At 38.8% G+C, this 277,699-nt stretch overlaps 2 protein-coding genes, 2 long non-coding RNA genes and 1 pseudogene across 10 annotated transcripts; 2 read left to right on the top strand and 3 right to left on the bottom strand.

Moving 5' to 3' along the window:
- Positions 1 to 101,645: 101,645 nt before the first annotated feature.
- On the bottom strand, positions 101,646 to 101,744 carry LOC138743756 (U6 spliceosomal RNA; annotated as a pseudogene).
- Positions 101,745 to 107,119: 5,375 nt separating this feature from the next.
- Positions 107,120 to 136,995, bottom strand: LOC138743372 (uncharacterized). The gene is made up of 3 exons (XR_011344838.1): positions 136,904 to 136,995; positions 124,484 to 124,571; positions 107,120 to 107,653 (listed from the first exon to the last, which is right to left on the bottom strand). It is a non-coding gene; the product is annotated as an uncharacterized lncRNA (long non-coding RNA).
- LOC138743371 (nuclear factor NF-kappa-B p105 subunit-like) lies at positions 117,042 to 170,218 on the top strand. Of its 4 annotated transcripts, none has more exons than XR_011344837.1 (15): positions 117,042 to 117,255; positions 118,010 to 118,044; positions 137,654 to 137,772; positions 141,925 to 142,015; positions 142,322 to 142,362; positions 145,376 to 145,474; positions 146,320 to 146,468; positions 149,426 to 149,592; positions 152,439 to 152,597; positions 153,474 to 153,578; positions 154,010 to 154,101; positions 160,782 to 160,920; positions 162,556 to 162,666; positions 162,880 to 163,054; positions 167,746 to 167,818. XR_011344837.1 is itself a non-coding variant. In XM_069898651.1 (15 exons), exons 4-15 carry the CDS (start codon positions 141,925 to 141,927, stop codon positions 169,709 to 169,711), a joined length of 1,362 nt encoding a protein of 453 aa, XP_069754752.1. In that variant the 5' UTR covers positions 117,046 to 117,255; positions 118,010 to 118,044; positions 137,654 to 137,772; the 3' UTR covers positions 169,712 to 170,218. The 4 variants fall into 4 exon arrangements, 3 of the variants coding, with proteins under 3 accessions (XP_069754753.1, XP_069754752.1, XP_069754754.1); XM_069898651.1 differs by lacking the exon at positions 162,880 to 163,054 and adding an exon at positions 169,575 to 170,218 and having other exon boundaries at positions 117,046 to 117,255; positions 167,746 to 167,817; XM_069898652.1 differs by lacking the exons at positions 162,880 to 163,054; positions 167,746 to 167,818 and adding an exon at positions 169,575 to 170,218 and having other exon boundaries at positions 117,043 to 117,255.
- A 13,566-nt stretch (positions 170,219 to 183,784) lies between these two features.
- Positions 183,785 to 214,224, bottom strand: LOC138743370 (uncharacterized). Its single transcript, XR_011344836.1, has 3 exons — positions 213,870 to 214,224; positions 187,613 to 187,765; positions 183,785 to 185,516 (listed from the first exon to the last, which is right to left on the bottom strand). It is a non-coding gene; the product is annotated as an uncharacterized lncRNA (long non-coding RNA).
- A 167-nt stretch (positions 214,225 to 214,391) lies between these two features.
- Positions 214,392 to 261,527, top strand: ube2d2 (ubiquitin-conjugating enzyme E2D 2 (UBC4/5 homolog, yeast)). Of its 4 annotated transcripts, none has more exons than XM_069898650.1 (8): positions 214,404 to 214,786; positions 216,206 to 216,274; positions 242,392 to 242,455; positions 242,540 to 242,591; positions 242,687 to 242,764; positions 242,843 to 242,948; positions 259,601 to 259,694; positions 260,691 to 261,527. In XM_069898650.1, exons 4-8 carry the CDS (start codon positions 242,583 to 242,585, stop codon positions 260,734 to 260,736), a joined length of 333 nt encoding a protein of 110 aa, XP_069754751.1. In that variant the 5' UTR covers positions 214,404 to 214,786; positions 216,206 to 216,274; positions 242,392 to 242,455; positions 242,540 to 242,582; the 3' UTR covers positions 260,737 to 261,527. The 4 variants fall into 4 exon arrangements, with proteins under 4 accessions (XP_069754748.1, XP_069754751.1, XP_069754749.1 ...); XM_069898648.1 differs by having other exon boundaries at positions 214,405 to 214,786; positions 242,560 to 242,591; XM_069898646.1 differs by lacking the exon at positions 216,206 to 216,274 and having other exon boundaries at positions 214,405 to 214,786; positions 242,560 to 242,591.
- The last annotated feature ends 16,172 nt before the right edge of the window (positions 261,528 to 277,699 follow it).

Below are 277,699 nucleotides of genomic sequence, written 5' to 3'. Positions count from 1 at the left end.
TCATGAAACAACTTTAATCATGGTCAGAACAGTGGCACTCCTGCAGCTGGTGCAGACTCAGGAGGAAGAGTCTGCATCTTCCAATTCTCCTCTGTGGGTTTCTACTGCCCTCCCTGCCTGATGGCCCAGTGCAGGTTTAAACTGGCCACTGATTTTCTTTATATCTAAAACCAACAGGAGTCTGTACCCAAGATGGTGCTGCCCATGATCAACAACCCAAACCATGAGACCTGCAGGCTCTGGTGGAGTGCAGTCCAGTACAGGCAGGGCAAACAAAGGAAAACAAACTTTGTGTATTTTGTTTACATGGCCACAAAGGAACTCTGAACTTCAAACCTTGAATTGATAAATGGTTTAAATATACTGGATTGTGCTGGGCCAAGCCCACTACCCGAAGTATTTCCTCATACACATGTAATCACTAGAGCCAGAAATGTGTGGCCTATCTTGCTGCCACCTTTTAGCCTTGTACCCAGGAGTGAGGTCCTAACACTGACAAGGCTGCAGGTGGCAGAGTGCAGAGGTTATGCATCAAAAGTTTCCCTAAAACCTTTCACAGATAGAGAAGTTTTGTTGGTTGGAAAAGCAATTAAGGCATAAGAAATAGGAATAGGAGAAGGCCCAATCCTTCATCCTATTCTCACTTACAAGTGGAAACAACCTTTAACTCAAACCCTCCTCATTGGCCTACACCATTCAAGCTGGTGAACCTCCTTTGCACTGCCAGTACATCTTTTCTCAAGTAAGGAGAACAGAACTGCACAGTACCTCCAGGGTGCAGCCTCTCCAGTACCCTCCATACTTGCAGCAGAATCTCCTTGCTGTTAAATTTAATCCCTCAAGCAATGAAGGAAGATCAACATTCCAATTTCCTTCTGGATTACCTGTTGCATCAACATGGCCTCCTCTTTCTGAATCCATGCTGCATCTGCTCAATGGAACAATTTCTATCAAATGTCTTATTTTTATATGATAGTGTTTTCCCAGCTTACTGGCCTATTGTTTGTTGCGTGCCTTTTGCCTACATCATTTTTTTTAAAAAGTGATGTGACATTTGCTGTCTTCTAATCAGCTGGGACCTGGTTAGAGTCCACAGAAATTTGGTTAATTTTCACAAACATTTGCCATTTTTTGCAATTCCCTGGGATGTATTCCATCAACAAGAGGGGACTTATCTATAATTAATCCCACTAGTTTGCTCAGGGCTACCTCTTTAGTGACAGTGAAGCCACACCTTCTCCCGCATCCACATCTCTCTGAGATGTTGAGACGTGTCCTCCATCATGAAGACCAATACAAAATAGTAATTAAATGCCTCAGTCATTTCCACATTACCAATGTTAATTCCCAGTTCTCATCTTCCAAGAGATTTGCATTCATTCTAGCCACTCTTTTCTGTTCTATATAATTATAAAAACTTTGTGGTGGTTTACTTTCTCAATCTATCTTCTCTTTTTTTGACTTGCTTTATGGCTGATTGTTGCTTTTTAAAGTTTTCTCGATCTTCCAGTTTCCCATCACTACGTCTCACTACATCTTAATAGTTTTTAAGATCTCTGGCATTCAGAGTAATTTAAAAATTATCAAAAAGTATCTGAATGGTAATTCACTGGTGTTATTTTGGGAAATCCTTGCAAGAACTGTTTCACTGTTCTCCATCTGCAAACTTGAAGCTCACATGTTCTACCACCTAAATCAGTCACGTGTGCAAATCCAGGATTTACTTCAAATTGAATTACTACTCATGACAACTCCATCAACTCCATTCAGGACAATTAATCATGGCCAAAATGATTCAGCCCAGTGACAACGCTACCTGTTAACAGTTACCTGTTACCCCTTTTACACGCGATCCCGTTTAATTGACATGTGAGCAACCTGTCTTTGAAGCCAGTTTGGGTTGTTCACACTGAACCAAGAAAAGCTGGGTCAGTGCACTTTTTTGACAGGAGCTGATGCAAAACAGGCAATACACAGGATGAAAATGACCCCGACCTACCCCGCAATAATTCAGAACACTCATCCACTCAAGTTATTGCACACGAGCTTATGGTAAAAATTAAGTTGGTAAGTGATATTAATTTCAAACCCAAAGGTATTGCTTCGCTTATGTTTTGCCAAAGAATGAAAATGGCATGGTTGATAAATAACAAGACTAATAATCCAGATATCAAATTCAAATCCGACCATAAGAGCCAGTGAGATAAAAACAAACTAATCCATTAGCAATGATGACCACAAAGCGACTGGATTGTCTGAAGTATGTACCTGATTCAATAATGCCCTACAGGGGAAGACAATTGCCATATTTACCTGCCCTGAACTTTCGGTGACATCTTTTCACTTAGCTGTTCCACTTGGACATTTTTCATAATTCCGGCTATCAAATTCCCCATGCAGTAACTCGTCACAGTGAAATCAGGACAAAGAGGGAGGGAAAAATTCCAGATTTTCTAAGTACTTTTCTATTTCTGTTCTTTTTACATGTTGGGATGTCCACCTCCTTGTGTTAAGAATGAAAACTGAATTAAAATGGAGACCCATTCCTTTCAACAGCAGGCACATTTCTCAGTTTTCTTTTGTGTGGTTGAATCTTGTATGTGTGAAATACATTTCTAAAAAGCTGTGCTAATTAAATTCAAAACCTGTTTTCTTTTTCAGACTGACCTACTAAAATAGTGTGAAAATGTGTCAGAATGTCACCCTGCTGTTTGTTCATACTAATGTTTCAAGCTCACTTACCTATTTCTTTCAAGCTGAGAATATTTGACCAGTAATCATTAATACAGTGGCGTTGTAAAGTTCAGCACTCAAAACTGCTGTTTTTGTTGGATGGTTTATCTTTCAATAGTGCAAAATAACAAGGTGCTCTGACCTTTTTAAAACTAATTTGTTCTCCACACTTGCTGAAAAATCAGGCTGAGGCAATATTTGCTTTCTGGTAATAGTACTAACCTTTACCAGTAAAGAGGAATTTCAGCTTTCAAAAAAAATTCTTTCCCATTGGATCAACTTTGTTTCACAATTTTTAATCACAAAACAAACTCTGATTTCCAGATGTATTTTAATAGTTATTAATAAAATGCTTCATAATATTACATTAATTCATTATGAATACAGGATTTTATCTGGTACGATAAAGTGGCAAAATGTGGCATCACATTCCCATTCACAAAATATAGTACATCATTGGAAATGCTTAAGACAAGAGAGTGAGAAAGTGAGATAAGAGCGAGAGAGAGAGAGAGAATATGAAATTTTCTTGGCTGTAAAGAGCTGTCATGAACTTTCAATCGATTTAAGTTTAAAGGAAGTATTAGAAGATCTTTTAATTTTTTTTTCCCAGGTGAAGTGTATTACAAATGACACAGAAATCATGGCTGCAGACTACAACTGAAAATTGTTGAGATCAGAAACTATTTGTCTAATTGATGACTGAAGCTGAAGGATGAAAAACATTGACCTTGATATCAACTTGGAGACAATTGAGACTGACAATTGATATCGGGTAAGGGGTTGGAATTGATAGTATGGTCACCCAAAATTAAATTCACTGCATCCCTCTGGACCTTTAAATTCTATTTTGCATTTAAATCTCCAGCTTTTATATTGAAGGCTGGGTATAATGAGGAACCATATAATATATAACATCAGTTCTAGTGATTTGAGAACCAAAAAAAGAGGAGAGATCAGCATTGGTGGAGACTCAGGTCAGCCAAAACATTCACGTGCAAGAGCATGTTAAAGGATGGATTCTAAACTGGATTTCTGAGACACTTCTGATGTACTCCTGAAATCAAGAAGAGATGCAAAGAAATCTGAATGACCAGAACAATTAACCTGGCCAGGACTATCAAGAAGTTGCAGGAGGACGAGAGGGAAATCCACAGATCCTCGATATCTCTGAAAGGACTCCCTTCTGCTTCTCTTTCTCTTATTGTTAGGGGCACCTGGCAATGTTTAGGGTGATTCTTTGTCTAATGGCAGGCAAAAGTTGAAGTATATTATGTATATTACATTTGTAAATACAATATTGAAAATTAATCTTAAATCATAAATACAGGAGTCCATGTAAGCCTGGGACTGAAATGTCTGAAATATTTCATGATGTCAGTTCCCTTGAAAATGCTCAGCCACACTTAGCACAATTCACCCAACATATACTTCACAGTATCTCATGTAATGAGATTTATGGAGCAATGATCCAGGGGATCAGACAGAAAGATGCTGATCACATCAACCAATATCTCATTGAATGGTACAGCATGCTTAGGCAACTGAACCTTTGTGACTTTGGAGCCCTGATTCCATCACTCCACTCATCTGCATGCTTCTGCAATTTCAGCCCTCCCTAGCAGTCATGGTTGCCATTTATAATCCATCCACAATCACTCAAGTAACTGTCTTTACAATAAACATCAGGCAAATGAAGAAAACCATCAGCGATCTTCCACACCTTTCCAGCTCAGGTAAACAGGCCATTCTTCCATCAGGATAGGAGCAGCCCACAGTTGGAAAGCAATATATTAGTTATTCACATACATGCTCATTTGATCTTAACAGTGTGAATATGTTCATCTTCACAATAATTTCCAAAATTCTTACCTCGCCTTATTAATCCATCCATTTTACCTCCAAGTTGGTATTCAATATGTAAAGGCAGTAGAACCTACAGATGCTGATTCTTCATCAGAGCCTAGCCTTTCTGAAGCTACACCATTAAAGGAATTAATGAAATCTTGCCCTTCTATAGAATTACTAAGCAGATCATTGTTTTACACCTGCTGATTTATACGCAAACAAGAAAGAGCAGATGTAGGTAGCAAGACAACAGTTCAGAATCTAGGTCAGGTCTGGCAAGCTTCTGCCAGCTTAACCCAACTAGAAACGAATCCTATACTCCATTGCTGTACTTCTGCCTACATGGAGAGACACGAAGACACAGGATCGTTTGCAAACAATCTGAGCTCTTAGCTCCTCTTGGATATAAACTTCTCTGCACAGAGCACAAAACATCATGGCCATTTTGGGCAAGGGTAACCAATGCTTCAAAAGATCAGAGGATTGAACGTAGTGTGTTCATCACCATGGTCTTCAATGTGTGGACATAAAGTTTCTTTTGCCATTGCTGCATTAGGGAAACATTCATTCCTGAAAGAAATGACAGTTGGCACTTTATGCAAGTCACTTTTTAACTGGCATGACAAGTGATTTTTGTGTCTTCTGGCATTTATCTCATTATCCAGGACTTCCATGTCTCTGTGAGTGAATATGAGAGCTATGTCCCTCTCTCTTACATGCTTCTTCCATGTCAGCAGTAAAGTTTGCTTGAATGCACAACTGCATATGGAATATTAAGTGAGAAATACATCAAGAGATACTTAACGCAAACTTGATTTACAGAGCTCACCAGAAATATTAGTCCCTTTCACATCTGCAAGTGATCCCAAGAATTAACCGCCAATCGGCCTTTAAAGTGCTATGTGTCAGCTCAACGCCGGTGTCAGATGATATCATCTCACAATGGGGATTGACAGCCTCGACCCCTAGTATAATCCCTGGTGTCTGCAGATGCCGGAGTTGCAATCAGGCAAGTGTGAAACAGGTAATTGCATGGGGGAATTGAAATGACCCGAGTTTTTGCATGAGTGCAGGAACTTGACGGGTATTGACGATTCACTTCAAACGTCCTGACTGGTTCTGAGGAACCTGTCAGTAGCAGTAAAGACTTAGAAACAAGAAAGTCTGTAGATACTGGGGTCTTGTGCAATAAACAAATGATGGAGAAACCTAGTCTGTCACACAGCATCTATAAGAAGTAAAGGACAAGGACCCAGATTCAAACCATTGGTTATCCTTTTCTTCCCATGGATGTGTACAGCTTCAATATGAGCCAATGTGGGCAGAAGGGGCTTTCTACAAGTAGCAATGGCATTTGATGGATCACCTACAATGGAAAATGTTGGGCACACTAATGCACAGAGAAGCACTCAGTCCAGTCTTCCAACTGGCATGACTTCAGCTAGAAATTATTGCTAAATGTAATTTTCCCAAAGTAAATATGAAACATGATCATGTAGTGTTTAAAAAAAAAACAACCAATCCTTAGCAATCCAGTTTCTGGACATCTGTGCTGATGCCCCAATGAGCCTCCTGCATCATGTCCCAACCTCAAGCCAGAACTGCAATTAAAGTTGATTCCTGTGGATTTCAGCAACTCCCACTAGATGCTCTGATCCCATCCCAGCCTTATTCATCCAACCCAGAATTTGATCTCCTTGCACGCCACATAACCTAACATCTCCGCAATGCAAGACACCCACCAGCTTTGATGTTCATCTGTCCTCTGCAAATTCCAATCTAAGATCATAAAACGCAGTTCCAAGACAAGATCCCCAATTTGCAGAGCAACGTCCTTCTCTCTCTTACTCCCCAGACTCAGAACTAAGCACAGTTCCAGAATCAGTCTAGTTCCATTATATGACACAGGCCAATAATGGGACTGAATTTTGGAGCAGCTGGTGCACAGATAAGTCATTAGTGTGCAAATCAATTAATCTTATCTGTGCTTTTAATGTCACAGATAAATTCTAAATCTCAAAGAATTCTAAGAAATTTGTCAGACTTTTAACCATTTGTTCTATTGGTGTTACACATTACTGCTGGTGTTATACTCTTAATTTAGTTTCAATGATAAACCTCAGGTGGTCCAGTGCACTGCTGATGTGCCATTAAATTGGAAACCCACTGGACACATCATTCTAATTAATTAATTAGAAAATACTTATAGTTGACCTGTTACACCTGATGTGGAAGTGGGGCAAGCAGGGTGTTTGCTACTATTAAACTAAAAGGGTTGGAGCTACAGTCCTTTAATACTATTGTAACGGCTACTTCAGTAGAGCTACTAAAGCAATACACGTACACTAGGTTAGTCAACACAACTTTTATTTAGACTTTACAGGCTTCTTTTATATACCTCATGTCCTGAGCTCCACATGACGGTGTAGGACATCATTATGAATTTGCTGCCGATCCACGGGACTGACAGGTTTAAATTAAGCACAGTGAGTGTCCTGCGCTTTCTGGCAGGAGACTCCGTAAACCAACATGCTGTTACTTGGCATATAGCACCACACGTGTGTGGTCCATTATATGGGTGAGCACCCAGCTGTGTCTTATGGCTCCGCATGCCCGCCGAAGAACTGCGCTGGCAATGTTTTGCAATACTGCGCTGTGCGCCCCACTACACAGCCGCTACACTATCCTTTTTAACCACCACCCCACATTCCCACAATCAAAGTCAAACAGTGTTCAGACTACAAAACCTTATATTATTACAGAATCATTTTTGATAATAGTCTCAAATTTATTGTCAGTATTTATTGTTTGGATGTGTGTTTTTATTTAATAGAACTTTGTTATGTTCATTTAAAATTTGGGCCTTATTGCATCAATGTTTGATAGCAAGTGTTGGTGTTGCAAAAAGAAACTACTCCTCAAAGACACTGTACAAGTAAAGAAAGTAAGTCCTCCCCTCGGATTATTTATCTACTCACTCTTATTATGTTACCTTGCTCCATTACTTGAGATGGAAGGGAAGGGTGTATTAACATAATCTCTGGAAGGAGCCAAGTTCTTCATCATACTTTTCTTGCCTTCATCCAAGATTGAATACACACCACAAATTGCTTTGAACATACTTCAGATGCAGTTTTATAATAGTATAGGAACACATCCGCTCATGATCATTTAAAAAAAACAATGTGACTTGAGATGGTAAGGATTTTTAATCATCCAGAAAAACACTAGTATTTTGAGAAATTAGTCTGAATAAATTCATAAAACAATTTATGGCTTCTCAACATTCTAGACCATTATTTTGATTAGCTTGAAGACTTTGAATTCTGCAGTTTTTGTATTCCACAGATAAAACATGAAATGATTGTCAAACTCCTATTTTGCATGATTTTCAGACAACACTACTATGGTATCTCCATATTTTCAAATATTTTCTTATTATCTGACAACCTGGTTAAGGGGAGATTAAGTAGCTCTGTGAAAACTGTCTTGTGCGGCCATCTTAATTGGGGGAGGTGCATACAGCCCTTTTAAAGGAGAGGGGAAGGATTGAAATCATAAAACAAGTTTTATGCTTTTTATGTAGTCAGTAAGGGAAGTACAGAAGAAATCAATGAAAATTGTCTGCCACAGAGATAGGGGAGGCCGTAAACTTTGAGCAGAACTAAATGTGGAACATAGCCAACAAAAGTTAAGAATGGGTGGTCCAGTGATATTGGCATTTAATGGTGTAGATGCTGTTAGATCAATGGAGTTCACCACTCACTGAGTTTGAAAAGAGGTGCTCCATTTAATCAGACCGGTCTCAAGAAACGCCTGTCAAATTACCACCAGCATGTAACCTGTTTTACCAGAGGTCCCAGCACACTCAATCACTACAACACCAAGATAAGGAAGGCCTGCCTTTCCTTCCCAAGGCTGCATATTTGCAAGTCATATCATCTGGCTGTGCTCCTTCTGCAGTCACACAGACTGCCTAAAAATAGAGGCTACAGAGATCAGGACAGCTAGAAAGTGGTCACAGGAGGCAGAAGAATGGTTCCAGGACTTTCTTAAGTCAGCAGATTGGGTGGTGTTCAAGGAATCAGCTGAGGATCAGAATGATTACACGAGAGCTGGAAAAAGACTATCAAAACAACTGTGGACAAGGGTGTCCCCACCAAATCATTCCATTTTTTCACCAACCAGAAGCCTTGGATGAGCCATAAAGTCTGGAACCTGCTGAGAACCAGATCACAGGCATTTAAGTCAGGAGATCCACATCACTGCAGAAAAAGCAGGTATGACCAACAGAAAGTTATCTCCTGGGTGAAGTGGAGTTACTAGTCGAAAATGGAAACCAGGAAGGATACCCGACAGCTCTGGCAAGGCCTAAATGACATAACATGCTACAAAACCAAATCCATTGCAGTAGGAGATGGCAAAGCCTCAATCCCAGCTGAACTCAATGTCTTCTATGCCTGATTTGACCACAAGAACATGAGTGCCTCCATGTCCCCCGACAATCTTCTCCTGACCGTATCTAAGGATGACATTCGGCTGCCTTCAGGAAAGTGAATCTGAGGAAAGTATCTGGTCCAGATGGAGTACCTGGCTGAGTATTAAAAACTGTGATCATCAACTTACCAATGCATTTATGGATATCATGAACATCTCATTCCAACAGGATGTGGTACTCACCTGTTTGAAACATGCATCAATCATAGCAGTGCCCAAAATCAATGTGGTAACTTGCCCTAATGTCTATCGACCAGTGGCACTCACATCAACAGTGAGGAAGTTTTGAAAGGCTGGTGTTCAAGCACATCAGCTCCTGGTTGATTGGATCAGTTCCAATTCACTGATTATAGCAACAGGTCTACAACGGATGCCATCTCATTGGCACTACACAAAACCCAGGAACATCTGGACAACAAAGATGCATACATCTTTTGGTTATTTGACACCATCATCATCCCGTCAAAATTAATCAGCAAACTCCAAGACCAGGGACTCAACACCCCACTGTGTCATTGGATCTGTGATTTCCTCACTTCCAGACAACAATCAGTGTGGATTGGTAAGAACATCTCCTCCACAATCTGCAACAGTACCACAGGGCTACATTTTTAGCCCCCTGCTCTACTCACTTTACACCTATGACTGTGTAGCTTGGTATGACAACAACACCATCTAGAAATTCACTGATGATACCATGGTAGTGGGTTGTATAAAAAGGGGTGATAAGTCAGCAAACAAGAAGGAGATTGAAAACTTGGCTGAATGGTGCACCAACAACAACCTCGCACTGAATTAAACCAAAAACAAGGAGCTGATTGTTGACTTCAGGAAAGGAATATCAGAGGTGTACGATCCAGTGATCACTGGAGGATCAGAGGCGGATAGAGTGAGCAAATTTAAGTTTTTGGGAGTTACTATCTCAGAGGATCTTTCCTGGACCCAACATACTAAGAGCATCGGGAAGAAAGCACGTCAGCACCTCTACTTCTTCAGGAGTTTGCGGAAATTTGGTATGACATTGGAAATCCTGGCAAATTTCTTTAGATTGTGGTGGAAAGTGTGCTGATTGGCTGCATCACAGTTTGGTATGGGGACACCAATGCCCCCGAGCATAAAACCCTGCAAAAGGTAGCAGATTAAGCCCACAACATCACAGGCAAAACCTTCCCCACCATTCAGAACATTTACCAGGAACGCTACCTTCAGAGAGCAGCAGCAATCACCAAGGATCCACACCACCCAGCACACGATCTGTTCTCACTGCTGCCATCAGATAAGAGGTCTAGGTGCCATCAGACTTGCACCACCAGGTGCTCCCCCTCCACCATCAGACTCCTCAACAATCAACTCAATCAGGGTCTCATTTAAGATCTCTTACTTTTGCACTTTATTGAATTTTTTTTCCTCTCTGTATTGCACAGTTTGTTTACGTAAGGATGTTGTGTACAGTTTTTTCGCACTACTAATAACTAGTAATTCATCCACACCTAGAGGAAAAGGAATCTCTAGTTTGTATGTGATGTCATGCATGTCTTCTTTTCTTTGGCTTGGCTTCGCGGACGAAGATTTATGGAGGGGGTAAAAAGTCCACGTCAGCTGCAGGCTCGTTTGTGGCTGACAAGTCCGATGAGGACAGGCAGACACGATTGCAGCGGTTGCAGGGGAAAATTGGTGGGTTGGGGTTGGGTGTTGGGTTTTTCCTCCTTTGCCTTTTGTCAGTGAGGTGGGCTCTGCGGTCTTCTTCAAAGGAGGTTGCTGCCCGCCAAACTGTGAGGCGCCAAGATGCACGGTTTGAGGCGATATCAGCCCACTGGCGGTGGTCAATGTGGCAGGCACCAAGAAATTTCTTTAGGCAGTCCTTGTACCTTTTCTTTGGTGCACCTCTGTCACGGTGGCCAGTGGAGAGCTCGCCATATAACACGATCTTGGGAAGGCGATGCATGTACTCTGACAATAAATCTAAATCATTTGAAGTGCAGGAAATTGTTTCAAGGCACTGTCTGGATTGGACTGAATGAGGATTTTTCCCAACTGGTGTTGAAGATCATTATATGGTTCTGTTGCAAAATGAGGCCTCGAGTGATTCATTACATTACATTCTAAATGCATTAAATGTGTCTGGGTGTTGCTTATTGTTCAATATTTGAGAAGAGGGTTTCAGGCAAATGGTAATATTAAAGAGCTCATGGTTTTGACAGAAACTGGCTTTCGATGTACAGAGGTAGGATCCTGTTACTGCTGCATAGTGAAAGAAACATAAGCGTATATTTTCTAATTATAATGTTATTGATGTCTTAAGTTGGAGAATCTAAGACAATAGCTCAATTTTAAAATAACTGAACTGGTAACAGGCAGTCTTTCATTAGTGTCAACACAGAGTTTCTGCAAAACCTAGGATGCCTATACACTCTAAGGTAAATTAATGTACAATCATTCTAATGCATAAACAGTGGAAAATACTATGTACAGGGTGGATGGCCATCAGGGAAAGTTCACCTCATGCATCTTCTGGTGCTAGGAACAACATTTGGGTGTAATTTGGCGGCACATGTTGAAATGGCTGGAATGGGTATTTACAGTATATATATTGTAAATTTAAAAAAAACAGCATTAGCTGATTTTTAAAGATGTGAAAATAAAATGAACTAGGCATGAATGTGCATATGCCAACAGCTCAGGGGACAAGCCATGCCAATGGTTCCAATGAGAATCCGTAATCCTAATTTGAACAGATGACTATCTTAAATGGACAATCCATGGAGCAAAATGTGTTTGTCAATACAGAATGTAAATTGTATTTTACCCCACTGAAAAATTCAAATTTTCTTGAAGAATGTGGTCAACCCCAAATTCGCAACCTCAAGGTGAAATTACATTTTGGATTTGCTGGTCATGTTTTTGAATATTAAGAGGGCCATTATGGGAAAGCCTCCTGCACAGTCAGAATACAAGTAGCACATAATGCAGCATGCTATTCTATCAGACAACCCAAATCACATCTGATTTAACCTGCACCTCGTTTTTTAAATTTGAGATCTACCCACAATTATACAGTATTGGAGCATATTTAATTTAGTGGAATTAATAATTATTAATCTGCTATTTGTACAACACAATGAAAACATGAAAATTATACTCTTTTGCAAACCTGAATGCTCAATGTGTTTTGAATTTTAAATTTTACTTCATGATGCTATTCAATGCAGAGAAGAGGTTCTCCTGGGCAACAGTTTTCCCAATGGCATGAGCATCATTGCACATAAGCTTCCTGTATGTAAAGAAACGATGCCCTATTTCCACACGTAACCTAGTTACTGGTTTAAAGAAAATTAATGTCAGAGAATAACTTATACAAATGTAAGTATACTATATGAATGCAGTTCTGTTCTTCTTTCATTTTTTGGTCCAAAGCAGCAATTTTTGAAGGCTTTAAAATGGTGTGACTGAGAAACAAAAAAGGAAAATAAATAGGAAATTTATTCTTTGAATTTGAAGTATGTTCCAAAATCAATTAGTTGCACACAAAGATGTTTTATGTGTATAATTGTCCAGCATAATTTATTAAATCAGAGGCAATATTTTGGTGTGAAACATTATTTCAGGGAAAACATCTAAAGTTATCCATGTGTTCTCCTTTCTCCTTCAATCACCTTCTATGAAAATGAAGCAGCCAGAAATAATATGGGACAGTGCAACAGTTCTGTGCATGTCATGATCACATTTCTCAGAAATACTGACAGGTTAATGAAATCAGAGATTTTCAATGCAAATTGTAAGATTTGAGAATTGTACAACATATGACTCCACTGGTAGTTTTCATTCATTCTTCCATGGTTCATGAATGGCATAGAATATAGTATGCATGAAGTTTCAATGTCCACCACCAATTGTGGCTCAGTAATTCCCCCATTAAGGAAGCTTTTGGAATCGTGTTGGACATGCCTGCCAATTGGTAGGTTAAGCAACACAAGGGATGAGAACAAAATAAGAACACATGTAAATGAGAACTTGGCCACTTGGCAACTCAATCCTGCTCTACCATTCAACATGATCATAGATGATCAACTCCAGATACCATTTTTTTTCATCTTCTGGACCATGATAGAATATTCCCCACTTGCCTGGCTGAACATAGTTTTGACATTTAAAACTCTTACAACCAACCCATTCATCGCCCTAAACCTAAACCAATGGGTCATGTTAGTTGCAGTAAGTGCCATTCATTGTTTACAAAAACCAGTTACTCTTAAAGGCTGCAATGTAAGTTTATCCTAAGCCTGAACCTCTGCCGCCAAGACAGGCATTAAAGGCTACCACCGTTTGCATTATCCCAACCCATAAGTTCAAAATGATTTTGTTCCTGAATCCTGGAACTCCTGACCCAACAGAACAGTGGCAGTACTTTCACCAGATAATCACTAACATCTTCTCAAGGCCTATTCAGGATAGACAATTAACTCTGATCAAGCAATTATGCCATCATCCCTCAAATGAATAAAAAGAATACTGTATATCATAAAATGATAATGATAATTCATTAGACAAGAACAACACAATTTTGCCCAGTATTTTAAATGGGCCCAGATTCTTGCTCCACATGACAAGAGCCTGTTCTTGTCCTTTAAGATGTCGTATTTATAATATTCAAAATATATATATTGATATACTTATATTCCACGTACTAATATTTTACATCTTTATAACGATAAATTGGATGCATTGAATGTGATTCATGAGTTCCACAAAAAGTTAATATAATTTTATGTTCTGACTTGGTTTTCTAGCTTCAAAGTTATTCCAATCACGATTGTGAAATGTGCCTTGGAGAACTGAAATTAAATATTGATACACAAAGGAAGTATACATTGCTCAGCCATTAACAAACAAAGGACTTGTGATTAAATCCTGTTATTGGCAGAATTCATATGAAACCAACAGGCTTTCTGCGTTGTTTGGTGTAATCTAAATATTAAACTCTTCCTTCAGGATTCAAAATCCTTAATGTTTAATAATTAATTACACCATAATATTTTTGTTGGCACATGATATTCCTGCCTCATATCTGGCTCTGCAATTTAAAATCTAATGTGAAAAAGTAATTATTTCGTGACAAAATTTAAATTTGTAGTTACAACATTAAAATAGTATAGCTCTAAAAAAAATTGTTTGGTACGTTAAATTTTACCAATTCTTCAAAAGATGCAAAATTATTTTGAATAAAAAGGTCTTTGAAACATTTAGTGACCAATCTGTGACAATCATTCAAAGCTGTATCCTGCAACAATGGTAGAAAAAAGCAATTAGATAATTATATCTAAGTAGCAAGGGAAAAATTCTAAAATTCTAAAACCCCCCCCAAAAAACTTCTAAATTGTGCCCATATTCCCAAACTATGTTTAAATATTGGATTATCAGTTAACTGAAATAAAGAGGAATATAAAAAGGACCCTAATTTTGCCAGAAAATAAGTATTCTTTGTAAAATTTAATTTATTTCTACCCATGAAGGGCAGTCGAACAAATTTATCAAAATGTAACAAAGGAATTAACTTACAAATAATGACCGCCCAATAATATAATCTAAAATTGGGAAACGCCAGTCTACTATTTCTTTTAGCTTTTTGAAGATAGCTTTATTTAAGTGAGGATGTTTCCATTGCCATATTTAGGAAGATATAAGCAATTCGAGTGAATAAAAAAAAAGATTTATGGATGAAAATTGGTACGGATTGAAAGAGCTATAAACACTTAGGTAAAATTTTCATTTTTTTTTTAGATATTTACATTTTGTTCCATCTCAGATCCCTGACTTTCTGCAAATTCCCGAGGCAAGTATTCTTGATTCACTTTTTGATTTACAACTTTACAATAAACGTTCAATATCTCTTATTTATAATAATTTGCTCGATTTAAGAATGGCCTAATTTGTCAAGATCAAGAGATTCTGAGAACAGGATTTGAATCTTTCATACTCTGATGAGGTTTGTGATTCCATTTGTAATTTGATTAATACGACTTCCCTTTGTGCATGACTCTGCTTATTGCAATTTAAAGTGGTCCATAGAGTGCATATGTCTAAAGTTAAATTATCTTGCTTTACTCCGATATAAATCCTCTATGCGACAAATGTAAAATTGCTGAGGCTTCTTTGATTCACGTTTTAGACCTGCCCTAGTTTAGAAAAATGTGGAAAGATATTTTTCAAACATTATTGATGATTCTTAAGGTTAAATTGGAACCTTGCCCTTTAATTGCTCTTTTGGGATCATTTGAAAACTGTATTTTTCCTTTTACTTCATTGATGGCCAGACGTGCAATTTTGATTAAATGGGAAGATAATACTCCACCTACACACGTAAATAATAGTTAAATGATATTATGTCTTGTTTAAGTTTAGAAAAAATTAGATGTTGTGGCAGCTCGCCCACACAACAGGTAAACCAGCTCACAGAGTTGCGGGCAAGTCCTTGGAAGATCTGACTGTGAGAGCTTTGGGTGTAGAGCAAGCCCACAGCCTGGCAGTTGATGTCATGAAGGTCCCGGGAGTCGCAAGCGTCATCGGGTTTTGAGGGATTTAAGTGCACGCGAGAGTTCTATTAAAGTCTATTGGTTCAACTCACTTTGGACTCTGTATGGTTCTTTCGCTCGCTGAGTGCCAAGTGCAACTACAATATGCCATTAAATATTCAAATATCAATTTCCAGAAGACTTGGGGCCCTTTTATAGATCATTACCACAACCTGAATGTTTTAGAGTAGTTTTAAGCTTCGATGCTGTGCTATTTCCAGCTTGTTGCCACTTGATACCCACATGTTGGGCTTTTTTTCCAACCTTGTAAAGTGATCAGGGTTTTGAATTAACGGAGTGTTTTTTTAAAATTTGTATTTCAATATATAATTGTATTGTTTATTTTTATATTATTGCAAATTTCAATTTAAAAATCTTAAAAAATAGTTTAGCTCTGCTAAAATAGTTTCAGAATATTTACGTTGGAACATGATACCTTGAAATTTGTTAAAACTTCATGCTGAAGTACATGTTCATTTTATATTCATCATAAAATAAGTCAAATAGCATAAGAGCATTGTTAACTTGAACAGAAGCATGAATGCTGAGAGAAACATTTGAAAATAGTGAATTCAATACATTGAGAAATTTCAAATATAGATGTAAATAATTTCTAATTATTTCTAATCAAGGATCCTAAATATGAAATATTATCTCATTTCTTCCTTGCACGGATCCTGCCTGACCCACTATGTCACACATGTCAAACTCAGGCCTGCGGGCCAAATTTGGCCCATGATATAATTATATTTGGCCCGCAAGATCATATCAAATATGTATTAGAGCTGGCCCGCTGGCTGCCGCGCCAGTATAGCGCATGCACAGCTAATACTACAAATCCCAGAATGCTTTGCAAATGCGTTGGCGCCGGCCCGTCAGCCCGTTAATCGCCCCCACCTCCTCCCTTCACTTTCATTAGCATCTGTGACCTGTCGCCCAACTCACACATAATAAACCCCTTAGGAAAAATGGCCAAACGAAAGACAGAAAACAGGACCTTTCAAGACAGGTGGGAGGAAACTCTGACCCCAGAGTTTGATGAACTTGCATCTAAGAAGAGATGCCAAGTATCTGGCTTAGACCCAGGTGCATCAGAGTAAATCACAGTGTAGCAAGCGAAGCTTGGATTAATATTTTCTTTGGTTAACTTTGGACTGTTCATAGTTGAAAGACTGGATTTTCATTGAAACAAGTTGTTATTTTTTTGACTTGTTGGCTTGTGAAAAAAAAAACATTTAAAAGGAGCTTAAAGGCTATAGAGAAATATTATTTATTGAATATTTTATTTCTCATTTGTTAATGCTTCTTCTGGAAAGAGTTTAACCAAAACTACTATTAAACATTTATTTTAATAAGAAAAAGTTTAACATTACATATGTTGAAAGAAGAGAAAGCATGCAGATGTTGTTGAAAATTTTCAATAAATATTTAGTTTGGCCCACGACTTAGTCCAAGTTTTTAATTTTGACCCTCTGTGAATTTGAGTTTGACACCCCTGCACTATGTATTTATAGTACTTGCATTTTATTATGCTAAATGTAAATAATCTTTCCTTTAAAAAAAAACTTGAGCTGATATTTGTTTAGTATTTCAGAATCAGGTTTATTGTCATCAACATATCACAAAATTTGTTGTTTTGCAGCATCAATGTTGTGCATTATAGGCACAAAATAGCTATAAATTGCAGTTCCATAAATAATTAGTGCAAAAAGAGAAAAAATTGAGGTAATATCTATCGGTTCATTGTCTGTTGGGAAATCTGATGGCAGAGGTGAAGAAACTGTTTCTGTAATGTCGAGTGTGTGTCTTCAAGCTCCTGTACTTCCTTCCTGATGGTGGCATAAGAAAAAGGCATGACCTGTGTGATGAGTGTGGTTGATGTTAGAGGCTGCTGTCTTGAGTCATCACCTCTTAAAGATGTCCTGAATGGAATGAAGACTAATGCCCATAATGGAGCTGGTCGAGTTTACAAATCTCCTAAGCCTTTTCCAGTCCTATGCATTGGCACCTCCATACTAGAGTGATGCAAACAGAATGCTCTCCACAGTACACCTGTAGAAATTTACAAGAGTCTTTGGTAACATACCAAATGCCCTCAAACTCCTAACAAAATATGCCCATGGCGAGCAGAGCCTTCTTTTTGATTACATCAACATGAAGGCCTGAGATTAGATCTTCAGAGATGTTGACACCCAGGAATTTGAGGTTCTTTACAATTTCCACTGCTGACTCCTTGATGAAAACTAGTTTGTGTTCTGATTTCCCTCTCCTGAAGTCCACAAACAATTCCTTAGTCTTGCTAAAGTGGAGTACAAGGTTGTTGTTGGGACACCATTCAACTAGCTGATCTATCTGACTCCCGAATGCTTCCTCGTTGCCATCTTTGATTCTGTCAACAAACTTGGTGTCATTGGCAAAGTCAAGTCAAATCAACTTTATTGTCATCTGACTGTACAAGTACAACCCAATGGAACAGCGTTCTCTGGTCCTCGGTGCAAAAACATGCCAACACACAACCAGTCCTAATACATATGCAGGACAAGTATTATATCTATAGAAATAAATAAATAAATAAATACTCTTTTATACAAATGAGAGACTCGGATGGTTAGTGTGAGCAGTTCCGTTAGTCATTCAGCATTCTCTGGCCTGTGGGAAGAAGCTGTATCGGGGGCGTGGCAAGATGGCGTAAGGATCAGACGTGCCTTCCAGTCCTCTCCTGACTCTATCTTATTGTTTTGTCTAGAAATGCCCGTTAAAATTCTTTAAAAGTTTAGATAATTTCAGTGCTGTTAATTTAACTTATGATGGTACAATTGGTGGAAAAGAGCAAAAAAAAACGACAACATATCATCAAAAAACTACATTTTCCAAAAGTTCAAGTTATGGAGCCTACCTACAGGAAAGACACCGGGACTCAGCATGAAATGGATCCCAGGAGAGAGGTGTTCGGATGTAGAGCTCTATGTTACATCGGTAGAGCCCCCTAAAGAGGGCGCCAAACAGCCTTTAGAATAAAGAGTTACTCAAAGGCATTTGTCAACTGTAGAGGTGGCGCTGCAAACTGCATCTCTTGAGTTAGAAGAACCTATACAACTTGATGTATTGGGAGAACTTAATACATTATGGACTGGGGAAAACCCCAGCCAGTGTCCTCCAGTCATTGCTGGAGAGGCTGTGGCTGGGGTTTCCACACACAGTCATACTACAAGGAAGGCAACCAGAATGAAGGAAGGAACAGATGATCCTTTGGTTCTGCAGAAGAAGCAGGAATCTGTTGAGCCAAAATCTCTTCCAATTGAAAAGATTTTTGTGAATCTTGAATCTAAATTATCTTATACAATGCAGGGATTATCCAAGATTATGACTGAACTTGTTACTAGGTTTAATACTCTGGTGAAAATACATTCTCAACAGATGGCTGAGTTTGGAGCTTTTAAGATTGAAGTGAGAGATAAATTTAATTCGTGTGAAGAAGATATAGACGAAATACGGGATCAAGTTTTTGATGTGACCAAAATGGTTGAAGACTTACAAACTCAAAATAAAAATTTGGTGAAAAAGATTGATTATTTGGAAAACCAATCCAGACGGAACAATATAAAGATTATTGGTTTGCCGGAAGGTATGGAGGGACCAGACCCAAGAAAATTTTTTACTGAATGGATTCCACAGGAGCTGGGTCAAGAACATTTCCCGGAAGGTAATAATACTGGAACGTGCTCACAGAGCCTTGCGTAGAAGACCTATTTCAGGTCAAAGTCCAAGACCTGTTTTGGTTCGTTGCTTGAATTATTACGACAGAGAAATAATTTTACGAGTGGCTATTAGAAATGCACAACAGAGAAAATCACCCTTGATGATTCAAAATAATCGAGTTTTCTTCTATGCGGATTTGAGTCAAAAAGTTATGTTCCAATGACGGGAATTCAATCCTGCTAAAGAGTTGTTGTGGAAGAAAGGTTACAAGGCAACCTTTAGATATCCAGCTGTTTTGAAGGTTTTCCAAGATGGTTGCCAACCAAAGTTCTTTGATTCCCCAAAGGAAGCTATAGCATTTGCTCAAGAGCTGCCAATTACTCAGTTTCAACAGAGACATAGTCCGCCACGATCTCTAAGGAGACAAGAGATGAAAGAAAAGAGCCATGCTCCAAGAAGGAATGGTTGTAATGGTGACTCGGCAGTTGGAGCTGATTAAAAGAAGAGTTGTCCTTTTTTTTTCTAATGTTTTTTTTTAAAAAAAAGGGATATTAAATAATGATGATGTTAGTTTAAGATGAAGTGAGAGTTGGGTGAGAGAACTGGATAGGCACTATTTCCTGAAAGTCATCTGCTACGTGTGAGTTATCTCACACCCATTTTTTTTTGGGAGTTACCGCATTGCACGGTTTAGACGGGAGGGGGTATTTTTAACCTCCTACCCGTTTTTTTTTCCTTTTTTTTTGTATTATTAGATTAAAGAGTGAAGGGGTTTTTTTGTTTAAAAAAAGCATAAGAAAGTATTTGATTGTTTAAAAAACTAAAAATTGATGTGGTTTTTTTTGTAAAGTTTATTCAGTAGATAAGGAATATCTGAAATTTAAATGTGAATGGGATGGATAAGTTTTTTTTAATATTTTTTCTTTAACTTTAAGGTGAAAGGAGTGGTAATTCTGGTGTATATTATTTTGCTATTTTAGTTATAGAACGAAGGGAATAATGGTGAAAGTTATAAATTGAATTGTACAATTCTTAATGAGGCTTGAATTTTGTTTGTGGTTTATGCTCCATTTGTTGAAGATATAGATTTCATTGTAGATGTGATTTTATTATTTGGATATCTGAATTTTAACGTAATGATTGGGGATATTTAAATGTGGTATTGGAGCTTTTATTGGATAACTATTCAAGAGTAAAAGGGAAAAATGGTGGAAGAGTACTAAAATTGAATTGCACAATGCTTAATGAGGTTTGAATTTTGTTTTAAGATGGTGGTTTATGTGACTAATATGATGATAGATGTGAAGTTAGTTGATATTTGGTGAAGGTTTATCTCTATAGAGAAAGTTTTTTTTTCATCTTTTTTTTTCATGCTACAATTTTTTTTTAAGAATTGATTATTGTTTAAGAATTTTTGATGGATAATGTTACTAACTTTACTTATTTTTTATATTAAGTTTGAGTTAAATATTTGTTTAATCTTAATTCCAATTGTTAAATATATGCATTGAAGTTTGATTTAAATATGTTTTTTAAGTCTGATATCTTAGTATTAATTACTTTTCTTTTTGTTAGTATTTTAATCGGTTATGTTTTTGTTTTTTTTTTGTAAGTGGGTTTTTTTCTCACATATATTATTAACTTTATTAATTCTTCACTCTTTATTTGGGGGGGAAGGGGGGGTTGGACTAATTTGAGTTGGGTTATTAATGTGTAATAATTATTGGGGAGGGTATAGTTTATTTAGATTACTGATACTGTATTGTAATTTTATTATTTTATTCTTATTTTTTTTAATGTAATCCTACATGTTATTCATGTTATAAAATCTTAAATAAAGTTTTAAAAAAAAGAAGCTGTATCAGCCTAGCGGTGCCAGCTCTGATACTCCTGTATCTCTTTCCTGACAAGAGCAGCTGAAAGGTGCTGTGTGCAGGGTGGAAGGGGTCCTCAATGACTTTGCACACATTCTTCAGACAACAATCCTGATGGATCACATTGATGGGCAGGGGGTGGGGGGTGAAATGGAGTCTCCAATTATCTTTCTGCCATTGTTATGGTCCTGTGCATTGACCTCCAATCCATTTCTCTGCAGTACTGTGATGCAGCTGGCCTGGGTGCTCTCCATAAAGCTCCTATAGAAGGCTTGACATAATGGTAGCCAGTAGCTTTGCCTGCTTTAGTCTTCTCGGGAAGTGCAATCGCTGTTGCACCTTCCTTACAAGTAAGGAGATGTTGAGTGTCCGTGAGAGGTCACTAGTTAATTGAACACCAAGGAACTTGATTCACTCAACTCTCTACTACAGTGTTGTTGACATATAGTACAGGGTGGTTACTCCTGGTCCTCCTGAAGTCCACAATAATTTCTTTCTAATTGTCCAGTTGAGACTCAGGTTGTTACTCTGGCACCATTTCATGAGATTTTGCACCTCTTCTTTATAGTGCAACTCTTCATTGTTGCTCATGAGGCCAACTACTGTTCTGTCATCTACAAACTTGATGATTGTTACAACTGGATATGGCAATGCATTTGTGGATCAGTAGCATGAATAGCTGTGGGCTGAGCACACAGCCCTGTGGTGCACCAATGCTCACTGTGACCGTGCTCAATATCTTGCTACTGACCCAGATAGACTGTGGTTTTTCCATTAGGAAGTCCAAGATCCAATTACAGAGAGGAGTATCGAGTCCCAGCGAGGACAGCTTCTTTACCAGCCTCTGGGAAATGATCATATTAAACACCAAGCTGAAGTTAATGAACAAGCACCTAGCTTATGAGACGTTGTTCTCCAGGTGGGCCAGGTGGGCCAGCAACAAGGCTATAACATCATCTGTGGAATAGTTTCTTCTATAGGCAAATTGAAATGGATCCAGCGTTTCCTTGAGATGAGCCTGTGTTGATTATCAGTGAGGAGATGTTGTTAATGATCTGCACTGACTGTGGACTTCCAATTCCTTTCTGAGATATTCAGGTTTTAAAAAATCAATTTTTTAAAAAAGAAATTGAATGATTGAAAATTCATATTTGGGCCACACTTACTGTTGATGGATTATGCATCTGCAAAGCTTTAAATAAATGTACCCTAATTCAGCTGCAGTCATGTTATTTACCAAATGGCTGATGTAAACAGCAGTACATAGAACATTACAGCACAGTACAGGCCCTTCAGCCCAATGATATTGTGCCAACCTATATTTACCTATCCCCAAAAAAACTAAACCCTTCCTACCTCATTATCCTCTACTTTTCTTTCAGCAATGTGCCCATCTAAGAGTCAACCTTATCTATGCCTCTCATCCTTCTTCTCTCCAAAGAGAAATACCCCAGCTCTCCTAACCTTGCCTCATAATTAAGATATTTTCCTATCTAGACAACATCTTGGTAAATCTCCTCTGCACCCCCTTCATAGCTTCTACATCCTTCCTGTAATGAGGTGACCAGAACTGAACAAATATTTTAAGTGTGGTCTCACCAGAGATTTATAGAGCTGCAACAATACCTCATGTCCTGAACTCAATTCTCAAACTAATGAAGACCAGCATAACATAGCCCATCTTAATTCTCCTATCAACCTGCACGGCATGCTTGAGAAATCTATGCTTTTTGACCTCATGGTCCATCTGTTCTTCCACTCTATTAAGTATCCTACAATTAACCATGTACTCTGCCTTCAAGTTTGATCTTCCAAAATCCATCACCTCACACTCATCAGGACTGAACTCCATGTCACTTTTCCACCCATCTCTGCATCCTGTCTATATCCTGTTGTAAATTACCTTGAACACTACCTACAACCCCTCCATCCTTCATATCATTTGCAAACTTACTAATCCATCCCTCTAGGTCATTCATAAAATCACAAAGAGGAGAGGACACAGGACAGATTTCTGCAGAAATCCACTGGTCACTTACCTCCTGGCAGAATACTTCCAGTTCACTATTACTCTCTCCTATCTTCAGGCAAGCCAATTCAGAATCCACACAGTCAACGTTCCATGGATCCCATACTTCGTGACTTTCTGAATGAGTCTTCCATGAAGGACCTGATCAAATGCCTTACTAAAACCCATATGCACTACATTTAATGCCCTACCTTCAGCAATTTGTTACCTCCTCAAAAAACTCAATTAGGCTCATGAGGCATGACCCCTCTCAAAGCCATGCTGATTGTCCCTGAGAAGACTGTTCTTTGAACTGCTTACAATTCCTGTCCTTAAGAAACCATTCCAATATTTTGCTATCCATTGATGTAAGACTCACTGGTCTATAATTCCCAGGATTCCCCAGATTGCCTTTTTTAAACAAAGGGACCACATTTCCTATTCTCCAATCCTCCGGCACCTCCCCTATAACTAAGAAGGATGCAAAGATCATTGCCAATGCCCCTGCAATCTCTTCCTCCACCCCCTTCCCAAAGCAACGCAAGGTGCATCTCATCCAGTCCTGGGTACATCAATCTTAATGTCTTTAAGAAGATCCAGTACTTCTTCTTTCTTAATGTCACCATGGTCTAGCACATAAAGTTGTTCTATTCTGACCTCACCCTGATAAAGGTCCCTTTCTCTGGTGAATACTGAACCAATGTATTCATTTAGGACCTCCCTAACCTCCTCCACCTCCAGACACTGTTGCTTCCTTTGTCCTTAAGCGGCCTTATCTTCACTCTCATCATTCTTCCATCCTTAACATATGCATTGAATGTGTTAATTCCTTAATCCTTCTTGCCAAGGCCTTTTTAATGTTCCCTAATAACTCTCTTAGGTCCTCTCCCAAGTTCCTTCCTGGCTTTTTTTTTGAGAGAAGCCTGAACATTCTTGCACAAACATGGGTCAAGACTTCAGATTATTAAACTGTTTTGTAATCTTCTTTAAAAAAGAAAAAAGGAGTGGGAAACTAGATGGTACAGTTTTCTGGAGAACAGACCAGAATGAATAACCTTTGCTCACTTAATATTGATAATATTCTGCATGGTAGGTCACAGAATGTGAAATTCATGCACGGCAATCTCAAATGAGATCTGGGAATTGTAGGCAATCTCTGAAGCATTTGATTTAAATATTGTGAAATGAACAGCGCAATATAACATGGATTTGGGTAGGATGACAGAACAAATGGGTTCTTGATTGTCATAGTGGATTTGGTGGCCAAAGGGTGGGTTTCTGTTCCAAATCTCTCCATTAGAATTCTGAATCTTTAGCAAAATCAAATAAAGAAAACAAAATATTGTTTTAGAATAGAGGGAGATAAAGAAATTAAATAAAAATTATTTTGTTTTGAATCACCAACTGTTAAAAGCTGTAGGAATTCATTTCCAAACTTCAATTTTATGCGTCTAAAGAGCATTAACTGAACCTGAAATTGGAGGGGATGTAACTTTCTCTGATAAATTTAGATTCCATCCATAATATGAGAACAGAAGCTTCAGTCTATTGTATACCCTTAAACAAGGTGGCAGATAGTGAGAGCAACACATGACAGGCAGTCACCATAATTGCCTGCACATCTCTTTTTACCAGAATTTGTTGTTAATTTCTACACAATAAAGCAACAACATCACTTGCTTCATTAATATTTTTATAGAAAGTTTGTCCCATCATCTTTTCAAATGAAGCATTACTGAGAAAGCCTCAATTGATACAAGAAATCTGTTAATAGGTCCTCTTTTATTTACTTATTTTCACTCTTTCAGTTCAAGCCCAATATCTCACAATCGAACCCCCGTCACATTCAAGCTTCTGTCCAATTCCACAACCACTCCAATACCTTCCAGTTCCCAATCCATAAACCCCAGATCCTAATTCATAACTTATTTGGAGCTCAATACTTGCTGATTCATGATAGTTATCGATGGAAGACCCGACCTCTGATCACCAGGGCCCTCTCTCTGTGCCAACACTTAACCTACTTGTTCCCCTTGTCTGCTCCACAATAATGTAGGATGCAAAGAAAGTGTATGTTGAATCAATGGGGTCTCACTTTTTGAGGCATGGACACCAAGGAATTTCCATCACAATGTTTCCAAGTTATTGACATTTTTATTCAATCAACCTCTTGTGATCCTGCAATTAAAGAAATTATTCTTTGATCAATAATAGCATAGGGTTCAACTGAGGCTGGAAATAAGATAATTGTGATATCATTCCACACCACACGAAGGTGTTGCAGTGGAACACTGAGCTGTGAACTAGTTTCAGTCTGGAGATTATAAATCAATGCAGGCGACTGAAGCTTGCAACAATAAAGGTGAGTACAGCAAAATGCAACATGTGTGAATCTAGGGTTTAAAGTGGAACAAAAATAATTTTAAAAATCTAATCATGGATGTTAAATGGCACCAAATGCCAATGTAAAATCACACGGAAACACATTTTATCATCATTTTAAAACTCCTGTGTTTTTAGTCTCCTCATTATCATGAACAAATTAAAGTTAAGTTTCCTCAGGCCAATTCAGTTTGAAGTGATGGAAATAAGTGTTGGTAGCACTTCTGATTTGTGTGTATGGCCTCTCATTCAACAACCATCAACTGGTCTAGGGAGTGACCTGGTCAATACCAACTGGAATGATGTATGCCAGCACAAGGAGAAACATCTTTCTCTCCTTTCATATCTTGGAACTGTTTAAAAAAAACACACAAAACTTCTTTTAATCTAAAAATCATTAAAAACTCAAACCTTTGGAATGGATTAGCCTTGTTTTATAAATGAATTCCCATAGAATCATAATTTCAGCAAACAATGAATTGAGAACACTTTCATAACCTACTACAAAAATAAGATTGAAAACTGAAATTAATTTACAAAACAATGGAAAAATCCATTTCCTTGAAATGAATGAGTTTTTAGATTAAAAAAGTTAATTTTGAGTGTGATTTTGTTTAATGTTCTGAGATATGAAAAGAGATTTTGAATAATCGTGTGCAGTTTTTTTAAAATTGCTTTTTGTTAGCTCCAATTTAACTTCAGGTCACAGAATAAGCATATACAAAGCACCACTTTAACAGCATTGAAATCAGACTCTTTTTCAATGAGGTTCTTCCACATGGAGGAGAAAGGAAGTGTTCGTTTGGATTGTGCACATTTCAGGAAATAAATATTTAAGTTTTTGTCCCATTATTTACTGATAGTGTGTAAGTTTTAAGGAATGAATTGTTTGAATTAGTGAATCCAAGAGCAAATGACATATTCTTGCATTGAAGAATAAATGCTATTGACCCACATTCTTATAAAATTATTAATTTAAAAATGAAACTGTTTAATTGGTACTGAAACTTAAAATACAATTTATTTTTTACCTCCTGATAAGGTTTAGCTTAAAACAAATAAAATGATTTGCAACTTCACAGGGTAGATAGAGAATGATATTTCCCCTGGCTTGTACATCTCTAAATAAGAGATCAACCATTCAGAACAGAAATGAGGAAAAAAAAACCTTTTATCTACGCTTGTGGTGAATCTTTGGAATTCTCTAGCCAAGAGAGCTGTGGAGGCTCTGTCAGAGTATATTCAAGGCAGAGACTGGCAAATACTTGATTTTTTAGGAAAAAGAATGGATAGAAGATAGTTCAGGAAAGTAGTGCTTAAGTAAACAATCTATTGTGATTTTATTGGCATAGTAGAGCAAGTGGTCAAGAAGGCTTCCTCTGCTAGATTGCATGCTGCATTGTTCTTGTAACTCCACTGTAGCCTTTTAGATGTTTGTCTACCAAAAGCAAGATTCACTAATTAACTTTGAAAAGATGAACAGCCAAACCAAAGGAAGAGAAAACTATTCTAATGGGATGGTATCCTCAGTGACCACAGCTGGTGTTGTGGCACATGAGATAACTTGGGTTAGAGACATACACCCTTTTTACACAGAGATCTCGCAATACTGCCATAAAGAAGACCCAACATTAAGTCGGCTTTGGTTGTTTACACTGAACCAAATAACACTGGCATAATGCTGGGCCAGTGTGTCAATTTACACAGCAAGTTGGAATTTCAGGCGCAAAAGAGGTGGGACTTGTGGCATCAAGTGTGATGTATAACAAACACATCCTTTCCTGTCCTCGTCCCAGCTTGCCGGATCGCCCTTTTTAAACAAATGTCAATTCGGCGCTGCGACTATCTCTGCTGCCAGCTTAACGGTGTGACTACAATGACCCTCCCGTTCCATGTTTGTACCTTTTACACTGAAGGCATGGCGAAATAAAAGCTCACCAGTATTGCATCATTTACTCAATATATGGAAGAAGATTCACTTAAAGGAAAAAACAAATTACCAAATACCAAAATTATTATTGACGCAAAATCAGCTAATCCCTTTTACAATAGATAACCTTTCCTTTTGAGAATGGGAGAGAAAAGGAATTAAAAGAATAGAAATTTGTTTTTTGAGAAATAATTTATTAACATTTGAACAATTGAAGTACAAATATGGAATAACTCACGGTACAATGTTTGCATATCATCAACTGAAAGCCTACTTAAAGGATAAATTGGGAAACAGACCGAGATTACCTAAAGGAAGCAGCTTTGAATATGTGATTACAGACACAATGATAATTAAAAGATTTATAACAAACATGTACATCAAGCTGCAAGATAAGGAAAATGTTGAAATAAGCTATAAACCCAAACAAAAGTGGGAAAAGGGTTTAAACATAAAGATAAAAAATGAAACATGGGAAATGTTCTGGAACTATGAAGAATATAATAAATACAAGGTTACACATGATACAGTATAATTGATTACACGGGTTATATATCACGCCCCAAAAGTTTTTAAAAAATGGGATCCAACATTATCAGATCGATGTTTTCACTATAAGTAGGAAATGGGAACAACAGTACATGCAATTTGGGCAAGTGAGAAAGTGAAAAAGTTTTGGGAAGATCTAAATCAGATATTAAATAAAATCACAAAAAGCAACATCCCAAAAAATCCAGAGATCTTTCTTCTAAGTAATAGAAGAAGTAAGGAATTATGCCTCAAATTGTATGAAGCGCAAAAAAGATTTATTATGATAGCCTTAGCAGTAACAAAAAAATGTACAATGTCAACTTGGAAAATGGAAGAGAGCCTGAGAATACAGCAATGGTACATGGAAATGAATAAATGTATTCCATTGGGAACCATACATGGAACATAACAGAGAGGGCTTGCCTCGGACCTCCACCCCCTAAAATGATAAGATGACAAAATGACTTGATCCAGTGCGTAAAAGTAGATAACACATTTTTCTTGTTTATTTTTCATTGTATGATGACATTGTTTAATGGTTTTATTGTATTGTATATGTTGAATTTTTATTGGTTTTGGAGGGGGGAGGGAAGGTAGGGGGGAAAAAAAAGGAGAAAATGCCACTGTGTATATTTAAGAGTGAAATGTTTGTATGTATTTTGGTTGATATGGTTCACTGTGAAAATTAAAAAACTATTTTAAAAAAGGCATGGCGTTATAAAGGTGCGACATTCCTGCATTGAACTGGTTGTGTAAAAGAGACTATTGTTTTAGTTTGGCAAATATAACGGGGACCAGGATTCAGGTGAGAGAAAGGTAACAGGTTTAAAGGAAGTGATCAAGATCATGTGAAAATTAGCAATTTGTTTAATGACAAGCAGCGAAACAGAAAGGAACAGAGAATTTAATACTAATAATCTATCAGCTAACAAAATCAATTTGAAAAAGCATTGTTAAAAAATAAATCTATGTAACTATATTTGAATGCATGAACAGTTCAGGATAAAACAGGCAAACTCATTCTGCAAAGTATTTGACCTTATTGCCATTCAAAAAAAACAAAATGGTTGTCTGGTGAACAGGATTAAAAATTAAATATTCCAAGATATTTAACATTTAGAATGGAAAGATAAAGCAGAAAAAAAAACTAATACCCCTTACAATACACAATGTTGCAAATACAGTGGTGGGAAATGATCTTGGCTCATAAGCATGAGAAATCCAATCAGTATTGGTGGATATGATATTTTAAAAAGGACCTGATTGGAGTAGTTTAAAAGACTTCGAAAAGCAATAAAACAATTGTTAACAGAATTGATCATGATGTTATAAAATCTTGTGGCAAGGGGAATTTCAGAATTAAAAGGCATTTTAATAGTCAAAGAGAATGATCAAATCAAATTCCCAACAATAGTTTAACGACAATTTCAAAATGAATTAGAGTTATTTTTCCGTGACAATTCAGACCTTATTTTTGGGATAGAGACAGAATTATATAGTAATCTCCCAGTAAGATAACATTTAAAGAAAATAATCACAACTTGATAGAATTTTGTAATGCAGCTTGAAAGACACAGGTTAGCTCAAAACTCGTCTTGAACTTGTCTTAGTATCATTAAAGAGAAAACACTGGAAGAATTGAGATGACAGAAACCAGTGAAATCCCCTGTTCACAACCACCTGCACCTTGGGATTCTGGGACTAACAGATCACTTACTATGAGTGAATCAGCAGGGACTTGAAGGGCTGAGATGGCTTGTTTCCAAGCCATAAACTGTTATATGGCTATGTGGTAACAGAAGTGACAATCTTCCAAAAGTTACCTTAAATCTGGAAGAGTAATAACAGATTGTAAGGCAGCAAATTTATTTAAGGAGGGATAGGACAATAAATAAATTCATGGACCATTGGCCTGAGATTTGACATCTGCAAAATATTAGAACTTGTTCAAGGTATCATATACTATAAAGGCAATTTTAAAAAAAAATCATATTCTGCTTCTTTACACAAAAGAGCTCATCATTAACCCAATCTAGCAAAAGTATTATTGATTTAGATTTTAAAAAGTTGTGTAAAATATCAAAGTTTTTCAATGATGCAAAAATGGATGGGAAAGATACCTCTGAGAAGAACACAAAGTAGACAAAAAGTAACAAATGATCTTGTGAGAAGAAAAGTAAACATATACATAGGGTAAGCAGTTGTGAGAGTAAGGAAGACTTTTAAGATTATATTCACTAAAACATCATTTGTTCTTACCAAAAGCTTCATATACTTATGCTAACTCAGTGTGGTGTGGGTTCATTCAATTGATTCCTAGTATGTGGAATTGTCCTATGAGACTGGTCAAAATTTTGATCTCTTCTACTCAGGGCCCTCTTTCAACTGCATTAGCTTAGTCAATATCCAAGTGTGGATTGACAGCTAAGATTCGCCTTTAATAAGTTATCAGAGTCAGACCTGACTGCCCTACTCACTCAACACCCATAACTATGCAACTAGGCACAATTCGAATGCCATCTGCAAATTCGCTGATGACATGACGGTCGTGGGCAGAGTCAAATAGGGCAATAAGGATGCATACAGGAGGAAGTTGGATCAGCTAGTTGACCGATGTCACCACAACCACCTTGCGTCTAGTATTAGCAAAATTAGGGAACTGAATATACTACCATCAGGAAAGAGGTACAAGAGCTTGAAGACAAACACCCAGTGGCACAAAAACAGCTTCTTCCCCTCAGCCATCAAATATCTGAATGGACAATGAACCACAGACGCCACCTCACTTTCTCTTCTTTTTGTACTAATTTATTTATTCTTTAAATGTACTTTATAGCAACATTTGCACCCGAAATGCTGCTGCGAAACAACAATTTTGTGACATGCTCATGACAATAAATTCAGATTCTGATTCCTGAATGGAAGCAAAATACAATTCTTATCTTATATGTCCCTTTATTAGGTGGAACTAATTTCTGAGCCAGATGTTGGTATGATGCAGAACAGATCTTTCCACTTTAATTCCATTTACTGTGCCAAAATACAGATGTTAACCTGTCTAAAGGTATGGTAAAATCACAAAGGGGACCCAGGTGGATATTTAGCTGGACTCATGCCCAAATTTAACCTGGTTCTGAAGATTAAACTTCCAGATATCACTGTTTTGGGCACTCATCCCTCCAAGGTCAAATGAATCCCTTTGATTTCATTCACATACACACAACAGATATTCTGTACATTTTCTGTGAGACAAGTAAAAATTTCTCCTTTCTCAATGCAATATCAGTGTTTGTGATTTTGTTTTGATAAAAAAGTACTGATGCAGTCATGTTTGAATAAATGAGCTGTAGAAGTGCTCCTAATTATGTAGAGTCAATGTTCCATTGCTGGCAATTGGTGTACCTTTGTGAAACAAAAGAAAACACTGCCAATTTTTGTGTTCTAGAAACTTTGATGTCCATACTGTCGTAGGGCAAGCTGAATACATTTTGAAAATAATTATGATTTAATTTCAAAAGCACTAGAAACACTTTCATGTACTGCCACAGAAATGGCCAGCTGTAATATTATCTGAAGATACTGATTTTAATTAGAATTGCCTCTATTTTCAAAGAAATCACTTTATTATTTTTATTTTTGTACCTTTGTCTTGCCAGATACAATATAATGGCTAATGATCACTTTCTGTCGTGCATTACCATTGAAAGTGTGGCTGAGATGCTTTGGAGAGAGTATCCAGCTTTAACCAGTATGTTTAGTTGGGGATCATTTGTACACATGGTCCAGCTTCCATTGGAAAAGGAATTACTGTGCCCGTTTATTTTCTGACAATAGTACCTCAATCTTTAAATCCAACTCTACAAACTTAGAAGCAGAGAATATCTTTGATTGAATAATTATTCTCTTATTTCTTTCTATAATAGCCAGTTTCTCTGCAGAAAATAAATAAGGGACAAAAATAATGCTCTGGGAGGGAGAATAGTAGAAAGTTTCTTTTTAATGCAGGTGATCACAAAAAGATAGAAATAGATGTACAAAAATTATGAAATCAATTAATTTATTGTGCTTTTTAAATTAATGATAATTCCTTGGCATCACCAGATGTTTATGCTTTTAGTGATCCTAACATCTATGAAACTTGACTATTGACCTCTTTAAATATTTTAGTTTTTGCTTCAATTTCAGACAAGCACCTTCCCACCCATTTCACAACAAATGGGAAATGTATATCCTATTCAAAGTGAACAAAGTTGATGATTTTGCATTTGGGTGAAACAAAATGGAAGACACATTTATATGAGGTTCAAACACATTTCAAAAAATATTTCTGAAAATAACCTGTATGCTGCTCCCTACCATTGTAAATGAATATATTTTGAGATTTTACATATTCTCTTTATTTTCTATCCTTGTGAACTCTGCAGTTTGAAAAACCTCATTTGTTTTGTATTTGTATGGTCATTTTTATGCTACTGCAGTGTACCTGAATCCATTGCCTTGTAATTGTTACAATGTTATATATATATTCCACAACTCATAACATCCTGACCTAGAAATTCTATCGTGGTGTGCCAATTTTATGCGAATGTCAATGAGGTTACAGAGGCACTTTTTCCAGAAGCCACAAACATTTTTCTTTCCTAACAGAAAAAAAAGTCATGCAGAACAAGACTATTGTAAGCTTTAACCAAGATTGCACTCAAAATGCCTTCTGTGCACCACATCCCTCAACTCAGCAGAAAAAGATTCCATTTACTCATTGATTTATTGTAACCACAGGCAACAAAATCATGTTGATCTTTTCTCTGGTTTCAAGCACCAGGCCTGTTCACAAACTTGCCACCTTGAAATCAACCAGATATCTAGCTGGTGTCTAAGCAACAAAGTACAGTTTATGATTCTTTTCAGCAAGCAATGTCCTCCAGAGTTGGTCTACAATGAGAGTTGTCACCGTGAAGATCAGAGGTCAACAAGGTGTTTTGTATTCAAGCCCTAATAATGCATCCTGGTTTATGTTCATGGAGGGTTGATTTCACCATAACAAGGAATAAATAATTACAGATGAGCGTCATCACTCAGTGCCTCAAGTTCTCTTCAGTCCAAACATCACAACGGTCTGTATTTCCTGTGATCACCATGATCTTCACTAGTGTCTAATTGGCCTCCATCCAGCTCATTTTAGGATTCAAATCCTCACTGCACACCCTCAAATCTTCCAATATTTACACTTAACAAAGACTCTTGTTATGTACTAATGTGTCTCTCCTAGTCCTCTGGCAAAGTCTATTCAGTGGGGCTGGGGATAGTGGGGAGCTATTAGAGGAAAGCTGTTTAGCTTCTGTTCAGGTCACTCTAGTTGGTTTGGCAGGCAACTGTGATGAGCTATTGGCAGTAGGGACAGGCTATGTTACATCTTGGCATGCTCCTTGTGGCTATAACAAAAGCATTGTCACAGAAGTTGGCACGAGTACAGAAATACCGTCTCCATGAGAGAGAATAACATGCATCTCTCTCAGGAATCTAAAGCTCCAAACCCATTGCTGTTCAAATATAGAGTTAAAGAGTGAGATCAGGATTCTGGTACAGATGTGCTGCATGGGAGATCTGGTTGAGAGAGATAGGAAATTAAATTCATGGATCGGACTTTTGGGAATATTGACCAGTGACTTAAGGAGAAGGAAGAAATTAATTTTGTTGCTCAAGAGAAGTCAGCAATATGAACATTAACAGGAGTGGTGATCCATTAGACCTATAAGCACACAAATGAAGGCACTTTGGGCTCCAGTCTTTAACAACTTAAAGAAAACACTGAATTGGCACCAGATGTGGAAGGAAAAAAAAGATGGAACACACTTTGATGGAAGGCTACTTTCTATGCTCATAGACCTTGCCTATAGATACAATATGGTATTTTAACTGGTTATTCATACATTTCCTTTGGTGTTGCTATATACCAACAAATGCTCTGTACCAGGAAGTTCAGGAAGTATTATTATTTCCTAGAAACCCATTCAAATTATGAATATGAAATATAGCACAACAAAAAGCACATGCATGGAACACACTCATAAGAGCAATGAATCTATTTATTCATTTTTAAATTCCAATATTCATTGATTAAAAATCATTACTTGCAAGCTTTAAGATTATCACAATATTCAATTTCATTTGAAGGCATAGCTAGGATATACCCGAGTTATCTGAAGAATGTTATACTTTGAACTGAAAATTTGACAGAAGCTCACATTTTTGTCTTTAGTCCTATCATTGCTTGCTGCACTAGCATAAAATAGCAGAGTTAGAGCTGAATAATCAAATGAAAGAAGATCAATGGTACAAGTTGTCCACATCTTCATACTGTCTCATCCACCCACCCCCCCCCCCCCCCGCCCCCAAGCAAAGGCCTGAAGCAGAGAAAACAAGAGTAGATCTGAAAAAAAGGAAAACAGAAAAGCAAGAAAGAAGGAGCTGTCGGGATCTGGTATCCAGTTCATAGAAATAAATTCCTTTTCTTACCTAGATCTCTAGTAGGGGGAAAGAACCAGAATGTAGAACTCAGGAACAGAATGCATTTCCGCATTCCATCAGGCTGTATCCAGAGGGGAAATCAGACTTCCAAGTAACCACAATATATTCCCTGGCCACGGCCCTTGCAATTTTAAGAAATTCTAATTGATACTTGGACAGGTTCATTTTAGATTTTATGTCCACAGCATTTTCTAGGAGAAACAATTCTGGACTTGGTGGTAATTGTTTCCCAATAATTCGACCTAATAAAATTCTTAAATTTAGGAGACCCGACTGAAGTAATAATACACTGCAGATGTAAACTTCCCACTTTCGAATCGAAATATCCATTTCACTGCACTCTGGTCAGTCCTAATTCATCTCTGAAAAAAGCTCTAAATTGAAAGAGGCAGAAGATTGTATTATTAAGAATATTATATCTATTGATTATAACAATTGATTTCTTGATAGCTCCAAGATAGAGCCACTGAAAAGCTGTTTCACACTCTCAAATAGCACAACTAGTTGTGTTTCTGCTTGCTTGCAGCCCGATCAAGGTGAAACGAAATGAACCAGAATATCAAGAAATTTAAACACATTTAGAAGAAAACATATTTCACAAGTTCTAGAACACAGAAACATATTTATATTATTAATACCAAAGAATGAACACAACTGGCTGGAACAACTATAGTGCTGGTTAGCGAAGTCACCTTGATCAATACAAAGGTTTGCTGGTCTATCCTGTGAGACAGCTTGGACTCAGAGCTGGGCTCAAGACATGGATCAATTCTGCTCTTGCTGTTCGGTCCTCACCATGTCAATTACTCCTGATAGTTAACTTTCTGTGAATCTCAATGCATGCATCAAAAGCTGCTAACCCTGAAGGCAATGGTACTGGTTGGCTTGTGTCTTGAATACTGTACATTTTTAATATGAAACGAGTTTCATTTGCAAGCAGGATCAGAAACTGAGCAATGTCCACTGTTGACGATGATAAAAGATTGTCACAATCACTTGGGACCAAAAAAAAAAATCACTGACTGACTAACACTTCTTTTACCTGGGGAGAAATGAGATGAGCTTCTTCTGTTATACAGAAAGTGGAGGTGCTTTTTGTTATCTATACATTCTTCAAATGATAATTCACCCAAATCAGGTCCATATCAAAATAAGTTTCCACTAATTATACCAATTTAAGAAGGAATTTTCAAACCTTGTAGATACAAACAACCACGTTTTGTAATTTAAGAAGAAAATGAACATGAAGAAACAGACCAGTGAATACCAATTGAATTTTCAGTCATTTCAACATGTGGATGACTGGATATCTTTACCAAAATAATTTGCTATTCAGTTATCTCACATTTGCTCTGAAATTTAACCTTTCCATGCTTAGCTGCAGAAGAATGAAACCTTGTTTTTCTTTCCAGACATTTTTCTGATACTCATTACACAGTTTGTATCCGCACTATAGGTGGTCTTTGTGGAAAAGCTCTGAGCATTCCACAGATCAGAAAGCTTCTGATGTCATTTCTCTGACATTCATTATTTAATGATCCCTGTCAGTGAGCTGAACTTCTCTGAGAGCTCTTGCAGATCATAAAGACATTAAAGCCAATCCTCAGCAGTAGGCATCAAAGGCATTTGGCTGTGCCCTCATGCTACAGTTAGAAGATCTGTATTACCAGCTGCTGTATTGTTGTCTCTACTCCCAAAGCTCCAGGATGGCTTTAAAGAGAAAATAAAACACTCTTTCTGCATGTATTCAAGATATTTGAGGGCTGATCTTATGCCCGACTGGAACAGGGCTGGTTAAAAGAATAGCTATGCATTTCACTCATCATTCCAGGCCCATTCATACCATTCATCAATGAATAATACAGGTTGGATGAAGGGTAGGGAATGGGATGACAATCACCACATTTAAACATAAGAAGCCCAGCAAGGCAGTTAAAATCTAAATGCAGTTACCTGCTGATAAAAATATCTGATCCAGTGGTATAATCTGAATGGATATCAGAGTGGGAACAATATCATTGGTGTGAATAGACCTTTAAAGAACATGCTTTTCTTTTTACACAGCAGGACAACATCCAACAGCTCACAAGCTACTTGCGGGATCCTTCTTGCAACACATCATCCTTTCATCAAAATACAAAAACCGTTCCCTCAAGCCACTAATAGCAAGATGTCCCACGTTTTATATTCTGTACCCCATCCTACGAAAGCCAGCATGCTTTATACCATCTTCACCATTCTATCTATTGCATTGCTACCTCAAGTCAAGACATCTTTATTTGTCGTTCATATCATGTATTGCACGGTAAAGATGAGATAGCATTTCTCCAGGACCACAGACTAGATTTACATAAAAAGTTAAAATATTAAGACAAATATAATAAAAGTCCACAGTACACTATCCACTTATGTTCTAGGAATTCAGGAGCCTGATGGCTTGGGGGAAAAAACTATTGCCCAATCTGGACACAAGGGACCATGTGCTACAGCACCTCCTACCTGATAGTAGAAGAGAGAAAAGTTTACATGAGGGGTGTGTGAAGTCCTTCTCAATGCTTATTGCTTTCCACCTACATTGTGTGTTGTGGATGCCAATCACGTTAGGAAGCGAACCCCCAATGATCTTTTCCACTGACATCACTGTCCTCTGCAGGGTCTCACAGACTGAGATGGTACAGTTTCCAAACTAGGCAGTAATGCAATTGCTCAGAAAGCTCTCAATACTTCCTCTGTAGAATATAGTGAGGATGGAGGGTGGGAGATGAATTTTCCTCAGCCTTTGCAGGAGGTCGAGGCATTGCTGGGCTTTCTTGGTGTCAAGAGACCAGGTGAGATTCTCTGCCAAGTGCACTCCAAAGAATTTGATTCTCTTGACAGCCTCAAATGTAGAGCTGTCAATGGTCAGCGGAGAGCATTCCTCGGGCCCTGCTGACATTGACAACCATCTCTTTTGTTTTATTAATGTTCAGACACAGGTTGTTTGCTCTGCACCAGTCCGTTAGTGACTGTACCTCATCATTATTCCTAATATCCACTACAACCGTGTCATCAGCGAACATGATGTGGTTCGAGCTGTGTTTTGCTGCACAGTCATGGGCCAGCAGAGTGAACAGCAATGGACTAAGCACGCAGCCCTGGGGAGCCCCTGTGCTCATTGTTATCGCCTTGGAAATGCTATTTTCGATCCAGAATCTAATTGCAGAGGGAGGTGTTTAAACCCTGCAGGCTCAACTTCCCTATCAGGTACTGAGGTATGATTGTATTGAATGTCAAAATGAAGTCAATAAACAGCATTCAAACATATGAGTCCTTATTTTCCAGATGGGTGAGATCTAGATGGATGGGAGTGGTGATGGCATCATCCATAGAGCGGTTGGATCTGTACGTGAACTGCAGGGGTTCCAGTGATGGAGGCAGCAGGAGCTTGATGTTCCCCAATGACAAGCCTCTCGAAGCACTTCATGATGGTAGATGTGAGTGCAACAGGACAGTAGTCATTGAGACAGGACACAAATGACTTCTTTGGCTTGTGAACTTTGAAGTGTCTATGCTGCCAGGAAGTGATTCTGAATGCACTGGGCATGTACATACTTTGCTTCCCTGATGACCTTAGACAGCTTAGCTCTTGCAATAGCTAGGGCTACCTTGTCATCCGCTCTGAAGGCAGAGTCTCAGTTCCTCCACAGTAATCCATGGCTTCTGATCAGAGCGAGCAATAATGGTCTTGGGCACAGTAATGTGATCAGAACATTTACTAATGTAGCTGGTCACTTTTAATGAATTACCCCCCAAGACCCCCCATTTACCAACATTCCTGAGCACCCTACTCTTTACTATTTATTCCACAAAGCAAGGGAGGCTGATGGGTCATCTTACAGATAAAATCATGGGGATCGTGAATAAAATGAATGCTCACAATCTTTGACCCAAGGTAGTCAATTCCAGAATTAGAAGGCTTGGGTTTAAGGTGCAAGGGAAGCAGTTCACGAGGGATCGGAGGCCAACATTTTCACTCCTGAGATTATTTCAATTTCAGATATTTAGTAAGGTTAACGACACAAAATGCTGAGCATGTGTCAAACAGTTTCTTTATTAAAGATATATCTGAATCAGCGCAACTCCATATAAAAATGGCTGGACAGATGTTACAAGACTGAAAAAAATGGTGGTGCTGATGCAGACCCAGGGAGATCAGGGAGCAGAGGCACAGCGCTCCTCCACTGCCAAGTCTACCTACCGACAGATTTTACACAGCCAGATTTTAAAATCCTGCGACTTAGGGGTCTGGGCTCAAGATGGTGGTGCCTGTGTTCAGCAGCGGCCTCAAGGGGTTACAGACTCCTGGGAAACAAAGGACTGGTACAGGGCAACAGAAAATGGGGGGACCACCCCGTTGGGAAAGGAAAAGCAGTGGAGATGACACTATGGGACAGTGACCATGGTAGCGGACTAGTGAGGGGCTCTGATGCTGAAGAACACTCAGGGGAACCCACGCAAGCTGCGGTCAAAGGACTCACACCAGGCTGCAGACTGGCTCAAAACTGGCTGAAGGGGTACGAGATATCGGAACCATGATGCGAGCGGGGGCCAAGAGCTTCCAGATCGTGTCGGAGGTTTGGATCTGGAGCTCAGATTTCTGATGGTTTGGACTGAAGACTGTGTGACTGTAGAGGCTGCGGGAGCCTGGAGGCAAATCCATCAACACTCAGTGGCTCTGAAGGGACTCTCTTTTGCTTCTCTTTCCCTGTTAGGGGTACTGGGCAATTTTTCCTGATGATGAATCTGTCTGCTTTAAGGCAGACTAAGGGCAATTACGTATAAAATTACATCGGTTTTATTACTTGACAATAAAAAGAATGACTATTTAAAGTCCACGCAAGTCACTGCAACCACTAAGCAAAAGTGTTCTGAATTTGACAACACTATTGTTAAAAATATTCATATGATTAACAGTAAAAAGTCATTTTTATACCTCAGCATATCCCCAAGGTCTACCTTATTAATAAGCACTTTACAATAGGTCACAGGTGCATTGTAAACAAACACTGCAGGTATATGCAATTTGAATACAGAAGGATTCCACAAATAAAATGACTGATAAATTATCTCTTTTTAATATTTGGACTGAACTCCAAACTATAACATTAACATTCTGTTCATCAGAAGATCAGAGGGATCTTAAGTAATGTGGTTTACTTAAATCCTGAAATGGCACAAACATTCTTGATCAGTGCTTCCACTCAGACCATTCCACATTTAATTTTTGGTAGTTCTCCAACATGGCATTAAACTGGAGCAGAGCTACTGTTGTTATACTGAGAAAACTTTTTTTCCAATAAGATCAGTAAAAATTGCATTTCAGCACTAATGATGCCACAGGTTTTATCACTAACAATACAATTGTCTCTTCCATGTTCTTCTCTTCACGCTGCTATTTTTAAGTAAACAACAAAACAGATTTTAAATTCTGAGCAATAAGTGCATGTTTAAAACTATTGTAAATTGGGTCATTAGTTAGGCTCGGGTCTTACACGTTGATTACATATCTTTATCTTTGCTATATAAAAATACGCTGTTTGACCTGCTGAGTTTCTCCAGCATTGTGCTTTTACATCAGTTAATAATATGCTATTCTTTAGTTTCGATAATATTGAAAATTATTCCAAAATATTAAAGGTATTACACAATTATTTATAGAGCTGAAAACTAGCATGTGAATTGTTCCAACTTAATTGTAATTTGCAGGGTTGTGATACCATCGAAAGAATTTCAAGAACACTAGGAGATATCACGTCGGAATGTTTTTGGACTTATTAAAAAATGTTTTCTTCATAACTTCTCTTTAAATTTTTGCAGGCTGGTCCATGTTAATTAGCTGCTTTCATATATCCTCTGCCATTTTTTCCCAAGAATTTTAAAATCCACTTTTGAACATACCAATTTTAAGCTTAAAATTTTATCCAATTTATCAAAACAAAACTGAAAGAAGGAAAAAGCATCGACTTGGTCGAGAAACCAAACAAGCATGTGGAAAGGTGAGCCAAATGGAAAAGTATGCAGAAAGTCAAGAATGTTCCTCTGTAGGTCACATGGTGTATTTGTCCTCAGGATATACCCCAGGATTAATGAGGTTTCTATTTCTATTTTATAAATTCAGAGGTAATTGATAATTCTGGTGGGAGGCAGGCAGAATAGGATGTACCTGATGGAGAGGATATGTGGGTTGTTTTGAATTTTCAATGTTCTTTCCACATTTTCACTTGGCTTCCACATTCTCCTATCAAAGGAGCAAAATTGCAAAAACATACTTTCCCGAATATACTTTCTACATTTTAAGAGATTATAGCCATGAGATATTTTCAAGGCAGCTTTGGAACATCTTTGATGCATTCTCTCTGTTCTCCTGGAATTCAGCTGCCAAGTCGGAGCTCAGTGTGCCCAGTTCCGGAAGCTAGTGGCAGGCTTGCAATCATGGTGACCCATCAATCAGAATCTGCTGAGTGTAATTAGACCCATAATGTTCTGGGTGTTGGTCTGAGCAGCAATAGTGACATCTGATCACTGAAGGATCAGACCTGCTCCTATTCATTATGTCCTTCTAAAACTGAATTCCAACTTCCTGGCATTACATGATGGTGAAATGGAATCCAACTTACTTCAAAAACAAATAGAAATTGATATTACAGTGCAACTAAATTAATGAGTATAAGCAATTCAGGTCATTTTTAATCAATCATACATTCAGAATATAAATTAATTTAATAAACCAGAAGATCCTTGTACCTTTCTGTATCTAAAATGATAAACATATTTCAAAGAGAGCTAATATTAGGCAATAATCCAGATAATTTGAGTTCAACTACATCAGTGGAGATTAAGAATGCTAGCGACTTATCTCCTGGGGATAAGGCAAAATTAATAATGAAAACACTACAGATTTTTTTTTCCATTTTCTAAAACAGAATTTAAGATATTAAGAATATAGTTTGCAACATGAAAAATTAAGAAAAATATTCCAGTAATTGTTTTCTTCTAAAAAAAATCTATGTCATTCAGAGCCATCTACTAATTTCCTAATGAGAAAAACTATTCACCAGGAATACTAAAAATCACTGGGAGAACGTATTCATTTTAATGTGTTGATCAAATGCTTTATTCATAAGTAAATTGACTAATGATAAAACAGATACCATAACTCAAATGAAAGTACTGCTATTTGTTTAAAATACATCTCAAAGAACAGTTAACCAGTTTTACCTCAGAATATTGTCATTCAGAAATTAGATCATGAATATTCCACCAGAGGGAGCTATACCCATTTTACACCTCTGAAACCTCATGATATACTTTCCACATAGGCCTTCAAACTTTGTCCATTAATAGATTGAATCCATCAGAACATTCTCCTCACAAATATCTATACTTCAAATATTGATGCATTACACTTACAAACAGTATGTTCCTAATAGTTATTTTAGCATCAAAATATTTATTATTGAGATTATTTAGTTAAATTATTAAAAGTAATTGTAATTATAGACAATCTCAATGGAGATCTTAATCTTTGTCTTGTTCATCTTGTCTCAGGTTGGTTACAATACACTATGTATCATTACTAAAATTAAAAATTCTCCAATATTACAGTAGCTCAAAGATTGAAGAATATTTCATTTATGTTTCTAATTTTAGATGTTAGTAAGAGTAGTTACTAAACCCAAGGTACTTTCTCTTCCACAAATCATATTGGTTTAGCTCCTTTGCATTACAATATTTGATAATGTATCATCGGCATTCTTTGTTGTAGGTATATGGCACTAAGCTTTTTGACTCATGTTAATTACTGACTGCAAAACTAGCTCAGTATAACGGTTGGTCCAGCAGGGTTCCTGGTCAATAGAGACCACTGGGACAAAGGTGATGGAGCAACCTGGTAAAGGAAGTGCCAGTGAATGCATAATTTATTAAGCATTGGCTATGAAAACATTGATGAGAGAACTGTAATAATTCAGTGCAAAACTAGTGTAGTGCGCGTCGAAAGAACCAAAGACTTGTTGATCCAAACCAAGGCTTTTATTAACTAAAAGACTGGAGCATATCACAAGTAGGTTGACCAGTCCAGAATGATCCGGTCTGGCTAGGAGCAATCCTTTAAGACCTGCCAGTTGGTGTGGCTACACTCTCACCCAATCACAGTCATCCTACACTACCATCTGTACATAGACACATTGGTGATAGAATCTGTACTATCACAACCAGATTATTGACTTTGTTCTCCACAGGATCACATTATCATGAACTTCTGGGGTTATCTATAACTAAAAACTGCCACAAACCAGAAAGTGATGACTTCTATCATTTTTTTTTTTCATGGGGTTATGAGCAGTCCAGAACAATTAATCCAAAGACTGGTGGGAGAAGGATACAAAGAACCTGGGAAAGGACATAATGAGGTTAAGTGAGCAAGCAGGCAGTTGACAGCAGAGAGTATAACGTAAGAAAATGTTCTCTACTCCAGACAGCTGTGGAGCTAGAATAGCAGAATAGGCATTTAAATTACAAGGGAATCAAGGTATATGGGAGAAAGCATAATTTTTGTTCGTTGAGATCAAGATCAGATCAGCCATGATTTTGTTGAATGTCAAAGCATGCCCATCTTCTCATTTTTCTTGTGTTCTTATGCAAGATCATTTAAAAACATTATCACTCATTAATCTTGCAATCTTATTAAGATCTAGTTTAAGTGTCTATTAAAAATAATTGTTCACATCAAGCGTTTCTGTATGCCAGTGATTATCACAGAATAAATCCAAATCGGCAAGTCAGAATGAGATCCAATATACAGGTATGAGCAGCTTAACGTCCATGATACATTCTGTGAAATTGGATATTATGTGATGTGGATGTTGTGCGAATATCATATTATATACTTAGCAAACCCTTACGCGATACTGTAGTTTATTTTTTTGTTTGTAAGTAGGGATCAGTATGGGGACCAACACAGAGCTGTGGACAGAGAGCAGAGCAGTGGGATCAGTGTGGTGACCAACACAGGGCTGTTGGGAGAGAGAGAGGCAGTGGGATCAATGTGGGGACTGACATGGAACTGTGGGGAGATAGTGGGGCAGTGGGATCTGTGTGGGGACTGATCACTGTGGGGAGAGCATGGGGTAGTGGGATCAGTTTGGGTCTGATACAGGGCTGTGGGGAGAGAGCAGGGCAGTCAGATCTGTTTGGGTATACAGTATACAATTTTCTATAGCTAGTGATTGCTTTTTCTAAAATTGCTGTGGACTTGCTCGCAGCGGCTGAATAATTATGGGACCACAGTTATACATTACCCGAACGGACATTAAGCAGGACATAACTGTACAGTAAAATCCTTGTTTTCCAGAATTCAAGCAACTGGCAAAAAAAACAGAAAATAAATATGTAAAAAAATGAAAGTTTACAATTAGTACCACCTCATGGCCAATTTGCCAATCACACACAATCTCAAGTAACTGGAAAATCCACTTTTCCGGCATTTACCGATTTCCCCCATAGGTGCCGAATACCAGGGTTTTTTTACTGTATTACCTTTCTTTGCAAGTCTGTGAATGATCAATTAGATATTGATGAACTTCATTTTCCCCCCCACTTTGACGATTTTAAATAGCATGAGAAAATAATAAATATTCTTGAAGTTCTGTGCTACTCCATTGATGATCTCTTTTATAGTCAGTATCTATGCCCTTCTATTTTCTTCTCACAAAACAGAGAAAAATGTTGTGCAGTTGAAAAATTATCTTAACCTGGAGTAAGGCCAAATCACACACATTTCTGGGACTTTGAGCACTTGGGAGGGAAATTTTTGGCCCTTGATTTTCCAGCAGAATTTTCATCAGCTCTAGGAATATCGGTTGAGAGTAAAACATCCATAAATGTCATCAACAGTACACAACACCCAACATGGATCCTATTTTTTTTTTAAAAAGAGGACAATGGTCTGGAAAACAGCAGTTCTTACTGCTGTTGATAACATTAGACAAAGATTTTGCTTCCTGGACATTTTTAGGTGTATTTTATGGATTTTGGGCTGCTGATCACCAAAAAAAAACCAACTTAAAATTTTCTTATCATATGCTTTTTTAAAAAAATACAACCTATCTGTAGGATTTCCTGTCATATTTTAAGTCTACTTCAAAAATACAAAACCAAACAAATATAGTCTATCGAATAAGACATTCCTCTGCTGCCTTCAGATAGAAGATCTTTTATCAGGACAACTTGGGTCCAACAATGGCCCTACTAGAGTGCAGTGACAGAGACCCTGAATCGACAGGAGAGCACATGAAAGTTTATCTTGGCCATATATTTCATGCTCCAAGCAGCAGGATAGAAACCAGGCCTTCATGAGTCAAGACAGAGGTGGGAGTCTGACTTAAGACCATCGATTGATGATCGCTGCTGGTCCGACCCGTGTTGGACTGACCCGTGTTGGACCAGTATGACTGCAATTAATGTGCAGTACAGGCTAGTTCAACACAACTTCTTGCACCAGCTGCACCTGACACTGCAAACATTGAACAGATCTAAACCAGACATCAGACCAATGCTTCAGATGTGGCATTGAGATAGGAACCTTTGCGCACGCAACCTGGACATGTACTAAGGTGAGACCTTTCAGAGTGGAACTGGGTCAAACCCTGGAGATAAAAAAAAAATAGGTAAAGAATTCCCAGAGTTATTTCTGTTGGGAAACAATGGACATAAGACTCACAAACCTGTCCAAATTTCAAATTCAATTTGTAATGATCGCATTGGCAGTGGCCAGGAAGTGCATAGCAGTTACCTGGAAGTCTGACTCCTGCCTGGGTATTGTGCACTGGAATATGGAAATGCAAAGCTGTGTTCCCATGGAGAAAATCACTTACAACTCAAGAAAAGAGTATGACACTTTCATAAAAATTTGGCAACCATACCCAAATTCCATAGGAGCACAATTATAGGGAGGACTGTTGTGCCTCACGCTCCTCGTCAGGCCCTCAATTAGTGAGGGGAGTCCATTCCATTTCAACCAGGAAAAATGAGAAGGTATCAGCCTGAGCACTGCCTGCCAGGACGTGGCAAACCCAAATACCTCTGTTTTATATTTTATACCTTTGTTGTGAATGTCCTTAGGTGTTATGGGCAATTGTGTTTGGTTAAGAATTAGGTGTTAAATGTGGAAGGGGGGAGTGAAGGGAAAGGAAAAAGCTTGAACTCTACAGGATTTTTTTTGTATAAAATTGACAATTGTAAATTGCAACTGGCATTGATATTGTTAACATTGAGAATGTTGAAAATTATAAATATACAAAAACATACAAAACCATGAAGTCCAACATGTCATTGAAAATTAATTTTCTGCATCCGCACTTGGACGTCTTCCCCGCTAATCATGGTGCGGTCAAAAATGGTGAAAGGTATCAGGGCAACTGGAATCCATCAAAGCTGCCCGACTATTGTTGGACACTGACATGAGAGGCATCAGGTGCTGAGAACAAATGAAAGTCAGTGGCAAAACATTTTTAGGTCAGTTGAACTAACTCAATGTGTCAGCATCATTAAGCGATTAAACCGGCTAAATTCAACAGGAGTTTAATGTGATGTTTCTCCAACTTGCTACGTGATACAGCAAATCTGAAATTAAGTTTGTGTTCAGCTTGAAGTTATTTATCATAATCTCCAATTTTCTTTCAGAAAATAACTTTTGAAAAAAAAATTGTTGCTCAATATAATTCAATCTTTTGTGAAACAACCTTACCTAAATTTCTAACACTCAAACTGTATACTAGCCTGGGTGATTTGCAGCCTTACTGTTTATACACCACTCATTATTAACCATCGAGTCTTCACTGAATCAAATACTTTCCTGCATGTTTGGTTATTAAAAACATACTTACTCTGGGGATTTATTCACATCCATCATTTATCTTGCAGGTAGCAATAGGGTTTATGAGGGAGGTGGCATCGAATGGCTCCTAATCTGAAATCGTGCCCAGCCATGGTTTATAAGAGTCAATACTCAGATTTAAACCTCTCAGTGAAGCCATGTTACCTGAACTAAGGTTTGCCAGTCTCGCAGTAACCTGTGTAACTTCAAATAGAGGCTAGCACTCCTGGCTGATCTGCTTGTTATTTCAAGGTGATGGTCATGGTTACACTTAACTTCTTGACCCAGGATCATTCTAGCCACCTCCCACTGATCAGTATTCAATATTAACAGTTGTATTTGGAAGATTATCTAATCTCTGCACTCCTTGGAATCCCAAAGCAAGGACAGAGATTTATATCCATTTCAGACTTTGCCAAAATTCAGGCATTCCTCAGTAACCTCCCACCAGGAGTACAAGGCTGCAGCCACAAAGAGCTCATGTATAACATGCATGCCTCCTCTGGATGATGTTTTGCCTCCATGTCTCTCTGAGCTCCTGGGAGCACTCTGTCTCCCCTCTCATTATTACAGTATCCATTCTTGATATGGCTTCACACTCTATTGACTGGAAGAGTACATGCATTGAGCCTTTCTCCTTCAAGAGCTGGGCCCTAAGCTCACAGCTGTAAGACACACTAAAATTGTCAACATGTTTTTTTTTAAACAAGGAAATTCAACAAAACTGCTTTGGGAACCTCAACAGAAAATCACAACCTTTGTGTGACATTTAAAAGCAATATTTGCACAATGTGCAAGACTATGAGAAAAAAAAATTATTGGCAGATTGTTGAATAGATCCAATCTAAATTATTGGCACAGAGAATATTGCTTTCCTGCATCACAGGATACCCTGAATGTATCCCACCTCAGAAACCCAAGGCACAAGGGTTTCTCACTACTCTTGTACACATGCTGTCCATCTTGTTCTTTATAGCTTTCTCTTCTGTTGTATTCTTTTCAGTTTTATCTTCTGTTATGAGTATTATGTTGATGGTGTTCCCATTGTCATGACCAGAAAACAACAAGACCCTAATTTTAAAGTAGTCAGCTTTTCTCGGTCACTTCAAAAATAGATGAACTCAAGGAAAAGGTCACAAAACCAAAATCCTGATCATGAAGGTCTGTTTGGAGTGGCTTCAAAGAGCAAGGAGAAGTAATAAAGTGGAACCTAATCTTTACTTCAGCAGATTCTTCTTGGAAGATGACAGAATGTCTAAAAGTCAGGTTTATTTCAATGCTTTAATATTTAAGTAAGATTACTTCAGCTGATAAACAGCCTATAATATTTAAAGAACAGGTCATGTTATTTTAGCTCCACATTAACATATTATCTGTAATCTTTAGCTGAATTTATGGAGTCACCCTTATTCATGTAATTATTTTACGTAACTAATTTGTGACCAACTGTAAAAAGCAATTGGAAGTAATGTTTGACTCACAGATCTCAACAATCCACATTAATAAATACCTCTCATGGTCCTTGCAAAGGTTTGTGGATTGAACAAGCAGTTTGGAACCTATAGAAATTTTGACGCTGAAATAAAAAATAATTTATTCTGAAGATAATATTTACGGTAATAGTTACCAGTGAGCCCAATGAATTAAGAGTTCAATACATAGTCTGACTGATGACCTGCTGTCATTGAAAATTGAAAAAGATGTGAAAGACTACTTCAAACTTTCTTGGTTAGCAAAATTTGATATTCGAATAACTGTAGCACATGGCAACTACTTCTTCTAAATAAGACACCGAGATTGGTCGAGATGTGGCACAGTGCACAAGGTTATCAAAGAATACAAGAAGATATAAATGGATAAAGAGTGGTGGTAGATATGGATAGAGAAATGGCATCCAGAGATTAATCTAGACAAATGTGAGATATTGCATTTTGTGAGGTCAAATGTAAGGGGAATGTATACAGTTAATGGAAGGACTCCTAAAAGAATTGATAAGCCAAAGGATCTGGTGATCCAGGTCCATAGCTTCTTGAAAATGGGCATGCAAGTAGCTTCATTGAATACAAAATGAAGGAAGTCATGATGTAGCTAAATAAAACTTTGTTTAGGTTACACTTTAAGTAATTTATGTAATTCTGGTTTTCCCTTTCCAGAAAAGATGTGGAGGCTTTGGAAAGAGTACAGAAGAGGTTTACCAGCATATTACTTGATTTTAGGAGTAGGAGTTATGGGGAGAGCTTGGACAATAGGTGTTTTCTCTGGAGCATCGAAGGCTGATGGGTGACCTGATAGTTTAGAAAATCATGAGATGTTTTGTTAGGGTGAACAATCAGAATTTTTTCCCAAAATGTCACACACTAGCCAACATGCATTAAGATGAGGGGCAGCAGGTTTAAGGGGGAGGGGGGGATGTATGGGGATTTTTTAAAAAATAAATAAACTAAGTGGGAAGTGCCTGGAAGTAGTGGTGGAGGCAGATACTGTAATAGCACAAGAACAGCGTTTAAGCTAGATAGGCATAACCATATAACCATTTACGGAGAGGAAACAGGCCATATTGGCCTTTCGAGTCCACACCGGTTCACTTCTTTTTTTCTTTTTTCTTCTTTGGCTTGGCTTATGGATATGAAGGTGATGGCATGATTAAAACATATGAATGCAAGCAGCAGATTTTTTATTTAATTTGGATGTCATATTCAGCATCGACATGGGCCAATGGGTCCATTCCTGTGCTGTACTGTCCTATGTTGATTTAATTTCTTTTCTTTTTAAAATATTTTTAATTGATTTGGTAGAGAGAAATGTTACATTTTATATATTGTCTACATATTAGTTACATAAATTTTATATAATGCAATCCAGAATATGAATAAATGTGATTTATACATTATCTTGTACACAATGTTAAAATAAAGTAGAAATTCCCTTATAAAAAAAATTAGCTCATATTCTAATATTGTGGCATACTTATTGTTGGTTATCTAATCTCCTTCATATAATGGAGAGTTTTTTTTTTAAAATAACCACTCCCCCCACACCCATTTTAATCCTACCCCTCCAACTAAACACAGTCACGAGCAAATAACATGTAAAGAATGGAGTCTCTGCCTCCGGACATCAGACAGGAAACCCCCAGAGCATCCCTGCCCATATATTCAAATTGTGATAATATCCATGAATGGGCCCCATATCTTGTCAAGTTCAATCTTGATCTCTTTAATGTTATATCTAATTTTCTCCAAACTCAAAGGCATAACATCCTCTACCCATTGCACATGAGTTGGTGCTAAACTAGCTTTCCATTTCATCAAAATTGCTTGTCTAACTATTAATGAAGTAATCCAACTGTTTAAATAATTCAAGAAGTAAAAGCTACTATTCTTTTTTGAATTAAACTGATTAATTAACTCAAAATGTTTCTTTCACTAAAGTTTTTTACAACTTCTTGTAATTGTGGTTCCCAAATATTTGAATTGGTCTTTAACCATTTTAAAAAGGAAATTAGCATAGGTGGTTCACTCTTACTAAAATTTACTTTATACCCAGAAAACTGACCAATAAAATTAATACTTGGTAAAGAAATATCAGGATTGGAAATAAAAAGCATACAAAAAAACTTTATGCTCAATTCCCTTTCTAATTATACCACTAAAATCTCTACTATCACGCAGAGTAACTGCTGGAGGTTCCAAACTTAGGTCAAAGAGCAAAGGGCTTAAGGAAAAACCTTGTCAAATTCCTCTACAAATTCTTTAAAATATTGATTGTTACAAATTTGACTTTATTGAAGCACTAGGGCATGATACAATAATTTAATCCACTTAATAAAAATTGAACCAAAATTAAATTTCTTGAGTGGCAAACATATATTCCATTCCACTTGGTCAAATGTTTTTTCAGCATCCACCAAGAGAACACATTCAGTCATTGGAATAGAAGGTAAATATAAAATATTCAATAATCAATTAATAATGATTTTTAATAAAATGTGTCTGATCAGTATTGATGATTAATGGTAAGATATTCTCTATTTAATGGGCAAGAATTTTAGATAAAATCTTTATATCTACATTAATATTGAAATGGGTCGATAGGAAATGCATTCAGTTGGTTCCTTCACTTTTTTCAAAAAAAGATACACTTGCTTCATTAAAAGAGGAAGTTTCCCTTCTCAAAATGAATCATCCAACACAGAGTACAAACAATTTGGAGAAAGATTTATGGAATTCAACAGGATAGATTTAATTTTAACAAGTGAAACATCAACTCTCTAATGAAAACAGGCAACATATTCTTAACTTGCCATTTGAATTTATATTGTTTCCTCATCTGCAGGTTTTTACCTAGAGAAAAAGCTCGTGGAGATGTCTACTGATGGATTCTCAGTCAAGTTAGGTTCACTGTTTGGACAAATCAGTGATATGGTAGTGTATTTACTTTGCTTCAGACCATACTTCTCCAGCAAGAAAGACTAGATCATAGACACAATATATGAAAGGTTTTGAAAGTACAGACCATTCCAACTCATTTTAACTAGATTCAATGCTGTACATGGAAGGAGGGCAGATATTGATGAACAGGAGATGCAATGAGCAGAAACACATTATATAATAATGGTCCTTCAAAGTATATTCACAATGTAAGGAGATACCTGTTGCGTTCTTTAAATTTATAATTTAAAAAAAAAATTTAGACATACAGCACAGTAACATGCCATTTCGGCCTATGAGTACATGCCGCCCAATTAACCTCCTCCCTGGTATGTTTTAAATGGTGGGAGGAAACCAGAGCCTCTGGGGAAAATACACATAGACACAGGGAGAACATATAAACTCCTTACAACACAGGATTCGAACCCTAGTCCCGATCGCTGGCGTTGTAAAGGTGTTGCGCTCACCATTATGCCAACAGTGTTACCTATTAGAATACATTAATACAACATTGCTGTCAGCAGAGGCATTTGGTGCCAAATAGAACAATTAACTGAAAGAGGTAAATAAGTCATGTTAGTTTAGAAGAAATTTTTTTTAATACAAATTTAATAAAGGATTTAAAAATGGGTTAACAAAAAATTGTTGATTAAGATGACAAAAATTTTACCCTTGATATTACAAAGCCACACTGACCTGTATAACAGTGCTGTAAGCCCTAATGGTAACAATAAAGCAAAGGTGGATGATAGCAAAAGTTGACAGTGGAACAGGGATCCATCTCTACTCCTTCCTTCAATCCCTGTCTGGAGTTGATGTAGATTAAAGGTAAAGGGAGAAAAGTTGAAAGGAGACAGTGGGGCAAGTTTTATTTTGCATACAGAGCTTGGACTGGATTACTTCGAGTTGTGGTGGAAGCAAACATGATAGAGTTGCTTAAAAGGCTTCTCAATAGACACATCAATGTGCAGAAAATAGACATAACTGGATCGGGTGCAAGCATAAGAGATTTAGTTTAATTTAGACATCTTGTTTGGTGCAGGCCAGTTCCTGTGCTGTACTGTTCTATGTATTGTCCAATGAGGCAATGGTCAAAACTGCTAGAATTCAGGTGCTGATGGAATAGTTCAAGAGCTCCAAATGCACCCAGTAATATCTTTGATATAAGCTGTCTCTATCCCTGCTGAAGCCAGGTACAGTAATTGTCTCTATTTGTGCAGATATATGCCAAGGTTTGCCCAGCAATATCATGCATTGAGCATCTTCTGTTAACATATGGCTCAGATAAAATGTTATTAATTTTCATTAGTTACCATTCCAACAACCAAAAAGCTATGAGATCTAGTGTTAATATCCATCCCAATATTTCAAACTGAAATATACTGCAATATTTTTGTAAATTTTCCAATATATTTTATACCATTTTTTCATTTCAGAATAATCTCTACAAACTTGAAATTTCTGTGCATTTATGCACTTTTATTTTCATTACACACTCAAACATGGTTCACAGAATCTGGCCTTTTCAAGCACAGAACAGAAATGGTTGATATTTTTCATGAGCTTAGAAAACTGACCAGACCACTAGATAGAATAGCGCAAACAATACATACGGGAAATTAGTCGTTTCATGTGAAACACAGCAGGATCATCTTGTTAAGAATTTTAGGTCAATTGTTTGAAATAATACATTTCCATTATAGGATTGCAAGAAGTGCAGAGATTCACCTACTTCCCTAGATCCAGTTCCAGAAAGATATTTCATCAAAAGTAACTTAAAGTTTAATTCTATGTTGCATCTTAAAGTAAGAATAATGGAAAATGAGATGACCATTGACAATTAGCAAGTCTTCAAGTTCATAACTTCCATCTCAGACTGGCATTCTCTCTCCCACAGTCTATGCCTCTTCTCACTTAGCAGGCACAATGTCCCCAAAATATCTACTGTCAATTACACAGACTCTCACCTCATTTTGCTGTTAACCTCAGAGATCACAATTTCTGCTGATTACATTACAAACCTTACAAACATTATTTTTGTAAGAAGGGTAATATTTAAGCAGTGTTGCCCTCTGGACCAGACGAAGAATTCGATAAAATTTGGAGGCAATATTGAGCGGCATGAGTGTAGCATGACAATTTTAATGATGGGAAGGGCGCCAGATTTTTTAAATTTTAACAATGAGGCCACAATCATCCAGTGTTCCTGGTTGATACAGAGTTCACAAATATTTTTGACACAAGAAACCCAAAATGCAAAATCATACACCTGGTAATGGCATCTGAGAGTCTACATGGAAGAGTTACATTGAATGCTGAAAGCATTTTTACACATCTGATGAAATAATCAGTAAAATCACATACTGCAATGTAAATGAAAAAGAGCATCAACTCCACATCTTAACCACTACATTACATCCCTGCCTAAAATGCACTTTTATGTACATCTTCCCTTCCTTTGAAACCATTTACATAATATTTCTTTTAGCTATTCAACCATATCTAACCATTAAACCTACTTCATCAATCTAAGTAACAGATGGCATGAATAAAAGAGAGGATTTAGGTCAAACCATTGTCTCAACTGGAATGGTTTCCCCTTTCACAGTATCATGGGTTCATTGATGCAATTCAAGAAAACTTTGTATGAAATAAATGCATCCTTGGAATCCAAGGAAATGACGTGAACAGGTGACAGAACCATTGCATCATCACATTAATTTTTCTTCCTCCCACAGCAAACAACCGTTCCAGACATTCTGAACTGTAAATTATGAAGGTTGCCTTCATATCTGACAATTAATTTGAAGAACCTGCTCAGTGTGCCCAACTCTATTGCACATCAGTTGATGCTGTGACATTCATTATCACAGATATCACTGAACAGACCAGCAGTTTTTGTATGGGTATCCCAAGCCATGTTTACTTTGGACCATTGCAAGTCATCATCCCTCTTTATTCTCCTTCCTGACTTAAAGGAATTGGGAAGTTTAGACTGCCAGAAGACAAAAGCATATGGAGGAAATTCACACATTGGATCCTTTGTAGTTCACAAACACATTGCTTGGAAGGTGTTGTGGCTCCAGGTGTTAAGAAGGGGGATATTGGGGAGGGCGACTAGTTTGGGGGGGGAGGGAGAAGGAGGTCATGAGTGGATGTGTTGTCGAGCCAGGTGTTGTGGGGCTAGGTAGTGTTGCGGGAAGGGGAAGTGTTGGGGTAGAATACCATAAATGTGTATTCAATGGCTTCCTGCATCCAAAGAATGCAAACCAGAGCAACTATTCTGAGCATCCATTAATTTTGGCTTCTACTTTCAGTGGCAGAATTCCCAAGTCTCTTCTCTTGTGCAACTAAGCACCGCCTATCAGGAGATCCTTGTTATATCTGAAGTAAAACCCTGGAAGGATTGGGTTACAAAAGAAATCTCTCTGATAGGATGAGGACAGGATTGCCATGGTAATAATCTGTTGAATTCATCTGGTTCATAGGTTAAATGAGGGAAGTTATAAAAAGAAAATTTTAAAGCCATGTAATGCTGCCCATAGCTGAAAGAAATGACCAACTGTCAAATCGTGACAGTAAAGAGAGAAAAAAGTCTTAATGTTACAGAAGGATAATACAAAAATAACTTTTGATCCTTCAGTAATATCATGCATTAACCAATTAAAATATCATGGATTATCCATTATTCCTGTTCATACTGTAAAGCATGTAATTTTCCTTTTAAAATTGCCTGCTTGGGACTTCTGCTCACATATAATGTATAATGCTTTCATTATGCATACATAATTTATGCAATGAGGTATAATTTTTGATTAACTCTTCAACATGCTTGTTGCAAGCTAGTCATTCCCAGCAATAAGATTGCATATAGGAAGGAAAAAAACTGGCTTTAATCAATTTCTTTTAGGGCCAGGTTTCTATAGTTGCAGGGTTTACTTTTCAAATGACCTTCACACAAGCTTACATTTTAAATGAGAAACATCAGAGAGCAGGGCAGGAAGCATTTGAGAACAGACAAATAGAGTTAACATTTCAGATTGGTGACCTTTCGTTGGAACTGGAAAAGGTTAAAGATAAAATAAGTTTTAACATACTGAGAAGACAGAAATGAACAAGAGTGTTTGACGAAGTAAAACAAAACAGATGAAATAAAGGTAATAATGGTACAAGAAAAAATGGATTGGTAAATAAAGAAATACAAAGCCTCGAGGAAGGGTAAATTAACACAGAAAATTACCTGAAATTGCCATCTATACGTTTTATCTGGAATCTTCTAACATGATGGGGCCCTGTCTGATCTTCAAAGAATACGGAAGGAAATAGAGAACAGGGAAATTGAATATCTAGGGAGCAGTAAAATAAAATGACTAACTACACAAAGTTGATGATCACACAAACTAAACACAGATGTTCTGCAGGGTAATCAGACTGTATTCTCAGCACTAAATGGTGGTGGGCAACAGATTTTGGAGTCAGGTTAACCATATCATTTTTGTGCCAGCTGTCACACCCTCGGGGTTTGACAATGAGTCCAATGTTCAAAACCATCCCATTTCCCATGGCATCATCACAGGACATAATCCAAACTGAACTGGCATCAGCAAATATTGTAGCAGCCCGTGCATGGAGACGTGGACCGGCCCACAAAATGGCCAACCACCAAGCAGATCTTGGGGTGACACCAGCTGTCGTCCCAGGTGGATCTCACACAGTGGTCAGACAGCGAGCTGTGGTGAGAACACCAGCCAATCCCAGGCCAGTGCTCTGACGTCAGCGCTTGGGGCCCATATAAACACGAAAGCCAATGCAAAAAACCAGTCTTGGCTTCAAGGCTTTGTGTGTGTCTGTGTGGTGTTTCTCCACACCTGCGTAGAGCAAACGCTACAGTATCATTTGATCATTCACATGCTATGCTTCCCTTTACGTGCAGTCTTACATGGGGATCAACTAACCTACCAACATGCATCAAAATTGACTGACAACTCAACAGGCCAACAGGGTAGCACAATTGGTGTAGTGGTTAGCACAACTCCTTTACAGCACCAGCGATCAGGACAGAATCTGGGTTTGAATCCCGCACTGTCTGTAAGGAGATGGTACACTCTCCCCACGTCTGTGTGGGTTTTCTCTGGGTGCTCCAGTTTCCTCCCACCCTTAAAAAATGTACTGGGTGTAAGTTAATGGGGTGCAAATTGGGCAGCATGGACTCGTAGGGCCGAATTGGCCTGATACAGTGCTGTATGTCTAATTTAAAAAATAATTAATTTGAAATTTTCAATTGTTTTTCTCAAAATTGTCAACTATAGAAGGATCCACTTTGGCATAACAGAATGGTGACACCATTAATGTGGCTATCCGTCCTGTGTGCCAATAGATGAACATATACCATAAGTTTTTCATAAATATTTTATGAATGAATCACTACCCAAATATCACAATAGCTTATTAGCAAAGCTCCCTAGTGACCACACATTGCCAACTAATAGTTGTAAAGTAGCTTGGAGAGCATTAAAGTCAACTTTGCACTATTCACACTGAGGACAGCTAATTGCTGTTTACACACAGAATCTTCAGAACACTCTCAGCACTGTGCATAGGCCCGTGCCTTCTGATTCTGGAGCCAAATTTACCAATTCTTATAGGCAATGAAGAACCTGTAAGATCCCTCTTGCCAACTTTGTGAACAAATCTTCGAGGCAACATATCAAGGAATAGTAATCAGGGCAAGGGTTGGGATGCTACATGCATATTTGACTATATGCTTGCAAATTCACTAGTGTCCTTTCAAGAAGCTTCAATCAGTGAACAATGGTACGTATAAAATGTTTCCCATCAATCCATGTGACTTGAGGATTAGATGCAGAGAATTCATTAAAATTGATTTAAAAATTAGAATTTCACTAATTTTTAAATTATCATGTACAGGTACTTTATAAAATTTTTAAAAAATTCTTCATGAAGCTTATTGACCAACGATTTTTATATGTCACAAAGGCTGTTCTGCAAGGATCATATAAATGGGCTTGCTTTCACATACAAAGGAGAAATAGATCACTAAAAGTCTGATTGCAATAAAATATTCCTTTCATTAATTGTTTTGACAACCCTGTGAATTATCATTATAATTTTCTTTGCATATTTGAAATTATTTAAACCTATGAGATAGAAAACTGACCCAAGATGCTTCAAAGCAAAATGAAACAAAATATTGCCACTAAGAAACAGAAAGCAACTTCATAATTAAACAACAATGAGTAAAGTTGGACACAACATTATGGATGATTCTTGCTCCCATTCCAGAATGTTAGTGTCAAGGGCTTTAACAAAGCACATCATCTAAATATGAGCTATGTTTTACAACAGCACTCATTTAGGTTTCTCACCTTCTTTTCCCCATGCCTGCTCCCAAATACTTGAATTTCAGAAATTCTATTTTCTTTCCAGGAATTTTAACCAACTGAAACTGATTAAACTGATGCAGTCCTAATTATAAAAATGTTAACTTTAGATTATGCACTAACATTGAAGAAAAATTAATCACAAAAATATTGGAATATCTGCAGCATACACTTTTGTTATCAAACCTCATTTGATGCCATCCAATTGGCTGAGAACTTGGACCATTTTCACCTGTGAACTAGAATATAATTTTTTTTTTTTTTAAATCACAATTTTAACTAACATTTTAAATCTGCTGCAAAACCAAAGATATCCATGAGATACAGAGAAATAAATATGCTATAAAATGGAAAAGATCTTACTGTATTAAAATCTACTTTGAAAATGGAGTAAACTTTCTTTTAGAACCAAATAGGATGCTCAGCAATTTTAATGCAGAGTACAAAATATACTTTTCCTTAATGTATCAAGGTGCAACAGTTTCAGGGCATTTTATGGTAAGTATAGTTCATATTTGTCCTAACAGTGGTAAACGTAAATTGGAAAAATAATTGCTGAAAGAGCAATTAATTATTTACAACAATTTCTGGGTTTCTACACTTAATTACATATGTTTAGAGTTGAGAGCTTACAGTCAGTGTTATAGTATAACAGCGATGAATGTTGCCAGCTTCATTATGGCGCTGCCAGAGCTGCTGTAACAACAGCGTTACCACTGGTGCAAAGCCAAGAGTGCAGGGAGCAGAGACACAGTGCTACTCCCCAAATGTTTCAACCACACTTTCCTCATGCCAGAAGCCCTATACGGGCTTTAAATGGCCTTTAAATGTTAAAGGAGCTAATAAAGTATGTAATTGAAATCCTGCCATCACAGAAATCTGTGCCCAAATTGGCAGTGTCTATGCTCGTCAGCGGCCATGAAGGATTGCAGATTCCAGAGAGCAGCAGACCAGCAAAGGGCACCAGAACAGGGAGTGATTCAGATGGGATTCTCTTATTGCCTCTCTTTTCCTGTTGTTAGGGTTGTCAGGGAATGCTCAAGGCAGCTGTTTGCCTTATGGCAGACAAAAGTTAAAGTACATCATTTTTAATGAACATGACAATAAAAAGGAACCTTAAATCTTGAACCTTGTTTGAGAGATTATTATCAATGACCTTCATTTTCCTATTAAGAACACAAGAACATAGGAGCAGAAATAGACTTGCTCTACATGTTTACTGCATTCAAATTTTTAGCATCTTCATTTTTCTTCCTTTTCAATTTTTATCTGTGTAAGTTTACAACTCTTATGGTCCACATCCAGTTGGTTTTTAAGATGATTGACGGCTTTGTGCCACTTCTAAGGTTTTTTTTAAAAAGCTAGTTGCAGAAACTAATAATTTTCTAGCTGAAAAAAATCCCTCAAAACATGTTCCTGAAAGTTGAAATCTCTAGTATCCACTTTTTAAAAAAAAAATCACCACTCAATCTCCTAAAGTCTCCCTTACTTCAAAGAAAATAATTCCAGCCTATATGGCCTTGGGTTAAGTTATAAGCAATAATATGAATTCACACCTCAGCATAAAACATTTCATATTCCAGTAATGTGAACATGCTTCCACAATCATAAACTAGCACAGGCTATGCAGAGCTGTCTCTGGTAAAATGTCATAGTTTTCTTTCCATGAGGTTTCAGGTTTCTCTGATAAGTTACATAGTAAAGCACAGCCTCTTTGGGTTCTTTCCTGGATGCCATAAATATGAAATAGTGGTCACCAAAGTCCAACTGTGGAGTGCTCCGCTTTCTCTCCAACCCCTCCAGTTTTCTAGCAGCTTCATTTGATTTTTATCACGACTTCCCTTTCCTCCTCCAGATTAATGAGTATTCCACGCAAGGTCCTCCATGATCAGTCTTTCCCTTTCATTCAGTATGTGAGTCCTCACAAGATAAAATGGCATTATACTGACTTTTTCAGGTAAAATCCTTGGAGAATACCTGGAAAAAAAAAGTTTAGAAAGCACTGGAGATGTCATGACAAAATATCTAAGAAAATGCCTCAATATGAATGAAAAATTCTTGTGGAAAAAAAAGTGGTCAGTTGGTCTCAATTGACAAGTGTAAAGAGAGAATTGAGAAATGCTTTAATGAGCTATTACAATCCTCACCTCTGACTCCATTTATGCATGTTCAGCCAGTTGCTGTTAGAAGATATTGTTAATTGGAGCCCTCACTAACAAAATGTGCATAACGAGCCAATATAATTGGTGGTTAGGGGCTCAAAGAATTTGAGATATACGAACCGGTCTCTTGGCATCTTTGAAAATTGCCTGAACTCTAGTTGGAAAATAGTCCCCTTTTACTTTCATTATTAAGACCAGGATTCAGAGAGCAGAAGCAGAATGACAGGTGCCTCATTATAGCATTGAATTCCCCACTATTCGAAATGCACTGAAGTTACTTCATCTTCAAGCTAACACAGGCAATCAACATCAAACGTTAGATTATGTATAATCCTTTGAAATATCGGGCACACATTTCCTATTCTTTTAAAGTAATTACCCACCTCTCTACCTGGCGTCACTCACACTTTCCTTCCTCCGGTACTCACTCCTTTCCTTTCTCCTATCATAGTATATCTTCTTCAGCTCTCTGCCTCCTCCACCTAATTTCTTACTCTTTCACCTCCCACCCCCCCACTTCTTGCTCCTCCTACCTGTATTTACCCATTTACCTCCCAGCCCATGTTCCTCCCCTCTTCCCATCCTCTTTTTATTCAAGCTTCTGCCAGTTTCTTGCTATTCCTGATGAAGGGTTTTGGCCTGAAATGTTGAGTATTGCCTTCCATGGATACTGCCTGACCAGCTGAGTTTGTCCAGCAATTTGTGGGCTGCTTCAATTTTCCACCATCTGCAGCATCTCTTATTTACCCAATGCATCCACATCTGGTTTTATTGGATATTGGGAACAGATGTTCACCAGAACTAAACCCATTATATAAATGATAGTTTTAAGTATTAACTATGTATGGTTTTATAGTATTCATGAAACAGAGCAGCCAAATGAAAGAGAGAAAGGGCATTTCTACCAAGTAGAGAAGGAGGGGTGAAATTCCTGCTTCTGCTATCTTTTTCCCCAATTTGTGCACCAATCAAGTGCTCATCGTCACTCCTCCACATCCCTTCCCATGAGTCACACTCATCTCCACAAGTGCTTGTCTCAGCCCAATATCTTTTTGGTAATATCAGAAAATGTCCATCCTACTATCTCCAATTTAAATGTTAACAAATTTCATTATTTTAAATATTAACCTGTTGCAATATCTTAAGCGAAATACAAGGATGTGAAAAGATATAAACAAATAGTTTAACATTTTAGTGTTATAAATTTGGAATGTTGAATACTATAACAGGATTATGCTTACTTAGATTACCGTCACCCAGCAGATTAGTTGAGAATGGAGCAAGGGAGGATTTCTTGTACTACAAACTAACTTTAGCCAAAGAGTGGAAAGTAATACATAAATTGGCAAATATTTTCCTTCTTACTTTATTCATTACAGTTAATATGCAAGTGTCATCTCTTCGAGCAAAATAACTACTGGGTTATTGGATAACCTTATCTGTGTGATTTTGAACAGAGGTTAATGTAGTTATGTCAAAATGAATTTACTTCATCTGTTAAATTAAATAGATTACTATAGATTACAAAGAGTAGCTGTACAGCCACTAGCTTAGCAGAAAATAATGTACTGCTCATATGGAATGCCCCTCGATTGCCTGTGGGGGGTGTGATGCATCTGGAAGCTATACGCCTTTTACATTAAAGATTGTGATTATTGAGAAATCTCATCATCTTTTTGTGTGATACAACCACTACACCGGCCTACTGCAGGGGGAAACCAGTGTACCCAAGGTAGGCAACCTGAGAGGCTGGCCTCACCATGTTGGCTGTGTAGAGCTCGTCGAAAGAATCAAAGACTTGTTGATCCAAACCAAGGCTTTTATTAGCAAAAGACAGGAGCTCTTCACAGGTGGCCGACCAGTCCGAAATGATCCGACCTGGCAAGGGACACAACCCTTTAAGGCCCAGACAGTAGGCGTGGCTTAGCTCTCAGCCAATCGCTGTAAGCACAGTCCAGATACTGTAACTATATACACCATATACATTGGTGATAGATCTGTACTATCACAGGCTGTCAAACACCGGCCCATAAAAAGGCTCGAGCTGGCCCCTTCTTAAATTCAGTTAGGCACATAGAATCAGAGGCCTATACAAACCTGGTGTTCTGCTTTAAGATGATTAAAGCCTGTCATACAGAATTCTTGAGTTTTGTGTTTGTTTGCTGCAACACAGCACACCACAATTTAATCAGCTTAAAATTCTGAGGACCATGAAGAGATTCCTCACCCTTGAGAGGTTGGACATAGACCATCAGCATCCAGACACTCCAGCATACTTTGAGATCTGGAAGCATGCAATCGAGGCAATCATCCACACTCAAGCAGAGGTCATCAACATGGACCAGAAAAAGATCATGGTCCTACACACCAAGCTGGACCCCCATGTTTTCCAGGCCATCAGAGACTGCACAGACTTTGAACCTGCAATAGCTACCCTGGAAGATATTTACTGGCCCCCAGCAAATATGCTCTATGCCCGGAACCTACTCAGCAAGAGTACAGCAGCCAGGGAAGATGGATGATGCTTACCAGGCGGCTCTGCAAGAGCTAGCATGCCAGTGCACCATTGAAGATGGTGTGACAGCTGGGGAAGTGGAGCGACTCATCCAAGATGCATGCGTGTGAGGACTGCAGTCAAGATCAACTCAACAAAGACTGTTGGAGGAGAACAATGCCTCCCTCGTCAGGATAATGGAAGTGGTCTGCTCTCTAGAAACTGGAGCTCACCACGTGGACGTCTTTGATGCTCGCCTCCCCTATTCACCGGTTTGGCCGACACAGAAGACAGCAGTAGTCGCTCAAGGGCCCCACAAGGAAGAGATAATCACTGTTGCCAACTGCTGCTGTAAGTACTATGGAACCTGATGTGAGTCAGACAGGTGCTCCTGTAAGAACTGCCCACGTGGAACTCGCTCCACTCCTGATGTGAAAAGAAAGGCCACTTCGCTAGAGTGTGTCTCTCTAAACCCATCGAGAGCGCTGCCACCCTCCGTGACCAGCCGGGAGCACCTCCCGACCCTCTGGGCCCTCCACATGCGAGTGCCAGGTGACACCATCCCTTGCCACTCAACGTCCGCCTGCACTGATGACGTCACTTCCAGCCGGACCTCTGGGTGCACTGATGACATCACTTCTGGCTGAACTTCCACCCGCAGCAGTGATGCAACTTCCGGCTGGGCCGAGCCGACATCGCGTGCATCCCCCCAGGTGCCGCCATCATGGGCCAGCCAATCACCAGCCACACTGACCCGAGCCGCACCTGCATGCTGACAAGATGTCATGGTCAATAGGGCCAAGCACTTGTCACACCAGGACCACTTAATCGAGCCACAGGGATGCTGCTCAGTGAACTTAACAGTGGGGGGGATGGGTAGACATACCAAGGGGTCATGCCCAAGCACTGTGCCCTGGTTATCCTGGGTCTAGACTTCCAGTGTCACCCCAACAGCCTCATTCTTGCCTTGTGTGGCCCACTCCCCATCCACAACACAAAGTCCAGCGACTGTTCCAAATCCACCTGCAGACTCTCCACCCTTCAGTTATCCCTGCCATCCCTTTCCAATTACCAACCATCAAATTGCAAACCAATAGCAGCCAAGAGCAGGTGCTACTGTGCAGCCAACAGGGCCTTTGTCAAGGCCAAGGTGCAACGACTCCTGGCTGAGGGAGTTTATAGAACCCAACAACACCCCCTGGGGTGCCCAGGTCCTCGTAGTAAAATGGAGCAGCAAACAGAGGATGGTCATCGATTATAGCCAGACCATCAACCGATACATCCAGCTGGATGCCTACCAATTGCCCCGCATCGCTGACATGGTCAATGAGATAGCTCAGTCCTAGGTCTTCTCCACCACTGACCTGAAGTCAGCCTACCACCAGTTCCCCATTCACACCCGGTATAAACCTTATACCACGTTTGAGGCAGACAGGCATATCTCCAAGTTCTGTCAGGTCCTGTTTGGAGATACAATCGGAGTCTCCATTTTCCAGCAGGAGATGGACCACATGGCAAACTAAAAGCAACTCTCCCGTATCTAGACAATGTCACCATCTGCAGCCACAACCAACAGGACCACAATGCCATCCTGGAGAAATTTCTCCAGACAGCAGAAGCATTAAACCTCACCTATAACAGGGAGAAGTGTGTGTTCAATACCACCCGCCTCGCCATCCTGGGTTGCATCGTTGAACTTGGTGTCTTTGGTCTAAACACAGAACACATGCGTCCTCTATTGGAACTATCCCTCCCCCAAATGCTCAAGGCCCTCTGCAGGTGCCTAGGGCTGTTCTTGATTACTCCCAGTGGGTCCTACGCTTCTCCAACAATGTCCGCTACTGGCCCAGGCCACCACCTTCCCCCTCCCCACAGAGGGGAGACATTGACATCATGATGCATGCCGAGGATGAGGACACCCCATTCCAAGTGGAGTGCGATGCCTCTGATGTTGCCCTCGCTGCCACCCTTAACCAAGGGGGCAGACCCGTGGCCTTTTTTCTCCAGGACCCTTCACGGTTCAGAGCTCGGGCACTCCGCCATTAAAAAGGCCCAGGAGATCGTGGAAGCAGTCCACCACTGGTGCCACTACCAGGCAGGCAGGTTTACCCTTCTCACTGATCAGCACATTGTGGCATTCATGTTCAACACCACCCACCGGGCAAAGATCAAAAATGACACGTTCAGCTATGACATCCAGTATAGGCCAGGGAAACTCAATGATTCCCTCAATGCCCTGCCCCGGGCATGCGCCAGTGCACAGTCTGAACAACTTCAGGCGCTGCACAACACCCTCTGCCACCTGGGTGTCTCTCGTCCAAGTCCCAGAACCTCACCTTCAACATCCAAGAAGTCTGGACTATAACTCTAATCCTACAGGGTCTGTGCAGAGTGCAAACCGTGCTTCTTCCACCCACCAAAGGTCCACAACTTCAAGGGATCATGAATAAGAACATCTATTTCCTCTTGGTTATAGACAACTACTCCCATTTTCCCTTCGCCATCCCTTGCCTTGAACCTCCACCATCTCCGTTATCAAGGCGCTGGCTCAGATCTCCTCCATGTTCGGATGCCCAGCATTCATCCACAGCGACTGGGGGGTCCAGTTTCATGAATGAGGAGCTGCACAGTACCTGGCGGTGCAAGGCATTGCGTCTAGTCACATGACTAGCTATAAACCCAGGGAAACAGACAGGTTGAACGTGAAAATGGGGTAATCTGGCAGACAGTCCTACTGACCCCGAGGACAAAAGGATGGTCCACCAACTATTGGCAAGAGGCCCTCCCCAAGGCACTTCACACCATACGGTCGCTCTTGTGCACGACTACCAACCAGCCCCTGAAAAACTCTTTTTCTCCTTTCCAAGGAAATCAGCATCTGGTGACTCCCTACCAGCAATGCTGACGTCTCCATGACCAGTGCTCCTCGATAAGGTCCCACAAGTCCGACCCCCAGTTGAGCAGGTGCACCTCCTCCGCGCAAACCCAACCCAAGCTTACGTCAGGTACCCCAATGGTCGGGAGGATCCTGTTTTGACCAAGGGTCTGGCATCAGCAGGACCCAGCCCACCTACCTTGGCCACCCCTGGCCCAAAACATGACCCCCTCCACAGGCCCCCACCTCCGTAGACCCGCCCACACCTACACTCCCACTGTCAGGCACCACCCCACTTGCACCATTGGCTGCCCTGACAAACCCAGACCCATCCGACCTTCAAGCGGCGCAGCCCCCACCTGCCATTGACCAGGAGCCTGCCCTGTGATGGTCCCAGCGACAAAAGTGACCACAGGACCACTTGAATTTTTAAATACCCTAGAACACCACCCCCCCACCCGGGACTTAAGGGGGTGAATGTAGTGATACAACCATTTCTATAGCCACACTCCTACCAGCCTACTGCAGGGGGGAACCAGTGTACCTGCAGGTAGGCAACCTGGAAGGCCGGCCCCTCCATGCTGGCTGTCAATTACCGGCCCATAAAAGACTCGAGCCGGCCCCTTCCTAAATCAGTCAGGCACATGGAAGCAGAGGCTACACAGACCTGGTGTTCAACTCTAAGCTGATTGAAGCCTGTAGTTCAGTCTTCGAGTTTTGTGTTTGCTGCATCACAGTACACCACACTTTTCAAAAGATACAAGGTCAATTTTAGATTAGTTGTTGGAAGCAGCAGAATAATACCCATCCATTACAACAAGTGCTAATCGGCTGAGTTCCTTGCTTCAGCCTAATTAATACTGCTAGTGTAAGACACACCTGAAACTGGAAGCTCAGCATTACACTCCCACAATGCTACTAACCTCAAAACATTTTGAAATAGACACTTGTTTTCGGAGATGACAAAACTAAAAAGTAAAGAATGTGACTGCTCAGCATAGCGCAAAAAGCTAGGGAAATGGATGCAGGCCTGGGAATGTAACTGTGTAAAGTCACACATGTTCAAGCAATGCGATAAAATTTAAACCTATTGCATATTTCGTGAACATCAGCAAACGGTATCTTGATCTTCCGTGTATATGGTAAGCTTGCGTATGGCAATGGCCAAACGTGTGATCATTTCCAACCTCTCTCTGGCTGCCACCTCTATCACCACAAATGTCAGGCCTGATTCTAGAAGACTCTCAGGAATCCTGCCTCATCAGCTTTTAGGATATGGAGTTATGGAGTCTAGCAGGCAGCACCACATATTGGTACATCCCTTTCAAGGACACATTTGTAGCCCACCACAGGTCTCTTTCCTATCTCCCCATCACCATACCTCGAACCAATCAAGATCCTAACAGGATCCTGTCAAATTGGCTTCCCAACGTGCCTCAGCTCAAAAATCAACCTTGATTCTAACGTGCCTCCCTACATAAATGTAACTTCTCCCACCAATCAATTGCAACCCTTAACTTTCCAATATGACAACTAAACCTTGAGATGTCAATTTTCCCATCTACTACCTCTTCTCTCTCAGACAAGCTTCACTCAGCCACACCCCCACTATGGAATGAATGTTTACATTTGAGTGGTTGACACGACTATCAATGATAGTGCAACACTGAACACAGGTTCAAAATAAGAGTTTGATCAAAGTACATCACCACTTTGACTCCTTTCCCAAAGTGCAAGAATTTCTAGGTGTTGCTAATCCCTTATGCTATGGAAATTAATACTGAACAAGCACAGCAAAATTTGATCCTATTCTTTGATCTTTAGTCTGGTGAATAAGTCAGGATGCCTGGCAGGAGGTGATAGTCTGGTTCTAAGCACTTTAGCTTTCAATATCCCAAATCAAGCCCCCAAAATTACACAAGATGAAGATTTAAATATTAACCCGATGAACAGTACTCTCATAACCACAATACCAACCTAACTTGAAATATTCCCACATTTCTTAGCTTTGCATTGATAAAGGATGTTGATACACCTCCCTTGTGCAGGGGCAGATGATGGACAGATATCCTGCACAATGTTTTCTTTATTCTTGTAACTATATCTAGGGTGAACAGTAGAAGATACAGCATTCTTCTGTCTGGTTTTGGAGAAAATCACCGCAGAAGACTCCCATTCATTCTCATGATTTTAAACACATGACGTGGGAAAAAATATAGAGGAATCAGAAAGCAGATTAGACCCAAAATTCATGTTTACAATCTGAAGCTTCTTTACTCTTGCGCCCATTTACTAGGATCAAAAAAACAACAATGGAGGTCAATCCCTCTTATCCTGTGCAAAATAAACTCAGTTACAATCAAAATTGCACAAGATTTTGCTTCACCTCATTTTTTAAAGAATTAAATATGATACAGAATTAGGACCAGGGAGGCACATTACAGAAGGATCACCTTCACTCCCTGTAATTCTGTGGAATATTCTAGTAAATTTCAGGAGAGCCATATTGAAAGTAAACCAACCAACTTTGAGATGAGTTGACGCAGATGGAAACCAACAGATGTCACATTCAATCTTTGCTGTTATGGTTATGAGCTCACACACAATGCTTTCTGTGGTGTTCTGATGAATGGGCTAGAATTTTGGAATTGCACTTTAGCAACCTTTAAAATTTGAAGTGAATCAGCCACCTCCCTCCTTCCCCCACCTCTTATCAACCTTTAAAGCTCTCCAGAGCACATCTTGTTTCAAATTCTTTAAGAGGATGGCCTGAATTTTCTTGTCAAAACAACTGAAAATAATGGTATTCAGAGTCACATAGAGCCCTCTACAAAGTTTAGGATGAAGACCATCTTTTTCCTTTATTTGCCCGTGTTCCACCAATTTAAATTTGTAATCAATCAATTCACATGATTAAATTGCACAATCTGGATTTTATTAAAAGGATATTTGTGTACATTTTGGTTTGGCCATGCAGAAATGACAGCACTTTTTATACATAGTTCCTGCATTTCAGGGCACAATAATCTTTGAGATATTCGGCTTCACAGGTGTTTGTCATTACAGGCAGACCCCAGGTTACAAATGAGATCCATTCCTAAGACCGTCTTTAAGTTGAATTTGTAGTAGGTAAGTTGGAACAGGTACATACGGTTCTTATTTTTGTCTGAGTATATAGTATATATTTTACCTTCCTATGTATATAAAACTACTGGAGTCAGTTACAGAATGGATTAACAAAATTATAAAATATATTTTAAAGGGGTAAGATTGTGAGGTTTAGTTATTAGATCACATTTCACCAACAAACATCTCAAGTGCCTTGAAATGGATAGACTTCATGTCTCCAATTGGCTTTGCCTCAGCAAAGTGAGAGATTTACAAGTAGCAGTTAATGGATCAGCAATTTTGTACAGTGCCCAGGGTCAAGAACTGAAAATCTTTTGCTGTTAAGACTGGTGCCAGAAGTTTAATTTGCTGTTCGAAGGTTGCTGTTCTAAGAGGGGGGTCATGTGATTTTGCAAACAGAGAAAAAACATTCATTCTTTAGAGAGAGAGAGAGAAATGGAGATTCAGCAGCAATTGATGTTGAAGACTGCAAGTTTGCAAACCTGCTGCAAGACCCCATTTCAAGATGGGTTTAGAGTTCCAAGTTCAGCCTATTATAACTGCAGAGGCTGTAGCTGGTTATTGTGTTTCTCCTAAAATAGGGAGGGAAAAAGAAGAACTCTTCGTGGTAACCTGGAAGAAGAGGTTATCTTTTGGAATAACCCAGGAGAGGGCAAGTTTCTTTGCCAAGACACTTCAGTGGCTGATTGAAGGAGATCAGTTTGTGTGTCGAATGAACAACTTTGTGAAATCTATAAAAACCTTCCTGAATGGTAATAATTTAAGTTAAAGCACCAGAGCCTGGTGAAGATAATAAATGTTTAATTCTGTGCACAGTATGGAAGATTGCCTGATACCAGCAAACTTGGAGAAGTGAAAAATGAATGATCAATGAAAAATAACTGCTGAACACAAACATTACATACATGTGCACTTAGGACTGGAAGGGGGTTAAGTTAATAACAGTAAGTTAAATATTGATATTATTATGATGTATTAAGAAAATAAAGCCATTTTATTTTTTAAGTAGCCACTGTCTTGGTGAATTTCTGTTGCTGCTGGGTTTTTTTTTCGTCCTTTAGGCTCGTAACGTCAATTTCTTGAAGAAGATATCAAAGGAGGTGTTGTAGCAGCTGAGGCCTCTAACTGTACAGTAAACTTTAGTGAACCTCTCTGTTTTAGGATCTTGCTCCTCCAACTTTGCCATTCCTGCTTTAATGAGGTGATAGGCTTCAGCTAACTCTTTCGTCAAAAATGTTTTCGGTTCTGGAGTTTTTAGATCCCAGTCTTCTTCCTCAAATGCTATCATCTGTTGCTCTTGTTCCATTAAGTCTTCATTGGTCAGTTCTTTGGCATGGAAGTCAAGTAACTCTACGACATCATTTTCAATGATGTCCAACTGCAATTGATTACCAATATCAACCAAAGCTTGCCAGGCTTCGGCGAGGTCATCAGCTGTAAACTAGTGAAAATCATGCACGAATTGGGAACACAATTTGTTCCACACTCCTTTCATATTTGACTGCTTCACTTCATCCCTGAGGCTAACGCTTTTCCAATGACTGATGATGTTTCACCTCTTTCCCGTCATTTTATTATTTCCACTTTATTTTAGATCATGATAGTTTTCCTTTTCTTTGATGCATCACCAGCACTTGCATCGGATTTACACTTTGGAGGCATGGTTACAAGGGTAATTAAGAGAAAATTTTAAGCCAAATACAAAGTTACACACTCACGGTATTAACAGCAACATGAGCGGACTTAAAATGGCAGATGACGTTCTCCTTCAAGCTGACAAACCACTGAAGTCACGCATACTCCGTTAGGAAGTAGGAGTTGTCCGTAAGTGGGATGTTCTTAACCTGGGGACTTACTGTACTCAGGTATGTTTAATTGCTTCAAGTTTCTGATCAACTTTGGAGTCTGTAGTTAACATTTTCAGCATGAAGACCAGAGTTGTGTCAATGAAAGTCAAAGAAGCCATTATGAGACTGAAAGACAAGAATAAAACATCACCCAAACCTTAGGATAACCAAAATCAACTGTTTGAAACATCATGAAGAAGAAAGAGTGTGGTGTTGAGCTCAATAATTACAAAGGGACTCGTAGGCCAAGGAAGACCTCCACTGCTGTTGACAGAAGAATTCTCATCATAATGAAGAAAAATCCCCAAACACCTCTCCGACAGATCAAAAACACTCTTCAGGAGGCAATGTGTGGATGTGTCAATGACTTTTGTCAATAGAAGACTTCATGAACAGAAATACAGAGGCTAGATACCAAACCACTAGTTAGCCACAGAAACAGAATGGCCAGATTATATTTTTCCAAGAAGTATTTAAAAGAGCCTGCAGAATTCTGGAAAAAAAAGTATTGTGGCTAGACGAGGCCACATTCATTAGAGTGATTACAAGAGCAAAGTGTAGAGATGTAAAGGAACTGCCCAAGATCCATAGCATAACCACCTCATCTGTGAGACATGGTGCTGGGGGTGTTATGGCCTGGGCATGCATGTCTGCCACAGGAACTGGTGCACTTATCTTCATTGATGATGTAACTGCTGATGACATTAGCAAAATTAATTCTGAGAGGTAGAGAAAGATCTTACCTGCTCAAGTTTAAGATATGGCAAGACAATGATTCCAAGCATATTGCTAAAGCAACAAAGGAGTTTTTCAAAGCTTAAAACTAGAAAATTCTTGAATGGCCAAGTCAGTTACCCGATCTAAATCCACTGAGCATGCCTCGCTGAAGAGGAAACTTAAGGGGACAAGATCCTGAAACAAGGAGGAGCTGAAGATGGCTGAAGTAGAGGCCTGGCAGAGAATCACCAGTGAAAATGATCAGCACCTAGTGATGTCTATGAATCACAGAAATCAAGCAGTTATTGCATGCAAGGGCTATCCGACAAAATACTAAACATGACTACTTTAATATACATAAAATGGTTAGATCCCAAATACTATGGTGCCTTGAAATGAGTGCATTCATTTCTACACGGTCAAACCAAAATGTACAAAAATACTCTTCAATAAAATTTGGAATGTGCACTTTAATCACATGTGAATTGTTTGATTATAAATTTAAAACTGAAGCATGGTGGAAATGGGTCTTTGTCCCATGGCTCATGGAAGGCCCTGTATGTCAGAAATGATACAGAAATTTCAAACAGAAGCAGATGCGTGGTTAAAAACTGAAAAGGAAAAGTTGCTGCCTGACCGTCCATCCATTGATACACTGTAGAGAACTGAGATATTATCAACTGGCTCGCTACTGAAATGCACTAAATGGCACGAGGTAGATGTGTGTCACTGTGCCTACAAATTAAACTAACCAAATTAAGTACTATTCTTTCTAGTCTAATGACTATTTCAATGACAGGTTGAATACTAACAATCTGGCACTGAAAATAGACCATTAAAAATGTGCTAGCTCTTCCGGTTTTTAAAAATGAGTTTTGAGAGAATTTCGTCTTCAGGTTCTATTTCTTTTATTTTCCAACTTCCCCTGATAAATTCTCTCTCTTTATTTTTTCTTTCTGCACTCAATGAAACATTGAGTTCACCTACATAAGTTTATTCTGCATTCCTGGTCCTTGTGCTGCTACTTTCAAAACATTTCAGTGTTATTGGTACAGCTCCACATTATTTTTCATAGATCATAGATACCCTGTTACCTATACACTTAGCAACATGCTTTGTTAACACTACTAAAATGAAACTTCACGAGGCAAATTGTAATAAATTGCAAATCCATTTAAATGTCCACCTACGTCAAAATTTGTCCCACTTTATAAATGATTTGAGGTTGTTCTAATAATCAGAGCTCCCAGTGCATTTGTTGAGGTATTATTACACTGTGCAAAATTAGAGCATGTAAAATGGGTATAGTTGATAACACATCTATTTCTCTTTCACTAAGCTCGCTCAGTGATGTATCTGAGGCATAATGTGGACAAGGCAAGTTTGTGTCCATCACTACTAATGTTGTGGGACACAACTAAACTATATCACTATATCAGGCTCTTGATCAGAAAGATTGATGGCATCACCATTTTGCGAATGTTTATGCAAATGCAGTAGTAAGTCGACTCCCCTGCTTCAAACACCCCAGTTGCCACAGTGAAGAAAGACTACATTAGGTAGCAGAACACACAAGAAAGTAGCAGTGATCCAGACATTCAATTTTGGCAAATATTTCTGTTGTATCGTGTTGTTATAATTTTATCCGATGTCATACCCAAAAGGAATAAAAATGGCATATTGCACAAATGGATGATGGTTACTAAATGTGCAAATGATGCCACTGACTGATTGAACAGCAAGGTATCAGATGTGTGGATGGAATCGTTCATGGGCTTTTGACATGACAGACTCTGAAACTAGAGACTTGTTTAGTAACCAATGACAATATTTTAAAATTTGCATTTATTCATTTATAAAATGTGGGCACTCATCACCCTTAATAACATGGCTGCGAGTTGGCATCTTGAACTGCTGTTATCTATGTGATGAAGATATTCTCAATATGTTAGGCAGAATGTCCTTAATTTTGATCCAGCAAAACATTTCCAAATTCAAACAGTGTATGATGTGGAGAGTAACTTGGAGGTAACAGTGTTCCAACGCTCCCAGTCTGAAGTGATAGATGTTGATGGTTTGACAGGTTACTGTTGAACAGGTTTTGATAAATTATCGTAGTTGCATCCTGTGAACTGCAGGTAGTTAAGTGGAAGGAGTAAATGCTTGGCTATAATCCTCTGAGATACCGCCCTCCGTCCAATGCTGGCATCATTCTCGCACATTGGTGAGAATACTTTCTACTGCTTTGTTTCTAAACTCTAGAATTCCTCCCCCATTCTCTTCCACCTGACCTCTCTTTTCTCAAGATGTTCATTGCCAATTTGATTACGATTTTAATCATCTTCCATAATATTTTGTCAGGAGAGCTGGGATCAGTTTTTTTAAAAATACATTCCATGAAGCACCTTAGCCTGATTTATTGCATTAAAAGCCCTACAGTTGCCACTTTTATGTTAATGGTGCTTTTCTTGAATTGTGTCTTGAATAGAAAAGAACCACAAGATCTTTAATTATTGAGATTTAATTTAATGAAGATCAGTGATTTATTTACAAAATTGCCATCAGTTGAATCACTTTGCTGAAGCAAGTTAATGATTATCCTGGACAGTAATTGCATATTTATCTGCGTGTGGAAAAAAATAATGTCTCCTTTGACAGTACTATAGCTGATGCTTTATTTATCCAGATTCAGCTGACACCAATGATGTAAAAGACAATTTAAATTTACAAATATTTATGGTATCAGCGTCATAAACAAGTTTAAAAATTACAATGAATTGGTTTATTTTATCAGAATTTTATCGTGACAAAAAAAAATCCGAACAAGATCTAGAACTAAGTTACAGAAACAACTGGCCAGCTTGCATGTTCAAACTACAATTGTATTATCAGAGAAATGCCACAGGGGCTCTGTGGTTATTAAAAATGATTTAAGGTGGTATGCGAGTGGGGGAAAAAAGATTTGAGAATCACTGGCCTCAAGCCTTCATGGATTTAATGACCATCTACTATATCGGTTGCATACCAATGCAATTTCTTATTTAACTTCTTTTCTGATTGTAACATGAAAATCCATTTGAAACGTTCACTTTATTGCCAAACAATATCATATACAGGTACTAATGTCATTATAATTAATATTATCTTCACAATAGCAACATACTAATAAACCTTACTGGCAAACAAAGATGATAGGTCGCAAAGCCAAAGGAGGAAGAAAAAGCCAAATATATGATAGTTACCCCAGGAACAATGACAGCTAGCTTTAAGATTCTCTTTTTCAGGAACATTTGGCAGAATAACAGTGTTAACAATCAGGGACATAAATAAACTATGCAAAAATTTATAAGATTCTAAAAGAAAACATTTTCAATACTTGAGCTTATATTAACAGTTGTTACATCTCCATCATTTTGTGTAAGAATGAGCATTTAAATAACAAACTCCAAAACTTTGAAGTCTCCAAATCAGTGGTTCTCAACATTTTTTATTCCACTCATATATCACCTTAATTAATTCCTTACAAACAACAGAGCACCTAGAGCATAGAATGCCCCTAGTGCTCTGTGGATAGTAAGGGATTACTTAAGGTAGTATGTGAGTGGGGAAAAAAGGTTGAGAACCACTGCTCTAAACCACAGAATGCTCAAGATTTCAAGATTCATTTATTGGCATATAATATTACTTGAAATCTAATTTAGTCTGCCATAATGCAAAGACTTACCATTAGCATTGCCTGAAACCACAGTAAGAGAGTCCCTGCAGCTGCAGTCCTGTTCTATCCGTTGGTAAACCAATCTCCAGATCAAAACTTCTGATATGATCTTTAAGCCTTTGGGAGCCCTTTTTGCCCTCAGCATCCTCTCGAATCATGGTTCAAATACCTGGTGCCCATGAGCCAGTCTCCAGCAGCCCACAGCCAGCATGGGTCCTTCGACCGCAAGTCACAAGCAGACCAGTCAGTGTGGCTTCTTTGACTGCAAGTCGCCAACAGCCTGCAGTCTGAGGGTCCTTCAGCCAATGAGCCCATTGCTGGTCTGCTGCTGTGGTCACTGCCCTGTAAGGAAGTCTCCTATGCTTCTCCTTCCAACAAGGGGTGTGCTCCCCATTTCTGGTATCCTGTGCCAATCAATCTACTGCTCCCCGGAGTCTCCAATCCCTCAATGGCACTGCTGAGCACAGGTACCACCATTTTGGGTCTTGCCCCATGGTTGCAGGTTTTTAAATTAAAAAAAATACCATTGGCTCCTTAAACAGACTAATTAACCCCTGTAAGGAGCGATCAGCATTAGAACCAGGCTTTTGGACCCAGCCGAGGAATGTTGTCTCCATTCCACACTCTCACCGAGCCTGCCCCAGCAACAGCGCTGCCATTTTTATTGAATTCTGAAACTAAAATTATAAAACTGTATTGAAAACATTGGCCATTCAAGAATTTGAGAGTGGGTTGTCTGAGGTTCTTCTGGCTAGCGACGTGCAATGTTAAGGCAGGTAGCAATTTATGTTGGAATTAAGCAAACACCTGTACAAGTGTGTTTTGCATGTAATTATGCTGTTATTCTCTTCCTCTTCAACCTTTCACAGCTATTAACTGAGCCTTGTATGTTAACATACACAAGAAGAAAATAGTTATGCCACCTCCATGCCATGTTTTACACCCACCCAGGAAAATTTCCTACAATTATACTGGCTCAAAAAAATAAGGCAGGATTTTTGGGGCAGCAAGAAGCAAATTCATTTCCAACTCATGATTTTTCTTAATACAAGTTATCCTCACTGAAACCTCCATTGTATTGTCTAATATTATTAATTTCCTTTCATAGCTGCAGCATATTAAAGTTAATAAGATTGTATGTTTGCAGTTCTTAATCACTGTGCCCATTGTATGTAAACAAAAATTGTCACACTTAGAATAGCAGTTTGTCATCCACACTTCATTGAGGCACCACTTATTGGTGTTGAAATCTACTTATTTTCATTGCATGTTATGTTCCAGCTTGTGGAAAGCAAACCAGTAAACAATTTAAAAACAAATGGATTTGGGGAAAATGGGTGATTGAATATCTGGTATTTGAATATCTGGTGCAACTTCCTATTTACATCTCCCACAGGAAATGAGAGCCCTTGGTGCACATGATGAGTAGAAAAATAATCAAAAGCACTAGAGAAAAGCAACAGGTCCCACCACGCCCATAGGAAGCAATGTTTTGGTTACATGAGCGAAGGTATCATCAAGGTATGAGTGAAAAGCAGACAGGCACCTGAATAAAAGGTGGCAGGAGGAGGGAAGAAGGGCCAGGGGAGAAGCACAAACCAACAGTTAAGAGGACATAGGTGAACAGGTTTAAGAGTGAAAAGTTGAGAATTGATTAGGGAGGGAATTCTGTCAATGCAGAGCTGAAGGAAGGAGAGAAAGTGGGGGGGGAGGGGGAAGTTGTGGCAGACTAACAGAAACTGGAGAGTTCAATGTTAATACCACCTGGTTGGAGGTTGCCCAGATGCAATACAAAGCATTGTTCCTCCAATTTGCAGATTGTCCAAGTCTGGCAGTGCATGAAAACATGGCAGACATGTAGACATGGAACTGGGGCAGAGAATTGTAATGGGTTTTCACAAGGAGGTCCCTGCTATTACAGCAGACAAAGTGAAGGTGCTCAACAGAGATCTCCTAGTCTGCCTCCAGCCTCTCTATTGTAAAGAAACCTAAAGCAGGAGCACCGGATGCAGTAGATGAGCCCTGCAGATTCACGTGAAGTGTTGCTTCACTTGGAAGGGCTGTTTGGGGCCCCACATAGTGTGATGGAGGAGGTGTAGGTGCAAGTGTAGCATTTCCTGTAGTCACAGAGGTAGGTACCAAGGGGGTAACTGGGAAGGGATGAGTGGACGAGGGATTCATGGATGGAGTGGTCCCTGCAGAAAGCAGAGAGGGGAGGAGAAGATAGTGTGACCTCATATTCCATCTGGAAGCACCCACCAACCAGCATCAACATCTCCGGTTTCTGTTAGGGCCCCCCCCCCCCCAAATCAGACTCTCTCTATCCGTCTCCTTTCTTCCAGCTGTGTATTCAGAGTAACCCCCTCTTCCAATCAATTTTCAACTCTTCTCTCCTGCCTTCCTATCCATGTCCACCTATCACCTCTTGGCTGTTGACCTATGCTCTTCCCCCTGCCCCTCCTTCCCTTCTCCTGCTACCTATATTCAGGCATGTGCATGATTTTTCTTCTCATACCTTGATGAAGGGATCAGGCCAAAATGTTGGTTATACATCTTTGCCTCCTGTGGAAGCCCTTTTGTGTATTTACTACAATCACAGCATCTACAGACTTTCTTGTTTTATACACTTGAGGAGTAGGTTTCTTTGATTTCATTCACCACAAGAAAGGCAGAAGATACTGATTTAATATCTGCTTCCAGAGAACATAGATGCAATCCTCAACTCCAGAAGCAGGTCAATACTGCTCAATGAAGAAAATGAAATGTGAGAGTTTTTTTTTCAAATGCCACCTTTGTTGTTTTGTTTCCAAATTAGTTAACATGACAGCAAATAAAATGCCAAATTTTGCAGTAATTGGCTGTAATTTCATGTTGAACAGCTACCATTTCCAGGGCAAAAGTGCCAGCAAATTCAAGGTTTACTCACTCGAGAACAAGCCATTGGCAGCTGTCTGCTTGAATTTCTGAGACTGTGCTCTGATGTTTGATTCTGCCACTTCCATTCAACAATATGCACCAAGACATCCATGGCACAGGGAAATCTCTTGCTTGACCCTCATGAGAAGGAACAGTGAAATGAATAAACATGGAAGCAGTTTTAAGTTCTCTGAATATTTTAGTGGCTTTGCAGTTTATGTTTTAGTTCTTTTTTTTGTCCCAACTTCTTTGATAGGTTTCAATTTTAAAAACTTTAAAGTTTTAATATCAATGCAAGTTTCTGAACCATCCTTCATCAAGATCCCACCATTAAATTAGATCAAATTAATTCAAGCAAACAAGAGTGGGTGTGGAAGGCTGCCCACTCACTGCAAAATCAAGCCCAATAATGAATGTCATGCATTTTAAAAGAATGTCAGTCACAATCCAAATAGACATTTCATGTAATCACAATATGAGTGAATAAATAAAAATAATTCATTTAAATGAAATTGAATTCTTGATCCAGATCTCATTCACTTCTCCGCCCCCCCCCCCCCCCATTTCATAATGCCTGCATTACTTGGAAGAAAAATATCACGTTTTGTTGCACAAAACAATTTACAGTTGTACCATCACGGACGTAAATGAGCCAGTTACCAACCTATACAGATTGTAAATGAATGGTCATCTTTAGTTTACAATCTCACACAATGAATTGTCTCGGATTCAAGCTTTTTGGTTGCCACAAATGTCCAAAATCAACAAGATTGTCATTTGGAAACATAAAAATACAGAATAAAATTATTTTTGAATGATATTGAATAATAAAACATACCAATCACTTTTTTTTTAAAAAGGAAATAAATTTAACATGTTAAAAATACCATAGTTTAAATAATATCTCCTGGTCATTCAATATGGATCCAAATATTTAAAATCAGACCATGTTAATTTATTTTCAACACATATTAGTTTGTTCATAAAGGACATTGTTATATTAATTAAATATATCAAAATTACATCTGACAATGTTTTTCAGGACATGTTAGCAGATCTACAAAATCTACAGTTCAGAGAAGTTTTTTTAATTTTGCTATTAAAAGCAGCATATTTTAAATGTTTGGATACTGGAATATTTTCTAAATTCTCAGCCAACCAACCAGCATCTGCAAAAGGGAAAAAGTCAATGTTTCAGGGTCAACTACCTTTTGTCTGAAACTGTCTCCCCTTACACGAGATTTAAGGTTTCACAAGTAAACAATGAAAAAAGATGAATTCAAATGAGAAACAACAACAAAGAGCAAATAGATGATAGTTGGAAAAGTAAGAAAATAAGAATTAAACAGGATATTTTAAAAGTTTCCAACAGCAATCTACTGTTTACAAAATGCTAAGTATTTTCTGTTTCTGAACCAGAAAATTGATTGGCAGTCATGCACAATCATTGCCTTGTTAAAAAGAGTACTTAAACAATCAATTATTAGAGGAATTAACTCTGGCAAGTGAGCATCAAGCGGAAATTAAGGGTGAGTTGACTGCAGTGAGACCAGAAATTGTGGTGCTACTTGGCAGACCAGATTGACCAGGATGTTGCCAGGACTAGAGGGCTTGAGATATAGGGAGAGGTTAGATTGGCTGGGTCTTTATTCCCTGAAATGTAGAAGACTGAAGGGTGATCTTTTGATGTTTATAAAATAAATGCCCAATCTTTTTCTCCTGGAGTAGACAACTCTAGAATTAGAGATCATAGGTTTAAGGTGAGAGGGGAGAGATTTAAGGGGGACTGGAAAACATTTGCACTCAGATGTCATCCATATTTGGAACGAGCTGACAAAGGAAGCCATGAAAGCAGGTACAATTACAACATTCAAAGGTATTGGGCAGACAAATGGAGAAGCTTAGAAGGATATGGATCATATGCAGGCAACTGGGACTTAACTACATTGCCAAATTGCTTGGCCCGGACAAGTTGGAATGAGAGGCCTGTTCCATTATGTACATCTCCATAGAACATGCTGGTATCTTCTTAGTACTTTGATATGCCTGCTGTAGGTTGGCTCAAAAAATCTATTATCTGCTAAATTGTGACTTCTATGCCAAATGTAAGATCCCAATCTTCAAGGACCCTTTTTCTCAGTTGGCCAAAGATACACTGAAAGCAGCGATAAATGTTATAGAACTATAGAACATCACAGCACAAAAATGGGCCATTTGGCCCTTCTAGTATGAGCCGAACTTTTATTCTGCCTCGTTCCACTGACCACCACCCATCCATGTACCTGTCCAAATGTTTCTTAAATGTCAAAACTAGGACTGCATTCACCACTTCAGCTGGCAGCTTGTTCTATACTCACTTCACTCTGTGTGGCCAAATTCCCTCTAATGTTCTCCCTAAACCTCCCTTTTCACTTTTTACATGTCCTCTAGTTTATATCTCATATAAACTCAATGGAAAAAGCCGGCTTGCATTTGCTCTATCAATGACCATCAAAATTTTGTATACATCTATCAAATGTCATTATTGGCCATTTCAATGAGTTGTGGAAGTTTCACTCCTTGTTGGTTAATGACCTATGAAGCTCATCATTCACCATCTGAAAAATGAATGCTCCCAGATTCTCTGAATTTTGTAAGTGTGGGCAGGCAGTGTAAGACTTCTACACTCCAGGGAATGACATTGACAACACAAGACCTCCCAGGTGTTGGACTTCTTGTTTAACCTTTCCCTGCAACTCATTTCCTGGTCCAGGAAATGTCCTAGTAAATCTTCTCTGGACACAATTTTATTCACATCTTTCCTCTAGTTAGGTGACCAAAACTGTATACAATACTTCAAATTTAGCCTCACCAATAGCTTATAAACTTTACCATAACATCCCAACTTCTATATTTAGTACTTTTAATTTATGAAGGCCAATGGATTTTACGATCCAAGGTTTTAGCTGCAAGTTTCCAACTTATATCAACAGCCACTTTTATTCATAAGAACATTAGCCTGTGGCTCTCATATTTAAAACCTCGTTATTAAGATGGATTCCTCATCTGTTTTCTTGCTCACATTGAACTACCCAATTTCTTGCCTCCAGTCTTACACTGCCTGCCCACACTTACAAAATTCAGAGAATCTGGGAGCATTCATTTTTCAGATGGTGAATGATGAGCTTCATAGGTCATTAACCAACAAGGAGTGAAACTTCCACAACTCATTGAAATGGCCAATAATGACATTTGCACTTACTGAAATTTGCACAAAGCAAATGAACACCTTCAGGCAAAGCAAAAAGTTTCAGAGTCTTTACTCTTCCAGCTCTTCATGTCATCCCAATGCTCGATTTATATTGTGTCTGCACAATACACCAAACTGACTTATATGACAGCAACACCTGGGAGGTCTTGTGTTGTCAATGTCAACCCTTTCACTATACATCCTGGTACTCGACTCATCTGCATCTTTTGATATGAGCCACAAAATGTCAGTGTATGTAACAGTGCTGACAAAATCAGTGATCCTATGTAGGGATGGCTGTGGTCAGAATTAATTCAAACACAATCTGCTGGATAAACTCAGTGGGAGAAAAAGAATGGACTGCATTTTGGGCTAGTACCCTCATCAAAACTAGGAAGACAGAGAATTTCTTAATCACTGCAGCTGAATGGATATTTTTTTAAATAAAAAACTATATACAGAGTATTATTTAATTAAATTGCAAAGACAATAAATACACAAAAAGATAAATATTCACAGTTTTGGTAATGCAAAAATGCAATAGTAAAAACAATTCATTTGTGCAATCAGAGCAGTCCCTGATTGGTGTAACAAGAAGTCCAAGAGCCTGTTAGCCGATGGAAAGAAAATGTTCTTGAACCTAGAGGTGCTGGTTTCAGGCTTCTATACCTTTTGCGTAAAGAGAGAAGAGGTTGTAACCGGCTGATGGGAGTCATTTATAATGTTAACATAGGTGTATTTAATAGGTGGGAAGTCTGAGCCTGTGATGCACATGACCTCATTTGTTACCTTCTGGAGCCTTTTGTGTTCCTGGGCAATTAAATTCCCAAATTAGTCTGTGATGCAACCTATTAGCATTCTTCCACAGTATAACTGTCGAGTTTGATAGTATTTGATAACATTACAAATCTTCTCAAACTCCTTAGAAATCAAAGGCATTGGCATGTTTTCTTAACTCTTGCTGTCTTCAGAAGTCTTCTGAAATAATAGACTGCCAGAAATGAAGGATCTAACCCTCGCCACCTCCATTCCATCGTTGTCCCTTGGTCTTCCCTTCCTCAAATCAACAATAAGCTCCTTGGTCTTGGTAACATTGAGTAGGACTTGTCCTGGCACTATCCAAACAGATTCTTGATCTCCATTCTGTCTCATCATTTCCTATAATACACCCAACAACAGTGATGTAGTCAGCAAATTTGTTGATCAAGTTGAAGCTGAACTTGGCTACCCAGTCTTGAGCATACAGGGAGTAGAATAGGGGACTAAGCATGTAGCTTAGTCCTTGTGCCCCTGCAGAGGAGGCAGTGCTACGAAGTAGCAGAAGTAGCACATGCCTCAGGCCCCATATTTTCAAGGCCCTGCACTAAATGCTTGCTCCATTACTATAGTATTACACTTGCTCTATTAATCTAACTGCAGTTTTTTTTAAAATATATGTATATATATGTAAATCTCTTGGTGCCTGCCACATTGACCACCGCCAGTGGGCTGATAACGCCTCAAACCGTGCATCTTGGCGCCTCACAGTTTGGCGGGCAGCAGCCTCCTTTGAAGAAGACCGCAGAGCCCACCTCACTGACAAAAGGCAAAGGAGGAAAAACCCAACACCCAACCCCAACCAACCAATTTTCCCTTGCAACCGCTGCAATCGTGTCTGCCTGTCCCGCATCGGACTTGTCAGCCACAAACGAGCCTGCAGCTGACGTGGACTTTTTACCCCCTCCATAAATCTTCGTCCGCGAAGCCAAGCCAAAGAAGAAGATGTATATCTCAGTTGTTTTTAGATGACTATAACAGCTCCAATCAAAGAATGGAAAATAAACATTTAAGAGAAAGGGATGGTTGCAAAAGAATCACTAAATCCATTCTAACATTCCTAAAATTTAACTTAAAATTAGTTATCAGAAAAAAAGCAACGAATGAAATAGTCACTCAAATTATAATCAAATGGCTTTAAGTGATTAGTGAGAATGAGAGAGAGAAATTGTTTAATTGTTCAAAAGAGTCTTATTTAGATTCCCCTGGCATTTGGTGTCATACCTATGCTTCACAATTGGAGTGAGGTAGTTTGCTCTGGGACGAGAGGCTTCAGGACTTGCACCATCAGATGCAGGAGCAATATGGGCTGTCTGCACCATCAGAAGTTTGGGGAGAGGGCAAATAGCGGGGATCACCAATAGACTTTTTTTCCATGCCTGGAACACAAAATTACACCACACAGGTCGAGAAACCAGAACAAATTTGTGGAGGTGAACTACGCATGTGCAATGTATCAGGAAGTGGTGTTTTAGATGAAATTCACTTGCATTGTGTCAATTGTTTTACTTGAGATGATGTGAATTTCCAAGATAAAATTGACAGAATATTTTTCTTATTCAAGGTTAGCTTTAAAGTTTTTTGAGTGTCAGTATCCTTTTTCTAATTTCTGCAACATATTGATACATTTTACTCCAAGATTATTGCAAAAATTTTATAAAAGCACCGTGACACTGAAACCATGACAAACACTTTACAGCTGTAAAAATATTAGCAACATATTAAATTTCAGTATGCACTATTTTCTTATTATTGATGCTTTATATTCAGCTCAAAAGATATTTTGCATCCTTGGAAGTACAGAAAAGATTTATTCCAATTGTTCCAGACATGTGGGACTTGTGTTTCCTAGAAGGCCTCAAAAGCTGAATTATTTCCCTTTCAGCAGACAAAATTGACCAGAGTTGCCATAGAATTAAGAATTAAGAACACATCTGAAGAGAGAGAAAGGCGGAAACTATTCCTCATGATAGAAGGGTCAAGAAGCTTAGAACCTATATTTAGTAGAAGAACAAAAGGCAATGAAAGGAAATACATTTTTGTGCATCTGGATGGCATACCTGGGCAGATAACAGAGGCCTATTCAAAAACAGGTTTCAAAATGAAATGGGGTCAAATGGCCAAACAACCTCCTTCTGTGAGTCACTAGTCCAGGATTCTAACTACATTAACTGTCCAAGATATTACTCCTGATGTACCAATGATATTTATTTCTTGAACAAACCATCCCAAACCTACCTGATGCTATGATTGATCAAAGTAAAATTACAAATAATTCTGTAGCAGAATTGAATCAAGATTGTCCAAACATGGACCATTGCAAGTGCTAGGCAAAACCTACACAGGCTCTATCCAAGCTGAACTTGAAAGTAATTTGATGAGATGGAAGACCAGTGTTGCACCAATTCTATTATACCACAACTTTGTACAGTAAAACCCCAGTATTCAACACCTATGGAGATTGGTAGATGATGGATAAGTATATTTTCTGGTTGCAATTACAATGCTTAATTAATACATCTGCATTAAGAATAAACATTAAAAGACAAACAACAAAAATACTATACTGTACTTAGAGTGAACAAACTTCATTTGCATGAATATATAAACAAAATATTTTCCTTTATTTTCAGTCACATTCTTTGAAAACATTTATCCATCACTACATCTGCAGGTTCCTCCCACCCTCCCCTCACCTCACAGAACTGCCCAAAAGACTATCAATAACATTATAGATAATTAACCCTACCCCCTCCCCCAAGTTTACAGATAAAGCCTCTGACCAGGCCAAATCTTACTAAGCAGAGATAAGGAGACACTTGAAGAGAGTCACCCCAACAGCGAGTGGCATCAACCAGCTCTTCATCCTGGGTGACACCATTTTATTCAAATACAACTTTATTTAAACATTAAACAGCTGCTATGAGCAAAGCACAACCAAGCATTCCACCTGCTGAATATTTTCTCCCATTTCACCAAAGGTTTATGTATTACTTCGAAGAACATTTACAATTTTAAGCTTGCATATTATTTACCTATTATTTTATTCTTATATTAATATATTTTCCTCGAATTTTTTTTTGCCAGAAGATTGAGACTGCTGGTTGCTTGAATTCCGGATACCAGGGGTTTTATTGTATAAATACATTTATTATGCACAGCTTTTATTCTCTCACAATACTATTATGCTTATATGTAGATGCGCATCCAGTTCTTTCACTCATGTCTGGATGCATGATGTTTACATGTCAAGTAGTTTCAGTTGAAAAATCAGAACTTAAATACTTAATTGCATTTCTATCACATTCTATTCAGCAAAGCTAAATAAAACAAATATATAAACATGGAAGTTACAATAAAGATCAGTTTAATAGTTCTCGGTGTATCTCATATGCAAGTACGCAGAATGAAACATTTTTATACACTAATTTTATGTATTCTTTCCTTCATCCATATATCCAATCTTGATTATTCCTGATGAGCTTCTGACTCAGTTACACATCCTGGCTGTGAATTTCATAGCCTCAAAACTATCCATGAGAAGAGGTTTCACCAAATTAGTTTTCCAAAAATACTTGTATTTAATGGCATTTATGGCCTGTAATTTTCAACTCCTCAGTTATTAAAATATCCATTAATTACAACATTCTGTCACTCTGACCACATAGGTTAGTGAGAAATTATTGCATCTGAAAGCACATTAGTAATCTCATTCAAAATGGGCAAATAAGTACTTTATTCCTGCTCTCTCTTTCAGTACTGTACAGAACATCAAACTATTCAAAAAATGCTTTGTAAGTTCAGTTGTGCTTGCTAAGCATTATATCCTTTAGGCATAATTTCCTCGTGTGGCCTGAATGGATTTCATGCATTTAATGTAGTAACTAATTTCCTCATGGTAGGCATCAATGTGGTATCATACCCATTAGCCACTCAAATAAAACAAATGAGCAGCACACGTTTGATCTCCACAGCTACAAGCAGAAGTTTGGTTTCATTTGAATCTCAAAGTATTGCCTTAAAAATGTTAAAAAACCATTATAGATTCATGCATGCATTTGAACATAGAATAAAACAGAGCTATCATACAAGGGTAAAGCAAAATGATTGTCTTGAAGCACACTGATAATTTATAGCCATTAAAATTAAGGATCCATATTATTGACAATAATATTTGTATTAATACATGTTTATTTTTGGGATTGTCCTCCATTAGATGGTTGTAATAGTCAAATATAAATAATCAACCAAATTAAAATATCTAAAAAATGTTTGCAATAATTGTGATATACCAATAAATCAATTTAATTAAGGCTTTAAATTTGTTCATGTTACTACAGACAAGTTTCTTTATGTTCATTTTCAAAGAAGACCAAATATAGCTCTACCTCATTTATTCCAATTTAAGGTACAGCTCATATAAAATCTTAAAACATGAAGAGCAAATGAGAAAGATTTCTAAGTGTAAGATATTCTTTTAAAATAGCATACATTCCAAACCAGCATCAAAAACTTGGAATAATTGATTAGGAACCAATTATTTTCCACATCCAGTATGTACAAGGTGTTATTCTTTGCAATCTATGGAAGCACAAGATTTTTAACCTTTGTGCGGCAAAATATGTTTTGATGTGATTATCAGTGCAATTAGATACCTTATTGAATTTGAACTGTGCTCATAATTCTTGTCGCTTAGTTTGAACATAGAAAATAGAACATTATAGCACGTTACTGGCCCTTCAGCCCACAATGTTGCGTCGACCCATATATACCTAAACCCTCCCTATCTCATAACCCTCTTTTTTTTTTTTTTAAATTCCATTTGTCTGTCTAAGGGTCTCCAGCACTAACCCTGGCAATACATTCCAGGAACCCACAATTCTCTGTGTTAAAAAAAAACTTACCCCAATGTCTCTCCCAAATTTTCCTACCTTCACTTTATACAAATGCTCTCTGGTGTTTGCCACTACTGTCCTGGGAAAAAGAAGCTAACTCTCTACCTTATCTATGCCTATCAATCTTGTAGACCTCCAAAACTTTGCACTTCTAAAATTTTATATTCCATCTAATTTCTTGTTGACTGAATTCACTCCTTCCATGTCATAAATTTTTGCCACTTCTCAGTGCAGTAGCCAATTAACCCCTCCCCTCCATCATATAATTGGGACAAGGTAGGAAACCACAGCACCAGCTACAATAACAGAATGTGCCATGACACATCCGGTCGGATAGGCAGACCATCCTTTCTTTGTAATTCAATGGTTTGTCCTTAGCTGAAAGTGAATTGAACAGTTTAATTATCCAATTTAATTTTTTTTAGAAATATGAGCAGATTATTTGTATACATACCCTGATCAAGATTAAAAAAGGCATTAAACCATTAAAACATTAACATGAATGGAAGAAATTGTGCAAGACATGATTGATACTGGGTCCAACATAAGACTATTAGGCCAGGAGAAGGCTTCTCAGTCCTTCAAACCTGCTTTGTCATTCAAAATGTTCATGGCTTTAATTTCTGATCTGCCCCAGGCCATAACTCTTCTCTATGCCATTCACCTTCAATTTCCAAAACTTTCAAAATCTTTCAACTTCTTTTCAAATGCTTTCAACTTCCACAGATAGAGGATTCCAGAAATTCATCACCTACTGCCAAAATTGTTCTTGCACACTTCTGCATTAAAAGACCACCCTCTTCTCAGACATTCTTCACTAGTGAAAATACCTTAACATCTGTCATACCCATTCAGAATCTTATAAGTTTTAATGACATCACTCCTAATTCTTCCAAATCGGAACAACCTTCTCATTCTGGAAACTAGACTCATGCATTTCTCTTGAACTGCCTCCAGTGCTGGAACAGCCTTTCTAAATCAAGTAACCAAAACCATGCTTCACCAGTACCCTGGACAAATCCAACAATACTTCCTTATTTCTAAACTCTAACCACCTTGCAATAAAAGTCAATATGCCATCTGCTGTGTCTAAATTAAGGATGATGTTATCCAGATACTCAATCTTCCTTGTCATTGACTATTTCTGCCAACTGAGTGTGGTCGAGGTATACACCTTTTCCCTCACAACAGCACTCATGTCCTTTCAGGTACAAAAAAAACAGAAGCCTAGATAAACAGAAGAAAAACTGCAATGGGATGATATTGATAATGATGATGAATCAAACTTGAGGGAGCACCTCAGATACTAGCACAGGCCATCATTCAATGGATTGGAAGAGATGAGGTCTACACACAAGAAAACAGACCCAAGAAGATAGAGAAATACCGATGCCAACTCACAAGTTCACAAAAATCAGATCAAGACAGTGAAGTAGCAGATGGGATAATGATGCCTTGGCAAACCTGTGAAAAAGTTGGTATTTGTTATCAAGGAGAGCACAGGGGAATCTCACACTCTTTGTACAAGGTTTTACCCAGAACTTGGACATACACTTTTCTAGATATCAATAAAGGACAACTCAAGTACACCCGGAGGATATTGGCAGCAACAGTAATAATCCAAATGTGTTAGTTAGTATGTAACGGAAATTCAGTTTGCTGCCATGCCAGCACAACACCTTGCCAAGCAACCCAAGACTTGTACTACCAAGACTATGAATTGCAGTATCTAAAAGTGCATTCAGAGTGTCATGGAAACTTCAGCAAAAAACTACTTCAACGGATTACCAGGATTTCAGAGGCCATAAAATACTGGGGATGTGAGAGGGCCTCCCTCCATCAAGAACCTCATCTCTCTTGGAGTAACATCACTCATTTGATATTTGTCAACCAGTCCATAATCAGGTCTTCTAGCCCCAGAGTGATCAAGGCCATTCTCCAGGACAAACTGCAGGTTTTTCCACTGAACAACCATATGCCAGGACAATGAAAGGGATATGGGAAACAAACAGAGGGAACAGATGAGCCTCATTTCATCCACTTAACTGAGGAATCCCAAACAACAGTTAAATAAATAAATAATGCTAGATGTATTATGGGATAATATCTGTTGAATCTTTTGTTGTTAACATTTTAATTTTTTTCTTCATTTAGAGAGCATAGAAATATTTTTTTAAAGGAAACTATTCAATGCATAATTTCTCACAACACTTCCCATATATTAATGAATACAGTACTAATTACCCCATGGTAGGTTGCTATGAAAAATAACACCCATCTGACAGACAATCCAACATTCTCCTTTCCCTTTTGAACATAATTTTCCTCTCTCTTACTGTTTCGGTTTGCCTATGTAAGAAAGGCAATAACCATTCTGCAATCCCATCCTGTCCAGAGTCAGCTAATTCCAAAAACATTGGCAAAAGTGACCACATTTCAGCAACCAAACTTTTTGCAAATACTTTATGGTAACAACATTGTGAAACATGAAAAGAAAAATTCCCTGGTTTTACAAATAAATTTTATTTAAATATTCTTTAAACATTACATTTAACAAAGAAATAGGAAAATCAATAAAGATAACAATTTCATGTTGCAAAGCTCCCTTTTATCATTGCAAAATATAATTTGTAGTCAAGAAATGCCAAACAATTAAAAACTAATTTCTCATGCATCAGGAAAATTATGAAATTTCTCTATAGCAACAAAAATACTAAGTGCAAAAATACTAACATTAATCATTTTGTCTCAATTATTCTGAGGCTACATTATATTTGTGCTAATGTGTATCAACACTTGTCTTTTCAAACTCATTAATTGGAACTGCACCAAAAAACATTTAGTAATAATTTATAAATTCCAGGGGGAGGGGGGGGGAAATGGCCTACCATCTCTATTTTTCTCCTGTTTCCTCGAATGGTTAACCTCCAACCTTTTTAAACATTTTGAGTCACTAATTGGTATTGATAAGGAAAACAAATTTGACATAAATGTAAATAACACATTACTCAAAGTTTCTGCCATATAGACAGGTGTAAACATTTGATGAAGACTAGTTAATTAATTACTGGCAAAAGAAAGAAAATTAAGGTACTTAACATCATATTAATACTTAAAAATATGGCTTGATATGTTTATTGAAAATCAAACATCACTTAATTGTTTAGATAGATTTTCTCATTCAGGGCTCCTCTATTTGTATGGTTAGAATATTTAAAAAATGCAGTTTCAGAAAAATTCAACTTTACTGCAAGTTTTAAGTGGTTGACATCTTGTTGCATGCCTGAAAGTCAAAAGGAGATTGACACTATCTTGAGGAGTAGCATGCCATCAATAATAGGTTTAAATGCTTATAATGAATACAGAATAAACCTGTTGTAATGAAAGACACAGTCAGCATTCAGGTGGGCAATTTCATCCTTGTTCAAACATTTAATAAATGTTATGTATTTGAATAAATGGATGAATAAATCTGGAAATATCTTCCAGTACTTTTAACATAATGACATTTGATATGTTTTAAACTAATATTGAGTTACCTGCAATTCACCATAGCTTTTAAAGACTGAATCAAATGTTTTAAGCATTGTAGCCATGTTACCTACAAAATGAAAATGTAACGACCTTGTATAAAAATTATTTAAAATAGTGCATACAATATTACCTATAACATGGTAAAATATTAAATATCAAGTAGATGCAATTTACCTAATATTTATGAAACAGCTTACAAAAGATATTCTGTTATTGAAAATATTCATCAATTGTCACAATCAAGTGACAGGGTGATATTACATTGCTTTGATCCAGCTGGGTTGTAATTTTTAAATAATTGAAAATAAAAGATTTCATATCTCACATAAAGTAATCAGCAATTAATAAATTGCACAGAGTAGAAGACATTTCCACAGAAGATCAAATGCATAAAACAATTCCATTGTTTTATGGCCAAATATCAGAGATTCAAATCCAGAAAATAATATTTTCAATTGAGAAGCAAATGGCATGCATGAAAATCCTGTCACAGTGAACACTAAGAAACAGCTTATTTACACAGTAGTAAGCAGGCTAATGATATTAATACAGCAATAAAATGTTTGTATAATGTCAGTATATTTTGAGTATTGTCATTATGAACAGTGCAGTTTATTTTGTACAGTATATTGCGTGAATCACAGAGGGCATACAGCACAGAAACAGGCCATTTGACTGGTCCATGCAGACATAAATGTCCCACTCTCGCATCCTCTCTTGGAGAAATCTTTGGTTTCTTCTCTTATTTGCTTGTCCAAACTCTCCTTACATGAGATGAAGAGTTTCACATTCTAGCTTTTCTTTGGGTCAAGCCTTCTGTATTCCTTACTGTACTTCTTGGTGAATATCTTGCAATGAGATAGTTGTGATCATTTCACAAGTGAAAATTTGAGTCAAAATCATTAATGTAAATTGTGGACAATAGTGTTCCTAACAGCAAGACCATTACCGACATCTTCCTCCGTGAATAATACACCACTCAGCTTTCTGTCTGCAAGCACCATTCTGACATTTCTCCCCTGACTCCACATTTATTGGAACCTATTGAAAATATAATTATTTACATCAATTGTATAATAATTTTCTACGTTCTCTTCATTAACTCCACAAAAAAATAATTAAAGGCTAAACAAGATATTTCAAAAATTTTGCTGACACTATTTTTATTTTTCATTTCCAGATGTCTTTCTATACCCTATTTTCTTTTAAAAATATTTTTATTGAATTTAATAAAGAACTTATACAAACCATTCAATATAATCATGTGGACAGTTAAACAAACTAAATAAGACATTCTGTATAACACTAACATACTAAAATTGTAAATCATATCCATAATTCATAATCTTAATAATACTTTTTTAGAAAAAAAACTAATAATGCAAATAAAGAAGGAAGAAAATAGTAAAGGAGAAAAACTCAAACCCCTTACCTAACTGCATTGCCAGATGTTATATATAAGTATTAAAATGAAAAGATAGAAAAATATTTATATCAAGAATGTGGAAAAGAAATGTCAGACAATTTAATTTCATTGGAGTAATATAAAGTAAAGCAGGGAATCATAAATTACCCCTATATCTTCTGGAATCTTGTATCTGAATTATTAATTAAATAATGAATCTTTTCCATATTCAAACAAGACATGATGTCACGCAACCACTGATCATAAGTAAGTGGGGCAGCATCCTTCCATTTAAGTAAAATTGTACGCCTCGCCAAAAGAGAGGCAAAAATAGCACAACTCTGAACCAGAGACAAAGAAGAATCATTCCCTCCTATTCTACTGAAGAGGGCCACCAATGGATTCAGTGTTAAATCTATATTGAAAATTTATGATATAATGTAGAAAACCTCTTTCCAGTATTTTCCTAGACTAGGAAAAGTCTGGAACATATGAATTAATGATGGTTCTCCACTCTTACACCTGTCACATCAAGGAGTCAGATAAAAGCAAGACAATTTAGCCTTAGTCAAATGTGCTCTATGTACCACTTTGAATTGTAATAGACAATAGCAAGCACATAACAAAGAGCTATTAACCAACTGAAGAATTGTGTCCCAGTCCACATCTAATATAGTCAAATTTAAATCCTGTCCCCAAGCATTTTTGATTTTAACAAACTAAGTCTGATTTAAACCAACAATTTCTCATAAATAATAGATATTAAACATTTACTAGAAGATATCAAGTTAAAAACTTATCTACAAAATTTGATTCAGACTCTCTTGGAAAATTAGATACTGTGATTCAAGAAAATGTTGGACTTGCAAATATCCAAAAAATTTAGATTTGGACAAGTTAAATTTAGCAGTTCAAAGTTGTTCAAATATTGCAAAATATCCATCAATGAACAGATCCTTAAACCTTCGAATACTATCTCTGAAAAATATCATCATGTAAAGAGGGTTGAAAAAAAAGTGATTGGATATGACAGGGTTTGAGAGATAAAAATTATAAAATGTAATATGTTTCAAAATCTCATGGAATATTTAGCATTTGGATTATCCTGACTTAGTTGAGAATGGAAGTGAAGAGTCAAGAAGCACTGAATTAGAAAAATTTGGGGGGGGGGGGGGATTTCAGCTCCATTGATACCCATAATGGGCAGTCAGAATGATTATGAAAGAGAAGGACCAAAACATAAGACTTCATTTACTGACTTCTCAATAGTAGAATCTAAAGTTAAGTAGAGCCATTGCACCATTTTTCTTACATCTCTGTAGAAGAACTTTATTAAAGCAAGGATGCTTACCCTTCCATATGAAAGATGATATGGCTGAATCAAGTAAGTCAAAAATTGATTTAGGAACAAGTGTTGGAACAGATTGAAAATGATATTAAAAAATTTATATGGCCAACTCGAGTTGTGGACAAAGATGACCATTGAGATATTTATAATTCTTTGTAATTGTAATACCAAGGTAAGTAAACTGATTTTTAACAAAGTTAAAAGGAGAATCACCAAACACTGCTGCAGAAAAATTCAATGGTAGATGTTCGCTTTTATGCACATTCAATTTAAGACTTGAGAATTGACTAAATTGTGAAATCAATGACATCGTATGGGGGAGGGAGGTAGTTGGATTCAAAATGTAAAGTAAGAAATTATCTGCATAAAGTGAGACGTTATGTTCAATCCCTTTTCGTCATATCCCCAAGATGTCCTTCACTCATGAAATACAATTGCCTGTGGTTCAATCGCTTTATCAAAACATTAAGGGCTTAATGGGCATCATTGATGAGTGCTACTTTGCAGATTAAAGGTTGAGATTGTTGAAAATTAATAAAAATTGTGGCAGAGGGTATGGAATACAATAGTTTAACCCATGTATTAAAATCAGAACCAAATTAAATATTTCAAGGGTGTAAACAAGTATGTCCATTCTATTCAATCAAAATCTTTTACAGCATCCAATTAAAGAATACACTCAGGACTTTTCCCAGAAGCCAAATACATACCGTATTCTGACCTCCCCCTTTTTTCCCCCAAACGTATCTCAAACACCATCCTGGTGCCACCATTTTGGGCACTGAATCACAAAGCACTCAAATGAATCACCCATCTTCAAGAAGCCTGCAGAGTTGTTGTGGCTGTCCAGAAAGCAGGCTCACAGCTTCACGGACCACCTTTTTTCAGATGGCATGTGATTTCCAGATCTGCCACCACTGCTCACTTCCCCCCCTGAGAAGACCGATCATGGCAGCCCACGCCAGCAGGGCAACAGCCATGTTTGTAGTACATGCTAATGGTACGATTGATCGCTTGCTTTGAGGGGAGTGCTGGGCCGCAATGATCAGGCTTTATGCTGAGCATTTATTTGAGGAGTCAGCTCCCGAGCAATTAAATGAGCTGCAGGGGCAGGTGGCAGTGAGCTTGACAGGCCATTCGCTCACTGTCACCTCACCCCCCCCCCTCCATGCCTCATCAGACAAAGGCTTCATGTGGAGCCTGATTATCAAAGCCCAGAGCTCCCCTCAGAGCAAGTGATTTATCGTCTGCTCTCTGCGATGGTGGGCCCTGCCTGTTGCCCTGTTGACCGACTTCTCTCACACCTGTGGGTCCCAACATGCCTGTCAATCAATTGACATTTGCACAGTGGGGCAGGGAAGTGGCCTGTGCGTTGGCATGTGGCGGGCAGGAGGATGTGTGCTACTGTTGCTTGTATGCAAGGAGGCTTCAGTGTCTCAGCTATGCAAGGCTGGAGGGTTTTTATCAAGGTGAGTGAAGGCACATCCACATGCATTATCAACAAGAGGCCTTGCAAGAGGAAACCATTCGCAAACTTTATTAATCTTCCTTTTCTTATTTAAAGTATATGAAATAATTTGCCCCCAAAGAAAAGCCTTCAAAGTATCCCATGTAACTAAACTGGAGGTCTCAGAAGAGAGATTAGTGACAAAAATGAAAACTATCTGTTCTTCCATAAATTTAACAAAATCCTTAACTGATAATAACACTGAATTAAAACACCACTGTCTTTTCTATCTTGAGGAAAATTAAGAAGACTCAGTGACATTGTAATAAGGGTGTGATCATATCTTACAATACTGTAGTATTTACAAGAATGTATTAATCAAATTAAATGATTATCAATAAAAAATAATCAATATTTGAGTAAGTATGATAAAGAGGGGGAAATGACTATGCTCAATTGGTAGGATAAAAGAAACAGCAAACATCTGAAATACGATAATCTAATTTTTTTTTAAAAGAATATTAATAAGGCAGATATGGTTATTGTAGCAAGGTTAGAAGATGAACAAACTAATATAGGGTCCAACCAACAGTTGAAGTCCCCACCTAGAATAAGCAAGTATAAACTGAAATTCAGCAAGGAAGTAAACGTTTGCAATAACCATTATTTTATTGTGTAATTTCCCTGAAACAGTAACAAAATGACCATTAGGATCCAAAACAACATTATGTATACCAAAAGGAATCTTCTGATTAATTAGAATCAATACCCCTCTAGATTTAGATGAAAAGAAGAATGATATTGTTGCCCATTTCACCATGACATCAGGAGCAAAACATTACTATCTGTAAAAATATAATTGCAGCCTTAATTTTTTTAAAATTTGAAGCCACTTTCTTTTGTTTTACTGGATGATTTAAGCCTCTCATATTCCAACTCAAGAACTTGGTAGGATTAGCCATGATCACTCAATTGTAGAAAATATACACTAAAAGTAATTGTAGTTTCAGAAATTCCCAATGCACATGTGCAAAGCCAACTTTGTGCAGCATACACAATGACCTCCGGCCTGCAGATGGTCTTATTAAAAAATTAATCCAACGAAGCTGGAACCAGAAAGTTCTAAAAAGAATTAAGCACAATGGCAATGCAAAACACCCATGATTTCCTCCCCCCCCCCCACCAGTCCTCTCCAATCCCATCCCCTAAGGTTGTTGGAAAGTCATCAGCTTGCTAATTAATTCTAAGAAATCACTATCTCCAAATTTTGATTAGACATTCTTGTTCAGAGCAAAACAATAACAATCCCCCTTCAGATGTTCATAGTAAACTAAAATAAGCCATGTTTACTCTGAATACATTAAACATTGGAAAAAATAGTAAATGAGTGTTTAATTTTTTTTTAAAACAAATAAAATAGATTTTTAATCCCCTTTTAATAGAGTAGACATCCATAAATACAATCAAAGTGTGTCAACTTATTTTCCTAACCACTCCAGACTAATTCAACTCATAATAATAACTTCCCTATAAGAGCTCTAAAAACAAATGACTGAACCTTTAACATATTAAATTCAATCCTCAAAGCAGTCATTGAACAGAAAAAAAAATCATTTAGGACCAAGTAGGTTTTGAATGAACTCCCTAGCATCTTCCACTGAAACAAACCATTTCTTACTCCCATTGGAGAGAGAGATTCTAAGACACACTGGAAACAGCAGGGAAGGCTTCAATCCCTATTGATATATCTCCAACATAAATTCCTTGTAGATGGCCTGTTTTTTCATAACTTCAGGAGAATAATCTTCCATGATTCTAAATGTTTTGTCTTGGTATTGCAAGGTACTTTTAGCTTTATAAAGGGCTTCACTAATCAGCAGTTCCTTTGTTTTATAATGATGAGGGTATATTACCACAGAATGTAGTTTTTGCCCTGATTTAGGCTTTGGGAATGATATCGGTGTGCTCTATCAAGTTCAGGTGGTGTCAGAAATAACACATCTCCAAACACCATTGCCAACAAATCAGAGAAAAATTTAGTACACACACCAGATTCAGTATCTTCAGCCAAGCCGACAATGTACAGATTTTGTCACCTACTTCAACCTTCCACTTCAATAATTCTAGTCATTAGCTTCTCATTATTGTCTTCATTCATTTCCTTTAAAGCAGATTCTGCTAAGGTCAAATGCTCACCTTGTTTTTCTACGGAATCACAGATCTGTGCAAATTGGTTTTCCAGTGTCAAAAGCCTTTCATCTAGACGTTTAAATCCTGCATCCATAGATTATTTAATTTGTTCAAGTACATCTGAGGAACTCACAGCAGTTGGATTTGCCAGTGGAATAGGCGGAGTTTCTTGTTTATTTCCGTTTTTCCCACTTTTAGCAGTCTTTCCAGCTCTTGTATCCATTTCAAATATAGAATATGCAATTTGACACCAATTCAAAAGTTTCAAGAAAAGTAAGCAGGGTAAAATATATACTGACGGTGTGGAGCTATAAGGATGTCTACTCCATACCACTGCCTAACTGGAAGTCTACCCTTTTTTCAGGTGGATTCCATTACTTTTCCCCTCACTGAAATTATCCTGACTATTCTATAATCCTGTGACACTGAACATAGAAATATACAGCATAGTGCAGGTCCTTTGGCCACAGTGTTTGGCTGACATAATAAACTGCTCTACCAAATGCGTAGAATTTCCCTTCTGTATAACACTTCATTTTTCTCTGTTCCATGTAACTATCAAATCGTCTCTGAAAAGATCCTGAACTTGCCTCCAGCACTGTTGCTAGCAGTGCATTCCATGCATCCACCACTCTATGTGTGAAGAATTTACATACATGCATCCACCAGTCTCTGTGTGAAAAACTTACCTCCAAGCACCTTAAGACTATGCCCTCTGATGTTAGCCATTTCAACCCTGGGAAAAATCCTCTGCCCATCCAACAATCAATGCCTCTCATCATCGTGTATACCTCTATCAGGACACCCCTCATCCTATCTCTCCAAGGAGAAAAGACCTGGTTCACTCAACCTATCCTCATAAGGCATACTCTCCAATCTAGGCAACATCTTCTGCACCCTCTCAATAGCATCCACATCTTTGTTGTAATGAAGTGACCAGAATTGAGAGGGGTTCAACCAAGGTCTTACATAGCTGTAACATGACCTCTCAACTCTTAAACTCAATCCCATGGTTGATGAAGGTCATACAACATATGCCCTCTTAACAACATCATCAACCTGTGCAGCAGCTTTGAGCATCCGCTGGGCATCGACCCTAAGATCTCAATATTTATATTATCAATAATACTCAGAGTCCTCCTATTAAGATTGCATTCGGTCTCAAATATGACAGACTGAAATGAAACACCTTGCACTTTTCTGGGTTAAATTCCTCTGTGACTTCTCAGCCGAGCTCCGCATTCTATCAATGTCCCTTTTTAATTTCTGGCAACCCTCCAGACTATCCACAACACCACCCAAATATGTGTCATCCTCAATCTTATAAACCCACCCTTCCACTTCTTCATTCAGATCATTTATAAAAATCACAAAGAGGAGAGGACTCTTTACTGCAGAACAGTTCGGTGCAGAACACAACTGGACACCAACCTCCATATGAACCATCTACAACCACCTTCTACCTTTTCTAAGCAAGCAAATTCTGTATCCACAAAGCAAGGCTTCCTTGGATTCCACACCTCCTCATGTTCTGAATGACCCTTGCATGAAGAACCTTATCAATGCCTAAGTGAAACCCATATATACTACATCCACCACTCGACCTTCATCAATGTTCTTTGTTACATCCAAACATGTTTTTATCTCTTAAAGATTTTATTTTATGAGAAAAAAAATCAAAGTTTTAAGATTATCTATTTGGTGATAGCACACAGAAAAAAATGATGGGTTAATTAATATAATTAATCTGTAAGCATGATAGGTTCATATCTTGCCAATTTGGATAGGGTGAGAGAAGTAGGATAGGTTGAGATTTGTTAAGATTTGTGATGGCAAATTGAAGCAAATCTATTCCAAGTGCGCTCTAGTATTTGCCAAAGCCCTTTCCTGCTCACGATGTCGAAGGCTTTGGTGAGGTCAACAAAGGTGATGTAGAGTCCTTTGTTTTGTTCTCTGCACTTTTCTTGGAGCTGTCTGAGGGCAAAGACCATGTCAGTAGTTCCTCTGTTTGCGCAAAAGCCGCACTGTGATTCTGGGAGAATATTCTCGGCGACACTAGGTATTATTCTATTTAGTAGAATCCTAGCGAAGATTTTGCCTGCAATGGAGAGCAGCGTGATTCCCCTGTAGTTTGAGCAGTCTGATTTCTCGCCTTTGTTTTTGTACAGGGTGATGATGGTGGCATCACGAAGGTCCTGAGGCAGTTTTCCTTGGTCCCAACAAAGCTTGAAAAACTCATGCAGTTTGGCATGCAGAGTTTTGCCGCCAGCCTTCCAGACCTCTGGGGGGATTCCATCCATACCTGCTGCTTTGCCACTTTTCAGTTGTTCGATTGCCTTATATGTCTCATCCTGGGTGAGGACCTCATCCAGCTCTAGCCTTAGGGGCTAGATTCAGATTCCAGAGCTGGTAATCTTTGCATTCATTTAGCAAATTTCTCTAACTTTATCTTGTTTCATTCATGTTCCTCCACTTGACGCCTTTTTATTCTCTTGCCTCTCTCCTTCTCTGGCACTGGCCAATAAACTGCCTCCTAATCTCACCTCCCAGTCATTCTTTAGGCCTCCCTGGCTCAAAAATACATTACTGGCACCTATCCTACTTCTCTCACCCTCTCTACATTATACTCCCCTCTGTTCACTTAATGAAGGCTTTGGACTATGAACATCAGCCTTTCTTTTCCTCCCACTGATGTTGGCTTGGCCCACGGAGTTCTTGAAGCAGAATGTGTTCAGATTCCTGCATCTGCATTCTCTTGTGCATCTCCAAGGAGAATAAAAACTTTCTTTGACAATGTGGCCGGATAAAAACGAGACAGTTTAACTTAGACGTATGTTCTCTATGAACCTCTTTAAATTTCAGCAGACAATGTCGTGCATAACAGGATGTAATGTTAATCAGTTTAAGAATAGCATTCCATATCTCTTTGGGCATTAAAAGGTTCAAATCTTTCTCCAAGGCATTTTTGATTTTAATTAATGAGGCTTGTCTTAAATTAGCCACTTTATCATAAATAAAAGATATTAACCCTTTACAAGGAGGTTGAAGATCAAAAAATATATCAAGAATACTCGCCTTGGGAATTCCAGGAAAATTAGGAAAATCCCTAATTTGTAAATATCTAAAATAAAATGAACTTCAAATAAATTAAATTTTACAATCAATTGTTCAAAGGATGCAAATTGTTGCTAATAAATAGGTCTTTAAAACATTTAAAATCTGTGTCTTGTAAAGAAAGTTGGAAACTCTGAAATCCAAAAACCTTCTAAACTGCCCATATTCTCAAACTGAGTTTAATGACTGGGTTGTCACTTAATTTGTATAAAGATAGAGAAGATCCAAGAATTACCAACAAGGAAATATCCTTAGTAAAATTTAATTCTATTTCTACTCATGTGGGGCATACAAGTTAAACTGTCTCATTTTTATCCAGACATAAAATGTAAAATAGGTGATACCTCTTTAATTCACATGTTCTGGTCCTAGCTTAAAAAAAGTTTGGAAGGAAGTTTATCAAAGTCTATTGGTTATTTTTAAATTAAAATTGGAACCTAACACTTTAATAGCTCTTTTTGGAATAATCTTGTGATGATGATGTTATACTAACTTCAATTCAAAGTCACACGTTATCCTTTTCTTTGTTAATGGCCAGACGTGCAATTCTAATTAAATGGAAAGACAATATTTCACCAACACATGCATAATAGCTAAGGGATATTGTCTTGTTTAAACTTGAAAAAAAATTAGACATTCCATTATAGATTCAAATATTAAATTCCAAACGATATGGGGCTTGTTTGTCAACCTTCAACGTAGCTGAGGAGAAGGAATTTATTATTAATTTTTTTATGTTTGTTTTTTTTAAATGTTTTAGGTTCTATTGTACCATTATGTTTATGCTATTGTACTTCTGAATTTCTACATATGATCATTATTGTAACATTTTTTACTAGTTCTGTAGCACATACCATAATTGTAATGTTCAGTTTTTTTCTATTGAATAAGCATCAATAAAAATATTTTAAAAGGAAAATGACAATGTGGCCAAAATTGTACAGCTACATTCCAAATGTGGTTTCGTCATTCCTTGATGCTGTTCCAACAAGATTTGCGATGTGCAATTTGCTGTTCTAACCATTTGCTATTCTTGCACACTACATTTCTGTGATTCATTTTTGAGGCAGGTCAAGTTATTCTAAATTAATAAGAATTGCACTACATTTTTAAAATATAGTCTTGGAGCAACCACAAATTCCATTGACTATTTCTGCTGAAATTGCACCTGGCTTACATTGCAGAATAACCTTCAAAATCTCAAACTACTTTAAACATCACACACAAAAAATTTCAAGATCTTCTTTGGGATTTTCTCTCTTGAATGCTTTGTACAGGATTGTGGTACCGAAAATAGATATTTAATGAGCTGTGAACTTAAAATAAATACTGTACATATTCTCAAGGGGACCCAGTTTTATAAGATTCCTCTATTAAAACCTGTTCTGCCCCATTTTCTATGAGCAAAAAACAATCATTCTCTTTTTTGAAAGTCTCTGTGTTCCAATTTCCATTTTAGACCTGACAACATAATTTGACCTTTACTCCCCAATATTGGAAGACAAAAATGTCAATGTTAAAGCATCAAGTATACAAATATTTTATCTAAACTATGTTTATTTTATTATATTAAGTATGAATTTCAAAAGGATTATCTTTTTGATTAATGCATAAAATATCAATATTGCATAATCCTCCTGCATTTGGGTTGATGAGTGATCCCACCAAATTTGTCGGTCAGGTCATATATACATTACATCAAACTTTCATGGTTCCTTATTTTCAAAACGGCATTACAATATGCCATAAGATAAATTAGCAGGGAAAGAAAGTGGTTAGTACAATTATATGATTTTATATGAAAAAGCATAGGCTTATGGAGACTAAATTCATCAGTCCATTGAAACAGAAGTCATAATAATCCATTGGCTTTCATCCATTATTCCAATGTATGCAGAATGCAAAATTCAAAGGGAGTTACTGACAAAAGAGGCAGGTAGGAATTAGAACCTGATTATACTGCTTATTGCAAAGCCACGTTGAGGCCATGTAAATTGAGGGAACATCTAATATTCTATCTCAGCAGTGTCCAGACAGTATCAATAGTGACCTCCAATTTCAGTGAACCCCGCTCTCTCCTTCTCTCATGTCCCCCTTCCTCCAGTTTGTTAGCTCCTTCCTTTCTTTCTCCTATCAGGAAGCTATCTTTCTTGACCCTCCGTCCTCTCCCCTGTCTGTGTGGATTTCTTTTGGGTGCTCCGGTTTCCTCCCACCATTCAAAAACATACAGGCTTGTAGATGAATTGGGTATAATTGAGCGGCATGGGCTCGTGGGCCAAAAGGGCTGTATGTTACCGTGCTGTATGTCTAAATAAAGGCAAGCTACATCATTGATCCACTGCATTCCTATGGATAATGGCACGATGATAAATTTCCTGGGCTGGAAATTGCAGCATGTAGACCCATCAATGTTGAAAGAAGAGCAAATCAATATCAGGATGATGTGTAATTTTTTAAATATATTTTTTAAAAATATGGAACGCTTCACTAATTTGCATGTCATCCTTGCGCAGGGGCCATGCTGATCCTCTCTGCATCGCCCCAACATGTGCTACCAAAGCAAGTACAATCATGATGTGTAATTTTGAGAGGATCATGACACTGGAACCTGCCCTATTCCCCATGTCCTTTTTGATGGTAGAAGGCACTGGTGAGTGTGATTCTAGCTGAATACCCCATGTCAATACTGGCAGCTCACCAACCAATGTACCACAATATCTTCCCAAAAAAAGTCATGTTTTCAGCTAATATTTTAAAAAAAATGTTAAAAAGGGTCTTCGAAAGCCACCAGATATTATAACTAAGCATTCCATGTGGTCAATACAGTTTCTCCTCTCACTTGGTTATCTTGTTATAGGTTACTCAGATACATATGTACAGGTGACCCCCACATTATGGTCATTCAGGTAACGGAGATATGCCCTTACCTAATTCGCAGGTCACTTTCCAAAATTATGAATGCGGAATAAAATTCACTTCTGCGGAATTTATGTGAAAAGGGGTAAATTCCTTTTTTTTTTAAAAACTTTTCTGTCTTTAGTCGGTGGGACCCTGATCTCTAACAAAGTCCATTCTTCACACTAAAGACACAAGGAGTTCACACAAATTGTGTTCCCCCATTTCCCAGGGCTTTGCAATGAATGTTGTGAAACTTATTGTTGTTCTAAGAGAAATTAGTCACTAGATACAAATCTGAGGGTCGTGCCAGCCTTAAAGCAACAGTTTTATTCACAATCACAATGGTGTCCACTAAAACAAATTGTCCACAAAAATTTTACTCTAATCAAACTGCACACAGCCAGAGGCCCAATCAATGTTCATGGTCAGAGTTTAGCAACGCTGAATCAATGAGCTGGTGTCATAATTGTTCCCATTTTCAGAAATTTACTGAATAGGGATGGTTCGCTAATCTTGTCAGACCTGCAGAGGAGCAGTAGAGGGCTGGAAACAACAAGAATTTTTAAAAATTCAAGCTTTTTTTTGCAATAACTCCAGCTTGAGTGGGATCACACAGGAGGAATATTTAAGCCTCAAAACAAACATCTGAGTGCAGTAAAAGAAAATGCCAAATATGTCATGAGCATTCCTTTAATTCAATTTATAATCCTTTACATATCAGTTCACACCACTGTCATTTTGAGAATGAATTAGGAACTCCCAGTGCCAATTTGGACAGGAAGAAAGATAATCTTAAATGTTAGCTTTCGTCCACAGTTTAATAATTCTGAGATCAATGACTGGTTTTGGCAGGTGCTCTGCCTGCCCAAATCTAGATCTACCAAGAGAGTGATAAATACAATCAAACAATACTAAATCCCATTGATCAAACCACATATAATTTTGATCACAACCTTTCCTGTTTTTAAAGTTCAGTTGGAGATATTAATTTTCCTGAGCTTTTACTGTCTACTCAAACAACAGTAGCATTACAAACACATTCTTCATCTCCATGCCTGGTATACACACATTTTCCAGTAGTCTTCATAAGATACTGAAGAAATGGAAAAGTTTTATTGGTGGAAAATTCACACAAATAGGTCACCCATTGATGATCGCAAAGCAGTCAACCCCAAGAGAAATTGGTGGGCTTTATAGCTCTTTCATCAATGCTGGTGCTGTGGGGGGGAAAAAAGAACCAACCCCACCCCCCCCCCACAACTAACCAGAGATTACTTCGTTAACTGTAAACCAGGATCTAAATTTGATAACATCTCATCTTAAGTGGCTTGGTAAGGGACAATTATTTCATGAGCTGTCAGCTTGATAGACATGGCATTCTTCATATTTTACAGCAGCTATTCTCAATGGGGTTCCTACGCACCCCCTACCACATCCCCCACCCCCACCACCGGGGCCAAGGCACATTTAAGTAAAAGCCTTGTTTTCTTTTCACCTCACATAACAAATTATTTTTATGTTGTCAGTAGGAGAGGTGTACGGGAAAAAAAAAATCAAAACTTTCTGTTTCACAGGGAAGGAGAGGGCTTATAAAATTTGAGAAGAGCCAAAGACAAAAAAAGTTTGAGAATAGCTATTTTACATTTTCTTTTTCTTTGGCTTGGCTTCGCGGACGAAGATTTATGGAGGGGTAATGTCCACATCAGCTGCAGGCTCGTTTGTGGCTGACAAGTCCGATGTGGGACAGGCAGACACAGTTGCAGCGGTTGCAAGGGAAAATTGTTTGGTTGGGTTAGGGTTAGGGTTGCATTGACCACCACCAGTGGGCTGATCTCGCCTCCAACCGTGCATCTTGGTGCCTCACAGTTCGGCGGGCAGCAACCTCCTTTGAAGAAGACCGCAGAGCCCATCTCACTGACAAAAGACAAAGGAGGAAAAACCCAACACCCAACCCCAACCAACCAATTTTCCCTTGCAACCGCTGCAACCGTGCCTGCCTGTCCCGCATCGAACTTGTCAGTCACCAACGAGCCTGCAGCAGACGTGGGCATACCCCTCCATAAATCTTCGTCCGCGAAACCAAGCCAAAGAAGAAATAGAGAACTTCAGTAAACGCATCACAATTAATTCATGTTTCACTTTTTTTAAATCAGAGAACAAAATCTGATTTCAATGTTTCCTTGAGGAATCTACAGTTTAAGAACTTAAAGGAAATCCATATTGATTGATTCAATGTTTATTATATATTATGCCTATAGCCTGCTGCATGCTTCATGATATAATGAGCTGCATTGGGTTCCAAAGCTTTACTGATCCAAAATTAAAATGAAGAGAAACTAATTCAATTGATTTTTGCCATTTCTGTACTTCTAACTTCCAACAGCTTAAAAAAAAGCCTTTTCTGTCCTAGCCTTATAGTGAGTAAGCACGCCAAGGTTTTCTGGTTCAGCTCTGGTCCTTGAAAAATATTAATAAATAACATTTACATATTAATCTCATACCAACATGTGCTGATGAGTCAGCGCCTGTGTAAGTGTCAGGATCACGATTTAAGATCACATTGGGACTCAAAATTCCATCATAGAGTTTTCACAATGAGCAATCAGCAAGGTCTTGCTTGCAGCTAAAATCCCCACCAAACTGAAAACACACATAAAATGGTGGCAAGTGAGAGTATACATCTTCCTCTTGTGAAATCATCCCTTTATTTTTAAATAATGATTATGGACTACAATTATTTTAATCTGACAATCTAAAGTTTTGCAAGATGGATTCAAAATTCTTGCTTCTTTGATGAAAGAATGAATGCCTACATTTGGTCACGATTTAAAGTTCAAAACTCAGATTGTCAGAGAACATGCATGATATCGCATGCAACCCTGAAATTCTTTTTCCTGCAAGCCATGCAGAATTTGTATTTATCAGTAGGGCAAAAACTGTATTTAAGATGTGTATACAAAAGAGAAAAATATAAACAAACTGACTGCAATACAGAAAATAAATATTCAAGAATAAAGTAAGAGTCCTTAAATTAGATTGTTGTTTTGGAAGAGGGTAGTAACTGTTCCTGAATGTGGTAGTATGCATCTTGTGGCAGCTCTACCTCTTTCCTGATGGCTGCAGTGGGAACAGAGCATCCTTGTGATCCTTAAGGATTGCAGCTACTCCCCAAAGGCAGTGTTCCATATAGATTTTCTCAACAATAGGGAGAGATTTTCCTGTGATGTACTGGGCTGGTTCCATTACCTTTTGCAGGGATTTCACTGAGGTATTGGTGGCCCCATAGCAGGCTGTGTTTCAGCCAGTCAGCACACTTTAAACATCTGTCGAAGTTTGCCAAAGTTTACAATATCATTGTAAACTCTTGAGGAGGTAGAGGTGCCGATGTGTTTTCTTCACAATGATCTTCATGAGTTGGGTCCAGGAAAGTTCCTTCAAGGTGGTGACACCCAGGAATTAAATTGCTCACCCTTTCCACCTCTGATACATCAATGATCACTAGTTTTCCCTTCCGAAAGTCCAAAATCAAATCCTTGGTTGCACAAAACAAACTTTAAAAAATCATACAAACTCACATTTTTCACATGCATTTCTTCAGAGTGCTATTTTATAACATGGAAATTAAATCTAAAAGACGATCATAATGTATCTCTAATAATGACCCTTTACCTTGTCTCAAGTAGCTGATGAGTCATGTATCTTGTACAAATGTAAAATTCATCTACCCTCTAATGAGAAAGTTGTTGTTGAGGGTGCACAGAAGGAGGTGGCTCTGAGGGTGAAGTACCACATGGTGCATGCTGTGCAGAAGACAAGAAGAACTCAGATAATAGCACGGAAATAGTCCTTATAAATGTGGGTGGAAAGGCAAGCCTTAAATCATAGTAAAATCGCAGTAAGGGAAATACTGACCTATGAGTTCTCATTGTAAAAGGTGCAAGGCTGCAAAATGTACAGTAATTTTATAGTCAAAACTTCAGCAGCATCAAGCTGGGGACTAGAGTCAATGAAAAGGATCCCAGGTATTGGGATGATGATGGAAGGTTTTTTGTCATTATATAAGTGCAATGCACAGATGCACCAAAATTCTTACTTGCTGCATACATAACAAAAGGATACATAACAAACACAACTACAAAGGTAAACCACGAAAGTCTGCAGACACCATGGTTGAAGTAAAAACATAATGCTGGATAAATTCAGCAGGTCAAATATTGTCCTTTATATAGGAAAGATAAAAATACATAACTGATCTTTCAGGCTTGAGCCCTTCATCAAGGTATAGCATAACTTTTTCTACTGAGGTTAGGTGAGATAAAAACTAGAGGGCATGGCTTAAGGGGAAAAGTTAAGGGAACATTTAGGGGAATTTCTTCACACAGAGAGTGGAGGGAGAGTGGAATGAGCTGCCTGTTGAACTGGTGAATGTCGGCTCAATTTTGGCATTTAAGAAAAAGATGGATGGGAGATGGTTCAGGTGCAGGTCAGTGGGACGAGTCAGAATAATAGTTTGGCACAGACAAGAAGGGCTGAAGAGCCTGTTTCTGTGCTGTAGTGTACTCTAGTTTTATGGTTGTAATATGCCAAGATAGAAAAAGCATAGGCCAATCAGAGAATTGGTTGATCATTAACTGGTCTTGGGGAGTGCCAAAGGATGAAAGGTATGTACAGTACAAGAAATTAAATGTTACTGGCAAGATCCCAGTCCGGAGCTTCACTGAGAAAGCCTCTTCACTTTGGGAATGCCCAACAATAGTGGGTCCCAGGACAACACATCTAATATTCCCAACAACTCCATGGGGAATGGGGCACTGTCATTCTATAGATGTGTGGCATAAGGATCAAATGAGACAGCCAATCGGGTTGGCACTGTGAAATGCCCACTGAAATTTCTGAAGTGGCATGAAAGAACTTGGAAAGGATTGTTATCATGTTTCCATCTATGATAAGTGCATTTTAATCATATAGTAAATAAATATAACATAAACAAATAAACTTGCATAATAAGCAGTTCAGAGAGCAAAGTTTCAGAGAGTGCAAGCAGTAAAAATTAATTTAAAATATTAGACATCTTATGATCTTTAAAATTACACTTCATAGTCGGGTAATGAAGTCCTCGCTCCACATTTCATTTTGTTTGACACTTTATTTTGCTTCATTCTTATATGGTTTATTACAAAGTCAAAAATGTGAGTTCTGAAACATGATAGGTAAGTCCAGTACATGAAACATTACCACCTTACCATGCTACATTAGATCATTTCAAATGTTATTTCTGTAACAAAATGTTGAAAGCAGAATAGAGTTTAATGAAGTGTCATAACAATAGCTAATACCCAATTAGACAACAGTGGGCTGTAGTCCAAATGAAACAAACTTACAGGAATTACGTCAGTCAACCCAGTACTAATAAGTACCGATTATTATTGAAAATCAGTTGAGAACGGATGATATGTGAAATGCTTCAAACACACCAAAGCTTGGCTGGCATGCAGATAACAGAAGCAGTTTGTCTTCATACATTTTAAAACCAAAGTGTTTCTTTGATTCTCATCCTTCAATGTTGTAATCCCCTAGCCTGAAGAAAAAAAGGTATTGACATAAAATTAAAATAGATTCAATTATAATTTGTTGTACTGCATAATATTTACAAGATCACAATAAAAGATTGCTACTGACCATGACCACAGTTTTATTGCCGATAACATCAGATTTAATTTAGATAATAGTGTTGATTTACAAGGGTACAACACTTTTTAAAGTTGTGCATGACTTTTAAATTTAGACATAAATACAGCACAGTAACAGGCCATTTCGGCCCATTAGTCTGTGCCACCAAATTTACACCCCATTAACCTACACCCCCGGTATATTTTGAACGGTGGGAGGAAACCAGAGCCCCCAGAGAAAACCCACGCCGACACAGAGAGAACATACACATTCCTTACAGACGGGATTTGAACCCTGGTCCGCTCTCGATTGCTGGCGCTGTAAAGGTGTTGCGCTATCTGCTATGCCAACTGTGCTGTGCCAACTGTGTCAACCATGAACAATCTGAGATTAAATTTTGTTGTGTGCCCGTTCTTGGAGGTAAATGTTGGCAGTTCTGTTTGGCATTTACCTATTTAACTGGTAGGAAATCTGAGACTCCTGCACATTTTCTGTTAAAAGCAGGAACATGAGACTTACCAACAGATTCAGGTCACCAACCAGACTCGAGCAGTGTACCAAGTTTAGGGAAGATTTCCCAATATTTAGAATGGGATAAACTGTTAGGTATTTTACATAGAAATCCTGGAATACTGCTGGAAAGAAAACCCAGCATTGAGCTGGCTTTGGTCGTTTACAGGATCAGAGATATGGACAAGAAACAGAGAGGAAAGTAAGATGTGTTTTAAAATGTCTTTGCTTTGGTTTAGTTTTGATGTCTTAGCTCATTTTATTTTCTACTTTTGAAATGAATGGTTGTTAACTTTTTAGACATTTATGTTGATATAAATAGTATTTGATCAGCTCTGGAGGAGACATTTACAAATTGTCAAATGATCTCAGCATTCACAACAATGTGAGCCAGGTTAAATGGCAAGGTTAAAGAAGCTCATTGCAGCTACTATTAAGGATTTGTGGGAAGGATCTCAACACCACCTTTGGGCAAATGGCCTGTTCCATACTGTCTGACTCTATAACTCTGTCTACAGACCTAATGCCATTGCAGGGGCGAGGATCTGTATAATAGCCTCTCAAACACTTCCTGGATGCATTGTTTAAAGATGAAACATGAATGGCATTGAAAAAGTATGTATGGATTGGGTAGCACAGAAAATGCAAGGAAATTATGTACTTTCTTTTTCAATATTTTCATTAACATTGAAATTTCACATCCAAAAGTACAGAGTATATTTGGATATGTTTAAATTCAAAAGGATAAGTTACACTTAAATCACATCAGTATGCCCAAGGCGCTCCACATTTTAATCAAACAGATTATATTGTATTGATATTATATTATTTTATTATTTTTAAAAAAGGAAAATCTAAACCCACTACCAAGAAGGAAGCTATTTGGCCAAAAAGAGAGAGAATTCTTATCAGTGATAAATTATCTCATTAGTCAACATTTCTACCTTCACAATAAATCAAAGATTATAAAAGTAATTCAAAACGCACCCCTAGTGTTTAAAAAATTTACATTCAAATCAGAAATTGAGCATCTAATCTTCGCTAAGTTTAAACATGACATGACGTCACTTAGCCATTGAGCATGTCTGGGCAAGGTATCCTCCATCCATCTAGCAACACCACCCGCCTAGCCTTAAGAGAAATAAAAGCTCAGATGTCGTTAACATTATGTCACCCTCTCCAACAATACCAAGTAAAGCAGTTATGGGATTTGGTTTAAAACTAACTTTAAAAAGTGCAGAGAAAGTTTAAAATACTTTGATCCAATATTTCTTAAGACTCTTGCATGTCCAAAACATATGAATTAATGAAGCATCTCCATTGTTGCATTTATCACAACAAGGAGATACATCCTCTTAAAAATGAGATAGTTTGGCTTTGGACATGTTAGCCCTATGGACTACTTTAAATTGTAGGAGAGCATGGCAGGCACATGAAGAGGTATTAAAATTGTGTACTGATTTTTGTTCCCACACATTGTGTGTATACATTGTGCTTGCATATTTTATCCCCCATAGAGTGTAAAAAATGGAACGGCCCTTCACAGAAACACTCACCAGAGGCACTGGCTTATACAGAATATTGACAGCAGACAGAATAGAATTGTTGGGCTGTAAACTTAATGAAGAAGACCCTCTTGCAGAGATAAGACAAGCTACTAATCTGTAAATGGTGAAAGATTTCTTTCAATTGTACCAGTTTAGGGATCTTCCTGCTGCTCAATGTTTATTCAGTCATGCAAGGTCAAGTGAAAATATTAGCTGAAGCTCTAAGATCCAAAACTGCAGCACTGGAATCAACTCAGCATTGCATTATGATTAATATTACTATCTTGGCATTTAGACTTAACAATCTCCCAGGCTACTTGAAGCAACAGTTTCTCTTAGGAATTGTTGCTTTAACAGCTCTAGCCATAACTGGATGTTTTGGGGAAAATTCATGCTTTATGTGTGACTTCTGAAATTAAGTACAGTCAAAGCATAATTCAGTGGATGTTCACAGCATTAGCAATATCAGACTCTATAATGTACTGTCCAATTTGATTGACTCCACAAACAAGAACAGAATGTGGGCTGCATTTTTGGAGTTTTAAGTATGCCCAACACGCCATACATGCACTCAAAACCTCCTTCTCAATGCAGACAATAATTGAGAAAATTAAAGTACTTACATGATTATGTAACAAAGATAAATCAATTCAAGAGGGAAAATAGCATATCAAATGCATCTAAGAACACTACCAGAGGAAATGCATCCCATTCATTGGAACATTATTGGCTTAACAACAGGCCTATCTTTGATCTAGTCTTGACCCAGCTTTTATTATGCATTATGTAACTAATTAATAAGCTCCTTTAGTCAATCAAAGTTAGGATTGATAATTCAGTTTTTCAGATTAACTAATTGGCAAAGAACAGAATTTTTATTTTTGTTTAAATCTCCATTAACATAACAGAGAAATAAAATTAACATTATGTGAACACAAGAGGATGCAGGTGCTAAAATAGAGGGTATAAAAACAAACCACTGGAAGATCTCAGGGGATTGAGCAGCATCTATGGAGGTCAAGGGACATTTCAGATAGAGTCTTGGCCCAAAACGTCTACCATCCCTTTGTCTCCACAGATGCAGCTCACCCACTGGTTCCTCCAGCAGTTTTTTTTTCGTTTAATGTAGTTTGTCAGGATTTTAGCAATGTAGCATGGATTATAAATTTTAAATTTAAATTTAGACATACAGCACAGTAACAGGCCCTTCCGGACCACAGCCCATGCCGCCCATTTACACTCAAGAGACCTACAACCCCTGTACAATTTGAAGGGTGGGAGGAAACCAGAGCACCCAGAGTAAACTCATGGAGACACGGGGAGAATGTACAAACTCCTTACAGACATGCTGGAACAGCGTTGCGCTATACCACTGTGCTAACTGTGCCAAATTCATTTTGATTTTCTCAGTACTGTAATTATTCTTATTTGAGTGAATATTTTTTAAAAAAAATGTATTTTGGAACATTGTGAAATTCTTACATTGTGAAAGAAAACAATGACTAGCAACATTATTCATAAATGGACTAATAATAGCAACATTTAGTAAATAGTCATACAGAGAGATGCATTATATTACCTGTGAAAGTTATCAATAGACTAAATTTCTATTTTTGTAATTTGTCTATTTGAAGTTTCTTTTGCTTTCTTTACCTTTATTTCCCTTTCACAATTCCACACTGTCAATTTTTAGGTGTCTGTTTTCCCAAATGAAAAAGCCAGTTTCCTTCTCTCATTTACAAATGCAATGAATGTTGAAAGGAAACCAAACATGATATATGGATAGATAGATGGATAAATGATTCGGGTTTCAAAGATTGAATACTGGTGAAACTGCAAGACGAGATTTGAGAAAGAATCACTATGGCAACACTACCCATAAATGAGATAAGACGCAGTCTCAACAACACACTGAAGAATCACATTCAAAGTATAAAGACTACTCATTTTTTTTATAACATTCGTAAACCATTGTGTATTTTTATGTGCAAAGACCTGAAAAGATAAAACCAGAAACTGTTCAATGTATTAAATATAAGCTACTAAACTACTGCATGGGGTACCACTGGCTTTTTGTGTGCTGTGTAGTTCCTTGGCTTTTTTTTTACTGCAATGACACACATTGGCCATGCATAATTTCAAAAGTCACATACAAGGCATGAACTTACAAGCAGCAATTCCAAAGAGAAACTGCTACTTGGAGTAGCTTGATTGACTGACTGTTAAGATTGCTGGAAAAGGCACAGAAACTGTCCACTTTCCTTGTCTTTGAGTGAACTTCCAGGAAGAAAGGACAACATTTTTATTCGTGGTTATCACTGCTGGTAGGAAAGGTCATTTTTGATGATTAATGAGAGAGTGCTGTTCGGATCGTTGATGGAGGACGTTCAAGTGATTGATGTGGGGAGTCACATGAGCAGTGGACATGGCAGAATTGGATGAGATCATGAGCAAGATGAAGGGATGACAGAAGAGCTAATCAGTAAATAAGTTAAAGAGACTCTCCCAAGTTACAACACAGGTAAAGGAATACCCAGAAAGATCCCTTTAAATTGAGGCTGTGAAGCAAGTTGAGTTGTGAGTAGCCAAAGTACATGAGATCAATTGAAGCTTATTGCTTCCAGGAATACTTTATGCAAACAATGAACCATGTTGATCAGGGGACTGCAATTATTGGTTTCTTTGGAGAAAATTGCTGAAACAGCTTACATGTGCTTGGGTGAATGAACCCAGAATCTCACTTAATCCTGTTGCACCCCTGGAAACATTGCTTTCAGTCAAGTAGCACTGAAAATTAGCAGCATTACATCACCACATTTCAAAGCAAGTACTTTATCCAAAATTACATGCCCACAATTACACCTCATCATGCTCTGGACAAAAAAAAAATGCTTGATGAATTCAAGCCCACTCCAGAATCTTGAGCATTATACGGAGAGGGGACAACTCTATTAAAGATGTCCAACCTCTCCCAAAGACATAAACATTTTGGCCAATATTATCCTTCTATCTATATCACAAATACAAGTAATCTATTCAATATCACATTGCTATTTATGGGACCTTGATATGATCAATGGTTTTATATGAATAGTCTTTTTCCCCAGGGTAGGAGTCTAAAACAAGATGACATAGATTTAAGGTGAGGGGATCATTCAAAAGGAGCGAGGTGTTGGGGAGAACCTTTGGTGCATATACGGAACAGAGAAAGTGGTAGAGGCAGGTGCAATGATGACATTTAAAAGACTTCTATCCAGGTGTCTGTCTTTTAAATCACTTTCTCTGTTCCGTATATGCACCAAAGGTTCCGCCCCCTCCCCCCCAACACCTGGCTCCTTTTAAATGATCCCCCATATCCAACCAATCGTTTCTATCCAGATGCCTAAGATTGGATCAGCATAGATGAGTTGGCTTGGGCCATTGTCTGCCATATTTGCCACATTATAACAGCAACTACAGACAAAATACATTACTGGTTTTAAAGACTTTGGGATATCCTGAGAATGTGAAAAGTGCTTTGTACTTTTATTTTATTTTACATAATTAATTAGAGAAGGAAAATATAGTTCTTTTACTCATCTGGCACAAATACTTTCCTACTGACAGAAAAAGGCGGGGGGGGGGAGAAAGTCAAAGATTACCTTTGAAGAAATATTCCACGGTCATTCAACAACTGAAAAATGCAGATAGATTAATGTTTCAAGAATGGACTCTTCAACATCACATTCTTGATGAAGAATCAATTCTTGAAATTTTAATGGCTGATATCACACTATTTTCAGCACTTTCTCTTTCACTGTTGGGTTTCTGATATCAGCAGTTTTCATTTTGATTTATTTAATTTAACAATGGTATATTTTGATTCACTTTTCTGGCAATATCTGTTTTCCTGCTTCATCCGATACTTTGGGCCACGATTCAATTCCTTTGCTGCTATCCAAATCCTAAATGCTGTTCTGGAAGCTATTCTGATGACTTAATTTATTCCTCTTGTGCATCATCTTGGTTTTGTTGTCAAAACTTTAATAACTTCTGACATGTGAAAAATTCCTCTGATTTTTTTAAACTAAGTCCAAATTCTTAGATTATATTACAAGTAATGACAATATATAATTCTGTAACTAATGTATCACACTGACAATTTAAGTATGGCAATTTAAGTATAATTCTTACAAGTATATCATGAATAAAACGGCAAAGTTGTCACACATGTTACTTTTATACATGAAAAAACAATGGTCTGTCTCGTATTTCACGTGATGATGATTTAGCTATTTGAATGAACCCCTTTATTTTAGCAGATGACCAAATAGAGTCTAAAAAGATATTAAGGTACCTTATTTGCAGTTATCACAGAAACCTAAATTATGATCATACTTGTAGATAAGTTGCTATGAAAGACTTGTGAAATTGGAAGGAGTCAGTAAGCTTCAAAGGATATTTTAGTTTCAAACAATGAATTTAAGTAATATTTTAACACATCAAATCTTTGGAAGCAGAGTAGCCAATAGTGAACTACATCAGTCAATTCTGTGTATGTTCATTTGAAGACAGAATGAAACAATTGTGAACTACATTGTACATAGATTTATCCTGAATCTAAGTGAATAGGTAACCATCATTCAATAGAAGTCCACGGAGATGTGATACCACCAATATCATATTCTTTTTTCATTCATAAGAGCATATTAACAGATCTGGACAACAGGATTCAGTTATAAGAAGGTATGAATTATTTGGTACTTTACTGGTGTTGGTAGAGTCCAAACATTGCTAGTAGAATGCAAAGTGTGCTTAAGACTGAAAGCAGGCTGAACATCACCACACCATGAGCGACAACGTAATTCTAACATTGAAGTTAGAATGATTATTTCTCTGATCATGAATCTAGTCGTCATTTTTGAGATAGGGTAAACTATTGTTTGAATTAAAGAATGAACTAAAGAACCTCATGGATTGGTGTAAACTATCCATCAGTGTCAGCCATACTGAAAGTAAGCTCATCATTCAATCCGAAGCTTTAAGTTCAAGTGCCACCTCAGAGACCTCAGCACAAAAAGCAATGTCTTGTGGTAGATATGTTTCAAGAATCAGTCTTTTGATTATATTATAGCAAATATCTTACAGTAGAGTTGTCCAAATGTCCTACCTTCAAATTACGTCACAGGAAAGTAATCAGATTTTTTTCTCATATGCTGCTTGCACATTCGACAAAGTAACAATGCTTCAAAAGTACATCATCAGTTTTCACAGCAATTCGCAGTGTAGTAAGATCATGGGAGTCTTGCATTTTTCTCTCAAATGTTTATCCTTACATACAATGTATTTATTTCAAAATCCAAATGCAATTTTCTACCGTGAAGCAGTATTTTAAACTGTAGTAATGCTAAACAGACCTGTGTGAGGCAGGGGTTCAAAATTCTTCCTTTTATGCATAATCCTGACACAAACTGTTAATTCTGGGGAAAATGTGGTTCGTTTATTCCGTTTCTATATTTCGTGCTATTCACCGGTTTGCATTTTCACCAAATGGAGAGTGCACACCGTCTCACATTTGAATGAATAAACAATAAAAGTAACAGCTGCTTCATAGGTGCAGACTTCCTGGGAGGAATAAAGATCAAATTCATGATGAATCCAATTTTTGTAGAAAATCATCAGAAACTTTTACCTTTACAAAATCCACCATAATCAACAAAAATTAAAGCGACTTTGGCAGAATAATGCAGCCGTGCATGTCCTGAACTGTTACTGCTCCGTTATGATGCCTAGTATGGCACTCAATCGGGAGATGAACCAGAGCCAATATTCAGCAATCCCCCTGCCGAACTCGGCAGGTGAAGATGATCGCATTCTGACGTCGTTCACCCTCCCGTGGAAGGGGCTTTGGTGATCAGATCTCAATGAAACTCCAAAGGGGCCCCGTGTTTCCAAAAACCGAAAAGAAAGCATCCTTCCACCGGACAGTGTGACCACTGGCGTGGAATGCCCAATTTGCCACAATGGTCACCCCCAAAGACTCATTCCACTTCATCCTGAGCGATCGACATCTCCTTCCCAGATAATGACAGCATCCACCAGAGGGTGAATCCCCCACCCCACCGCCTCCCCCTTCCCGACAGCGATCTGCCCCAACGCCGATTGCGCGGATGCTCTGAATACCGGGGGGAGGGGGGGAGACCTTTCCATGAGGGAATCACCCACTCACTCTGAAATGGACGTTGTGTGGAAGCCACTGCATTGAAACGCATCTTCCATTCGGGCGGTGGCTTTAAAATGCGGAGACCCAAGGAAAACGGGAGATTTTGGTCACAAATGAAATAAAGCACAAGGCGAATCGGGGGTGGAGGTGGGGGTGGGGGAATGGTCAACCCTGTCGATTTTTCCTTGCGCTGGCCAAGTGGCTTCTGTGCAGATCAGCAGCTCTCCCCCTGGACAGCGCCAGTCTGCTTCGAAAATCCGAAATAATTACCGTTGGAAGTCGGTTGACTGGAAGAAGACAGCCATGCTCATTAAAAAAAAAGGGGGGGGATCAATGTAAGTACCAGATTTAGAGCCTCCACACACCTGTCCTCGCGATGAAATCCCGGTTAAATCTAATTAGTAAATGCAAACATGTTCCACGGCGACAGCATTTTGCAAACGATGTTTTTTTTAAAAGAAAAATAAAAGGCAGCGAGATCGAAAGGTGCACGTTTAATATTTTTACATCCAACGACCTGCAAGAGCTCCCACCAAACGGTGCCACCATCATCCCATCCACATACAATCGTTGGGGGGGGGGGATGTTTTTTAAATGAAATGAGCGATTGCGTGCTCTCCTCCGAGCCTGTACTCACATTTTACCATCCGTTCCGTGGAAGATATATTAATGTCATTGTTGGACATCTTCATGAGCGAATGCAATGGGTCCGAGCAGACTCCGTTGTCCCGAGCGCAGCGTGCGGAAAGCCTGCAGTTGCTCACAGCATCACCCGGGCAGCGCTGCTCGGCTCCGAGCGGGCACGCGCGCGGCGCCAGCCCAGGATCGCCGGGCGGGCACGCGCTCGGCGCCAGCCCAGCGAGGAGGCGAAGTCGGCGCGCGCGCCCGGGCGTCACGAGGCGCCCAGGCTCGGGGAACTCCCACGCAAACTGGTGCCAGGGTCAGCCTTTCCTCGCGGAGGGACAGGGATCCCCCCCCTTCCCTCCCTCCCCCTGTTCTCCTCCCACTCGCAACCCGGACACGCCCGCCCGCCTGCCTCGAATGGGTGCGCAATTGCTCTAAGCCCCGAAGAGAATCCCGAGGAGGTCACAGGCGAGTCAGCAATGGTGAACATCTGCAGTGAAGTATCCAGTCAACAAGACGGGGCTCGGGCTTGTGCATCCTGTCTGTTGGATCCCAGAAACGATGAGGGGGCGGTAGATGTCAGTCTTGGCAGCATCTGCTGAGAGAGCATGCATTCGTACTTGGCTGGTGAATCCTTCCTTCATCTGCACGGTTGTTGTTTTTGGGTTAAACGTACACTTCTTGATCAAATTACATTTTTTGTTGAACTCGAACGTTTTCCCGAGAGCTTCAGCCTGCAAGGAGAACTCTGTTCTCCACAAATGTGTTAACTTGTCCAGCCATTTTTCTTGCAGTCTGATTTCTCTGCTACTCGAGTCATCTTTCTATGGAAATAGAATGTATATATATCTAGAGATAAATATATAAATATATATCTCTATACATAGAGATATATATGGATATATATATCTCTATAGATATATCTCTATCTATATATATCTCTATATCTATAGATATAGAGATACCTATAGATATATATATAGATAGATATATCTATAGATATATCTATCTATATATATAGATAGATAGATATATATATATCTATAGATATATGAGTTAAAATAAAAAGGCCAATTTCACTTTAGTACATTGTCCAAAAGATTATGTTCTGTTAATTAACACACATGATTTCTCTTATTGATGGAATTATTCAATCTCTGGTGTCTGCACTGTCAATTTTAATTACTTCTTTATTTGCTCAATTTCAATTTTTTTTTGAATGCGAACATTTAACATCCAGGACTTTGAAAGATTTTTAAAAATATGTTAAAATGAAGATGCTTTTTTTTTTAAAAAAATTCAATTTTTGAAATAATTATGAATACCTGAAGCTGAACCCTCTTTGACCAGAAGTATCAACTTTTGTTTCATTTCTACACAGCTGCTGTCTGGCTTATCAAAGTGTTTCCTTTTACGGTAAGATCTCATGCCAAAACCCTTTTTTTTTTGAGGGGGGGAGGAAAGGAAGTGAGTGTAAGTCAGTTTGTTCAATGCAATTAGACAGGGAACATACTGAAGATGGTGATTAGTGGGCTTGTATTCAAGGCCTGCAGACCATTCTTGCTGGACAGGGAGATGTCCATTGCATCAAGAAAATGGTCAGTTCCAGGAAAATGTGAAAAGAAAGTGCTAGAAAGTAATGGCAGACTCATAAGTGCAGATCAGAATGGACTGGATGAGAAGAAAAGAAATGTTAAAGCAATGAAGCAACAAATAACTTCAATAGGGGAAAATAAACTGAATGGATGTTGGGAGAGAAGTAGATGCAAACAAGAAAGATTTAGGATCATTTATACTCAAAATCCATGGAATCATGATCTATAGTTAAAGGAGAGAAGTTCAATTGCAATCTAAAAATAATGTTGACAATAATACTAACACCAATGATTCAGTGGCTGGGGAAGGTTTGAGGTGTAAGAGGTTTGCATTTTAGACTTTTCAAGGAAAAAAAAATCAAACTACCGGTCAAAAGTAGCACAACTTCATCAGCAGATTTAATTACAGTCATGGTTAGTCATTAGAATCAAGTAGAAGAGAAATGGCCCTTTCACCCACCATGTCCATGCCCACCATTAAGTACCGTATTTGATGGCATATATGACCCCCCCTTTTGTCCCCCCAAAAATTCACCCCAACCCTCCCCCCCACCCGGGTCTTATACGCGAAGGTGATATTTTGGTGCCACTATTTTGGGCATTGAAATACAAATACAGTGGAGGCTTTTATCTGCAAGATGGTGACCGGAGGAAAGCGCTCAAGCTACACCATTGCATACAAACTAAAAGTTGTAAGGTATGCTAAGGAGCACGATAATAGAGAGGAAGCTATAGTTTTTGGAGCGCTGCCTGCAGCAAAAATGGTACAAATTCCATTTCCCAGCACTTGGTTCGAGCTTTCTATATCTTGATGATTCACATGCTCATCTAATTACATGTAAATGTTATAGTATCTGCTTTCCTTCCCCCTCAAGCATTGTGATCCAGTGCTCAATTACTCTTTCTATAGAAATAGATCTTTCCCCTCTACCCTAAACTCTAAAATGTTTCCTATAATCTAACCTCTCTGTACCTCTCATACCTCTATCAGGTCATCCCTCAGCCTTGTCTGCTCCAAGAAACAAAGCCAGCTTATATCCAACCTTGCAACTGAAATGTTGTATCCCAGGCAACAACCTCATGAGTCTTTTCTGCACCATCTTCATTGCAATCATGCCCTTCCCTTCCCATAGTGTGGCGACCAGATGAACCTGGGGGAATGGGATTCTGCATTCATGGAAAGGTAGATTCATATGTCTAAGAGATGAGAGAAATCAGAATAACAGATGTTATTCTGGCAGCGCTCCGTGAACAGATAAGACAAGGGAGGTCAGAGGAAGGGTACTAGTGGAACAAGTATTCTGAATTTGGTCTATTAACAATGTGCTAAATGGAACAGAGGTTAAAAATGCCGGAAAAACAGCACACATCATTGATCTTCAGAATCGAGTGGAAACAAGAATTTATTTTGCATTAGAGAGAATTATGAATATTACATTCTATGCGACAGCAATGATTAAAAAAAATCATTAAGTTTAATGCATTGGCTGCTGTAAATGTGAACAATTGGAGAATATTAAATGGCCATTATTAAGGATATTAATAATGTAGCTCTGTCATGAATTTTATTAAGGAGTAATGGAAAGCTTCAAACATGCTCAAAATACCACCTGGAGCAAATGCTTGGGGGGGGCTCCCAGAAATCTAAGAATGATTCTGCATCAGCAAGATAGAATTGAATCATAACTTGAGTTAAGGGTCTCATTTAAATTAAACTAGTACTGCTATGCTGGGTATACCTCTTGAGGTGGTAAATATTCAAAAACTAGGTTATTGGAGACCAACAGGAACTAGGAGCCAGTGTTTCATCAGCTGCACAGCACATGGTATAGAGGCTGAGTTGGGTGACTTGTATGCCTGGCGCTCGGGTGAAACAGACAAGAGGCAGAGATGAGGTGGCAGAATCCATGGTCATTCCACATATCTGAAGAGACTCTCTTTAGCTTGTCTTTCTTGGTAGGGGTGCTGGATAAGTCACATCTTTTGTGCGTCTTTACAGACAAACATAAACAAATGTTGTACTTTATGTACAATGCAATAAAGGAACTTTGTCTTTCAGAATATGGATAAGGGGGAATATTCTGAATTGTAATTTAATTCAATGGAGGCTCATATTCATTATTTGTTGCAAATGAGCACAGTGTAACTTGAATGTGGCAGGAGCTTAAGTTAAATGAATGGAGCATAACGGGCCTTGCCTTAAGCCTGTATAGTATGGACAAAAACTCTCCAAACAACATTGAAAAAAGAGTTAAAAATGGATAAAATGACCCAGAAATTCTTTAGCAAACAGCAATGTTTCTGTACCCTGCATGTTTTTTTAATAGCTATGAAGCTTTTGAATCTCCCCATATCCCCTGCTCCGGACCAGCAAAAAGTCTGTCTGCGCGACTGAAGGGTTACATTTTTTCTTGCACTAAATGCAACTGTGAATATTTATTTATTGATCCTTTGTTATTTACTATCTCTTTTTTCGTCTTCGCATTTTGTGGTTCTTTATTTTTACTGGTGCAATCAGTCTATCTTATGCACCTCTTTGGCTGTAGCAAGTAACAATTTCAGTGCAACTGTTCACTGTACTTATGTACCTGGCCATAAACTCACATTGATATTGATGAAAATAATTTCAATGAAGAAACATAACCAAGTGATAACTGAACCAGAATGTATAGTTTTGTATAGTAATCATTGATGATATTCTGATGTGAAATGTGAAATTACGTTTTTTACAAAGATTTTGCTTACATTTGGGCTCAACAAGTATAACTTTAGGATATTGTTATGGACCATGGACTGTGGATTGACATAAAGGATGGAATTTTGCTGGGAACTCTGTGTGATTGAGCTGTGCAGACTTGCAAGAACTTGACAGTACTAACCGCCTTCACCTCCATCCCATCTTTACAAATAGGTGTATGGTCTCCTGACCTACCCTTCCTAAAATCCACAATAAGATCTTTGTTCTTGGTGATGTTGAGAGCAAGATTGTTGTTCTGGCTCTACCCAGCCAGATTCTCGATCTCCTTCTGTTTTATAATTTCCAGTTATTTGGCCAGCAAGGGTGTGTTATAATGAAATTTTTTGATTATGTTGGAGCTGAACTTTGCTACACAGATATGAGTGTACAAGGAATTGAGCAGGGAATCTTGCGGGGGTGTTCCCTGTTGGGGTGCTCCTGCAACATGGAGGTGGTGATGGTGTGATATTCCAAAATTTGCTACTTTAGATAAGGAAGTCAAGGATCCAGTTGCACACGGACAAACACTATCCCAGATCTTTAGTTTAATCACAGGTTTTGCTGGTATAATGGTGTTGAACACCAAGCTGTAGTCAGTGGATAACAGCCTGATATAGGTGGTCCTGTGATCTATATGATCTAATGGAGAGTGGAGGGCCATGCATTTTGATCTGTTATGAGGAAAGGTGAATTGAAATGTGATGAGGTCCTTCTTGAGACAGGAGCTGATTTGCTCCATAACCAACCTCTTGAAGCATTTCATCAATGTAGACACAAGTGCCATCAGCTGATAGTCATCAATGCAGGTCACCTTGGTATTATTGTGCACCAGAATAATGGATGTCCTTTAGAAGAGGGTGACCATTGTATCTTGAGGTTGAAAATACCTGCAAAGCCTCCAGCCAGTTGGTTTTAAGGACATGGGCAGATACACCTCCTGGGCCAGACGCTTTCAAGGATTCATGCTCCTGACAATGCTGTTCACACCAACCTCAGAAACTGAGAGCATAAAGTCACTGGGGAATATGGGAACTCACAAAGGATCTTATTGTTTTCACTTTCAAAGCAAGCGTAGGAGGCACTGAGCTTATCCAGAAGAGGTGCATTTCAGTTCATAGGATGTAAAAGGGTGCTAGCCCTTCCATAGTGATCAAGCAGCTTGGACTGGAATTGTCTCATTGCACCTGTGATAGCTTTGTGGATTTTGGAATTAAAATAGAAAATGGTAGAAATTTGTGGCAGATTGAGTAGCTTTTGCGGTGAGAAAAGCAGAGTTAACATTTCAGTCCATGACCCCGCCACAACATTTTTCATTTTGCTATTATTTAAATTGTGATATTCCAAAATTTGCTACTTTAGATGTATGAAGGGAGCAACAGGAGAGTTCAGTGTGTATAATCAGACGAAAAATCTAAAGTCACCTCAAAGCCAGTGCCTGTGACAGAATAGGTTTGAAAAAGTGAACAGAATAAACTACATTTTTGTGGACCACAACAAAGAAAACGACCATTGTATAAAATGTGTTCCATTTTAAGGACAGCTATATGTCTTCTCTACCAAATTTTACTTCTCTATTTATACTGTAAATGCCAGGACAATTACTGCTGCTAAAAAATGACGGCAGATAACACAGTGACAATGCCATTTATTTTACTTCCCGTGAAGATATTTTACTTTGGGTTTCAAAGCTGTTTTTCTAGTACTTTAGGGTCGAATTGCTACTTTACCTCTCATGTATGGAGAGAGTGCTGCTTTAAATAACAGACTTACATTTTCCTATGGCAGTTCCTAATAGAATTTCTGGACAAAGCAGGAGCAGACTGAGAAATAAAATGGCACCTGAAAAATTAACAGACGAAACACTGGCAGCAGAATCAAATGCCCCAGAACTTCCAATGAATAATGGTTTATTCAACAAAGATCGTTCTTCACACTAATCATTTGGAATATAGAAACAGAAGTAGGCCAGTCACTTATATCAAGGTTGATCTGAACCAGTAGTCCATTTTCCAGTCTTTGTTCTGTATCTCCTGATACCCATGCACAATACAGACTTATCGACCTCTCTGTGAAAACTTATATTGATCAAACACCAACATTGTTTTTGAGAGGAATAATTCCAAATTTCTGGCAACTCTTTTCCTGAAATTATATCATTCCTAAATAAGTTATTTTAAGAATATTCTCCAGTGGTTCAGCTTCCCAAAAAGAAGCAGATGAAACACATGGCAAGTTGTGGTCAGACAATACAGTGAGTCTCATTCTCCTACTAATTTCCCTTCAAGTGTCTTCCCAGTCCAAAGCCTTGATTGATTCTGTTTTCACCACTGTTACAAGCAGTGGGTCCCCAAGAGTGACGACAATTAAGTTTCACCAGATTGATTCTGGGATGGTAAGACCACCACATCAGGAGAGGTCACATTGATTAGTTCAGAGTTCAGAAGAATAAGATAGTATTCAAGTGAAACTTGCAAGATCCTGACAGAAATGGGCTAGATAAGACACTTCATCATTTCTAGTTCGAAGAATCCCAATCTCATGATACAATTCAACAGAATTAGAACTGAGTTGTGGAGAAGTTCCTTCACTCAGACTGTGTCAAACTTATTGAACTCAAAGGTGAACTCACTGAATATTTTTTAAGAAGGATCTGATAAATTTCTGGACATAAAAGACTGCAAGGGATATGTACAAGAAGTGGCCAGTGGAAATACAGTGTTAAGGCAGAGAATCAGCTCTGAATATATTGAAATATAGGATTGGCTTAAAGGGCTTTTTGTCTATTTTGTCTGTGATTTTACAACATGTTAAAATTATTTTTCACGCAAAGCTCTTTTATGTACTGTTGTTGAATCATCTGCCCATGGGAACACTTCCCTCCATTTATCTTGCCTAAAGCAGTCATAATTTTGCTCACCTGTATTAACTCCCCTGAATCTTTGCCTCAGGGACAACCCCACTTCTTCAGTGCAATCTCCTTATCATTTTAAAGCCCTCTGGTTAAATGCAAAGGGCATTAAGGAGGAACAAGTAGCTTATATGAAAGCAAAGTTTAAAAAGATAAATTTAACAAAGTTAAAAATTAACTGCAAGGTTGGCATTTATGGAATGGCAGTACCATTACTGCAGGTTATGGGAGTTCAAGCAGCAGTTTGCTCCCCAATTAAATCTACTTGAATTCAAGATCTCAGAAGATGAAATGGAGTTGGAGCTATTGTATATACTCGTGTAGTAGTCAATCCTGTGTAAGAGTCAACCCTCTTTTTTTGCCCAAATATCACATTTTCTATATGGTCTGTGTAAAAGTCAACCCCCTCCCCCATTTTTGGCCCTGACCATCCGAGTTCCCAACACCCCTAGCCTCAGCCGCCCACCCATCTGAGCCCCATCCCTTGCTCCAGCAGCGCTCACACCAGAGCTCCCAACGTCCCAACCACGGACCCTCACCCCAGCTGCATGAACGGCAGAGCTCCCGACACCCACCAACCCATCTCAGCTCCCAATGTCATGAACGTTGACTTACCACCCATTCCTGGCCATCTGAGCTGCCAGTGTCTTGAACTATGCAGGTACTTGCCACAGTCAAAAGTAGTAATCCCCCAAAATTTGACCTGAAAAATTGGTCCCCAAAATTCAACAATTACACAACTATATACAGTACTTTTAGATTCTTGTGTGAATTTTAGCCCATCAAAAGTATGACCCATGTAAAAGTCAAACCCCCCTCCCTCCCAAATCTGCTGGTAATTTGGTCCAAAAAACTCAACTATTGCATGAGTCTATACAGTAATTTGAGAATGTGCAGAAGGAGAAGCTATTGGACCAAGAGATGCAGGTGATTATAAGTCTTAAGAACCAGATTTGCATAAAAGAGGATGAAGATTCTGCAGGTTAATTAAAATGAACATATTGTAATGTGACTGAATGCACTCAGAGACAAGTGAGGAGTACAAACACTTTTAATAGTTTACAGTCAATGGCCAGAATGCACAATTGTCCTCTGGTGAATCTGAGGAAAGGCAGAAAAAGCAGGGTTTATATTGGGGTAGGTGAAGGTGGAGCCAGGGGAGGAGCCAGCCATTTGAACAATACACAGACAGTGAACTCCAGTTCACTGCATTCACCCCTTCCTTCAGAATTGAGCCTGTGGGTGAAAAATAGAGACCGTTCGTTCAAAAAAACTAATACTTTACAAGTTAAATCTGTCAGGGGGTCTGGTAATTCTGGTTGAGTGCCTCAGTACTGGAGGACTTTGGGCTTCCTGAACTTCCTGGACCCCCTGTGGTACAGGGTCAATAGGTCTCAAGGGCTCTGGCTCAGGTCTTGGGGTGGATTGGTCCACTTTCCTTAGCATTGACCTCCGGGACCCTGAGTTGTGTACTCGATAATTCCTGGCACACTTAAGGCATCGGACCCTCAATTCCAGTGTGTGCCAGGACTCTGATCGAGATGGTGTCCTCCCTGACGTCGGGGTATGCCACGTAGGCCTTTGTTGGGTTGGCGTGCAGCAGGTGCACTCTCTTGATCAGGGGGTTTGTCTTGCTCCTCCTCATGTTCCTTCTCAACAAGACTGGCCTTGGTACAGTCAGCCAAGCCAGGAGAGCAGTCCCCGACGTGGATTTCCTCTGGAATGTAAATATAATCTCATGAGGAGTTGCATTGGTCGCTGGAGTGACCTTATGGCGTGGAGTGCCGTGGGTAAGACTTCTTGCCAGCGTGAGTCTGGAAGGCCTTTGGACCAGAGAGCCAATTTCACGGCCTTTCATACAGCCATGTTCTCTTTTTCAACTTGTCCAAAGTTGTAGCTAGTTGTCCTGCTTAAGGCAATGCCCCTTACGAGCAGGTACTGGCGTAGCTCTTCACTCATAAATGATGAGCCCTGGTCACTATGGATATAGCTGGGATACCTGAACAGGATGAAAAAAGAGCGCAAGGCTCTGATGACCGTGGTGGTGGTCATGTCTGGGCAGGGGATGGCGAATGGAAAACATGAATACTCATCGATAACGTTGAAAAAGTAAATGGTTCCATTGGTCGAAGGGAGAGGACCCTTGAAATCAACACTGAGACGTTCGAAGGGCAGGATGCCTTTACCAGGTGCACTTTGTCAGATGCAGCTTGCACTCCTGCCAGCTTGCAGACCTGGCAGGACCTGGTCATTTCCCTGATGTCCTCAATGGAGTAGGGCAGGTTGCATGCCTTGATGAAATGAGCCATGTGGGTGATGCCTGGGTGGCAAAGCTCATCGTGCAGTGACCCCAACTGGCCGGTGTGTGCAGAGGCACAGCTTCCTCTTGACAGGGCATCTGGAGGTCCATTGAGAATACTTGGTCTGTATGCTATGTTGTAATTATTAGTGGAGAGTTCAATCCTCCACCTAGTGATCTTATCATTCTTTATTTTGCCCCTTTTTGCATTATTAAACATAAATGGCACCGATCGTTGGTCGGTGAGCAGTGTAAATTTTCTGCTGGCCAGGTAATGCCTCCAGTGCCTGATGGCCTTTACTATGGATTGAGCCTCTTTCTCCTTAGATGGTTTCCGAAGCTCGTGACCTCATAGGGTGCATGAGAAAAAGGCAACTGGCCTGCCGCCTGGTTAAGGGTAGTGGCTAGAGCTATATCAAAGGCATCGCTTTCCACCTGGAAGGGTGCATTCTCGTCCACTGCATGCATGGAGGCCTTTGCGATATAGCTCTGAACATAGTCGAAAACCGCCTGGGCTTCAGCCAACAATGGAAAAGAGGTGGACTTTAAGAGGGGGTAGTCCCTATCCGTGTAGTGAGGGACCCACTGGGTGTAGTAGGAGAAGAAGACCAGGCATCTCCTTAAGGCTATCAAGGTCCTCGGGATTGGGAGGTCTAACAGGGGGTGCATTCGATCAGGTCCAATGACGCCATTCTCCACCACATAGCCCAGGATCGCCAGACATTTCATCTGAGACACACACTTACTGGAGATGTACGTGAGGTTCAGAACCTTGGCCGTGTGGAGAAAACTCTGGAGGTTGGCATCATGGTCTTCCAGAGAGTGTCCACAAATGGTGACATTGTCGAGATAAGGAAAGGAGGGCTTCAACCCATACTCATCGACCAATTTGTCCATCTGTCTCTGGAAGACTGAGACCCCATTGGTAATACCAAAAGGGATCCTCTGGAACTGATAGAGCCATCCGTCTGCCTCAAATATTGTGTAGGGGCAGTCCTCAGAATGGATCGGTAATTGATGGTATACACCTTTCAGGTCAATGTTCGAATAGACTTAGTACTGTTCAATTTCATTTACCATGTCTGAAATTCAAAGGAGGGGGTATGCATCCAGGAGTGTGAAACGATTATATGTTTGGCTGCAGTCAATCTCTTGCCTGGTCTTTTCCCCTTTCACGACTACAACCTGGGCTCTCCATGGGCTGTTTCTAGGTTCAATTATGGATTCCTTTAGCCCAGCAAACCTTCACCCAGTGCCCTTGCTTACTGCACACACAGAGTCCTTCATGGGGTATCGGGAGCAGGGGTGCTGTGCCTGTCCACAGAAGTAGCATCCCCAATCGCACGTGGCCGCAGCAGTCGGTGCTGGGGCTGCGGGGGTCACAGGTGCTCCAATGACCTGGTCCTCCCAGTTGAGCCTGCTCAAGTGCTTTCACCAGCTCCAGGGTACTGGTCAAGTCTTTATTCTCAACTCCAGCAGTTGCTGCCTCACGTACCTTGACATCACTCCTGTCACGAGGGTGTCCCAGATTTTTTTTTCCTCTCTCATCCTGCTGTAGCTGCTTCACAGTGGCATTTTCTGGTCAGGGCCCACAGCTCAAGAATATAGTCATTCAGCAACTCACCTGGATGCTGCCGATGATGAGAGAGTCAGTGTCTCACTAGCACATCATTCTGGGGCCTCATATAACAGGCCTTCAAGCCTTCTATGGCTGACTTGTAGGTAGTAGTCTCTGATAACAGCAAACCGTTTGGGGCCGACTCGAAAGAGAAGTGCCGATCTCCGTAGACAATGAATTCCAGTTCACTGCACATATTTACAATAAAAGGAAACATGCCAGCTTGGGAAAGACCTGAACTGAGCAGAATTTATAATAGATTCAGTGGTTAACTTTTGCAGTCCATTGTGAGAACATTGGCTTCTACACACCCTCAGAGGTGGCGGTCACAGGTTTGAGTAGAAGATACCAGAAAGAGTAAAAGTAATTCTTTAAAAGGCTGACAGATGCATTTACTGTACCCTAAATGGAATGAAATAATGTAAGGAAACTAAGAGCCTTGAAAAAATGTTAGGAAGACTTCCCTTGGCCATATATAGGACAGCAAAATCCAGGAACTGCAAAGGTGGATAAAAGGCTGTTTCACAAGGAGAGTTTCTGCTTTTATCAGACATTGGTATTGTTTAATTTTTTAAATTTAGACATGCAATACAGTAACAGGCCCTTTTGCCCATGAGCCCACGCTACCCAATTACACCCAATTGACTCTCACCCCTAGTATGTTTTGAAAAGTGGGAGGAAACCGGAACACCCAGGGGAAAACCCACGCAGACAAGGGGAGAATGTGCCAACTCCTTACAGGCAGCATGGGGTTCGAACCCCAGTCGCAATCACTGGTTATATAACACCGTTGCACTAACCTCTACGCTCACTGTTCCACCCTAACAGTCCATTATTGACAACAACATAGGAAAATTAAAAACAAAACTTCAAAATGTCATTTACAAATGTTAAACAGTGCGATCATAGTACTTTTCTTATCAGCTGCCCATAAACAAGTAACACCTGTAATAGAAGTAAACTTCGTAAAATTGACCGCCTTCTGTGATCGAGATGTATGAAAATTTACAGTAATTCATTGTTTTATTAGTTGCTCTTTCCTTCTATTTATCAATAGGTGCAAGGCATCATGTGCAATTAAATTGGTCCTGAACATTCTGTGACTCTCTGGTCACTCCATAGCTGAGGTACAGTGCAAACACAATTGGGTTGCAGGTCACAAAGGGAGGTTGAAAGGTTGCAGGCAGGGGCAACAGTGGGAAAATGTCATGGGGAAGGGGTCCAGTGCTGTTGGACCTCACCAGAGTGCTGCTCTGGCACCTCAGGGAGCAGCTCTGGCCCCTTACCTCCTTGTCACCGTTTTTGGTGAGTTCCGGCATCTAAAAATTTAGCACTGAAACCCCTAACTTTGGATATTTTAAGGATGCCAAGATTATAATTTGTTTTGCTTCAGCAACATGCAGAAAAACATAATAAACACTTTATATAAACTAACCTAAATGATGTACCTCAGTATAGAATCATAGGTCCAAGTCTGATATATTGCCAACCACTTCCAATAATATTTACTTAGGAATGAAGCAAGGTGCTGGCCAAAGGGTTGTTTAGAAAATTGCTACTATTTGATTGTACCATCCTCTACTTTTCTTTCATTGGCAGATTTTATTCATGGCTTATGTTTTTTTTATTGTGTTCATTTATCCTTATTAATGATCATGGAGCTGAATTCATGCTCTATTCATCGATGGTGGGAGCAGTAGTACAGAAAAAAACGAGGGCATGTGTTCAAATTTAAGCATTCAAATGAATAAACAATCTTTGATTAACTTGACAATTTTATTCACTGCAAAGTGCTTTGGAATATTCAGTAAGGTGTCATTATAACTGTAAGATTTTCCATTTCTGTTTTTTCTAAATATTTGACTTTTACTGCATCCGATGCTTCCATTATGGCCATTTCTACATCAGAGAAACTGGACGCAGACTGGGAGATCACTTCGCTGATTACCTTCACTCTGTCCCCATCAATGACAAGGTTCTCCCAGTGGCCAAATATTTCAATTCTGTGCCCCACTCCCGCGATGGCATTTCCGTCCAAGGCCTCATGCGCTGCCAAACCATAAATCGAAGGAGCAACACCTAATATTCTATCTGGACACTCTCCAACTGGACGACATTGACGTTGACTTCTCTGGTTTCTGCTGGACCTCTTCTGGTTCTCCCTCTCTTCCTTATCCCTCTGTCTCCTTTCCTCCAGCTTTTCACCCCCTTCCCTCTCCATTCAGAGAACCATCCCTCTTCCCCTGTTACCTGTTGTTCCCTCCCTCCCTTATCCACTTGCCTGTGAGACTGTGCTCCTCCCCGTGCCTCTCCCTGCCCACCATTTTGTTTGTCTACATTTTGCTCCTACCTCGATGAAGGGCTCTGGCCCAAAATGTCGGTTATGTATCTTTATCTTATAAAGTACACTCTTTGACCTGTTGAGTTACTCCAACATTGTGTTTTTACTTCAACCATGGAGTCTGTGGACCTTTGTGTTTTACTTTATCTTTAAATTCTTGTTTTAACACTGACCAACATTCTTGCTGGATTGTTTATTGTGGTAAAATATGCAGCTCTGCATAAACCTTTTTCCTGTTCCATTTTTCCCAGGGACAAGCAAGTGCTGAGGACATTTTTTTCTCACCTCATCCATAGAACTTCTCAGAACTGATGCTGTCAAAAGCATTTCAGGACTTGTAATATAATCTTCAATCTGGTTTCACAGTACAGTGCATATTTTATATTAGCACTAGATGGCAACATCTCAAATGCATGAAGGTATCAGTGCAGATATAAATGCAGGTGCCCATGGATTGGCAAACTGTAGCATGAACAAAAAGCCTTATTAAAAATGGTAGAACAGGAAACAGGATATTTGAATTAACATTAACACATTAAATGTGGATTTTTCTGTTTTGCAAGTTTTCATTGCACATAATGCTCCCATAACATAATATATGAATTTATTTCTGTAAACATGATTGAAACTGGTCATGTAATGAATCACATACAGTAAAACCCATGGTATGCAGCATTGGGGATATGTAGATACGGGTAAGTGAATTTTCCCATTGCTGGAGACTTCCTCTTACAATGTCTAACTAAAGCTTGCCACTGCCTCATGACCCACTGATTTCTGCTCACCAGACGTCTAATATACGGATCGTGAGAAGAATTTTGAATCTGCAAACCCAGCCATTTGAAAAACAACACAGTGCCTCAATATTCATCTTCTTGTGTAACTCCTTTCCTTTTTCTTGCAACATGGGTCCTGATATGTAACCACCTTCCTACCATTCAAGTAAGTCCATCTTGGCGGAATAAAGACTGTTATGTCGCTCAACAATTTTATCAGTGTCGGACTTCATATAAAACTGCTTAACTCTCTGAGTATGAGCCTTAATGTCATTGATGGTTGATAAGCCAATGTTAAACATTGTACAACTTTTCACCTTTTTCCAGTCTCTTGCATAGCTCCAACTTCTGCTTAAGGGTAAGCACTTTTTGATTCACCATGGTAATAGCAGGGAAATTTGTCCAAAATAATGTTCTGCAAAATGGAATCTCTTTTTACGTTGGTCACAAGGCAGAAACTGGTTGCAGGTGTCGCCTGGCGCCTGAGTGGTAGATTGGCAAACAAACTAATGGCAAAGTGCACCAATTTTACTTACATATTTTTACCGATTATTTTATTCTTTTTTATTTATTTTCTTTGATTTTTTTTTTGCCATTTGCTTGAGGTTGCCAGTTGCTTGAATTTTGGATAACAGGGGCTTTACTGTTGTTCTTTTTATATTGGGTCTCTTCATTTTCTTATGGTGTTCTTTGGTCTGTGACATGTGAGAAGCATTGCACCACAGCATAAAGATTAAAGTACTAGTTTTAAAAAATCATAAGGTATTCTTGTCACTTTTCCACTTAAAAGTTAATGCAACCATCAGACTTTTGCAAAACATGGACATTCAATGAAAATTTCAGACATGATTCAGGAGATATGGACACGCTGAGAAACCTAAAACATCTTGTCAGATTTTAAATGAATTCAAACCTGCCATGAATTTTTTATTGGTTAATGTTGAATGTTGCATCTCTTTACGTCTAACAGCCTTGTGCTGTTACCATGAAATAAGTGGACAGTTCTTATGATATTTTCCAAAGACAACAGATCGAACCAATCATTGAAGTTGACTGAAGAGTTATTTCTGAACTGTGATTTCTACAGTTCCAAGCCTGAATAAAACATTCACATGTACATATTGTGATGGAGCAGGAATCGGATTAAGTGCCCAAATATTTCCCAGTCCCCTAAAATGGAAAACTCAAAATGTTATCAAAGCCCAGTTCTTCTGCCTAACAATATTCTCTTTAACTATTCTGCTTTTGTATATGTGGTGAACCACTGTTATACTGTGATTGGCTACGGCTGGATGACACCCCTCGTGAGACCGATCCTACCCATGACCCCTTTGCATGCTCCCCACTCTTCCTGCTATGATCAGTCAATGAGACTGGTTGATGCTCCAATCTATAGTCAATAAAAGCCTATAATTTTCACAACTTCAGTCTTTTGTGATCATTGATGATGTATCAGTAGGTTCCTCTAAAAGGTAAAAAAATTCAATCAAATGATTTAATTATTGACCAGACCACAGTATTTGCTTATCTCCAAAGTGCTTATTGTTTTGGGATGCTGAATTGGTTCTAAAATGGCAATCCACATAATTGGCTACATCTGCAACATGACTAATACCATCTGTCATAAAGTTATAGTCTTAACCCCATGTAACTATACCTACTAGAAATATGGGATTAAATAAGATTAATATAGGAATGCTCTCTCTCTCTCTCTCTCTCTCTCTCTCTCTCTCTCTCTCTCTCTCTCTCTCTCTCTCTCTCTCTCTCTCTCTCTCTCTCTCTCTCTCTCTCTCTCTCTCTCTCTCTCTCTCTCTCTCACATACACAGATTTTCATTTCTCTCTCGGGCATTTTGTCAGCCTCAAGGATGAATTCCTTCCACTTAAGTTCTGGGGTCCTGAGGAAGACTGCTGAGTTCAATTTGGGACCCACAGACTCTGCTACAGATGGAGGGAGTAGGAAATGCATATTTGGATTGGGTATCATGGGAGGTGATGAACTCCTTGCACCATTTAGACAGAACCTGAGGTTCTCAGTGCCACCCTAAATGCTCTTTTTTGGAGGTCATGGTCCAGGGATTTTGAGCAATTAGTGTATCTTTACAGCTTTTCAAGAAAGCCTTGAGAATATCCTTTTCCTCTGTCAACCTGGTAATTGTTTACAATGTGGTGGTGGAGGAGTCCCTCAGAATAGATATTCCTCCTGATATCTCCATGTCAGGACCAGGATTCTGTTTTGACAAATAGATACATCAGTTAATGTGCAGATCTGTCCAAGTTCAAAGTGGGAGATAACAGTCCAGCTAATGCCCTCTCCTAATCTCAGACATCTAAATGTTCCTTCAGCAACAGGAATGGATGCCTCTACACTACTTCACTTTTACTATTTATGTTAATTATTCACAATCATTAGTTGATGATTGATTTGCACCATCATAATTGAGTAGTCTTCCACACACTAGAGGGCAGTATTCCAAAGATAATAGTTTATCCATTGTCAGTTAATCAGTATTCACAAGTCTGAGTGCTGTGAGATTAGAACAGAAGGGAAGTGGGTTAGGGCAGATAAGAGCAAGGAAGATGAGGAGGATAAATCATCCATGACTAATTTCTCCAAAAAAAACAAGGAACACATACTACCCTGATCCTCAATTCACCAACAGTAACAATGTAAAACAAATGCATAAAGTAAAACATTAATTAATTCTCCTTGTGTGTCTCTTACTGCCTATCTACACAGGCACACTTCAAGGATGTGTGCTTAGCCCACTGCTTTACTTACTATATGTATACACCCATGACAGTGTGGCCAGGTACATTTCCAATGCTATCTACAAATTTGCCGATGACACCACAGTTGTCGGCAGAATCATAAACGGCAATGAGGAAGCATATAAGAGGGAGATAGATCAGCTCGTTGAGTGGTGTAACAACAACCTTGCACTCAATGGCAGCAAAACCAAGGAGATGATTATGGAGTTCAGAAGGATGGCAGGAAAACACGATCTAGTCCTCATCAAGGGCTCAGTAGTGGAAAGGGTCAAGAACCTAAAATTCCTGGGTGTTAACATTCCCGAGGATCTATCCTGGAGCCTCCATGTCAATGTAATTACCAAGAAGGCTCGCCAGCGGCTCTACTTTGTGAAATGTTTGAGGAGATTCAGTATGTTACCAAAGACTCTAAACTTCTACAGGTAGACCATGGAGAGCATTCTGGCTGATTGCATCAGTCCATTCGAGGCATCGACAAGAGGCAGTGTCTTAAGAAAGCAGTCTCGCTCCACAATGAATCCCATCACCCAGGCCATGCCCTCTTCACTCTGCTACCATCGGGGGGAAAGGTACAGGAGCCTAAAGACAAGCACTCAGCAGCACAAGGGCAGCTTCTTCCCCGCTGCCATCAGATTCCTGAAGAAACAATGATCCAAAGACACCTTCTCACTTTAACTTTTCGTGCACTATTTTATTTTATTGTTGTAAGGTGGTTGATATAAATGTTTGCTCTATGATACTGCCACAAAACAATGAACTTGGTGACTTGTTTATGACAATAAATTCTGATTCTTCTGAAAATATTTTCCTATCATATACGGTGTTGTTCCTGTAGCAGAAACAAGTAGAGCAGAACACTGATTAGGAGGCAGAGGGAATAAAGGGGAGATTGAATAACCAGAGCGACATTGCTGAAGTTAAACAAGAAAGTCTACAGATACTAGGGTTGTGCTATATGCAAACGCACTGGAGAAACTCAGCAGATCACACAATATACATAGGAAGTAAAGGATAACAAGCTTGCCTGTTGAAGGGCCTAAGCCCAAAATCTTATTTATCCTTTACTTCCTTTGGATGTAGGGTGAACTGTTATGTTTCTCCAGAATGTTTGTGTGTTGCAACATTGCTGAAGGAAGTGACAGTGTGACTGTCACTCTGGACAATCTATCTAAAGTCACCATTCCAGGAATAGTTTGATATTTCCTTGTTTACCAAAGATATAAGTAATGGCTCAGTCTACTAAATAAGGGCAGAAAAGAGTCATACATAAAACATAAGAAGTATCTTTGAAAGGAGCAGAGACAACAATGTGAATTAGTAATAGGTAAAATCAGAGAGAAATAATATATAACATGGGGAATGAGAGAAAGTGAGACAGAAAGAGAGAGAGAAAGATATGCAACTTACTTTACACTTTTGAGTTTATAATCAAAATATCAGCACCCATGGTAATCTCTGATAGCCACAAACAAGGCTCTGAAGGTATTGTGCACAGATTCAACAATACACGAATAATAATTCATACCTCATCCTACTGTATATAAGACAACATACACAAGGATCTTTGCTTGATCACTGATAGATCCACATGGATCATCAATTTTGCTGAGTGACAGTCTCTTTCGCATAGAGAAAAATGATAACTAGAGACTTCTGGGCAGATTTTAAAGTTAAGATCAATAAAGTGTGATTGTAAACATACAGACAATATTTGAGGGGTGTCTAAATTAATGGTTGAGACTATTGTTCCAGATGCAGTGGAGTTTGTTGAGAAATGGGTGAAGGATCACAAATGAAAGCTAGATAGACAATGAGCCTGATTACTTACACTGCTGTGCAGAAAAAGGTGTTCAGGTTATTGAATTGTATTGTTTATTGTCATGTGTACCAAGATACAGTGAAAAACATTGCTTTGCATGCTATCCGGGCAACTCAACCTATAAATAGTGCCACAGATTATGCAAGAATCAAATAAAAAGTGTAAGGGATAGTGTTACAATGAAACAAAAATACAAGGTAGCGTGTTATAGAGAAAAGTACTGTTAAACAGTGCAAGACATCATTTTTTTATGAATGGGGGATCCATTCAACGATCGGCTAACAGGAGGAAAGAAACTGTCCTAGAATCTGGAGGTACGCATTTTCAAACACATGTATTTTTCTTTCAAAGCTTCTTCCAAAGGGAGGGGGAGAAGAGAGCATGACCAGGATGCAATCTTTCTTTAATATGTTGGTTGGTTTCCTAAGGCAGCGGGAAGTGGAGATGGAGTCAACAGATGAGAGGTTGGTTTGTGTAATGGCCTGAATTGCAGTCATAACTCTATGCAGTTTATTGTGGTCTTCAGATACCAATGGAAAGAACAAATTTCACTTAACAAAAAAGGGTTTTGGGGTGGCACAGTCGGCGTAGAGGTTAGCGCAATGTTATTACAGTGCCAGTAACCCGGGTCAAAACCTGGCTTTGTAAGAAGTTTGTATATTCTGCATGAGTTTTGTCCAGGTACGCCGCCACCTTTCAAAGTGTATAAAAGTTGTGGGTCAATTAGATGTAATTGGGCAGGCACATGTTCCATGGGTCAGAAGGGCCTGTAACCATGCTGTATGTCTAAATTTAAATTTAGGGCAAGAACACTAATTAGAGGATATTATAAACAAAGAAGTAGATGAAGTATCTAAAGAGCCATGTGGCGGAAGCAGGCAATACTTGTCATAGAATTCTAGACAATTAGTAGAAAGATAACATTGAAGGACCAGGTCAGTCTATGAGGAAGTAAACAAGGCCTCTCACGATAAGGAGCCAACAACTCAATTTGCAGCTATTGAACATGAAAAGTAGAAGAAGCAAAGAAAATATAGCTCTCAGAATTTGAAAGTTGAAGATAAAATCAGAGAGAAAGAGTAGAGAGAGAGCACAGCTAGGGAAAGAGAACTTGCAGTCAACAGGATGCAGCAGGAGGAAAAGGGACCATGCCACAGTCACACAGAGGTTTTGGGTAACAGACTGTGACTGTGTTAAATATTGCCCTATTGTGCTTAATGCAACCGGCTTCATAAATCTGTTGATTAATACACCTGTGCCCACAGTGGTTCATTGTCGTCATGCACAAATCTCTTGAATTGGGCAAATCTTAAGGAGGCTAGCAGTATTTTTTACCCCATTAACTAGAGAGTAAGTACTGAAAGGAGGGAATCAAGTTAGAGTAAGAGGTGAATGTAGAGCGGCACTCTTACCTTAGCACAATGCAACTACAGCATGAGTGACCCGGGTTCAAATGAAGTTCTCTGTAAGGAGTTTGTACATTCACCCATCATCTGCATGGGTTTCCTGTAGGTGCTCTGGTTTCCTCCCATGTTTGAAAGTCATACGGAGGGGAGGGGGGTGGGGGGGGAATAGTTGGTTAATTAGTCACATGGTATATTTGGGCTGCATGGGCTTGAGGGCTCGAAGCGCCTGTCACCATGCAGCATCTCACAAAACAAAATAAATAGATAGATGAGAGAGAAATGTGGATACAAATTCAAGAGAAAATTGTGATACACTGGAAAGACCCTGTTTGAAAAGTAAATACACTGAAAGACATCAGCAAAGTAATGTCATGACATCCTATTGTGGAGAATAATTTGTGACAAATTGTTTTGTCACAACAGAAAAAAAGCTAGTATCGTTTATATATTTTGTGTGTGTGTGTGTGTGTGTGTGTGTGTGTGTGTGTTGAAAAAAAACTAGGGTGATACAGCAACAAATCAAGTAGTGTTGAAAATTACTTAACACATGTTAAACCTATTCTTTCATTTTCTTTATTACAACCTGTAATAGATTGTTCTTATATATAGATACATTTTTATACGATCCTGAAAGTCACTGCACTTTTGATGAGATAACATCATCTACTGAAATATCCCTGTTGCTATTGAAGCATAACAGCCTGTGCATATCTCAACCAATCACTTTGCCAAATAACTAAATAATTTGCTTAACAGAATATTTAACAGCTACATGACTCAAGATGAATAGCGATTCAAAGCTTCGTTCAACTGATGAATTCTTCTACCCAGCAAAGACTGAGCGTTCCTCAAATTTATGAAAGACTTCTGAAAAGGTTTAGTCTAATTTTTTTTAGATTAAATTATTACATTTGAAGTTTTAAGTTTGTAAATTTGTTTATTGTCATAGACATAGGAGACACATGAAAGTTCTTTAATTAAACTTGGATGGTAGCTACTTTAATTCATCAGTTTTTGTGTACTTTAAGACATTTTATACAAGCAAAGGATGGATTGTGGTATTTTCTATCAATTTTGGGGCTGATTTTCACATGGGAAAATTGGCATAGGGTTGGAGCAGATGGTAAAATGTGGTTAATAGTCACAAAACTTCAAGAATCTGCTCAGCCAAATTAGTCAGACTTGAAAAGATTGAATCAAGTTAATGTGGGCCTGGAGTGAACTAGTAATAACTTGTGTTGATATAGGAATGGAAGCTTGGCAAAAGTAAGTTTGAATTTATTTTTGAGGTGCAACAAGGAATAGATCTGCTCCTCTTAAACATATTTCATGATAATGTGACCACGGACAGAGACTGATTCCTCTGTCATCTCGAGCAGCCCTGCATTTGTTGCTGTCCAGTGAAGTCTTATGTTAGCCATCTTCAATTCTGATGAGTTACATTTGTCAATTAATTTATCTCTCCACAGCTTAGATGTCTTATATGAAAGACATAAGGGCATCAAAATTAAGGACAGGTTTTAAAATCTATTCCTCCAGGCAGGTGGCCAAGACAGAATCGATTGTTTGAAATGTTTGATAAAAATTGTATAGCATTGATGTTGTCTCTACCCTTTGGTCCTAAAAGTCTGTAAATTACAAACGATCTCTGATACCAGGTGCCAATTTTGATTTGCTACTCTAGTTGTGTGTCAGTTTCACTTCTGCTTTATAACTGCCTTTCAAATGATAAACAATACTTAAGGATGTAACTAAATTAGTGAGCAGAAACAATTATTAATATAAGCAGTTTTTGATAGTGTTTAAACTATATTTTTTGTATGCAGCCTTTTTGAAGTATGACAATGAATTTGCACTTTAATCAAACTATTAATTTCTCCAAATGGCTGCAAGCATGGTCCTGGAAGTGCCTGTGTCACCATTGGATTCTTACAACCGGAGCTAATGTATCTGCTTTGGCCAGTAAGGACCCTACCTGATGAGTAATTTTTCAGAAGAGTGCTGAAGACAATCAGCAGGAAGAGGAGCTGGGGAGTGATGAGGCTGCAGACACCACCAGTCTGAAGTTTTCCCCAACCCACTGTTCACTAATGACTGAACTGAATTTCACCCATATAATCACGTTAAGACCACTTTCTTCACCATACAATTGACAAAGATAAGCAATCCCGTACCTAATGAATCATGTCAAACTGATGACGCATTTAATGTTAATGGTAATTAATACTTAATAGGAGAAGATTCCAAGAATATCCCAATGGCAGGACCCAGCATATGAGCATTAAGTCAAGGATGAAGCATTCAGAGCAGAACCATGGATGATTCAGCTTGGACTTCCTTCAGAAATCTAAAGCATCACAGAAGCTAATTCAATTCCCAATTTCAGTTACTTATTCAGTTCATATGAGAGCAATAGATACAACAAAGAATACGGAAATAGAAAACATTCTGGACATTACTCTCCAGAACTGGTTTGGTAATGCTCAACCCAAACAGTTCCAGTTCAGCCAGATAATGTGAAAAATGGCCCAGGTATAGAAGGAGGGGTGGCTCTATAGGTAAAAAAAATAAAATCCTTAGCAAAAAGGATCAGTGGATGTAGAATCTTTGGAGGTAGAGTTAAGAAACTGCAAGGTAAAAAGACCTTGATGATAGTTACATACTGGCCTACAAATAATAGCAAGGATGTAGAGTGCAAATAAAAACAGAGACATATAAGAAAGGAAATGTTTTGTTGTCATAGGGGTCTTCAGTATTCAGGTAGACTGAGAAAATTAGGTTAGCACTGGATCCCAAGACAACCACCAATCAGAAGATTGCCCCAACCCACTGTTAACCCATGACTGAACTGAATTTCACCCATATAATCATGTTAAGACCACTTTCTTCAGCATACAATTAACAAAGATAAGCAATCCCATACCTAATGGATTTGGTCAAAATTATGGAATTCATTTGTGGAATTCCTCTGAGACGGCTTTTCTGAGCAGCTTGTGGTCAAGCCCACAAGGGAAAAGGCAATTCTGGATTTGGTGCTGTGAAATGAACCAGTTTCACGAGTTTAGGGGAAAAAAAACTATTAAGAGGCCATGAACAGAATGTGATAGAATGTACTCAGCAGTTTGAAAGAGAGAAGCTAAAATCAGTTGTGTCAGTATTACAGTTGAGTAAACGTAGCTACAGTTGAGGATCTGGTCAAAGCTGATAGAAAGTGGCCCCTAGCGGGGAAGGCAATAGAACAGCAATGGCAGGAGTTTCAGGGAATAATTTGGAAAACAGGATTGTTTTTTCTCAAAGAAGAAAAAGCATTCTAAAGGAAGGATGGGGCAACCATGCAGACAAGGGAAATCAAACACAGCATAAAAGCAAAAGAGAGGCAATACAGTATTGCAAAAATTAGTGGGAAGCCAAAAGGTTAGGAGGCTTTTGAAAACAGAAGGTAACAAAAAAGCAATAATGGGTGAAAAGATTAAATATGAAAGCAAGCTAGCTAATTACATAAAAGAGGAGACCAAAAGTGTTTTCAGATATATAGAGTAAAAGAGAGGCAAGAGTGGATATTTCACTGCTGTAAAATGATGGTTGAGGGAACAAAGGAATGACATATGAACTGAATAAGTAATTTGCTTCAATGCCAGCGATGTGTCAGAAATTTGAGAGTCAGAGGAGAAGTGAGTGTAGAGTGAATAAAGGGAAGGTAGTTATGAAGCTGAAGGTGAATAAGTCACTGGATGGTTGACACCCCAAGGTTCCGAAAGAGGTGGCTAAAGAGGTTGTGAATGCATTAGTAGTGATCTTTTAGCTATCACTAGTTGGGAATGGTTCCAGAGGTCTGGAAAATTGCAAATGTCGCTCCACTCTTTCAGATTAGAGAGAGAGAGAGAGGCAAAAGACAGGAAATTATAGGCCAGTTAGTTGAATTTCAGTGGTTTTCAGGATTCTAAAGTTTATCATTAAGGATGAGGTTTCAGGGTATATCAAAGCGCAAGATAAAATAGGCAGAAGTCAGCATAATTTCCTTCAGGGAAAATCTTGCCTGACAAATTTCTTGCAGTTCTTGGAGGAACTAATGGTAACCATGTCGGGTCAGCTGCTTTTCACACTGCATGTAAATTATTTAGATGACCGAATTGATGGAGGGTGATTTGAGAAAGATGGGAGTCTACAGAGAGATTTGGATCAGTTGGGAGAATGGATAAAGAAGTGACAGATGAAATACCATGGAGGGAAGCGTCGGGTCATGCACTTTGGAAGAAGGAATAAAGAATAAAGACTTTAGGTCCAAAAGGGGAGAGCATTCAGAACGTGGAAATCCAAAGGGTCTTAGAAGTCCTAGTTCAGGATTCCCTAAAGTGTAATTTGCAGAATTAGTAATGAAGAAGGGAAATGCAATGTTAGCATGCATTTTGAGAGGACTAGAATATAGAGACAAAGAAAGAATGCTGAGGCTTTACAAGGAATTCATCAGACCACAGTCTGAGAATTGTGAACAGATTTGGGCACCATATCTAAGGAAGGAAGAGCTAGAATTGGAGCAAGTTTATGAGAATGATTGGAGGGTTGAGAGGGTTAACATGTGATGAATGTTTGAGGGCTCTGAACTTGTACTCGCTGGAGTTTACAAAGGATGAGGAGGGGTGGGGGAGGGGGTTCTCATCAAAATATACAGAATATTGAAAGGGCTAGATACAGTGAACATGAGGAAGATGTTTTCAAAGGTTGGAAGAGTTTGCAGCCTCAGAATGAAAGGACTTCACTTTGGAACAAAGATGAAGACAAGTTTCTTCAACTAGAATATTGTGAATCTGTGGAAATCATTGCCAAGTCATTGAGTATATTTAAAGTAGAGGTTGATAGGTTCTTGATTAGTAAGGGAATCAAAGGTTATGGGGAGAAGACAAGAGAATGAGGTTGACATGAAAAATATATTAGCCATGATTTGAATGGACTCAATGGATCACCTAATTCTGCTCCTCAGTCTTGTAGTTCTATAATCTAATATATTTTCATGGTTGTACTTTTTCCAGATGGAGAATATAAATCACTACACCAGCCTAGATATAGACTATGTTATCAACTATCCAGATGTGAACTCTTCAGCTCCTGGTTCACATTTCAGTAAGTTACTTCAGTCAACTATTTATACTGAATGATAAAGTAATGCTTCCTTTTCACTTTTCATGTCAAAATTATATCTTTAGAGATGAGTTTTCTCCACCAGGCTAGAATTAAGATTTCCTCCCAAGCTGCTGGAAGAACAGGTCAGACCTCAAAATAAAAATTATGTTGAAGTTGTTTACTTTGAGACTCGTTGAAAATTTGTATTTCGGAGCCACTTATCAGTGTGAATGTTAATGTTTTCAGGTAATATGCAACCCAAGATACCTTCTAAATTATAACTAATGTTGATTTTTTATTAATTAGCATGCGATCCCTACATTGAAATCATTGAACAACCTAAGCAGGTGAGCTACATCAGTTAATAATCATTTTGGTTTTAAAGAAGAATTTAAGATTTTGGATTGTGCAAATGATTTTTCAGATTGTGTTTGTCTCAGTAGGAAATATATAAGTTGATGGAAATAGAAAGTTAGCAATTCAAATCATGCGAGATCTTTACCTTATTGCAGAATGACAATCAATACTGAAGAAAATCAGATAGAAAGAGGATTCGGTCAATTAAACCTTTTAATTCACCAGATATATTTCAATCACCTCTTCATCACCATCAGTTAAAATCTCCTTTTTCACTGTTAGATGATTCATTCTTTTTTTTGTTTATCTTGGCTGGTAATGAGGAAAGAACAATACCAAAGAGGATCTGGAGTTGAATTAATTGAACTGTGTTTTGTTTGAATGACTGGGCTAGAGGAGATGAGAAGAAAGGGAATGTCCATGATCTGATGGAGACCAAGGGAGAGAGTGAATGGCAGAAGAGATGTTGGTGTTGGCAAAGAGAGGATAATAAAGGCTTGGTAATCTCAAAAAAGATGAAGGTGATGCAAAGAAAAGGGGAAGAATGAAAATGGGGAGATATGTGAAAAGTGCTGGCTGTGAGAAGAATAAAAGTAAGATATTTAAAAACTAAAATAAAAACAAATGTTGGAAATACTCAACAGGTTGGGGAACATTTGTTGAGAGAGTTGTAAGTTTGTGATCTTTGACCATAACTATTCAGTTCTTGATGCAACCCCATTGTTTATCTAAATTTGTCGAATTCAACATTAAACCCTGAGGCTGTGAAGTGACTTGTCAGAAGATGTAACATGGTTCCCCAAGCTAACATTGGGGCTCATTAGAAGAAGACAGGAGATCAAGCACTGAGTTTAAAGCAGGAACAGGAAAGATAATTAATGAAAAGTATGCAATGCTGTAAGGATTAGTGGCAGGGCAAAGAAAGACATTTTTAAAAAAAAAATTCCATACAAGTTCTGTGTAAGAGCAAAAGCAATCCATTCAGTCCCACTTCTCTGCCTTCTCACTATATCACTGTACATTCTTTTCTTTCAATTAATTATTCAGCATTCTTTTAAATGCCGCAATGGACTCTGCCTCTGTTGCAATTCTGGTTCCAATTACTTATTACATGTGAAATCTTGCAATGATTTTGATTCTTTACCATTCACCTTCATTCTATGTCATGCTAAGGAAAACCATGGTCCCTTAGAGGATTTAACTTGGGATGGGGAAAAAGGAAGTGACAGAGACTTTGAATGGTCTCCACAGTGGAAGACACTGAAAATATCTCTATACCAGTAGAAGTTCCAGGAGCATCAGGGAGAGAGAAACATAAAACAAATACAAAATTTAAAAAATTTTCAGCTGCTCGAGGAAGTTTTAAAATATGGGTGGAGTGTAGAGGAGCTGGATCTTAATCATTTTGATTTGGATCTCTTAATATTCTCATCAACAAATATCTTTTATCCTCTGTTGAAAAATTTCATTTGACAGTTCCACATTTTCACAATAGCTTGTATGAGAAATATACTTTTTGATATCACCCAAGAGTTACTGTTTTGACACTTTTGTACTCGAGAGAACAATTTATTTTTTTTTAAATTTTAACATACAGATATACAGCACGGTATCTGGCCCACGAGCCCGTTCCGCCCAAATACCCCAGTTAACCTACAACCACTGAACATTTTGAAAGGTGGGAGGAAGCTAGAACCCCTGGAAGAAACCCACACAGAGACGTGGAGGGCATACAAACTCCTTACAGATTGCGTCAGATTTGAACCAGGGACACTGGCATTGTTATAGCGTTCCACTCACCATTATACTAATGATACTAACACCTTAAATGTAACAATCACATTTAACTTTTAATCTTCAATATTCAATGAATATCTAAGGTCAACAAATCGACCCTGAGATGCAGTGCCCAGGATCAGTGTTGATTCTCTTGATGCTGTTTAACCTGAGTTTTATACAATTCTTGCATAATTTCCACTCTCCTTTCTCCCCGTGTCTGCGTGGGTCTCCTCCAAGTGCTCTGGTTTCCCCCACCTTTCAAAATATTCCGGTGTTTAGGTTAATTGGGGTGTTTGGGCAGCATGGGCTCATGGTCCGGAAGGGCCTGTTACCTGATGTCTGTATTGTCTAAATTTTTTAAAAAGTAATCATTCACTTGAGTAGAGTGAAGGTGCTCAGCAAAATGATCTCCTAGACTCTCCCATGTAGAGAAGGCCAAACTGGGAGTACCAGATGCAGTAGATGATCCCCATAGATTCATAAGTGAAATGTTGCTTCACTTGGACGGACTGTAAGACCCAAGGGCGCAATCTTTCAGATTCAGCTTTCGTTCCCATTATTTATTTATTTATCTCTAGCTAGTTATTTATTTATTTAATTTTGTGTTTGTTTTATGTTTCTCTCTCCCTGTTGCTCCTGGAACTTCTACTGGTATAGAGATATTTTCAGTGTCTTCCACTGTGGAGACCATTCAAAGTCTCTGTCACTTCCTTTTTCCCCATCCCAAGTTAAATCCTCTAAGGGACCACGGTTTTCCTTAGCATGACATAGAATAAAGGTGAATGGTAAAGAATCAAAATCATTGCAAGATTTCACATGTAATAAGTAATTGGAACCAGAATGCAACAGAGGCAGAGTCCATTGCGGCATTTAAAAGATTGCTGAATAATTAATTGAAAGAAAAGAATGTACAGTGACATAGTGAGAAGGCAGAGAAGTGGGACTGAATGGATTGCTTTTGCTCTTCCACAGAACTTGTATGGAATGTTTTTTTTAAAATGTCTTTCTTTGCCCTGCCACTAATCCTTACAGCATTGTATACTTTTCATTAATTATCTTTCCTGTTCCTGCTTTAAACTCAATGCTTGATCTCCTGTATTCTTCTACGAAGCCCAATATTAGCTGATATTTCTGGTTAACCATAGTTTAATATTTATTAATAGTTAGGTGTTTTACATTCACTTAGAAACAGCATAATTAGTTTGCTGTATTTCTGTTTCGAAGCGAGGCTTTCGGTTTCGTTACGGATGTGAAGGACCATCTCATGGTGGCTTACCTGGGGTTTCAAGTGAAAAGAACAAAAAATCATTTCCAACAGTGAAGGTAGGTGATGTAAATAATACTACTATCCCTGAATAATCTTCTAAATCTCTTCAAACATTTTGTTTTTATAACATAACAGTATGAATTGTTCATTAAAACCTAGAACAAATTTACATAATGAACACAAATTTTGGGTTGACTGAAATCTTCATTTTTAACACGAGGAGTAGAATGAATTTTTATGCAAGATGAATCTCCCAATCCCATAATAACTCCACATATTGCCCTTTAGAAGAATTAAATGTCATCTTATTGAGACATGTTGATTATGCAAAGGCCTGACAAATTACATGCCAGGAGCTTGTTTCCCTCCAACTCTGCACCCCATTCCCACACTCCCCTCCAACTCTCTAGCTCCTGATAACCACACTCGTTCCAACTCATCTTGTCCACCTTTTATGGAACTATACACCTGTATCCCTCCATGTCTCCCCTATGCTTGAATTATTTACGTACGTCTCTGATGATCGGTTACATTTAAAGTTTGCTGAAAAGCCCATTCACAGAATGCCACTAGGGCAGATCAATGACTGAAGCTCAACTTCCACCATATGAGGCCATATCATTACATGTGGATCACAAGGACCACACATGGCATAGAGACCCAGCGTGGTGAGCCCCAATACCACAAAATGTTAGCACATCAAGTGTCGGCCATACGTGAGAGACAGCTATTTTGTATATGATCCAGACCAATATAATCTCTGCTCACATGTTGTTAAATTAATTTCACATATCCTTGCAGTCTTATTAAAAAGAATATCTAATTCCTTTTTTTGTTTTATCTTTCTTCAGACCATGTAAAATAAAATTATCAAAAATCTTTACCTTTTTAAAATTTACAGATCCACAACTACATAGGACCTGCCAAAGTCGTAGTGCAGTTGGTTACAATTGATGAACCTCCCCTTCTGCATGTGCACAGCCTGGTAGGAAGACAATGTAAAAATGGAATCTGTGTGGTCCAAATAGATTCTGAGGACATGACAGCCAGGTAGGAAACACATTCCAGAACTTTATTTCAGATCCAGCTTATTTAGCTTAGAACTTGAATTGTGCATAAATATAACACATGCTGGAAGAACTCAGCAGGTCTTGCAGCGTCTTCAAGGTATGAGTGAAAACCATACCTTAATTAAAAGAAAAGACAGGGGGGAGGAGTACAGACCAATAGACAAAGGTGTTTATTGGATAAGGATAAGAGGACAGGAGAGAGGGAAGGTGAGAATTGATTGGGGAGGAGAGATTTCTGCAAGTATAGACATGAGAGAAAGGAGACGGGGGAAAAAGGAAGAGAGAAACAAAGCAAGAGGAAAGAAGACATAGGGATAGATGAGGATATGATGTGTTCCATCTGGGCACCCTGCAACTATGGAAAGTCTCTTGGAGGTTGGTTATTTGAACATCTCAGCTCTGTCTGGCGCAATAGCAGGGATCTTCCAGTGGCCACCCATTTCAGCTCCTCACCTTATTCCCTTGCTGACATATCTGTCCATGGTCTCATGTATGGCCAAACTGAGACCAGCTGGAAGTTGGAGGAACAACACCTCATCTTCTGTCTGGGAACCCTCCAGTCAAATGATATTAACATCGACTTCTCCAGTTTCCATTAGCTCACCCCTCCCCCATCTATTCCTATGTCTCCTTTCCTCTCTCTCTCTCTCTCTCTCTCTCTCTCTCTCTTCCTTTTACCTTCTGTCTCCTTTCCCTCAGCTCTGCACTCACAGAAACCCCCCCTTCCCCAAATTAATTCTCACCTTTCCTCTCTCCTGTCCTCCTATCCTTAACCAATTAGCACATTTTGTCAGCTGGTCTATACTCCTCCCCCTGCCTTTTCTTTTAATTTTTACTCATACCTTGAAGAAGGGCTCAGGCCCAAATCGTCAGTTATATATCTTTGTCCCCTGCAACTGCTCCGAGTCCTGCTGAGATCCTCCAGCATTTCTGTGCTTTTACTACAATCACAACATCTGCAGACTTGTGTGTTTTACTTCACATAACAAATCACAATAGCATCTGCAGGAATAGCAAGTGCAAAAGAATTTTGATAAGTTGTGTATTTTCAATGCTACATCTCCAATATTGAAATACAAATTTTAAATATGTTTTTAAAACCTATGCAGGTCAAGGCAGTAAAATGTTGTTGCTATCTGGTCATTACCAGGAAACAATGTTAATCTAACCAGTCCCCAAGAAGCCAAAAGAGTTTGAATTTAGAGCCATTTTACACTGTGTATTGGAATTAACATGGTGTGTAAGAGGTGCCCAAGCATGTCCAAACAAATTGACATCCTACAGGTCAGTCAAAGATGGGACTGGTGTTCAATTCTGCTGGAATGAGATTGACTGCCCTTTTATTCTTTTTACAAAGTGTTACTGGACGAGGTAGATGAGGATGTTGGAGGTTAATAGATGCCTGATCCACCACTGCCCTAAATGTGTCTCTGCCAAAGCTGAAGTCAACCAAATTGCTCTATTTATGATTAAAATTGAACTTGTACTCTCAATGTGAACTGCTTTCTATCTTCAAAAGCTTCACAGATACACTTCCTCATTCTTTGGTTAAAGCAGCAGAGGTGAAACTGAAATTTTTGAGGTGAGAAATGTGTTCATGCAACTCAAAGATAAAACCATTTTGTGTTGTTGAGCATTGGGTTAAACCAGACTTAAGCAATTTTGCAGACATTTCAGGGTGACTCAGCACTTGGTCCTTTTTTATGGCAGTATTTTAATTTTCCCGTGGTCTTATTTTTAAGCGTAGAGTTTCCTGATGATGTTAAGAGTACAGTACTGCAAAATGGAGATTTTCCACCATACCAGTCTGAATAATGACAACTGTGAGATTTAGCTTTTACAAATCCTGTTTACTCTAAAACTCCTATTTAAAGAGCCAGCATCAAACAACACAAAAAAAAACTATCTCTTGGAGGATATCAGTGGGTTGAGGAAGATCACTGAGGGAAAAGGACTTGTTGGCATTTTAGGTTGAAACCCTTCATCAAGTCTGATGTATAAGAAGCAGAGTGGGATTGGTGAACTGGGAAGGGGTGAAGGAGATGATGGAGGATGATTCAGCTGGTGGAGTGTGATAAATAGAAACAAAAGCTACCAGTGTTGGAATCTAATAACTAGAGAAGGTGATAATGGGAACAATTAGGAAAGAGGAGAAAGCCAGATGGAACAAAAGTTGGGGTATCCAGTGGTTGAAATGTGTATGGCATGTCCATCCTCGATTTTTCCTTTGCCAGGGTGAGGCCTAACACAAACCAGAGGAACAACACCTCATATTTCACAGGCTAATAGCATAATCACTGAATGTTCCAAATTCAGGTAAACTTCAGGTCCTTTCATTCTCCAATCCATTTCCGCTCCTTTCCTTCCTTTTGTCTTTTAATCCTCTTTGCCATCATCATCACATGGCTGTAGACATGTTCTTACCTCCCTGTCAATGTCTTGCCAGGAATGCATGACAGCAACTCTGGAGGGTCCCTGCAGCTCCCCAATGCATGCAGAACATGCCACGAGGTCACTATTCTACACCAGCATGCCCGTCCTCTGGGAGCATTCCTCCGATTCCCTGACATTCCTTTAGTGCCATTCAAAAGCAACATTCTCTCATTCCTGAAAAAATGATTCTTGTATTGCTGAATGTCAAGTTGAATGCAGCAAATGCACCTGCTGTCTTGTGAGAACTTGTACTTGTCAGCAGGGAACGCCATCCTGAAAGGAAAAAAATGTCAGTTCCTGCCAGGGGTCGCACAGGAAAACCTGACAGCCACACGGTGTGGAATTGGCAACTGAGATCAACTCTCCTCATGATCAGCATTAGGGTTAAGGTGGAGATTAAATGGGTGTATGTTGTTTACGCAACACTTTACCTCGTTGAACATCATACATAAAGTTATCAAAATCCTTCTGTGAAGGTAATCGACAAATATATTGTCTGCTTAGCTTTCCCAACCTAGGGATCCTTCATGTTCCAAAGAAGGATGTAGCAGCAATTATAGAAGAGCAGCTGATTAAATCATGGCTGTCAGATCTCAAAAATGGGAATAATTCACTTTCTGAGGAAGAAGAAGGAGAAGATGGAGTAGAATTGCAACAGAAAGAACTGCAAAGTGAGTTAATATTATTACATTGAATTGTTCATCAAGTATTCAAATATAAATCAACCCCGTTTGTTCTGGATTAATCATTCACAAAATTGTGGGTGTCACTTCCAAGAGCAATGTTATTGCCTGAGAAGGTACTGTTGAGTCACCTCGAGTCATTGCAGTGTAGAAGGTGAAGGTAATCCAAGAGATCTGTTTAGCAGGGAGTTCCAGAATTCAGATCAATTATATGCCAATGCCTCATTTTGCCAATAATAATGAAGATTTGAGCTTCTCATTTCAGGGTCTCAATTCTGTTCCGGTATGCTTTGGATATTTATTACATCCGTTACTACTAGCACTCAATATGCTGTCTCTTCTTCTTTGGCACTCCCTCAAAATTGATGATTTGCTTCTACTGAGGTTCCAGGGATTCTGTGACAATTGAAGCTAATGCATGAATCCCAGACCCTTCTACAGATGGGGCAGGAGTGGGTAGGTGCAGAGCTTGGGAGGGAGTAGGTTTCTTCCAAGACTTTATACAGAACATCCAAGTACTCCCTGCACATGGATTCGAGGTTCACAACATCATCTAGAATGCTTCTTCCAGTGTTGCTCAGCAGCTGGTGGAGATGTCACATTTTGAGTCATTTTGTTCACCTTATAACCTCTTCCTTCCTGTGCCATAACTCGATAGACAGTGTCTGCATCAGGTGTTTGGCATTGATCATGGAAATGGTTGACCTGCTCAAAGGAGCTCACTGAGAGTCATTAAGACCTCAGAACTGGGCATACCTGTCTGGGACAGGTTCATTCATAATTCCAGTGGATTTTGTGAAGGCATCTTCAGTGAAATTTCTCCAGTACCTTGAAAGAGCTGCACTCGGGAGGTCAGGCATCTCTGCTGCCAAGTAGAACATTATTTTTGTACTAGGTTTGAGATCTTGACCTTGAAACATCCTTTTCTCCAGCTGGCCAAAGCTGCACTGGTGCATCAAAGACCATCCCAGGTAAATGTCAGCATCAGTCTGTCTTTGTTAATAGGCAGCTCCCAGTTTGTGGGGAGAGGTAAATACTTTGTGTGAATCTTTATTGTTGATGATGTACAGTGGGGGCAGGTTGAATTTTGGGTGCAAAACCCATCCTCAGGTGTTTCAGTAAGCAAGATGACCTGGCGCTGCAGTTGTAATTTTTGTTCTTGAGTTTGAGTTATGCATTTAAAGTGATATTATTTCTGGAGTGTCAAGATTCAAGATTCAATTTATTGTTATGTAATAAAGACAGTGCAATATTACATAAAATTTGCTTTCATCTGCCATAAACCAAACAGATTTGCCATCAGCAAAAATTGCATGAAGTGCTTCTTATAGTCAGAGAAAGACAAGAGAGAGTCCCCTCAGAGTCACAGTGTGTTCATGGATTCACCTCTAGCACTCCTGCAACCCCTGCAGCCACACAGAGTCTATTCCAAACCATCATCAACCCGAGCTCCATATCCGAACCTCCGACATGGTCAGGTGCCATTCAGCACCCTGTCACATCCCAGTTCCAATACCTGGTGCCCCTTCAGCCAGTCTCCAACAGTCCCCAGCCTGGTATGAATCACTCGACCACAATTGCCAGCAGCTCACAGCCTGCATGGGTTCCTCACCTCGAGTCACCAACAGCCTGTGTGTTTTTTAGCCTCCTAGCCCCTCACGGGTCTACTGCTGTGGTCACCATCCCATGAGATATCTCCTTTGCTTCTTTTCAAATTGGTGAGGGTGGGTGGTCTCCTTGTTTTCTCATGCCCTGCACCAGTCATCTGCGTCCCCAGAGTCGGTAATCCCTCATGACTGCTGTCAATCTTATACGCTGCTGTTTTGGGTGCAGACCCCGTGTTTTTTAAAATAAAACAACCGTAGGCTCCATTTACAGGCTGTTTAAAGCCTGTTGGAACTGATGGCAGTCGGACTTGGCATTTGTGACTCCGCTGCCCGCTCTCCGTGTGTCCACACCAGTGGCAGTGCTGCCATTAGATCAACTCTGGCAGCGCTGCCATCTATACAATTTCCTATAAATCCTGCAGATTAGTTCCATTCAACTGGGGCCTTGTTGGAAGTGAGTTACAGAATTGCACCAAGGAAGATTGAGGAAAGTGCTAGCCTTAGTTGACAACGATCTTCCCTGACACTGATATTGAATAGATGTCAAAAGAGACTAAGAAAATGAGTTCTTATTGACTGGATAGAGTTCTTATTCTTTGAGGTTAATTTGAATTGTCTGAACCAGATTTAATTACTAAGTAACCACAATTTTCACCACATATTGTTAATTGCATACAAATCCTTTTTGTTTTGTCATTGGTTTGAGAGTTTCTTATCTGTGACAAAAGCATTTCACTGCCCAACCAGTGTCAGAGAAATTGATGGCAGGTATTCCCGACAAACTCTATTGACATGAGAAAATATTTCTTTTACTGCCAACTTTTAAAATCATTTGCTTCCCATCACCATTGTAAAAATCAATGAGGAAACCAAAACATTCTGAACTTTACAATATAGTCCATATTATTGGCGTCTGGACCTTGATTTGATATTACCGGTATATTTCAGCTAATGACATTCACTGTTACTTATGTGCAAATATTTCAGGATTTTCAGGTGGGGGAAAGGTATGACAATCCTCGACTTACTGTCCACATTATGCTGCTCTGATATGGCCTTCATGAAAACCAAATATGAGGCCAGAGTTCCATGTCAAGGGCAGGTCTAACTGAAGCAGATGTGGCCCAACAATGGCAACTCATCATTCTCATATGTAATAGTGCAAACTCATGGTGTAATAGAGCAAACATAAAAGATAATGCAATGCCAATCCTTTTCCAATTTTAGAAGAAGACAAAGAGAGAATTCATCGGGAAGCCCAGAACCAAACAAAGTACATGGATCTCAGTGTTGTCCGTCTGATGTTTACTCCATACCTTTCAGGGAGTGATGGAAAGTTCACGCATAGACTGAGCTCAGTTATATCGGATCCCATTTATGACAGCAGTAAGTACATTTTCCATGGAAAAATGAAGTTATATTTTTATCTTAAATTATTGCTTTTGACCATATAGTCAGAATAAAAGTTTGATAATTAATCAGAATTTTTAATCCAACTTGTTACATTTAATCATTTGATCAATAAGGAATGTGTGGATCTGGGCAATTTAAATAGTGATAGTGAAAAAATATATTTGCTAAATAAGTTTGATCATACCTTAAGTAATGGCAGATATTATCCTTGTGAATGTGTGGGTTTTCATACAAGACAGAAACTGTAGATCTATTGCTTTAGCTCTTGAAGTGTGCTCGGACACTGCTATTCCAGCAAAGAATTATCTAAGTAGCTGGTCATGATGTTTTGTACCTGTTCAAATAACAGAAGCACCTTTTCCAACTGTTATCAGCAAAGATGGACTAGTACCAAGGTGCTTTGCTGCCATGACTGAGATTGATGAATATCCTAAGAGGTCTGGTCATTTTATTTCTTAGTTTTATACTCGAAGAGATGACTGTGCCCATATTCAAACTGCTTTGGATTGCTTCTCTTCAATGAGAAGTTTTCTGAAAATTAATTAGACTCACATCAAATATGGTTCCAACCTTATCAAGCCTTATGGACTAGCAAAGGTAGAATGGGTAAAACTCCAAAAATCATACACATCCATTGCGCTTCCTATCAATGTTACCCTCAAATGATTTAGCACAACAGAAATACACCAGATGCAGGTTTCACCATTTCTTCCTCCAAACTAATGAAATCAAACTTTTAATGTAATTTAAACATACTGTTCTTTTTTGCATTAATGTATTGTCACTAAAAATAATCTAGAGGGAGAGTTTACATTGAGTAAGTATTGAATGCTGTGTTTCCTTTCATAGAAGCACCCAATGCATCAAGTTTGAGAATAGTAAGAATGGCCAAAACTGCTGGGAGCGTGGTGGGTGGGGATGAAGTCTTTCTGCTGTGTGATAAAGTACAAAAAGGTAAATAATAGCAGGGGGTTTATTGAGTTGTTAACGTAACATAAAACGGGTAAATATGGCTATTGTGCAGCAAAAACATCAATATACTCAGAGTAAAAACATTTTATTTTAAGAGGAGAATTATCAGAAACTACATTCCTTGAGAAAAATGTTTTGCAGAAGATCGTTACATAAAAATTATGGTTGGTAGGGTATTACAGTCACCTCCATTCTGTCTGGTTACATTTTTATTATTCAACGTCATCTGGATTAAACATTTTTAAAATTATTTTACTTTTTTTTTAAATGTGTTTCTCATAATTATTAGGTTAATTTTATGAAATGCTATTGTTTGAAAGGTTATTTATTCACAATTACACATAAGCCAAAATAAATTAAAAGAAGGAAACTCTTTTATTACCAAATTCTGATTAATTGTCTCCTTTCCTCAGATGATATTCAGGTCCGGTTCTATCAGGAGGATGAAAGTGGGAACATTTGGGAGGCATTTGGAAAATTTGGTTCTGCTGATGTTCATAGACAGGTAGAAACTCTGATCCTTTCCTCAGTAACCATGCTTCAGCTTGCAGTTAAGAGTTAGCTATTATTAGGTCTGCTTTGTTCATGAATGAGTGAGACAAACACCAGGCTGAGTCAAAATCAGGGTTCTTTGTTCTTTATTACCGGATTGTAACACTTGCAACTAACCATGTTAGTCGGAGAATGCATTCTGCCGTTATCAGCAAAATGGTGATTTTTTATACCCTTGGATACGTGCTTAGAACATCATCATATCATTACTTGTCCAATGACTAAAACTGTTGCTATCCTTTCCCTGCTAGCTTCCTGCCTCTCAATCCATCAATGTCTCTCTTATCTTGTAAGTACAAGGATGCATTCACATCTTGTTACAGCCCTGTACAGGGTAACTCCTTACACATTCCCATCTCATGATGTTTTACCTAACAGGAGTACAAGGACACCTCCCCTTCTTGTTACAGCCCTGCACAGGGTAACTCCTTACACATTCCCATCTCATGATGTTTTACCTTACACTATCAACGTTTCCTTGAAGCTTCTTTATTTATTTGAGTTTATTCAGAACTTCACTGCGCAGTTTAATAAGACCCCAAATAATACACTACCAATGACGATGTGTGAGAATCTGTTCTGTATTATTATTAGTCTCCTTTCTTTGGCTTGGCTTCGCGGATGAAGATTTATGGAGGGGTATGTCCATGTCTGCTGCAGGCTCGTTGGTGACTGACAAGTCCGATGCGGGACAGGCAGGCACGGTTGCAGCGGTTGCAAGGGAAAATTGGTTGGTTGGGGTTGGGTTTTGGGTTTTTCCTCCTTTGTCTTTTGTCAGTGAGGTGGGCACTGCGGTCTTCTTCAAAGGAGGTTGCTGCCCGCCGAACTGTGAGGCGCCAAGATGCACGGTTGGAGGTGAGATCAGCCCACTGGCGGTGGTCAATACTAATTAGTCTATACTAATAATTAATAGGAAAATGCAGCAGGTTGATACAGGATTCAAAAAAGTAGAATTGGCAAACACCACAGGTCATATGGAAAAATGCACACAAATAATGTATGTCGGATTCCTCAGTTCCCATGACAAAATGCAAGGGACCTTTAGTACCCACTTTAGAAAAATAAGCCTGTTCTCCCTGATAAAAAAAAACATCAGAAAACTAACAAGAAGGAATATCATGAACAAAATATAGTCATTCAGGTGAGCAAGAAGGAGAATCTTTTGGGGGAAATCAGGCATGGTGCCTATTTTGCAGTAGTTAATATGGTAACACTGCTTGGGAGAATAGGTGTTATCTTTGATGAACGTGTGATGGAATAATATGGAACCATTGGATCTAAAGATCCAAGCAAGCCTCAGCACGCTGCAGGCTCAAGTCCAAGGGCAGGTATGGGGGAGGAGACTAGGGCTCTCGGCATTTATTAGGGGTCTTAGGGGGAGGGGCTACCAGTTCTGCAGGTGGGCCAGCCTGCCCAGCTCAATGGGGAATGTGCTCGCAATACCATGTTCCACCACATTCACCCTTCCTTTTTAGATAGAATCCAATGAGGTGATGCGGAGCCCTGTCTTTACGGTCCATGAGTTGCACAGTAATGCTCACAGGTTTAGTCTCTCCAGTGGTTTTACGCATCAGGGACCTCTGCAGTCCTGTTGACTGTGCCTCTTGCTCCGGCAGCTCGATGGCTCGATCACTGGGCTGGCTGTTGAAGGGCTGAACCGTGTCTGTGTCTCCCAGATCCATGGGAGTGGGGGGGGGGGGGGGGTTAGTAACTGGGGAGGGAAACCCTCCAGCGGGCAGAAACATTTGGGGCGCCATGCTGGGGGTAGGAACTCTATGTCTTCAACCTGGGTGGTCCCTGGGGTTAGCTGGTCACTGCCTAAGGGTAAAGGGTGCACCTCCCATGCTGAGATTCCCTCTCGTACCAGGTCCCAAATGGACACTGTGTCATCCTGTCCATCTGAGAACTTTACCAGCACATACTGGAGTTTCACATGCAGGAGGTGCACTTCCTCCACCAGTGAGTTAGTCCACCTTGTGGGTTCTAATGTGCTTCCGGAGCATGGCCCAGGGGCTGACAGCCAGACCAGCAGCGTGGTTCCTGACTCTGACCTCCTGTGAAAGAGAACAATCTTTCATGGGGTGTTACATTTGTACCGGTACAGAGTAGGGACCTGGTGGCATGCAGAGCTTCTGGAAGTACCTCTTGTCACTGGGACACAGTCACCCCTCTCGCCTTTAGGGACATCAGGATTGCCCTCCAAATGGTGCCATTTTCCCTCTCGATCTGACCATTCCCTAGGGGTGTAGCTGGTGGTTCTACTATGCCCCTGGAGAAGAAGTAACATCACAGCTCGTCACTCATGAACGCTGAATCCTGGTTGCTATGCACCTATGTGGGGTACCCGAACAGAATATGGTGCAGAGTGCTTTAATGACCTTGGTTGTGGTCATGGCTGGGCAGGGAATGGTGAATGGGAAGCACGAGTATTCATCCACAATGTTCAGGAAATAGATGTTCTGGTTTGTGGACGGTAGGGGCCCCTTGAAGTCTACACTGAGGCATTCAAAGGGTTGAGTGGCTTTGATGAGATGGGCTCTCTCTGGCCTGTAAAACTGCAGCTTGCATTCTGCACAGACTGGGCAATTGCGTTTCAGCTCTCTGATTTTCTCCACTGAGTAGGGAAGGATACGGGCCCTCACAAAGTGGTAGAGTCTTGTGACCCCAGGATGGCAGAGGCTATCGTGGAGGGCGTGCAGGGGATCTACTTGCACCCCGGCGCATGTTCCTCTGGACAGCACATCAGGGTGGAGGGGGGGGGGGGGGGGTCATTAAGCTTACCCGGTTGGTAGAAGATCTCATAATTATAGGTGGACAGCTCAATTCTCCACGCATGATCTTGTCATTCTTAATTTTGCCCCACTATTTGTTATTAAACATAAAGGCAACAGTTCTCTGGTCTGTCAGCAGGGTGAATGGCCTGCCAGCCAAGTAGTTTCTCCAGTAGTGCACCGCCCCCACTGTAGCCTGTGGCTCATTCTCCACGGCAGAGTGTCTGCGTTTAAGGCCCTGCAGGGTTCACAAAATTAAAATGCCACTGGCCTGCCTGGTTCAGTGTGGCAGCCAGGGAGAAGTCGGAGGCATCACTCTCCCCTTGGAATGGGACATCTCGTCGATGTCGTGCATTCCTGCCTTGGTGATCTCATCCCTGATGCTCTCGAAGGCCTTTTGGTCCTCCACCAAAGGGGGAAAGGTCGGGGTTTTCACTAGGGGTGGGGCCTTGTCGGCATAGTTTGGGACCCATTGTGCGTAATACGAAAAGAGCCCCAGGCACCTTTTTAAACCTTGGGATTCTGTGGTAGAGGTAATTCTAGGAGTGGGCACATGTGCTCAGGGTCAGGGGCAATCACACCATGCTCCACCACGTACCCCAGGATCGCTAACCACTCTGTGCTGAACACACACTTCTTCTGGTTGTATGTTTGGTTGAGGGCTTGCACAGTAGCCAAGAACCTCCACAGGTTGTTGTTGTGTTCTTTCTGGTCATGTCTGCCTGTGGTGACATTATCCAAGTATGGCTAAGTGGCTTTTAACCCATTGTTGTCCACCTTGCGGTCCATTTCCCTTTGGAACACTGACACCCCTTTTGGTACAGTCTACCGTTGGCCTAAAATGCTGTGTAGGGCCGATCCTTTGGGCAAATAGGGATTTGATGGTACGCTGACTTGAGATCTATGGTCGAAAAGACCCTGTATTTTGCAATCTCATTCACCATGTCATCAATTCAAGGCAGGGGGTAGGCATCTGGTGGAGTGAACCGCTTCATGATTTGACTGTAGTCAATCACCATCTGGTTCTTCTCTGTCCCCTTTACCACCAGCACTTGTGCCCTCCATAGACTATTACTGGGCTCTATTATGCTTTCCCTCATCAACCATTCCATCTTGGAATTAATGAATCCCCTGTCCTCCAGACTGTACTGTCTACTCTTAGTGGCCACTGGCCTACAGTCTGGAGTGAGGTTCTGGAACAATGGGGGGAGGGAAGGACCCATAGGGTGGCCAGGCTGCAAGTGGGTAGTGCTTCTCCAAAAGGTGAGGGGGGGGCGGGACCTCCTGGTACTGGTCGTTCCTGACTGTGAGCAGGGGATGGGGACCATCATACTGCATCAGTACCCCTTTTAACTGGCACTGGAAATCCAGTCCCAAAATGATGGGGATACAGAGATGGGGCATCACCAAGGATCTGAAATTTTTGTATTTCGTCACCCCCCATGGTTAGGTTCATGTAGCACTTCCCACGGATTTCTGTTGAGAGGGTCTCGGAGGCTAGTGCTATCCGACACTTTGCAGGGGACATGGTCAGGGAGTAGCGTTCGGCGGTGCATGGGTGTATGAAACTCTTGGTGCTCCCTGTGTCAAACAGGCAACCCGTGGTGTGACCATTTATCTCTATGTCCATTGTGGACCATCCCAACTGGTCTGGTTGACTCTGGTCCAAGATGATCGAGGTTAATGTTGGTTCGTTGTCTGACTCACTGCTGCCACGTCATTGAGTCAGCGGTCGCCAAGATGACCACCCGGGAGATCGCAAATATGGGCTCCCCCATGGTGGGGTAGGGCCCGGAAGTGAAGCCAACAGTGATGTCCCTCCTTGTCGTGACGTGGGCCCGGAAGTTCAGTTCTCCACAACTGGAAGTGACGCCTGGAGCTGCTTGAGCCACAGTAGTGGCACGGGTTGCGGGCCGCACACAACGCTGCTCATGGGGGGCTTAAATCGGCATACCCTTGTGTAGTGCCCTTTCCACCAGCAGTTCGAGTAGGTTCGCACTACATGCAAGGCAGTACTTTCGGGGAAGTTTGCTCTGCCCACAGTAGTTGCTTCTCATGTGCTCGGCAGTTCCGGCAGCCATCAGGGGCCCCGAATCCCAATTGCATCGGGATTATGTGTATCTGGTTGGGGGAGCATGCATGGCCCATGGCGTAGGCCTCTGTGTTCTTTTGGCCCGGGCCATCTGCACGACCTCCTATAGGGACTGATCGCCCTTCTCCAGGAGTCACTCGCGGATGTGTTGGGAGCAGAATCCAGCAATCAGATGTTCAAAAATTAGAGCCAAACTCAGAAAGGATTGAAAGAATTTCATGAAAACTCTGAGCAAAACTGATCTGATCAAATATTTAAATACTCTTAGAAAATCAAATGAAATTGAAAGAGATTAATATTGAAGGCATGAGATGATTCTCAACAAGCTTCCTGAATTTTAATTTCAGTCACAATCCGATGTGAATCACCGAAAAGATCAAGAAGCTCAGCAGCAAACTTGAAGCAGCAAGTATGTTGTTGAAAGATAGGTTGCACTGAATGAATCGTCTCCATCTCGGGAGAGAGACTATCTGCAGACATCTTCTATAAACCACTCTAACTCCCACAGAAGGATACCTACCCCAAATGAATTGACATGATGATCTTCAACTCTCCATAAAGGACTCTGACCCAAAATGTTCATTGATAATTTCTCTCAATAGATGCTTCTCTCTCTCTCTCTCTTTCTCTCTCTCTCTCTCTCCTTACTTAAAGTATGTCACATATTTTCCTGTTGTACTATTCTTCCCTTTCATTTGAAAACGAACACAATTAACAGCCCTGTTTGCTTGAAAATCCATGATTTATATGGATTGTTCATCCACCTCATAGTTCGGACTAGCAAGAGATCAATGCACTAAATAACTAGAAAATAACCTTTGAAAAAGGTGGCAGATATATGGATGATCCTCTGGATTAAAGTGTATTATGTCCCCTAATATGTATGGGCAGCAAAACAGCTGAGAAAGGACCCAAATAGATGCCTTCATGACATTTCTGGATAGCTTAGTGGATTCTGCATTAAGTGGAAGATCACAATGACTTTTGAAAAGCTTGATCCCCAGATACATTGCTCCACTATCATTTCACCACTTTTTGGTCCAAGAAGATTCTTATGGGATGGGCAGGCATTGCTACAGTCAGCCACTCCCCTTTCATTTAGACTTGGCTTACCTTCGATCCCCCTTCTTCGACCCTTGGTCATGCAGCAGAGCAGTGGGCCAACAGCTAAAGCCCATTTTCCTGTGTTTGACTCATATCCTTCCAAATATTTTCTATCCATATACCTGCCTAAAATTCCTTTAATCATTGTATCTGCCTTGACTAGTTCTTCTGGCCCACATAACCCCATTTTCATGAAAATGATTCACCCTCAGGATCCCTTTAAATCTTTTTCTCTCTTGCCTTAAATCTATGGCCTCTGATATTACACTTCCCTACTATGGAAAAATGGCAGTGACCATTTACCTTATTGATATCCCTCATAATTTTATGTACCTCTATAAGGTTCACTCATCCTCCTACACTCCAGAAGAAAAAAATCCCAACCTATCCAGTTTCTCCTTATAATATTGTCCAGGTTGTATCCTTGTGAATCTTTTCTGCACGGTTTCCAGCTTAATGACATCTTTCTATCCCTGGATGCCTCGAACTGCGCACAATACAATGCAAGTGTGTCTCCCAAATTCAAATTCCAATTGTACACAGATGGGGGCTCTTAGGCCATAAGAGACCCATGCTGCATGTTAAAATTTTTAACCCCGAGGTTCTTTAGAATTCTGATTGCAGGGAACAGTACAATAAATTACTAAATTCTCTGTGTGTTTTCAGTTTGCTATCGTTTTCAAAACACCAAAATATTTTGATATGCACATCACCAAACCCATCTCAGTGTTTGTCCAATTACGAAGAAGGTCAGATGGTGAGACCAGTGAGCCCAAACCATTTATATACTACCCTTACAAAGAAGGTAGGTATTATTTCATTCTTTATAATTAAGATAATTATTTTGTTTTGTTCTTAAGTCTAGCTCTAGAGTAATTGAAGGAAACTGTTTGTAACCCTAATGTAATATATGAAAGCAATATTTACATTCCTGATGGTTTCTTGTAAAATATTTAAGGTTTGTAAAGTGTGCAGTTTTTTTATAAGAAATGTAGCAGCTGCTTTGATATTCTTCTTTCTATCTAAATCATGGATTTCTCTATGCCTTTTGTGGATGCCTTATATCAGTCATCAGAAGCTTCACAAGTCTCAACATATTTGTCTCTTCTTGATGTACCATCTTACTTTCATGAACTGCTTGTTTGAAGTAATGAAATGGAATTGAATTTCAGACCAATGTCCTTCCTTACACAAAACTTGATATAACTGCAATGAACTGATCTTCAACTTTGGTTGAAAATAAGGAGATAGTGTTTCAATAAGCAATTTTTAAATTAGTACCAATATCAGCAAAAGTGGAAAGAGATTTTGGAAGCAACACCAAATTAATAAATTAAATATATTGACTGAATAATAATCATAAATTCATTTAAGAAAATAGTGAATTATTTTATAAAATATTTTGAGCTGCATTATATAATACAATTCTTAAAATGTTTACATTTTACCTTTTGCAATATTTATTATCCACTCAAAAATACCTTTAATTTTTGTTGCTGAACAATAAAGAGGACAATGGTGATGTTATATGTGGAATGTGGAGAAACACGTGGCCTCCCTGACTGGAATATTGTGGATTACGGGTGGTCACGTGTCCTCCCTGCCTGAAACTTATTCAGAAGTCACATCACCTGTCAATCAAGGCTGGACTCCAGCCATTAGTGCACACCTTGCCATTGGCTAACTTAAATTGCCTAGGGAGATTATTGGCTAGACAACCAGATCGGAACGATATAAAACATTGATGCATAGCGCATTCTTATCCTCTGCCCCATTATCCAAGCCCCAGACATCGCTCCATGCCAGGTTACTACTGTGCACTACACAAGCTGAGCTGTAGTACTATATAGATCAGTGCTTGCAGAGAGCTCCTTCCCCCCCCCCCCCCACCCCCACCTTCCCTGTTGGTACAGGAAACCAGGATTGTGCATTTAAGTCTCTGTCTTGTTAGAGTGTGTTAGTAACTGTATATTGCTTAACACTGAACTCCACTCTGAGGTACAGATATCAGGAGTGTCTGCTGAAGCCCCTGCCTGAGTGTGTAGAAGAGAGATGGCCACTGGTATTGGAGTCCAACCTGGGTCCAATGTGAATGTCTTTGTCGTTGTTTAGTGGTAATTAAGTATCGTTTGACATTCTCCCATTTGTCTCCTGTGTGTTCAATAAAGTTACCTGTAATTGTAATACTTGTGTCCAGTCTCGTCTCTCTGTGAACCCACTGAACCTGATACTCTTCCAAACATGACAGGTGAATTGGCACATAATTTTCTCTACATTGGAAAAGACAGTCAGATAAACTATGCAAAGTACAGTCAATTCACTGTTTTTGAATTTTTGACTTGCAATATGAATTAAAATTTTCATTTCTAACAATGTCTTGATAATTTAGACGTGCCCTTTATTTTTTTCCTTCCTTTATTTTATTGGATCGTTTAAATAGCCAAGAAAAAAAATGAGAAGAAATGGCAAAAGACTTTCCCAAAATGTCCCGATGATTACGAGGACACAGCAGAAGGTCATGGGGGAATATATTGTGATGGCCTTGGAGGAGGTGAGTAAATAAACTACAATGAAAGAACAAGTCAGCAATAATCAGACCAATTGGAAATAACAATTTGCTGAAAGTAGTATTTATGATGGAATATCTAAGCTGCAAAAGTAGAAATTTTGTCAAGTCCTTGTATGTTATCCAAGATTCATTTCATTGTTGGCATTTTGATCTAACTTGAAATCAGCTTTCTTGTTAAGATCTTTGCTCTTTTAGGACCAAGGAAATAAATGATTCTGGGAATTTCTCATCAACCCTTTGAAATGTTGATTCTTCAAGATCTTACTCATTGTTATATGACTGAAGACCTCTGTATTCTTTTGGAAATGATTCTACCATTGGGCTCCCCTGCTAGACAACACTGAATTAAATTGCAGTTTGAATATTGCAGGTATAGCTCATAGTTTCCCTTCCATGAAACATTATGAATGAAAATACTATATGAGCACCCACGATCTCTCCATCTGTACCTCCAGGGAGTGTCGTTCGTTGCTGTGAATTTTCAGTCATGGAATTGACCCTCATTACATCTAGTACCTTCTGTGCAACTGATGCTTGTTGCTATCGTTCTATATTTCCCAAAATGCTGTAACTTTATTTGACAGCATTGCTACAGAAAATTACGCCTTTACAAGAGACATTTTGGGCCATTGACCCTGCCCTGCAGCATATATACTTACAAACAAAAAATTGGGGGCACAAATTGTAGAATTAGAGCTTGTTTATTTGAAAATTACATGACAAATATGCTTACAACTTGGACATTTTTAAAACAATTCAAGTTACTCATCAAATTAGATTCCATTGTCACAAACATGGAAAACAGGTAGTTGCAGGTGTCAGTCCTGTGCCAGCTGATTTATTACATCTTGTCAAATAGGCCAGGATGATCCATATGTTACAGGTGCTCATCATACAAGGGAAATCAGACATTCCAGCAGCAAAGAGAAACATATCCAGCTGTTATATTTAAAGTGCTCTCGAATGACTTGCAGGAATTTTTGAGTTTGTAATTTAGTGGGACATGAGAAGAGAGGGGTATAAGAGATAAATTAAGTGGACAAGCTAAGAAATGCATTATATGGAAAAATGTGAAATTGTTCATTTGGTGGGAAAAATTAAAAAAGAAGCACATCATCTAAAGCTTGCAGAGGAATCCTGATGTCCGAGTGCATGAATCACCCATGGATAGTACAAGTGTGCAGAAAGTCATGAGGAACATTGGTAAAATGTTACTATCTACTGCTCGGAAAATTGAATATAAAAATGGAGAGATTATGTTTCAGGTGCTTGGTGAGACCACATTTACAATGGTGATCCCTTTACTAAAGAAGCAGAGAGGGTTTATGAGAGTCTAGACCACACATATCAAACTCTGGCCCGCGGGCCAAATTTGGCCCGTGATATAATTATATTTGGCCCGCAAGATCATATTAAATATATATTAGAGTTGGCCCGCTGGCCGCCGCGCCAGTTTAGCGCATGCACACTGAAGGTGAAAATGAAGACGCCAGAGGTGTGGAGGGATTTCAGAGTCCCGAATCCCGGGGATCGGAGCGCCGCACTCAGCCCGCTCGGCTCCCGGACACACAGACGCGGCTGGAGTTGGGGACCATCCTCGCTGGGTCTGCACTTCAGCGGCGACGCTGGACCGAATGTCTCGTCTTCCCCCTCGCTCCATGCGCGGCGGACCCTGCCTCCCGCTCCTTTTGTTGGAGACGAGCCTGGCGCCATGAGATCGCAGTTTAATCCCTCTCCAACCATGGGAGGGGGGTGGGAGCAACGCGCTCTTCTCAGCCAATTCCTCCACTGCCCCGGACGCCGGCGTTTCAACGGGGGGTTCGGGTGCCTTCGTCAGGCGACCAACCTGTTGGTCCAAGACAAGGGGAGAGCGTACAAACTCCACACAGACAGCACCTGAACTCGGGTGAACGTGGAGCTGCGACCCCACATTCCACATCAGGACTGTGTGTAAGATTGGGAGCAGTGAGACGGAAGCTTATTTTGTTCCTGTGATTTAAGCCTTTCTTGGGGTGGGGGGGGTCCTTCTCTGACCACTTGCCTAACAATTAACCTAATCAGATGTGGAGTTACCACAGTACAACAGTTCTCAACCTTTTTCTTTCCACTCGCGTCCCTGTGCCATTGTGCTCTGTGATTAGTAAGGGATTGCTTAAGGTGGTCTGTGGATGGGAAGAAAAAGTTTGAAGACCACTGCTTTAATCATCCCTCATTGACTCGTCATGTGCACGGTTTCAGACGCTAAAGGAAATGGGCCAATGACAATGAAAGAGTTTATCCAAAACTATTATTAAACATTTATTTTAATAAGAAAAAGTTTAACATTACATATGTTGAAAGAAGAGAAAACATGCAGATGTTGTTGAAAATTTTCAATAAATATTTAGTTTGGCCCTCGACTTAGTCCAAGTTTTTAATTTTGGCCCTCCGTGAATTTGAGTTTGACACCCCTGGTCTAGACTATTAGCTACAGTATTTCATATCATGAAAGGTTGGACAGTACATGACTGAAATGCTTTTGCACTTCCGCTGGAGTTTAGAAGGTGATGATTGAAATATTTCTGATGGATCTTGATGGGATGGATGTGGAGACGATATTCTCTCCTGACAACTTGGTCTGCTCTTTAAACCTTTTCTACTCCTCCCTGTAACGCTGGAGGTCCTAATGGGATGGAGACCAAAGCAAAAGGGATCAATGGAAATTTAAAAACATAGTGTGCAGACAACTCTGCTGAAAGACAGGGGGAGGGAAGTTGAAAGAGAGGAAAAGAATGAGAGAGGAAGAGAAAAATTAAATGGCATAGAAATTCAACTAATGTAGACAATGCTGTTTTGATCCATTCACCATTTTTAGCTTGAATGAACAAAATTGCCATTGAAGTGTGTGGTCTACTTTGGATATATTGCTTTATTGTTCATTCTGGCATTATTGTATATGATGAATCAGGTCTGAGTAAAGGTGAAGGTACAGGTAGCTGGAATGTTAACTGCAACCAGCTGATCAAATTAAATACAATGGAAAAGGCTTTTGCTGAGTGTCATGGATAAGACAATCTTAGTACTGCATTTTTCCTGTTTTAAGTCAATTGGCTTCCTGATAGAATGGGATGTTAGTCAAGACTCCTTGATACCCCTCGAAATCAGAATATTGTGGATTTGTGTGTCATTTTTCAATCTTGTGTGTTGAAGTGAATAGGAATGGAGAGAGAATTGGAGGATGGTGTTGAGGGCAAGACTGGATCGGTCATTATCTTAATGAATGGTGGAGCAGGATAATCACCAAATGGCTCACTCTTCCTCTGATTTCTTAATTTCTTCTGGTGTTTTCTTCTCTTATTGATACTCCAGCACATCATTCACATGAGTGCTGTACTTATCCTTTAGGTAAGACTGAGGGTCTGTTTGTCGTCTCAAAAGGGTGCAAGAAAGAATACAGTTCCACTTTGAACAAGTGCAGGGAAATTTTGCTAGTGTACTTTCCAACATATCTCTCTTAATCAAAATCACAAAAGCAAACTACTCATTATTCCCATTTCTGTGTGTTCACAAATAGGCTGCCATGTTTCTCTCATTGCAACAGGAATTATCTATCAAAAGTGGAATATTCACCCTACATTACTTTAGTAGATCTCAGAGTCATGAGTGACATTGAATGTCTTTCTTTTTTAATAAACAATATTTTTGCTGTTATATTATTCTATTATTTCCTTGCAGAATGATGCAATCCAATTCCTTGACAACTGCAAATTTGTAATCTCCCCCAAACCAGAACATATTTTCAAACTGGTTCATAAGATTATATAGGAATTAAATGGTACTACAAAATAGAAGTGGACAAGTGCTTCATGTGGCTAAACATCCAATTGCTATCACCAGAATACTGAAAACTGGCACTATAATTAGCCCAAATAAAGACACAGTTATATGTTTTATTCCAAAAGATGTGGGTCACTTGGTCAGAGGAGATTCAATTCAAAACATTGTAAATTAGTGCATATGGCACTCTCCAACCCCATCAGATCTGTCTGTGTAATGTTTTTCATTACGCAGGTGGGTATGCCAATTAAAAGCATTGTCAAGGGATAATTTTTCTTCAATTATGGTATCTTGTCATTACTATTTGTCATCTGGCCTACTGTATGAGTGTTAACAGAGTGTTGGCAGGAACAGCTTCTAATTGTCAATATTTATTGTCAATCCCTTCTATGAAGCTATTCCAACAGTGAGAGTCAATACACTCCAGGATGATGCAGGAACAAGACAATGGGGAACTCAGAGGGGAATCTGCTGGTCTGTGGTGATCCCTGCTGCCTTTGACAAGTTTGGAAGATTGCTATCAGAATAACCCGTGCTATATCGTTTGTGGACACATCAGCCGAGCTGTGTCAGTGTGGCAGAATTGCATATTTAGAGAGGAGAGGTTGAGTCAGTGGAATGGGTTGCTTTGTCCTGGGTGAAATTCAGTATCTTGGGCGCAGCTGGACTCCTTCAGGAAAGTGGAGCGAGTGCCAATGTCCACTCAACTTGCGTTTTATGGTTGGTGAGGGTGAGTCACTCACTCCAAATTACCAGGCACTATTTTATTAATTTGGCCCATATATCGATGTGTTTGTCCCAGTTCAGTTTCAGAACAATGACAATCCCCTGGAGTTGGATGGAGATTCTATGATGGGAATCTATTGTTGTGTAGACTGCGTTATAGTGTAGGAAACATTACACTCAATTTTCACGTGGCAAGCTCCTATAAACAGCAATGTGAAAATCGCCAGTGATAGTGTTGATTGAGGTATAAATATTGATCAGGATAGCAATCTTGTTTTCAAAGAAGCCCTTGGAATATTTCAAATTCCACCAGAGGGAGATCTAATCTAATCAATGGGATCTCCAACAATGCACCATTTCTTCCACACTATCAACATATTGACAAGAATGCCTTCAACAGATTCACACCTGGCATTTTTTACCAAAAATCTTAAAACAACATAAATATATATTACAAGATTCAGAATATAATATTCATATGAGAAGCAGATAATTAATAGATGCTTTAATCTGTTCCAGAAATGACAGTTTTAAAAAGACCTGAATTCTTCACCTTCCCTTCCTATACACCCAAAGATGACAATATTGCAGGTGAGGTTCAATGATTTTAACTGTCCAATGACTGAAATTTATCTTCCATAAATATAAATGAATGCCCTTTAATATTATTTAAATCTTGCTTTATTACTCATTCTCTAACTGTAACAATGCAACTTTTATGATGAATGACCAGATATGTGGAACAATAAGAATTAGATCTCAGGTAAGATTTAAGATCTGCCTTAGCTGATCACAGTTTCAATAGCTACTTGGAAAAAGCATCAAATTTAATATTATTCAAATATGGAAGAGAAAATAAGCCAAATATTAGAACTCTCTGAACACCATGGTAAGTTGTAAATCCCAATCTAGGTACATTCATGATTAAACTTCCCACATATGAATATTTAATAATGTTCACCTTCAGTATCCCAAGTTGGTTTTCTTTGTTGTTATTGAATTTCCTAAATAATATTTTTGTGTCTGAAATAACAACAGTATATTTTCATCATTTTATGCCCCTTTTATCCTTGATAAAATTTTATCAATCTTCTGTGGGATAAAACACTGGTCCTTTCAGCTCCCCAGCAAAAAAATGGTGAAATTGGCAAAAAAAACCATTTCAAATGGTGCTTGGATAGTTTGCACCAAGAACCCTGTGTCATTCCCAACAGTTAGCACAGCTGGCGTCGGTATTTTACTGGGTAATCATGGGAGACTGACAGCCAGGTATTGTTTGCCATTGAGGAGACAGAGGCTGCATAGGGAGGGATACAGTTGTTCTTTTGAGTGATAGTGACCCTACAGTCTCATCAATGAGATAAATGCCAGGAGGGAATTTTTGTGTAGCAGAAGGACTCCTGAAACAGCCTGGTTGGACTTGTTTCAGTCGTCTCCTCCAGATATAACAATCCTTACTCGTTTTGGCAATGCAGAATAAATGTCAAGTTTTTGTGATACATGCAAGAATGACTGAGTACTATAAACACAGTTGTAGCAACCCATTTCAACAAGTGGGTCAAGAATTCGTTCATTGATGGATTGTGATCAGTGCAACTGGTATTACAAGAAAGGTCACAAGGAATTACTATTTGTCATCTTGCCTACTGTATGAGTGTTAACAGAGTGTTGGCAGGAACAGCTTCTAATTGATAAGAAAGGATGACAAGGAAACATGATCAGGGAGAATGACTAAAACTTCCAAGTAGCCCTGTGCCCTCCTAGTTGCACTGGGACTGTTCAACAACAGTGATAGGTGAACCCTTATAGTATCACATAACGTCAATGAAGATGGAACTGAGTGTTGCCTTCATAGTAACATTATTAGATGAAGGTGTGACAATGGAAAATATTGTCTGGCTAATGTGAAGAGGGCATGAAAGTACCACATACAATTTCCTGATGCATTGCTGCTTCATCTTCGATCGATCTAATGTAGGTTTAATCACTTTCAAAAAGTGGTAAATTATTTAATTTCTGGGTTTTTGTTTTCAGTTAATCTCCATGGATAAGAGAGTCTCTATTGTACTTCTACCACCTGACTGTGAACCTTCTCAAAATGTAATTGTAGCCATTTCATAATGCTGCTCATGTGCCCATCACATATTTTGAATAAATCTTTAATTAATACCTTTCATGCAAAACATGAGTTGCTTACAGTTAACTATCGATTTATGTTATTACCATTTGCATCTAAATTTTTAATTCATGAATATTTTTAAAATACTTTTTTTAGTATTAATTGTAGTCATTGTCTTATTTTATCTTTGGGAATTCAAATTCATCTTAATTTTATGTTTTATTTGCAGGATTACAGTTTTCTCAAGATAATAATATACCGTCCTATTTTCGTACATTTGAATTGCCAGGTTGTGGGGAAATAAAGAAGCCATTGGCTGTTTATAATCACATGGTAACAACCCAGGATATCAGGAGTAACATGTAAAAACTGCATCAAAGGAAGTCATTATAGTAATGAGTCAAACATCGAGATGAGATCTATCAGATTGCAAGGAATTTTTCCTCGTTGTTTCTGATTTTTTGAAGAGATATTTATGATTCAGTAATAAGATAATATAAATTAATTTTATATAATAAAATGAATTATTGTGTAATTAAGTTAAGCCCAAGACTGCCTTTCCACGTTACTGTTCTAAATTGTTACAGATTTATTTAAAATTATGATTTAAATATGGAGACAAAGCCTTTGAAGCAGCTACCTCTGAAACTGTCTATTACATTGGTTACTTGGGAAAACAACTCCTGAAATAACCTCCAATGCAAATGCTGCTTCTTTGCTTTTTTTATCCATTATTGTCAATGAATTTTCAGTTTAAATGTAATTTGAGGTTCAAATGAGCATTTTAATTTCTGATTATGTAAATGCATGCAACTGTAAATGACGATTTGGTAGAATTCATTTCAAAATAACTTAAATATGTAAAATATTCTTTCAACACATTATCTATTAAACTTGATTTTGATCAAGGTGTCATTATTTATTGTGTAATTATAATGGTAGCACATATAGCTGGGACAGCTAACTAAACCTGGCTTGCAAAAGAATTTATTGAAAACCATCTCAGAAGGTGCTTATGGTATCACATTTAACGTGCATCACCAAAAAGTATTGGTTCCCTGAAAATCATAATTTTCCTGATTTCTAGTTTAGTCATTGCTGGTCACAGAGCATTCCATTTATCGGGTTTGAATGTTGGAATTATTCATATGCTTTCTGCATTGAAAATGGAGAGAAACTTCTATATGCGTCTATGTATGTGTATCTATCATTTTAATAGCATTTTTATCATAACAAGATTTTTATGGTTCTAAAGGAACATTTTAATGGCCCTGAAGGAACAATAAGCAACAATAATCATTGCCCCATACATAGATATTAGGACAGATGAATAAAAGTTTTGCCAAAGAGTAGTGTTTCAGTGAATATGTTGAAAGAGGGAAATGAGACCAAGAAACCAGGTGAATTCGGAATCTTCAGAAATCAAGTCCTGACTAATAATGGAAACCTTTTCTATCAGTTAAGTTTCCAAGTATATTTCTATTTTGAACAGCAAATGAAATGCTAGAAACAAATCTCTCCTTCTTGAACATTTTCTTGATAAAGAAATTCTAACAATAAAATTATACTTTTACTGAAGACTTTTTAAGCCTGTTTTTTTTTAAATCTGTTTTAGGTTTAATGTACAGTAAAAGACCAAAAATCCAGACTGCTCAGGGATTGCATCAGACCAGATTTTCAGATTTTCTGAATTCTCAGGCTGTACTTTTAAAATTCATATTTAAGGAGAATAAGGAAGAGATAAACAGGTAATTTTTGATAGTTTATTAATGAAACATTTTTTCCATATCATATAGAAAGTACAAAAAAGCAAATAAAAAATTATTCACTCATTTCTGCAACTTCTGTGCATCTGTGGCGCTTATGCATGCATGCATGCACTTAAATTTAGCCCACTAAATTTAAAAAGTTTGAAAGTATTTGAGAAGTCCTGATTCTCAGGTGGTCCAGATTTCTGGACTTTTACTATACTCTTTGCAAGTTGTCAATCAGTATATTTCTTTGATCCATTAAAAGCCTTTAATTGAATGTATTGTGAAGATGATACCTCAGATCCAGGACAAAATAAGTGGGAATTATGGGCTGCAACATTGGTTTCATTGAGCCTGTTGTTTGAATAGTAGAGATGCCATATTGGGTACAATATAGTGAACATTCCTTGTGGTTAGCGGGTGGCTCATGATGTTAAAATCTACCAGTAAGACAGAGTGGGCAGATGGTTGAGAAGTAAAGTCTACTCAAGGATAGTCAGCATGGCTCTGTAAAGGGAAGGTCGTGCCTCGTGAGCCTAATTGAGTTTTTTGAGGAGATAACAGAAGAAATTGATGAGGGTAGGGCAGTAGATGGGGTCAACATGGATTTTAGCAAGGCATTAGACAAGGTCCCCTATAAGAGGCTCATCCAGAAAGTCATGAGGCATGGGATCAGTGGAACCTTGGCTGTGTGGATAAAAAATTTGCTTGCAGGATGAAAGCAGACAGTAGTGGAAGAAAAGTATTTTGCCTGGAGGCCGTTAAGTAGTGGAGTACCACAAGGATCTGTTCTGGGACCTCTGCTCTTTGTGATTTTTATGACTGACCTGGTTGAAGAAGTGGAAGAATGGGTCAGTAAGTTTGCGGATGACGCGAAGGTTGGAGTTGTGGAAGGAGCTGAAGATTGTCGAAAGTTACAAGAGAATGACAGATATAGAGTTGGGCAAAAAGTGGCAGATGGATAAGTGTGAGGTGATGCATTTTGGAAGGTCAAACCAAGCCAGAAAGCTGAGTACAGGATTAATGGTCGGTTACTTAAGAGTGTGGATGAACAGAAGGTTCAAATCCATACATCCTTCAAGGACAATTAAGAAGGCCTATGGGGGATTGAGTTCAGGAGTAGAGATCTCATGTTGCAGCTCTACAAATCTCTGGTAAGACCACACTTAAGAGTATTGTGTTCATTTCTAGTCACCTCATGATAAGGAGGGTTATGGAAGCTATGGAGAGGGTGCAGGGGAGATTTACCGGGATGTTGCTTGGATTGGAAAACAAGTCTTATGAGGCAAAGTTAGAAGAGCTAGAACTTCTCTCTTTGGAGTGTAGAAGAATGAGAGGAGACTTGATAAAGGTCTATAAGATTATGAGAAGCATAGATAGAGTGGACAGCCAGCATCTGTTTTGCAGGGCAGGAATAGCAAACACCAGAGAATACATGTACAAAGTGAAGGGAAGGAAGTTTTGGGGAGACATCAGGGATAATTTTTTTATGCAGAGTTGTGGGTGCCTAGAATCCCTTGTCAGGGAAGGTAGTGGAGGCTGAAGCATTAGGGGCATTTAAGAGATTCTGACACCAGCACATGGATGAAAGAAAAATAGAGGGTTACGGGGTAAGGTTGTTTTAGTATTTTTTTAAGGAATATATGGGTCATCTCAACATCGAGGGCAGAAGGGCCTGTACTATGCTGTAGTATTCTATGGTGCCAATTAGAGTAAAATGCTGGCATTATGTCAGAATCACTACAATAAATGGATATATATGAATGAGGAGCAGGTATTATTCACTCAGCACCTCTAGCTTGCTCCATAATTTAAAAAGTGAAACACAAAAGTCAGTAAATGCTGTGATTGTAGTAAAAACACATGAATGCTGGAGGAACTCAGCAGGTCTCACAGTGTCCATAGGAGGTAAAGATACATTACCAAAATTTCGAGCCTGAACCCTTAGTCAAGATGAGAAGGGCTCAGGCATGAAATGTCAGTAATATATATTTATCTCCTATGGACGCTGAGCAACCTATGGAGTTCCTTCAGCATTTCTGTGTTTTAAAAATCAAGACTAATCTGATTGCAACCTGAATTGTCTCCACCTTTATGAAGGATGTACTTCGGCTTTCAAAATATTCAAAGACACTGCTTCCCATGCCCTTTGATGAAGAGTCTTCTAAAGACACACAAACTTCTGAATATTCATCTGATCTGTTCCTTAAATGCAAAACCTTTTATATTTAAACAGTGAACCCTGTTTGTAGGTTCTTCCATTGCAGGAAGCCTCCCCTCTACCTCCACTCTGTCAAGACCCTTGATGAACCTCTCTCTACCTCTTCACTACTCCAGAGGATATAAGCCCAGCCTATCCTGTTTTTTCTTGACAGTGGAATCTGCCCACTCTCCCATTTAAAAGCTTTAATATTATTCATTTTCCTAAGTCCTTATAGTACATGCAACAAGGTCGGGTCAGATACAGCAATGAGCTCTCTGAACCCTTCTCCATTAACAATGGCGTGAAGCAAGGCTGTGTTCTCGCACCAACCCTCTTTTCAATCTTCTTCAGCATGATGCTGAACCAAGCCATGAAAGACCCCAACAATGAAGACGCTGTTTACATCCGGTACCGCACGGATGGCAGTCTCTTCAATCTGAGGCGCCTGCAAGCTCACACCAAGACACAAGAGAAACTTGTCCGTGAACTACTCTTTGCAGATGATGCCGCTTTAGTTGCCCATTCAGAGCCAGCTCTTCAGCGCTTGACGTCCTGCTTTGCGGAAACTGCCAAAATGTTTGGCCTGGAAGTCAGCCTGAAGAAAACTGAGGTCCTCCATCAGCCAGCTCCCCACCATGACTACCAGCCCCCCCACATCTCCATCGGGCACACAAAACTCAAAACGGTCAACCAGTTTACCTATCTCGGCTGCACCATTTCATCAGATGCAAGGATCGACAATGAGATAGACAACAGACTCGCCAAGGCAAATAGCGCCTTTGGAAGACTACACAAAAGAGTCTGGAAAAACAACCAACTGAAAAACCTCACAAAGATAAGCGTATACAGAGCCGTTGTCATACCCACACTCCTGTTCGGCTCCGAATCATGGGTCCTCTACCGGCACCACCTACGGCTCCTAGAACGCTTCCACCAGCGTTGTCTCCGCTCCATCCTCAACATCCATTGGAGCGCTCACACCCCTAACGTCGAGGTACTCGAGATGGCAGAGGTCGACAGCATCGAGTCCACGCTGCTGAAGATCCAGCTGTGCTGGATGGGTCACGTCTCCAGAATGGAGGACCATCGCCTTCCCAAGATCGTATTATATGGCGAGCTCTCCACTGGCCACCGTGACAGAGGTGCACCAAAGAAAAGGTACAAGGACTGCCTAAAGAAATCTCTTGGTGCCTGCCACATTGACCACCGCCAGTGGGCTGATAACGCCTCAAACCGTGCATCTTGGCGCCTCACAGTTTGGCGGGCAGCAGCCTCCTTTGAAGAAGACCGCAGAGCCCACCTCACTGACAAAAGGCAAAGGAGGAAAAACCCAACACCCAACCCCAACCAACCAATTTTCCCTTGCAACCGCTGCAATCGTGTCTGCCTGTCCCGCATCGGACTGGTCAGCCACAAACGAGCCTGCAGCTGACGTGGACTTTTTACCCCCTCCATAAATCTTCGTCCGCGAAGCCAAGCCAAAGAAGAATAGTACATGCACACCAGCTTTATGCAAATTGTGCTCTAGGACATTCAGTTCCACAATGTCACAGAGCTCTAATCTCTCCTCATTTAGACACTATTTAGTTTTCCTCCCAAGATGCACAATTTAGTACTTTGCCACATTATTTCTATTCTTTAAAGTTTATTTATGATACAGATACTAAGGTATTAAAGAAACATTTACACATTTGTATATTAGTAGACATCTCTGCTTCAGTTAAAGGTTCCTCACTTTCAGAGAAGGAAACTGAAGGGTGACACTGAATGGTTATGGACCTACGTTGAAGAACACATTAGATTAGACAATGCCTATAAAATGTATGACTATAACTTGGAAGTCGGATATTGGTTTGGAAATGGATAGAAGGTCGGAATTGTGTTCTTCTTGAGAGAATAATTGATAATTTAAGAGACAAATATGCATTTTGCAAAATATGGAGTGCATATTTACAATTTGTTGGTATTAAAATTTAAGAGAATCTTGAACATTCCCTTTCTCCTATAGGTCTCTATAAATATTTATATATTTAAATGTATCAAAAAGTGAAGTACTCCTGTTGTGGTTTTCTTGTTCCTTGTAGCAGCACCTCCTCTGCTACTGAAAGAACACACAACCAGACAGGTCGAGCTCAGTGAGCAGAAGGGGAAACCCCCAGCAGTGCCATTTTGGCCAGCTGCCCTGCTATGTGGATTACAAGCGGGGCCGGTTCAGTGTGCCGCCACACAGCCCCCCCCCCCCCCCAGAACCAGTGCCAATGTCCTTTTTAGCTGGGCAGCCTTGCTTCTTGGGCTGTACCACAATCACTGGTTCGGTGGGGGTCGAGGTGCACAGGCTTCAGCCTGTCCACAGTAAACAGTTCCCATATGCCGCCGATGTCTAGCGTGAACATAGATCCTGAATGCTGGACAACCTTGTACGGCCCCTCATAAGGTCTCTGCAGAGGTGCCATGGGTGGGCCCCACCGAATAAAAATGTACTCTGTGGAAAGCAGCTCGCTGGGGACGTGAGATGCTCGTATCCCGTGTCTGGGGGGCGGTGGGGGTGCGAAGGAGTCCAAGCGGGCCCAGAGGTGGGGAAGCAGCTTGTGCGGTGACCGCTGGGAGTTGTGAGGCGCGTTGATGAACTTACCAAGAAGTGCCAGCAGTGCGCCGTAGACCACCTCAGCTGATGACGCCTGCAGATCCTCTTTGGGCGTGGAGAGGATGCCCAGAAGCACCTAAGGCAGTTCATCCATCCAGTCGGAACTGGTGAGGACGGGACATAAGTGCTGAATTAAGGTGGCGGTGCAGACGCTCGACCACCCCATTGGCCTGTGGGTGATAGGCCATGGTGCGGTGTAGCTCGATCCCCAACCTATTGGCAAGGTGTGCCCAGAGCACAGAGGTGAACTGGGCGCCCTGATCGCTGGTGAGGTGATTCAGAACGCTGAACCGGGCAACCCAACCACGCAACAGCACTCAGGAGCAAGAGTCCGTGGAGGCGTCCGGCATCAGGATCACCTCAGGCCAATGAGTGGTGCGGTCCACTACCGTGTATAGGTAACGGTTGCCCCGGGAAATGGGTTAGGGCCCAACTATGTCCACTTGACTGTGGCTGAACTGTTCCCGGATGTGCTTGAACTCTTGCACGGGCACCCTGGTGTGCCTGTGTACCTTGGACATTTGGTAATGGGAGCATGTTACGGCCCAGCCCATGATCTGCTTCCGTAGCCCATGCCAGATGAACCGCTCTGCCACCATCCGGACCCTGGTCCTGATGGACGGTTGCGGAAGGTCGTGGATGTGATGGAAAACTTGCCACGCCACTGCTGGGGAACCACTGGCTGCGGGGTGCTTATGGAGACATCACACAGGACAGTGCTTCTGCTGCTTGGAGTCGGGAGGTCTTGGAACCGCAGGGCCATGATGGCAGTCCTGAAGGCTCGCGTCTCCTCGTTGGACTTCTGTTCCCAGGCGAGCTTGTTGAAGTCGAGGCCGGGCGTCAGCACGCAGATGGCCAGTCGCGAGAGTGCATCGGTGACCACGTTGTCCTTGTGCTGAATGTCAGTGGTAAACTCCAACACAAAGGCGAAGTGATGCTGCTCGCAGGCCGACCAGGGGTCCTTCGCCATCATGAGTGCCTGGTTGAGATGTTTGTGCTCAGTGAAGATGGTAAAAGTCCTCCCCTCCAAAAAATAGCAGAAATGCCGCTCCAGCAGGTACATGCCCAGTAACCCATGGTCAAAAGCATTATACTTGCGCTCTGGTGGGCAGAGAAGCCGGCTGAAGAATGCCAGTGGCTTCCATTGTCCATTTACCTGCTGCTCCAGGTCGGCACCGACGGCTGTGGCAGAGGCATCGATGGAGAGCGCCATATGCAGGTCATTGTGCGAGTGGGCAAGCATGGTAGCCTTCGCGAGGGCATCCTTGGTGGTCTCGAATGCACTGCAGGCCTCTGGGGTCCAGGTGAGCATTTTGTGCTTGACTGCGATCAGGGCAAATAGCAGCTGCATGATGCACCCAGCTCCCAGGATGAATTGGTTGTAGAAGTTGACCATACCCGCGAACTCCTGCAGCCCCTTGAGATTGTCCGGACGTGGGAACTCCTTGATAGCGGCGACCTTCGTAGCGGCAGGCATGGCTCCTTTGGCTGTGATGGTATGGTCCAGAAACTGCATGGACTCTTTCCCAAACTGGCACTTGGCTGGGTTGATGGTGAGGCCGAAGTCTGCCAGCCGGGAGAAGAGGGTGCGCAGGTGGGCCTTGTGTTGTGCCTGATCCCTGCGGATGTCATCTAAGTAAATGAAGATGAAATCCAGGTCCCTGCCCACTGAGTCTATGAGGCACTGGAAGGTCTGAGCGGCGTTCTTGAGCCCGAATGGCATGCGAAGGAATTCGAACAGGCCGAACGGGGTGATGATGGCTGTTTTGGGTATGTCCTCAGGGTGCACCGGGATTTGGTGATACCTGCACACCAGGTCACCCTTGGAGAAAACCTTTGCACCATGCAGGATGGCCGTAAAGTCCTAGATGTGAGGGATGGAGTAACGGTCAGGAACTGTCACCTCGTTGAGCCGTCAATAGTTTCCGCAGGGGCGCCAGCTGCTGGAGGCTTTCGGGACCAGTGGAGCAGCGAGGCCCATGGGCTGTCAGACCGCCAAATGATCCCCAGCTCCAAAAGATGCAAAAACTCCTCCTTCACCACCTGGAGCTTGTCAGGCAGGAGCCGGCATGCCTTGGCGTGAACCAGTGGGGCCTGGGTGGGGATGTGGTGGAACATCCCATGGTGCGGTGAGGCAGCACAGAACTGTGGCTTGAGGAGGGTCGGAAACTCGTCCAGGATTCGCTGGAACTCATCTCTGAGTATGCTGATTGTGGCCATCTGCAGCTGCTCTGTGCAGGAAGCCTCGAGGCAAACAGCTTGGAAAGTATGGGCGTCCACCAGGCGCCTATCCCGAATGTCCACCAGAAGCTTGTGGATGAGGAGGAAGTCAGCACCCAGGATGGCGGTCAGAAGGGACGAGACATAAACCTCCATGAGAATTTTCATCAGCCGATCTGTAACTGGACTGTCTTGTCTCCATACGTCCAGATCTCTGTTGCATTGGCCTCATGGAGGGGAGGTACTCGAGGTCAGTTCCTGGACTTGATGGCTGGGATGACGGTGATCTGGGCCCCAGTGTTGATGAGGAACCACCAGCCGCTGACTGAGACCTGCAGGTAGAGGAGGTTGTGTCCTTAGCCAGCCGCCGCAACCATTAACAGCGGCCAGCCTGCTTGTTTCCCTGGAATGAGCAGGGCTGACGACACTTCTGACCCTTGGCTCCCCGGAGAAGCAAAGGCCTGGAGCGGATGCCATGCCCCTGGTTATTCTCTTGGTGGCCCCTCTAGGGGCCGGATGCTCTACCGCAGCGCTAGGGGTGGGCTTGGTGTGGTCATGCCCGTGCCTCGTGACCTGCTGGACCGCCGAGCCCTCCAGGAATTGCTCGAGCCATAGCTCTTGGGCATTCTGAGCGACCTTCCTCAGGTCGGTAAAGCTCTCTTGGGCCAGTACCAGATGTCCTCAGGCAGATGGTCAAGGAATATGCGCTCAAAGAGTGGGCAGTTGGTGTGATCACCCATGAGCTTGAGCATCTCATCCATCAGCTCCATTTGGGACCTGTTCCCCAGGGCGTCGAGGTGCAGCATCCAAGTGGCACGCTGGCGCCTGGATAGTCCGAGGGATCCGATGAGCACTCACTTGATGGTCTCATATTTGTCTTCAGCGGGTGGGTGCTGAATGAGGTGCAGCACACGTTTGGTGGTGGCCTGGTCCAGGGCGGCGACCACACGGTAGAATTTGGTCGTGTCGGATGAAATCTGGCTGAGGTGAAACTGAGCCTTTGCGTGGCCGAACTAAGTCTCCAGCTCCTGAACCCAGAATTCAGGCAGCTTGACAGCTCCAGCATTGATCCCAGGTTCGCTCATGATGGGTTCAAAGATGTTAGAACCAGTCAGGGTCACTAATTGTAACGGCAGCTACACTGCTACTGAAAGAACACACAACCAGACGGGTTGAGCTCAGTGAGAACTGATTTATTGCAGGTTGCTGGGCTGGACTCATACTCCCAGCTCGGACCTGGTTGAGAACCATGCTAGCGGCGCTGACGTCACCCGGGCATCACGTGATCCCCAGCGCAGGCTTCTGAGCCCTGTGCTGAGAAGAAGGGGAAACCCCCGATGGTGCCATTTTGGCCGGCTGCCCTGCCACATGGATTACAAACAGGGCCAGTTCGCCTGCCTAGTGGTGTGCCGCCACACCCTCTTCTTTTTCTTCTCACTTTTCTTTTATTTGTAGGGGGCTGTACAATGTTCTTTGCCATTTCATGATAACCAAAGACTTGTCTTGAGCTCCAAGTTACTCCCGCAGAAACAGTTTTAATTCTGTAAATAATTCAAGTTTCTATCTTTATCCTCTTATGAGGCTCACATCAGATCCCAATGAGTCAAAGCTACTGAATAGACCATCTGGGGTCCAGAGAGTAGTACTCCCTTATGCCTCACTGGAATCCACTGCTGCCAAGTGTATTCCATCATGAAATCCCACTAACCTCCTCTGTTGGAAGAGAAAGAAGGGAGGGGAGAGGGGGCAGAAGTGAGAGGGGGCAGAGACAGAAGGGGGGGAGGAGGTCTGAAGTGGAGAAGGGGGTGAGGGCAGGAGGGTATGTGAGAACAGGGAAAGGAGAAGTCCAGGAGGAGTTCGAATGTTTAAGTAAGGGACTGGATGAAGGAGATGCGAAAGAGAAGGGGAGATGTGAGGGAGTACTGTGAAACAAATGTTATAGGGTGAGGGAAGATGTGAGATTGATGAGTGGGGTTGAAGAGTGATTGAAATGGGTAGAGAAAGAGGTAGCATGTGAGAAAGGGTGAGAAGTGAGGAGGGACGATCAAGTTACAGAAGAATTTCATTAGAATGTTACTGGGAATGGAAGGCTCCAGTTAAATGGAGGAATTAGGAAATGGAGGACTGGTACGTCGGAGGCTGTCATGATCGTTTTGAGGCTTATAAATTTATAAGGGGCATAGATAGAGTAGATAGTCACAGATAGGGTGGATTTTTTTTGCTGAGGTGAGGTAGTCCTAAATTAGACAGTCAAGGTTGAAGATGAGAAATTTAAAAGAGATCAAAGTGGCGGTGATATGGAACAAGCTACTGAAAGAAGTGGTAAAGGTAAATACAGTTACAAATGTTTTAATGACTTTTGGAGAAGTACTTGGATAGGAGTGGATGGATATAACCATTTTACAAGCAAATGATTTTAGCATAAATAGGCATCAGAATCATCATGAAGGGCCTGCTTCTGTACAACCCTGGCTCAAAAGAACTGTTGATAGAAAATCCAGGAGGATAAACTTGAGGACTTATGAAAGGGGTAGTGATAATGTGGACTTGCCAAATTAAATAAGAATTTGGTTCATTTGGGGCATTTACTGGTCCAAGTGCTGTTCAGAAACATGGATATTATCAGTCTTGTTTCCACTTGCTATTGACCCATGTGCAAAAGCTCTATTAATAGATGGTCGTTGAAAATACGCATTTCATGTAATGAATGCAATCCTGAGAGTATCAGTGCATATGCCAAAGAACGAGGCTGTGTTGAAGTGGAATAAAATCATATATGACAGATTTAGGACAAGCTCTGCATTTCCTGGTGCCTGGGGCATGATTGAAGAGAAAGACAGAGAGGGAAAGCAGTAGAGAATGAAAGAGATGGGTATGGAGAGAAATTATGCTAACAATGGGAAGAAGAAAATGGGATTTGTACTGAGGTGAAAGAAAGAGGGAGAGGGAGGCAGGCAGATCAACAGGAGTATATCAAAAAGAGAAAGGAAAGGAGTAGAAAAGATGGTTTTCATGTGAAAAAATAAACTAAGTTGTCTTTTATGTAATTCAAAACCTCGAACAAGAAGTTATGAAAGCTTAATTTTATCTATAATGCATTATATGAGAAATCAAACCAAAGTGAAACATGATTTGAATTAAACGGTCTCTTATATTATCTTGATGTGTCCAAAATCATTCACAGAAAACCAACAGTATAATTAAAGTCTTTTGTGGACAAGCACTTGAGAGAATTGGCACAATGTAAATATTGTAAGTGAATGTAATAATATATTAGATCCAGTGAATGATGACAGATAAATGCCTCAAATGCAAAATAACAGTTTTTAATGAAGTATATTTTCAGAAAACAAAATTGTGCAAATTTATTAGCAAATACAAGGATGGTCAGGAGGGAAGGAATTTGCAAAATTAAATGTTATAAAGTTGATCACAAGCATATATGGACCCTTTCTGCCGCTCTGAGGCACTGAATTGCACAACTTCATTCTTAGAAATTCTGAAGGGTTAAACAGAATACCAAAGTTGTTTGGAAACCATGACACAGAGCTTCCCTCCCCACACATGCAAATAGACAAGTAGTAGCTGGGTAGCAGGCTACTTTGGGTATGATAATACAATGGGATTAATTAGTAATATCATATAAAATATACTCAGCGGAAAAGTGATATTTTATAAAATCACATACTCATGAAGGACCTGGACTCACTTCAATCCATCCACCACCACAAGTCCACAGTAGATACTGTCTTGAAGGCCCTCAATTCTACATTAAATCACCTGGGCTACAAGAACACCCACACTGTCCATTGATTAACAGCTCAGTGTTTGACACCACCGTACCAGTAAAATGAACATTCAAACTCTGGGATCTGGTACTCAATTTTTCCTTTTGGAACTGGTTTCTTGACTTCCTCATCAGATGACCCCAATTTGTAAGGTTTTGCAACATTACCTCCTTGTTGCTGGAGCAGTGAAGTAATGTTAAGTTTATCTACAAGAGATAATGACTGAGAGAAATAAAAGGTTCGTAAAGGTTGCAAAAAATGAAAACAGTCCTGCTTATGTGAGATGGAGAGAACAGGTGGAAAGGATCAATGATGACTCTCTCTGAAAATAACTTGGATGAAGGTCCTAAGTGCAATATATTCAAGATTAATGATGATGCAAAGATGTTAAGGATCAATAAAGGAATATCAGCAAATTAAGGGAGTTTGCAGAAAAAAATGGCTAATGAGGTACATTGGTGGGAATTATGAGGTGTTACATGCTCCCATTTTTCACTTTTTTAAAAAATTTGTGTGGGACTATCACTTCAAGAGAGTAAATTTCGCACAACCCTGCAGGCTTTTGGAAAGTGACTGTGAACTGGCAACAGGCTTTGAACAGCATGTTCCTAAATTGGATACATCTTGCAGAGAGAGAAAAATCCAAATGCAGAGACCACATGACCGACAGATTCACAGCTTTCCTCAGGACCATTTTAAGGAGACAGAACAGGAGCAAACAGCTCTTGAAAGAAGTATTGTGCAGGATTTGTCACAAATGTGGTTATAAACAATCTGTCTGATTTCCTCCTGTCTGTTATAGAGAATGGGAATACCACTCTGTGACCAAAAGAGTGACGGTCACTTTTGTTTGGATGACCCACAAAAAGGGTTCTGAAGGCAGAAGAAACACTGCACTTGGATAATGACCAGAGTGAGAGTCACTTGAGTTTGGCTGACCTACGGAAAGGTTTTGTGAGCATCACTTGCTTAATGTCCCCTGCACCAAAGAAAATGGGAGCTTTGGTTGGCACTCATCTAAAAAGAACATTTTGCTGGAAGCACCTCAACAAGGGTTTTGTGAATTATAAACATTCTGTCACATCCACCCCCACCCGACCCCCACCCCAGTCTCTTACCCACTTCATGAACTGCTAACTTCATACAAAGCATGCGTGTTTCATCCATCTAACGCTTGCATGCTGCATCAATTTCAAGTCTACATATCAACACTGAATTTCTAAAACTGAATATTGAGCTGTCTTCTGAGAATTGTGCTTTAAGCAGTAGTGGCTTGGGGTATTCCACACACACATCAGTATATTCGCGCTTACTTGGGGTATTCCACACACACATCAGTATATTCGCGCATACTTGGGGTTTTCCACACACACATCAGTATATTCACACATACTTGGGGATTTCTACACACACATCAATATATTAGCGCATACTTGGGGTATTCCACACACACATCGGTATATTTGCGCATACTTGGGGATTTTCACACACACATCAATATATTCACCCATACTTGGGGTATTCCACACACACATCAGTATATTCGCCCATACTTAGGGTATTCCACACACACACACACACACACATCAGTATATTCGCACATACTTGGGGATTTCCACACACACATCAATATATTTGCCCATACTTGGGGATTTCCACACACACATCAATATATTCGCTCATGCTTAGGGTATTCCACACACACATCAGTATATTCACGCATACTTGGGGTTCAAGGTTAGATAAGTTTAGTTAAGCTAGTTAAATTAGATAAAGTGCTATAATATTATTTATTAATAATTAAAATATTATTTTAAATATATCATCTGGGCTCATTTCTATTGCTGCTATCTGGCAAAACATTTTGGAAGAGAGAATAAAAACAATAGATTATTACTTAATGGATATGTGTCCAGTAAATGTTGGTGTTCAGTATGATCTGGTGGACTTGTACAAGAAACACAGAAAATTAACTTGCAGATCCAGCAACTTGACGTCATTCAGGAAAAAGGTCTGTCAGCCCACAGAAAATGTCATATGCCTATTTACAGTACTCCATCATTCATCCCATTTTATTTTCTTCACATTTCATCAATTCTTCCTGATTCTATTCCTCACCAGTACCATAATTTGCATCACCAATTTATCCGCCAACTTGCAAGTCTTTGGAATGTGGGTGGAGAGCAGGGCACACAAGAGAAACATAGTTACAGAGAAAACATGTACACTTCACATAAATAACTCCGGAGATCAGGATTGAACCCAAGTTCATGGAGTTTTGAGACTGCAGCATTACCAGCTACACTGCAACAACTGCACTGTCACAGATGCTGATCCAGTCGTTAGGAATGGAGATGGAATATAAATTAAAAAAAACAAAAACTGCACAGTGGAATTTTGAGTGAACAAAAAGATGTGGTGGGGAGGGGAACTCGGTGGGTCAGGCAATATCCACTAATAGAAATGGTTTGCCAATATATTGTGATGGGACCTTTTATTGAGAGTCCTGATCCAAAATGTTGTCTGACCATTTCTATAAAGGAATGCTGCTTGACTGTCTGAGTCCCCCAAGGGGAACAGAATAAAAGAGCAAGGAAGTGTAATGGTCCTTCCCACTTGTCAGCTCATTGGTGAACTTGAGTGGGGAGTAAAGTGGGGGGTGGGGGGGGAAGCGGATGTGCAGGCATCCTGAGGAAGAGTAACATCCAATGCTCTTACTATGGCACTTCCACTACTTCAACTCATTGCTGAAAGCTCTTTAAAATATTACAGAGCAAGCGATGGCAATTATAGGTGCATTTGATACCTAGTATCTCAGCAGGGAAACAATTTTCAAAGAGTAACAACGTTCCTTCAAGATGGAAGCAAAATGCTATTGGCATTCAATTAGCCATTGTCATTTTATTTTCTCAGCTTTATCAAGAACCAACAAAAATTAGGATTTTAATCCAGTATGTTTAAAACATAAAGCTCAAGTGTTAAGAAATAATGTTAACATTTATTTGATAGATCTGCGGAGGAGTGGCACATTAGATTTCCAATGCAAAAGGTCAAAATAGTATAATTCAGGATCTTATCTCATTCCAAAAGCAATTTTCTTCTCATTATATCGCTAGCTGAAGGCATTGAATAAAGATCAAGAACTTTCCCACAAAAAAAAACAATTATCTTGTGTCGCTACTGAATTAATCAGAATGTATTGTGTATTTTAGTCAATTCACTGATAGAAAATTGACATAAATATTGTGGAAAAACATACATGCAAAATTGCTAAATTAAACAGAATTCTTAAAAAAAATGCAAGTCAAAGAAATAACACCACAAAAATTTATATAACAGTAATTACTGATTAGTTCAAGGAAAATCAAGTAGGATCATGTAACTCAATTGAATAATTTCTTCCATGTTGCTGAATCAAATCTTCTCCTGCCAGAGTGGAAGTATTTTCTTCATATGGACTGTAGCAATTGAGAAAAAGCCATCACTGATTTCTCATCAGCATCAAGAATGCACGAGGAATGCTGGTCTTGTCTGGGATCCTTCTTTTCAATCTTTTGTATTCATTCTTATAGGAAATACAATACAAAATTATCTGTGATTCCTACATTCTTTGAATCAATGGAGAAAATAGATAATTCAGTATTTACTTTTAGAGTCTAAACAGCATCAGCATAAATGACATTATGCTGCAATCCTGTGCCTCTCTGTTGAAGCATGTCATTGAGTCAGAACACTGCCCCGTTAAGATGACAAGGAAAAATTCTGAGGAAGTCAGCTGTAATTACTCTCCCAGAAATTAAAATACATGCCTAGTTCATTTTCATCAGGTGGGCTTCATTAAAATCCTGTCATTTATGAGTGAAGCTGATGGCAGAAGCATCTGCTGCCATAACCCCTGTATCTCAACTGTAATTAGGCATGAGTCATAGCTGAAATGCTGCACCTTTGACCACCCAGACTGCGCACTTAAATTTGCCAGGCTCATTTGTCATGAGTTTTGGCATTCCTCTTCAAGATAGGCTATGGGTCAGCTGATAACATCATGGAAACTGCAAAACCAATGCCCTCGATCAAATCGCTGTCAGTAATCAGATTGATCAGGCAGTGAAAATTATAAATACATAAATGAAGAGAAGATACATTTGTGTACAATTAACTGACATCCCAGATATGAAATCAATAATTTTGTTAGAAGGGAGCAACATCCACTGAAATCTGTGTGGCCCATAAGATTTTTATTCACAAACTAATCTTCATCATATTTTCTTCAAGAACATCCTTAGAGAATGATTAGAACAATAGCCGATCTTTTCACCAGATACATTTAGGTGTTGATAAAGAGATAACGGAAGTGAAACATGGAAGTCTGCAGATGTGATTAAACATAGAAACATAGAAGACAGGAGCAGGAGTAGGTCATTCAGCCCTTCGAGCCTGCTCCGCCATTCAATGAGATCATGGCTGATCTTAAAGTTCAGTACCCCGTCCCCACCTTCTCTCTGTAACCCCTAATTCCCTTATACTGAAGAAATATACCTAATTCCCTCTTAAATATTTTCAATGAACCTGTCTCTACTGCTCTCTGTGGCAATTAATTCCACAGATTTACCTCCCTCTAGGTAAAGAAATTCCTCCTCATCTCGGTTCTAAATGGTTTGCCTATTATCCTCAAACCGTGGCCCCGCGTTCTGGACTCCCCGACCATTGGAAACATCCCTTCCGCATCCATTCTGTCCAGTTCTGCCAGAATTTTATATGTCTCTATGAGATCCCCTCTCAATCAACGAATACACATAATAAATGCTGGAGGAACTCAGCTGGTCTTGCAGAGTCCGTAGGTGGCAAAGATCTATTACTGATGTTTTAGGTCTGAGCGTAAAGCAGGGAGGCATCTAAATAAAAACTGAGAGAGAAAGGTGGAAGCCTGAGTGAGGGAGGAGTCCAGATCATCAAACAAAAGGTGTTAATTGGATATGATAAGAGAAAAGGTAAGTATTGATTTTCACTCTGTGAAAGGAGACAGACGGAAAAGGGAAGAGAGGTCACAACTAGAGGAGACGGGGTTCAAAGATGGGGGAGGGGTTTGGTGGTGGTTTTTAATGGAAACTGAAATTAATGTAATCTGGTTCATGGGTATCCAGAGGGAATATGAGACATTGTTCCTCCAATTTACAGGTGGTCTCAGTCTGGACAGAGTCAAGGAGCTCAAGAAGTGATCACCCAGCCTGTGCCCAATCTCTCAAATGTAAACAAAACCACAGTGCTAACAGAATATTGGAAAAGGACAATTTAGTGTTAAATAAAGAGTAAAAAAATAAGGTAAAGGAAGATTATGTTCAAAGTTGAGGGTGGTGGGGAGAAACTGGAAGGAAAAGCATATTTATTTTCGAATTAAGGTCTACAGGCTTTCAACAGTGATTTAAGATTTCATTTATTCTGTTTCTGAAATGAAGCAGTTGCTTTGTATTTGGGGAACATTATTCTCCTCATTTTAAAAAGTATTCTGTTAATTTTAACTGTCTGTGTTGAAATTAATGGCCAAATTCAACAATTTTGTCAGATTCTGAAAGGTTAAATTTGATCTTCCATTTTCACAAAACAAATAGCAAAGTGTCTCAAATCACGTTGAATTATTTTTCAAATATTGCAAATCACTGTTACCTCTGACATATGTTGCCGTGATTTTGCACCTTAATGTTGATGAGTTTGATCGATTTGCCATTAGAGCTGTAACTGATCATTTTGGTTCAACACTACTGCATCTTTCCAAGGCAAGTTATAAAAGTATGTTGGAATATTCTTGGTTTACAAGAGCTAATCAAAACAAAGTTGACAATAATAAAAAGTAAAATTATATTGTGTAAAATGAAACATTGAATTTAATATTTGTTTTATGACTGATGAGATTATAATTGCAAAGGAAGTTAAAACAAAACATTCAATCAGATTTGTATTTTTTTGGGAAATGATTGATTATTATTCACTCATGAGGAGTTAAGTAAACTCAGTGATAGACTGTACTGTGACAGATTATGTTGTGTTTTATATTGTATATAAATATGTTTTTGGGAGATACATTGTGGCAGGATTTTTTTTAAGTGTATGTCACATAAAAACACCAAAACAGATCTCATTTAAAATACTGGAGCTCTGCTCAAGCCAGACAGGCTGGCTCAGAGTGCTTTTCCAAAAACTTTGAAGAGTGCCCAAGGGACTTCACTAATGGATTGTTGTTTTTAAAAAGCAACAGATGAAAGAACTCTGAGTGCAGTTTGGTGTTCTAAGAGGATTATGCGGTTTTGCAAGCAAAGGAAAAAATAGGCTTTTCTTTGGGAATGAGAGAGAGAGAGTTCAGTTCAGTAGCAGCAGCTGGGACTGGAACTTGATAAGCTGGCGAGCTTCTGGAAAAATCCCATTTTGAAGGTGGGCTGTGAGTTCTTAGTTCAGCCTGGTCAAAGCCGGTACAAGAGGAAAGGACTGGCTGCCTAATGTTTCACTTGAAATAAGGGAAACAAAAAGGAACTCTGTGGTGACCTTAAAGAAAGAGGTTATCATCTGGAAAACCCTGATGGGGCAGATTTCTTCGGCAAGTCACTGATGTGGCTGATTAGAAGGGATCAGTTTGTGTTCAGCGAACAAATCTCTCTCTGAAAACTGACAAGAACCTTCCTGAGCAGTAACCATTTACCTTTCAAGCCCCAAAGCCTGGTAAACTTCATAAATAATAAATTCTGTGCACAGTATAAGAATTGCCTGAACCAGTGAACTTGGAGGAATGAGAAGTAAGATTGTTATGTGAATCAAATAATGTTTCTAAACTTACACACACATTACATACACGTGGGCTTAGAATTAGAAGGAGATTAAATAAGTTAATAGTAGTTAATAGTTTGATCCTGTTTTCATGTTTAAAGATAATTAAAAGCAACTTTTGTTTAAGTAACCATTTTTCTTGGTGAATATCTGTTGCTGCTGGGTTTTGGGGTCTTCTGGGCTCATAACAGTACCCATTCAGGATAATTATACAGCAATAATAAATAATTTAGAAAATTATAAGGAAAAACCAAATGGATAAAGAGACCATGCTATTAATTTAGTAACATTTAGTATAAATATTGTTTTACTAAAGTCATCAATATGGTCTAGATTTCTGAGAAAAATGCCTATGCAAAGGAATCTTTTTCTTTCAAGGATTATGCTTGCTTTCTTTACAGGCAATTTCTGATGCAGATTTAATCACATAGTAAATAGATGGAATGGAGCTTTGCTGAAGAATGGAAATGATCCAGTAACACTCGATCGCCATAGAAACCCCAGTTTATCCATTTACAGAAGCAAGGTGATGTTCAATCCCTGAAGACAATACTAAAGCTTCCAGGAGTGCAATGATTTAATAATTTTCTATTGTTATATCATAACACTTTTCCATATTATTTAATGCTTTGTTTACAATTTTTACAATAATGCATTCATTATCTTGGCATTTTTTTTTTACTTGATTTATTCATAGTATTTTAACAGTAACTATTTACAGTTTTTAAATACAACATGCACTAACACAGACTTTCCAAATGGTTGTAAACCCAAAGGATTATTAGAATAGTGAAATCAAAAAGTGTTCACATCAGTGTCAGTGCCTTTATAACCTGAATACAAGATGGTGCACAGAGATTTTTTTATGAGCTCATCAGTTTACCAGAAGTTTGATATAAAGGACTTATTTCTTTTAATATCATCTACTAAATATCTGTTACTTCACTGTTTTCCCTCTACCTCATTTTTAAAATATCTTCAATGGTTTCTGTGCATGCTATGGAGTTGCTATTAGAAATAAAATTTACACTTTAACTTACTCCATTCCCAGCCTTCACTTCTACATTCAATAAGCAATCTCGGCGAACAGCAAACTGATGTTTAGGCATTCAAGGGATCATGGAGTACACCACAAAATCTTTGTTGGCTCTTTCAAAAAACAATCCCACTCGTCTGCTCTTGCTCCATACTTTTGAGATGCTTTTATTCCTTTCTTTTATCCAATTCCCTTTTGATGGTTATTTTTGAATTTGTTTCCACCACTCTGCACATCACGCATAAACATTCTCCTCATGTCATCCCCAGTCATTTTGCCAACCAAGGTACATCAGCTGGTTGGAAACAACACTTTTAATTTATTCTTCCAAAAGCATTATAATTGACTCAACTACTTCATCATATACAATTTTAAACATCTCTATCAAATCTGTGCCTTTTCTGCAGGAAAGAAAACAATGGTAATTCCTCATCTATTTCCGTAAATCTATTTGTAAACTCTAAAGGCTTCACATCTTTCCTGAAGAGCAGTGCCCATTATTGGAATTGAGTTACATGTATGGTTAGCATAACTTACTGGTTTTATACTTTACCAATTAATAAAGTATTACATTTTATGAAGCATCAAAGATTTGTTCTTCCATGCTGCTATTCATCCATCCTGATGCTAAAACTGATCACCCATTAGTCCTCCTTGGCATTTTACTTGGTTGAACAATGTCAGAAATCTCACAATACCTCACTTGGCCTCCTCAAAAGTTTCACACAATCCTTTGGCCCAAAACACTGTTGGAGCATTTTGCTTTGTATGATTATTTTATAAATTGCTTCAAATTCAATGCACTTTTGCAGGAGATAGATGCCCTCTGCTGTTACTTTGCATACAATATAAATGTAAACCATCAACAACACTTGATGTCAACTCCAGGCAGTGTTGAAAATGTTACTGATTTGACAATAATGTTAGATATAGAAACAAAAAATCATCAGGAAATTTAGGTTGTTTTTATTATAGGTAGTATAAGGATTCTTGGCTAATGTCTAATAGATCACAATCAATGAAGATTATTTAACATTTCCTCCAAAATCACATTCAACATCAATGCTCCCCAGGGATGTGAACTCAGTATCCTACTACACACACAAATGTACAGCAAAATATCTTTCCAACTCCAACTTTTCTGACACTACAGTAGTGGGTTGAATATCAAAGAATCATGAGATGGAAAGAGAATGATAGTGGCATAGTGCCAAGATAACACCTTCCCAACATCAAATAGATGGAGGAAATCATTGATGACTTCATGAGAAGGGGCAGAGTCCATACCCCTATCCACATTTGAGGCACTGAAGTCAAAATAGTAAACAGCTTCAGGTTCTTAGCAATAAACATCTCCAATGATCTGACCTGGGACAAGCACGTTGACACAATGGTTAGGAACATGACCAATGCTTCTAATTTCTAAGGAAGTTCAGCATGTACCCATCCTTGTCTCTTAACTTCTACAAGTGTGCCATTGAAAGCATACTTGTTGAATGCATCACAGTGGGGTATGGGAGATGTTCTGCTCAGGACTGGAAGTAGCTTCAAAGCAGATCAGAACATAAGACAAACTTCCCTCCCCTCCATGGATTCCATCTACATCTCCTGCTGCCTTGAAATGCCAGCAACCCACTGAAAGATCCATCACACTCCAGACACATTCTTTTTCCCCTCCTCCCAATGGATAGAAAGCTTAAGAATGTGAAAACATGCACCAAAAACTGAAAGTTTCTTCCCTGTAGTCATTGTGCTCCTGAGTTAATCCCATAATGGTGCTTTCTCGCTGCCCTTGCTTGTTGCTAATTGATCTTCCTTTTCATTGTAATCCTATACTCTGTAAATTGTGCTCTTTACACAATATGAATGTTAGAGAACTTCTTTGTTTGTAGAAAAACACTTCTCACTGTACATAGTATTTTAGGACAAAAAAATTTTCAAAGTTCACAAATTCAAGATGCCTGATGCATTTTATAGATATTAAGATAGAATTGATGTGATATCATTATGAGGCAGAACCATACAGTTAAGAAAGTTTAATCATATAGTTCTAGTGTATATGTTAAAGTCTTATGCCAGGCAGACCTGGGAGTAGACATTAAATCATAGGCCAATGAAACTTCCCGGCCTACAATTCTGGCCTCCCATTATGAGTTGGGGACCATCCATGCAAAAGACTGAGATTTGAAATGGAGTGACTTGATACAACTGTTGCTTGAGATGAATGAAAATATATCCATAAAGGTAAGATTCCAACCATGAAGGGAATTCAGTGTGGCATCAAAGCAAGTTAGTTTTGTAAACTACTTGGAAAGCTCCTTTCCTATTGGTTCTTTTTTTGAGCCGGATTCTTTGATGACATTGTGCCTGCCCTCCATCATTTCAAAACTGCACTTTAAATTATTTCTGTTCATGCTCCATTAATCAACATGACATAATCCAGTTGACATGAGCACCCAAGCATCTCGTCATGTTCTGAAATTCCTCTCCTTCCACGAAACACATCAGTTTAGGATTATCATAAAATTTACTTTCAACAAGTACTTTGGTATTTCCATGTACTGTTTCCATCTTTAGCAGATAACAATTTCCCCAATATCTTTGTAAGGTCGTTTAGAAGGCTTTCTACATAAAACCCCCATATTAAAGTACAAAGAGGCATTGTTTAAATGTATATGCATCTCTTATTTTCTTGCAACATGGGAACCCGCTCCATCAATTGAGACAATGACAGTCTTCCAAAGCATTCCCATCTGTCCTATTTCCCACTTATTTCCCTGCAACCTATTCTCACCCACATAGCCATCACTTCATTGTGATTTTATTTCTACCCATTGACAATAGGATAATTTCCAATAACTAATTAACCAAACAACCTATATTTTTGGGATGTGGGGAAAGTGGAGCACTGAGAAAACCTATAAAAATCCCAGCCAAAGTGTGCAAATTTCATAAAGTCCACACCTTGAGGTTATGGCTGATCCCAAGTTACTGGAGGTGCAAGGTGGCAGAATTAATTGCTATGTCACTGAGCAACTATCTAGTTGCACAAAAAAAAAGCATGTTATTTAATTTCTCTCTTTGGAGTACTAATGACATTCACTTTCTCAAATGGAGTAAACCCCCTGTTATCCAAAATTCAAGCAACTGGCTGCCTCAAGTAACCAGCAAAAATTTATAATTGGAGCACCTCATTGTTAGTTGGCCAATCCACATAACACGCAAAGGCAACCGAAAATTCACTTATTCACCCCTCATCAATGCCAGATACTGTACCTGTTCCTACAGTTCAGCACAGAACCTCCCCAGTTCCATCTTAATGGAACTTCTTGCTGAATTTTTGAACTGCTACTTGCTGTGTACAATCATTTGCCTGTGTGTGGGATCCTGCTGTGTACATCTTTTACCTGTGCTTTCCATTTTACAAGCATATTTGTGTTTAAATTTTATTCACAAGCTGGCACATTCAGACATCCATGTGAACATGAAATGCCACGTGACAGATGTCCTACACTGATGATACCAAATGTGTCCACAATTCTCAGTCCCTTGCATGGTTAGGGTTGCACCCATCGTAACAAATTTAAATCCAGTGCCATTGCTACTGGTTGGACTCAAATTGCAGTGATAGGCACCTCATGAGGTCAAATGGGACATCAGTTTTCTGTAACATCCTCAGCTCTCAGGCTGAAGTAAATCACAAAATTCTGTCGACACCATGGCTGAAGTAAAAAAACCTAAGTGCTGGAGAAGCTCAGGAGGTCAAGCAGTGTCCTTTATGTGGCAAAGGCAAAGAAACATAACCAGCATTTCAGGCTTGACCCTTCATCTCAGGCTGAGAAATCTGTCAGCAGAGCCTGTGCCAGGTTAGATTTAACATGTCAACAATACTACTGAAATCAGTTGAAGAGATCAGAGAATAGAAGAAAGATAAGTGGTTTTTTTTTTATTGATCACATAACTTTGAAGCTCAGCAAGTGAAACAGGGTCATTTATGTCAACCATGGTGTCTACAAAATTTTGTGATTTTCTTTTAAATTAACTTTGATTGTTTGTGAATAGAAAGGATAAAGGACCAGCAATTTCAGGCAGCAGGAGGTTTGCCCTAATATAAATACAAGGGCTTCTTATGTGCATAATTTTTGTTCTGATTTGTTCAACAGTGTCTGATGAAAGTTGCTCATGTTTGCTTTGCAATCTATACAGATTTAAAAAGTCCATTGCAATTTGGAGAACAGTACATGTGATAAATGATGCAATGACTTCACAGCAGCGAGAAGCAAATGTCACTTCTACATATTTAGAAGTAGCAAATATTGTTACAATTACACTACAGATCAAATTATAATACTCAGGGGTCACTCTTTACTTTTAACCGCCAAACCTCAGGCGCCAGGTTGTTGGTTTGTTATGTTCTGACCTGCAATACATTTACCACTAGGTGGTACTGTATTCCAGCAATGGTGATAATTCCAAGGAAATTTGTTCCTTGAGTCAGATGGTCAGATGAAATGCAGGACAACAAAATGTATTTATAAAACACCCAGGACTCTTGACAGAAGTTTGATAAACATTCTTTACAGTGAATTACACAAGGAGATATTAGGCAGATGACTCAAGGCCTGGCCAGAAATGTAGATTTTGGGGGCAGAATTTCTGGGGCCAGCATTTCAAAGTTTCAAACTTCATTTGAACTACAGTTACTATATTATAGGAAACACAGCAACTAATTTATGAGTAGCATGGTAAAACATTTGAATATGTAGGCATATAAACCTTGCCTCAATGTTAAAGTAGCCTGGTGTCAGATACTATACTGTGTGCAAGTAGTACATTTTATGTACTTGCCATTGGTTCTCAAATACTTTGACAAATTTATCTGACATAACCACATGCTGTCAGTGACTAGGAGCTCAATCTTTCAGCTATTTTTTTTTTACTCTGTATACTTAAAGGACAATGTACAAATGCAATGGAATTCTTACTTGTGACAACTTCCCAGATACACAAGACACATTAATAACAGACTGTGGTGAGGGAGGAGGTTTGCGGCTATAGCAGAAGGTGCCAGGAGATGATTGATGGGGAGGGATGAGTGTACGAGGGAGTCACAGAGGGAGAAATACCTACTGAAGACATATAGGGAAGGAGAGGGAAAGATGTGTCTGGTAGTGGGATCCTGTTGTAAGTACCAGAAATTCCAGAGGATAATGTGTTGGATGCAGAGGCTGGTGGGGTGGTGGGCAAGCGAATTCTGTGTTTGTTGTGTCTGGGGACAGAGGTGGCCAGGGCAGATGAGTGGGAAATGGAGGGGATGCAGGTGAGGGCTGAGTTGACGGTGGTGGAGGGGAAGCCACGTTTGTGAAAGACAGACATTTCAGAAGATCTGGACGGGAAGAATTTCACATAATGCTTAAGGGATTTTTTTTTTAATGTAAAAATGTGCTGGGATCTAGATTGAGATGTCCAGAGAGCAATAAAACTTTTTGCATAACCACTTGCAAAAAGGAATTAGATAAGTGTGATAGAAAGAAAAAAAATTGCATGATGACAGCCAAGAAATTACTCTAATTGCATAGATCTTTCAAACAACAGCAACAAGAGAACAATTTTTATCAATGATTCCAATAATTTACAAAAGTAATAGTGAGAATGCAGGAAATGCCATCAAATGAAATTTCAAAGTTATATTTTGTGAGGAATTTTATATTTTTGTCTTGCATGTACATAGGAATTAAATGCATCAAAATTGATTGGCATCACTATTTGTGATTTGTACAAATTAACAACATAATTTCACTTTGATGCGCAATTCCAAGGCCACGCAGCACAACTCTTTGGGAAGGAAAAAACAAATTTGGAAACCTAAACATTCCCCCCCCCCCCCCCCCCGCAAAAAAAATGTTTGAGACTCTGAAATAATAGCACAAATTGTCAAATACTCAGGCGGCAGCTGTGGAGAAAGAAAGAGTGAATGCTTCAAGTTTCATCACAAGAATTCATGTGAAAGGACATTCAGCCTGAAACACATTTTTATATTTCTATAGATGTCTGCTGAGTATTTATGATATTTTGTTTTTATATTTAAAAACTTGAAAATATCTCTCATAGACGATAAATTTAAATATCCTGCAGGAAAGTGATTTTATTAAGTTGCCAAGAATGGTAATAAATTATTTCTGTTGCATTCAAAAAACAAAATGATTCCAATACTGAGACGTTTAAAATAAAACACTTACAAATGTTCATGTTTCAGGATAAACTTTCATCAGACCTTGTACTGTCTCTATTACCAGTTACATTTGTATCTTCCAAACATTGGTTGAAGTAATACCAATTGCAATAACTCTATAACTTCCCCTCATTTGTATTCTTCAATGCCCTCAACACTAATTCTGCCAGAAATATCTGTGCCAATACTTGAGCAATTTTTATCTTATTGAGCAAATAATCTGAGTATTTTGATTTCCCATTGTTCAAGAGCACTGCAGTTCTCTTCTGGGCAACTGAAAAGACTGTTAGCAAAATTATCACACACCATTAAAATGCAATTCTGCATTCCTCATAATACTATATGCTATATCTGCCATAAATCTTCTTTGGCTTGGCTTCGCGGACGAAGATTTATGGAGGGGGTAAAAAGTCCACGTCAGCTGCAGGCTCGTTTGTGGCTGACAAGTCCGATGCGGGACAGGCAGACACGATTGCAGCGGTTGCAAGGGAAAATTGGTTGGTTGGGGTTGGGTGTTGGGTTTTTCCTCCTTTGCCTTTTGTCAGTGAGGTGGGCCATAAATACCATGTAAATAAATGGAGTATAATTGGGGTAATATTAACCATATTAGCAACAGTGAAGCTGCATGCTGTTAAAATTAATACAGAGCATGCGTCATCTCTTTCCTACTGGCTGTCTGCAGCTGCTATTCAACTGCTCCTATTTTTAGGTGGCTGAGTAACTCAGCCACCTACAAAAAGAGATGGAACTCATGAATGAATGTAAATCTTGTTTCAGATGGAAATTAGGATCCCAATGGAATTATAATGTGAAATTGTGGATACCCCTCAAAGGAAACAATCCTATTCAAAGACATACCCAGCTGGAAGCAATTGGAACTTTTTGTATTTAAATAGCATTTAATTTAAACCAAGGTGCTCTATTATAATGTAACACCAAGACATGCATGTGATGTTTCTTTTTTTGTTATAAAGAAGTGCGGGTTCTTTTTTAACAACAATAATTTATTCATTTTGTAATGATTCTGAGTTAATATTAATATTTAGGTTAATGTTAAGATATATGTTGTAAAAATATCTTAGTAAAGTAAGTTACAGAGTTAAATGTATTACTAGTGATGGAATTGTGGGCTGGATACAGGGTCACAAACAGGTCAACACATTTACAGATATACCATTGAACTCAGAGTGTTCATTTTTGGAGTCAACACATCTTGGAAAGAGAGTTAATGAAACTGAAGTGGTTTTTAATTGTTTCAAGAACATAGAGCATTTGGCTTTGTTAAAAACAGAAGTATTTAAGCACTCAGTAAGAACTGCTGAAGAAGGTCATTTGTTTTAAACAAAAACAAATTTTGCTTGTGGTCATCGGACTTTCCAGCATCATAAAACCACTTGGACTAAGATGAGGTTAGATATTTTATGGATATGAGGTGGTTTGAAAAAAAGCAGGTGGTTTGCAGAAATGAAACTAAAACTGTGGTGATGTCACAACACATGATGTCAGAAAACTATGTACTGAAGGCAGAAAGACATTTTGAATTAGAAGAAACACTTGACATTCTGGAAAGACAGGACATGTATTATCCTAATTAAAGGAGAGACACAACATAAGTGGCTTTTAAATAAGAACACTTCTGACTACTCTTTTTAAAAGAGAGGCAGCCTCATTTGCCCAGAAGATAGTCATTCCTGTTTAAAAAATATAACTCATTGTGAAGATCACAGTTCCACAATCTTAACAATATGGGGGGGGGGGGGGGGGGGGTGAGGAAATTCTTAAAACACTCATGAAGAATATCTCTCTGAAACACAACTCATCAAGAGACATGAGCCTAAAGAGATCTGATGTTTAAAAGTGTTTTATAATTACTTCTAAACCACAATTTTAAAAGATCCCAAAGTATGAGACTGCACTTTAAAATTGAATTTTCAGACTCTAGTTTAAACTGAAATAGTTTTGGACTTTAAACACACACATACTTACATTTGTGCATAATGGGGATAAATTTAAAGTTTAGAGAAAAGTAAGAAATATTATGTTATTAATAGTTTAATAAAAACTATTATTTTGAATTTACCATTGTCTGGTGAATTTACCATTGCTGTTCCTTCATCAGTACTGAAAAGTTTGTTAGTTCGTAACAGCTTTCAAACTTGCTCATAACCTTGTGGAAGCATCCATTTTGAATCTACCCCTAGCTACAACCAATCTCTGACTCCCTCTAGTGGTCAGAGTTATCACTTGCATTCTATCATTAAACATCTTAAGGAGAGGGGATGTAATCTAACAACATGACAATACAATACAACATAATTCATTACAATTTAAAGTTCAACACAAACAAACAAGCATCAGGATTACAAACTTTTAAGTGTGCAGTTATTTTTCTTTAGAGATTCAGTCAGGTGCTTTGATAATGCATGTGGATCTTCTTAACACAGGTGCTTGTGTTGGCTTTGCTGATCCACTACTGTCTAGCACTGGTCGTGTTTTTTTCTGTTGCCGTGCAGGTTGGATCTTCTGCATTTGGCTGCTCTTGCAGTATAACTTGCATTTTCAGCAGGCTCTTTCAATTCATCCTTAGTGTTTGACCATCCTCTGTTCTGACAGTGTAAGATCTTAGATTTACTTCTCCCAGAATAGTAGCCTTAGAGTCTCAAGTGTTGGAATCTTTAATTCTCACTGTGCTATGTTGTGCCAGTTGCCCTAAGCTTCTTGTGGACTTGTCATAGTTGGCATTTTGTCTACATTGCAGATGATTTCATTTCCGTTTGACATCTCAGTTCTTGTTTGGGTCTGCAGAGAAGGGAAGTCTAGTGTATAGTCTCCATCCCATCAGAAATTCAGTGGTTGACATGCCATGTTCAAGTGGTAAAGCTCTGTAATGTAATAGGGCTAGATAAGGATCTGAGCCACTGTCTTGTGCTTTCTTGAGAAACTTTAACTATATGAACTCCTTTCTCTGCTTTACTGTTTGACTGTGGATGTAGAGGACTTGAAGTCACATGTCAAAAATCATACTCTTCTGCAAAGATCTGGAATACTCTACAAATGTAGCATGGCCCATTGCCACTCTAGACAATTTGAGGAATTCCATGTTTCACAAAGATCGATTCCATATATTTAATCAAACAAGCAGCAGACATGTTAGGAAGCAGCATAACATCTGGATAGTTTGATAGATAGTCAATAACCAGCAAGTAATTAGTTCTATCAATGTGCAACAGATCAGTCCCAACTTCCTGCTATGGTTCCACTGGTAAGTATGTTATCATCATGGGTTCCTCTATCTGCTTTGCATGTTTCAAACAGATCTCACAGCTTGAAAGCATCCTGTCAATGTTAACATTTATCCCTGGCCAATGAGCAGCAGTTCTTGTTCTCTTGTATTTTTCCATTCCAAGGTGCCCCTCGTGCACCCTTTTGACTAGGCTTAAGTTTTTACATCTTTGTCACCAAGCAGTGATTCAGATTTAACTGGGACTACTATTAACCTGAAGTGGTGCTCTATCTTTAACCTTGAGTTTACATGTACCTTCCGTGCCGATGCTCTGTCCATTGTATGCCTTGAACTGGATATATTGCTTTATCTTCATTGCCCTGATTTCATGCTCAGATCAAATCGACTTCACCCCTTTGTCCAGCTTGAGATATTTGTTCCATTTGTATGGAATGACACAGTCCTCTTATCCTGCTCAACTCTGTTAATGCTTGGCTATTCAGTGTCTGTTGGTTTATAATCTTTCTACACTAGCATGCTAACAAAGAATGCATCACTGAGTGCAGTTTCTTCCATAATGTGTATAATGTGCACGCTTTCTCTTCTGTTTTATTTCCCTTTGGATGAGCAGTTTTAATGAAATAAAAAGATGAACTCTCACCAACTTATGCACAATGATGTAATTACACAAAGTTTAAATAAAAATTAGGTATATATATATATAGGCCCCATACCTTTACAAGTTGAAATGTTTTATTTTTAACATACCTAATTTTTATCTAAACTTTGTGTAATTATATATATTTATGTATATATTTATGTATATAAATATACACACACACACACATGCATACACACACACGTATACACACACGTATACACACATGTATACACACACGTATATGTATATATATGTATGTATATATATGTGTATGTATGTATATATATATGTATATATATATGTGTGTATATATATGTGTATATATATATGTATATATATGTGTGTATATATATGTATATATATATGTATATATGTGTGTGTATATATATATGTATATATATATGTATATATGTGTGTGTATATATATGTATATGTGTGTGTATATATATGTATATGTGTGTGTATATATATGTATCTATATATATATATATGTATCTATATATATATATGTATATATACATATATACATATATATATACACATATATACATATATACACACATATATATATATAGATACATATATATATAATATATATAATTGTATATATACATATATATATATAATTATATATATGTATATATAATTGTATATATACATATATATATACAAAATAATTGGCAGTTTTAGATGCTTTGGATGCTCTCGTGCTGGTCTGTCTGAATTCTGGAGGTCCTGACTTGATCCATCCTTGAATTTTTCTTGTATCCTTGATTAGAGGGAGGGATTAGATTAGTGGTAGTTTTAGTTTTTTTTCTTTTTGATAAATGGATTTATGGGGTTTAATTATGATCATCCTAGATTTTTTTTAAGATACTATATTAAGGTAAAATGAGGTTTGTTATATTATTTAACTGATTGTTAAGTATAATCATTTTAACAGACAATCACATTTAACAATTAGGGATGAAATTTAAAATTTGTTGTATTGTGCATTTATGTTAATTATATGCTATATATGTTATGATATTCCTTTACTATATAAATAACTTTTATATGATTATGTTAAACAATTAAATATTTAAAAAACAGGCCAACTTGGTCTTTCTTCTCCATGCCCAACACTCTCCCACCGAACCCCATTGACCTACACTCAACCCGTAACCTTTCATTTCTTTCCCATCCAGATACATATCCAACTTTTCCTTAAATGCTAATATAGAGCCTGCCTCCATCACTTCACCCAGAAGCTCATTCCACACACCCACCACTCAAAACTTTTGTCCCCTAACTCTCAACTCACATCCTCTCATTTGTATTTCCCCCCTTTCTTAAAGGAAAACACCTCTCCATGTCAACTCTATCTATACCCCTGGCAATTTTAAATACCTCAATCAAATCTCAACCTTCTATGCTCCAAAAAATAAAATCCCAACTTACTTAACCTTTCCCTATAACTTAGGCCCTGTAACCCTGGCAATATTCTAGTAAATCTCTGCACACTCTCCAATTTGTTGATATCTTTCCTATACTTTAGTGACCAAAATTCTACACAATACTCCAAATTTGGCCTCACCAATGCCTTGTACAATTTTAACATAACATCCCAGCTCCTATACTCAATGCTCTGATTTATAAAGGTCAACATACTATAAGCTTTCTTTACCACCCTATCCACACGTAACACCACCTTCAGGGGAACTATGTATGATTATTCCTAGATTCCTCTGTTCTACTCTATTCTTCAATCCCCTACCATTCACCATGTATGTCCTATTTCAATTAACCCTACCAAAATGTATCACCTCACACTTATCTGCATTAAATTTCACCTGCCATCTTACAGCCCACACCTCTAAATGGCCCAAATCTCTCTCCAAACTTTGCAACTCTTCTTCACTATCCACAGCTCCACCCATATTTACTAATCCAATTTACCACTCCATCATCCAGATCATTAATGTACATGACAAATAGCAATGGACCCAATGCAGAACCCTGAGGCACATCACTAGTCACCGGCATTCAATATGAGAAAATTATCTACCGCTACTCTCAGACATCTCCCATTCAGCATTGTTGGTGCATGTTGAGTGTCACATTATTTACAAATGAATGTCTCTCCATTTTTTCTTGGTTTTTTTTTTGTTTATATCTGTGTCCAGACACTGTGGCGATAAATAAGTCTTCACTTTCACTGTTTTTTGCACTATAACCAAAACCTTTTTGCATGCCAGAACTGGTTCATTGGCGTGGCCCATCTCCTCAGCGCTAGTTCATTGGCGTGGCCCATCTCCTCAGCGCTAGTTCAATGGCGTGGCCCATCTCCTCAGCGCTAGTTCAATGGCGTGGCCCATCTCCTCAGCGCTAGTTCATTGGCGTGGCCCATCTCCTCAGCGCTAGTTCAATGGCGTGGCCCATCTCCTCAGCGCTAGTTCATTGGCGTGGCCCATATCCTCAGCGCTAGTTCATTGGCGTGTCCCATCTTCTCAGCTCTAGTTCATTGGCGTGGCCCATCTTCTCAGCTCTAGTTCATTGGCGTGGCCTATCGTCTCAGCTCTAGCTAAGGTAAGCTCTGTCTCTTGCTTCAACCTCCCCCTCATCTATAATCTTGAACACAATTTGATCACAGATAATTGAATCTTGCAGTAGTCAAAAATTGCATGTTCTTACTTTTAATTTCAAGTCAACTTAAAAGTATCAAAGCTCTCTCCCGTTAGCTGCAAGCACAAGCAAAAAACATACCTCTCAAACATTTAATTTTTTTTTGGTGAACAGTGTTCATGAAACATTTAAATAACCTTGTCAAACTTTTCCTGGTCAGCTGCCTTGGCAAAAAACAAATGTGTTGAAAACCTCTACTGTTTGAAGTCCTGCCACAGTAAGTAGCAGTGCAGTCTTCTGTGCATCAGGTCTCTATCGAGTCCAATGGCTTGAAGGTACAGCATAAATTATTGTTTGAACAACCTCCACTCAAGGTCAACATTTCCAGTCCAATTAACAGCATCAGGAGCTTTACACTGTTATGAGTCCAGAGGACCCCAAAACTCAGCAGCAATAGAAGTTCGCCAAGACAAATGGTTACTTTAAAAAGTTGTTTTTAATTTTCTTTAAACATAAAAAAAGGATCAAACTTTAACTTATTACTATTAACTTAATGCCCTTCTAAGTGCACATATAATGTGTATATGTTTACAGTCCAATCTCACTTCTCCCTCCTCCAAATTCTTATACTGTGCACAGAATTTAACATTTATGGATTTTCACCAGGCTCTAGCGAAAAGATAAATGGTTACTGCTCCGGGAGGTTCTGGCTGGTTTCAGAGAGAGATTTGTTGTTGGTTGGACATACACAAACTGATTTACTTCCATCTGTCACTTCAGTGTCCTGCCGAAGAAACTTGCCCCATCAAAGTTTTCCGAATGATAACCTCTTCTTCCGAATGATAACCTCTTCTTCCGAATGATAACCTCTTCTTCCGAATGATAACCTCTTCTTCCGAATGATAACCTCTTCTTCCGAATGATAACCTCTTCTTCCGAATGATAACCTCTTCTTCCGAATGATAACCTCTTCTTCCGAATGATAACCTCTTCTTCCGAATGATAACCTCTTCTTCCGAATGATAACCTCTTCTTCCGAATGATAACCTCTTCTTCCGAATGATAACCTCTTCTTCCGAATGATAACCTCTTCTTCCGAATGATAACCTCTTCTTCCGAATGATAACCTCTTCTTCCGAATGATAACCTCTTCTTCCGAATGATAACCTCTTCTTCCGAATGATAACCTCTTCTTCCGAATGATAACCTCTTCTTCCGAATGATAACCTCTTCTTCCGAATGATAACCTCTTCTTCCGAATGATAACCTCTTCTTCCGAATGATAACCTCTTCTTCCGAATGATAACCTCTTCTTCCGAATGATAACCTCTTCTTCCGAATGATAACCTCTTCTTCCGAATGATAACCTCTTCTTCCGAATGATAACCTCTTCTTCCGAATGATAACCTCTTCTTCCGAATGATAACCTCTTCTTCCGAATGATAACCTCTTCTTCCGAATGATAACCTCTTCTTCCGAATGATAACCTCTTCTTCCGAATGATAACCTCTTCTTCCGAATGATAACCTCTTCTTCCGAATGATAACCTCTTCTTCCGAATGATAACCTCTTCTTCCGAATGATAACCTCTTCTTCCGAATGATAACCTCTTCTTCCGAATGATAACCTCTTCTTCCGAATGATAACCTCTTCTTCCGAATGATAACCTCTTCTTCCGAATGATAACCTCTTCTTCCGAATGATAACCTCTTCTTCCGAATGATAACCTCTTCTTCCGAATGATAACCTCTTCTTCCGAATGATAACCTCTTCTTCCGAATGATAACCTCTTCTTCCGAATGATAACCTCTTCTTCCGAATGATAACCTCTTCTTCCGAATGATAACCTCTTCTTCCGAATGATAACCTCTTCTTCCGAATGATAACCTCTTCTTCCGAATGATAACCTCTTCTTCCGAATGATAACCTCTTCTTCCGAATGATAACCTCTTCTTCCGAATGATAACCTCTTCTTCCGAATGATAACCTCTTCTTCCGAATGATAACCTCTTCTTCCGAATGATAACCTCTTCTTCCGAATGATAACCTCTTCTTCCGAATGATAACCTCTTCTTCCGAATGATAACCTCTTCTTCCGAATGATAACCTCTTCTTCCATGTCACCACAGAGTTCCTCTTGTTTCAGGAGAAACTTTAGCCAGCCATTTCCTCTTGTAAGGACTACAAGGGTTTTCAACAAGCTGAACTCAGAACTCACAACCAGTCTTCAAAATGGGTTTTTCCACAAGCTTGCCATGTTCCAGTCTCAAAAGCCACTACAGAATTGAATTCTCTCTCTCTCCAAAGAATCACATTTTCCTCTCTTGCTTACAAAACTACATGATCCCAAAGTTTCCAAAACCAATCTTTGAAAGATCTTATCAGCTTCTTGAGCCCAGACTCTTCCATTTGCACCTGCTTTTGAAATTCTTTAGCAAAAAAGTCTCATTGTCTTTGCAAAGATACTGGTGTCTGAATGTCCAGCTTGAGCAAACCACTTGCATTTTAAATGAGATCTCTTTTGTGAAGTGCTAATGTTTTCCTGAGGTTACCTACTCTAACCCCCATAATCGCTTTTTAAAACATTTATATATAAAATATAACCCATCACAACACTCTCCAGTTCTGCGTGGGGTTTACATCTAAAACATGGATCAGAACAAATTGAATTAATTCCATTTAATTTATATGGAGTATCATATACTTGATGTAAAAAATTAAATTGTACCATTTGATATCTAACATTAATTGTATTAGTTACATTTTCATAACAATTTTGACTATACTTCTTGTATTTCTATAGCCAACACAAATATAAAAGGAGATAGCAGACAACCTTGTCTAGATGATCTTTCCAATAAAAGATTTTGATATTTGTCTATTTGTAATTACGCTAGCCTCTAGGCAATTATATAATGCTCTTATCCAGTTTATAAAATTTATTGGAATTCCAAAAAACTTAAATTCTTTAAATAAATAGTCCCATTCTAATCTATCAAACCGTTTTTTCTGTATCTAAAGCCAAAGCAAGTGACGGCATTTTTTTTCTTTTCTGACAATATCTAACAATATTGTCAGCTGATCTATTCTTAATAAAACCTGTTTGGTCCATATTAATCAATTTAAGTAAACATTTTGCTAACTATTAGACACCAATTTAGACAAAATTTTATAACCTGTATTCAATAATGAAATTGTCTACATAAAGATGAAAGAAAAGGATCCTTCCCTTTTTTTGGAATAACTGTTATTAATGTAGTTTTAAACAACTCAGGTAAATCACAAAGATCTTCCATTTGGTCCAACAATCCCATAAATATAGGATTCAATAACTTCTTAAATTCTTTATAAAACTCTGGAGAGAAACCATTTTCACTTAGAGCCTTATTATTTGGTAGAGATATCAATATGTCATATTTCTGTAACTGTAAAACGATTTATTAATTGTCTTCTCTTCTAAATTGTGGCAAAATAATTTGTGACATCCTTCAAAGATTCCCATTGGTATAATTTCTTATACAATTTCATAAAAACATCATTAATGCCCTGTGTTTTATAAGTAAGATGTCCCGAATCATCTTTTATATCTATTATTGTTCTCAATAATTGTTCAGTCTTCAACTGTCATGCTAGAACTTTATGCGCTCCATAGTTCAATTCAATATTTTTGTTGGGTTCACCTTGAATCTCTCTCCATTCTAACTGTTTATATTGCAGTGGCAGCTACACTGCTACTGAAAGAACACACAACCAGACAGGTTGAGCTCAGTGAGCAGAACTGATTTATTGCAGGCTGCTGGGCTGGACTTAATACTCCAAGCCCGGACCTGGTTGAGAACCGCGCTGCGGGGCGCTGACGTCACCCGGGCATGACGTGGTCCCCCAGCGTGGGCTTCTGAGCTGAGAAGGGGAAACCCCCCAATGGCGCCATTTTGGCCGGCTGCCCCGCCGCGTGGATTACAAGCGGGGCCGGTTCGCCTGCCTAGTGGTGTGCTGCCACAATATTGTATTAAATTTCAATTTTTAAAAATCCAATATTCTTAATTTCCCATCAATTACTTGATTTTGCAATTCTTTTTCTATCTTTATTATTTCATTTTCCAAATGATTAACTTCAGACATGTATTTTTTTAAAAATCTTAGCTGCATAACTTATTATTTGTTCCTCTTAAATAAGCCTTCATAGAATCCCAAACGACAAACTTATTGGTTACAGAATGTTCATTAATGTCTAAAAAATTATCTGTTGTTATAAATTCACAAAAATCTTTCCTCTTTAACAATGCAGAATTAAACCTCATCTATAACATTTTGCTCTTCCTCCAATAAAATTGACATAACCAAAGGTGAATGATCAGACAATATCCTTGCTTGATATTAAATATCTTGCTTGCAGTTGAGAGATTAAAAACATCTATACATGAATATGTCAAATGTCTAAAGGAATAAAATAAATAATCAGGGTGCATTCTCCTCCAACTATCAACAAGTTTCATTTCATTCATAAAATTCTTCAGTTTTAACTACCTTGTTTTTAACCATAATTCCACCTGATCTGTCGAACTTCGGATCAAAAGTAAAATTAAAGTCTCCTCCCATAATTATTTTCCCCTTTGCATTAGCTAATTGCATAAAAACATCTTGTATAAATTTTCCATCATCTCTGTTCAGTCCATATATAGTCATCAAAGTCCAAAGTTCAGAATAAATATTACAATTTACCATCACATATCTCCCCTCTTTATCAATACGGTACTCCCTTTGTGGCCTTCGCTACATCAGAGACTCTGGGTGCAGACTGGGAAATCACTTCACTGGGCACCTTTGCTCTGACAACACCAGTGACAGACAACTCCCAGTAGCCAACCATTTCAGTTGTGTCTCACTCCCATACTCACATGTCTGTCCATGGCATTATGTACTATTCCACCAAGATGCCCCCCCACCCCCCCATAAATTGGAGGAACAATCGCTGATTGTTCATTCTCATTTCAACTTTTCCAGTTTCTGTTAATCTGCTCTCCTCTTCCTCCCTCCTGTCCTATCTCTATTCACCCAGCCATCCTTCCTCTCCTTGCTTGCTGTCCGCTCTCTCCCTTCTCCACCTATTACCTCCTACCTTTGCAGCCATACCTCCCCTCCTACTCTTTTATTCAGACGCTCCTGCTGACTTTTTCCATACCTTGATAAAGGAGTCAAGTCCAAGTATTTTTATGTTGCTATATAAAGGACACTGATTTGTCGAGTTTCTCCAGCATTCTGGAGTTATGTATTTTTATGTTGCTATATAAAGGACACTGATTTGTCGAGTTTCTCCAGCATTCTGTTTTTACTTTCTACATCTACACTACCCTTGCTTATCAACATTTAAAATGTTTCAATGAGATACCCCCCTCAATCTTCTAAATTCCCATGAGTGCAGGCCAAGAGCCATCAAAAACTCATGAAAATCCTTTCATTCCTGGAATCATCTTTGTGAACCTCCTCTGAACCTGGTCTCAAGACAACACATCCTTTCCTAAAGGTGGAGCCCAAATCTGTTCACAATAGTCTTATTGAAGTCTCATCACTGCCTCAAAGCTTTAATATCACATAAATATACTCTTATACTTCAGCTTTTCCATCTTTTTTTAAAAAATATAGTTACCTTCTGCAAGATTTTAAAATATATCTTTTTTTTCTTAAAGCGACAAATAAAGCCTACTACTATATTACTCCCTGTTTTTATATTCTTTTGAAATTTCCACCAAATCACATGCAAGTTTATGTTTCACCTATCCTGCACGAGGACTCCCAGGCTCCTTTGCATCTGGGTATCTTCAATTTTCTCCCCATATAGAAAATAACCTGCCCATTTATATTTTTCTAACAAAGTGCATGATCATACACTTTTCGACATTGTATTTCATTTGCCATTTCTCTACCCATTCTCCTAATCTTTCTAAATCCTTCTATAGACTTCCTGTTTACTCAACTCTACCTTGTCATCCACTTACCTTTGTATCATCTGCAAATTTAGCCACAAAGCTATTCATTTCATATTCCAAATCATTTTTTATTCCAAAGTTCAAATTTATGGTCAGAGAATATACATTACATCACATACAACCCTAAGATTATTTTTCCTTTGGGCAAGCCAGAATTACCACTTATTAATACTGCAAAAAAAACTGAACTCAATAAGATATGTACACATGTAAACAAATTATGCAATACAGAGGGGGAAAAAAAACAATCAACAAGTGCAAAAATAAGTCCTTAAATGAGATTGTTGTTGAGGAGTCTGCTGGTGGAGGGTAGCAGCTGTTCCTGAACCTGGTGGTGCGTGTCTTGTGACACCTTTCCTGATGGTAGCAGCAAGAACAGATGGTGTGGATCCTTGATAATTGCTGCTGCTCTCTGACTGAAGCATTCCCCATAAAATCTTGCTTGACAAATCTATTGTACTTCTTTGAAGTGACAAGCAGGCTAGATAAAGAAGATGCAGTGGATGGTGGGGAGGATTTTGCCTGTGATGTCCTGGGCTATGTCCACTACCTTTTGCAGGGCTTCCAACTCAAGAGTATTGGTGTCCCCCTATCAGACCATGATGTAGCTGGTCAGTACACTTTCCACTACACAGGGTTTCTGATATCATACCAAACCTCTGAAAACTCCCAAGTAGAAACGATGACATCCTTTCTTCATAATGCCATTAGTGTGTTGGATCCAGGAAAGATCTTCTGACATAGTAACTCCCAAGAACTTAATGCTCACACTCTCCGCCTCTGATCCCCCAATGATCACTGGATCATACACCTCTGGTTTTCCCTTCCTGAAGTCAACAATCAGCTCCTGGTTTTGGTGACATTGAGTGCAAGGTTGTTGTTGGTGCTATTAATTAGATCTCAGAAGAATATCATTAAAAAAAGAGCTGCATATGAATAATTTTCAAAGGGACCTGGGGATTTAAAGTTGTCTTGACCATCTACCACTGAATCTTGGCAATAATTGTGCAAGTGGAAAATAAAATCAACTGAAAATCATTCCAAAATTAAGATTAATTATTCACATTTATCATATTAGAACAAGTGTTTTGGAAGGGCAATCAAAGGGTGCCACAAAGAATTGATATAAATATGGGCCCAGCTGTTCAGTCCATTCCAATGATTTGGATGAGGGAACCAGGGAGAAGATGAATTAATTTATTGATTTACAAAGTTGAATTGTAGATGGGGTTTCAAGGAGATCTCAAGGCAACACATGACATAAAGGTACAAGGACATAACAGATCAAAGATAACATAGAAAAGCACAAATCATCCACTTCAATACAATTGAAAAATTAGATTTTTTAAGAAATGTTAAGATTGAAACATGATGTTTGATTGAAATGAACCCGAGTGACCTTGTGTTACATACAAGACAGAAGCAATAAAAATTATCCCAGATGGTGTTATATTAAAAATATTTTAAATTATTAATTAACAATGATATAACACTTATTTAAATGTAACTGCAAATATATTGGTGTGCATGTACAATACCCCAAGCCACTGCAGCTCAGGGCCAAAATCTTGAAAGGCAGTTCAAAGTTCAGAAATAGTCATGTTGACACATGGGCTTGAAATTGGTGCGACACGCAGACTTTAAGATGGGCAAGATACACAGCCTTTAGATGGATCATACACAGAGGCCTTATATGAAATTAGCAGTTCACTAAGTGGGTGACAGAATGCTGATCAACTCACAAAATCCTAGTTGAGATGCTTCAACAAAATGTTCTTTTATAGATGAATGTCAACTTAAGTTCCCCTCCTCTTTGGTGTAGGGGACATGAAACAAGTGATGCTCATGAAGCTTCCAAAAACCTTTTCGTTGATCATCCAAACTCCAGTGACTCTCACTCTGGCTAACATCCAAGCATAGCATTTCTTCTAAGAGTAGAACCCTTTTTATGGGTCAGTCAAACAAAAAGTAACCTTCACTCTTTTTGGTCACAGAGGTCCTCTCATTCCTCTATAAACAAAAGGAGGAAATCTGACAGTTTGTCTATAACCACACAATGAGGTCACGTGGGTTTCTCATTCCCACAAAGGAGATCGAAGAGCTCTTTACTCTTGTGCTGCCATTTTAAAATAGCCTCCTGAGCAAACAATGCACCATCTTTTCAATAAGCTAGTCACACGGTCTCTGCTTCAGGGCCTTTTCCCTTCACTCTGCAAATGTATCAAAGTTAAGAACATACTTTCTTTGAACCTGCTGCCAGTTTCAGTCACTTTCCAAAACCTGCAAGGTTTATTAAATCTCTTCTCTTAAAGGGACAGTCCCACACAAATAATATGAACTGAAAATGGGAAAATGTCATACCTTGTATACATGAAGTTCATTTTCAAGTCAACTAGCAACTAATGATGCAAATGGCATGCTGGCCTTTGCTTGTAGCAACATTGAAGTACAGGTGTAAATGCACCTTAATGCAAATAGATTAGGCTCTTTCTGAAACCATACATGGAACATCCTGTACTGATTTGGAACAGAGTACAAGTCTTCAATTGATTTCTGGAAATAATTAAGGCTGTTGTCCTATAAGGAAAATTAAATAGACCTCACCTGAACTCCCTTCAGTTTTAGAAGAATGCAAGCAATTGTCTTGAAACATACACAATTCATAGGTTTTGACAGTACACATCAGGATGGTGTTGCCCATGTCTGGGAGTCACAGTTTCATTAAGGGGGCAGCCATTTAAAAGAGGCTCTATCAATAGGTATAGTCAACAAATTGACTAATAGATTTTTGAGCAAAAAAAAAATCAAAAGATATTGCGCATGCACAAGTTACATCAAGGATACAACATAATTATGATCTTATTATGGTAGACTAGGCAAAAGTGTTGAATGCCCCACTCTTCCTTTTAATCCTTATGAATGATATAACATTGCCACAACATAATGTTCTACATTTAGTCAACTCCTACGACTGTTACCATTGCAATTTTGAATAACGAAACTAGATTTTAAAAAAAACTTACTACTTTCAATAACCATCCTACTGAGGGGTATCAACATCAAATGCTTCAGACAACCATTATTCTCAAATTCAGCCTTAAAATACAGATCTATATTACATTAGCGAGGTAAGCAATTATTCCACACACCCATCACCGATATCTGCATTGTCTTTTAACAGAAATAGCAGAAATGGGGATTTTGAAAAAAAAATTGTTGCTTCTCTTTAGCAACTAGATGAAATGTCATTATACAAATTCACTTTGTCCAGTAAGTTAAAATCTTCAAATAATGGAAATTGGTAATAAAACACTGCTGGAAATGATCAACAAGTCAAAGAGTAAAATAAAGCCCCTCTTACACTTGCATTCCCCTAAATCAGCCATCCAGTGTCCCAGGATAGGAATGGCGTTTTTGCTGTTCACTTTTAACTGGGACAACACTACACACATTCACACTTGCAAGGAGCCATCCTGGAGGCTAGGACCGTTGCACCTTCTACCAGTGATGTCATGATGCATCAAGTAATGGCGGACCTGCCTAAATTGTGATCAATGTTTTATGATCTTATATTTGAACAAAATTAATCATGCCTAATTATAACATAATTAATTTTTATGTGCAGCACATTATGAGCCCTTCAGCTTCAGTTATTGTAGTGCCAACCTATATAAACTTTTATAAGGGACTGTGGGAAAGTGCTAGCAATAGCAGACAATTTTTAAACAGCATTGGAAAGTTGGTAGCGCTATCATGCACAATTTATATGGTGTGGGAAAACTAGTAGTGCATTCCGTCACTATTTATAAAGACTGTGGGGGAAAAAGTGATAGTGGATCTGCCCTCCCAGAATGCTGTGTGGCTGAAAAAGGGCTGTAGGCACAGCTGCATGCATGGAGCACTCATTGAGAGGTTTCTCTGCCACACAGCATTCTGGGAAGTCAGTTCCACTATCTTTTTTCCCCCCAGTCTTTATAAATTGTGTGCTATAGTGCTTCCAACTTTCTCACACGGTTTAAAAAAAAAATCGCCTGCCATTGCTATTTAATTTCTCCCCTCTCTCTCTCTCTCCCCTACTGTGACTTTCCCATGACACAGTTTATACCTTCGTTGTAATCTTTTTTTCCTTCACGTTCCTGCACTCACACAAAAACTTTGGTCATTTCTCTCTCTGAATGTAATTTCCTGTTCTACACTTGCCTGATTGCAACATCAGCATCTGCAAACATCGGGATTGTACTAGGGATCAAGGCAGCCTATCCCCTGCGTGAAATGACATCATCTCATGCCAGCGTTGAGAAGATTTTCATTTCACACTAGACTTTTTTTTTTTATACACTTGGTTAATTCCTGGGATCACTTGCGAGATTGAAAAAGGGCTTAAGTTAACATTTTGAAGCCATTAGTTCAGCATTTTTGATTTCATGTTCTATCACTGCAAATCTGTTACAGAACAAATGTTTTGTCACATACTAAATAACAACATACAGTGCACAAGGCAAGGATGTAACTATTTAAGATAAATTTATATAACTTTCACAACTACAGGACATTGCAAAGCAATTTAGAGCTAATGAAACTCATTATTGTAACAAATGCGATCAGTGAGTGGCCCACCTTGATAGCATTAAAAATAAACCCAGAACATCACAGGTATTTTACAAGTATTTCATTTAAATGGTGGTTTAATAATAAATATCTTATGCAAATCTAGACAAACACAAAGATTAATATCATTAGAAATGCACAACAAAATCTGTAAAAACTGCATTTGATCATAAATCAATGATACAGATCACATCCAGGCAGTGGTCTCAACCTTTTTCTTTCCACTCACGTACCACTTTAAGTAATCCCTATGCCATACGTGCTCTGTGATTAGTAACAGACTGCTTAAGGTGGTATAGGGGTGGAAAGAAAAAGTTTGAAAACCACTGTTTTAATTGTACCTCATTGACTCGTGATGTGCACGGTTTCACAACTCCAAAGGAAATGGGCCAATGACAAATTTTTCTCAAGCAAAACATTTCAGTCACAATTGGATCGAGAGCAGTGAGTCTCAATCTTCCCTTCCCTTTTACAAATCACATATCACCAATGGCACAGGGATTACTCCAAAGTGGGATGTGAGTGCAAAGAAAAAGACTTGAGAACCACTGTGTTAAATGGCATATTTTGTCACATCATCTGAACAAGGTTATGGAATTAAAATAGAACACTTTTAATTAAAGTGTCAACGTGGAGTTAGTATAAAATAAGCAAACAGTTTCACTCCGTAAAAACACAAGTTGTGGGGATAGCTGGAATCCGGAACAACTAAGTTACACTTAATGCAATAGACTTGCAATTGAATTACACTTACAAATCGATGCTTATACGGCAAACTCGAATAACAAACGTTAAATCTGCCCAAGACTGAATATACTGCACAGCTGGCGAACGACTAAATGCACTCAATCTACAACCATGAACTTGTTTCCGGCCTATATAAAAAAAATCATATATTTGACTCGTCACTTCTGTGAGCAAAAGTTTCCAGGTTGCTCGCGCAGGTTTTGGCAGCTCTGCCACGCTCATGAATCATAAATGTCGCTGGCATCACACTGATGAATCCAAGTGTCCAGCCAGGAGCCACTTCTCGCGTCCATGGAGCGCCAATCCCGCCCTCCCCTCCACGACCACCGCATCCTCCTCCTTTGTGCCTCTGGTGGCACTGCGCGGGCTGCCTGGGTGACTGCACATGCGCACTCGCCGCCGCTCGCCCTCGACCTGTCGCGAGAGCACGCAGACAATCGAACCGAGTCACTCACCGGGTCACCATCCGCCGCTCACTTCCTTTCCGGAGAGAGCGTTCTACCCCCCCCCCCCCCTCCCCTTTTCTCGGCGCTTGTCCTTTGATTGTTTAAAATCCAGTCTATGTAAAAAAAGAATTGGAAAGAAAAGCCCATCGTCAAGCCGATTGATAAATTAAAGGACGGCCGAGGAGGGTGTGGAAACAGGGGGAGTGGGGGGGAGGGGAGAGTGTGCGTGGACTCAAGTGGAGTGGAGGGGTTGTGTGGGTTTACTTTCTCTCCTCCTCCCTTGCAGCTGGCGGAGTGGTACACGGGGACTACTTTAAAGCGGCCGGTCCCTTCCATTTTCTCGGTTTCTCCGAGCAGACGCGGCGGCTTTTCCGGGTTCGCCTTTAACCCTGTTATTGTCAGAGAAGGGGAAACCCGCCGTCACCTGCCCCGAACCCCACCCGCGTATCAGAACATGGCTCTGAAAAGAATCCACAAGGTAAGCGGTGTCCGCCGCGGCCCGCCTCGCCTGCTCGTTCCTTTCTTCCCTGAAGCGCCCTGGGCTGCCCGGCGGAATTGTCGCCTCCCCCCGTCCGCCATGGCCGACGTCTACTGGAGCGTGTGGGCCTCGGGCGGGCGGCTGGTGGGGGTGGGGGGTCCTCCGGCCTGGCACCACCTCGCCGCTCCTTTTCCTACTGTGGGAGTGGAGTGAGAGAGAGAGAGGTCATTGACTTGCGAAAAAGAGAAAACTATTCCTTCCCCCTCCCTCCATTCTGCGGAGGCCCTGTTTCCCCCCCACCCCACCCGTCATCGGGGGGTGAAGGGGGGGGGGGGGGGGGAATCTGGCCGCCAGTTTCCTCGCTGCCCTGAGGGAGAAGAGATGAGTGGCGTGCTGGCTGGAGTATTTGCAAATGTCACGGCGCTGCCCGCAGCCCTTGACCTAGGCCTTGATGTTCCCGACTGCACAGGCCCTGAGTTGCGCCTCCCGGAGGGTCGCTGCCGGGCGGAGAGGGACCGGTGCCTTCCTTTCCCCTCCCCCCCCCCCCCCCCCCCCAGGCTGGCTGCTGACGTTTCAATGTGTCCCATTTGTTTCTCTCCTCCCGATCTGTCAGTTTGAAAAACAAATCAAAATCTCCATACATTCTTCCTGTCTGACTGGCGAGTGGATTCTGAAGGAAATGTGGAACTGTAATAAATAGTATGGATCAATCCTTTCAAAAATCAGGATCTTTCATTGATTTGGGGAATTCGTGGAAAGCAGATTTGGGTTGCAAGCCATCATTTGTGACAGTATTTAATATTTGGGTCCAGCATTTGAAGAAAGAACAAACCCAAGCCATTTTGAAATAAAATTTCAGTTTTATTCTACACTTTAGCCAATTCCTTTTTATAGGTTCCTCCATTTTCCACTGGTCAGTACAGAGGGTAAGCATAAGTTAATAAAAGTTTTTGATTGGGATTTGTGCTTGAACCAAGCATTTGGAGATCAATTGTTTTATATTTTGTGATGGAAGACAAAATCTCAGTTTTGTTGGACCTTCAAATGGGTTGCACTGTTTTGGGTTGTTAGGTTTGTTTCAAGCAACTTATTTTTTATCAAAAATGTCCTTTCTCCCCTATAATCCCATTATGTGTTAAATTTCACATTAATGTGACGTTTGGGAGTACAATGGGGAAGGGTTAGTTTGTTGACTAGGTTTCTAATGGTTGGCACCACATGGGCCAAAGAGCCTGTACTGTGCTGTAATGTTCTATGACTTATGGGTATTTCAGTTTTGATTTCTCTGCAAGTTCAATCAAAACTAGTTGATTGATTGAAAGTCACTTGAGGTAACTTCCAAGATCCATTGAATTTGAACTTTTCATCCCTGTAATCCAATCCTCTAATGGTTTTCCCTTTATGTTCTCTGATCTACAGCTTTCACGAAAACTGGAAGCCTCTTGTGTATCTCCTTCATTTGATTAAATTATTCCTTCACTGAACAAGGTCTGAAATCCTGAAGTTCCTACTTGTCAGCTCTTGGAAAGTTTTTCATGATAGTCATGAACAACTTTGCTTCTGCTTAAATTGCAAGTGTTTTCAGAACCTTTATACTTTTAAGTTTGTAAGTTTCCACCTCTCTATTTGGAAAGATAAAGCAAGTGTGAGTTACAATGCAGACGCTCACCGTGTGCATTCACTTTGGAAGAAGTTGTTCCATCTGATTTAATGCAATGGAAGAGTTTATTTAATTTTTATCATTAATGAGTAGGCAAACACAAGTTGGAGGTTGTGGTAAAAGGAAATTTGAGCACCTGAATTTCCTTGATAAGCTGGAAATATTTATTGGAATACTTGATGTGACCTTGAGTATTGTAGCTTCATTGATAGCAGACACAATAATTGATTGGTAAAGTCACAGCTTTAACAGAAAGAATGCATTTCAAACATGGTAAGGAAAGTTTGACAGCTGAAGAGGTATTTTGAACTATTTTGCTCAGTCTAATGAATTAACTATTTTTGTAATAATTGAATAAATGGGCAGGGGGGGAAGGAAGGAAGGGAGAGTTGTGACTATACTACCCAGCCACCAATATGAAACACATTACTGTTTTCTAATTCTGTTCATTCTGGGTTTCTCATCTCATTTATCTTGTGTCCATAATTCAGCACATATAGGAATTGACAGTTATGAGAGGTGTTCTTTGTGTCACATTCTCTCAATTTATATTTGGTCTCGTGTATTGATTTCCCCCACCCCCCAGCATGATGTATTGGATATAAAATTCTTATCCTTTCTTTTGGTCACTCCATCTTTTTAATAATTTGGGGAAATCTGATGTCTTTTGCACTTAAAACATCGCTCATTTTTTAAAAAACCCTACTCCATCCCTAATGCCACTATGTCCTTTTCACAGAATTTGAATACCTTGGCTCCAGGTTCTAACTTTTTTGTGTGGCAGGTGGTGAATGTGTGGAAGGGTATCTTGCACAACTTGCACTCTTTTGACCACTTGTACTGCTTCCCTGATTCACCTTGTGACTGAATGCATCTGAGGTGTTTTGGAAGATGGTTAGTATGTTTAGCAATAGGCCACTGTGGCCGCTGGGAATTTGTTTTAAATAGGCAGTTTATTTAATGGAAATATTATACCTTTCCTTTGATTTGGAAAATGGATTTAATTTTTTTTGCAAATTAATTATAATGCACAAGGATGCATGTAATTACTTGTATACATTTGAACTTTTGCAAACTAAGATGTGATTATATGATACTGTTTTTTTGTAAATGAAATGAAGCTCTTGATCTGGAAGGAATTCTTAAAATAATATTTCAATGAATTTAGTATGGTTGATTGTCATTAATTTTTGCTTGCCAAATGAGCCTTGATTTTAACAATGTACCAGCTACTACAGGAATAACATTAGCCATTTGGTCTAACAGGTTTTTTCATAAAATTTCCCTTTTTAATTTCAAGTTTTCAATTTTTTTATTTTAGTGTTTAATACTAGATAATCCTTTTGTAGCTTGTTGCTTACTTGTGATTTAATTTTTAAACTTGTGCCCTGTTTATGTTTACTGCATGCATCGGTGAATCATGGGTGAAAAAGTAAAATTTTGTTTACTTTAATTCACCATGGATCCTTACTACCGAACCAGGTTGTATATTGTGTTTGGGCAGAGTGTATTGTGATTAGAGTTTTGCCTTGTGTCCTGTGGTGGCCTGTTATTCAGATCAGGGGGATTTGTTTGGCTATCACCTGCAACCTATGTGTATTCTGCTATAGAAGGAGAGTTCTGACACAAACTGATATCCAATTTCAAGTACATGACATGTTAGTATTCACACTGGGTTTTGAACATTATTCTGGATGAATTTTAATTCTAATAGACCTCTCATCCAATGAGATTAAATTCTGACTATCTTTGCCCAATTTGTTGGGCAAATACAAATTGGATCCAGTTGAACAGGCTTCATAGTTTCGGGTTGTCCGTATTGATATTTTCTTGCCGAAAGATTACTTCAAATTGTGGGACAATTCAGACATTTTTCAAATCACAATTGTGATACTTGTTCTTTTCAAAACTTGGCTCCTTCTTTTTGTACAAATTTGTCAATTAATATTAGATGTCAAAAAAAGTATGGAATCTGTTAGCCTTGGTTAAACTCAAATTAATAGCTTTCATTACTTCCTGTCCTTGAGTGTTGGGCATAAGGAAGCATGCAAAGGGTAATGGCCTTTCTGACACAATAATTTAATCAAAATTATTGGGTTAAGAAGTTCATGTTGTCTTGCTAATTTCTCAAAATATTTAGTCAGGAGAAAATTTAAATTAAATTTTTAAATGTAGACATGCAACACAGTAGCAGGTCATTTCAGCACACGAGCCCATCTGTACCCATTTAACCAACAACCCCAGTACGTTTTGAAAGACGGGGGAAACTGGAGCCCCTGAGGAAAACCCACAGAGACACAAGGAGAATATACAAACTTCTTTCAGACAGCATGGGATTCAAACCCTGATCCCGAATGCTGGCGCTGTGACTGCACTGTGCTAACCGTGCTTCACAAAGTGAGAGTGTTGTCAAATGGGCTGAATAATTTGAGCTATTTTCAGATGATAAAGCAGGAAATAAAACACCCAGAAAATTAAATATTAAGATGTTTCCACTTGGAGAAATAATATTTGGAGTTATCTGTCCTTGAGACTGGATTGACTACTAGACTTATCTAATATTACATTTTTAAGAATCTAATTTGTATTGTGACATTGCTACCTTAATCCAATCAGTTGTGTCTACAAATTTCCACTTAAGTTAACTGTCCTATCAGCATGTGTTTGGAGGGATGCTGGAGAAGCAAAGGTTACCATTAAGCAGAAATGTTTTTGGACCAACCACAAAATGCTGACGTTACAAGAGCCGGGCTGTCTTGCAGCAACTGAAATTTTCTGACATGAAATACTCTCCACTTGCTGGAATGCGATTCAGGTATGGCCAAAAAGCTTCCTGTTGAACAGAAAGCAGACCAGCTATTTGGCATTCTATCATCCCTGATGATGGTGTATACCACCATAGACACTCCCAATTTCATTTTGCATACTGAGAATGAAAAGTGAAGCAGGTGCATGAGAATTCCTTGGCTGTTTTCTGGTAAGGTTCACAGTAACCTGATCTAGAAACACTTGTTTAAATTGTGATAGCTTCTGGATTTATAAGATGCAAGAAGGGTGAGCAGGCAGTCATTGACGATAGCTTCTGGATTTGACACTGCACACAAGTTGATTCTAAAGCATGTGTGCCGCAAGCTATCTGTGGTCAATTTTAAATTAATATTTAGGTTAACATGGTTCAATTACAGAAGCGGTGGATTAAAGGCCAATAAGTGCTTGGGTCCAATTCATCAGGTTTCTTTGCCGATCTGAGTATGACTGGAGAGGCTAGAAGTATGCTATCTTCAAATATGGGATGGGAAGAACTGATCAGTATTTTTAATTTGGGTTGCACTTGGATTAGAAAAGTGATGATCTGATCCAAACCGAATATGATGATCTTTATCAAATAGTTTTTGTTGGATGAAAAGTTTCATTATGAATGAAACGAATGTTGAGCAAATTATTCAAACTGCAATTAACTGTGTGGAACAGCAGATTTATGGGTGTTTTTATTTTTAAAAGCGTGTTCTGAAAATGGCCTCTATCGTAATATTTTGATCAAAAATCATTGGTTGTTAGTAATCTAGTGCATTCACTGAATTTGCCGCAGCCAGCACATGCACTGATAATGACACTGTCTAATAAACCTACTTCGACAGCACCTCAAGCCCAGCAGTGAGAAGACCTCCACACAGGAATACTCTCTGCATGCCCCTAACCTTCTCTGTTGCTTATATAATGCCTACACAGCAATCTGGGAGTCTGTTCACCAGAAATGCTGGTGACATGTGATTAGCTCATACTTGCTGCAATTAAGAATAAACAACAAATGATCTTGCCAGAAAAGCTGATGTTCAAGAAATTTCTTTTTAAAAATTAAAAAATACTGTTTTTGATGTCTGGTGGTGTGTTTCAGGTTTTGTAATTGTATTCCCAGTAAATTCAGGGTATGGCTTGGAGGTGATGGTAGGAAGAACATCAGGTATGATGGTCAGAATGCCATGTAAACATTCAACTTGAAATAAAGAGAATGGAAAGGTATTCATTATTTTATTACATGTCAGATTAAGATCAAATTAACATTGAATCATTTGACTACAAATCTTTTGGTTGTAATACATGACTAAGGAAATCTAACTATTGAAAATTGGCAAATGTGTTTGATTTGAAAGGTTATGGCTCTGTTTGAACCCCTTTGGTCTTTTGTGCTTGTGATCATGCGTACTTGAGTAAGGTACTATTCTGGCTCAAATGAAAACCTTGCTAAATATGCTTCCAAGTGTATGTCTGGATGCCATTTTGAGATGATCTCGAGGGCTTATCAACCTATTCTTCAGCAGTGCAGTCCATGCAGCAACCCTGTCTTGGATGGTGCAATTTGGGACCCTACCTTTGAAATGAAGAAAATAAAGTTACATATTTAACCTTTGAAACAAAAGTTTGTGTGTCTTTAAATAGCACCTTAAAAATGAAGCCAGTTTTAGTTGCAGAAATCAGTAAAATAAAGCTTGTGTCTTCATTGCTACCCTTTCCAATGTCTACCTGAAGACTACACTTGTAATTATTTCCTTGCTGTTTTTACCTACCTTTGTTATTATGGATTTGTATCCCTTCCTACAGCATGCTTGAGTGTCTGCACTAGTCCTATTGGTGCCTTCTTCATTAACTCCCCAAAACAAAAATGGATTTGAGACAAGATTCTGTTGCATTTGTACATCTTTTTTAATGGTACTATCTTGTCAACTTTTCCTCTTGCTTATCCAACAGTCAAATACCTTTGAATATTAAATTTGCTGCTTTGATCCCCCTTGGGGCCCTAATTCATTTGTACTAGTAGTTCATCCACCTTATTACAAATGCTTCATGCATCAAAATCTAAGTATATCTGGTGTCATTTTGGACTGTTCATGGAAGTTTCCTGTACATTGAATATTTCCAACATGACAACATTCCAACAAATGACACATGTGGTGTAAAAGGACTGACAACCTGAGGTTCTAGAGTACAGCTTATTTATTTTTAAAAAAGCATTTACAATTTTGGTTTCATGAAACAAGTACTGTATTTTCACTCATTGTGCGCACACATATAACATGGAGAAAAATCATAAGTTGTGTGTATATATAAAAAAAAATACAACGCGCACATGCATATACAGCACATGTGTAGTAGTCTAAATTCTGACTGAGAAATCAATTTGCATTTAAATGGAACATGAGGCAAAGTTTATACCAATTTTGGCCTCACTTAATCTTCCACAATTAACACCCAATCAACTTCCCTCAGAAGTGTCAATTGCCCATTATAGTTGATATCCTGCTGCAGCACATGGAGAGGAATCAATTAAATAGATCATAGACCGGCTTCAGAGTTGACCAGGATTTTAATTCTTGTGCCTCCTATTAGAGGCACTTGATATGTTGATCTCCTCCCTCAGGGGTGGGTCTGGGCAATTAACATCAATAAAGTGCAGGGCCCTAGCCAGAATGTTCTGGTTATAGGAATACAGTGGCATTCATATAAAGATATTCGCAAGAACAAAATTTCCCACACCTGCTATAAATTCTGTGTGTCCATTCTCAGGCTGGCTAGAACGTTCCCACGCTCACTATAAATTGCACCTTTCCCACAGCCACTATAAATTATGCAGTTTCTTTCATTGCAGCTATTTCATTCTCATTCTGGCTGTAATGTTCCCACGCTCACTATAAATTGCATCATTTCCACAGCCACTATAAATTGTGCACGTTCTTTTAATACTATTGCAATCCAACGCTCGCTATAAATTGCTGTCGCTTCTTTCCAAAGTTGCTTTAAATTGTATGCATTCTTTCAATGCTGCTATTATTCCCACGCCAGCTACAAATTTCCAGTTCAACTTTCTCCCACCCACTATTAATTGTGTGCATTCTTTCGACATAAAAATATTTTCATATACTGCGTGCACACATATACCATACGGGGGTGCCTAGTTTGTAAAATACGCATATGATGTACACGATATGCGTAAAAGTACAATATGTTAGCTGAGTTTCTGGCGATGTAAGTATAAGATGTAGCCTCAGTGCAGTTAATGTTGCTGTTTGGTTCTCAATGCCCTTTGTCTGCCGGGACTAGTTCACTTTCATGGATATTCTTTGTCATATGGCAGTATAGGATGCGCACTCTAGCAAAGTGTAGATTTGGGAGAAACTTTTGCCATGGATCAGCATTTTGTTTATTTTGGAAAATATTTTGGGGCCTTTGTATGATCATTTCAGTTGATCTTGCAGATTTGTCTTGCCCCAGAACTAGCTAAGCTGTTCCAGAACAGTTGGAGCTGGTATCCACCTGACGACTGGATGTTTCTAACATGAATACCTGTACTATCAACATAGGCAGGGCATTAAGCAGTAACTTAGTAAAGACTAGTGATGGAAGGTATTGGAAACAATCTTGTGACACTTGCCAATCACAGGCAAATGGCAAGTGTCCATTTGTGAATGCCAGATCCCATCAGGTTTAGAAAAATGACCAAAGAGCTGAATTAATGAGAGCAACTGCACTTCATATCATGAAAATACTCGAGTGTGACATCAATGGGCGTGAAGATCTTGAAGAAGAAAACAGTGGAATCAAAACTTGAGCAAACATTTTTGGGATTTGTCATTCATCCCAGTCCAAAGACTGTTGAATTTCTGTTGGGCAATATTTTGGGCCAACAGGCTACTACTGTGATTGGTAAAAAGGTTGACCTGGTCAGAATTCTTCAATATGCAATTTTAAATTATGCTAAATCCTCAGTAAATGAAGTAATCCAAGTGTGTATGCAGCAAGACCCAGATAATATACTGTACAAGCATGGGTTGAGTATTATTTGGCATTCATGAAAATTGACCATCTACCCTTGATGTTTGGTATTGCCATTGCAGTCTTCCATGGAGCAGCAAGTAGTGTGGCTGGTGTGCAACCTCAACCCAGGTTTGATCCTGAACCAGTGCTGATTTGGATTTGCATGTTCATGTCCTTGGGGGAAACTTCACCAAGATGTGCAAAACCTCTCAAAGATGCTGGTTGATACTTGTGCCTGAGTTGGTCATCGTCAGATAGTGAGTGAAGAGTTGATGGGTGGGGCATTAGGGGAAGGTTTGGGGATTATTGGAATGTTCTGAGTTCAGATGAGACTTGATAGGCCACATAGGCCCTCAGGTTGTAAGAAAAGTGGATATATTGTGTTGCATAATTAATTAGAACCAGCCAGGTCCAGCTACATTAATATTTTTGCCACAGGAGCAGATTAGAGGTCAGGTGCCCAGGAGGAATTGGCTCACTTCCTGCCACGAGAAACCTTTCCTCCATTTACAGGGCACATCTTGGTTAGATATAGAGATATGATTTGCTGATGAACCCAGCTTTAGTTAGCACTTGAACTTTAATGCCATTAAGGGAAAAGCAAACCACTTAATTAGCATCCCATATACAAGCCCAAATGTTCTTTTCCTTCACCATTGGTAGTGTGTTTTCAGTGCATTTCCACATAATGCATTTATTTGCCCAAACATTCAACAGCTACCCTCAAAGGTGAGGGGAGCAGACAGAGGACCATGCATTAGTAAATTCTCCGAGCTGCAAGCCATTCTCATTTAGAATTGTAGTACCATCCCTTGTGACGTGCAGTCTGCAGGACTTTAATTCAATTCTCCAACTTTTGATCATTGAAAACGTCATCTATAGTGCAGAGTGCCCAGAAAGATTCCCAAGACAGATTGTGTATCATTGGTAACACATTTTTCAATGAAGCTTTTTAACGTGATTTTTTTTAAAACTGCTCCTTTATTCCATCATTTCAAAGAAATTCTTTTTATTTTTCTCAGCACATATCCCCTATGTTGTTACCTAGTCAAATTTTCTCATTCTGATAAAAGGATTCCAAACTCGATGATAACTTGCTTTCTGCAGATACTGCATCACCCAAAACATTTTTGGTTTTATTTCTGATTTCCAGCATCTGCAATTTTGTCTGTGTAATTGGGTCTAAATCTTGGAACTCCCAACCCACAATAATTGTGCAAACAGTTGACTGTTGATGAATTGCCAGTGATACATCGAGAGGAAAAAAAAATCTATATTTCAAATCTAGTGTGAGAAAGATAATTTGTGACTCAAAGGTGTATAAATATTGGTTGGCAGAAGGCAGGTATACAGAATTGGACCACAAATTTGACATTCTTTTGAAGCGTGGAGCAGACTGATTGACCAAATCCAATTGTCCCACAAATCTAAGTGGTGATTTAAAAACTTGTGAATTAAGTTACAGAAAGAACTCTGAAGTCTAGTAGGTAGGATAGAATGTTTCATTTTTATTTTAAAAATTTTGCAATGAAGCATTTGCAAGTGAAGAAATTTGAAACCTAATAGAACATTGAATCAATGCTGTGCACACCTGCTAAACTGTTTGCAGTGCCCATTGGCAACAGTTGTGCCATCTCATAACTCCATCCAAGTGTTTCAAAACTGAGTTTGCAACTCCTTCAGTAAGTGCATAATCCCTTGCATTCACTGTTTGGTGTAAAGTCAATGTTCATTAATGTCTCTAGTAATTAGTGATGGCCACCAGTAGGACTGCAATTGGAAAAAGTTCAGGGTATGCAGAACAAACACAAATGGGTTAAGATAAACAAGTTGGCTTGCAGAAAAGCTGCTCAGTGAAAACCATGTGGCATTGCTCACAAAAATGCTTTCTGCCATGTTTAAGTTTGTAAACGTGCTGTGGAGGAGGAAGGAAACTGGCAACCAAGTACTTGTTTTCAAATGCAATTCAGTAATTCTAATTTCACAGAAGTTTTTGAGGTCTGTAATTCCTAAGTCATTAGAAAATGTGACTTGGAGATGAGATGACTGCTTGCATGCACAGGCTTTATTTTCACCCAACTAACTTGTAGCAAAGCTCTTAAATCCTGAATGTGGCAGATTTCTTGAGATATTGGATTTTATTCCAATTATTATTCTCCAATTAATATTCTATAATGCTTTTTCTTTCGACATTACTGGGTTCAGTATTTATTCTATGCAATTTAGAGTGTGAGAAGAAAGGTCTTGCTAATAAGTTGCATTGTGTGGAAACAATTGGATGAGTTTAAAGGGCAAATGGAAGCTCCATGCCAGTGCATTAAAGGAAGTGAGTCATATATCAAACCATTATTTTGTAAGAGTTGGACTGCCAATTATTGGAGTTTTACTATAATATATTTTAAAAAGTGGAGGAAGTTAAACTTTGCTTAAAATTATTCCACCTATTTCTGCTAGAATTTAAAAAGGCATTGTGTTAGAGTTGATGTGTATAACTAATCAGAACTTGTTTTTCCTAGCATACTTATGAGGTGCAGTGTACTAAAAGCAGAGAAGCCTATAGCCATTTATCTTGAACTGTAAATGACTGCATACGCTCCTGAAAGGCTGTGACAGCAGGAGCATCCCCACCCCTAGACTTATCAGCTGTTACATAAACAGGTCTTTCAGAGTGCAGTTGCTGTGCTGCACAACTCCCAATAGAGAAACCAAGTGCAGAATGATTCCGTTCATTGGCCTGGGGTTAGGAATAAAGTGACTCCAAACCCAATATTAGCACTACCTTTAGCATTTCTCCCTTTGGCAACTTTAAATCAAATTAATTATATTATTTGCAGTATGATGGTGGATGGCCTCTTGGAAGTGACCAGAGAAATACTGTGTACAGTATTGCCATCTGCTAATGCAGAATGCAAGATACAAACTTGGGATACTTGGCAGTGTATAAAGTTGTTCTCTTGTAAATAAGATGAAACTAATTGTTTGTCACTAATTTGACACAATAGTTTAATTTTTCATTAAAGTTCAAGATTTCTTGACTGTCATGTACATTTTTTGTCTGTAAAGGTGCACAAAGTTGCCTCTGGTCTAATGCACATATCAAGAGAAAAAGAAGCAAAAGACCCCCTTCAGAGACCTTGTGATCAGTTTAATGAAACTGGAGTTTACCAAATTACATTAAGCCTTAAGGTGAATGTTAATTCCCAAAGCCTTTTTCCACTGGCATCCTAGTTAATTGGCCATGCAGTGTCCTGGGATAGGAAGCCATTTGTGCTGTTTCGATTGGGCCACCTTTAACCAGGACACTGACTGCTTTTCCACTGAACACAACTCATCCCCTGGGGATTGGAGAGTCTACCTTCGAATGGAATGAACTGAGGTTGTTCTTTTTCCACTGGTTTAATCAGGTGTCAGCTGACCTGGAAATATGAATAGGGTTAGAGATTGTCAATTTCTGGCGTCATTTGACGCCAGCATGCTGATTGTTTTCCTTTTCCCTGGACCCTTAACCAGTTAATTCCTGGGACAAGATGCCAGTGGAAAAGGGGCTTAAATTTATCTAAAATAAATATTCAGAAACTTTCAAGTTATGCCTTCCACCATTTGGCAGTCCAAGTACACTAATGAATCAGCTTGTTTATCTTGTGACTAGGAAAATGTGTAATCATTGGTATTTATGCAGCCCACCACAAGATGTGTTCCCAATGTAATTTACAGAAGTAAAGTTGCCACTTCCAATGAGTAAAAACATTGTCATTGCTTTTATTTATAAAAACTTCTTGTTGTTCCTTCCAGCATTTATCTAGTTTGCAAGTATTCTTGTCCACCTTTGGACTGTTGTTTTTCCATTTTTCCTACTTCATTGGAACAAAAGCAAGCCTGACATAGATTTTTAAGCAAAAGGTTGGAACTCTGAAGTTTTGCTCCAAATAAGTGGTGTTTTAGTAGCTAATTTTGTTACCTTTTGTGGTGAGTAAAGGGTAAAATTTTGGATAACAAGTCAATAATTTAACTTCCAAAGAGTTGCGTGCATATTAAGTGTCTACCAGTCCATGCAGTTGGGTTATAGCAGTCCTGACCAGATTAAAATACAGTGTAGGAACAAACAACTAAAATGGAATTTACTGTACTTGCTATTAAGAACTTGTCCTGAGTCCTTGGCTTCTCCAATAATCATTGTGGTATGTAAAATTTTGAGATTTTAATAAAAAAATGACTAGAAAATTACAAACAAAATTGTGGATATTTAACAGAAATAGCCAGTCACTTTTAACTGTTTCTCATTTCAGTACTTTCAAATATTATTGAGTTGATCTGCAAATATCTTGGGTAATTTCCAACAAATATATTTTCTTCTCCAATTGTGTTCATAGTGTTAACAATGTGTGATATCATTAGTGGCTTTTCTCTTTCAAAATATTGGTACCTTTTTAGAAATGGGGATGGTTTAAAAATACTTTTTATTACTCTCAAGCCAAATAGAACTACAGGTGTGCACCACTTAACATCCAACTTCATATACGTCTGTGGTCTGATAAGGGTATAGTGGAGTTCAGTCAGAAATTCCGATCGGAGAACGGGACATAACAAACTTAACTGGAACTGAAGAAGAGGCGAAGGAAAAGGAAACTGCAGGAGAAGAATGGGTGCACAGGAGCTTCACTGTTGAAGGGTTAGCCAAATTCTTTGCAGACCTAACAGCTTGCTGAAGAGATGGACCCAAACACTGAATGCTTTTCACTGACAGAGAAGAATGCTCGTGCAGTGTTTGCTGCATATAAAGAAATTTATGAAGAGAGGAAAAGCAAACTTGGCAAATAATACTGGACATATTCCTCAAAAGCCAACACCTCCCCAAGAAGAACCTCAGCCAGGTCCTTCAGGCATTAGAGTAAGTTATCAATTGAGGTTATTTGACCTGAAACTCTTCTAGTGGAACAATATAAGGAAGTTAAAAACAGTGATGTGGATGATCCTGATCCTCTTTGTTAAAGTGTGAGTGATAAAGGCTAATAAACTGTTTACATCAAAGTTTAAAAAGTGGAAAAAAAGTTTAATTTATCGTAAGTTCAGTATCCCATATAGTTTTGCTAAGAATATACAATAATATGGTATTCACACCATATCCACATCACATAACATCCAGTTTCACAGAATGTATTGTGGACATTAATAGGCAACGTGGCTAGAAATGGGTACCTTTCTAATTGTAATCTTTCATCCAACAAGGTCACATTTTAGACATTAAATCTTAAATGCACTTATTTCTTTGTGGTCTTGGAAACCTTGATTGATTTGTGGTCATTTGTTTCAATTTCCTTATGGTAATTAATATGGGACAGTACAAGCCCTTTGGCTCAAAATGCTGTGGCAGTCTATATAATCAACACCATGATCAATCCATCCCCTCCCTCACTGTCTATAATCTTTTTTCTTGTGTTCTTGTGCTTACAGTATCTAAATATCTTTTGTATCAGCCTCAACTACAATCCCTGGAAGCTGCATTCCAATACCCACAACTCTTGTTTTTTTTAAAAAGTAAAATCTGACGTCTCTCCTTAACTTTCCTCCAGTTGTCTTATGCTGCTTAGGGAAAAGGGGGGTGGTTGTCAACTCTTATCTGTGCTCCTCATAATATTGTACATCTCTGTCATTTTTGCTCTAAAGAGAAAAACCCTTGTTCAATCTTTCCTCATAAGGGACATGCACCAAACCAGGCAGCATCTTTTCTAAAGCATCTACATTCTTGGGTGACCAGATCACAGTATTCAAAATGTGGTCTAACAAGAGTTTTACCACATTTCCTTGCAGCTCATGAACTCAGTCCTTTAACTCAAAGGCCAACACACCATATGCTACCTTAAACACCCTCTCAACTTGCATGACAACTTTAAGGGACCTATGGACTTGACCCCAAGATCCCTCTGTCCCTCCACACTGCTAAGAATTCTACCATTAACCTTGTTAATGAACCTCTGCTTCTGGTTCAATCTTATAAAGTGTATCACTTCACACTTTTCCAGATTGATCTCCATCTGCTATTTCTCTGCCAATTCTCCATCCTGTCTGTAGCCCGGTGTAGCTCACAGTGGCACTCTGCATTATCCACACCTCCAACCTTTGTGATCTGCAAACTTACCCACCCCCTCCACTTTCTCATCGTCATTTATAAATATCACAAAGAGCTAAGGTCCCAGAACTGATCAGTGTTATCAGAAAATGCTCCATTTATTACCACTGTCGGCTTTCTAAAGGCCAGCCAATTCTGCATCCACACAGCCAATGTCTCAGGTCTTTCTGAATGAACCGACCATGAGGAATCTTCTCAAATATCTTGCTAAAATCTACATACACCATAACCACCTCTTTACCATTCATTTAAACCTAACTTCCGCAATCATTGACAATTGCTGCTGACAGCATGGCCAAGCTTGTAATTGGTATTCCTTGGCTTCGCTTCGCTTCGCGGACGAAGATTTATGGAGGGGTAATGTCCACGTCTGCTGCAGGTTTGTTGGTTACTGACAAGTCAGATGCGGGACAGGCAGGCACGGTTGCAGTGGTTGCAAGGGAAAATTGGTGGGTTGGGGTTGGGGTTGGGTGTTGGGTTTTTTTCCTCCTTTGTCTTTTGTCAGTGAGGTGGGCTCTGCGGTCTTCTTCAAAGGAGGTTGCTGCCCGCCGAACTGTGAGGCGCCAAGATGCATGGTTGGAGGCGATATCAGCCCACTGGCGGTGGTCAATGTGTCAGGCACCAAGAGATTTCTTGAAGCAGTCCTTGTACCTCTTTGGTGCACCTCTGTCTCGGTGGCCAGTGGAGAGCTCGCCATAGACACGATCTTGGGAAGGCGATGGTCCTCCATTCTGGAGACGTGACCCACCCAGCGCAGTTGGGTCTTCAGCAGCATGGATTCGATGCTTGCGGACTCTGCCAGCTCGAGTACTTCGATGTTGGTGATGAAGTCACCTGCATATAATTAATGAATTTGTCATTCTGACATTTTTCATGTTTTCTGCAATAGTTCAATTTTAAGCAGGCTAATTTTAAATCTTAGGCAAACAAATTTGCTATTTTCCGTTGGTTCCCAAGATTATCACCAAAGTTTTGGTGGTACTGTTTGATTTAACTGGTTCAGAAATGTGGAAATCGACTCGGATCTTTTGTGTGGTAAGAATCCTGAACCTCTGTTACACTTGTTTTTTGTCATTTGGGCAGGACAAATTTAATTCATCTTGACTTCTCTGTGGTTTTTGCCTTTGTCCCAGCTCTGATAACAAATTATTGATGAGAATCTGGCTCATTGAAATGGTGTGAAAAATGAATGACATGAAGTGATGTAGCAGCCATGGTTCCGAATTGGCCTTCAGTGGTGCTAACTATTAAACCAGAAGGAAGCTTTTCCTTTCCTCAAATAGAGATTTCTGACAAAATCTTTCTCCTCTCTGGTCCCTGTAATCAGGTGTGTGATCCACATGGATGTATGGTATCCTACAGTTGTTCTGACATCTACAAGCAACCATTGAATACAAATTTCTCAAATTCAGAAGCAAAAAAATGTGCTTTTAAAAAAAAAAAAAATCATTTGTGATCTACATCATTTGAATAACCCAGCCTTGAGGTCATTTTCAGGGTATTTTGTGGTAGAACAAGATCAGCCTTAAATACACAATTTTAATTTTTATTCACCAATTATTACCAATTTCACCAAAGACTCACTGTAATATATGATCTGCTGAATCATTGATAATAACTTGGGGTTTCTTTTTGGGATTTCCTTGTTGTGAATGTCACGAATTAATGACTCTGGACCCATTAATTTATCGGGATTCATCCTAATAATATGTTGATGTTATTTGGGGTGTTCCTTTGATTTAACAAGCACCTCGCATGCCATGAACCTTGAAATATCCAGTTATTACCAGAATTTTACAGCACATAGCAATAAAATGAATTTCTGCAGATTCGTGAACAAAATTCCTTTTGGAAATAATTCCAACCTTGCAATGACAAGCTTGCACTTTGTCCTGAATTCCAAAGGAGCGCATCATACAGTAGAAAATGCATTCAAAGTGAAACAATAGTGAATCAGATTAATTCCAGTAAAAAAGAGAATAATTTCTCCAAACTTGCACACCCTGTTTGGAATTTTGTGGTTTCGAGTTGGTGATTAAATTTGTTGTAGTTTTATTGCAATTTTTGGAGGGCAAAGCCAGTGTTAACATAATGGGCACAGTTAGTGCAACATTATTACAGTGCCAGTAATCCAGGTTCGAATCCGGAACTGTCAGTACGGAGTTTGTACATTCTCCTTAATGACCTGTGTGGGGTTTCCCCAGGTGCTCCAGTTCCTCCCACCCTCCAAACGGTATGAGATTGTAGGTTAATTGGGTGTAATTGGGTGTTACAATGGCTGGAGTTGGCTTTTACCATGTAAATAAAATAAGAAATTAATAAATGCACATGTTCCTGGGCATTACTTTGGAGTTTGTAGGTGGCTTCCACTTTTTTTGAAGAGTCTGAGGTAACTTATGGGGTACAGTTCTTCCACAGATTCTTGAATCCTTCAGAATTGAAATATATTGACATTTTTCCTGTGAATTCATACTTTGAGTATCTTGATTTCTTAATTGCATCAAGCATGAAATCTAGTAGTTTACAAAGAACTTGAGTGTGGCGGTCCTAGTTTTAATCTTGACTTGAAACTTTCTAAATAATCTGTCCTTCCACAGTTTAGAATCCAGTTTCTTGTCATGATCACATGATACTGTTGTTTTTCAGCAGTAATATGCAATTACAGGTGCAAAATTGCTATAAATTACATTTATGTAAATACAGATTTTTAAAAATAAATATTTCATGCAAAAAAAAAAAGAAAAAATGCAGTGGTGTCTCTAGGTTAATTGTCCATTCAGATATGATAGCTGAGGGGAAGAATCTGTTTTTGTAATATGTGTATGTCTTCGGGGGGGGTCCTGTGTCTCCTTACAGGGAGAAAAGAGCATGACCTTGATGAGGGTCCTTGATGATGGAGGCTGCTTTCTTGAAACACTGCTTCTTGTAAATGTCCTTAATGTAGTGAAGGCTGGTGCTGATAGTAGAGTTCACAACTCGGTGTAGTATTTTCCTGTCCTGTGCATTGGGACTCCATTCCAGACAGTGATGCAACCAGTCAGAATGTTTTGTTGGCAAGTCTAGTGATGTACAAAATTTCCTCAAACTACAAGCAAAATATAGTTGCTGTCATTCCTCCTTCATGATGGCATGGACATGGTGGCTCCAGGATGGAGCTTCAGAGATGTTAAGATCCAGGAATTTGAAATTCATTTCTCTTTCCACTGCTGACCCCTCAGTGAGGAACTGATGTGTGTTTTCTCCTGGTTTTCCTTTCCTGAAGTCCACAATAAATTGCTTGCTTTTGTTAATGTTGAAATATGCTAGATTGCTGTTGTCACACCGCACAGCAAGCTGATCTCTTATTTCTATTCAATTCCTCATTGCCGTCTGTGATTTTTGTCTTTGGCAAATTTGTAGATGGCATTTGAATTGCACCTAGCCACACAGTCATGAGTGCAGAGAGAGTAAAGAAGTGGGCTAAGAACGCATCCTTGAGGTGTTCCTGTGTTGATTGTCAGTCAGGAGACATTGTTACCAACCGTGCTCTTTGTGGCCTTCCAATGAAGGATCCAGTTGTGGAGGGAGGTACAGAGGGGCAGGTTTGAAGCTTGGTGACCAGTACTGAGAGGCTGAACTGTAATCGATGAAAAGTAGCTTGATGTACATATTGCTGTTGTCTAGATGATCTAGGGCGAGTGGAGAGCTAGTGAGATTTGGTGTGGAACAATTGTGGCAGTAGGCAAATTGAAGTGGGTTCAGGTCTTTTTTTGGGTATGAGTTAATTCTGGCCATGACCAACCTCTCAAAGCATTTCAATGTACATAAGATTTTAGAAAACTGGTTGACCGTTTGCAGCTTTATTACAGCAATTTTTTTTTATTGTTTGACACGGCAGAAAGCAGAAGTGTAAATTTATCCCTGTTTTAGTAATTTTCCTCATCTATTCCAAATACAAATACATTTCTGATATGTACATGTTCTGGCAAAATTATTTCCTAGTATTCTCCTTTTCCATTCTAAGTTTCCCAATTGGTCCTGCTTTAGTTGTTTTGCATTACTTTTAATTTTCTTTTGGTCCTAATAATCTTTTTACATTCAGCTTTAAATTTTTAATTCATTAACTGCAGCAATTTTGTACAATAGTAAAGAATTGGGATTCAAACCAAATAACCTCCGGATGGAAAAACTGCCACTTATCCCATTTGTTTTTTAAAAAAATGAGGATGCATATTTCAATGTGGTGGACTTGTTAATGGGTAATGCTTCTCGTTGACATGCAGATTATTGTTAATCTTGAAGGTTAGTATATTTTGCATTAATTGATTCTATGTCTACTTTATTTGGGTTCCCAGTATACTTCTATTAGTAATTTCTGAAACTGGGTTTTAAGGCAATGTATTCAGTGGAACATAAATATTTTGATAAGCAGTTTGTCCAGTTACTTATCAAAAGAATTGCTTAAATTTTGAAATGGAATTTTTATAAAATAGTCTTGGACTAAGGAATAATCAGTGTGATTTATTTGAAATTTGTAGATTTCGTATCTCATTGAAACTTAAAATTTTAAACTGGTATTTTGCATGCTAAATGTGGCCCTTTTGGAAACAAATGTTTTTTGCATCTTGGTCCTTGGGATGGGGAAGACTTGTCAATCCTTCCCTTTGCTATGTTCACCTTGAGAAAGACCACAAATTGCTATTGAAAAATATATTGAAATGGAATAAAATGTTGACTGGTATGAAGTGGGGGAGAGGTGGGAGGAGTAATTAAAAAATAAACTCATTCCTGGTCCTTGCACAGATGTGTTTTTCTATAACACAAAACTGCAATTATAGATGATTTTTCTGGAACCCCTCACCCTGCCCCAAAATATAATGTGGAGGGATGGCTGGTAATCTTTTGTGAGATTGTGCATATATGCAGCCCATCTTATTAGTCTCTTGGCTTAGAAGGTAAACAAATTCCCAATCTTCTGATTTCTATGGGGAAATTATCTGTTACGAGCCCAGAGGACTCCAAAACCCAGCAGCAATAGAAATTCACCAAGACAGTGGTTAATTAAACAAAAGATGCTTTTGATTTTCTTTGAACATAACAGGATCAATCTTTAATTTATTACTATTAATTTAACCTAACTTAACTCCTTTCTAATTCAAGAAAGTTCTCTGTTTCACTATCCAATCATTCACTTTTCACTTTGCAAATTCACTGGTATCAGGCAATTCTCATACTGTACATAGATTTCAATATTTATAATTTCCACCAGGCTCTAGTGTTTGAAGTTAAATGGTTACTGCTCAAGAAGGTTCTTGTTGGTTTCAGAACATTTTTTTGCTTGTTGGACACACAAACTGATTTCCTCTAATCAGTCACTTCCGTATCTTGCTGAAGAAACTTGCCCCCTCAGGGTTTTCCAGACGATAACCTCTTCTTCCAGGTTACCAGAATTCCTCTGGTTTCCCTTATTTCAGGAGAAACACTCTAGCCAGACATTTCCTCTTGTAAGGACTACAAGGGTTTTTAACAGGCTGAAAGGAGAACTCACAACCCCTCTTCAAAATGAGGTTTTTCAACAAGCCAACCAGCTTGCCATTTTGCAGCCTCAACTGCTGCTGTAGAACTGGACACCCCCCCCCCCCCCTCTCTAAATGAGAAATCACCTGTTTTTTTTCTTCTCCCTGCTTGTTAAAACCAAATGACCTCTCCCAAGGCACTAAACCCATTTTTCAAAAGATCTTATCAGTATCTGAGCCTGGACATGATTAACATTATATACCATTTGCAACTCCTTTTGAAGTCTTTTCCAAGTCACTGGTGACAAAATAAATGTCTCACTTCAGCAAAAATCTTGCATTTTAAATGAGATGCCTTTTGTGAAGATTTACTCTGTTTGTGAAGTGTTACCTCAACTAAATTCCCACAATCTATCTCTTTTAAAGACATATTTACCCATAGCTATTCTAACATATATTGTAGCAATACCAATTTCAATTTTCTGCACTTGGTATGGGATCAGTTTTGCACTTCTGATTCATTCAAATTATGACAATTCTTAGGTGAATAACACTTAATTGAACATTTATGAAGTGTACTAGATTGAGAGAATCTGCTTTTTTATGCAGTTCCAACTGTCTTTACGAAAAGCTTAGAACAAAATAGTATGTGGTTTTTGTCTTGACTTTTTTTTCAAAAGACAAGTAACTTATGTATCCACTGAACTTGCATCTAGCATGTTCTCATAACTAACAATATAATTTGTCATCTTTTAGGTGTAGATGATTTCTAGGATGAGTGATTATGGTTTATCATTGCATAGGTTCTTGTTCGCTCACTTCAGAAGGTAAATGAGGAAGCTTTAATGTTTCAAAAATGCAACATCTCTGCTGATTCTTGGGAATTTATGGCCCATGATTTGTGCAGAGTGGGAAAGGGGCATTTTGGGGTGGTACTGAGCGCACAGAAGGAATGAACAGCATCTGCAAACTGTCATTTTGATTCATCTGTGGAAGACTCCGCATTCAATGTTGGCAGTATTAGCCATCTCAGAATCTAGAGAAGTAGAATGGAGTAATTTGTCATTGATCCTGAAGAATCTTAAAGCTTCTTGAGATTACAGCCCCTGAAGTTGTGATAATAGATCACACTACCACTTGAAGACATTGAGGATTGTTTTGTGTGGGGTTTTGTATACTATTTTGGAAAGACGAAAGGTATATCAGACTGACAGTAGTAACTATACTGCAGCATGGTTGGGGGGGTGGGGGGGGGGCGCGGTCTGATGCCAGTACATTTGCCCTTCTGTCACTTTGAACTTGTAACTGATTTTGGGAGGTGGCTTATTATGCTAATCTGAGGGCTTGATGTGCTTCATACTTTTTCATAGAGTAGCACATCGGCTACATCTTGGTCTCATTTATTTGAATGAGGTCAACAAATTGGATAAGGCAGGTATCTTGAACATAAAAGCTTGAAAGGGCTTTGTGTGTTGTTGTTATTGTAGTGGTGCTTTCCTTCGCTGACTGTCCATTCATTTAATATTCAGATATTGTTCTTCACTGTTTTTAATCTGAATAAATTTTGTGTCTGAACAATTGGTGGCTTCTGATAGACATTTAGAAATAACAGCACAAACTACTATAATGCCTCCAGGATATAGAAGGCCATGAGGACAGCATGAGGTTTATGGTGGTGGGGGGGGGGGGAAAGAGAGGGGAAACATAAAAAATGTATAGTTCTGCTCATTGTATGTTGGTGGATAGCTTTCAAGATTCAAGTGGTCGTACACTTCTATTATCTTGCTGCCTTAGGATTGTATAATTAATATTATGTCCTTCATTATTTCTATGGGGTTACCAAGCCTCCATGCATTACTGCTTGTCTAATATAGTGATGCCCTGTACTTGTTTTTTTGGGATCTGGGTATTACTAAGAACAACATTTATTCAGGGTATTGGTGATCCACAACTTTGAATTGCTGCAGGACTGGTGAAAGTACAGTACAACTCTGATCTGAAATCGTTGGGACTGGACCTATTTTGGATGACAGAATTTTTTGGGTAACTGGTCTTTTTTTAAAAAAAAACAACCCAGTAGCAAAAGCAAATCGTGTGTATCAATGTTTAAACAACAAACAAGGGAAGATTTTTCAAGCATTAAAATAATGTTTTATACTCACCAAAAAAAATGCTGGCCGATGCCGATCCCCGACACATCCCCAACGCTGATGCTGATTCCTGACACATCCTCACTGCTGCCACCGATCCCCAGGGAGGCTTCCTGGGTTGGTGGAACACGCTAGTGAGTCAGTGGGCTTCTGTCTCCCTGTTGCCTTGTTCTGGCAGGGGCTGTTCAGGCTTCGCCGCCTTGTTCTTGATGTCGGAGCCTGACTCAGATCAGGTCTTCACCTGTGCACATTCCCCCTTCCAACTGCTGCTGCTAATCACTAAAACCATCCCACTGAAGTCCCATCCCTGCCCGGGACCCCTGAGATCCCTGCATCTGCCCAGGAAGCTGCTGTCCTTGATTACACTGAGACAAGGGAATTTGGCACAGTTGCATGCAGTTTGAAAGGGAGAATTGGAGAGAAAAATTAATGGGAGTAGGTAGGTAAAGAAGAAATGGAAAGAGAGAGAGAGAATTTGTCAGGTGAATTTTTTTCAACCTTTGAGGTCAATTTGGCTCCGAAAACATTTTGGATAACTGAGGATTTCTCTCTGATATCCTCATTTATCTGAAAAATTTCAGAGGCGAACAGACATCATTTCAGGGTCCAAAAAAAATTTGATAAATGAGGACTTCAGACAGTCCGATTTCAGATAATCAGAGTTGTGCTATACTTGCATATCACAAAATAAAGAAACAAGTAGGCCATTCAGCCCCTCGAGGCTGCTCCATCATGAGCTAAACCATTTTTGCATCTTGTTCCAATTTCTGGCCTTTCCCATGTCCCTTGACACCATATAGCAATTACAGCACAGAAACTGGCCAGTTGGGCCCTTCGAGTCCATGCCGAACACCTTCTCCCTCCTAGAACCATTGACACGCACTCAGCCCATAAACTTTCATAACCCCCTCGTCCATATACCTATCCAACTTTTCCTTGAGTATTAAAATCAAACCGGCATATACCACTTCGCCTAGAAGCTCATTCTGCACTCCCACCACCCTCTGAAATTCCCTCTTATGTTTCCCCTAAACATTTCCCCTTCAATCTCAATCCACATCCTATTGTTTGAATCTCCCCACTCTCAATGGAAAAACCGTGTCCACGTTATCTGTCCCCTTCATAAATTTTTTTACCCTGACCTCATCTGTTTTAAATGGATACCCTCTAATTAGAAGACTGTGCCCTCTGTCCTGGACTCACCCATCAAGGAAAACATCTTGTATCTACTCTGTCCATCCTTTCAGATTTCAAAATGTTTCTGAGATCCCCTCTCACTCTTCTATACTCCAATGAATACAGTCAAGAGCCAATAAATGTTCCTCATATGTTAGCCCTTGCATTCCAGGAATCATCCTCATAAATCTTCTCCGAACTCTCTTCAACATCAGTACATTCCCTCCTAAAATAAGAGGCCAAAAACTGCACACAGTACTCCAAATGAGGTCTCACTAGTGCCCTATAGAGCCTCATCAATGCCTCCTCATCAATGCCTCCTCATCAATGCCTCCTCATCAATGCCTCCTCATCAATGCCTCCTCATCAATGCCTCCTCATCAATGCCTCCTCATCAATGCCTCCTCATCAATGCCTCCTCATCAATGCCTCCTCATCAATGCCTCCTCATCAATGCCTCCTCATCAATGCCTCCTCATCAATGCCTCCTCATCAATGCCTCCTCATCAATGCCTCCTCATCAATGCCTCCTCATCAATGCCTCCTCATCAATGCCTCCTCATCAATGCCTCCTCATCAATGCCTCCTCATCAATGCCTCCTCATCAGTGCCTCCTCATCAGTGCCTCCTCATCAGTGCCTCCTCATCAGTGCCTCCTCATCAGTGCCTCCTCATCAGTGCCTCCTCATCAGTGCCTCCTCATCAGTGCCTCCTCATCAGTGCCTCCTCATCAGTGCCTCCTCATCAGTGCCTCCTCATCAGTGCCTCCTCATCAGTGCCTCCTCATCAGTGCCTCCTCATCAGTGCCTCCTCATCAGTGCCTCCTCATCAGTGCCTCCTCATCAGTGCCTCCTCATCAGTGCCTCCTCATCAGTGCCTCCTCATCAGTGCCTCCTCATCAGTGCCTCCTCATCAGTGCCTCCTCATCAGTGCCTCCTCATCAGTGCCTCCTCATCAGTGCCTCCTCATCAGTGCCTCCTCATCAGTGCCTCCTCATCAGTGCCTCCTCATCAGTGCCTCCTCATCAGTGCCCCCTCATCAGTGCCCCCCCATCAGTGCCCCCCCATCAGTGCCCCCCATCAGTGCCCCCCCATCAGTGCCCCCCCATCAGTGCCCCCCCATCAATGCCCCCCCATCAATGCCCCCCCATCAATGCCCCCCCATCAATGCCCCCCCATCAATGCCCCCCCATCAATGCCCCCCCATCAATGCCCCCCCATCAATGCCCCCCCATCAATGCCCCCCCATCAATGCCCCCCCATCAATGCCCCCCCATCAATGCCCCCCCATCAATGCCCCCCCATCAATGCCCCCCCATCAATGCCCCCCCATCAATGCCCCCCCATCAATGCCCCCCCATCAATGCCCCCCCATCAATGCCCCCCCATCAATGCCCCCCCATCAATGCCCCCCCATCAATGCCCCCCCATCAATGCCCCCCCATCAATGCCCCCCCATCAATGCCCCCCCATCAATGCCCCCCCATCAATGCCCCCCCATCAATGCCCCCCCATCAATGCCCCCCCATCAATGCCCCCCCATCAATGCCCCCCCATCAATGCCCCCCCATCAATGCCCCCCCATCAATGCCCCCCCATCAATGCCCCCCCATCAATGCCCCCCCATCAATGCCCCCCCATCAATGCCCCCCCATCAATGTTCCTCTTGAAATGAATCCCATAGCATTTGCTTTCTTTACTGCTGATCCAACCTGGTGTTCTGCACAAGTCCCTATGCACTTCCGAATTTTGAATGTTCTGCCCTTCTAGATAATAATCTGCCTGTGTATTTCTTCCAAAATATACAACTGTGCATTTTTTGACATTGTATCTCATCTGCCATTTCTTTTCCCACTCTCCTAAGCTGTCCAAGTCTCTGTAATTTTTTGTTTCTTCAACTCTTCCTGTTCTTCACCTACCTTGGTGTCATCTGCAAATTTGGCCACTAAACCATCCAAGCCATAATCTAAATCATTGATATACATGACAGTAGGGAATGGAGGACCAGGATTTGGAGGAAATGAGGACCGTTGCTATGTTTCCAAGTCACGAAGGTGTGTTTACTGGGTATGACAAGTCGGTTATTGAGAAAGTACTTTGTGACCACCTTCTCAAAGGAAGCTTCCATCTGTTTACTAATTATACAGTCAAACTCCTGGTATCCGGCACCTTCAGTGATTGGTTGATGCTAGAAAAGTGAGTTTTCCAGATACTTAAGACTCTTAAAATGCCTAACTAATAGACCAGCATTAAGAATAAACAGTTTAAAGGTCAAAAAGACAGTACAAAATGTAAAATAATTTGGGGGGGAAAATTGTAGTCCTTAATTATGTAAAATTCACTTTAATCAGGTAATTCCTGTAACTTGCAACTTAAATTTGAACCACTGTCGCTGGCACTGTAACAGCATTGTGCTAACTGCAGTTATCAATTAATCCCCTCCCCCAAGTTTACAAATAAAGCCTTACTAATATAAAGATAAAGACTCTTACTAAGCAGGGATAAGGAGACACTTTAAGAGTTGCGCCAGCAGTGGGCGGCATCAATCAGCTCTTCATCCTGGGTGGAACCATTTTATTTTAACAGCTGTGATGAGATAGCACAATTAAGACACTCCACTGGCTGAATATTTGCTCCCATCTTCACCAAAGGTTCATGTGTTACTTCAGAGAACATTTAGTTTTGAACTTTTTTAATTTATAATTTTTTTATTATCTATCTTGACGGCGATCGATTTAATCAGTTGATTTATCCTGGTTGCTTGAATTCCAGATAACAGATTTTACTGTAGTTGGGTAATAATGGCAGTCATTCGTTGGATTAGCTTAGATGCCACATTTTTTTTAAACTGCTGGAGGAACTGAGTGAAGTGGGGGTTGGGGTGCAGCTGAGAGACTGGAAAATAGACGGAACCAAATGCAAGGATTAAGGTGGAGATAGCTGCTAGAGGCAGGTATATAACGATTACTTGTGCTGAAATCTGATATGGAAGGTGATGGAAACACTTGAAGGAGAGAGGGCAGATGGAACTAAATCAGGGAAAGGATCCAGTTGGTGAATATGGGTATTATTTAAATGGAACCAGGATAGTGGCAAGGATGAGTGATGGGGGTGGGACTGGACAGAGGACATAGCAAGGGATCAAAAAATGGGTGGCCAGAAGTAAGTTGAAAGGAGAGAGCAAAGCGGGATATTATCTGAATGTAGATAAAATTGCTAGAGGAACTTAGCAAGTGTGACAGCATCCAGAGGTAGAAATGGTTAGTCAAAAGTAAGATAGAATGAGTGAGTTACGAAGCTGGGGGAAGGGCCCAGAGGTGGAGTGTAAGGCAGGATGCTTGGGAAACAGACGTGTAGCAGGGAAACCATTCAGAAGGTGGGGGGGGGGGGGGGGTGGAGAGAATGTTAGAGAAAGAATAAGTACAGGAGTAGGTAAAGACATGGAAACAGTTGTATCAGATGGGGATATGGGGTACCTAAATTAGAAAAATCTCTTCATCCTGTTAGATTTAAGGGTGTAATATATGTTGTTCTGCAGGTTATTTTGGCCTCTCCTTGACAATGTGAGGCCAAGGACTGGTTGGGAGAATTAAAATGGTGGCAACAGTCAACTCTAGTTGGGGCCCACAAATCCTCCAAGTGTTTAGCAAATGAGATGTTCTCATGTGTGTTGGGTCTTGTGCTCGTAGTGGAGACTGATTGGATTTTATTCGATTCATAGAAGTGCTGGAGAAACTCAGCAGGTCCCACAGTGCCCAAAGGAGGCAAAAATTGATAACCTTTGTTTCTGGTCTGAGCCCTTCCTGCATAGAAAGCACCTGCTTTCTATGGACACTGAGACCTGCTGAGTTTCTTCAACACTTTTTGCAGACTTTCTTGTTTTTATTTGGACTGATTGGATTTAACCCATATCCCCATCTGATTCCCCTGTTTCCATCACTTTACCTACTGCTGTATCTTTTTGTGAACAGCTCATATCCATACTTGTTAGATGAATGTCAGTTTTTAATTTTATTGGAGTAACCTTGATGGAGATGACCACATCCAAATGCAGCTCTTCTGTGCTCTTGATGCAATGTAGAATAGTCAATCATGTCTCACATGGAGTTGATAGTTTGCATATTTGAAACTGAGTACCACTATTTATAGAATGCAAACATTAAACTGTTTTTCAAATTTAATCTTCAGGAGTTGAATGATTTGGCCCGTGATCCGCCAGCACAGTGTTCAGCAGGTCCAGTTGGTGATGACAGTAAGTACATTTTGGAAGTTGACCATAAAAACTTTTTTCAAACATCTTGATTTTTTTTGCAGTAACACTAATATATGACTTAAGAATTTTAATTCTTTCTGCAGTGTTCCATTGGCAAGCCACAATAATGGGGCCGGTAAGTACGGTAAATAAAAATCGCAACCTTTAACCTTAAAATGAAGCAGAAACTTGAATAATATATTAAACACATTAAAACTTTTCTTTCAACAGAATGACAGCCCCTATCAGGGTGGTGTATTTTTCTTGACCATTCACTTTCCCACAGATTATCCCTTCAAACCGCCTAAGGCAAGTATTTTTTTATTCGTTTTTTCATGTTATTTTGGATTTTAATATTGAGAGTAACTTCTATGTATGTTTTTCTAGGTTGCATTTACAACCAGAATCTATCATCCAAATATTAACAGTAATGGCAGCATCTGTCTTGATATTTTACGATCACAGTGGTCCCCCGCATTAACTATTTCAAAAGGTATTTGGATTTCTTTTAGAAAAATCTGGTAATGTTAATACATGCTCTTTCAATGAAAACTTCTCAATTGAACAGTTCAGTGGCGGATTAACTACCACACAGGCCCTAGTCTGAACTTTAGTCAGGGCCCCCCTGACCATCCCCACCCCATGGTCCCCACCCATGGTTGAATAGAATAAAGTGAATTTGTTCTATTTATTAGCCTTTGGGCATGATGCCCTCACATATTCTAAATTTATATGCTGGGAATACATCAGTTGGTGTTTGGTTGGAGGAGAAGAGGAAAAACTTCATTAAAATCAAACAAAACTTTACCTTGCAGCATGGCTGGCCGTGCCCCCCAAAATGCCAAACCTTTTGAAACTGAACAGTTCAGTGGCGGATTAACTACCACACAGGCCCTAGTCTGAACTTTAGTCAGGGCCCCCCTGACCATCCCCACCCCATGGTCCCCACCCATGGTTGAATAGTTATTCTGCCCCCCCCCCCCCCCCCCACCCACTTGCAGGCCAAACCTTTGGCGCAAAACTTTGCAAGGACAAAGGGCAGGGCACAGCCCCATGCAGCTGCCTGTAGAATTCCCAGAGCTTGCCCTGGTTCCTTGCGCCCCCACCCCCACAAGCTGGCGGCTGCTCTTTGGGATGCGGATCCCCACCTCTGCATTGATGAGACTCGCACAACCCCCTCCCCTGCCACCATGCAGCTTTGCTCCCACCACTGCCAGTCTGGGTGGTGGAGAACTGCGCCCTTGGCTCCTTCAGCGGAGATGAGGTGCATTCTCTCATAGGGTTTCTGGGTATATCTGGTGGCCATGAAACTGGCCGCTGCGCTGTTTGGTGTTCTGTGATGTTCGCCCCAGTCACTTTTCATTGATTGACAGGTAGCATTGGGACTGGCGGAGCCCGAATTGATAGATGGGACCGAGATCCTGCTGCTGATTGACAGGTGAACGCGGTACTTCCGTGAGCCTTGATTGACGGGTGAACCCAGGACTAATGCAAGCCCATGTTGACAAGTGGTTACATTGGTGTACCAGCGGTTGTGACGGGCCCCCTTACCTTCCAGGCCCTTAGGCTTAAGCCTACTTTGCCTAATGGTTAATCCGTCACTGCTATAAGTATGATAAATCAAGTGACTTACGTTTGATTCTTAATGCATTTCTTAAGCAGATGTAAAGCTGTTCACCTCAAATACCAGTTCTGCAGAATTAATGTTCTGGACAAACTATTTTTGAGTTTTGCTTTGCTCTGTACATTATGGTTCAGAATTGCAGGCCCAGAATTGCACCTTCAAATGTTGCTTTCATTTATTATATAAGTAAAATACATTGGCAGTGCAATAATGAATCCTAGTGTCAATGGTGCATTGTTTTTGCAATTACTTTCAGTGAAATATTGAGACTTGAAAAATGAATTGTATATTTTTGGCTGCAGTCAAACTTATTAGTTATATGACTTTTGTATTTCTATAACATTAATTGTTTCAATGCGTTACACTTTATTGAGTTGGAAACTTCACTTGAGATTTCAAAATTAAGATGGCATTCCATGTGATACTGCAAGTTCAAAGTGCTCTCTTTCAAATGAGAAAACTAAGATTGTCATCTTTCACTTGAGTAGAAACCCTGAGTGATTTATTTCTTCCTACCAACATCAACAAAACTCATTCATATTGCTTTTTGTGGGAACTTGTTTTCTGAATTGCAAATAGTACTTAAGATGAACTTAAGATGCATTTTGCAGCCCAATTATGTAAAAATTAGCTTCATGTAATAGTTGCTTGTGTAAATATTAGTAAACTTTGCATTCCATAAGACAGTATTAAATAGGATGCCTTTCCAATGTAAAAAATCTAACAGTCTCCCTTTATTTCTCTTGAATTTTTATTGTATTTAGTTCATGATTTTTTTAAATTTTTGCAATGCCCAGAGTCTTAAATTACTGTTGTAGGTGAACATTTATTCCTTATTAACAAGTAAGCATAATGTCTGCTCTTGGAGTACACTAGAATATAACCTTTAGGCTTAAATGGGTTGAATATGATCAGTTTAGGCAAACATTGTATTATAAGTTTGTTTTAAATGAAACTACTGGTAACATGACAACTTTATAAAGGCTGATCAACTTGCTGTATTCCTGGAAATTTAAAGACTCCTCTCAGTTACCTTTTGCTAAATAATAGTGGTACAAAACATATACAATTGAGCTCCTCTCCTTGGTTATTGATGACTGAGATTAATCTTTTGATTCCTATATATTAGAAGGAAAAAATACAGAAGCACATGCCATCATAAATAGTGATTTGATTGATCTTTTCCACCTTAGAAGCTGTGCAACCATGGCAACCTGTTGTAAGGTCTATATTTTGACCAGGAATGTTATGTACTTGGAACATTTAAAGAAACTAAATGTAAAGTTAAAGAGCAAATGTTACTGGTGACAAAATCTATCTTTAGCCCCATGAAATGTCAATTTCAATTTAAACATGTTTGTTTTACAAGTTTTCACTGAAGATGATCTATTTATGGAGTCTTGGGTTTTTTTTACAAATGAATTTCAGGCCACTCTCCAGAGGCACTTGAATGCTATCATTACATTTTCCTTCAACTTTATTCATGAATAGCATCTTGTAAATTAAATTTTAAGAGCTTCATTTTGTGAATAATGTCACTGGCTTTCAGTGATTAAGATTCCTTTAATGTTCAAAAAGATTTTGAAGTGCTGGAAATACTTCGGACAGTATTCAAATTGATAAGATAAATTAGAATGAAGTTCAAAATGAGCAGCGGTTGCAGAAGAATTAAATAACTAGTGTGGTGAACTAATTAAAATTAAAACAAATTAAACAAAAACTCAGTAATGAGTCGAGACCAGCCACACTCAAAGAGGGTCATATGTGCCCCTCCAAACACATTTAAGGGGGCCATGAACTGAAGTCATAAAATATTTTTTGGTTTTTTTTATGTAGTCAGTGGGAGAGACATAGAAGAAACCAACCAAACTTGACTGCTTCACAGGGGAGGGGACCCATAAGCTTCGAGCAGTCTTAAGGCAGCAATAGCCAAAAAAGGTTGATTATGGCTGGCCAAGAAAAAGTGTATCAAAATACTATAAAGGCAATGTTGGCACTTTCTCTTTGCACCCATTTTTCTCCAACAACCAATGGTTGAGTTCTGAAGTTGCTAAATTCCATGTTGATTCTAGGTTAATGTTAAGCTACACTTCATAATGTCTTGGTAAAGTAAGGTAGAGTTAAATTACTGTATTTGTACTCTTAGTAAGTTAGTTGTGGGCTGGATACAAGGTCACACACAGGTCACAGCACATTGCAATAAAAGAGTTCGGTTGATGCTTCAGGGGGGAAAGCAAAACCATAAAAATGAAGTGTTCATAATTGAAACTCAAGTATCAGGTGTGGTTCTTAAAAGTAATTTTTATGTACAATCAGCATTATGTTGGTAGCTATTCCAAACCTCGAGTATCATTTGAAATGACCTGTGTAGACTTTCCAGAACCAAACCACAGAGAGCCATTTTGAATCAGAAGACTGAAGAAACACTCAATATCCTGGAAAGAGAGGGAGGTGCTGTTCTGTAGTGTCTTATCCTTATAAGAGATACACAACATAACTGGCTTTTATATAAGTAAGACAACTTTGGACTACTCTTTTAAGAGAGGCAGCTTCATTTGCCCAGAAGGTAGTCACTCCTGTTGAAGAAATAACTCATTGTGAAGATCACAGTTCCACAACTTTAACAAGATGGGGGGAAACTTGTGAAAATACTTGTGAAGAATATCTCTCTGAAACACAGCTCATCAAGAGACATGTGAGTTTAAAAAGATCTGATGTTTAAAAGTGCTTAATAATAGCTTCTGAACCACAATTTCAAAAGATCAAGAAGTTCAAGAAGTTTGAAACTGGACTTTAATATTGACTTTTCAGTCTCAAGTTTAAATTGAAATTGTTTTTGACTTTCTCACGCACTCACACTTGGTCAAAGTCTGCATAAATTGCAGATGATTGTTTTAAACCCACAAAATTAAGTGTGGGCCAAGTGAAACTTTCCAAATGAGATTTCAAGTTGAGACAGAAGGAGTTAGAAATGCATAAAATTGAGAGAGAGAAAAAAAATAAATCTGAAGGGGAAACTTAGATCTGAGGAAACAAGAACAGATAAGTTGGTCATTGATGAAACAGAGACATATTTAGATATATATCCAGCGTGTGCAGTAACAAGGGTGATGGAGAAAAAGCTTGCCAGTGATGTATAAAATGATTTAAAAGGGTTGGAAGTCTAATAGTGAAGAGCAGCTGGAAAAAGATTTGTCACAATGCAGAGCAAAACTGATAGAAAAAGGAAGTGAAGATATTGATCTTGCTGAAGTTAGGGATAAAGCACTCTGAGGAAATTAAAGTGCCAGTTGGTTAGTATTTTAATGAGGGTTATTAATGAGAAAATGGAGGTCGTGTGAGATTCCTGCTAATCAAGAATGGGCAGTTGTTCATCAGGTTGTTCCTAAAGTCTATAGAGATGAGATTTTAAACATAGCCTATAGCACACCCTTAGGTTGAAACCTTGGGGTAAAGAAACCCTTTTATTGGCCTAAGTTAAGAAAAGATGTTGGAGATTTTGTAGGACCTGTCACACTTGTCAAGTTGTGGGGAAACATCAGAATCCATCTGTTGCACCTTTAAACCTATTCCTGTTTCTGGGAAACCTTTTTCTAAAATTATTGTGTTGGTCCATTACCCAAAGCAAAAGTTGGAAATTAATATTTGTTGACTATTACGTGTACACCTTCCAGGTTTCCTGAAGCAATACCACTCAGGAATGTTAAACAAAATCTGTCTGGGCCTCTGGTGAAATTTTTACACTTTGTTTGGATTGTCTTAAAGATCACGGAAGTAATTTTATATCCAGTGCATTTTAGCAGTTAGTTTATAAATTGAGAGCTAAATAAATTAACATCGCCATTTTATTCAGAATCTCGGGGACCTTTGGAGAGGTTCCATTCAACTTTAAAAATATCGGAGAGGGAAAACGTCACACAATGAGTCTGGATATGGGAATCTGGCTTTTCTGAAAAAAATTTTTATTTAAAAAGTGGGGGTGAAATATAGAGTCAAGAATTAAAGTATAAAGAAGTGTACAAGAATTGAAAGAACAAATATTAATGCCTCCTAAGAAGAAAAAGAACACCAGTGGAATATCAAGAATGTTACAGCAAAAACAAGATCAAGAAGGAAGGCAGACCTTACAAATGGATCTGGGTGCTGTAATGAAAGTTTCTACCTGTTTGAGGGATCCAAAAGTGGACAAGCAGCGAACTGCAGCACCATTACTGCTACAACGATGGAGGAATGATGAAAAGGAGCAAGACTCATAACTGCGCTTGTGTGAGAAGTTACACATGCAGATCAAAAGAGATCGAAGGTATCACAAAGGAAGGCAATCTCTTTCAATAACTGCCTTCTGAAGGTGAATATCTTGTTGGACTTCAATCCAGCAAAGATGAAGAGGGACAAGAACAGATTCTACAGGAATAAGAAATTGAAGAAGATCTAGAGGATGTATTAAAGTTCAGAGCAGAATTGAAATTCAGAGCAAGTCCTGAAACATTAAAAAGTCAGGAGAAAACTAAGATATGAATTGTAAACAGAATGCAAAAAAAAAATTGAAGTTAGTTAAAAATGTGGAGTTTTGTGTAGTAGTGGTGCAAGATAGAATGGGGGAAATGGAAAACACCACTGATGCAATTGTTGTTGAAAATAAATGATTACTTGAGAAAGTGGACATTAGAGAATTTTAGTAGCAGGGACAATATCAAGATTGCTGGTCTTAAAGAAGGTGATGAAGGAGATGATATGATGACCTTCATCATTGGATTCCACAATCTTGGACAAGATCAATTTCAAGGAGATATTGAAATAGAAAGGGCGCAGAGAGTGTTAAGACCTCAGCCACCATTTGATCAAATGTCACGACCCATATTGATAAAACTTCCTTCGCTATCGTTTTGAAAAAGGTGTTAGAACTTGCAGCAAAGCAAGCCAACAAGAGAAGGGGACCATTGAAATACAATGAAAGTAGTTTTATCTATCCTGATAATTAGTTTTGAATTGTTGAAAAAGGAAAGAATTTAACCTGGTGATAAATACTTTTTGGAAGAAAGGTCACAGATTTATTTTACGACATGCAGCAATTCTCAATATTTTTATTCAAGGAGATCCTGAGAGGGTGCAGGACATTGCGGATACTCTGCCAATTATTCATTGAGAGGCTGAACAAAGAGCAGAACAAGTGGGAGTTTGTAATCTTCTTGGATTTAGTTGTACTCTTGTCTATTAGATATGAACTGACATCTTTGTGTGTGTATGGCTTTGGCCACTACTCGTGGGGTTGGGAGGGGGGTTAATGTTGTTGCATATTAGTTTAGCCACATTAGTTGGAGGGGTAAATTACTATTTTTTCTTTTTTTTTCTTTTTTAATGTTTCTTTCCTCTCTCTTGTTACCTGGATTGGTTAGATGTAAATACCTTGTTACAACTCTTAGACTAGAGTTGGTGTGCTAAGGAGTTGAGAGGAGGGAGATAAAGGGGAGATGTTTCTTTATGGAAGATGAATAATACATTCATGAAAAAATTATTGCATGTTCGAAGTTTAAATATTAATGGATTGAACAGCACGGTGAAGAAAAAAAGGGTATTAATGCATATCAAGAAAATAGTAATAGTAGATGTAGCCTTTTACAGGAAACTCGTTTAATTGAAAAAGAAAATCAGAAGTTAAAAAGGGACTGGGTAGAACATGTTGTAGCCTCTTCATTTAATTCAAAAGCAAGAGGTATAGCTATATTGATAAATAAGAAACTTTCAATTAAAATACAAAATGTAGTCTCTGACCCTGCAGGAAGATACGTTATGATTCATTGTCAATTTTTTTTTCAGAATACTGGACTTTTATGAATATATATCCACCCAATGTAGATGCCGAAAGGCTTATCCAGAGTCTTGATTTTTTTTGTTTAGACTCAGTTTTAGATAGTTCTACCAGAGTTGTACTGCAGACTAAAGCAGCTCATGCAACATTATCATTGATAAAAGATTTAAATTTAATATGTGCTTAGAGAAGATTCCATCTGAGAGACAGAGATTACTCATGATTCTTATTCTAGAATCAATTTATTGGTATCTGCACAGCTTCAGGGTAGAATCCAACCAACAAGCAGAATATAAAGCAAGAATTTTATCTGATCATTCTTCTCTTGATGGCAATAACAATGGTGGATGGAGAAGAATCAGTTTATAGGTGTAGCTTTAATTCTACATAATTAAAAAGGAAAGATTTTTTGAATTTATTAAGAGATTTTCTTTGAAACTAATTCTAACTCTGTTATAAATAAATTTATCTTATGGGATGAGATGAAGACGTATTTACATGGCCAAGTAATAAGTTACACTTCAAAAATTAAGGAAGATTATATGAAGGAAATAGAACATTTTGAGATGGGCATAACAGGTTTGGAAAAGGAGTTACAGGGGCAAGTTAGTTAGGACAAACTAAGATCTCATTAATAAAATAATTTCAATATAATACTTTACAAACATACAGAATAGAGAAAGTGATAATGAGAACAAAACAGACATTATGAATTGGGTGCAAGAGCACTTAAGGTTCTTGGCAGTTAAACAACAGTTATCGAGAACAATTATTACAAATAATGATTTATGTGCTTTCCTATAAACCTCAAGAAATCAATGAAAAATTTCAACCATTTTATGCAAAATTATACCAGTTGGAATCTGTGAAAGATGACAATAAAATAGATACTTCACTCTAGAGGTTAGGGAAGCATTGAGTTCTTTACAAAGTAATAAATCTGTGGCAGAGGATGGCTTCCCATCTGCACCTTATAGAGTTAAAAAAAATTTATTGGTTCCCAGACAGGCAGAGGAATCGCATTCTTTACCTGAATGTTTTAAAACAGCAATAATAACTGTGATTCCAAAAAAAAGATCTATTAAAGTAATTTTCTTATCTTTATTAAATGTTGATTGTAAAATATTAGCAAAATATTTACCAAAGTTAGTAAATATGGATCAAACTGGTTTTGTTAAGAAAAGAAAGTCGGCAGATAATGTTACTACATTATAAAGTATCATTCATTTAGCACAGAAAAGAGGGGATTGAAGTGTAGCAGTGGCTTGAGATATGGAAAAGGCATTTGATAGATTAGAATAGGATTTCTTATTTAAAGCTTGAAAAATACAATCTGGGACAAATATGTATAAATTGGATTAAAGCCTTGTATAATGGACTGAGGGCTAAAGTAGTAACAAATGGCCATTTCTGATTCTTTTCAATTAATGAGATCTAATAGACAAGGATGTCTATTTTAGCAATAGAACAGTTATTGAAACTGTTGGGTTGGATGCAGAAATTGAAGGGTTCAGATTGGTAGAAAGACCGAATTAATTTATTTGCAGATGCTAAAATTTATTTGAACTGGAAAATTCATTACATAAATTGAAAGAATATGGTATAGTGTCTGGCTATCAAGTGAATTTGGAGTAAAGTGAGATTATGTCTCTTACTTGGGGAGATTATATGTAGTGTAAAATAAATACCCAATTTAAATTGCCAAAGAATAGAATAAAATATCTAAAGATTTGAACAAATAATTTAAATAACATTTAATTTGAAATACAATCCTTAGGAAAATTGACTTTTTTTTTAAAAAAGGATGGTTACAATCATTGTTTGTGATTTGTCCCACAAGTTTTTTTCAAGTACTAAATAAATAGAAAATTTAACACAGAAATTTGAATTGGGAGGGTGACAACTTCAAATTTTAAAAATTAATGTATAGCTTCACAAGATTTCTCATTTTTGAGGAAGGAGAGAAAGCAGCATGGAATAAAATAGAGATGGATAAAATAGGAGAGGCGATATATGAAGATTTTATTTATAAATGGGACACGGAATTAATAACTGGAGATTGGCATACACCATTGCTGAAACATTTGATTACAGTATGGGATAAAATGTTGAAATGGGAATGAGGAATAATGTAATTCATAAAATGCCATTGACACAGAATAGACTTGTACTATTTGCAATGAATAATTAGTTGTTTGATATTTGGTTTTCTAAAGGAATTAAGAAAATAATAGGTTGCTTGGAAAAGGAAAAAATTCATAACATTACATTTGATCTGTATGTGATACAGAATAATACAATATTTTATCAAATGCATATTTACGTGATAAATTAGGTTCAACAATGTTATTGCCTGAAAGGAGTGAGATGGACATTTTAATTGGTAATAAATCTGGTTTTTTTTTATTACTTTGGCTATGTCTGCATTATTGCAAAAAGGAATGCGAAAAGAGGGAAGGTAGAGAATTGGCTAGAACTTTGTCATGATAGCATGACAAATGTAATGTTCGATACCGATTAGTACAGCATAATTTCTTACAACAGTTGCATCTTAACCCACTGATTGAAATCAGATGTATCATAAGTGTTTTAGGTATAATCAAGAGATAGGTACTTACACTCCACATGGTAATGTTCAAAATTAAGATTGTTTTGGATAGAGCTACAAGCATTTATAGAATGGGTTATGGGAGCTAAATTTCCTCAAGATCCTATGCTTTTACTGTTAGGTAATGCTTCTGGGATAAGACCAAAAATAAAATTTAATTTTTTTCAAAAAGAATTTGTGAAAATTGCATTAGCAGTTGCAAGAAAATGTATAGCAGTACCATGGAAATTGGATTCACATTTGGGATTGGATAGATGGTATTTGTAGCTGTATTCCTCTCGAAGATTACATATAATTTAAGAAATAGATATGATTCCTTCTTGAAGATTTGGTGTCCATATTTACAAATTGTAGGTGTTAATTTATAAAAGTTAACCCCTAGACCTCTGAGAACCTTGTCAGCTCATTGGAGTTGATTAATTAGTACATGATTAAAATGTCACAGTATAAGTGTATGAAAATTTTAATAACTAGGTTTGTTCCATCTTTATTTTCTTCTCAGTTTTCTTACCTTTCTACTTTTTTTTCTTTTTGGGCTTTTTTCAGGGGGAGGGGTAGAAGGGATATGGGGGGAACTATACATGTATTATAACTGTGGTATATGATTGCTAAATTCTGAATTTGGAATAATATATATAGAATTTGAATAAAATATTTTTAAAAACCCTAAAACTATGTTAAGGATTTGTGAGAATGAGAAGGACTGGGATGAAGGTGTTCATTTACTTTTGTTTGCAGGAAGGGAATCAGTATAAGAATCATTAGGTTTTGGTCCTTTTGTGTTGCTATTTGGACATGAAGTTAGAGGACCTTTAATGTTGTTGGAAGAACAGTGGGTTAATGAGGTTGATTTGTTGAATTTTGTTTTTATAGTTTAAAGATTGTTGAGTAAAAGTGTAGATGGCTGAGGAGAATTTTAAAGTGGCTCAAGATGAAATGAAAGTCTGAGGTGACAGAAAAGCAAGAAATAAAATTTTTAAACCAGAGGATAGTGTGTTCATTCTTTTCTCAATAAATTCTAATCCTCTTAGAGAAAAATTTTCAGGGGCTTGTGAGATAGAATCTAAGTTAAATGAAGTTAACATTGTTAACTTCTGAAGCGTAAAAGTTAACATGTTAAAACCTTGTTTTGTGAATGTTAGCCAGAAACCTTCACCTGAGGTCTTTATTGTGAATAAAACTGAGAGTTAAGGATCATGAAACAATACTAGCTGTTTCTTGTGAGTAATTTTAAAGATAAATTGTTTGATAAACTTTTGAAAGCCAATCTTGCTGTTAATTTGGCTGAATGAATTTTGTCATGCTAAGGAGACTTATCTTGGTTATGTTATTGCCAAAGGAAAATTGGAGCCTGTTCAGGTTCAGATAATTTCTGAATTTCCCATACCCATTGGTAAGCTGTTAGATTTTTAGGAATATTGTAGGAAATTCTGTTTTTAAAAAAAAAATAAAAGAAAAGAACAACTGCTGGCATTGCTCTTCCCCCTGGCTAATCTTTTGAAGAGTGAAAAGTTTATTTGGAGAGCCATAGACCTATTAAATTACAAACCTGTGCTTGGATCACTTTTGAGGGGCGGGGTGGAAAATGATATTGAACATACAGTGGCTTATGTAAGAAATTCAATCAATGCCAAAAGAATATTTCTACTATTGCAAAAGAATTCTCTTGTATTAGCTCTGCAACATTTTAAGTGTATTTTTGCATTTCTATGGGACCAATCATTGTTTACACTGACCATAATCCATTGGTATTTGAGTAAAATTAAAAATAAGTATAGACAATTATTGAACTAGAGTTTAATTTTGCAAGAATATGGCTTGGTTATAACTCATATTAGAGACATTTAAGTAGTCCAATCAATTATTTTTCCCTTCAAGTGGATGAACTCACATTTACCAACATGGTACTGCCTGCTTTATCTATATCTCTCCTCTATGTATTGGTAATTTCTATTTGGTGCCATCAGAGAACTTTGATATAGTGCACTTGCTCCCGTTCTCCAAATGATTGATGTACTGTATATTGTGAACATTTGCAGATGCAGCTTCCCACTTACCGCAATCAAGGAGGGAAGCATCCATTTATTTGACTTGTATTTGTTATTGTATTCATGCTAATATATTACCCTGAACTTTGCATATAATCTTGTGCGGCATCTTACAAATACCTGGAAATCTAAGTATACCAAGTCCCTCTGCTTGCTTTACCCACTGCACTTGTATCCTCAAAGAAAAGACAAGTAAATTAGTTAAACATGACCTACCCTTCTTGAGTTCATACTTTCTATCCAGATATCTTGCTTTTTCTCCCTTTAATGATGGCTGCAAGCATTTTCCTAATATAGTTCATGAAGGGAACATCTTGATGGAGTGTCTGGTTGGGCCTAAGACACTGCTTTGAGATTTACTGTAGTGATATTCTGGAACTTGAGCAACAGATCTTCAGCATCCACAGCAATTTTTTTGTACACTACATGACTTTTAACAAGTGGTGTGTTTTCCCTTTACTAATTAACTTTAAATAGGGTTATTTCAGGCAAACATAACCTTGATTATAGATAAGCTGAAGAAGGGAGATATTATCCATGAAATTTTCCCAATTAAGCCCCTAAAAATCTAGCATATTTCACGATCATAAATCTTTATTCCATTAAATGTAATTTTTGTCCTCTGCCTTGAGCATTGTAGGTTCTACTCTGAACTTGCTTCATGTCATTGTTTCATATCCAAACTAAGTTATTAAGAATAATACCTGGGGGGGGGGGGGGCATGTGTGATGGCATAAGCGAGAGACGTGAGTGGACATCTCTCCTGACAGATTAAAGAAAGGCCAGTTTTGAAATACCCATCTAACAGTCTAAAAGTTTTATGAAAGCATTACAGGAAGTACAAATAATTATGAAGAAAACTAAAGGTCATAAGATGAAGAGACTGATTTTAAAACAGCCGGTAAGTTTGGAAGAAGTGAGGCTTACCTCAGAGCTGGATCCGGGAGATTCAAGTCATGCTCCTCTTCGCCCCCAGTGACAACACGTAACTCCGAGAGTGACACCAGCGCTGCAGAGCTCCGGGCAAGATGGCACTGACATCAAGTGATGCTCTTCCACTGAAGTTGAAGTAGCATGTGCACTAAGGGCATTTTTCTTCCCACATGGGGGTGGGGCTGATGCTTGCCAGCCCATTGACCTAAAACCTTTGGTTGGGGGGATCAAAAGAGTAACTGTAGTGGAAGCTGAAGAACTGGGGGAAGGAGTGCAACAGTGGTTGGAGCTGAAAGCTCAGAGGAAGAACTGGAATTTAGTGAGGAAAAAGTGTTTGCAGCTCATGGTAGGCCTGTAGCTAAATGTAAAGACTATTGAAGAACAATTTCAAGCAATGCCTCAACCGATTTCTTTGGGTTTTAAATCTGAATAACAAGCTTTCTAATGTTATGGAAGATATAGCAATTATTAAAGCTGATGTTGCAAAAGATGCTAAAGTAATAGATAAAGTACAAGTGAAGGTTAAGAAGATGGAAGACAAGCTGGAGGATTGTTTGTGATCTCAATCAAGGTCAGCAGAAGTTGAATACTTCTGATTCTTTCATTGGATGGAGAATAGAGAAAAATGATTTATTGAAGCAAATTGATTCTTTGGAGAATCAGAGCCGGAGGAATAATGTGAAGATGGTGGAACTTCTGGAAGATTTTGAAGCGTCTAAGCTTGTAAAATGTTTTCAAAAATGGATGGCAGAGATTTTAGGATCAAATTTGTTTCCAGATGGGTTGGAATTGGAGAGAGCCCACAGAACGATTAGAAGGAAACTGCTGCCTGGTCAATAGTCTTTGTCTGTTTTGGTGAGGTGTTTACGCTATCAAGACAGATCACTTGTATTAAGATTGGCAGTTCAAAATGACTGACAACATGGAGGCCCGTTGATGACTCAGAATAGAAGTGTTCTTTTATGTGGACCTTGGTCAAAATATTAAGACATAAAGAATTTAATTGGCAAAAGCGGTCCTCTGACAGAAAGGCTATAAATTTGGTTTCAGATTTCCTGAAGTTTTGAAGGTTTTCCATGGGGAACATGAATCTCATTTTTTTGATGGAAATGCATCGATTTCTGCTAATTCTTTACCTGATCTTAAAAAGGGTCAGTCTTCGTCTTCTCAGATGCAAAAATCAAATGGAATTTTCAGAGAAGGATAATGGGGTGCAGAATGAGAAAGAAAAAAAGCACGAAGACTGGAAGGATGAGATGCAAAAGAAGGAATGTAATTACTCTGAAGAGATGTCTATTGATGAGGAGCAAGTGAATAAAAACTTAGAAGAAGCATCATATTTTAACTTTTTGTTTATACTCTTTTGCTATTTCTGTTTGGGAGCGATGGAAAATCTCATTGTATCTCAAATCGAAACCGTTAGCCACTTAGTGGCTTAGCCTGCTACTCGTGTCATAGAGGGGGTAGTACATTAAGTACTTTGCAGGGTTCGGAGGGAGGTTTTTTGTTTTGGGGATTTTTTCTTTCTTTTCACTTTGTTGAGATGTGGATTAATTTGAGTATGTTCTATGTGGATGGGGATCCTGCTACACAGGTTAGGATGGTTGTGAAATAAGATGGCTAATTTAAAGTTTACTATGTTTAATGTGAATGGGCTCAATAATCCGATTAAAAAGAAAGTGTTATCTTGTATTAAGAATAATACCTTGGTTTATAATTTTGTTATTAACAAGCAAAATATTTTTGAATCCTGCAGTGTTTTTGAAACTAATTGAAATGATCCAGCAAACACCCCCAGAATCTTAATCCGTAGTTCTCTAAGCATCCCACTTCATAATGTCACCAATTTTATGCTACCATTTTTTTCCCACCTCATTCAACATGTGGGTATCCTTTCATTAAATTCAGTTCCTCTTGGTAATCCCCTGCTCTCCCAGGCTATTTTCTTTTTGAACCCAACAATTTGATCTCCATTTGTATTTCTATTTTTTCCCTCTGTCTTGTGCACTGCCCTTTATTTTGTACGTTCTGTACTTCTCATTTCAGACTGACATGCCACAAACTTCCCATTTCTATTTACTGACGTTCTTTCTCTTTTCTGTTGTGGTAATATTATCACTCACCATGTCTCTTCCCATCCCCAATCTCCTCACAAACTTCCCTTTTGAAGAGATCTTTTGCTTGATTACATTTTGGCCTACTCTTTGACTACAAGGCCTTAATCCCTTGGCTCATTGAAATTGATTTTTTACAAAATTCTAGACTTGGTGTTGAAATTCAGCCAGCAGGTTTTGGAAAGGAAGCAATACATACTGAAACGAGAAACAATTGGTGTTCAGAATGTGAAGAAAAATAACATTTATTCTATTTTTAAAAGTATAGTCAGGTGTTAAACCACTAAATGCTTTGTTACAGATAGATTGAGGTGAGGCTATTAAGGGTACTCTTAATTTTGAAAAGTAAAGGTTGGTAAATGAAAATAGAATTAGTAATTAGCTTCAACTGAGCTAACAAGGCATCGAACTGCAAATATATAACCATATAACCATTTACGGAGCGGAAACAGGCCATATTGGCCTTTCGAGTCCGCACCGGTTCACTGATTTTGTGCGCCTTCTTCAGGCATTGGTCCCGGTAGATCTTCATTCAATAACGATGGGCGAATTCAATGCAGGTGGAATCTTATTGAAATTGAAAGCAAGATTGTTGTCCTGGCACCACACAACCAGATTCTTGATCTCCATCCTGCTTTCTGACTCATAGTTTCCAATGGTGGTGTTATCAGCATTGCACTGGGGCCAAACTTGTATAGGGAGAGGGAACAGAACCGGGGACAAAGCACATGGTCTTAAGGTGTCTGATGGTCAACGAGCAGGTGACATGGTTTGCATGTTAAATTCCATTTGAAATTAAACCATGATTCCTCAGAATGAATAGACTTCAGTCTCTACCGTCTTTTAAAATAGTTGATGACCTCGTAGTTTTACACATTACATTTCACTCGTCTGTCTCTATCCCTGCATTGTCCACAATCCATACACCATCCTACTATGAATCAAATGTCCCTGTACTTCAACTTTTGTCAATTGAGGCAGCAGAGATGGCCAGATTTGATTACTATTCCAGCAATTGGATTATTGAATTGCATTCAGTTTTTCTTGCAATTTGTTTCTTTTCTTTTTAAAATATTTTTTATTGATTTTAATGAAGAGCTTATAATAATAATAATGATAAAATTAGATGAATAGTTGCACATAATTAATAAAATAAACAAAAATTGTAAAATGTATCAATAATTTGTCATCCAGAGTATTTTTAAAAGGAACTAATAATTTTTTTTAAAGTAAAAGGAAAAGATAAAAAAGAAAGAAACAAAACAAAGAAAAAAGCCTCAGTACTCCTCCCTAATAATGTTGTCAGGTGCTATCTATATATGATTAGCATGAAAAGAAAAATGAGGGGAGGAACAGGGAAAATACACGTCAGAAAATTCAATTACATTGAAATGAAATTATAAAATAAAGTGAGTCATAAATGACCACCACAGTGTCTTAAATCTTGTATTTTAATTATTAACAGAATAACAAATCTTTTCCATATTCAAACATGATGTCACACAACCATTGATCATGAATAGGTAGGGCAGCATCCTTCCATTCAAGTAAATTCACACATCTCGCCAAAAGAGAGAGCACGACTCTGAACCGGAGGCGAAGAATAATCATTCCCTCCCACTGTACCAGATAGGTCCACCAAAGGATTTGGTACCAAATGTATAAAAATTGTAAACCAAGTGTGGTAAAACCTTTCCAGTATTTTTCTAGACTAGGACAAGTCCAGAACATGAATTAATGACATGTCTCCATTCTTACACCTCTCACAACAGGGACTCGTATTAGAGTAAAAGCAAGACAATTTTACCATGCAATTTTAGTTTACTTTTGGATTGAAATCTATTCATTTCTCAATTCTATTAGTATAAAATGCAGTTATAAACACATTGTCCTGTGGCTTCAGGTTAAATAATGCCTAACCATTTGTTGTTGGATGTTATGGTGCTTCTTGTAACTTGGCCATGGATGATGATGATATGAACTTTTTTTATATTTTAACTTTATTTCAGTTCTTTTGTCCATCTGTTCACTGTTATGTGATCCAAATCCAGATGATCCCTTAGTGCCTGAGATTGCACGCATCTACAAAACAGATAGAGAAAAGTAAGTACACGATTTAAACATTTATGTTCTATATCAGGGCCCCCAAACCTTTTGGACTGTTGACCCCTTCATGGAATCCTTGATCCCTCATTGACACCCCTGTTGATATTCTTTGTATGTTTGGGATGGTGGGGGGGGTGGGGGGGAGTATAGAGGAGTTCCTCCAGGCCAGCTCTGCCCCCTGACATGCATAGAACGTGCACCTTTCTTCTCTGTCCACCCTCCTTCGTCCTGTTCTCTCTCAACTTAAAAGGCTGAAGCCGAATACATGGCAGCCACTAAGGACAGCTCTCGAGAGGTGACCACCCCTGCCATAGGTGCTATTTTCTGTAGATGTACGCCTGGTTACAACAGTAATGGCTGCTCCCCGAGCAAATAATGACCCCTTGGATAGACCTATCAACCCCCAGGGGGTCAATATCAACTATTTTGGAGACCTTTGCACTATATATTACCCGTGCAAAGTAGTTTTGATGATGCAGAATTTGCAGAGATATTGTATGTCCATTAATCACACTGTATCTAATTGTTAAAGTTTGTGTATTTGAACTTTTTGACCCATTGTGTATTGGAAATTTGACTAAATTCAGTGATACTTTGCATCATTTTCATAATTACACAGCATCCAAATCGTCCATTCAGCCCACCATATCAATGTTAATCAAATGGCACCCATCCCTTTCATGCTTTTCGACTGCCAGCTTTAGCAAATCTTTTTCTTTTATCCCTACTACTTGTGAATCCGAATCTCACTTGCTTGTTGAAACACAATCACAATTGGAGAGTGTGGAGCATTTCTAGGTTACACCTGCAAGAGTTTGCATTTATGGTTTTAAATGGTAAATTCTAAAATACATTGGAAATATAAACAATTGGCTTAAGAAACTCTTGATGAATGGATGCAGAAAAATGTCTATTCCATGTGGTGCCATTTTATTAAATGTTAAACATGAAGTATTTTCATATTTTTACTTCGTCTTTCTCTTTTACTTCTAGGTACAACAGAATAGCTCGGGAATGGACTCAGAAGTATGCAATGTGATTACATTAAAACGTTGACGAACCTCTTAAAATACAGCTGGGGGAACTTGCAAAACAATTTTTTTTGGTTTCCATTTGACTGCTTTCTTTGAGCCCACGCCTATTTCCCCTGTGCACATGTTCACCTGATCCAGCAGTGCTGCGTTGTTTTGTGTACATATTTGGAACAGCTGATAGAAATGCCCCTCACAATTGTTTGAAAATCTGACTACTTACCAAACAAGTGTTAATGCCCAGTTCTTTAATCATAACTTTTTTGTGAGACTAAAAGCATTCCTAGTAATTGTAGCAAGATTGTTTAAAAATTCAGGGTTTAAGTGCTTCCGTGGATGGGAACTTTCCCTTTTATAAATGTATGTTGGAATTCTTTTAAACTCATAATGGTTATGAATAATAGAATGAATAATTTGTTTAAATGTTTTTCAGTTTTTATGTGAAAAAATGCAAGTCTACATTTCAGTTAAAAATTGGGATGGAAAGTTGACAGTATTCTTGTGTCCTATAACATTTCAATTGTCTCCCCCAACAGTTAAATGGATTGGAGTTATTAGGTAGCCAATCATTCAATTTTCCTATACCTTTTGGTTTATATTTGGCTTGCAGTGAATGACTCGCTAATAACTCTAAAAAATTAAAAAAATTTTTTTGTTTTTGTTAACTAATCTTAGCCTCACCTGGATGTAAGGATAAAAATTCATGACTGAACTGTGTATATTTAATGACCCAAAGGCTCTCCTGGAGCTTGTATGTTCAAAATGATTAATCTGTGTAATAAACTGATTACTAAAGTCATTAAGTATTTCTCTGAACAGGGTACAAGACAAATCGAACATAACCACGCTGTAAGCCTGCTGGCAATATTGAGCATCTTGAAAAGCATCTGGCAGCTGAGATTGTGTCCAAATTTGTGTTTTAAGATTGTTTGCAGTACCTAGCTTGCTAGGAACCCCTAATTGTACTTTGATAATTACATAATCAAGATTTGTATCTCAACAGCTATAAGTTGCTATCTGAGATAGTTTATTTTGAGTTGTTAGTTAGCTTATTAAATTTGTCATTGGATCTTTCCATCATACTAATTCATTTTTCTTTGGAAGATTGCATAACAGATGGTATATTAGGTCTCACTGCCTGACACTTGCATTGCAGAACTTCATAATGAAGTGTGTGATTGCACTAATCTTGCAGCTGCATATGGAACTCTTATGAAATGATCTAGTTTTAAGTAAAACTGATCTGCATTGGAAATTGACTTTTGCCATATGTATCCTGCATGTTCACCTATTTGTCAGATAATCTTCAGCTGTAGTACACTGAATTTGCTGTCCTTCAGATAAAGCTTCAATCTGAATTCTTCAGCCACTTGCTTTGTTCTTTTATTCTTGGATAGTGGACCATTGAGATAAGCAGTAGGCACCAAATTGCCTTCTCCAAAACCTTGAGAATTGTGACTTTGATTTGGCTTGAGTAGACAAGCTATTCAATTGGTCTCTGTGCCACCTTCTTTTGAAATATTTGCCCCATCCTTGGATTAGATGAATTTTCATAGTCCCAACAACCACTCTTTAGGTTAAAGGACAAGTCATACAAGCTTTGCATCCCTGCTGTTTTTCTGCTAAATTTCTCTGCACTCCAATATTTGTCAACCTTAAGGTGTGGCACCCAGGACTGTTTCATATTTTTCCAATTGGAGTTTAACCTATAATTAGGTCAAGCATTCCATTTTTTTTGAACTCGATGACTCTTTAAAACTACAGTAAAGCTCTGATAATCTGATAACTTTGGAAATTTGATGTTGGACTAGCTCATTTTTCCAGACTATTGAATGTTACTTCTATTAATATTCATAAATTAATTTCACTTGTACAGTTTTCCATTGAACTTAGTGAGTTCCAAGGGAGTGGGAAATAAAACCTAGTGATTTCTTTTTAAAAGTTTGGAAGTTTGTGTTTTCAAATTGACTCTTCCTCTTGGCCATGGCTTTGACCATTTATCTGACCCACAGTTCTGATTTTATCTTTGAACCTGCATCACACTTGCAATCTGGATCCATGGCTTGTACTCTAGACTGAAAGTGAGCCAGATACAAAATAATCTGTGTTTCCAAAGAACCAAAATGCCAGATTATCAGGGTTTTACTATACTGGCATTAAGATGTTGTTTCTGCTCTTGCACCAGAATTCAGTTTAAAATGGTTTGTGGTGTTTTACCAAAGTGAGTCCCTTGAAACACAAATTGCCATTGACCATTTTGTGCCTCTTGAAATTTAACTGTCCTTGCTGCTCACTCTATTCCAGCAGCTCTTGAATATATCACCAAATATCTGAACTGCCATCCTCATACTGGCTTACTCAGGACACAATTAAAACTATCCCTCTCACTTGAAGTTGACCATTTATCATAGTTATATGCTTTCTATCTTTTGACCAATGTCACATGTTTAATCTTTAGTTTTTTTGTTAACAGCTCTGATTATGAAATGCATTGGACATTTCTTTAAAATTCTTAAGAAATGCATAGTGATCTGTCTCTCAAATTGTAAAATTTCTAGTTTTGTTTGATTGTCCAGCATATGGTTACTGGATCCTTTCCTCATTTGCAATGCTTCAATCCTCTGATCGTGAAAATATTGAACATTTGGGATGCAGTCTCCTATTTCGGGTCCCAGAAATCAATCTTGTCTCAGTAAATACGGGTATTCCAACTGAACTCTCTTTTAATGCACATTAAAGCTATTTCTAAAGGTATTGTTTTTAGCATTTGGAATCAGACTAGAAACTTTTGTAGCGTTTAGGGCCCTGCGTTAACTAGAAGATTATCCTGTCTAGCCATGACCGACATATATTTCAGATTGCAAACTTATCAGTAATTATTCATACTTAGTGGTTTATTTGTGTCCTGGATAAAAAACATTCAGCAGATATGAGCATTTTTTCCCCGGACATCTTGTATGACCCCCTCCTTCTCTCACCAATCCTGCACCCTCATTAAAAAAAATTTCAGTCAGCCTTGAAGTTTTAACACCCATCAAGAGAACTTGATATTGTTGTGACATAATAAATTTTCCAATAAATGTGTTGTACAGAACCGTTTTGGAGATACCCAACTGAAATCATGGAGGAACTCGGTGAGTTCGGCAAATGATCAATGTTTTGGGCCGAAAGCCCTTCAGGCTGGAAACATTGAGCCTCTTTTGCTTTCCACAGATGCTGCCTGACCTGCTGAGTTGCTCCAGCACTTTGTTGTTCCAGTTTTTCAGCATCTGCAGACCTGAATCCTAGTTTTCATAGACATGCTGATTAGTTCTGTCTCTCGCCCTTCTGCATCCACACAAAATACAGGTTTATTTTTAATGTAATTTTAGTAAAGCTAAATTGTTTTTGTATACACTTTAATTTGATGCTATCATGATCAAATTGTCATTGCCGTTCTGTTATCCTATTCTATCAGAACACTGCAAATAGGCAAACAATAAGCTAAGAGTTCTTTAATATGATTAAACTTTTAATTGCTTGAAGGTTGTTAAGTCTAGTGTCCTGCTCGCTCTGCAAATCTGTGAGCAGATTTTTGTGGCAGGAATAGTTCCTGACATTTTAAAAGGCTGATAAATCTGTAATCTTTTTAAATGCATTAAGAAACAAAACTTTTGAAGTATTTTCCTTAGAAGAAAAGCAAATCGAACACTATGTATTGACAGTTTTTGTTTTTTTTTAAATTTTGTTAGTTTAAAAATTTTTAATGTATATCACTTAAATTCCACTTGAGCTGAGCTAGGTTTTGCCTTGAGGACAATTCCTGTTGCTCCTGTCCATGCTGTAATTTTGAAGTCATTTGTGCATACAGAATATTCATAATGTGTCATTTGTGCTGGATTTAATATGGGAGTAATGTACAAGTCTGCCAGTGGCTTCAAGTGGACTTTCAAGGTGGTTCTATGATTGCAGCATGATTAAGTATGAACTATTAGCAAAGCTCATTGGCTCTTCGCATGGACATGGATTATTCTTTAATGTTGACCAACTGTAAGCTTGATGCGTGCTTTGCATCTAAATTGAATTGTATGGAAACTCTGGAATTGAACTGTTAGAAATTTTCATTGATTGAGACTTTGTAATCTGTTCACTGAGTTGCTTGCCGCTAACTTTTTTACAAATGTCCTCCAAAATTTAGTGACCTGCAGTGTGGATTTCTCTTCTGTCACTTTGCCATCAGGAAGAAATGGTGTATCAATCAGATTGAGCAATTGTAAGATCTGTGAACTGCAAACCAAACAGTATATCTCCTTTAACATTTTATGGGGCTCAAAGAGCAAGTTGTGCTTAGAAGTTCGAATGCTTTAAAAATCGGAAATAGTATTTTGAAAGAAGACAGGAGGATGTGCTTGTCAAATTGAGTTTATGGGGTGAAGGAAGTGATGGAATAGTAATTGATCATAACTTGCCATGGGAAATTTGCACTTTATTAACAATGGTCATAAATGTTTTTTTTAAGCTGCTCTCTGTCGGACTCTCAATTCAGAAGCAAGGAATTGCTCTCCAGTTCTTGTTCAGTGGTGTGTACAATGAGCTCTTAAGCCTGGCTATTCTCATTAAGTTCATACTTTGAATTTGGTACCATCTGTAATAGCAAAGATTAAATGAAAATCTGATATGTATTTTTCCAGACCTTCAGTATGATTGAAGAGCCAGAAGTAAATCCTTTTGTAAGGGGGGAAAAAAAAAACCCTGTACTTTGTTGAACAGTCTGCTAAGTGGTTTGAACTGAAGTAAGGTCTTGCCTGTCAAAGGTTTGGGTTGATTTTGCCCTTCGTAAATGAAATAGAAAATAAACTTATGTACGTGATTGTGTTCTTCCCATGAATAGTTTTTTTAGTATAGTTAAATTCTACAAGAAGGTTGACCAAAATACTTGGATGAAAAGCCAGCATGAATTAACTGTGTGATGGAATAGGTTCTCGTGTTGAATAGGCAAGCCAGCTACAAGTGGAGTGCTTGAACTTCCAAAATCTTGTCACTACTTACAAATTGTGTCGGAATAATGAAATATGCCACATTTGTATAAATGAGTGCATTTCCATCAATATTCAAGAAACGGTAATAGTATCTGGAATGCAATTGTTTGCTCAATTAGACTTAGATACCCAGTTCATCTGCTTCAATGCAATGTGTACTACAAGTGCACTTATCTATGCTATTTTCTTGTTCTCAGAAAATTTGGCACAGAATCAAAATCTGGAGTTTGTCTTAACTAAGGGTCTGGAACAGTTCCATTTTGGGTTTTTTTTAAGCAGTTGGGGATGGTTGATAAATTATGATGTTCAATATTCATGAATGAATATTTTACATGTATTCTTTGTACAAGGTTTGCCAGAATTAGTGTGGTTCCTACATTTGCTATATTTTTCTATCTGTTTGAGTGTGTTATCAGTTTTTAGAACTGGGAGTTTTATTTGGATTCAAGAAGCCTGCCATATTGGTAAGTATAACTTTGGTGATTGCACTTGCAAGTGGAACAAGTGAACATGCAAAACTCTGCACATTGGCTGGATACAATAGTCTGAGCATTCAGGAAAGCTCAATAGAATTTTTTGTGTTACATTTGCTCTGACTGCCTTTTTCAGAAGCGTTGTGTAATTTAAGTTTCTTTGTATTTTAAAATTTCAAAAGAACAAACTGCAATAATTGAAATGGAGCTATTGATTCAGGCAATTTTGGGCCCTTGGCATAGCATCATTTGTGCAATTTGCTGGTTAAATTGCCCTTTGAAACAATCTTGTTTCAAACTACAAAGGTTTTAGCCATTGCAGGTTAGCTTTGCAAGTTTCCATTTTCTTGCACCAAATATAATTTTCTGCAGAGCAATGGACTAATCAGTTTACCTCTTTGTGTCATGTCTTTGGCCATTTTAACATTGTTTGACACAACTAGATGCACTTTTTGGTAACCTTTGCTATTTCACTGGATCTTCACCAGCATATTGTTGTTCGCCATTCGGTTAGTGTCTACTTACTAAATGGGCAGGCGTTATTGTGAGGAAAGGTTGAACGTGTAGGTTGGCCTGTATCTGTCAGTGTGAGAGGGAGCTTGATTAAAACAGATGGGTGTGCAGAAGATATTTTCTGTGTCAGAATTTAAATTAGGGTCACAACAAAGGGATTACCCTAATGACTTTTTCTGAAAATTGAGTCTTTGGATCCCCTTTGGTCATGCAGCTTCACCTTAAAATACTTAATGGAGAGTTAGAAATCCTAATTAAGAGGATGTATTGAAGATGATTGAGGTTGCAGTCAGATTGGACTTGCTGTTTGACAGAGCAGGGTCAAGTGAGTGGCCATCTTTCCTCTTGAACTGTTTTGTTAATTACAATTACATTTCCGCTTTGTAAATATTATTAATGCCAAATCTTGTGTAGTTTTTCTTGGTCAAATCTTAATTTCTTAGTCTGATTTGGCTAAATGAGCTGTGGTTTCCTGTCACTTTTATCATTTTCCCCACAGCTGATAGTGAAGATCTTACTTTATCAGAACAAGTTTAAAATGATCTCATTGATTCACATTACCTACAGCAAATAGAAAACTGAGCAAAACAAATAAATTTGTCAGATTAAAAACTGCTGAAAATACTCAAGTTGAGCAGCATCTCTGGAAAAATAAAACAGTTACTGTCAGATTGGTAATCTTTCACATTAGCTCTTTAATTCCAACACTGGGTCTTTCGAACACTTTCGAATGCTGAATTTCTTTCTATTGTACCAAGATTAATAGATTTAAAATTAAAATTGTGTAAAGTATGATTTCATTTGATAAAGCTCATCTTGTAGTGGGTCATCCATGAATTATTACTAAACAATTCTGGCAAATGAAATGATCAGATCATAACATGGCAAAGGCTATTTCTCCATTAAGAATGATTGATCATTTGAATGACAGCTTAATAACTCTAAAATCAAAGCATTGCAAAAAAAAATTTGTTATACTAATCACTCAGCAGTACACTATTATTTTCAGAAGGCATATCTTGGTATGTCTACCAGGATACAAATTCTTCTGCCTTTCACACTGATTAAAAATGCTAATCACAGATTTGAGTGGCATGAGTATTGTCTCCGCATATAGCTATTTTTTTCTGAAAAGGACGAAATTCCCTGTGTTTTGACCCCTGTAAGGAACTAAAAATGAATGCATTGCAAATAAAGAATGCAACAAGAACCCTTGGAAGTTTGTGGTTGGAAAGATTTTTGGACTCCAGGATACTCAACTGGATATCAGAATTGAGCAGGAAATTGTGGATCAACCTGATTTAATGGGGGAAATAAAAACTGAAGCTATTTCACCATGATGAGCATGAATTGTTCAGTGACAGCAGCATTCTAGTATTAAAATTTCTGCCTGAACCCTGTTTTTTATTCTCTTTCGTGTCCTAAAATTGTTTCAATCCTGATTATTTGCACAACCAAGGGGTAGGTAATTCCAGAATTCTCAAACCTTGGAAGAACCACTCAGGGTTGGTCATTTTAGATTGAAGTGGATGTTGAATTTGGGCCAAATCTGAGCAATGGATAAAAGTGTCCTCATTAGAAGGCAGTGCAGGCTTGAAGGAATGCATGTCCGTTTACTGCCTTGACGTGTGTGAAAAGCTAATTCTGCAGAGACAATGGGCAGGTTGTGTTGTTGGATTTGGCTGCCAATGGGGAAATCTGGCAATTCCGGATATAAATTTTCTTAATACTATTTTGGGTTTGGCTTCTGTTCAGTTAAGCAGAAAATGGGTCTGTACAACTTGAAGGGATTTCGATGGGTGGGTGGTGGAGTTGGATTGGATGCTGTCCTAATGAGCTTAGAGCCAGAGAAGGAAGGATTCCTGCTTCTCACTTGGATATAATGTCTTCCAATATACCTTGCTTTACGTGATGCTCTCCCCTCAGATTATTTTTATACCACCAATTAAAAGGTAGAGAAGATCTATGGGAATGAAGTAGACACTTCATTGCAGAGAATTGTATGCATTCACATAATGCTTTCCACATAAAATTGATGAATCTTCTCTAGCAGGCACAGTTGCCTTTCTTGCCAGATCCTCTGGAAAAATTTCCATTTGCAGAAGCTGACTAAAGTTGGGGTTAGGTGGCAATGAGAATTCCTCTGGTATGAAATGTTTGGTGATTGGCTATGCAATTGAGTCCTGTAAAATAAAAGAATTCTTGCCATGAGGTGAAAGAATATTAAAACCTTTCTGGTTTGTAGTAAAGAATTGCATGCAATAATTTCTTTCCTCCAGGTTTTGCAGCACATTCTTTCTCCCAATTCCTTCCAGAGCTGCTTGCTTTTGGTTTTTCTCTTCTCATCCTAGTGTCTTAGACAAGAGATGCATCTTGAAAGAAGATAACCTATTTATCCCATTCGTCCAGAATTAGTTCTGCTGTAGTAATTTTTCCATGAAAAATGGTGTAGCCAAAGATGGCACCAGGATTATGTCCTTGCTACAGTATTCTTGCTACAGACCTGACCTGTTTTCCAGTGTCATCTTTAAATAGAAAGGAAACCAAATGATGTTCCTGGAAGGATAATGGAAAAGCCAAACAAAAATACTTTAAAGGTGTGATAAGTGCAGAAATATAAACTAACATGGACCTAATTCATCATCCTACTAGACAAGATGTGCAATAAACACTCAGATATAAGGAGATCTAAAACCCTGTTCTGACTTAGTCTGCAATGAGGGAGGTCATTTGAATAGTTTTAGATAACAAGATAAGCTCATTAGTTTTATTCATTTTCTGATCACAGCTTGTCTGAGATTATGATAAATATCTGCTGCCTAGAGAGTCTCCACTTTGGGAGATCAGCTGCTGTTCCTTGTTGGCATTGGTATGCACCATTACCAGCTTGTACAATCAGCAATGAGAATATTTTGACTGCCAACATTGATGCAGTGAAGATATGTGCTGACTGGAGGAGTTAATAATAGAAGCTCCGTGTATACTATTTTAAGTATTTAAATAGTGAAAGTCTGGTCAGGAAGGAAAGGGTTCTTCGAGGAAAAGGACAGTTGAATTACTAAATTATTAGTTTGCATTTGTCTTTGCTAAAGAAATATACTGATGTTTCAAAAAAGGAATAGATAGAGAAATTGAATGGAAAACTTGTTTTAGTAACCAAATGTTAAAATATCAGTGAATGGGATGCAGTTCATGAGTACAGTGAAGACAACTTTGAATCTTGCTACCTTTTAGATAAATGAATAATGGAAAGAACTGAAAAATTGCATTGAAACCTTTTCCAAAAATTGTTAAATCCAGTCATTCCAAGTCGATCAGTTTGATAGGAAGTCAAGAAACTTAGATATTAATATCAGACAAAATAAATTGGTGCACAATGAATAAATATGTGGGTTAAAATAACCAAGATTTTGAGAAGGTGCAGCACAGGATGGTTGATGTATACATAAAGTATAATATCAAAAATTAACATGTGAATTGAATAGAAATAGTTGCTTAGATATAAAAATTGCACGAGGAATAAAAATCATGGTAAAAGGCTTTGTTTTTCCAGGCGAGAGGAGAGTGTTTTGGCCCAAGGAGGAAATCTATCAGTCTCTTTTTGACTTCATAGATAGAACATAATTAATAGCTTGCAAATAATGCAAAGCTAAATTAATAAATGCCCAGCAAGGTAACAGACGTGGTTGACCAGATGTGATGCGGTTTGATTTTGGCTGGATGACTAAAGGAAGTTGGCTTGGCTTGGCTTCGCGGACGAAGATTTATGGAGGGGGTAAAAAAGTCCACGTCAGCTGCAGGCTCGTTTGTGGCTGACCAGTCCGATGCGGGACAGGCAGACACGATTGCAGCGGTTGCAAGGGAAAATTGGTTGGTTGGGGTTGGGTGTTGGGTTTTTCCTCCTTTGCCTTTTGTCAGTGAGGTGGGCTCTGCGGTCTTCTTCAAAGGAGGCTGCTGCCCGCCAAACTGTGAGGCGCCAAGATGCACGGTTTGAGGCGTTATCAGCCCACTGGCGGTGGTCAATGTGGCAGGCACCAAGAGATTTCTTTAGGCAGTCCTTGTACCTTTTCTTTGGTGCACCTCTGTCACGGTGGCCAGTGGAGAGCTCGCCATATAATACGATCTTGGGAAGGCGATGGTCCTCCATTCTGGAGACGTGACCCATCCAGCGCAGCTGGATCTTCAGCAGCGTGGACTTGATGCTGTCGACCTCTGCCATCTCGAGTACCTCGACGTTAGGGGTGTGAGCGCTCCAATGGATGTTGAGGATGGAGCGGAGACAACGCTGGTGGAAGCGTTCTAGGAGCCGTAGGTGGTGCCGGTAGAGGACCCATGATTCGGAGCCGAACAGGAGTGTGGGTATGACAACGGCTCTGTATACGCTTATCTTTGTGAGGTTTTTCAGTTGGTTGTTTTTCCAGACTCTTTTGTGTAGTCTTCCAAAGGCGCTATTTGCCTTGGCGAGTCTGTTGTCTATCTCATTGTCGATCCTTGCATCTGATGAAATGGTGCAGCCGAGATAGGTAAACTGGTTGACCGTTTTGAGTTTTGTGTGCCCGATGGAGATGTGGGGGGGCTGGTAGTCATGGTGGGGAGCTGGCTGATGGAGGACCTCAGTTTTCTTCAGGCTGACTTCCAGGCCAAACATTTTGGCAGTTTCCGCAAAGCAGGACGTCAAGCGCTGAAGAGCTGGCTCTGAATGGGCAACTAAAGCGGCATCATCTGCAAAGAGTAGTTCACGGACAAGTTTCTCTTGTGTCTTGGTGTGAGCTTGCAGGCGCCTCAGATTGAAGAGACTGCCATCCGTGCGGTACCGGATGTAAACAGCGTCTTCATTGTTGGGGTCTTTCATGGCTTGGTTCAGCATCATGCTGAAGAAGATTGAAAAGAGGGTTGGTGCGAGAACACAGCCTTGCTTCACGCCATTGTTAATGGAGAAGGGTTCAGAGAGCTCATTGCTGTATCTGACCCGACCTTGTTGGTTTTCGTGCAGTTGGATGATCATGTTGAGGAACTTTGGGGGACATCCGATGCGCTCTAGTATTTGCCAAAGCCCTTTCCTGCTCACGGTGTCGAAGGCTTTGGTGAGGTCAACAAAGGTGATGTAGAGTCCTTTGTTTTGTTCTCTGCACTTTAATACAAACCAAATAACATAAAAGAGAAACTGGAGCACAGACTTTTGAGTGGTTATTGAATAAAGGTAACAAAGCATATTGAGCACCCCTTGTTTTGAGCAGTGTGGCATATCAGTGTAAGAAAATTATGCTGAACATTTTTGACTTGGCCCAATCTGTTTTCTGGGGTGGGGGGGGAGGGGGGGGGAGAGACCTTCAGGGTTAAGTTGGCACTTCCAGAGGAATCATTTAAATCCTGAACTGAGTTGGTTAAGAGTTTAACTGGAATTACTAAAGTCACTGCTGCAGTTATCACCATATTCTGCTACTTGGGAATTGTCCCACCTTGTACTGAATTGGAAAATAAATGTTTCAATTTGGGTTCTGCCTATTGATTAAGGTAATAGTTTTGCAAAGTTTGCAGTTGACTTTGCCTTATTTAAAGTGTTATTGTTTTAAATTTAAGATGTTTGTACTGATTTTAATAGCTTTTAAATTAATTATATTTAAATATAATCAATTGCAGGTAACTCGAATGATAAATGATTTGCCTGAAACGATGGTGGAAACTAATACAGTATTAATTAGATTGATAAAAAGATATGCCCATTGGATCAAATTTCCTGTTTCATTCATGCATCCCATTCAGTGTGGATGTCTGAACAGAAGTGACTTGCTATCATTCTTTTTAAACTGTCTTGTGGGTAAAAATTGTATTTTCTCTGAGATGGTTTGCTTGACAGTAATTGTAAACCACTAGTGTTAGCACTTAACAATAAAATTGTTCTGAAATTTATATATTTAAAAGTTGACAATTGTCATATGTTAAATGTCAATATAAAACTAACAATTAGAAAACAATCATTTGACTGCCATTGTCATATTGTAGTAATTGTATCATTCAATATTTTGTCTTGCATATACAATTGTGATTTTTAACTCTGGCCTTTTTCAGAACTTTGACCAGTATGGACATTTTTTTGGGATGTGTGAATTGTGAAATCATTCTGTATTCTATTTTGTTTCGTGATCCAGATCCCTAATGGTTTTCTTTCCCCTTTTTGTCTTCCATTCACCAAATAATACCAACATCTTGTTTTTCCCATGGGTACATTGTAATTGCAATTCTCCAGCCCATTATTTATTATCTCCATTGAAGGCTTAAAGTCCCACTTAGAAAATTCTACAACTACCCCTGCTATACCTGGTATTTGTTGTATGCTTAATGGCATCCTCCTGTGATCCTGATTACATCATCCAACAAGCTGTTAGGATCTTGGCTTACTGCCATTCCTATAACCAACAACTGATTCACCATGAACTTTGCTTCCCCTCAGTGTTCCTGTGCAATCTTCATTCAACAATAACTTGTATTTTTGTAGCAGACTACATTGCTAATCCTGCTATTTTACCATTTTTGTAGCAGCCTACATTGGAAATCCTGCTATTTTACCATTTTTGTAGCAGCCTACATTGGAAATCCTGCTATTTTACCATTATTAAGTTTCCCAAAATAGTAATACTCAAAATATATAATTTTGTCCATAGATGTCCAAACCATTTGTTTGAGTGTGCTACTTGTAAATTAAACAACTCTATGCCTCGGGTTACAGTATCTGATTATTTTGTGGGTGCCTTCCTTTCCATATTACTTTTCTCCATTTATAATATAAAGCTGTAATCTCGTCCTCCAGCTCATGCCACAGAGAACCTAAATTTTTTTTTTCTTCCACTGAGAAATGCCTTCATTTCGAACCACTACTTTTTTTCTTCCCTCCTGATGTTTCTGTTAATACCCCATTGATATTCCCGTTAAACATGATATCTCCCCTCCATGTTTGCTCTCATTTGTCCTTAATATTATACATTCTCCTCTATTTTGTCTCGAGGCCTATTAACCACTTTCATTATATTGTAACTAATAATCTTACCAGTGTCCCAGTTCCTTTATCTATATTTTGAAAAAAGAACAATATTTTGGGAAATTCATGGTATATTTTTCAATTGTCCATCATGACTTTAAGTAATTCTCATTCCTTGAAGTCAAGAGGAAGAAACTTCAATTTGAATTATGTTACACTAGTTTGAGACCTTAATCCCAAGATGTCTGTAAGGAGTTTGTATACTCTCCCCATGTGTCTATGGGTTTTCCCTGGATGCTCAAGTTTCCTCCCACTGTTTAAAACTTACCAGGGGTGTAGGCCAATTGGGTGGCACAGGCTTGTGGGCTGAAAGGGCCTGTTAGTGCTAAATTCAAAATTTAATGTTTTCTAAATCTTTCATCTCTTCACCTGTAGCAATCACCTTGGCATTGGTGTTGACATCATTCTTAAGGAATAGTGTGGTGCACCAGGATTATGCACAATAGGTCAGCTAGGCATTGCTTGCTATTTATGATCAACTTTTTTGCTATCTATTCCTGTTTTAAGCATTTGGTTGTACATTTTATACAGCCTTGTGAATTGTCCCATTTCCTCAGACCAGGATTTTCAGTTCTTCCACCCCTTCTCATTTTAAAAGTTGAACTACAACAGTGACCATTTGTTAAAGAAATCATGTAAACATTTTAGTTTTGTTATAATGTACTTCACTATCAAATAATGAATTGTCTGAACTAGTGGCAGTTGAGATCCAAAAATGGACATCCTAAACTGTCAACTTACCCAGTTTCTATACGAACCAAAGCAATAAATGAGAATCCAATGTCTAAATTGGAATTAGTGCTAGGAGCTTGCTGATTTCAATTCCCTTGATTAAGTTTAGGATATTTGCTGTTACTTTAAAACGTTGACCACAGCTGTAGATTCAGAAATGAAACACAAGATGGAGCTAATGTGACATTGGGGCCTTGACGCTTTCCCCCATTTGAATTCCAAGGCATTGGATTTGAGTTTAGTTGATGTTTTCTAATAACATTTGTTTCTATTGAATGTGATGTCCATTTGTTAAAACTTGCAAAAGGAGATGAGTCTTTTCATAAGCTAAAGTAGTCAGATACAACATGTGGAAGCTTGGCCTGTGTGACCATCAGCCGTGCATTTGTACAATTCAACCTTAAGCCCATTTTATTCTCCCCACATGCTCAACAACCGTGTCCAAGTTTGACCACTCACCAACCCATACGAAAGGTAATTTAGTGGCCAGTTAATGTATCAGACTGTATGTGCTTGGGATGTGGATGTTCTTATCAGATATATTGATGAAATGTGCATGATTTGAAAATGGGTCTATATATCCCAATTGTCCAGGAGATGGTGACCAAAGAATGTAAGATTTCCTCCATATGGATTACCAAATGATATTAAACTCTAAAAATAACACATTAACCTTAATTTTATTGTGGAATATAAATTAATTTCCTACATACAATATTTGCATCATAAATTTCAGTGTTCCTATTTACAATGGAATGTGCTTTTGTAAGTCTGTCATCCCAGATACTCTCAAATCTTGTTCAGTCCCATGTTAGAATTGCCTTTGTAAACCCACTTGAATGGAGCCAGTCTAAGAGTGGAATTGTCAGTGGTGAAATAATGAAATAAGTAATCGGCAAGTAGTCTGAATAATAGCTGGTCACAATATTTTTTTTTAAAACTACAAATTTGTAATGCAAAAAAATCAACAGATTTGAATGTTAATGAACAAAGCAACATTTTCTTCATTAAGCAACTTTTAAGTGTGGTTCAGCCATAAGTGTACTATGTTTCAGTATGATGATATGCACTTCAAGGCTGAAATGCAATGTAGAAGTGAGAACAAGCTATTGAAGATTGAGCCTATTTAGCCATTCATTATGATCACACCTGGTGATTTTTCTCAGTACCATATTTCCATTTTCTTTAAATATTCCTGGACGCATTTTGTAGAAGAGATTGGCTCACTGTCCTCTTAAGAAATTTCTCCTTATCCATAGTCCTAAATATTTTGTCCTGAAAATGGGCCCCTTGATCTCAATCCCTGTTGCCCTCACCCAAAAAAAGCTGAAGGAAATTTTCCCCTTGTGCTTTGAAACTAATGAATGCAATCTGTTTTATGACGGTCATGCCAATTCAGGTGTCAGATTGACAAATATTTACTTGCTATTGTGTAGTTTTGACTCCTTAAAGAGGGAAACTGCATAACTCTCCAGGTAGGGGATCACAAAAGGTCAGCATAATTGTTGTAAAGCTTGTTCAGTTCTGAAATCTTGTAAGGAAGGTCAGCTTGGTATTTAATGCTTGTTTAACCAGCAGGTTTGCTTTTGTCACCAGTGTGTAAGGATTCAAAAATCCACTTCAATATCAGCATTTCTCACTCCTACTTAAATCGGCCTCTACTTTTCCAATGTGGATAATATTTATCAGCATTATCTGTCCTTTATTTGCCACTCATCTAAATCATGATGCCTCTGACGTCAACGCCTACACTGCTGGTACCAACCTTATTCAATTCAAGGAGTGGCTTATGGATGCAAACATTTCTCTGCCCGACCCAGGTGTTCAATTCTTCAATGCATTTTGTGAATGATGATTAAAAGACAGAAGTGAACCAATATAATTTGTCTAATCTGCCAATTGTGAACTTTGCAAACAAATCAAGTCTCTGTTAGAAGAGGTTGTGAGATTATTTTTCATATTCCTTTTGTAATCTGGAGTAAGATTGCAAATTGAGGTCCTGAGTAATAGTTCAGTCTATGTACAGAGGCAATGATTTTCCTTTGCTCCCATCATTTTAAGACCACAAATTCGTGGCAATGCTTCTCATGAGATTGGAATTTTTGAGACTGCCTTTCCAAAAGTTTAGTTTTTAAAAATTGCCAGAATTTGGGTATCAATAATCAGTTCAATCTTGGGGTTTGTGTAAAAGATCTGTCATGATTTCATGGTAATTTAGGTGGTTAAATATTTATTCCCATTGAATGCTGTATATATAGTTCTCAACTTTTATTAGTGGACAATATAATCAAAAATTGCTGTTCATAAACAAAATTTACAGTGAATAAAGGCTGAGGTAATCAAGTTTAATGAAAGAAAACTAGTTTTCAAATGTTTCCATGTAAACAGATTTTGTCAAAGCTATTCAACTAATATGTACATTGGAGATGAACAGTAACAAATACATTTTTGCTTGATGTACTGATTTTTATTAATTAGTGTGTTATTAAGTTGTGCCATGTAGGTGGGGCAAGTTCTTTGATCATAATGACACAAGGAATAAGAGGAGTAAATCATCTGGACTGCTGAACCTGCTCTGCCATTCAATTATATTGTGGCTGAGCTGAAGGGGTCCTCTCAACCTACCTGCTCTCCCCCCCCCCCCCATATGTCTTAATTCCCCCCTTTGTTTAAAAAAAAATGTATTCAACCTTTAATGTATTTACTGAGGTAGCCTCCATTGCTTCAATTATCAGAGAATTCCATAGATTTGCCACTCTCTATGAAGATGGTCAATAATAAAGACCTTGATAGAATTCTATTAGATTGTAGTTCTGTTTATGATTGGACTAAGTGTGACTGGCCACTCTGGCACATAATGACCACTTTTACATCTCATGGGAAGTGAAGTACTACAGTGAAGATCTTCCCATAATGCTGCTGGACAGGGTATTTCGTATTCAGATTAAGCAATTAATGGCTTTTTCTTGGGGTGGGGTGGAATTGCTGTAGATGGCCCTTTTTTAATTTCACTTGTAACTGATTTCTATATTCTGGATTCTCTTGATAAAGGAAAATACAGCAGTGTGTCTTTGTCATTTTAAATGCCTCAAGCTTTTGAAGGCAAAGCATATTCATGCAAACTGACATCATTTAATCCTTGGTATTTTTCCAGTAAACATGTGCAGACACCTTTCAGTCACTGTTCCAGCGACAGAAG

This window comes from Narcine bancroftii, chromosome 9, assembly GCF_036971445.1.
Source record: "Narcine bancroftii isolate sNarBan1 chromosome 9, sNarBan1.hap1, whole genome shotgun sequence".
In the NCBI taxonomy this organism is placed as follows: Eukaryota; Metazoa; Chordata; class Chondrichthyes; order Torpediniformes; family Narcinidae; genus Narcine; species Narcine bancroftii.
Note: the sequence above shows the minus strand (reverse complement) of the source record. Positions and strands in the feature narration are given on the sequence as shown.

Excerpts from the sequence above, each read along its gene's own strand:
- LOC138743371 (XM_069898651.1), top strand. The coding sequence starts at position 141,925 with ATGGAGAATATAAATCACTACACCAGCCTAGATATAGACTATGTTATC. Across the intron at positions 153,579-154,009 it reads GTGTGATAAAGTACAAAAAG|ATGATATTCAGGTCCGGTTC; the intron begins GTAAATAATAGC and ends TCCTTTCCTCAG. Across the intron at positions 154,102-160,781 it reads CTGCTGATGTTCATAGACAG|TTTGCTATCGTTTTCAAAAC; the intron begins GTAGAAACTCTG and ends GTGTGTTTTCAG.
- ube2d2 (XM_069898646.1), top strand. The coding sequence starts at position 214,763 with ATGGCTCTGAAAAGAATCCACAAG. Across the intron at positions 214,787-242,391 it reads CTCTGAAAAGAATCCACAAG|GAGTTGAATGATTTGGCCCG; the intron begins GTAAGCGGTGTC and ends TTTAATCTTCAG. Across the intron at positions 242,592-242,686 it reads AAGCCACAATAATGGGGCCG|AATGACAGCCCCTATCAGGG; the intron begins GTAAGTACGGTA and ends TTCTTTCAACAG.